The sequence below is a fragment of the Rhipicephalus microplus genome, chromosome 5 (genome assembly GCF_043290135.1).
Source record: "Rhipicephalus microplus isolate Deutch F79 chromosome 5, USDA_Rmic, whole genome shotgun sequence".
Taxonomy (NCBI): domain Eukaryota; kingdom Metazoa; phylum Arthropoda; class Arachnida; order Ixodida; family Ixodidae; genus Rhipicephalus; species Rhipicephalus microplus.
Genome location: NC_134704.1, coordinates 138742406 through 139030763, shown reverse-complemented (window position 1 = coordinate 139030763; position 288358 = coordinate 138742406). Strand labels below are relative to the sequence as shown.

General features: G+C 44.3%; 1 protein-coding gene and 1 long non-coding RNA gene across 3 annotated transcripts; both read left to right on the top strand.

The window, feature by feature from the left end:
- The first annotated feature begins 53072 nt into the window (after nt 1-53072).
- On the top strand, nt 53073-247846 carry LOC119182310 (glutamate receptor ionotropic, kainate 2-like). 2 transcript variants are annotated; one of them, XM_075895955.1, is made up of 16 exons: nt 53073-54537; nt 138453-138662; nt 159574-159837; nt 161266-161450; nt 167500-167553; nt 207904-208080; nt 212712-212876; nt 221980-222084; nt 226211-226324; nt 227075-227278; nt 234480-235006; nt 237998-238196; nt 238975-239188; nt 246137-246453; nt 246830-246895; nt 247628-247846. In XM_075895955.1, exons 1-16 carry the CDS (start codon nt 54390-54392, stop codon nt 247649-247651), a joined length of 2973 nt encoding a protein of 990 aa, XP_075752070.1. In that variant the 5' UTR covers nt 53073-54389; the 3' UTR covers nt 247652-247846. The 2 variants fall into 2 exon arrangements, with proteins under 2 accessions (XP_075752070.1, XP_075752071.1); XM_075895956.1 differs by lacking the exon at nt 246830-246895.
- Nucleotides 247847-278608: 30762 nt separating this feature from the next.
- LOC142817394 (uncharacterized) lies at nt 278609-286730 on the top strand. The gene is made up of 3 exons (XR_012895209.1): nt 278609-278705; nt 281125-281307; nt 286611-286730. It is a non-coding gene; the product is annotated as an uncharacterized LOC142817394 (long non-coding RNA).
- Nucleotides 286731-288358: the final 1628 nt, after the last annotated feature.

Sequence of the window (288358 nt, the reverse complement as noted above, 5' to 3'; positions counted from 1 at the left end):
ATGTCATGTAAGTCATGACCACAAACCACGCTCATGGTGCACTCGCGGTCGTTTTGGCTTGCTTCACATATGCGAAATTTGGTATTAGGTGACGTGAATGGATGACAAAGATATATAACTGGTGCCACCATAATAATCATGACATGCGAGTCATGTAAAGCATCACTTCTTGCTACGCTCATGGTGTGCTCGTGGCCGTTTCGCTGGCTTCACATATACCACATTTCATGTTACGTGACGGGAATTCATGATGACGGTATGGGACTTGCGCACGCATGATGATAGTGATACGCACGTCTCGTAAACCAAGACGTCACGCTACGCTCATAGCGCGCTCGTGGCTGTTTCGCTAGCTTGTGATATACCAAATTTTGCAATACTTGACGCGAATACACGAAGGTAAATGACATGTCCAAACATGATAATCATGACATGTGGGTCATGTAAAACATGACTAAATGCTACGCTAACAGTTCACTCATGGCCGTTTCATAAGCTTCAAATTATACCAATTCCGGAATTACGTGGCGTCTTTAGACCACGAACACAAATGCCAGGTGCTAACATAGAACAAGACATGGAATACATGTACGGCATAACATATCAACGTTTCTCATTCGTGCTTCGCATTTTATCGATTTCCACTGTACGTATTTCTCGCCAGTTTGTTGTTATGCATCATAGTAACAAAAGTTAGGAGTCAATACAATCAATTAAGGCAATAGCGATGTAAATTGTACTCTTTTAACTCTACTGTACAAAATATATATAACTGCTTATAAACAAAAGCGTATGAAAAGACATTGCACCAAAGGCCGGGACCGAACCTGAAACCTTCCGATGTGGCATTGTGTGACAGCGTAGAAGTAGCGGAAATAATTATAAAAATAATTTTTTTAATGAGTTATTGTGCAGTCTCGAAGTTGATTTTGCGCATATAGGACTCACCCCGCTGGATAGGAATGACTGAATGTTAAGGAACAATATATCGCACACTTTACTATAAAATCACTATCGATAAATCCTATGCATCTGCTGTAACTGATGGTACTAACACCAGATTTTCATATACAAGCAACACTTTGCTTTCCCGCACAAAGACTAATTATAGGAAATTCACAGCTTTTTTCACTGCCATTAAATACTGAAATGTATTTCCGCTATAGATATAAAGCATGCCGCAGAGCATTGTTATTCTAGAAATTTAAGATTTTATGACGTTAAAACCAGTTGCAAGCACGTTTCATTTATTTATATATACATTGTGTGCCACGTATTTTGATATTTTTAATGTTTAAATAGGTTAGGCTGACGGCAATTTTGTCGTTTAAGATAGGCTCGGTACTGTGTGTTCGTAAATTAGTTTCTTGTGAACATTTATCTTTTGCTGGCTCTTTTAATTATTGTTCTTTTTCTCTATCTGCCCTGTTTTATTATTTCTTACATCTTTTTTCTACTCATTTACTGATTTCTGCCATTTCTTGCAATTTATTGATATTGACGAATGACTAATAGGAGGCCGTCCTGACAGTTTTATAACTCAGGGACCTCCTTTTCTGCAAATGATGAATAAAGAATTGAATTTAATTTAATGAAAATTTATTTGTGCACTTTTCTCAAAGACTATGAATATCTTTGTATCACTAAATAAAGAAAAATGAGAATGGTCGCTGATTAGGCACTTTCAAACTTTCAGCAGTGGCAGGAGCTGTTGCCGCCACGCATCTTCAGCCTAATATTATTTTAGTTCTTATGTAAATAGCTTCTAGTTTCTGAGAAAAGCGTGGTTGGGTCAGTCGGCAGAAACTAGAGGGGTATGTCGCATACATGCACTACATAACATACAGCGCCTGTTTTGTATGTCTTTTCTGTGTTCTGTTATTGCGCTGTTGGGGTGTAACTCTGTATCTGTGCCGTGCAAAATTTGGGTGGTCTATCATTTCCCGTTGGTCTGTAGAATTTTCTATGTAGGGCAGACCAGCAGATGCACTAAAACCGTTTAAAAGAGCGCCCTATAGCACTAGCATATGGCAGGGGAAAAGTACATGCCATTTCCATCCAGGTTATTCAGAAGTGTGCGCTCATTTTTATTGTAGGACGAAGGTGTTAGGGTGAGTAAAAAGTGAAAGGGCACGTGCAATCCTGGAAGCCTCATATATAGCTAGACATGGTCCGTATATGGGCGTGAGCGGAGCATCCGAGTATATTATCAAGAGTTTTAAAGAGTTTTATAATATTAGGCATATATTCGATGAAAGACCACATAATAATCACGTGCTTATGAGCCGATGGTCATAGGTTTAATACCGGCCACAGTGGTCCCATTCCGATTTGGGTGGAATGGCAGAGGCCCGTGTAACGTGCCACGTCAGTGCACGATAAAGAAAACCAGATAGTCCAAAAGTTCGGTGCCCCACTTTATGACGTGTTTGAAAATCATATCGAGTTTGGGGACGCGAAATTGCAGAGAATATTTTTATTAGCTTGAATAATAATAATAATAATAATAATAATAATAATAATAATAATAATAATAATAATAATAATAATAATAATAATAATAATAATAATAATAATAATAATAATAATAATAATAATAATAATAATAATAATAATAATAATAATAATATTATTATTATTATTATCATTATTATTATTTTATTATTATTATTATTATTTCGCGCATTATTTAGGTGGCAAGCTTGTGCGATTTCAATGAGTGATTTGTTAGTTTAGTTTGTGTTCATCCTGTCTACTTCTAAACAGTCCCAAGTGCAGTACAAATTCTCATAATGAGGGTGTAAGCGCTGCCCCGTCTTTGTCTAAGTGTGCATTATTCAACTTGCGTCATGTAAGAACAAAGGTGAGATGCTTTTTCTGGTAAGCTTATTTTTTCTGCTTTCCCTTTTATACAGTGAAACGACCGTGGACTACACGAGACGCGGTTTCTTTATACCAACTCAACTTATCAGAATGTTCGCCCACCCAAAGACATCCTAACACACAGAAGAATGCCACCAGCTCACTTACCTAATGGCAACAACAACCCAGACGTGACGATGAGCGCCAGGACTCCCTCTTCTTCCCAGGACAGCCTAAACGACTTCGGGTTCCGGCCGCTCCGACCAGTCCATATTCTAGGCCTGCGTGCAAACACAAATGTCCCTGCCATGACATTACGTAGATTTCGCCTGTGAGCTACTATCGTCGAGCTAGTCGAACGCATGCGACCGACACTGCCGCAGTGACGAAACTTATACGTAAAGCTCCCAAAGTTCCATTACGACATGCCCAACCTGCCTTCTCCCTGAGATGCCAGAATCGTTCGCTTTCGTGAAGGAGGGAGCTTGCAGGGAAGCGAAAAACTGAGCGCTGCATGTTGCAACGTGCCTCCATTGAAAGTATCGCTCTTGCATGCTCCCGAAGCGTCTATCCTGAAAACACCACTTACAGCTTCAGCGCACATTCATTGTAATGTGTTACGAAATACGCACAAGATGGAGTCGTCTTACACCTAAGGTAAAAGACTCCCAAATTAAAAGGGTCTGTTTGTCGAACACTACAAAATAATGAAAGTGTGCTTTTCAAACGATAGAAAATGTTTCGAAAGCAAGTACAATGAATTTGTTCCTGTAAACATTTTTCCGATTCCCACAAATTAGGGTATGTAGCCAGACGCTTACATATAACCTCTCTGCCTTCTGGCTTTCTATTTCTTCTGGCTTTTTATTAGGACCGCGAGGAATGGTATCACAGCGTAATTAGTCAAAATAGAAAGATCCGTAACCTAATGTATCCTAAATAAACTTTCACGAATCACGCAATATTTTCGTTATTGAACAAATGTCACAAATGAGGAAGCTGTAAAAAAAGCCTGTGAACGATGTTTTTCTGTACGTTGGTATCAACGGGCATGCTAGTATGAAATTTGCCATGATAACCACCTTCTTCAATATTCACCTACTATTGTGGTCACAAAGAAAGAATTATCCAAGGAAAATGTGAAAAAAAGGTGTGCTAGCAATTACGTCTAATAGGATCAGACAGCGAAAGGGGCAGTATAGTCATCCATCATGTGGTTGCCCCGCTCTCGAAGAAAGATACGGCGAAAGTCCAGAATTCTTGTAAAAGGCTGACAACGTAGTAAGTATGACCTGGTTAGTTTTATTATCTGCATACTTTTTCGGGCAAAAAGAAGATATATGATGCAGGCTGCAATAAAACAGGCCTACTTCGCATGACTTGTTGGAAAAAATGTCGGATGTCGTCGTTGCTCGTATTTCAACCGGGCAGGTGTGCATATTGGTAGACCACAAAAAAGGGGGTTGCTGAGATATTATGCATGCATGCACATTGGTGATTCTTTTATTTTCTACAAATAATGAATGAATACAAATATTACGCTCTCACCCAAGAAGCAATGTTTCAAGTATTTCTGAAATTTTACAACAGCGTCTAAATCCGAGGACATTGCACTACCAATGCCCTAACAGGCAAGCTTCAGAGGTAGATATATCTAATGAAATATGAATTCAACAAAGAAGTTAGGAGTTCAGTGTGCCAGTTCACCATGACTGGCCCTCACCGACAAATAGTAAGTTTTGCTGGCAAGGGCATATTGAGGCCAAGGAGGTTTCAAATTAAAACCTTCTTGATTGCAACTTGGAAATATTTGGTTTATTCAAGGTAAAGACGTGTGCTGTCCTTATTACGTCCATGTGCGCGCATGCATTATGCGTACTGTGTCATTGTATGAGCTGATATAGTAGCACATTTAATACAACTGAAAGTTTGCGCTTGTGAATTTTCCTTGCAGTCCGCATTCACAGTAAAACGGCGCCAGGGAAAACGACAGACCAGACAACGTAAGAGAGAGAAAGGTTTACTGTGAGAGTAAAGCTGACAGGTGCACCAAATTCGTTTTTCTGACATGATACTCAGCGTTAGGTAAGTATAGAGGTTGGTAAAGAAAGTGGAGAGAAGGCATTGGTGATAAGGATCATATTGATGATGGACCAGACAAGGAGGAAGCGCCGTACCCAAGGTGCTTTCACAAGGAGCTCTGAAGGCTTCTTCTTCGGCTCGCCATCGAAATTCTACACACAGCTCACCAAACGCTTCACATGTAGTCTCTGGGACTGTCGCATTGCTGGTCACGTGAAGGGGGCTTCCACTTACAGCAACTTTTTTTGTAGCAGGTCACCTGACGTAAAGGCAGCAATTGCTGCCATGGTGCTTTAGTGACTGTGCTCAGCCGCACATTCATTTCGCTCACAGGCGCGCAGCATGACTCTTTGTTGAGGTCGACCGAAGGTAGTCGTTCGAGAGGTGAGCTTGCCGCGTTCATTCGAATCTCAGAATCTTGCAGACTCTGCTTCCGTGTGCGGCCGAAAGAAGGAGTGGCCAAAGGGAGCTGTGCTTTCCGGAGAAAGAACCTTGTGTCTCCTGAAAATGGTCATTTGTCGTCCATGGTAGTAGGCAACCGCCTCGATTGAGTGATAAGCCAGGTTGAGGAAAGTATTTGTTGAGAAGGGATGTAACGTGTCCAACTGTACATTTGGGTTAGTTGCTTCATATTCACGGTTAAACAGCGCCAGTGAAAACAACAGACCAGACGTAGAGGAAGACACGTACACAAGACGCTGTCTGTAATTTCCCCAAAATACTGCTCTCAATAAACTAAATGAATGCTCAATACAAACAAGCTGTCTCTTCAGATATAATTACACATGCAGACACCAGGTGAGGTCTTGATCTACGATGACACCTGGGAAGCAACGGCAATAATTTTACCAGCTACTGATAGGCCTTCGATTTCACTGAATAGAAAGCATAGGTTTGCGTGTAAATCCCACAGCTGCGGTTTTTTTCACTAGCGAGGGTCAAACCTTGCTGGCGAAGATATGTAGATCAAAAGGTTGCCGCCTTCCGTAAGTTTTCGCGGACTTCAGGCCAAGTCACGTTAAACTCCTAGATGGACATAAAAATAAGCACACAGGACGAAGCACTTCATCTCGTGTGCCTCTTCTTTTTTTGTCTTCGTACTGTCACTTCACCAACGGCCGACGCTCTACTCGCTGTTATCAGTGCTAGTGTCTTGCTGTAATTTGACTTTCGGTTTACGTGGCCATAAATGCTGCTCAAGTAAACATATTAGTATTCGACTTGCAGTCCGCGCTCTTCGTCCACGTCATGATCTCGTGACAATATTGACAGAGGATACCTCCAATAATCACGGTTCACATACTATGCCACACCCTTCAACAATATTAGTGATGAAATACGAAAGGTATATCACAGGGAAAAGCTGACAAAGCGTGAAATGATGTTTACACAAGGCTGGCAATGATACATTTATATAAAAACTAATGAATGGCGGAATGATGGCGTGGTTGGTATACATGCTTGAGTGAAATTTGAAGCCCCACCTGAGAGGACAAATACTTGAGTCGTTCTTAACTCCTCCTTGACCCAGGTCTTGCTTGAAATTAGAATGATGAAAGGACGAACCGGTATTTTAAAGTTACTATGCTTGACCTCGAGATTCAGTTTACTTCAGAAGCACGCTTTAGAAGTAGATGAATAACCCTAAGCTTACCTTTCTGGAAAACCAATATCAATGAATAACAAAAAATTAGAGTTTCACAGCAATGGTTAAACAATGAATGCAGTAGCAAGTTGTAATGTTGTACGACGTGAGGCTGGCTGCACACTTTTTCCCATGCGGTCTCATGCAACTTTACAAAATATTGTTGCAAGAGAGCACAGCCGCTCCAGCCACACTTTTCGCACCATCACTTCTCGTTTAGAGTCCAGCAACTGAAAGGGTATACGATACGCTCGCTCAGGGCTGTCGAGATAGCCAAGCAACGCCCGCGCCAGCGATGGCTCGTAAAGCGAAAGTTTGCAGCTCTGGTAGAGGTGTTGGCATAAATCCATTCACATTCACCATATATTTGCAATCGCAATAACAAAATAAAAAAATGAAAAATCAGGGCAACTAGGAGGTAGTGGCGCGACGACTGACAAAATAGCTTACATGATGGCTTTCACCTCTTCGTCATCGTCATTTTCCTTTCGCATCTCTTGCCAGGCTTTACTAAACTATACAAGCATGTTATATGGCTCAACCTCTCCTCTTCTTTCCATCCGCTTCAGAATGGCTAACCTGTTCCGCCCCACAGCTTTAGTATACCCCACAAACCTGTGTCCTGCTTCACCACATCTCCTCCTCTTTTGCGACCCCCTCACCCTCACGTCGCTCATCCTCAATCTGATTTCCCTTTGCCACCCATTGTTTTGCTACGCTAATGATGCCGCTTGGAAAATGCTCGCCATAATTCGCGCGGAGATAAAGGACCTTACTTCCTTTTTAAACCGCTGCACTGTTCATGTTGAAATTTTGACACTGGAAAGCACCTTTGCGCCAACGTCACATTGTTTCAGGTATGAGTGTGGTTAGTGGAAAAATGATACACTTCTTAGGCACAATGTTTTTTTTTGCTACAAAGAACAAGTGAAATGCAATCATGGGGTTATTTATTTTGATATAGTACATGAAAACTTGGAAACTTTGTGTATGTCTTAAAATACTTGTAAGTAAAGAATATCCTGGTGTAGTATAAGTAAGTTAATGATGAAAACTTTGGTTAATTATTGCGTGAGCATTAGATCTTTCTTTTGATGCGGATTTTATAAGTTCCTCCCGTATTTTTATAGATTAAAATCGCATCAGGTTAATGACGTGCTTTAGCCGCAAACAACACAAAAACAAAGTTAAGGAACACTTAATGACAAGCACAAGCGGTGCTTGCCGTTGAGTGTTTATTTACTTTGTGTTTGTGTTAAATACGGCCAAAGCATGTCATTAGGCAAGTAGCAACTAGGCCAACAATCAGTATTGTTAAAATTGCACCATGATGTATTTTAGCAGTTGGCCGAAATTTAGGAGAAGTTAAACAATACTGCGTTCCTAAGCTTTGTATTTCTCTGGTTAAAGTCAAGAATGTGGTCTACAAATTTGTGGGTAGATTTAGGTTCCTCCTAAACAAAAACAGGTGATACTAAACTCCGGAGTTCACAATTGCGTCGATTTCAATAGTTGTATCGTTTTCTACACACAGACGAAGAGCTCCTTTGATACATTTTTCATTCGTTGAGCTTCATTCATGCTGGTGTCGAAGTAACAGATGCGATTAAGTGACCAAGAAACATCCAGGAAACCGCATTTAGCGGACGTTACGTTTTCAGCTGGTAGTCCAGCCTACTTCAGAGTAATGGACAAACAAGGTCCTTCAATTCTCTGACGACGCCTGGCGTCCAATTATACGTTACATTGAACCGATTCCCATTGAACCACTTCAATCTAGCATCTCGTCTACATGCAAGTGTGACCGCCACGGCTTGGATTTAAACCAAGACTGTTGGAACCCGCAGTCGAATGCTTGTAATCGCTGTACTAGACATGCATCGATTCTTGGAGGCAAAAAATTGAAAAATTAGAGGCAACACGGGGACGAAACGTTACCTGCGCTACTCTGTGCAGGCAGGGCTGCTGCAAGGTTATGACGCGAAGGTGATCGTGCGCATGAGCAACTTCGCCGTAGACCTATTGCACGTATCTAAACGCGTGTAGGCACTGTCAATATACTGAAGAGCTTGGAGCGACGTCGCGGCGAATAATGGCCCCGTGAAAACTTGCACAGCAGCAACGAAGCTGCGTCTGAGGACAGCACGTCGGGGGAGCGTCCCGCACGTTGACCAGTTGGTGAGCTCTGAGCTGGGCGGAGCGTAGCCGTCGTGACGTTGCTACAAAGGCCTCAGTATGTCGATATCACCTACTTCTGTGCACAAACATGGAATACGTCTATAGGCGCTCAAAGAAGGGATAGGTGGTGCCTTTTTCTCTTGTGCATTTTAGCAGGAACTCCTTTTACGCGGAATATTTCGAAGCTTTTTTTACATTCTTTTTTTTGAAGCTTCCAAGGAAGATGACCCCACACAATTTGTTCGTTAAAAATGTTTCCAAAACGATGCTGCTATTTTAGACAACTAATTTATTGAAACGGCCATCGTGTGTTATCAAGATATAAATTGCACTTCCTAATGTAGGGGCCCATCGAACTTGGCGATCACGCTGGAAGATTCAACAATTTTGAACTCAAATCGCACGTGCAAACGGACTTGCATGCTTATCAGGGTCAATAAATTATACGTTAAGTACCACTCAATTTGAATGGCGAATATGTGAGCTGTCAAAGATCCCCCGAATAATTTTGAAATGAAGTTGTTTTATCGTACTTTTCCTATTTTTCAATGATTGTAGAATAGGGGGGCTGAGATTTCAATGAATAATACTCAAGAGAGCAATAAATTTCACCGTGAGGAAGGACAAACTGTAGCAAGGATGGCAGCTCAGCTACGTTATCTGCCTCAAACACTGCCTCAGTAATTTTGTTGTCCTGCAGTACCAAACAGGAAATGAGATTTTTTGTGCAGAGGTATATGTTGGAATTTGAGCATGTCTTTTAGTATTTGCATTCATAGACATTATTGTGCTTACACACAGTACACTTGAAGCTTGTCTATATCGATCATTTCTTGCAGAAAAAGAAGAAAAACAGATACTATTTTAGTTTTCTACATTACTCAGTACCGTAGAAACCATGTTTCCTGCCTCTTTTTGTGTCACCTCCTCCCTTTCTAAAAACGTGATGCATGCTACGACATAAACAGATTTTTTTTTGAAAATTCGCAGAGTTTTATGCAACGAAGTCAGTTGTTCAACGTTCGCTTTGGCAATGCGCTTACGGTAGGAACAGATTACACACAGTAGGTACGTTCCGGTAACACTGTGTCTGATGTTCGTTGTAATCTGTCCACCAAACCGTCAAAATCTTCACGTAAGGCAACTTGAAATTGATGCTGATGATTACTAATCTACTGTACAGGCAACGCTTCATTGGTGTATATAAAAAAGCTAATATTTTGTTCCTTTTTTTAAAGCTCAGCAGGTAACGTTTTTCAATGTGCATCATTTCGCAAGTATTTCAGTCTGAAATGGCAATCTCCTAGTTCGTCACGATAGAATATCTTCGCATATATATATATATATACATATATATATCTATATATATATATATAATGTATCAAGCACATTATATATATAATGTGCTTGATACGGGTTCCTGTATTGAAATTTTGTGGGTATTGGTCCAGCTTTCATGTGTAACTTGTGCCGTTGGGGTTTGTTACCGTCCGCCTGACTCAAAAGAAACCTTCGTTAATTGCCTAAACGAATCATTGAGCCTCGTATATGACAGATTTCCTGGCTCTCCTGTGATTCTCGCGGGCGACTTTAACTATCCTGGAATAAACTGGCGGACGGGCACAGCCGATAGCGGCGCAAGGATAGCTGAATGTAAGGACTTTCTTGACGTGATTTCGTCTCACGGTTTAAGCCAAATAGTTTCTATGCCAACACGGGGGGATGCTATCTTGGATCTTGTGCTTACCACCGAACCGTCAAACATGTCTGTTAATGTGTTAGACTGCATCAGTGACCATAATGTCATCCATTGTGAATTCAAGTTAACGCGTAAAGAAAGCGTGAATGAAAAGAAAACAATTTATGATTACGCACGTGCAGATGTTGAAATGATCTATAGCGAACTCTCGTCCTTTTGCGTAGAATTTTTCAACGGCATGCAGCATCGCGACAGCAATGAGAACTGGATGATCGTCTGTCACAAGCTAATCGAACTCAAAGAAAAATACATTCCAAAAATACACATATCTGTGTCTACAGGGAGCGCTTGGTTTACCTCCCACGTGAAGCGATGCATTAACAAGAAGAAGCGCTTTTATTCAAGAGCTAAAACCTTGCAATCTGACGATGCCTGGAAGGCTTATCGCGAACAGTCGCAGTTATGCAAAACCGAAATTGAGGCAGCAAAAGACAAATTTTTCAACCATGACATCTCCAACATGTTAACTGTCAACACAAAAAAATTCTGGAAAGTAATAAACCCCAAGCCGTCGTCTTCATGTTTCATATCGATAATGCAAGGCAACGAGTTCCTCCCGCCCTCTGAAGTCGCTACTGCGTTCAATTCCTTCTTTTGTTCTGTTTTTTCTCGTGAGCTTCCTATTACCGACAATATTCACCTCGGCTCCGTTACCTCCATCATGGAGGACATCGTGATCACTGAAAAGGGAATCGAAGCTGCTATTGATCGTCTTTCTAGCAGCTCTGCTCCTGGTCCAGATGGTATTTGTCCTAAACTGCTAAAGTTAACTAAACCTGTTATTTCTCCCATTTTTGCATGCCTTTTCCAGCAATCGATTCAGTCAGGATGCGTTCCTGACGGATGGAAAGTTTCTAAAATAGTGCCAATTTTTAAATCCGGAGACCCGTCATCTGTCACCAACTACAGACCAATCTCGCTGACCAGTATACCATGTAAATTATTAGAGCATATCATATCTTCGGCAATCATGAAGTACCTAACAAAGCACAACCATCTTTTCAGCAACCAGCACGGCTTTCAACAGGGTCGCTCCTGCGAGACGCAGTTATTCGAGCTGGTCTCTGACATTTACGAAGCTGTTAATGACTCATCGCAAATAGATGCCATATTTATCGACTTCGCCAAGGCGTTCGATAAGGTAGCTCATAACCGTTTATTACAAAAACTTCGCTATTTTAATATACATAGTCAGGTTGTGAATTGGATAAGGAATTTCTTAACCGACAGGTACCAATTTGTAACTGCCAATGAATTTTCTTCCTCACGATCACTGGTCAAGTCAGGGGTGCCTCAGGGCTCTGTATTGGGGCCTATTTTATTCCTATTGTATGTAAATGACATCAGCAATAGCATTTCATCTACAGTTCGATTATTCGCAGATGACTGCGTAATTTATAGACGAATAACTACCACCTCTGATAGTGACGCTTTGCAATCTGACCTTGCGAAAATTGCAGATTGGTGTGAACAGTGGCAAATGGAGATAAATACTTCGAAAACTAAGGCTGTAGCCTTCACTAGAGTGTCTAATCCTAAGCTTACTCATTATTTGATAAATGACTCAGTCATCGCGCGTGCGCATACAATAAAATACTTGGGAGTTCATTTATCTTCTAACATTTCATGGAGTGACCACATCGAAGCAATCTGTAGCAGTGCATGCAAAACTCTTGGTTTTATCAGGCGTAACCTTTATTTGGCAAACAAGTCTACTAAATTATTGGCCTATGCGACGTTGGTTCGCGCAAAACTAGAATATGCATCTTTTATTTGGAACCCGCACCAGTCTTATCTCATCAACAAACTCGAAGCAATTCAAAATAAAGCAACCCGCTTCATTACCAAAGATTATTCACGAACATCAAGCATAACTAACCTAAAAAAATCTCTGAATCTAAGCACCCTAGAGAATAGAAGAATCATAGCACTTCTATCTCATTTCCACAAACTTTATCACTCATCATCATCGTTCCGCGTACGCCACATCACGGCCGCCCATCGTATCTTTCCGCGCCTGGATCACCCCTTTAAAGTACAACCCGTTTTTGCTCGAACAAACTTCTTAAGTAAATCCCCCCTCTTTCTCGCAATATATCACTGGAACAAGCTACCTGCCGACGTCGTTTCTTCCCAAAATCATGAAGATTTCATGAATAAACTTAAAAGTTATTTTAATGAAAGTTAATATTGATCTTGTGCATATCTGCTTTGTTGTACTTATTGTCGTTGTTCTTGTACGCGGTATTTCAATGAACGTGAATTATCCTTTCTTTGCATCCTTTTGTTGTTTTGAACACTGCGAAAATTTTCCTTAGAGTTTTTTTTTTTTTTTTTTTTTGTAGTACTTTCTTTATTCCTCCACGTAGCATCTCTGTACTGTTAAGTAATAATATCTCTATATACGTATGTGCATATCAATCGTTTGTATTTGTTATTCAAATTATACACTGTAATTGTAACAGCTTTATTGTGCTACAACTCCCCTATGTAATGCCTACCCAGGCCTTTAGGGTACTTGAATAAAAAAAAAAAAAAAAAAAAAATAAGAGTAGATGCGCCTTCCTTTAACAACATGTTTAATCAGCCGACGTTTCGACGGGAGCCCATTCTTTTATGCCTTGAAAAAGACGGGGCTCCCGTCGAAACGTCGGATGAATAAACAAGTTGTTAAAGAAAAGCGCATCTACATATATATATATATATATATATATATATATATATATATATATATATATATATATATATATATATATATATATATATATATATATCTATATATATATATATATATATATATATATATATATGATTCAAAAAAGAAGTTTTGTGGGTCCGGTGCAAATACAGTTAAGAAATAAAAGAGCACACTTACGAATATTTGATAGTTGTTTACTCTACGTTTCAGCCGATATGTAGAGTAAACAACAAACTTTTGTAAGTGTGCTCCATTATTTCTTAACTATATATTTATATATATATATATATATATATATATATATGCGCAAATTACGTGGAGATCTCACAAGCGCATACGAAATATTGTGCAATAGTTCGAACGCACGCAGTATTTACATTTATAAAAAAGAAGAAATAAATTGGAGCACAAACAAAGTGTATTCGTTGTATCGAAAGAATGAGTGCGTACTTTACTTTGTCAGATCCTGTCACGCGCGGTCTAGCCGAAATCAATGACTGCGAAGTCCGATGGGGAACCATTGTATTTTCTCGAAGCACTTTCAACAATGTTGTGAAAAACTAGGCCTCACGACACGGAATCGCCGCAGAGACTAAGCATCCGCACATAATTGAAAGGGTCTGATTCAATTGCAGGAAACTTGTCTTAGAAGCGTGCACTCTTCTGCTTTCTAGCGTACCGATCGCGCCGGTCATCAAGTTGAAGTACGTTCCCTTGAATTACTTTGCGGTGGCACGCTACCAGTTTGCTTCGGCGAAATTCTCAACAGCGAGTTTCAATTTCGCCGTATATATAGTTACTGCAGCACATCGCAATGAAATTATCAAAACGCGTGTTGCAGATGGCGAAGCTTAAACTTCCGAAACCGACCAAGCGTGCGTTGTTGCAGCGCGGACGCAGAGACAGAGGGGAACAGCTGGCGCGACAGGTACTCGCACGCCTGTGCGGAAAGTCGTCAGTGCCGTGTCGTGATCGTGCATTCCGCCATTATCGCGGTGGTAGAGATTGGAAGAGAGGGAGAGGCAAACGCTCGAACGGTCGCGGCGACCCGTCAACGGGTTCGTTTTCGGGTGCGGTATCCTAGGAACCCTATTTCGGGGAAGTCTTCGGAAGCAGGGACTTCGCACTGGCAGCCTGTTAGACTGCGCTCGTCTGCTCGGTGAGGCGTGCACCCGGCCGAAGCATCGAATGGTTCAAAGGTGTGCGCAGCGGTGAGCTGGATCGGGCGGATCGGGGAGCGCGAAATATGCGAGTAAATATTTTTTTTATCCGAAAAGCTGGCAGAATATTAGTGGTGTGCAAATTATGCGAGGGCGAAAATGATACGCGTAAATATGGTATATATTTCACATCTTGTGTCATGGCCACAAAACATTCTTAGTACAAATTGTAGAACGCATATCATGTAACACTTCATAGGTTCATAAGTGATCGTACGTCGCATTGTAGAATGCCTTCACATCATAATGACACCTTCATTTGACGTAATTCCTCGCTCCGAGAAAGTTTTGAGGCTTTTTAGATGGGGCTCGGCCAACTTTGACCAAATAATGCGATACATTCAGACCTCAAAAAAAAAAAACACGCATCCCTGCGAAGTGAATCCGGTCGCCTGAGCGAAGATTTGGTCAACGTGTGGGTTAGTAACCATACATTAACCGGAATTGCCCCATATAATGTAAATTGAGTGACATAAAGTGACGTAAAGTTACATGAAGTGCGCATATAGTGCACATTCAAGTAGCCGAGCTGCATAAAGGTTTGTGATTGTAGGTGATCTACAGTCTTCTACCACAATTGTGAGAAATATAGGTCTATTGTTAAGCATTTTACAGCGAAAGCTCCATATGGCTTGGAGAAACAAAAATCCGTCCGACAGTGGTGTCACGAGCAATGTCCATTGGCTGTATCGAAATAGTACATATGAAAGATTTATAAAATCAGACAGCCAGCACTGCAACCACAACGGACGCTTGACGAACACTAGGGTCTATTTGAGAAGCAGTCCCAATGTGCGGCATGGCTCTGTGGTAGAGTGTTTGATTTGCACGGAGAATGTTTAGGTTCGATTCCTGCAGGAACCCTGACATTAATTCTTTGCATGTTTGTTCCCGTCGTTCCTGGGTAGCTACCAAGTTTCTATCACCTGTGGCACATACCCGTACACCAACGGCACGTACCCGCCCGCGGGTATGTGCCACGGTCCGGCGGGAAGTGTTTGACGACGTACGCGACGGGTTTGTGAAATTGTTCGTGTGCTGACCAGCACTTCATATTCGTCATACTATTTACGCTTTCATACTAATTTTGGTTCATGCATAGCTAAGGAGTGACTGTGAGAGCACCCAAGCGTAAGCGGCCAGATAGATATATACATAGATACGCAAATAGACGTCGAGATTGCTTATAGTACGCAAAGTTGCGAAACGTTTCTTAGCGAACTTCGGCGACTTTGAGCGTATCTATCTATCTATCTATCTATCTATCTATCTATCTATCTATCTATCTATCTATCTATCTATCTATCTATCTATCTATCTATCTATCTAGCCGCTTACGTTTGGGTGCTCTCGTGGTCACCCTCTTGACCTGGCGTGAAGCGAAACTAGCTTGGGAGGGCAAGATGGTTTTACGAATATGACGCGCTGCTCAAGACCTCAATATTGTCACAATCCCGTCACGTACGTCATCAAACAGGTCCCGGCAGTGAGTGGCACACATACCCATGGGCGGGTATGTGCCGCCAGTATGCGAGTATGTGCCACAGGTGATTGACACTTAGTATCTAACCAGGAACGACGAGAACGCACATGGACAATTTTAAAGCGCGAGAGTTGAGAATTACCCGACATAGGTAACGTCGACCCGAGGAATTCAAAGAATAAATGTCAGGGTTCTAGCTGTAATCACACTCGAGCATTCTGCGTGACAACGAAGCATTTTACCAGAGAGCTACGCCAGGTCTCGAAACTATACTTTTCAAATAGACGTTAATCTTCGTGAAACGTCAATAGTGATGAAACGTCAAAAGCACCCAACTTTTTTAATGAAACATACCTACTCCTTTGATACAGCCGTCACGTCGGGTTGACGGCAATTGTGGTTAGGTGTCACGCGCTGAAGTTGATTTATGTAGCAGTGTCCAGGGCCAGCACCTTAGCGAGCTTCAGCGCTTCGTATCGGCTTCTGTTGTTGCTACACTGTTCCAGTTGACATCGTTGCGCAAGTGCAAACAACTGGTTATATGAACATATGCAACTCTTGAACATATGTCTTTGCGTGCAAAATTCGTACATATATTTAGCTTCAGGTTATGACGTGTCACAAAATAAAAAATTGCAACACGGTCACCTTCCCTTTGCATGCTTCGCATTACGTCGATTCTCAAGTACGTGGTATCTGCAGAATTTTTTTTCGGTCGAACTCGCTTGTTTAAACTTTACTGATTTTTGCAGTCTATATAACAGTTCCTATCACAGGATTTTCTTCCCTGTTTTTCACACGCCACACGCCACAGATGGCAGTTGCATCTCAATGGGGGCATGAAGTGAAAGGACGCTTGTTTGTTTATAGTTAGCTAAAGCTTGTTAGAAAACGCAGATGAAGAAAATAATTCGGCAGACTTGCTGCAGCCTTTCTCACAATTACATTGTGGTTGTGAAATTGCAGAAAACAATAGAATTAGCGTGCATTTTCGGCTATGTGCGAGGTATACGAATTGAGCAGGAAGAATGCAGCTAGAGGAAATATCTCGTCGATGGGTTCTTTTTTTCTCCCTCTTTTTTGTGTATCTCTGTGAACACAGAGAGGTTGTAAAGACGCGAAACAAGGTCTCGTCAGGCCCATGTCCTTGAGGCGTTTGCACGTGATAAAAAGAATGATACTAACAGACAAGACATTGAGACGACAAACATGAATAATTACTTCACCTTTGCACGTTTGATGCTCAAGCGCCTTCAGGCGTCAGCGTTTAAATACCAAATAATGAAAAGAAACAAGGCACGCGAGTGAAGGTGCGTCTGTTTCGTTGTTTTTTTTTCTTTTCACCAATGCGCATCAAAAAAGTCTTTTTTTGACTTCCCTCGGTAGATCGTTTTGAAATGCATGTCAAAATCAATTAGGTCGACAACAGGCGCCATCGGCACGCTCTCAATTCTCAGGAAAACTTTAAGAAAAGTTCGCTCGTGACAGCTCATATGTGGGCTGAATTGGCTGTCTATCTTCAAAATAATGAAATTACGTGATCTAAAGCTACCCGTGTGGTTATTTCTGTGGTGGGCTTCGTATTATTTTATTTTTTCTGACTATGATTTACAAAATGAACGAAGCTCTTTGTTGTGAGCTATGTACATTGTAAGTACGTTTTACGCATCAACATCCTTTTTGCCGATAAAGGAAATAATGCACGGGCCCAAAGGAAAAAAATAGTAGAATGAGCTCCCCAGAGGTGGTGGACGCGGCGCGGAAGAATGGAGTGCAAGGTGAAAATATATCGCATTGCCCTGCGAATACAACTAATTCCACGTAGTTGTCATCCGTCTTTTCCTTCAGATGAAACGGCATTGAGCGTCTCCCAAAAATACAGGGTTATTTCTAGCACCAGTTCCAAAAGCAGTGAGTACAGTTACCGTAATTAAAAATGTGTTTTACTTAAGGAATGCAGATAGCTGGGCTGTTTCGTATATGATTACGACGGGAAGAAAGAGCGCTTGCCATGGGACATAGAAAAAATAAAAGACAAGGGTGCAGAGCTAACTACCACTGGTTTATTGCTAGGAAGTTTAATATTTGTAGGATCTTTGTGATGATGAGTAACTGAAACATAGTGTCTGAGCAGAGATATTTAAAAATTGGTTACGTCAGACTTGGTGCCGAAAACAAGCTCTCGCGTTTTCACCATGTAAATTATTTCATATTTATGCACGGAAACTGACGGCATGCTACCAGGCAGGGGATTCCAAAGCGATATCGCACGTAGAAAAAAAAAACGGTGTATATAAGCATTTGTGCGCGCCAAAGAAGTCGTTATGTTCAGAGCATGAAATTCAAGTTTTACAATAGCAATAAAAATTGGGGACATGGATGCAATATTCGGAGCAACACTGTTTGAGGGTGATCGCGGCTGCATGCGTGCTATTCTTTTTGCTTGTGCACCACAAGTTGGACACAGGAAACACCACCAAGTCTACACCATCGCGATGTGTACAATCTTGTGAAGTCTAATGTGCGTAAATCAAACAGTATCCGTCTAAATATTATTATTTTGACAATGCTTCACAAGCATGCTGGTTTGTTTTTAAAGGACTACTATCAATGGTCTCTTTAAAGCATGTTGTCTTGTTTTCACTTTGTCCAACTTTTTTCATAAATGCAGCTACTTCATACAAAATGCTCTTAAATTTGGTAGAATTCGTCATTCTACGAAACAATTTTAAATTACAAATTTATAGAATTTGTAATTCTATCAATTTGACTAAATTAGCAGCTGTGATTTTCTCTGTACTCCGAGTATTTTTATTTTGGACGTTTTATTCTTGAATATCAAGTCGCCCTGAAGGAACACATATTACGACTTTATTGTCAGCGTGAACTGGCTAGCGTTAGTTTGATGAATAAAATAGCATATATAGCAGGTATAAAAGAAGGACAAAGAAATTCACGAAACAGAAGTATTGCATGGTAAAGGTATTGGGGAATCGAACCATTATTCAAAATACAGATCGGGTACGCAGGCACACAGAGGTAACATAAATCTATCACAAACATAAATGAAGAGGCAAATTACTAATGGAGAGGAAAAGAAATACATAGAAGTACAGTCTGTCACAAGGCAAGCTGTTCGGCTGAATATTGCGCCCAATGCTGAGAACGTCACTCGCTTCCACATTGCTACGGTATTGCTGGAACATCAATATCCCGAGAGCAGGTCGCGTGCCTTGCTCCATATTGGAGAAAAACAGCGGGGCCCACAAAAAGGTAGAAACCCTCTTATAACGACACTTTAGGCTTCAATATCTTCAGGCTGCGGTGCCTCAGTTTGTCGCATTCTGTTCATCAATTTCGCTCCACATTGCTCGATTTGCTCCTCCGAGCACAAAAAAGCACACAAAGAAACGCGGACACACCCGTAAACAAATTTATCTCCGCTACTCTTTAAAAATTGCAAGAAGAAGCAGAAGGAAGCTAGCAATGAAAAAAAAATCGAATACAGTGGTTGTGCGTGTGACACTACGCTTCGACAAGTGGACTTCTCTTGCTTGTTCAGTTCTAACCATGAAGAAGACTAAGCCCACTTGCTGAAACGACGGCTTGAGCACACAATCACTGTTCACGGATTCTTTCATCCCTACAATTCAGGAAGACTTGTCAAAAAGTAAAACTGCAAGCTGACGCCGGAAGATGCTACGTGGAGAGATGTGGTGCCATCAGTCAAGTGACGAAAGACTTTCAATGGGACTACACGTTTGATGAGTACACTCAGCGAAGAAAGCGCGCTTTGTAGTCGGTTTTGTTTTAATAAGTGTATATAAGGAGAGGTTGATGCCGTTGCGTGGTGCCGAGTACTCCTCTTCTGTTGCGCAAAAGCTGGCATTCCATATTTCTTATCAAACACAAGGCTATACATAGGTACATAAAACAACGCTTATGCAGTGAGTCCACGTTTTTTAGTACTGAACTGTGTCCACACCACAAATAAATGTGTCTACAACACATATAATTCTGTCCACATCACGCAGAGTTTGTAAAAACAAAAGTAATTAAGCCAATTCAACTGTCCACACAAAACATAAAAGGTCATTGAAACGTCAAAGGTGATCATGTCTCTTAAGTACTGATCTGTTTTCAGAAAGATATTGTAGTGAAACACAAAAATATTGTTATGAAACATACCAGCAACCAAAATTTCATTTTCGTTTCATTTTTTTGGTTTAGAATTTTTGTGATATTTCTCATTCCTCCAGAAAGTGAACCACAGCCACGCTGCAGTGGCTTGTAGCTTTCTGTTTAGCAATGGACCCCAGATTTTTGCAATTCATGGAGGTCACTTATCCAAAGAATTTAGTTCATCAACAATGACTGGGTGCTGCCACAGCTAATGCTACACGTTCCGTCTCCAGTGCCCGACTTGCCGTCAGGAGTTGGGATACAACGTATAGGTAAATAAAAAAAAAGATATGTACAAGGTAAGCGCCCACTTGATACGAAAAAAAAACAAGGACGAAACAAACGTGGTGTATTCCTACGATCAAAACTAAATCTAATTTCGACTGCTTTTCGTTTGTTTTCGAGTACTTGCGAATACGTTGTTGGTTACGTATACATACAATCACCGTTATATTGTCGTGTGGAAGTGGCAGGGGCGTAGGGAGCAGTCGACGTCTTCAAAGTGAAACTTTATTGCGCCGAACTTGAGGCCGCCCACCCGGAGGATTCAATGACAATCAGGCACAGATAATCTAAACCACTTAATATGGGTACAGAGTGCTCCTAACTGTATTGGGAAAGTGAGATTACTGCAAAACACAATAGCACTGACAGCGGCGAACCGAGCATCAGCCATCGAAAAACTCACAAGTGGTGAAGTGCATCGGTAATAATACGTGTATCATCGAATATTTCAGTCTTATCACTGGTTGTCACGCAAGCTCTGGAATAAATTCGAGCGTTCTTGTCTTGCGCGTAATCGTGACAAAACGATGTACAATAATTGTGAAGCGCCTCGAAAAATGAGGAGTGGTTAGCGCTGGGTATTGCCGACAGTCTATGGGGCGAAAAAATTGAATACAGGAGACGTGAAAACTAAAAACATCGCGTCACAATGCCGCCCTTTAGCAAGCATTCTTCCGAGTCTTAAAACAGAACACAGAGAGAAAGTGCATGCATGAATATAAGTAAGAACAATGAAATAAGAAATAAAATAATAAAGCACACAACACACAATAATTCCCAACTACGCAAGAGGGTGTATCGCTAGTGAAACGGCCAGAATCCTAAATAGCAAGGCAGAGCACTTCAAGAACGGAAGCTATACACCTAGGTACTTGAAATGGATTCCGGCGCACATGGGCGAACATGAAGAAAAACTCAAGACCCGCTTAACATGAATGAGAAGGTCCACTTTGCCACGCGCGAACTCACCATCCGCGGCTGGGAACAACCATCTAAGAACCCCAGGGGGACTAATCCTGAGTTTCATAATAAGGAAGGGTAGCATCCCACGTCTACCACTCGAAGTCGATGTACTTGCCCTGCATGTCGACAATAGTTCATGTTTAGACACTGAGTGAGACAATTTTATGTCGGTGGTATAGACGCTGGTCCGGCTGTGGCTTGTCTGGCAGTATCTCCAAATCGCCTGAGTTAGCTCCACAGAAAAGCCCGTACCCCAGTAGGTGATAAAGACCACTGGGGCGCCAGGACGCAGGACACTGTCTTCAATGAAGAACTTCGCTACCCCGGTGGCACTGCCGATAGGTAAAGGCCTTGTTTCGACGCACGAGAAGTATAGTCGGTACTTGGTAGTTACGACGATTCATTTATTCCTTCAAGTCGACATGAGAAATGACCTCAGCAGGTTTATGGCGTCAAGCGTCATTGCCATAGGTACATGCCAATTCGTTGGAACAATTGGTGAGGTGGTTAGATTGGCTGAAGAAAGTCGGCTGGTCTTGTCGGTGGTGTCCTTCATCGTTGAGAGTCTCGGCATCTCTTGAAATAAGAAGCGGCATCGATGGTAAGCCATGCCCAGCAGTACCTTTCCTGTATTCTTGTGAGCCTATGGGGAACACCAAGGTGTCCAGCCGTCGGGTCGTCGTGTAGGGCCTGGAGGACTTCTGGTCTTTTTATTTTCGACCAAATTCAGCCCCATCGAATCATAACCCTGCGAACAGGTTCTCGGTTAAGCTGTAGGCCGGTGTGCACAGATTCGGGTGCACGTTAGTGAACCCCAGGCGGGCAAAATTTCTGGAGCCCTCCATAACGGCGTCTCTCATAATCATTTAATGATTTTGAGTCGTTAATCCCCACATACCAATCAATCACTCAATCAATCTGGTTCCCGGTGAAAAACAAAACAATTACTTTTATGTTGTTCATTTGGACATGAATGTCAAACGAACTTAACAAATTTAGGTACAACCGACAAACGACTCACCAAGTTGATATGGTTGATTCAGTGCAGGTCGCATTGTCCTATTTTTTATGCTGAGAGCAGGCTCTCTTGAAGTTTCTGGCTAGAGGCCATATCATAAGTTAATTGCGCAATCGGTATTATCTAGTTAGACTCGGAAAAATTGTACAAAAAGTGAACACATTTTGATTTACCGCGAATATTGCTACGAGCAGACCATATCGAATCTTGTCGAATGTAAATAAAGAAATAAGAAAATTGACATCGAGATGACATGATGAAAGCGAACGCGCTTAAAAAACTGACAAAAGCGTATATCATCTGAACACATGAGCATATGTGTAGGCTGTCGCAGCGAGAGCCGGTATGGTTTTTTTTAAACAGTGAGTAAATGAAGAACTAATCGAGAGAAAGATGTGCGAGAGAAGAAGGTTAACGAACCCTCAGAGCTCCTCTCACGTCGACTTTTGTTTTGAAGACTAAAGTTTCTTGGAAAATAAAAGCAAGATCAAGCGCCCATTTTACATTTTTTATACCTTCAGGCTAATAAGTTATAGTCCGATTTATTGTAGAGAATGAAAAAAAACGTCTTCAGACAGCAAAAAGACTAGGAAAGACTGGCAGTCGACGCTGCTTCAATTATCTTCCATAAAACGTACTGTATCTGATCCTGTCCTGGCCTTCTGAGTATCGGCTTTCTCAAATAAAAAAAAAGTTCCCCTGGCAAAAAGACCTACCCCTGAAGGTTTCTGGCACAGCATCATTACTGAAATGCCCGAACGCTGTAAAATCTTGAAAGCCAGTATACATTTGAGATTATAGTTCAGAGATTCGTTGGCAGTATACAATTTAGGATCAAAAATGCACGAAGACACATGAGTAGCAGGTACACTATAGGGGCCGGCCTCTCCTTCATCATATTGAATTAGTGCAAGCCAAACAATGTATAGTAGCAATACTTCTCCCACAGGTGTATGGCATTCTGCAAACAATTTTCCGATCAGCGCTGTTCATTGGTTCATTGATTTGTGGAGTTTAACGTCTCAAAAACCATATGATTATGAAAGACGCCGTAGTGGAGGGCTTCGGAAATTTCGACCACCTGGGGTTCCTTAACGTACACCCAAACCTCAGCACACGAGACCACAACATTTCCGCCTCCATCGCAAATGCAGCCACCACAGCCGGAATTCGATCCCTCGACCTGCGGGACAGCAGCCGAGTGCCTTGGCCACTAGACCACCGCCGCGGGGCGATCAGCGCTCTTCAAACACCTTCAAAATGTTTTTGTAGTTTTATGTTCTAATACTCCGATGTCATTGACTTCGCACACCTATTGCGTTTAGAGCAGTTATTCAGAAGGGGTGTCAAAGCTACTAACAAGAGCCAGAAAAAAATCTAAGCATCTGCACCAAGTGAATCATTAGGAGGGAGAAGGAGCACTACAGATCGTTCTTACCTTAATTCACCCGTGGCATTAATCACTCGCGCATGTAGAGGACTGACAACGCGTGTGTATATCACAATAATTAATATGTTTGTTTGCTTGTTATTGTCTAATTTACAGCCCGAGAAGACTCGCGTCTTCAATCAATTTGCTGTGAAAATTCGCCACGCAGCATCACTCGGATTCACAAGCGCATGGCATATCCGCGCTGCAATTTACGGGCACCGAGATAAATGACAGCATATCCACGGGGTGAATGATGGAGAGCGGCACGAACATGGGCCCGCACGCTGCTGTCGTGCCGCTTCGGCCTCCCATTCTCGGACGGACGCCGAGGTCTTGTCGGCGGCGCCGCGCAGCTTTACGGCACGCTTCTGCCTCGCGCACTCCCACATTTGGGTTCTGTCTTCGAGCGTGAGCCGCCGCCGCCTGCGCGCACGCCACTCTGCCGCCCTGTTCACTCACCAACCTTCTGAATGTGCACACGCCGAAATGGCTTTTATTAAAGACGATAATATTTCTCGGCGACCTTCGACGAAAAAATTTTGGTCCATCTGTCTGTTTGTCTGTCTGTCTGTCTGTACATCTGTCTGTTCGTCCGCCCATAACGATACCTCAAACGGCACCAATAGGCCAACCCCATCCGCAGCGCCCACCAATATTGCTCAAGCTTCAGCATTCAAAGTTGTGCAATTGTCAATTAAAAAGCAAATATTGCGCATATCTGAGACGCCATAACAACATGTCTATGTTTTGTATGCCTGCCTTTACACGAGAAGAGGACAGATACAAAACACTCTAGGGACTGCAGCGTTTAACGCGCTGCGCTGACAGTGCAACGCGATGCCCAAGAAGGTGTTTCCAACGCTTTGCTACGATGATACGGTGGTGGCACGTGCCCGTCGCGTTTAATTCTACACCTTATCACCTCCGTGACTGGTGCGCATCTTTCTCCGCGGTCGCGCATGCCTTCGTTTTCGAAGATAACTGCCAGATGGCACTTGTGTTTACTGTGTCTAGATGCGCTTGTTCGCTTCCGTTACACGCTCTAGGCGCTCTAACGCAGCGCCTTCAGAATACCATTCACCAATTTTATTGCCCCGAACATCAAATAAACGTTTTGTTCACTCTCTCCAGACGCAAGACTATCGTCTTTCGACAACATTTACAGTGTAACATGTAGATTCGGGCCAATGTTTTCACTACACAAAACCCTCTAGCGTACGGCGCTGCCGACGAACACGCAATCGCCAAGGTCTTCGTGTGACGTTGATCCTATTTTCTTGCGCGCTCGCACATCGTGGTTCTGTCTTCGAGCGCGAGCTGCCGCCACCTTGCCTGTATCATACTTTTTTTGGCGAATCGTGAATAACCCGCTGGCCTTAACCGTCCGTCATATGTCTGTGTGTTTGACGCATGGAAGGATGGACCTGTGCACGGACGAATGCATGGATGGACGCATGGACGGGTGTATGAACAGATGGGCCTATCTGTATCGTACAGGTGGCACAAGATTTGCGCATGAACTGTTAAGAGATGTATATGATACGCACGAATTAAGCGCATACATAACCGGCTCACGCTCAATAAAGAGAGCTTTTTCAGTTCCGGCCACCCGACGTTATGCGTCATTGATACATGGTGTCAGAAGTGCCGCGCACCCATCGCCACATACATCGGCGCCGACGGCGAGATGTGCAGTCGGAATGAACTTTGTTCGACCACCAGGTGCAGTACGCTTCACAGGAGACTTAGGCAAGAGCTGGCCATTGTTCAAGCAGAATTTTGAGCTCTTCTTTACAGCTATCGAACCATCCGAGCAATCACGACCACAGGAGACGAAGACTGTGTTGCTGCTTACAACTGCAGGCGAAGAAGCCATAAAGGGATTCAATGCCTTTGTTTTTTTCGGAAAGCAAACTCAGCACCAGTTACGTTACGGAAGTTAGGAAGTTTGACGAGCATTGTATGAGCCAGAGCACTGAGACATACGAACGCTACTTGTTCAGGAAGCAAATGCAAGAACCAGGCGAACCGTTTGAGCACTTCGTGCAAGACTTGAAGACACAAGCTCGTCTGTGTAACATTGGAAACCTGCGAGACTCCATGACACGGGATCAGATTCTTTTTTTAATACAAAACGAGAAAGTGCGATAGAAGCTGCTGCGGTGCACGAATCTAACGCTACATAAAGCGGAACACAATTGCAAGGCTGCAGAAGCGATAGCAGCGCAGCAAGAAGTATGGCTACAGGACCATCAAGTAGATCCGATTCGGAACTTTTCCGTGCCAGGAAGGCACCATCGCGAAAAGAGACAAAGAAGCAGTAACGCAATGAAGCCACTAGACTGGATATGTCCAAGATGCGCGCGAACACATGGGCCAAGAAAGTGCCATGCATTCGGGCATACAGCCACGGCCACGTCTATGTAGAGCGCGCGAGGAGCCAGTTTTTCCTCCACGGGGTGAAAGCTTAAGGCAGTTTCGAGCTCTAATGTGGTCAGCCTGACAGCTAGGCTGCACATGCTTCTGATACAGCACTTCAGAGCCCGAAACTGCCTCGAGGGTTTGCCCCGTGGACCGAAAACCGGCTTCTCGCACGCTCTACACAGACGTGGCCGCGGCTGTAATTGATACTGCCAGCGGAAGAACCAATTGGCAATTCGCTGCAAAGTAAAAAGTCCAGTTAACGAGCTCCCTGGCGATACAGAATGCTTTGACGTGTTGAATGCGTCCTTGAGAAGCAAGGTCAGTGGCCGGGACTGTCATGTTCTGCGAACGTTGGGATTAGGTCAGTAAGCTTTAAAGTCGACACCGGCTCCCAAGCAAACATTATCACCAAGATGCAGCCAAAACCATCACTATAGTCCAACGGGTCAATTCTACGTTTCTGCGGTGGCAAGAAAATCAAACACTGCGGCACCATCATCACGGATGCGACACTCAACGGGCACACCGCAGTCCTCCAATTCTTCGTCGCACGTAAAAGTCAAGCAATTTTAGGACTGCAAGCTTGTGAATACATTCAACTGCTTTCACGCTCAGTGCACAGGGTGAAAAAAGCCTACGAAAGAAGTAGCAGAGGAATTTCAGCACATTTTCAGTGGCAAGCGCCGCTACCACATGGTATTCCGTTACGACGCTGTTCCGGTGATCCAACCAGACCGGCGGGTTCCACTAGCCTTTCGAGAACCGCTGCGTGAAGAGCTGGAACTATAAAACGACGCGGCATCATTGCAAGCGTGGCCGAGCCGACAGATTGGGTGAGTCCTCTCGTTCTAGTACGTGAGAAGGATGGAAAGCCTCCGGTTTCCTTGGATCTAAGGAAGATTATCGAGTGCTTAAAAAGGGAACACTATCGAACGTGAACACTATCAAGGACATAGAAGAGAACACTATCGAGGACTTAGAAGCAAAACTAGCCGGTGCAAAAGTACTTACTGACCTCGATGCTAACGCTGTTTTCCACCAGATACCACTGGATGAAGAAACTTCAAAACTTTTCGCGTTTGCAACGCCTTTTGGGCGATACCGCTTTTTGAGGCTACAGCTTGGTATTTCTTCAGCATGGGAGGTTTCCCAAAAAGCTTCGAATTAATTGTTTGAGAATGTGCCAGGTGTAAAGGCATACGCTGATGACGTAATAATCTGGAGCTTGTCAATACAGGAGCACGATCAACTACCGAAGTCTGCCTTTCAAGCAGAACAACGAGCCGAGCTGACTTTTAACGCGACCAAGTGTGCACTTCGTGTCAAAGAAATAAAATTCCTAGGTGAAGTAATTAGTTTCAAGGGCATCAGACCAAATCCTAATCAGGTGCAGGGCAGGACGCAAATTCCAAAGAAAAAGGACAAACAAGCAATTCGAAAAACGCTGGGCGTCGGAAACTATTTCAGTAAGTTCATGCCGTCTCTGGCCGAGAAAACGGTACTTCGGAGCTTCTTAAGGCACGATACAGAATTTGAATGGACAATAGGCCACACTAGAGAATAGCCGATGCTTTGTGATAGTATGTGTCGCCAGCCTTTGCTATCACTGTTTCACCCAAAAAAAAGGACACGAAAATGTCATGTGATGCGTCGCAAAACGGAGTAGGTGCTGCCTTGCTACAGTGTGAAAACAACACGTGGAAGCCTGTTGCATACGCGTCAAAGTCGCTCGACAAATTCGAACAAAAGTATTCGCAAATTGAAAAGGAAGCCATGGTTATTGCGTATGGGTGCGCAAGATTTCACCATTTCACATACAGTACGAAGATTATCGTGGAAACAAACCACCACCCACTGATAACGATTTACCTCTCAAAAAGCAATCGGAGATATGCCACCAAGGCTTCAACTTTTTTTTGCGTCTACTTCGATACGACTTGGAAATTACGATTATTGCAGGGAAACACCTCCTGTTGGCCGACATGCTATCCCGGGCGACTGTCAACTGCAAGAACAATGCCACAGATGCAGAGGTACACGCCTTGAGCATGCTTTCATCCTGTGTCATCAAGAGGACCCAGCAGCAACTTGCCGAAGAGACAAGTAAGAATATATATCTGGTAAAATTAAACACACCAATCGATGGCCAGCTAACACCGTTTAACGGAGAGCTCTTCCAGGTGCAAGCTGTTTTATTAAAAGGATGTAATATTGTAATTTCCTCTAGCATTAGGCATAAAATTATTTAAGAAATTCACCATTAAGCATGAAATAATTTTAAAAAATCCCCAAGGGCTTCTTGGCATCACGAACTGCAAGTGTGGGGCTCGTGATAGCGTTTTCTGGCCTGGAATGAAGTCGGGACATTCAAGACTTAGTACAAAAGTGAACAATGTGCAGAAAAATCGACTACAGCCAGCCTCGTGAACCATTGTGGATGCGTCCGATACCTGAGCAAGGATGGTGCCGAGTAGGTATAGATATTTTCCGCTATGGCGGCAAGACTTACCTGTGTTTCTACGATGCATTTTCAAACTTTCCTGAGGTAGAAATGCTCAAAGATGCATTTGCTTTCACGGATATCCAAGCGACAAGTGCCTTTTTCCCCAGATGTGGTATACCGTTGGAGGTTTTCTGTGACAATATACCACCTTTCTCGAGCAAGTCTTTTGCCGCCTTCGCACGAGAGTGTGACTTTTTGCATATCACTTCTAGCCCTGGCTATCCGCAGTCTAACGGTTTAGTAGAAAAGGGGGTACAGTTAGTAAAACAGATTTTAATGAAAACTTTTGAGGCAAAGTACGACTTTTGGCTGGGTTTGCTTGCTTACAGGACAGCACACCTGGAAGGCAGAGCGGCACCGGCGGAGCTTCTCCAGGGAAGAAAACTGAGGACAAGCGTACCTGACTTCGGAAGCGTTCCATGTCTGCGCATTGTCAAGCATCGCCAGAGTGGCGACTAGAGGCGTCCTCTCTCAGCTCTGAAGCGCAGAGAAGTGGTCCGTGTGATGAAACATTCGTAGGATACAAAAGTGCGGGTAGTGGAACACTGACCACAACCTAGATCTTGTAATGTGGTGTATACCAAAGTGCTTGGTGGGGCTGGTTGGTGCTGCATGGTAAACGAAGAAAGTGCTTCGTCGTTTGCAGTGTTAAGAACTTTCTTGGTCTACAATGGGGTCACAAAAGAGGGGAAAATCCTCTGGCGTAACAGGAAAGATTTGTTTCTGATCAGAGAAAGTTTTGTGTGTAATTTTTCAGAAGACAGCGAAGACGACAGTGAGGATGAGCCACCCAGCAGCTGAGAAAGTACATCAGCACAACAATGGTTGCCCTCAACTTGGGCGATGATGAACGTCTCAAAACTACAAAGATCACATAGTCAACCTAGAGCACCCAATCGTTTAAGATATGAAAGTAACCTTGAACAAGTTCGTTAAGCGAGTTTTTGGGTACAAATCACTAGCATTGTACTAACACATTACTAACAGTGTACTAATATAGCCCAGGTGGTGCGAAGTTTTGTTGTTAATTATTTTTTGTTTGATTGTTTGCTGGTTTATTTGGCAATAAGAAAATTGGCAGATCCCACGTAAAGGGGGCATCGATGATATGCGCAACGCAAATGAGGAAGGTTGATATGTGTCACGGACGGCCATTTTTGGCGACACCGCGTCACAGCAATTAACGGGCGCCGTACTCCACCTCTGACCGTGATAACAGCGAGCACATGAAAGGGAGCCGAAAAGTGCAGAATGGGGTGCTCTTCTTAGAACGTCGCCGCCGACGGTTGATCCTTTTGTAACTGCGGTGGCGTCTGTCGTAGAAGGCCACGATGTACCCCGAACAAAGATTAGACTACGCGACGCACCGGCTGAGAGCCAAACGGTTTGACCATTCCCACGAGGAAAAGCGTGGGAAAACCTCTGGTGGCCAAGCCGTATGACAACAACCAAACAGGCTGTCACTCTCGCTAGTTGAGGGCCCTCTCTCAAATAAAAAGGGGTGGGGTCAAAATATTTTTGGGGCGGAGTTTCCATGCACTAAACGCACATGATTGGACCCATGTAGAGGTCTCTTGTCCCCAAGGAAGAGAGCGAGGAGACACGAGGGGGATTTAGATGCAGGATTTTGCCCTGCTAGGCAGACTAGTCGCTGACCAACATGGTGTAGAAACAGATCAACAAGCATCTCTTCTAAAAGTTTTTAGTGTGGCTCTGTATCGGCTGGCCACCTAAACTTAGCCGTTCGTATAGTTGTGACGCGATATTAACGTCTGCAACGTACACATCGGGACTTCGCCTCGAGTTAGCTCAACCTGCTCGAAGTCACCTGCAAGCACTAGCCTCCCGGAGCCACCAGCGTTGCAACACCGCCGACATCGCAGTCTTGCCAGAACTCTCTTCGACGTCTCGCATCCGATCGTCGGGGACGCAACGCGGCCGGTCATCACACGTATGCCTTCACCTGTTTATGTCTTCGAACTTTCTCCCCCGTAGTCTATTGGTGTTAGTTTGTGTAGTTTGTAATAGTTCTCTCGCGTAAGCTTATTTATTGTTTTATATGTATTTTTTAGTTGTATCAAGTGTTGATGTATTTTGTTAATTGTAGTGAAGTGTTGTATTAGATCCCGTGTGCTGCATTATCACTAGAGTAAAGTTTGTTTTGTTTTCTCACGTCTCTGATCTCTTCACTGTCTCTGCTTGCGTACGGAACAAACCAACCTGCTGTCATTCCCGTCGCCGACTTCGTGCTGGCGACGCTAGAGTGGCAGCTTGTAACAAAACTGGCGTCCGCGAGACAGGACGTTCCGTACAAGAGTAAGACAGTGAGGGGTGAGCGAGAACCGTGCGGACAGCGTGGTGATAGAGCCGCACAGTTGAAGCGGTTGCATCCTGCATATGATTGTGCTGTTTTTATAGTGGCGTTATAGTGACAGCTTGCAGTATGGAGTGTATGGATTTGGATAAGTGCATCGCAGACGGTAAACAGTTAGGCCTCGAGGGCGCCGAACTGAGACAATGGATTAAGAAGAAGCAGGAACAGGCGCAGGCGTTAGCCATAGAAAAGCGGGCACTGGCCTGGGAAGAAAGGGCGAAAGAACGAGAAGCGGCAAGGGAAGCGGCAAGAAAAGCCAGAGAACGGGAAGTGCAGTTACTGCAATTAAACATTCGCCTCAGTGAGGGTAGCAGGGTGAGCCGATCTAGCAGTGAGCACGGCGATTCCGGCGAGGAACTGTCATTTGAGCGAGACACATGGTGCCGAGGGCTACTCACGGTTCTGCCTTGCGAGGCAAATGAAGCTGTTGCGCGACTCAGTCAGCAGAACGCGAACAACTACAAGGTAGTTAAGGCAGAGATGTTCCGTATATTCGAAACTTCTGTCTCGACAAAAGAAGAGCAGCTCAGACAAGAGTCTGAAACAAAGCGCGAAACAGAAAGACAACAGTTTGAAAGCGAGGCACGTCGGAAAGCGATGGACGTTAAAGTGTGGCAGGAAGCGCTAGAACCAGAGATCGCGCCAGAAAAGGGCCCGCGTATTCTAGAATGCATCAAGGTAGAGTATGCCGAGAACGAGGCCTTGGCCGGTCTTGAGGTAGACACGATGTCGAAAGACGCTCCTTGCATGGATGAGGAGAGTGCCAGCAGCCCTAATGAGCCCAGTAAGATGCTGGAAACCTCCTTGGTGCCTCAAGAGTACATTTCGACATCGTCAAATGTAGGCATGATTAGACAGTGGCGAATCAGAGCCAGGACGCGACGCTTCAGAAATGCAGCGATGCTGTCGGAGAGGGCCCAGTTAATGGCTTCATCAGTGTTCACAAAGCTAATTTGGCCCGACAGTCCATCGTGACGCAGAGTTCAAAAAGCGTTATCGGGAGGGAAGACCTAGCACCAGCTCCAACGAGCTTCCCAGCTTTTGAGGTCCCGAAGCGACATGGTGATGACATCGAGGAAAAGGAGGTACGCAAACATCGCCGAAAAAGAAAGAAGCGGAAGCGTACCACACTGCGTGAGCCTAAGGCTGGTCCCACTCCGTCCCGACAGAGACGAAAGGCTAGGCCGTTATTCCGTTTAAAGAAACGTCAATGGTGGCGTTCATGGAGGCACAAGCGACGAGCCAGGTGTGGAGGGGGAAAGAGAGGTGTGTCACCCGAACGAAACGCGCGGTTCATTTCGACGACTTCGGGAAAGCGGCCTTGCCCGAAGGTTCAAAGCCGAAAAGGCACAAGGGCTAAGTACTGCATGGGAACGACCACAAAGACACAATTACCCAGGCTTCCCCCCTGGTTCTGGCGTCCCTTGCACATTCCTGAGGGGAGCCGACCGAAATGCAGAAAGAGGCATGACAGCAAGACACAGTCTGGCTTTCGTGGTTTTTGTAATTTCTGGCGTGCTCGAAAGCTGCCGGGAACGCGACCCCATCGTGTACGATTCAAGCGAATCTAATTGAGAAAGGGGGGCGGTCAGCTTGAAGAATTGTTGCACGTGCGTGCTAAGTATGGTTACTTAGTGTTGTTTTGCAGATGCAGACTTGAGTCATAATTTTTGCAAGTTACGTGATGCGGTGTAAATTGTTCAGGAGGAAAACCGCCGAGCCAAAGGCTGAAAGTTAGCATCGAAGTAGTTTAATCATGAGTGCGAAAATTTGCATAAGGTAAAAACCAAGAAAATGTGTCATTCTTCTAGTTTTTTCAAGGGTTTAGTGTGGCATCGTATGCCTCCACTGCCATGGGGATGTGGCATAAATGAGCATTTGAGGAAGATGTTAGCATAAACCGAATGATTTCGTAATTTGATTAAGATTGGCGTGACACGGTACACTTGTCGTTGCGCGCATTGAGAATTGAGAGTCATTGGGGCACGGTTTAGCATAAACCAGTGCAAGTGTTGTTGGTTTTCCTTTAAAACAATTGATCAAGTGATCATATAAGCAAAACAGTAAACTTTTTCTCAGGTTGAGCGAACGAAGAGTATTAAGCCACAGCGTAGGCCAAAGTTTCAGGAAAGCTGGATAGCTTAATGTTTCAGTAGTAGACAAATATTTGGCGGCCGTAAACAACGACAGACCACCAGCCTCTGAGTTATATCCAACGGGCAAAATAGCTGAACGCTCGAGTACTTCGATGGAGTTTACTACTCCAAGAGTACCAGTTCACCATTACGCATATTAAGGGTAGCGAAAACGTGGCAGCTGGTTACTTGAGCCGGATATGGTTCTTGAGGTCTATGAGCATGTTGTTTTTTTTCCTTTCGTCGGTTGTTTTCGAATTGTATGCGCGTATTTCATTGTATAAAAAGTGTATTTTGGGTTATTTTCTTTTTGCTTGGTGCATTGGTTGTTTTTACTTGTTGTAATGCACATTGAAGGATTGCACTACAGTATAGGAGCACATCGGTTTTGTTTTGTTTCGTAGTGTACATTCGTGCAGTGTATTCTGTATTGATGGCTGCCATACACGGCTATTTCCTCTTCTCGTTTGTATGGCGCATTGATATTGTTGCGTGTAACTGAAGCTGGTACTCTAACACTTGTTTGTTTTTCTTTTGTTGTTACTTTGATGCACTCTGCCTATTTATGTTTTCTATGAGAGGGACAGCCCTCATGTCTCCCTTGTTGGTGGTGTTTTGTTCCTTGTTGTCGAAACAATTCCCCTCCGTGTGAACAAATGTTATGAGTAACATTCTGAAAGTGGGGGGCAATGTCACGGACGGCCATTTTTGGTGACACCGCGTCACGGCAATTAACGGGCGCCGTACTCCCCCACTGACCGTGAAAACGGCGAGCGCATGAAAGGGGGCCGAGAAGTGCAGAATGGGATGCTCTTCTTAGAACGTCGCCGCCGACGGTTGATCCTTTTGTAACTTCGGCGGCGTCTGCAAGGTCGCAGAAGGCCACGATGTACCGCGAACAAGGATTAGACTACGAGACGCACCGGCTGAGAGCCAAACGGTTTAACCGTTCCCACGGGGAAAAGCGTGGGAAAACCTCTGGTGGCCAAGCCGTATGCCCACAACCCAACAGGTTGTCACTCTCGCTAGTTGAGGGCCCTCTCCCAATTAAAAAGGGGTGGGGTCAAAATATTTTTCGGGCGGAGTTTCCATGAACTAAACGCACATGATTGGACCCATGTAGAGGTCTCTTGTCCTCAAGGAAGAGAGCGAGGAGACACGACGGGGATTTAAGCGCAGGATTTCGCCCTGCTAGGCAGACTAGTCGCTGACCAACATGGTGTAGAAACAGATCAACAAGCATCTCTTCTAGAAGTTTTTAGTGTGCCTCTGTATCGACTGGCCACCTAAACTTAGCCGTTCGTCTAGTTGTGACGCGATATTAACGTCTGCAACGTAGACATCGGGACTTCGCTTCGAGTTAGCTCAACCTGCTCGAAGTCACCTGCAAGCACTAGCCTCCCGGAGCCACCAGCGTTGCAACACCGCCGACATCGCAGTCGTGCCAGAACTCTCTTAGACTTCTCGCATCCGATCGTCGGGAACGCAATGCGGCCGGTCATCACACGTAATCCTTCACCTGTTTATATCTTCGAACTTTCTCCCCCGTAGTCTATTGGTGTTAGTTTGTGTAGTTTGTAATAGTTCTCTCGCGTAAGCTGATTTATTGTTTGTATATGTATTTTTTAGTTGTATCCAGTGTTGATGTATTTTGTTAGTTTTAGCGAAGTGTTGAATTAGATCCTGTCTGCTGCAATATCACTAGAGTAAAGTTTGTTTTGTTTTCTCACGTCTCTGATCTCTTCACTGTCTCTGCTTGCGTACGGAACGAACCAACCTGCTGTCATTCCCGTCGCCGACTTCGCGCTGGCGACGCTAGAGTGGCAGCTTGTAACAATATGTCACTTTAAAATCAGCACAATGTTACGAGGCGGAGGTAAATTGTGCCGTATATGGCTTCCGTGTTATGGTTATCGTATTTGAACGTGTCATTTACCTTCGTTATCTATTAACGTGACGTAATACCAAATTTGGTATATGTTGAGCTAAAATATGACCGTGAGCACATGCGCTATGAGCGTAGCATGTAGGCATGCCTTACATGACATGCATATCATGAGTATTATGCTTGGCCGTGTCATTTACCTTTGTTGTCTATTACGTCACATGATACCAAACTTGGTACATGTGGAGCTAGCGAAACGGCCGCAAGCGCATTATGACCTTGGTATAATGTCATGTTGGTACATGACACTCGTGTCATGATTATTATGCTTGCACCAGTCATATACCTTCGTCATCCATTAACGTCACGTAACACCGAATTTGATATATGTGGAGCAAATTAAACGGCCGCGAGTGCATCATGAAGGGCCCGATATACTCCGACGTAAAGTTGACGAGCGCGCAGGCTTCGCGCAGTGAGGCTACGCTAGCAAAATGCGAGCACATTTTAGTCTGACGGCAGGCGCGACCGGCGCGACCAGCGTCTGTCGGCGTGGCCCGGCGGCAACCGGCGCGAAATGCAACATGCTGCATTTCGCGCCAATGACTTTAACCAGCTCTACCCAGACAGCACTGCGTCTGCCTTTCTTCGTGATGGAGAGACGCCGTGTGCACTCAAACACCTATGCGTCAAAGACACGCAGTGCGGATCGCGATCGGCGCCTGGCGTGGCATCGTCGGCGTGACGCCCCGAAACGAACGCCGGCACGCACGCGCGCCGGGTCACGTCAAAGTGTAATGGCGCCTCGAGTGTGGCATGTACTCATGTTCTTACATTTCACGCATATCATGAATGATTATCATGTCCACACAAGTCCCATGCCTTCGTCATCCATTCACGTGACGTAATACCAAATTTGGCATATGTGAAGCTAGCGAAACGGCGGTGTGCGCTTCATGAGTGTCGCATGTAGTCATGTTGTTACATGACACGCATGTCGTCATTGTCATGTTTGGACGTGCCATTTACCTTAGTTGCCCGTTCGCGTCACGTAATACCAAATTTGGAACATGTGAAGCTAGCGAAACGGCTCCGAGCGCATCATGGGCGTGGCCTGTAGTGATGTTGTGACATAAAACGCATCTGATGATTATCATGTTTGTACCAGTCACATGCCTTCATAATCTATTCACGTCCAGTAATGCTAAATTTGGTATATGTGAAGCTAGTGAAACGGCCGTGAGCACATCATGAGCCCGGCATGTAGTCAAGCTGCTACATGACACGCATGTCGCGATTCTCATGTTAGGTTCTGTCGCTTGAGTTTGCCATGCAGTCATGTCCTACCATACCAGTTTTGCAACCTAATTGTTGTGTGAACAAAACCACTGCAAGAGCAGCAAGATCATGAAATGTAAATCTTGACATTCAAGACACAAAAGCCATAGTTTTCATGTTATGACCAATCACTTATGTTCGACATACATTCAGGTTATTGTATAATAAGTTTGTTATCAATATCATTGTCGAAAAGGAGGGCTAAAAGTCGTAAGCGGTAAGATAGATAGATAGATAGATAGATAGATAGATAGATAGATAGATAGATAGATAGATAGATAGATAGATAGATAGATAGATAGATAGATAGATAGTACGCTCAATGTCGCCGTAGTTCACTTAGAAATGTTTCGCATTCAAAAGATGTATTGTACACGTGGCACGGGGCGCAAAATATGCGCAAGAACTGTTCAGAGTTGTACATGATACGCACGCATTCAGCACAAATATAACCAGCTCACGTTCAAAAAATTGAACTTTTCTACCACCAGCCACCCGGCGTAATGCGTCATTGATACAGCATGAACAAACGCAGGGACAGACGCACGAACGGACACACGGATGAACCCACGACAGGACGGACGGAAGAATGAACTAACAGACGCATAGACGGATGCACGAATGAACGGACAGACTGATGGACGACCAAACGGATGGAGGCATGGTCCATGGACGGACGAGCGAATGAACCGACGGGCTAACAGATGGACGCACGGACGGGTAATGAACGGAAGGACGCATGGACGGATGCCCTAATGGACGGACACATGAATGGATGGAAGCAAGAACGAACTGACGGCCGGAACGACGGACGCTTCGCCCCACTCATCATAATTCACTTCATACATATGGTGTAATTTTTAAATTTATCGTACTACAAGTAACGTCCTCTACTATCAAACCAAATGCATTTTGTTATATGTACAAGTACCGCCGTCTAAGACCAGTTCAAGAACAAACGAGGGTTGGCTACATACTATTACGACGGGACGCTCAGCCCGTGCCTTAAAAGGGCTCTGCAACACTTTTTGAGCCTGGTCAGAAAATGCTGCCGATCGGTAGTAAAGGCTCCTGACAACACGCGAGCCGAATATTACAGTGCTACATGGGGCCTGGAATTCTCAATAAATTATCAACGTGAGCTAAAATTTGCGTTTCCTTCTCCTGGCAAATGACGGAAGGTGCTCAAAAATTGTACGTTGCAAACCCATCTATCAGCCATTGGCTGATTTGAACATGGCGCGCTCGGTCGTTACAGAGATCGCTGCGAAAGGCCGTGACGTGGCCGCGAGTGCACGCGCGATCACACTAAAAAAGCCGTGCATTCAAGGAAAAAAAAAAGAAAAATGCTGAAGGTTGCGAGGCATGCGTGAAGTATTTCTTTACTCCTTTCATTCCTCTCTGCTTAGCTTCCAGCACTTTCGTCGGGACGAGAGAAGAGAGAATGCATTGGCAGCGTGCGACAAATATTTGTAAATCCACTCGTACAAGACAGATTCTTAAAATTTTTATGGCGTTGAATTCATGAGGAAATGAGCTCTTCCAGCGAATCCATTCCATTGTTCCTTGAAAAAGTGTTTTAAGGCACCTGCAAGGAGCTTCACTTTTAAAACATGGTCTTTTCGAGCCAACAAGAGCACCTGCACGCCAGGCAGACATTCGCCAGACTTGGCAATCTATATTTGTCGAGCGACGACAGCAAGCGTAGGCACGTCTGTGCAGCGAAACAAGACTGTCTAAGCGGAGTGATGTCGAAGCCCCCGACAGAAAGATTTAGCGGGCCTGAAATCACCCAAGTGGCATTGGTGTACCCACCGTGGGAGATGAACGAATGAGCGCGCGTCGCGATGAGCGTGGCGCCGAGCTGGGGAAACGGTCATGTAGACTCCCTATGCTATTCGCGTCTTTGCGCCATCTCGCCCGTAATACTGAAAACGTGGATATTTACCCCGATATCGGTTCCACTATCGGTGAGTGGTTTACATATTCACCTCGCCATTTTAACGTTGAAGGGCATGCGCTTGGTGGCTCAGTAGGTAACTCTACGCGCTGTGTAGTGAGAGATCACTGGCAGAGTAAACTGAAGGCAAAAAAATGTAAACTGATTAACTTATCAGAATATTTTTTACCATCTAATATGTTTTCTTTCTGCTGGAGCACATCATCTCTAGTGGGTACTGCTTATATGGCTCTAGAGCAGAAATCTTAACTCACTTGAACCAGAGGACTGCAATGACAAAGTTTGGTCCCGTACGGACCGTTCTAGTGAAAAAACCAAAAAAAACGAGGAAGGGTGCGAGAGTTCGTACAAATTGTGCGCAAAAGTTGCCATTTGAACGAAAACCTCATAATTGTTTTCTGTGTGTATTATTCCTCAAGGATGTATGGTGCCATAATTGCAACAGCACGTCAATACTAATCTCCGAAACGACTTTGTGTGGATGCTGATTAGGAAACAATCAAGCAGATTCTTCACGAAAAAATGGCCCCAGGAAACGGTATGGAAGTTTCCAGCCAGAGCAACTTTCCCCTCATAGAGGTGCAGTGTACCACGCCGAAACCTTTTGCAACCATTCGAAGACCGCAGGGTGGACGGCCGGCATCATGGGGATCCAACCAGGTACCTCTCTTTGAGGAAGCTGACGCACTAAGCCTCTCGCCACTTTTCACGAAAAAAAATGTTTTTCTTAACATGGCTGCTTAGTGCGTGAAGATGCTTATTAATAAAATAAAAATGGGTGATGGGTTAAGGCAGGCATGTGTGGGCCGAGGGCCACAAGTGAAGTGCTCGTACGCTTTTGAGATTTACACTCTACGGAGTTTACGTGATGGTTTCACATACATTCAATTATTATTTATCTCCAGTAAAAATGCAACCCAAGTTCAGTCAGTGTTTCGTTTTTATTTTATATTAGTGTGGTTCTTTTAGATCTTTTTTTGTTCTCTTTATACTTTTTTATTTCCTTATTGTCCATTAAAACAGTGGTAACGCCACTCGGCTGCCCACGTGAATGTCGCGGATCGGATCTCTCCTATGGCAATCACAATCGATTGAGGCGAAATGATAGAGACCTATGTAAATGTAACGTGAGTGCACGTTAAAGAACTCCAGATAGTCAAAATTTCCGAAGCTCACCTTTTTGGCATTTCTGAAAATCGTATTGTGATTTTAGAACCTGAAAGCTCAGGTATAATAATAAAAATAATAATAATATTAATAATAATAGTAATAATAATAATAATAATAATAATATATTAATAATGCGTTTGTTTGTTTGGTAATGTCCAATTTCCAGCCCGCTGTACATTCTTGTCAAGACAACAGGCACAAATCCTAAACAAGTTTTCTGACTCATGGATGAAGAGCCCGCATTTTTGGGCCATACCAATTATTTTTAGCGTTCGTCGGGTCAACAGTACCAATGTGGGCTTTTCTTAACGCTATAGCATTTAAATTACCTGTGTGTGTTCTCGCCATCACTCGGTCGATATATACTGTCAAATACCTGTGAGGCATACCGTGGCCCTTGGCAGACAAATGTGTTTGCCGTCGTCCACTACAGTATGTTGACATTAATCACGTCCTCATCAGACAGCCATAAATGTCAAACTTTCTTAGTCTTACATACTAATTTTGGTCTACGTCAATTTAGGTAGGTGATTACAAGAGCACGCGAAATTCGGCGAATAATTATATAGATAGATAGATAGATAGATAGACAGACATATAGATAGATAGATAGATAGATAGATAGATAGATAGATAGATAGATAGATAGATAGATAGATAGATAGATAGATAGATAGATAGATAGATAGATAGATAGATAGATAGATAGATAGATAGATAGAAACGCTCAAAGTGCATGCAGTACGGAGAAAAAAACGGGAGATGATTTAGACTCCAACCAAAAGTTTTGAAGAAACCCGACGCTACTCGCGTAAATTCTCAAGCATACCCGGACGTCAGAATACCTTACCTGAGACTAATCTGCCATAACGGATGCGCACCAAGCTCTTGTGGACTACCGAAAATTCACAAGCCTGACGTCCACCTCCAACCGATGGTAGACTTCACTTCCTCCCCATGCCGAGCCCTTTCAAATTTTCTACACGAAATCTTCGCCCCACTTACCCGGAAGACACCAACTCATGTCCGTGACGCCCGCCACTTCGTGCAGCTAGCGTCGAATGTGAGCATCGGCGATGATGAGGGCATGGTCTCATTTGACGTCCTTTCATTGTTCACCAACGTGCCAGTTCCCTTAGCTGTCTCCACTACCCGTGCTGCACTTAAGGAGAACACAAGCCTGAGTGAAAGGACTCCTTTGGCGGTTGACGAGCTCTGTCGTCTACTGGAGTTCATCCTGTCCAGTACGTACTTCTCCTACAAAAGAACTATTTTCAGGCAGAATAATGGAACCGCGATGGGAGCTTCCATCTCCGTCACGATTGCAAACCTGACTATGAAGTACATAGAAGAGAAAGCACTCAGCTCCTTCTCGCCGCGACCCAAGCTTTTTCTGCGTTATATGGACGATTGCTTTTGCGTCAATGAGACGGCTAAGTTTAAAACTTCAGACAACACCTAAATTCTGTGCACCCAGCCATACAAATCAAGAACGAGTGTGAAAGCGACCACTGCCTACCCTTCCTCGACGTCCAGGTGGCAAGAAAGCGCAACGGCCTGGAGTTCTCCGTTTATAGGAAGCCAACGCACACTGGCCGCTACCTTCAATTTGATTCTTCCCAACCCGCCTGCCACAAGACCTCGGTTGTCACCACGCTACTCGGAGAGCTAGGAACTTGTGCTCTAATGACACCGAGTGAAAGAAAGAGGGGGCCCGCGTAATTGCTGACTTCAGAAAAAACGGACAAACAAAAAACATCATTCGAGCCACCACCCGCTGAGCAAAGCAACAGAGGATACGAAAACACCAATCAACCTCAATTGGCAGCCCACCGAAATGCGTACCGGTTCCATACGTTCAGGGAACCAGCGAGATGTTAGCGCGGATCTTCAGGAAGGAAGGGGTTCGCATCGCGCATGTGCCTTTATGTACGCTGGGCCGCCTCCTCCCCCGCCCGAAAGACCGGCCAACAATGGACAGGCGCCCCGGTGTCGTTTACAAAATTCCGTGTGCCGTGCGCCCCTCGTCGTATATCGGCGAGACGAAAAACCTACCGGAATGACTGAAGCAGCACGCCAACCATGTGCGGAAGTTCTACAAAGAGCCCAGCGCAGTCGCTGAACATGCTGACACGTTGGATCACAAAATGAATTTTGAAGCGACAGTCATCCTTGAAAGCGAGCCGAACTGCAGAAGAAGGTTGTTATTCGAGTCGTGGCACATACAGAGGACAGCCCATAATATCAACCGCTCTCTCTGAACCCTTCCCCCAATGTGTTCTCACGGACTGCGCTTCACGGCAAAACAAGAGAGAAAAAGAGAGAGGTCATTAGTCATCCCGCAAGTGCTTTGAAGACGACGCTGCTGCGAAGCCTCCACAGTCACTCCCCCCCCTAGGCACTGCGGCGTGATCCCGACTGGTTGCAGAAATTAGGTGCCTTTCCTCATCTTCTAACCACTACCACTCACCCCTGAGGAAGGAACCGAGTCGGTTCCGAAACGTCGGGTTCCTTCAAATTTTTTGGTTGGGGTCTAAATCATCTCCCAATTTCATACCGAACCAGACAGACTTCTGTCGAATGTTTACTTTGGAGAAAAAAATGCCTCACATTTTGAATACCTCTCGAACAATTACAGAAGAAAAAACGTACAGGGTATCTCAAGCATTCGCGTAAGGTGCGGACCATACGTTGTCGCTATATTACCATTCCCTTTACATCGCGCTATTTCAAATGTATTTAATCGTTCCAATCAGGTGAGGGCGAATTGAACGTACAGCTCGCGTGGCTCCTGTCATAAGGCGCATAGGTGGTATATGACCTCATCCGCCACACGCCAGATTTTTGCTGATGAGTTCATGCTGAAGCCTTCGAAGGCCCTAGCCTTAAAAAAACGCGTAAATATATAGGTAAGTCTTCCTAGTCACCTTCGTTTCAGATAGGCCAGAGATCGCGGGAACCAAACAGTAACGCTTCCACGGTTTTCTTCCACGTTGTTAGGTCTAGCCAATGGCCTGGAGTTTTTTCTTCCAAGAGAGGTCACCCATAAAGCTGGTTAGTCTCGGGTGTATGTGGAATCGTGCGTCAACTTGGGTCGCATTGAATTTTTCGGGGACGTTGTGTATGCAGATGGTTTATGAACCTTCTTCAGTGGTCAGAGATAAGCATATGATTATTTGAAATAAAAGCAACAATACTCACATAAAATAATTGTGTGCTCCATATTCCGCACAAGGCATTGCTTTCTGGTTCATCGCCAAGATATTGTTGCTCAGCTGTGCCAAAATAAATTGGAAGACTTTCAAGTAAAATCCCCAGCATAAGCACGTAAACGCTTACAAAAAAATCAAGCAGTGGCTTAGCTTGGCTAACCAGGATATAAGGAGCGTGCGCTACGGAAGAATGGAAGACTTACATACATACATACATACATACATACATACATACATACATACATACATACATACATACATACATACATACATACATACATACATACAGACAGACAGACAAACAGACAGACAGACAGACTGGAGAGTGAGCTCACGCGAGTACAGCGCCAGGCCACCAGTGACACGCCACTCCAAGAGCTTCCAGTCCTTTTCCCGTGCGCCAGCTGTGCCCCTTGTGACGGCACTGCTCCTCGCGCATCCGCAGTGTGTCCCCAGTACGAGCACGAGAAAGGGCTTTGGCTCGACCAGTGCAGCTAACGCCACAAAAGTGGATATGTTGGCAAAGTCATAAGTACATAAAGTATAGTCACTTTCAAAAACGCACGACGGCATCTTCGAAAACTCATCTGAAATATTTTCTATGCCTAAAAGGTACAATGACAATGAGATGAATATATTGCAATAAGATTATCTGATTGCGATGAGAAAAAGTGAATGGTGGTGATTTATACGGTTCAGATGAGCCCCAGTGAGAAATTGTGCACATACGCACAACACGAACGAAATATTCGCTCCTTCATGGCAACGAAATATGAGCGCACAAAGCTTGGAGCCAGTGTTTTCCATGAAGAGATGATGAAAAAGTTTATCAGCCTGTGGCGAGGCAGAACAAAAGAATGATGAAAACGCTTATGAGCCTGTGGCGAGGAAGAACAAAAGAATGATGAAATTGGCTCATAAAAGATGGCGGGCTTAAGCGAATGGCCTATTATAGTGAAATGCTCTACTGACTTCATCCCCTACGGACGTTAATGATTTCCTCTGAAATTTCTGGCAATACATCAAGACAGCCGTATCAAGCAGATCAAGTGCTGTACACTCAGGGAGGAGTGTAAGTACGCGAAAGTGAGAAAAGAGGTCAGGCATTTATAACAATTAGGTTTTTCGATGAGCTGTTCGTTCATACCGATGAACGTCTTTTGTTTCATTACGCATGGGTCACTTTTTCAGTGCGTATATATACATCGCTATTCTTCAATTAAAAAAAATATGGTTTATTTTTTAACAATGTGAATAATCAAACATATAAGGGGGTTTCACATTGACCAATATTATTAAATTCATTCACAAAATAAATATTGAGGCAGTATTATATGGTTCACTGTGCATGTGTTATTTCTGTGTCGCGTTTTGTAAATTCTATGCATGTGTTCTACTGCAAAGTATATCAAAATGTTAACAAAAAATATGCAAGTATTGCTTGATGGAAAGTGGATGTGATGGAAGGGAGAAGTAAAGAGCAGCCCACTTGATCACGGCACATAATAGTCAGCCCTCTACTCGAGCCATTTTTAGACCAGCGGTCTTCAGCTGTGGGCGTTAATAATCTCTAGCTGCGAGAATCTCGCTACGAGTGTGAGTACTCATGCCGATCAGCAAAATTTCTCTTTGCCACTGCTGAGTGTAAGTTTTAGAGCGCTTTGCAGAACCTTGTTCTTGCCTCGAATGATCGACAAATAAATTATTGCGTATTTCTCAGCTGCATTGCATTCGACGAATGGGCTGCCTGATAGTCTACTGAATACTATAAGGTGTAAACTTAGAAGGCGACTTCAGTATAAATGAGGAACGTAATTTTGGCCCCACGAGATTATTTAACCCGCATTTGTGTTTAGGTACTCAGTCGTGCTTACTGTTGGCCCTCATCAAACTACGGTAACTGCCATCGGCAATCGAGTCTATGACTTTTGAATATATGTCATTGAGTCACCGCGGTAGACGGTAAGTGCTGCACATTTATTTTGTATACGTTTCCTGAATGCATTATTTGGCTTGTATAAGTTGTATACAAAACAGCTGTCCTTACACGCACAACGAAGAACGCAATGGCACTGACTGGAATAACTTACTTTGATGGCAACTCTGTGTGCGCTTAATAGCTTATCTTAGAATTGAGGACCATTTATTTAAACTTATCTGCAATATGAACGCCCACAGCCACCCAGAATCTGCTTTTTCAGCATCGTCCACCTCCGTTGTATTAGAACAGAGCGAGCTTAAGCCAACGCAAGTGCTCACATGTCTTACCCCAGTTTCATAACGCCGGCTGGCTGCTTATGTGCCCGTTCACGCAGGTGAAAGCGAGTGCTAAACAAGAAGAGTATACATGAAAAAGAAGGAGAAGGCTCTGTGTTAGAGCCATCACGAAAGAACACTCAATAGTCCACATTTCTCACCGGCGCAGCGATCTAGGGACGTCACCACTTCGTTCCCCGTAAACTGAGACGAAGTGAAGCACAGCAGTCGACTACAGTGTGCTACTCTACTCTGCGTTTGTACATTCACCTACACACCAGACATCGACTTTCTAGCTCTGTTTTTAGCAAAGCTATAGATATTTCACGTTGTGGGGAGACCCTCAATGGTCATTATGCATTACTACTTCCAAGCGTACTCCTGGTAATTGGGTAGCCCTGCACTTGAGTACTGCTAGGTGACCAGCAAGCGCCATTTTACTGTGCTCATTTACGGGTAGGGGGTAGCATTTGCGGGGCAGCGTGGTAGCAGCTATTTTGCTCCAATTTTAATGAAATGTCTGGGAGGCTAAATCTGTGGTTCTGTCACCCAAATCAATGCTTGTTCCCGTGTTTTGTTTCAAACATTTTTTGTCGTGACGCCTAGTCAAACACTTTGTGTAGAATTGTGTTGGTAGCTGCTAGCATAGTAATATAATAGCTTTTTTGTTTCCTCACTTGTGTATCACTTTTGTTTGGTGTAAAATATAATTTTTTTAATAAATGTTCATTTTCGAGCAAGAAAGTCAGTTTTGGAAAATATAAAGGAAAATAGTAAATATAGTATGAATGCCCGGGACAGAGAAACACATTCTTCCATTACGAAAAATTTAAATATCAGTAATCAAGCGCATCTTCAAACAAACTTTTCACAAAACAGGCAAAGCTGCGGAATGAAAAATGAACAATTATACTATAGGGCTTAATATCATCGCGTGTTATAAAAACCTAATTCTGGCTGTATATAGCTTATATTTAACCATTTGCTTTATAGTTGGAGTTGGTTTATTGTGATTATCGCAAAACACCACCGGTTGACTGTGCAGATACCTTTGGTGTATTCGTTTCTGTCCTCCTATACTTTTTCGCTCATAAATCAGCTCGGTGGCCCCCATTTTCAAACTCGATTAGGCATCTTAGACATATCGTTAAGCTATAGTTTCCAACCATCTCCCGCATATTGCGAAAGCCCTTCATTATAGCAATAAATATCATCGTTGGCAATATTGCTTTTGAAGTACAAAATTTGAGCTTTCTTTCAGATCTATCAATTTGATCGCGTTTTATCGCGTATATATATATAATCGCCTTTTGACAGCAAGGAATAAAGTAGTGATGAATGAGGCCTCTGGTGCTCTTATAACTGTATATAATTAGAGATAATGAGCGAAGTCGAGGCCATATGTGTCCTATGTTGAGACTTCTTCACTAATGTAAATTTTTCCTTGGAATCCAAGTAAGTCTTTTTATGACACATTCATTCTACGCGTTGTTTCAGCGGCAACTTTAGCTTATATTTGCAGGAAGCCCCAGCATGCCTAATATATTAATAAAATGACCGCATTTCACTGTTCACACCAAAACGAGCAAACACCATTTAACAGCCCCCTGCTTGCTGCTTTCATTCATTTCTGTAAAAAAAAGTGCAGTCATTAAAATTGGATGGCTGCTCGCCTCGTGGTACTACACGTCTATTTGGCTATGCCAGCATGATGTGGGAGTATGAAAGTATGTTTTACAGAGGGGGGGGGGGGGTGCGTTGCGCATCGCAGGCATAACGAAAGAAAAGGTCCACAGTGTTTGAGTGCGGCGTACCGGGCATGCGGTAAACAGCCACAACATTTGACGCTAATGCGTTCCAGTACGTCTTCATTTACACTACATGAAACATCAAGAAACTGCTGCGATATGTTGCTATTCACTTGAGCCTCATGCACCATTTGGTCAATTGTAAATGTCGAACCACACAACTGAGCTAATAAAATGGCTAATGAATTCTCAATTGTATTAAGAATCCTGGTTGACATTATGACCTCATTCAAAACATATGCTTAAACTGATGACCAATGAACATTCACACCTCGACCCCAGCTGCGCAAATTCCAATGATTGCATGTTGTCGCATAGCATTTCGTCGAAATGTTTCTTCATGGACCCGCGTTCTCGCACCAGTAATTTTTCGATGTAGGCAACCATCGTACCTTACTTCTTGGCTTGTACTCGTAGCTGAAGTTCGGGAGCATCAATCTTTCATTACCTTCCCGCAGCTAGGGTGATGCAAACTTCGTGATTGATCAGCAGTTGCTGGTTGCCTTCAATCACTTCTTGCATGCCGGTTCATTCTTTAGTGCAGACAGAAATCTTCACGCTGGAGCAAGAACGAACGGTGACTAGGTCTTCTTGCACACTCAAGACGTGCCTTACTGATAACGTGTGTGGTGGCAGTCATTTTTCTGGGGATATCGTTATTGCCTCCGACATTAGGTCGATGACGGTGCCGTGTTTACTTAAGAAGTGCATCCCCAGTATCACATCCCCTGAGCAGTGCTGTAGAATCAGAAAGCTGGCGAAATAAGTACGGTTAAGGATAGTAACTCTTGCTGTGAAAACACCAGCTGTTGTTGTTATATGACTACCAGCCGTCCGGATATCAGGGCCTTTTTAAGCAGCCTTCACTTCCTTCAACTTGATCGTGAAAGGCCCCCTAACGACAGAATAGTCGACCCCAGCCTCGACGAGAGTGGTGACGTTGTGGGCGTCGGGTCGCTAGTTCATCTTTGTGCGTTGCGGTTCGGTCGTGGCGTCGGGTCACGGCTAGGTCAGTTTGCTCGAATGCTTCGACGTGGAGTCGTCAGGTCGCCTTCTGGCCGGAAAGTTTCTACTCCAGAGCTCTGTCTGCCTATCGGCTTGTTACCTTGCTGTCGTGTCGTCTCCGGCAGCGGAGGATCTTCTTCGGTTGTTCGTCGCACAGCAAGTGCCCCTCCATCGGCTGCTACCCTTAATTTTCCGAATAGAGGCTCCTGGAACGGCCCCTGTTGGGGCTGCTGTACTGCTGTCGCCGATGACTGGACCTGTAAGGTCCAGGTGATGGTAAACAGAAGGAACTTCGAGGTGTCCTTTCTGAAGTGGCCAGCTGGTCAGTGATGTCTAATGGTCAGTCACCATGCTGTGGGGGCGGTGCGTTCACGGTGAAGCCGCTAGGCCCATATGGTGGTACTGGCAGCGGTGGTATGTGTGGCCAGCTTCTCCGCAGTGGTACCAAAATGGAAGGTTGTAAGGAGCATGCCAAACATCGCTATTTCTCGGTACGTAGCGCTAGGTGGCACGTGGGTGGTGTGTCGTCGGTGGTTGCGGCAGTGGAGTCTGGCAACCAAAGTGCGACGGCGTGGCCTTTTGACGTAGACGTGGGGGTGGAGCCCACTGCCAGCCAGCAGCAACGTACGTTCATTATGGCTTGGCGTTGCTGCTGCGTTGACTCAAAGATGACCAGCATTTGGTGAATTTCTTCTCTCACGATATCTGGATTGACAAAACTTGAGGCTCACACAACGGGAGCATTCAGCGAAGTGCTTCTCGCACTACGGCTCTCATGGTTTCACGCAGATTGTCGGAGCAAAATGGCTGGATCTCTACACAGCCTAGCGTGGACCAGTGGTGGAATTGTTGTGTTCGCAGTTCTAGGGCCCTTTTTATGGTCGTCACTTATGAGCAAATTCTTGAACATTCTTCGGAGGAATCTGCATCAGTACCGCTAAAAGCTCCTGCTAAACTCCTCGCATGAAAAGGTGGACTTCTTTGTTCTCAAGTATTTTGGCGTGAAGGAAGAGTTTGATCATCTCATCCGTGAAGAGCGCCACGTTTTCCTTTAGCTGCTGCATGCGAGTTTCAAGAAGAACTTCTGCCTTCTTGCGGACCACACTTGCAAAAGTGGCAAGTAACCTGGCTTGACAAACGTCCCACGTTGTGAAGTTTTGCTCTTGGTTTTCAAATCAACTCCAAGCAGTGCCTAATAAAGCGAAATAGACATCCCGAAGCTTGTCATCGTCAGTCCAGTCGTCGAAGACGGCATCTCGGTCGAACCTTTCAAGCCAGTTTTCAAGGCAGTTTTCAACCCAGTTTTCGGGGACCAGCGTACAAAGTTGGCGGCTCTTTGGAATGCCGGAGCAAGAATGGTGCAGGTGACACAGGCGATGGCATTGTCACCATGGTCAACGTCAACGTTTTGGTTTTCGAAGTATTGTGGGGTAAAAGCCCGTGCTATGGTGGCAGGCCTTGTCCCCTACGTCTAACTTGCTGCTCCCGGCTGGCGTCCGGGTACTCTCCACAACGTGGGCTGTTTTCACGGCTTGACGGGGGTGTCCGATACATAAAAGAGGCAGTGCCTACACCAGATGTCATGGGCTCGTGATGTAGACACAGAGAGCAGACCATATATCGAAGATAAAACTGTTTATTTTGGCTGAATTCATGGCCGACAAACAGAAAGTAAGATTGAAACAATTCACACTGGCATCGATAGCGGTGATCAAAGCGTTCGCCGGCGATCAACTGACAAGTTGTGAAGCACGTCCGCATTTATACAAGTGCCGTGAAATATCCTAGCGGTATCGCTAGTAGCCATGTTGGTTCCAAAATGATCTGTTATGTTAGCGATGTGAGCGTAATGTTAGCAAAATTATCTGCTCTAATCCCGAAGCTTCCAGACACTGCAGGCGTGGTTCGCGCTGAGGGTCACGTACAGTGTAATGCGATGATAATAATACTTGAGGAAAATTGTGGCAATATTATATCACAGCAGCCCACACTCAGGATGGCACGATGGATTCTGGAGGCCATACCACCTACTTATTAAAAATGTACAAGGCATAACCTCAAATCAGATGTTGGTCATTATGTGAAGACGAGTTATGAGTGTCTAGTAATGAAGTCGGATTGTCCACCTCCGATAAATAGAATGGCTTTACAAGAATATTCAACCATATCATTCGATCTAGTTCATCTTGACTTCGCTGAAGCTAAGAAGAAAAGTGAGGGCGTCAAAATAATTCAAGCTTTCATGCTATTGGTTGATGAGGGCACGTGCTTTGCAGCCCGAAAAAGCTGGACGAGAAAACGTGAATTAGGTAATAACACTGTTAGAGAAAAATTGTGAAGCCCACCAAGGTCATCGTTGAAGACATTGGGCCCGCGTTTAGCTATCTCTACCTACGCAACAGGGCCAGTGAAAGGAACATTGTGCTTCGATATCTAGCGCCTTAAAATCCTGAGGCCGATTCTCGCGCTGAACGCATGATTGAAGACTTAAAAATCTATATGAAATTGTACCAGGATTTCAAGAGGGGCTGGAAGAGTGCTTTGACGAGTGCTTTGAGCTACGCCAGCGCAGGTAAGGCTGTGATAGCACATACATACTCCTAACTTTACTCTAAACAGTAATAATAAACAATAATAACTTGTAATTTATTATTCCTAATTCATATGAACCTTTAGAGTATGTATGAGCTAAAATTGATATATATGTGAGGTTTGACGTCCCAAAACCATCATATGAATGTGAGAGACGCCGTTGTGGAGGGCTCCCAAAATTTCGACGACCTGAGTTCTTTAACGTGCATCCAAATCAGTGCACACGGGCCACAGCATTTTCGCCTGCATCAAAAATGCAGACGCCACATCCGGGATTCGATGACACGACCTGCTGGTCAGCGGCCGAGCCCCTTGGCCACTATACCACCATGGCGCGGTAAAATTACGAAGCAGCAAGGACTTCTAAAGACGTGTTATACCAAACAAAGAGAGAAAAAAATCAGAGGAGGCGTCTATTTGAAATGTGATGTCATAGTACCAACGTGAGGGAATCGGCAAGTGGTATCGGCAAGCAGCAGATGCAAGGAGAAGACGATGAAATAGAGAAGAAAATACAGCTGAATGATGTAGTCACAATCACTGCTTGAAAAACTTTTATGTTATAACAATTGAGCCGCGTTTTCTGTTTTGTTTTTTTAATGCACCCAATCTAGAACTGAAACTACTTCAAATAGTGCTACATTGTCTCTTCCCGCCATGCTGCCCTTGTCACGCTGCTGCTCCCCCACTGGTCACGAGATTAAACCCCGGCTAAGGCGGCTGCATTTTCGATGCAGGCGAAAATGCTGTAAGCCCTTGTGCTCATATTTGGGTGCACGTTAAAGAACCCCAAGTGGTCAAAATTTTCGGAGCCCTCCACTACGGTGTCACTCATATTGATATGATGGTTTTAGGACTTCACACCCCACATATCAATCAATATTATCTAATACATACTCTGAACGTTCAGCTGAAGCAGCAATAGTAACCTGCAAATTATTATTGTTTAGTTTTTACTGTTTTAGAAGAAAGTTAGCAGTATGTGAGTGCCATCAGAGCCTTACTTGAGCTAATTTAGTTTCTGAATTTGCCTCATTTTCAAGAAAGCTCCTGAATAAAGTTGCTTTGTCTCGGCAAAAAGAGAGTTTTGGATCGACGACACTTCTTTGACGTTTACAAGAAAATGAAAAGTGCACCATAGCGTTTCAATGCGACGTTCCTAAATCGCAGACGGAAGACTGACTCATTAAAGCGCGCACTGCTCCGAAAGTTATTCAAAGCTACAGCACTCGTTCCTTGTTGGAGGCCTGAAAAGAGCCGGTCAGAAGGAATATCTTCATTATAAATAATTCATAGGGAGCATAGAGAGATGCTCAATATGGACTGTAATGAGTAACAGTATCCAAAGACGCCTAAGCAGAGCAAAATGACTCAGCATATGATTGACATACGCACAATCAAGTGAAGACACTAAGTGCACTGTGTTGCACCCACTGAAAGTTGACAATTTAAGGATTAAGAAGAGTAATAAAGTGGCTCATGGACACAGCTAATAAATGAGTACAACATTTGAAGATCGTATACAAGAGCTTATGAAACTCAAGTTGACGCTTGTGCAGAACGACATTGGACTCCTCAATCATGCCTTCAACGAATGATTGAAAGCCCGCGCTATTAATGCGTCAAGTAGGTCAAAGGAGAGCAATATAGATTATGACGAGAACCGTAGTCACCGTTCTATTTCTTTTAAAGGCTGAGCAGAAACGCTGACATAGCATCTGGAATTGCGCCCCATTTTAAGTGACGTATTTGAAAGTTTTATTTATTTTATGGGTTGACTGCCCGGGCTGTTTCGCAGACCTGGGCATTAGGAGTATTCCCGAATTTACTAACGAATTTCCTAAAACGTCTTTTACCGACGGATCTGCTCGCAACATCGATGACTCGTATCTTGCATAAGTAATGGCGCTAAAGCCTACATATAAAAGCACTCAGTCACGTAGTTCTTTATGCAAACCTATGCTTCGGTTGTTTGTGCCCGCGGTAAATAGCAACCTACAGTAGTAATCATTCTGCAGAAGATGTCAAAGAGTTATTTCTAACATGTTTTAGGCACGGTTAAATTGTTGTAGATTGAGGATAATTTGATTTAAAACGATACGTGAAAATGTACCAGCCTATTTGCAACGCTTTTCCTGAACAAACGCTAAAATATCATAAACTCATGAAAAAAAAAAGCTTTGTTAAGGAAAGAACAAACTAAATCAGCTACACGAAATTTTTCACGATCCGAGACAGCTTCATTATTCTCAGGGTAGTTCACATCGAGACGTTATGCAGAAGCCCCTATTCCACTGGCTGTGCAGTTGTGCGTGAGCACACGCGAAAGCACTCAGAGATGGCGCTACGGGAATCTCTACAACGACCGCGCCGTCGCCTTTGCGCGTCGTATCGGCGCGTGTGCTCCCCTTCTCCTACCCACCCTCATCTCCCTCTCACCTCCAGCGAGTGCCTTCTCTAGAAGCCACGCCTACGAATCAGCGCTGTGGGTGGCTTGACTCGGTTCCTTTTCCTTCCCCTTCGCAACCGTGCTAGTGGGGAACAAGGGATGCGCGGCGCTGTATTGCCGCTGCGGCCCACGGCTCAGTAGCCGGCGGTCTGCGCTCCCGCTTGGTGGCTTCTGCTGTACACTGCTCGCGTTGGAGGAAAGATTTTGTTGAGCCAAGTGACAATCGCCTGTTTTTGTCCTCTGCAATGACGAAACGTCCCTGCGTCGACTCAACTCGTCCAGCCAGTGTCTACAGAGTAGTGATTTTGCATCGCAGGTGTCAAACCATCAGTGTCCGTAGCTCACCGTAATCTCTTCGGACAAACATCGAATGGTGATGTGTACAATATCCTTGATGAGATGTCCCGCGAGACAGAGCTTTCCACTACGTCAAACGCATCCTTGACGTGCCATTTGATCTTTACTTTCTCGAGGCCATCGATTTGTGAAAGTTTCAATTAGCGCACGCTCGTGAACACTTTAAGCTACATGGTTACTGCGACCGATCTCTAGTTATTGAACTTGGGAATGTGTGTATTGGCGTGTTTTTTACAAGTTTGATATAAGTGCTTCCCTGCTGCATCAACCGAGACGTGGTAAGAACACGGCACTTGAGAAAGTTATTTCGTAGTCACTGGCACCTTACTAATACAACATTTTAGTCGCTGCCAAAAATTTTCTGGGTTTACTCAATGTTCATACGTATTCAATCTAGTAAAATTTGAGGAGCTGATAACTTCATTTTTTTCATGAAGCACTTTGCTTTGTGTTGGGTTAAAAGACTCGTAAATTTTAAAAAAATCTAACATTTCAAAAACATTTTTTTGGCTGGTAGCTATCAGCTTGCTTTAAAAAATTGCGCCGTTTAGTAGCGACAGTTTCAAAATGATCAATTTAATACTATAGATATCACTATTTTCCTAACGAAGCATCAGTGATGTTTTGTGTATGCTTCTAATTTTTAATCGACAGGTTCAATAAATTTCTGCGACCATCTTGTGCTGTCTTTGAATGGCGCGAGAAAAGTAGGAAAACATTTAGGCGTCCCATATATTCAGATGACCCTTTAAGCTGACACGATTGACTTGGAAGGTAAAGAAAATAACCTTTTTAATCTCATGTGTAGCATTTGGAACCGTAAAATTTAGAAGAAATCTGTTTTTACCGAAGGGGATGTTCAAAATGCTGAAATTCGAATAGATGTGTTTCTATCCACATAATCATGAATGATTGCATACAGAGTAAAAAAGAGCAGTGTAGTACAAGCAGCTTGAAAGTTTTCTCATAAGTATAACTGAAAAAAAATAGACTCCAGCTCACTTGGAAAGAAAATTGATAATGCCTGCGCTGCCTGTGAACTCAATGAAGAGAAGCAGTCGCCCTCAACGTTTAAGTGCACAGTAATCTTCTGGCGGAGTCTTCATCCGAGAACATGGCCTGGGAACTGTGGTGCACCGTGTGTAGAGCAAGCTGGACATTCACTCGAGGGACCCTTTTGGTGCTGTGTATATCAATGGCTACAGCGCCACTACTTTGGCAGTGTGACACAGTAGCGGCATTACCGGACGTCATACGCATAGGTAAGTTCACACATAAAACAAATCCTCCCTGATTCTATTTTCACTTCACTTCTAAGACACATCTCAGGGATTAAGCCTCGTGAAGCCATCCTTGTTGACTATTTAAAAGAAAAAAAACATTGTGAATACCGACTTTAAGTGATTACTTCGCTCATGTGCGCTAAGCTGTTCTCCGTGTGAAACTGCTCAGGTATGGAATGTAGGCTGCAATATACTAGAACCCTGATCGTAGACTCTGCATGTGTTCTCATCACTATAACTTTCCTTCCCTCTTCCCTCTACACAGTTCACGGAAGCCTACCAGGCTCAGCCCTGGTTCATCTCCCCGCCCTTCTCCTTTTTCTTTCTCTCTAGCTGAGAACCAAGCTTGCCATCTGCTTGGAATTGCATATTACTTGAACTTATATTTTAAACTTTCGTCGTCTCTTGCGGCTCATTCGACATCCTGTATTATAAAAACGAGTCTCGGGCGTGAAGAATTTTTTGTCTGTCACAACCTCAATCAATGCTCGAGTTAAAACATGTGAATTAGCGTTTTGGAATTGTCCGACGTTCTCATCTACATGCTTGTATAGGAATGCAAGTTTCCGATCACATTACTATTGTGCTGCACATGAAGAGAATTTGAATTCTCCTCTCAATACTATGTGCATCAGTAATTCATCTCTAACACGTGTTTATTTTACTGAGTTCAGAAGCTGAAAAATAGAGGAAGACAATTCACATCCCAGGAGAATGTCCCTGTTCATTCCACGCAGTTCTTTTCAGTTGTAATATTTTCCCACGTACTTGCTGCTTGGAGGGCACCTTTGCACGAGTGCTATGGTTGAACAAGTTTTTCGCTGATACTGACTGGTACATGTTAAAGTATAGTTATGGGTAAAGAAACCTAAGTGCAACGGCAAATGACCGAAGCGAAATCTGTGTTTTTTGTTCATGCAATGAGGTGAAAAGTTACAAAAACACGTAAGGAACATACAAAGGTAGGTGAACATATTCCTATGATTACTGCTTAAAGCAGAATATCATCAGTATCTAAAGTTTTATAAGTAATTCTAACTGAAGCAATAGCAGACAAAAGCAGCGTACTAAAACGAGCTGATCATGAGAGAAATGCTGACAGGTACCTTCTAATTGCCAGTTTGAGTGCATCGCGACAAATTGAGTCATATTACGATGAATTAACTGCACTTCAGAAGCTATAAAATCAAAGGCTATAAAAAGCACATACTCTGCTGCATTTCATAGGTGAATACGCTAACGCAGTGGTTGTACCAAAGCAAAAAAAAAACATGAGGACAATACCAAATAAATAATTACATAAGCGAATCGCTTGATATTGCTACTTTACTGAAAAAAACTTTTAGTCGTCCAACCGTTTCAATACTCCCGCTCACATTTGCAACTTGGCTATATTACACATAAAGCACACTAAGTAATTATTTTTACCTTGCTTTTATTTGGCCAACAGTGCCTCCTTGAAGAGTCGAGGGTATGCACCCGTCATTAGGCTACGACGAGGTTCCATGGACTCTTACGTATAATGAGCGTGTGTATTTATGAACGGCAACAAGACCTATAAAAAAGAAGCTTTTAAGCTGCTCTAGGTGTGGCACTGGCACGTTTAGATTAACACTAACGGAACCACCTTGTACATGACCCTCTTCGTTTTGTTGTAACTTCTCCGTGGTTAACAGTAAGTCTAAGTTCACCCAATGAAATATATCGAATTATATGGTCAAAATGAGCAAAGTGAGGTACTGGCCTAGTTAATTTCCCGTGATTGAAATATGGCGCTTAAAACAACACGTATATTCAACCTAGCCTCTTTTTTATCAGTAACTTTGGCACCGTATTTTAATCAGTCTAAATCAGCAGGCCGAACTCGCGTGTTGAATTCGTATTTACTGGCCTTTGAACAACAAAATAAATTAAAGAAACTGCTGTACCAGTGATGACAAGTGATCAAGACTCATAGTCACCCGCAAGCCTTATTGTTCGAAGCGAGCGATATCTGCGTTAATACACGCATTCCATCTTCTTTTTGGAAGCGCTGCTATGCATGATGCTCACAGGAAAAAACGCCAGATTTTGACTAGGCTGACCTCGGCAGCTATTAACATAAGTACTTTTCTTTGTTTCTCTACTTCAGTGGTGGGCACTGGTATTTGTCTGCATTTGTATGTGTAAAAGTTTATCATCGCTCACAGTGTTCCCGTGGGAAAAATTACGTGGCTGGTGTCAGTGTCTTCGCGACCCATCAAAAAGGGGCCAAATTCAGCTCGTCTTAATTATTGGATCCGTTCTTTAAGCTATATACTCCGACGTCAGTACAAGAGCTTGCGCATTTACTTCGTGACATTATACTACTAGCTGCATACCACCATAAGTTTGCTTGATTTGGTGCCTGGTGGGAAAGCGGAAATGTTTTTGAATTCTGCCATGTTAGAGGGACAAAACGCCACAAAAAGAAACAAAATGTCATTGGGAATTTCCTATTTAGTTAACCAATAACGCATAATGAAGAAATATTATAATTTTGTTCAGGAGGAATGGGGCATACAAGAGAGAACGCTATATAGAGCTTCTTGGGTGGAAAAAGACACGAAAAAGTGCTGACTGCTGTGGAGGACAGGACTCACTCCATTCGCGCTACTTAATCGAGGCTGTTCCTTTCCAAGCATACTTTCAAGAGACGCGTGCGAAATTGAATTGATCTTCAGGTCAAGCCGTTTACACACACCTTTCTTAATCGAGTTTTAATGAATCATTTTTTTCATACCGGAAAAATAACAAGCTAGGGGAAATTTAAACTTCGTCACCTCACAATGCCTGGCAGACAATTTTGAAAGTTATAAAATGCCCATGCAGTTCTGCATCCAAAATGGCAAAAAGAGGCGAATAGACTGCACCAGAACATATCTAGGTTCATATTATTGAATAACCCAATGGATTGCAAGCGTCCAACAAAAGAAAGCATTAGCACAGAGAAGGGCTGGGAGTGCTTGATCTGCTAGAAATTTTGGAGCAACGTACCACCGGTTTCGGGCCGAATTCATTGCGTAGATGGCAAATAGTGGGCCCATGAAAACTGCTTGGGCGCCCTTGGAGCCAATTTAAGCTGCTTGTACTGCAATATACTGCAAAATCTGAAGGAATAACATTTTGTTTTCACATTCTCTCGTTCTCCACTCCCCAAAGCGTCTCGTTTTGCCCTGTAGGTTGGAGAAAAATGACCATATGATGCATTTTTTACGCGATAGCGTTAAAGAGCTCATTTTGCAGAAATTCTGGCATCGGCGTTGGTGTTGGCGTAACTGTTTGTGAGCGAAAAATTATTCTCTCATGCGTGGCCGGAAAATTGACAACGATGCAAAAAAAATGATTAAAAAATTTTGGAGCAGAGTTCGGTTTTAACCAGAATTGTTTGGCTCCAAGTGGGAATCAAACCCAGATACTTTGCGTGGCATGCGACCGTTCTACCTTGCAGCCACGCCTCTGCTTGCGAAAACAGTGAAAACAACTTTCTCTGTTTGGAAATGCAGTGAAAGTAGCTTTCTCGCTTCATAAACACATGCGTCCTGTATACATGCTTCAGAATGCAACACGAAATATTGCGATAGCAATGCGTGGTACAAGTGCACATTGTCTGAGGGCGCCATAATATGCGACGGTGATAATGGCTCCGTGGTTGAAAGCTGGTACATCACTACAAAGGCGCACACGCTACTGCGCCTATTCCCTTAAGACAACGTAGTGGGTGCATAAAAAAACCGTAAGGTTTTCATGCACTAAGTGTTTGAAATACACATTAGGAACAGGCAGTCGGTATTGCGTTCCACTCCTAAAAGGCAAGCTTTAGGGACCCCTAATTTTGTTTTTTATTTACAGTGAAAGCATTGATGAGATCACAACTCGGGTCACGCGCGGCGCCGTAGTTTACCGCTGCCTCCACCGGTGTCCGTAACCACTATCGCACGAAATAAGAAAAAAATCACAGCAAATGCATGGAGTCAATGATGATTGGGGCGAAGCGTTCGTCAGCCCGTCCATGCTTCCGTCCGTCCGTTCGTTATTGCTTCTGTTCATCCGCGTCACCATCCGTGCGTCCATACATGCGTCCGTCTATCCATCTGTCTGTCCGTTCGTGCGTCCACCCGTCCGTACGTTCGCGCGACTATCTACCCGTCTGTCCGTCCGTCCGCGCGGCCATCTAGTGAACACTCTAAGCACCGCCATCTCCCATCTTGCATCCCCTGTGGCACATACCCACTCTAGAGCAATTATGTGCCACCAGTGGCTACGCACTACTACATACGTACAAGGGATGAACATACCCACGCTTTATAAGCTTTGCCCCTAAAAAACCTTGTACCAAGGAAACAGCGGGGCTCGAACCCGGGTACACTGTATTACAACCCTGTATTATACCACAGAGCCACGACGGTGCTTGGTACTTGTTCGTAAACTTGCCTTAGGCAGGCTTGATGTAGGGAGAGGAATCGCGTTACTATCAATATTGTTAACCGTTTTAGAACATCAAAAGAACAACACAATGCGATTAGCGTAACAAGTGGGCACTCCAATGCTCCAACCCATCACAAAAGCTTGTTCTTGTTCCCCTATTAACTGTGGCGCGTACCCACTTCAGCCATAATTCCTCATCGTCGTCAGCCACTGCATGAACGATTGGCGCAAAATTCCTAGCAAGTGTTTAGTGGATACCACTCTCCTCAAAAGAATGACGAAGGACAGCATAGCGAATGCCAGCCTTCTACCCAGGCATTATTATCATAATGCCGCAGTGGTTACTCAGAAATTGTGCTTGCAGGAGTTACCCACTTACTTTTGAGAAAAGGCCGTGTAAGACCGCTCTTTTAGCCTTTGCTGTGATCGTGGTGCGCCATTCGTGCAGGCCTGGTGTTTTTTTTAAACATGCCTTTAAACAGTAGCGATAAGATCATAGTTATACAGTGCACAACTTGTAGCCAAAAAAACGTTTCTGCGTTGACATTTGACGTAAAGAGGGAAAGAAAAATATAATCACTATTCTGAAGTATTGGCCACATTTTACTTGTTTCGCGTGCTCGCGTAAAGTAGAATTTGCGGCGGAATTGTCTCACTGATTAGGTTTCTTTAGTCATATTGGCTCAAGGCAATAACGCCTTCATACAACCTTCATACAGTTTAAGAGTAAAGAGCTAAGGACCATCTCCTCAAAAGAAACCCTGATTGGATGCGAATCAGAAGCGGGGCGCACGGCGTTGACCCGGTTGTAACGGGCGTCGACGCTGGTGCTGGGAGAATGGTTTGAAGCGAAACTCGGTTCAGCGTATACTTCAGTAAATATTTCAAACGCAAAGACACGGAAGACGGGACGCGTTGAACATGCTTGGGCTCGGCTTTCTTGGCTAGCGTCTTACCGGTGTTACCCGTGCGCCGTCAATGTTTTCGAATGCGATCGGTGTTCTTAACTCGCACCTCGTTGGTGTCGCTGGTCTTCCACTGCTGACGCTATTGTTCAGCTTCTCTGGCTCGCGCCTCGTCAGGATTGGCGTCGCCATTCGCGAACGCGAACCCTCGCAACGCCGGCGACAGCCGGGAAAGATACGCGGCCACTAGCGGGAAGCATATCACGAAGGCGTCCCGCCCGTCAGCAGCTTGCGTGGCAAGCAGCGGCGTGCCGTCCACATTATCGGTGCAGTGAGATTCTCGAGGCGCGCACAGAGCACGGACTGCCGGCTCGTGGCCTCTTCTCGCCGACAGATGCAGAGAGGTGGCGTGGGTGAGATGATGCTCGCGAGAGGAGTGGGTCCGAGCATTGCGGGTGCTGGAGAGGGTGAAACGAGGGAAATGGCACACTGCGAGCGACGACAGGATAGGGAGGGAATTACGTCAATGTGCACACACTGCGAGGAAAAGCCCCAACACCTGCGGACAGGGGAGCGTGGTGCGAACGGAGGGACAGCGTTACACAGACTTGTCAAAGAACTGCTTCGCATCTAATAATAAGGTAAGTACATAAGCAGTAAACGTGTTATGGACACTTGATTGCAATATTTTGTGTGGGCGGACCAAAAGCGATCTTCTGGACAACATGTAAGGTCAATATCAGGAATCGCACAACACGAGAAAGTTTTGATTCCAAAAATATATACTGCCTGGTCCTGGGCGGCAGCCACCCAGCAATAATCTAAACACGAGACCAAGGAGCAAAGGGGCACGACTTCAGCCGTTCAGACCTCGACCGTGACAACCTGTCGCCGGCCGCTAAGCGCGAACTACGACTGTGTCGTCGTTCATCATTATCTTCTTCTATAGTCGGTGCGCCCATAGCCGCCGCTCCCACAAGATGTATTGCGAGCCTTCTAAGACACCCATTGCAGGGTGGTCATTATTAAAGATACAAAGAGACCGCAGTACTTTACGCGTACTGGAAAAGAGAAGTACAACACAAGCCTTTTCTCTCCTCCAGTCTGTGCTAAGTACTGCCCCCTATATTTATCTTCAATAATGAACCACTACCAACTAGCCCAAATGGCTATTTTGCTACAGGGTGGTCACCCTAGGGGCCCACCAACTTCAGCGACATTGCACTCTGTACTGACAGAGTGCAGCACTTTATTTATACACTCTTCTGTCTTAAATACTCATGCAACATGATGACCTGCACTATCAACATAGTAAAGACTGGACATAATTAAACACCTACAAATATCCCTTAGGTGCGCCGTCTGCCACACCTTGATGACAAGGGCAGTTGGAAGAATGCAAACGCGACATGTTGAATTGAAACCGAAACAAAGTAGTGTCTTAACTCAAACATTTTCAAGTGTCTTTTTTTAAATTCGTTATGAAAAAAATTGCCAGATCTCACGTACAGTGGGAATTGATGATATGTGAAGCATGAATGAGAAATGTTGATGTGTCACTTTAAAATCAGTGCAACCTTACGAGATGGATGGAAATGATGCCGCACGTGACTTCCGTGTCATGATTATCATGTTTGGATGGGTCGTTTACCTTCGTCATCTATTCACGTCACGTGATACCAAATTTAGTATATGTGTAGCTAGCGAAACAGACATGAGCATGCTATAAGCGTGGTATGTTGCCATGTTCTTATATGACACGCATGTCAGGATTATCATGTTTGCACCAGTCATATATTTCGCCATTCATTGACGTTACGTAACACCAAATTTGGTAAATGTGGAGCTACCAAAACGACCGCGAGCGCATAATAAAGGGCCCAATATACTCCAACTTAACGTTGACGCACGCGCACGCTGGGCACTGTGACGCTACGTCAGCAAAACGCGAGCACTCAATAGTCTGACGCCAGGCGCGACTAGTGTCCGTCGGCGTGGCCCGACGGCAACCGGCGCAAAATGCAACATGCTGCATATCGCGCCGATGTCATAGAGTAACATTACTCTATGCCGATGCGTTACCCAGACAACACTGCGTCTCCCTCTTTTCGTGGCCCCGCCGCGGTGGTCTAGTGGCTAAGGTACTAGGCTACTGACTCGCAGGTCGCGGGATCGAATCCCAGTTGCGGCGGCGACATTTCTGATGGATGCGAAAATGTTGTAGGCCTGTGTGCTCAGATTTGGGTGCACGTTAAAAAAGCCCAGGTGGTCGAAATTTCCCGAGCCTTCTACTATAGCACCTCTCATAATCATATGGTGGTTTCGGGACGTTAAACCCCACATATCAATCAATATTTTCTTTACGGAGGGACTCCGGACGTGCTGAAACGCGCATGCGTCAAAGCAACGCGGTGCGGCGCGCGCCTGTGAGTATATGGCAGGACCGGCTCCTGGCGTGGCAACGCCGGCGTGACGCGACGAAATGAACGCCGGCGAGCACATGCACCGCGTCATGTCGAAATGTATTGGCGCTTTGATTGTTGCATGTAGTCATGTTCTCACATGACACGCATCTCATGATTATTATCTTTGCACCAGTCACATACCTTGCTCATCCATTGGCGTCACGTAATACCAAATTTTATAGAAGTGAACCTGGCGAAACAGCCACCAGCGCATCATGAGCGTGGCATCTTGTCATGTTGTTACATGACACGCATCTGTTGGTTATCATGTTTGCACCAGCCACATACCTTCGTCATCTATTCACGTACCGTAATGTCAAATTTGGTATATGTGACTCTAGCGAAATGCCGCGAGCACACCGTGAGGGTGGCATGTAGTCATGTTGTTACAGGACACGTATGTCATGATTTTCATGTTAGATTTTCTCGATTGCCTTCGCCATGTAATCATGTCATACCATACTAGTTTTTCAACATGACATGTGAACGAAACCACCGCAAGAGCTGCATGACCATGATATGTAATTTATGACATTCAAGGCAAACATATCATCATTTTCATGTTATGACTAACCAAATTTGTTCTTCATAAAGTCATGTTATGCCATACCAAGTTTGGTATTGATACCATTAATGCAACGGCCAGGAGAACTAAAAGTCGTAGGCGGCTTGATAGATCGATACGCTTAAAGTCGCTGAAGTTCGCTAAGAAATGCTTCGCAATTGAAATTGGTGGTTACCTGGGGTGACCGCCAACGAACACCAGAAGATCACTCGATGAAGCGTGAATTAGTCACCACACACCTTTCACAGCAAACTCTTTGATACCGCGCAAGAAAACATGGGAGAAAATTTGGTGTTAACGACTACGAATATAAACTTGGTGGCATAAAAAGCAACAAAGGATAGTTCGTTTGATAATACAAAAAATAGTGAGCAAATTGACTAACTTTCTGCGTGACAGTGTATAAATTTAGACAGTTTAGAGAGTGTAGAAGCAGCAAGCATTTTTTTCCAGTTCGTGACGTCAAAAAGCTTGAATAGGTTGGTTACACCAGATTAAAAGTGCACAAAAAACGCGTCCGCGTGTGCTTTCGTCTTCAAAGTGGTTGACTAATTCACAACTTTTCTATTCGCCGAACGAAAGAAAATGGCCCCCATGCAAGGAACGGTGACAGGAAGAAAAAGAATTTTATCGAAGTTCTGAAGGAACGGAGATATCATATTTTTTCGCTGCAAAAATACTTGTAGTAACGCAAGCTTATGGAAACAAAGCATGCATTATAATTCACTAAAAGACAAAGTCAAACTGCAAGCCTTCCATGATCCTACAGTAAGGAAATACGTGAGGTGTATGAGTGATATTTCAAAAAACTCAACATACTTCATCCGGGCTCTTAACTGAGGAAAGAAGCCAGCAGTTGTAAAAAAAACAACTAAGAGGATAGGGTAAAAATATTGTCTCATCTTCCTCGAAAATGCGAATTAAAAAGTGCTTTTTGCATTTGCTCCAACTACCCCTACCGGTAAACACCGCGGCCTTTTCAATCTGCCGCGAAGTATTATGGGCACTAGTATCAGCAATAAAACCATATTTAAGCCATGGTTTTATCTCTTAGCACTGACACGCTGAATGCCATTTCGCATTTAGAGTTTTTTTTAGCCGCTTCTACGGCGCTGTCACGCGCTATATCGCCCTTCTGATGCCGTTTCCTCACTTCGGAAATGCGTCCTAGGAGATCTGAGCAGGCTTATGCAAACATTAGAAAGAATTATCGCTTTTTGAGACTTCAACATAGATGTAAGTTGAACTTTTCGTTGCTGCATGACTTTGTTTGCTGTTCCTCGCATAGTGCATTGTGGCATGTTTCGTATTCAATAAACACTAAAAAAGAAGGTGTCATGTTTTGCGCGTCTTATATTGCAGGCCTCGTTTTCGTTTATACCAGTGCCTCGAAAGGGCGCAGCAGTATCTTACTTGTGTTGTCTGTTTGCTTCCTTCGTTTGTCTTCGTCAATGACTTGTGTTGCGTTTATTTACTTCAGTACGTTTTACAAAAATTAATCAAAAATGAAAAATGTCAAGGAAACGTATTGAGAACGTGCGGTAGAAATTTTCGGGCATCATAGCGTAACGCGGCCGATATTGCTCGCTATAAAAGTGCCAAGAAATCATTTAGTATTATTCGAAAATATTATCAAAGGATGGAAAACGTTAACTGATTTACCTAAGTGTAATGATATCTCACTCAATCTACGATAATTTGTAATCAATATTACCCGGCACATGGCCACGAAGAGGGTGTGTAAGGGAGGTTTTTACTTCCTCAAAATTTAATTTTGCTTACGCACAAATACACCCACACCTACAAATTCATGCGTGAACACACGTAAAGTACCGATAAACAGCCATGCCCTCAACAAAGAAAATAATAATAGTAACTCTGCCTGCGGCTATGAATGATAGCGACAGTCAAATCAACTTTCAAGTTCTAAGTGGTGGCCGGTGAGCTAAACAGCAAAATAAAAAAACAGTTTTTGCTTTTTCACGAAGCACCTCGAAAAATTCCCAATTGGACTGAGCTACATATGCGTAAAATAGTGTTCACGCCAACCGAAAGCATTCTTTGGAAATTGAGTATATGCTCTTGATCCAAGATCTCAAATCTGACTATCTGACACCTCGTACTCAAAACTGCGTGCGCTGGAAAGCTCTTCCACCACAGCCTGCGAACAATGCGCTCCATGGAAAACTGTAAATGTTTACGACGCGTTTTGCGAGCTGCAAGCATTGCGGCGTAATGTAACTGCGAATGTCTGACTCCCCTATTCTTCTTAGTCACATTGTGTTTCGAAACAGGAAGGGCTTTTATTGCCCTGAAAAAAATTGGGAATGAGTTACAACAAAGCAGAGTTTTTCTTTCAATCAATTGTACAGAACCTGACATGGGAGTAGAAGGGTTACCTAAAGTTGGCTTGCGTGAATGTGTTTGTCAAAGCCAGTATACAATAACCTTGCTTTATATGACGTCTCAGTTTGTACCCACCATGTAGAAGAAGGCTTAGTTACTCCAAGTAAAGCTACGTGAGCAGATAGAGTGGACTTCGCGTGCTTTACGAAAAGTGCAATAAACATGGGAAGTGAATGAGCACGGATCTTGTCAGCAAGCGTACCGTAAAATGTAAGGCCGTTTCTCAACCAAAGACATCCACCTTAAGGGAAATTATACAGCTGGAACAATGTAGCTTGACGTTCCTAAGCTGTATTCAAATGTTGTCTTAATAATGACCAGTAACACTGCATAACAGATATTAAAAAGGAAGCCACATAGACTGCTGATAATATTTTATTGTCAAACAGCTTGGTCTAAAACAAACTACTTCCTGCACCAAACTTTTAGACAACGAATGAACCAGACAAGAGCGGGCGCTGTTTTTTTCTGTTATCTAACAAATTTTACGCAAGAGGTATTTTATCATGGAATACCTACTAGATCGAGCCCACACCTTGTTGATCTAAGGTGAATTAGACGATTGAGACAGGGATGCAGGACTACATGAACTACATGACAATCACTAATACTACCAAACTTACGGCGTTGCTGCGCAATTTCAAATCAACGAGGGTAATGTACTCAGAACAGGCGAATGCCCATCCAGCAGGCTTTTTTCGTGTATTGCGTTCTATTTACTGTTTACCGCACGCCTAGCAAACTAACAAAAGGATTGTCTGGCTGCCGCTTCTTACACGTGTCACGGCTCACATTTCTCGAACTTCTTTTGCTCATTGACTACCCTCAGAATAACACAGTGAAGCATGGTAAAACATTCATTCTCTGTTACACGGCCAGAGATAGCTTGGAGAAAGAAGGAACCATTACGTCTCTGAAGAGAGGTTTCCCATTAGGAGGAGCCGTCCAGCGCGAATCACGAGCGGACGACAGGAAGTAGACATAGACTGCGCATTGCCACCAGTTGCTCAATTGCATTCACCCAGCGCGCCACCATTCCATTCCCTTCTCGAGAGGCCCGAGGCCGAAATGAGACCACCAACTTGTGGAGCCAGCGGAAAAAAAAAACAATCTTTTCAAGAAAGGAATAAGACATAATACGCCACATACAGTTACGCATTGTTTTGGCCTCTGAGAAGCCACAGTATTGTTCTCATTTTATTCTGTTTTCGACGCTACCACTGCGTAAAGAATGTGTGCGGTTCTCTATAGGGCGAACCTATTTTGCGGGAAAAGCGGACACAGCACTTCCTCCAGGCACTCGAAAAGAAAACGTTCATTGGCTTGCCAACTTTTCAACCAATAATGTGGTGTTCTTGATCCCCAGGCAGTTCTTCTGACGTTGCCATCTAGGCAGAAATTATACTTTGCTGCAAGAAAAGCACTCTTTTTTATTGAGCGACAATCGCACTCGGCGAACTTTGCTGTGTCATTTTGTCAATTTTTGTTTTTTACATGAATGTTATCTCGTTCTTTACTATGGGAGGCTCAATTCTTCTATTAACATTTTGTGTCACTTTCTGAATGCACAGCGCTGCGGCCGTTCTCGTCACGCTTCGCATGTTCAATCCATTACAGTTTCTGTCAACACAATTTCAATTTTTCCTTCTTTTTTGATTAGTCCTATTAAACGCGATATATGTGCGAATAATAAAAAAAGAAAGAAAAAAAAATTGGCCTATTCAGCTTGACCTAATACCTTAAAAATGTCTTACGAGGGCTTTTTTACGCATTTGAAATGTGTAAAATATATGAGGCGAATCTTTTGAGGCACTAAATTTACTTTCCTTGAATCAGAAAGCACTCGAAGTGACATAAAAATAAAGGTACATGGGTGTTCTTAATTGCGAGATTTATCTCTGTTTTGCAGCTGGCCTATCGACAAAAGCCAAGTGAAAGCCAGAAATAAACTATCCATACAGTGTCTTTCTGCCGCATTACGTCAATCACAATTTTTCTTCTAATGTTTAGGTTATGTGAAAATAAAATAAAATATTGAGTTTATGAGGGCACTAATTGACTCAATTCACCCTTTCAAAGAAAGATATTGCAGAGAACAACATGGCAATAAAGAAATACATTCCTACAAATGTGCTCATTATTTACAGTCTTCGAATTGAGGAGTAAGTACTGCTGATATGACGTAAATACAAAGAAACAAAAGTAAGCTGGCCACTTGTATTCTTCCTACTGTAAATCAAGCCACAATTGTCGTGGTGCTGCAACCTTCAACTATCTTGACTACTGAACCATTTTTTATGTTTACGATAGCGTTTGCACAAGCAACAGTACGTATACGCACTATCTTGCAAAACAAGCATGAAGTGTGATAGACACGTTTTCTAGAAGCAGGAAGGGTTGCGAAACAATTATAGTGTCTCGCGAAAAAAACCTGTTAGTTAAAAAAGCCGTGAAATAAGTTAAAATAACATATTCTGCTAATTTTATTTCTCAAGTTTTCGAAACTTACTCCGAAACGTTAAAGTATGTTTACAGGAGACGCTCTAAGGAGGGAAAATCCCCTACCTCCCGAAGTAAGCTAATGAATGCCTATTATATGAAATGCAAGTATTACGGTATTACCTTTGAATAAAACCATTGTGTGTAATAATTTGTAGCCACAACGCTATCGGGGATTTCTCTTTCGCATTTAACTACCAAGGCAGCAATGCTGGTTTTATCATCCTCTGGATTTGTACTCGAAGATGGAACAAAAGCAGTGTTGCCTAAATGGCAAGACGATGAAATATTGAACGTACGTACGCCCTTCCAGTCAGAACTCATTACGCAAATTTTTCGAGACGTAGAAACAGTAGGGGACGTCTGAAACAAAACAAAATAGTATAGAAGCATTTCTGAGGCCTTTAATGTTGAGGCAGCCAGGCAGTTTCGAATATAAATTTGCATAGTATTTTTTTGAATAGATAGGCGATGCCTTCACCGCTTTTGATATGCGGAATCGGAAAGTGCTCAAACTCGCCTTGAAAAATGAGCACTTTGTGTTCCACAACCATGACTGTCTAGACGTTTGCGCAATCAATTTCGTTGCACGTCTGCCATTTTGTCTGATTCAATTGATTTCGGTGATAACAACAGAAACAGACGCGACAACATAATTAAAAATAGATCCAAAATATTTCATTTGGCTTTATATGAACTCGATGATGAAGTTTGCATTTTACGAGGTAGGCGGTAGCAATCGTTGCTTCATAATACACAAAAGGAAGAGTATTACTACCATGTAATATTCTTCTATCCTCCACATAAAGCATCGAGATCCCCGATTTCATTATCGCAACCACGTCAAAGGAGCAGCAAGAAAGGAACACCAGGGGCCAAGAATAATGCATGGAATACAAAGGTACTGCCTTAAGGTATAAAGCAGCCTATAAGTGAGCAGCCGCGAACATACAGATAGATGGGGTGTGAGCTCTTCTTGGATCTCGATGAGAGTCGGCATGCGAGCCAACTACTAATCAACACGAAGGATATCTCTCCAGATAGTCCTCCTAAACATATACATACAGACGGGTACGAAAAGGGTCTCCATCCTGTCGGTAGTGCTATACGGCCGGCCTACCAATTTATCTAGCACACCACCACCATTAAGCCCGCCGAATGGGAGGCTGACTGAGCGTTAATCGATGCCGAAGCAGGCGTACCGCTTCCTTCGAAAACAGAGTTCGACTGTACTTCACGCTTTAGAATAACAGCCTTCGATGACAAATATGCCGGCATTACGAGCATATAGCAGGCAAAAGACGGGCTGCGCCAGTCTTACGTAAGGGCGTGAGAACCCCCAGAGCAGGAGACGTTACCGAATGTGCATGATCAAGCCCTGAATATTTCTCTTTCCTGTGGCGAACAGGCGATTCCCCCTTCGTCCTTGTTAAGGCAATTTCGGTCATTTTACATTTATATGACTAATGTTTCCCGACCCGAATACATGATTCATACGTTTTGATGACTCCGGATGCAGTGTAGGTAACTACCTGATCATCTCTCTACGGATGTGCTCAAAGAAGAGTGTATAAGTTTCCACTTTTTCTTCTTATCAGACGGGACAAGTTATCGTTCATAGGTTCTGTTCTGATGTTCTCATTATGTTTTTCTTGATTATGATGTATTTGTTAGGATACTTCAACGCAGAAATTTCTCTGTCTGTCTGTGCGTACTTATGTATTTGATGGTTTGTTTCATTATAGAAAATCCATAAATACGTATTTCTAAAGGCGTTAGCATTTCTTGCGTGGCGCTGAGAATGCGAAGCTGTGCACAAAAAAAGTGGGTGTTTCGTACGCTTCGATAAAACGTAACGCTGCTGCCACCAACGAGTGGCTCTGTGTTCTTTACAAATTTTTTTATTTCCCTACATCACTGCCAAATGGCGACCATATCTCACACAGGGCCTACACAAAGTAGACTAGCATCTTTCGACGACATTTGCAGCGAAGCAGGCACCCACCTTACCAATTATGTTATTGCGTCTTTCTCTTGAATACCAACCGCTGTCAAGATGACACATGTAGCTTTTTCTATGGTTCGCAAAGCATTAGGACTTTTTATTGCTAACAGATAGATGCAATGAAGGAATGAAATAAAAGCAAGAAGCAATGCGGAATTGATCCCATTGAAGTGGAAGATATATTGTGATTTCTCATACAAACTTCTCCCTGTGTTCCCACTGTCCTGCACAGACGTCCTTAAAACTGAATGCTATATACATGCTTATGTTTTCTTCTTACTTTCAATGCTGCCCCTTTCAAGACGTATGTATTGCGGATTCCGCGCAGGGAACCCCGTTGCGATCTAGACAGCATATGAAGCTAGGTTTGTTAAAGCCTATTAATAAATCTGATGTAAACGTCTTTAGGCCGCAATATAATTATGAGAAATGCATTATAAGACAGCTCTGGAAGTTTCAACCACCTGCGGTTCTTTAGCGTGGACTTAAATAAATACACGGGGCCCAGTTGTTTTTGCCTCCATCGAAAATGCAGATCAAGATTGATTCCATGACATGGCGGTTAGTAATCGAGCGCAATAACTAGACCTCTGTGACTGGTTGTTTGTGAAAGTGTGTGAGATATTATAATTCTGGTTTTCGGAACCCAGCAAGTAACTCCCCCGAGGATTAGGATTAACTGGGCAAGTTGGCAATAGCTCATAGGCAATAGAAAGAAAACAGCACCAAATCAATAACAACTAAGAAGGTTCTGCTCCCTGTGTTTTTAGAGCTCTTTTTTTCGTGCTGTTTCGCTTGTATTCGCTATGGCCCTCGAGGAACAAACTGTGTTCATGACTTTGGGTCATCTTTTGTCTAGGAGCTCTGTCGTCTGTATAGAGTTACTTTGAATAATTAACCGTTATCTCCACTGATGTCTATTTATATCATTAGTTTTTCAGACCGGATTGGCATACTCATAATCACCGTTAAAGGGCCAGCACGTGGCGAGTTTCAATGCTGTAAATTATAGTGTAAATTGCACTCTCATTAGTATTTGTTTATTTGTTTTTTGCTAGAGGCTGCCATACGGTAATACCTCCAGAGATAACACGCTTTTTCAGACAGTGCTGCCAAAGAAGCCAAAATCTTGTAGCCTCGAAGGTTCCTTCTCCTAGCTCGTTATTTATTTATTGGATATCGAATATAATCACTCGCTAATGGAAGCCAAGTACAAGACAGATGTGCGCTATGAATGAAGTGGTCTTACGCGTGAGAGCGAAGTGACTTTGCCTATGGACTGCTCTTTTTGAGGCTGAAATGCAATAAGCTTAACAGCACTGCAAGTTGCGCAAGCTGAATGGGACAACGTTCTAATTGAGCAGATAAGAAGGAAGGAACAGGAGGGAAAAGAAAAGCAGGGGTGTTAACCAATCTAGGAGGACTGCTTAAGGACTGGACCCTGCACAAAGAAGATTGGAAAGCATTTGTGGTGTATTATCACAGGAATTAGCAGGGATAAAAGCGCGATGAGCAAAAAGGGAGTGCGACCGTATAATACAGTACTCTGTTACCGTACCGTATTTCCGTAAGTTACTCAAGTTTCCGTAGGTTCCGTAAGACCATTACTGGAACACACACAAAGTTTGAAAACGGCAAGTACAGCCGTGCCACACAATGATCGGCACAGGAGATTATTTATCGGAGGATTCGCTTGTGCATATACGTTTGTACACTGACTGCGCGTATCACGTTAGGAACACTCGATTTATATTTATGCCAGTATAACTTTGCAGACATTTTATGGGCAATATTTATGAATAATATATTTTGTGAATGAAAAGCCTAAGTATTTAGAGGTGTTACGCTGTATTTAATCAATGGAACAGCCGTTAACATATCACTGCTTGTATGTTGCTAATGAATGTGACCATGCGCGTTTGAACAGTGGAAGGCGAAGAAGCGGGCTCATTTGTCTAGTGTTATATAATGCTTTATTGAGCACAACTTCAACAGAAGAAGAATTTACTGTCTACATTTATGCTGATGACATCGCATTATTTGCTGCTGACTGTGATATTTACTCACTACAACCTAAATTACAAAGATATATTGATATGTTAGAAATTTTGTTACGGTCAATTTCATTATCGTTAAATGTCAACAAAAGTGCCCTTTTGGTGTTTCCGGTTGCAGGCTCAATTTCAATTTCAATTCTATATAAACAGGAACCCATCCAGCAAGTAGACTCTATATTATATTTGGGAACCATGTATAATGAAAAACTTAACAGGAGTCCACACATAGAGTCTATAACTATCAAGGCATAACGGGCCTTAGGCTTACTGCACAAGCTACATAACCGTAAATACGCGTTACGAAGGTACACCTTGATAATGTTGTACAAGATGTACATGCACCCCATCACGGAATTTGCTTGCATACTATTCTCGGGTGACCCTTTTCATAAAACAAAACCTCTAGTTGTCTTGGAGCAAGAAGAACTGCCAATGTGTCTGGCACTCCCTAGGTTTGTGGCTATCAATGTACCGTACCAGGTAGCGCACCTGCCTACACTATACTTTGTCGATTTTGCATTTGATTATGGATCCAAGTGTGCGCGCTCTCAAGGCGACATTCAAGTTAGCGAAAAATCATTATGTTGTGCGTTACCGAAAACTGAGTAAGATGCAAATAAAATAATAAAGTTCTGGGTCCAATTCAAGATACAATGCGGGTCGTTTGCGGGGCAAGTGGGTGTGCTATCACAGGGCCACGGGTCTGCTTGTGAATGCAGTGAAAGTAGCTTGCATGCTTTAAAAACGCGCGCGTCCTCACACACAGAGGTCTCACAATATAGCACGAAATATTTCCTTATCAATGCGTAGTACAAGCGTACATTGACATCGGGTGTCAAAACATCTGGTTATCATGAGGAGTTCATGGTTTAAACCACTCACTCATTGCAAAAGGCGCACACGTTATTGCACTTGTGCTGTTAAAGACACGTAGCAAGTTTGGGAAGACTTTCATGCACTGTTTGAAATATGCACTGAAGACAGGATATGGCTATCACGTTCGAATTTTAAAAGCAAAGCTTAACGGTCCACCAATTATTTGTTTGTACGTACTCACAGTCTACTTCAGCATCCACTTCCAACACTTTGAAGTAGGTCTCGTTAGTGGGCCACAGTGATGAAATTTAGTTCCACTATAAAGATGGCACACTGCGTAAAGTTTAAATAAGGGAAATGAAGAGGGCGACAGAATTGAACAGAATGTTCTTAAACACTGTCACTGGCAATAATTTGACACTGGCAATAATTAGACACGTGAACCACGACTTAACAACGAGAAAAAATTTGGCAGATCCTACGTATCTTGGTATCGACGTTATGCGCAGTATGCGGAGAGAAGGTAACCCTGTTGCAATTTTTTATATTGAGCAATACGTCATGAAATGACGCTAAATATATGTAAAACTTTCGCACGCACACTCATAAGTTGAAGAGTTGCGCATGTTTATATAACCAATAGTTTGCTCTTGCGCAACCATTTTAACTGGAACATGCGTACTAGCAACACCAGAAGCCTATATGAAGCGCTGATGCTCGCGAAGATGCTGGCCCTCGACACTGCTTCATAAATGATTTTCAGCGAAAGACACCGAACCACAATTCATGTTAGCCTGACGTGAAGGCTGTATCAAAGGAGTGCATATATAATGTTTATAAAATTGGGTAGGCAGCACTGCAACCACTGATGACGTTTTCCGAAGATTAGCGTCTATTTGAAAAGTAGTTCCTAGACCTTGCGTAGCTCTGTGGTATATTGCTTGACTGCAACGCAGAGTGCCCGCGTTAGATTTCTGCTGGGACCATGAAATTTATTATTTGCATTCATCGGAGGCTCAACGCTGCTTATGTCAGGTTCTTCTAAACACAGACTTCATTCTATGTCTTCGTTGGGTTGAGCTACCGATGTCGGGTATTGCTTAACGCTCGCGCGTTAAAATTTCCCATGTGCGTTATCGTCGTTCCTGGGTAGATACTAAGTGTTAATCACCTGGGGCACATACCCGCACACCAGCGGCACATACTGGCCCGTTGTTACGTGCCACTGTCTGGCGGAAAGTGTTTGACGACGTACCCTACGGGATTTTGACATGTCTTGACTAGCAAGTCATATTCATCCAACCACCTTACCCGCCCATGCTAATTTTGATTGACATCAAGTTAAGGGGGTGACCACAAGAGCACCCAAACGTAAGCGGCTAGACAAATATATATATATATATATATAGATAGATAGATAGATAGATAGATAGATAGATAAATAATGACTCCTATCCGGACCCAAATTGTGAAACAGAGAGCTTAACTTCCATGATTTTGTTATAACACCTGGCAGGGTGGCTCATGAAATAAATGGTAGAGCAATTCAGTGTCTGCAGCTTAGCAGAACAGAGCCTTATTATTCGCAATATGGGAGGCAATGATGCGAGCGAAAATCTCATTGGAATGTAACAGCATTTTTTTCCAAATGAATGTACTGCCCGCATGCGGTCTGTCATTCTCCTATTTGAGAAGACTGCCGCAAGACCAGACGCGTTTTAACAAAATTTGCAGTTATGGAAGTAAATAGTATCCAATGTCCACGTAAAAGTAAAAGTAAATGTTCGTGAAGCGTTGCTCCATTAGGAGGAAGTGAAGCTGTTTTACCGATATCACTGCCCCTATGAGGTTTGTGCCACACAGAATGAATATTTTCTTACTGCTCCAATCATGAGCCGGAAAGTTCCGAGACAGAAGTCTTGACTTCTAAAAAACAAACTAATAGTTCGACAATTCGATGAGTTAAATTTTGCAGCGCACTGCTGGAACCCGCTTATCCTAATGAAACAGAAGGCCCGTCGCGCTGAAGAAAGACGACTCTGCTGATGCAGCGAAGCGACGGAAGTGGATGTCTGCTACGAAGAATAGGAAATCCTTGCACAAGGATAGCTTAGGTCGATAGTTCCCAGAATATTTTCAGCCCATTTTGTCATAGACATGAAGACCACCGGCGAGCAAGTGTAATTTCGTCAATCGTGTCTGCATTTAATTTTATGTTCAATGACAGAATCAAAGCTAACCAGAAATGTTTTCTCTGCGAAAGGGCAGGAAGTGTTCAGTATACTTCATGTATGATTGTGCGTGTGTTTATATGTGTGCGTGAATACATATGCATGCAAAAGTTACAAATCAAAAAGGGAGCCTGCCCTCTACCGCGCGATTACGCCAGGGGTGGGAAATTGGCATCATAATTTGTTTTTGTCTTCTGCGTAATTGAGACTAATTCACCCATAGGAGATGTGAACGTAGCGATTCTAACACAATAATGCTGCATTTTTTCAGTACAATTCTGCCTAGCGTGTACGGTGAAACGGAGAGATTATGCTGGACAGCCACGCTTTCAGAACACAAGGAAGTGAGAATGACCACTTCACTTAGACCACACACACTACGAGACACATGAATTAACAGAAACCTCAAGTCTGACATCAAGCCAAGTGATAAGGAAAAAAAAACAGCAGATTTATTGTTTCCATGGGTCCTCAATTAGGAAGTGGAATTCACAGTGCAAATACACGGCCGTAATATACCTGCACGTGCCGCTAAAAAAAAGCACAAGACAAGGCAGCGTATTGAATAGAGAAAAAAAAAGTCCAGTCTTAATAGAAACCAGAAATGAAATAACGTGTTCCTGAAAAATGGAAACACAAGTATTTAAAGATTTTTTTTTCTATGTTAGCTCAAGAGGTATAATGAAACGAATATAGCTTCAGAGTTTATAGCTTGCAAAAGCTGGAAGTCAGATAGAACAGCTTTTGTGTGTTGTTTTGAAACCTCCTTCATATCCGCACTGGTGCATGCACGCTGAAAAAAGCAAATTGAATTTATTAAATAACAAAGAAAAAACAGCAGAGAACAAAGCGGGCCTTTCATGGCAACACTAGAAGGTCTGAATTAAAATAAAAAAGTTTGTTGTCTTAGTTCTATATGATATGCATCGAGTAAGAAGTTTTGAGTAGGCATAAAGAAAAAAAAACGAACCTTGCAGTTTTTTATACCCTTTTATTTTTATGTTAGCTTGTAGGGCACACGAGGGATGCCCCTAACGTTTTGGCCAGGATGTGTGAGAGGACAGTCAAGCACGTTAAAGTGGCGCTGGTCTGAGAAATATTATAGTCCAGCGGAATCCAATGCCGGAGCATAAATTGCTGTCAGTGACCACCACGGTGACCACAGTAATCACGAACTATGGAAAAGTAAAAAAAATCGGTCAATAACCAATATTTCTTGAAATGGGAGGCATGCAAAAGCCCAAAAATATACGTTGGCTCACCTGAAGGACACGGGTTGAATAGCGAGCATGGCAGTCGCATTTAGTTAAAGGCGGAATGCTAAGGCCCACGTACAGTGGGGTGTCAGTGCACATTAAAGAAGACCAGACGGTAGAAATTTCCGGAGCCTTCCACTCTGCGTGGTGTCGCATATATTGACAGCGTGTTTTTGAGAGACAAGCCAGATCAATTCTTTGCACGTAAACAACAATTGCAACAAATTGTGCTTTCGCTACAGAGCTTAAGATTTCCAGGTTAATTGGGCACCCCAGATATATTTCCTGATGTACCGATGTGGCTATGTAACACAGCAACCCCCTTCCCTCCTTTTTTTTGCGTTTTCGTTAGCATCGTCTCCTAAGACATTGTGTATTGACTGATCACAATGTCTTAAATTAAAACGTACTGCTCATTGGATGAGAAAAGACGAATACAGGCGCGATGTATTCATCGCTTGTTTCTCTCTCCTTGTTTTGTATTGTGCATTAGATGCGAAATCGGGACACCATCATCTCCAAGTCAGATGCCCGCAAGTGAAACTACCACGGCATGTTACATCGTGCTGTCAATCTATAGCAGCATATTATAAACTGCTATTTCCACATCCATCTCCTTCATTAACAACGGAATATGCTGAACGTCTTGATGGATTCCAAATTTTAGCAACTGGTCAACTCCAAAACGTGCAAATAAAACTTCATCCCCAACGCTTGTTTTTTCATGTTAGTCTTATAGACACCGACGTCTACGTGAGAGCGTGGTCGTGATCACAAGAATGCACAATATCTCGACTGGCATCAGCAAAGGGCTCGTATCCCTGCCTGGGTGCTTCGCTTCCTGGGTGAAGAGACTTCGCTAAAACAGCTTTTTTTGGCCCTATTGTCATGAACCAGCGTTTTGTGAAGACGCGAGGGATCATATTTGAAAGCGTTAGCTGCTAACGTTACATGGTATAAAAAGTTGAATTTTTTGTTAATTGTTCAGTTGATTCGTCCATTCTTGGAAACTGTACTCTTACTTCATTTTAACTGTACTGAAAAAGTGATCTTAACGAAAATAAAATGAAGATATAAGTGTAGTAAAAGAGAAACCTCCTGCTATTTATGTTTTGTTGAGTGCTACTCCATCAATATTTTAACAAATTATGCATATCAAATAAAAATTGAGAGTGTTTGACATAAAATAGTTTGTTTACCACCTGATGCGTTGCTTTGTTCTGACAATCAAATGAGGTTCTTTCTACTAATTCTGCTTCATAACAAAAACTAATTGAGTGCTTCATAGGTGTGGTGTGGAAAGATCTCACAATTAGTATGTCTTGATATCATGAGAAACAGAGGAAGTATCGTAGAAATTATGAAGTCCCCTTTGCACTGCTGGTGACAAGCCTGAAAAAATGTTGAGCCGGTCTACATTCATTTCTATATCTTTGATGTATGCGCGTATATTTCTTTTCCTTTCTCGCCCAGTGCAGCTGTTTTTTTGTCTTTGCTTTTTCATTTTACCCTTAAAGCTTAATTCTTCCCGTTTCTTTTTCTTTCTGTGAGTATTTTTATTTCTCTGTGAATTTCTGCCTGCCATTGTTTTTATTTTATTTCTCGTTTTCTTTCCTATTTTCTTCTCATATACCCTCTTTTCTTACATTTAATGTCATGCATTATTGTCGCCACTCCTCCTTTTCTTATCCCCAACCTCAATTTACTTTCCAACCTGTGTCTGTATAATATACATTACAAGGCTACGTTATGTGCTGCTATAGCGTACCTGAATCGTCGGGTGGTTAGGATGCCCCTCTTTGAACTGTGGGTGCACAGGCTTGAGTCCCACCTTGCCAAGAAATTGTATATGTATAGAATATCTATTTTTTTCCTCTCTTTCTATCTTTGCTCGTTTCTTTTTTCTCTCTTTTTTTTCTTTCTATCTTTCCTTACTAGTCCTTTTTCTCGCCAGGGTTATTCTACCCCACGCCAGACAAATTGGCGCACTAGTTATAGAAGCGAAGCAAGAGACAAAGAAGAAGATGAAAGTGGCGTGTGTCTGCTCATAATGATGATGGTTGCGCGCTCGTGGAGTACGATGGACGGAAGACCTAAATAGCTTCACTGCTAAATACTGTGCGATCTCGCAAGCCAAAAATATACAAACTAAGAATGTAAGTCACGCCGTAGCTGTGAGTTACTGTAAACCAAATGAGATTTCAACAGTGGGCCTATATAAAAATAGAAGGAAAGTGATATTTCGTTTGACATGGCACCACACCAATGCCGCAATATCTTCACGGCCAACGGCAAAAATAAAAGACGAACACCGCGCCATCACTACTGGCCTTATGCAAGGGTCGCAACAGTTTTGCGCATCATGTTACGAGGAACCACCATTAGCATTACGAAATCAAATTACCTGAAGTGCAGCCACAGAGTGGAAGAGTGCATACATGCTACAGTCTCGATACGCTATTCACTTAAGGGGTAGGAATAAGTGACTTGCGTGTCACAATTATCCCAACCACCCATGTGAATTGCGTGTCGCAAAGTCCATTAACGACAGCAAGTCGTGAGTGTCATCTAAGATAGCACTTTGCAAGACGTTACGCAAGTCAGCGACATAACATACCATCGCGAACATTCCGAGACTGATTGATCGCGAACTAACCCGCGTTGCCACCCAATCCGTCTGTAAAGCCAAGCCGCACCGTTGTAATGCTCGTCGTGTTTATTTTTTTGCACTCCTGTCTTCATTTTTTTTGGCTGTCTGGAAAGCTTAGGCTATTTTAACAGCAGTGAGATGCTCCTCTTTAGCGACACGTTTGCATAATAAAATGTTAAGATAAGATGTATGGTGGCTAATAGCAACCAACATGGAGTATAACAATATTTGTAGGATATTTTCAGTTTGCATTTGCACTTTTTTTTCTAGTGACACTGAGCGAAATTTCGACATTCCCTGTAGCCACTGCTGCTCTGTGTGTGTGATTGCGAAGAGCAGTTACGAGCATTAGTACCAAACGTGGAAGCAGAAATGCAGCTCTGTACGTGGTCAAGTTAAAAGGAAAACGTACGTGTTATATAATTTCCAGCCAGAGACGTTGAGGATGTTATGGAGAGCTTGTGAGGAATACAACAAGGACAAAACATACACTAACATACTACCATTGTGTTAAAACAAGCCAGCTTTTATCAGAATGCTTGTGCGTATAAATTGTAGTTGGCATTCTCCGCGTTACTACACAAGTGAGGGTGAAAGGCTCGCATGAAGGCTAAGACGAGCCAACCCCGAGAAATTTCGTTAGTGAGTCTAACGCACGCAAGTTTCATGTTTCCGCAAGCACACCAATTCAGCAATGCAGCGTTAGATCACGTGAGCAGGCTTCACTGAGAGGCACGCACGCAAGCAAACGTTTGAAATTGTAGTCAACCAGCAGATAACTATCGCTAGCGATAACCAAGTTGAGAAATATGTTTACAGAACGGATGAACGAGAACGCTCCTGTGATAACGAAGGAATTGAGCAACAAACTGACTTCGCAAAGAAGCGCCCGGACTGCTGCCAATTGCGCGGTATTAATCTCAAGTGCACGGTCGCAGTGGCGCTTCAAGATTTCCCATGCCGCTCATTGAGATCTGTTACAAACTAAAGCAATAATAAAACTTGTGGCTCGTTCATCATGGAACTCTACTTGCCTTGAGTTTTCGGGGTGCACAGTGAAAGGCGACAAGGGGCGCTAGTGCCTTGTGCACATGATTTCGTCTGCTACACCATCGTAGCTGCGTCGTCTACCTCGTTTTTATTAGGTAATCGATTGCGAAGACCTTTTCGAGAGGTGGTTCTCACGTCTTATGCATCAATTAGTGAGAAACATTGATTGCATCAGCCTGCTCAGAAAAAAATTTCGTTCTTTTTCTGATGAGGTTTCAAAAATCAGCCATATGCCTGCACTGTACGAAAGTTGGAGCAAGTAAAATAGGTCTACTAAATAATCACTTGCCTCACACACCTATATTAGGACAACTTTATTTTTCGCACTTTGAAGCTATGAAACAATAAAAAAACATCTGTAGTAACCATGCATTCGGAGCTCCTAATTTGTATAAACCGAGTTAAAGACATTCTCAAGTGGTGATAAGCCTCGCAACAAAAGACTCAGAAGCTCACTATGCGCCAAAACGCACTGATAATTTTTTTTGTAAAGTACAACTGAGCCGGAAAACAGCTGAAAAACAGTGCGCACAAAAGTTTAATGCAAGTACCAATAAGACTGCACAAAAAAGGGTGCAAGTGTCGCTACGGTCTTTGGTGATCTATAAAGGCCGATAGTTTGACAAAGCCATAATCCGTAAGAGAGCGGCGAATTGACCAGTAAGAGTAAGGGTGAAATGGCGGCTTTATTTCAAGACTATCATGCCATGAAGTGGTCTCTTCTTCTTCGTCCTCCTTTGCAAAGAATCCCGGAAGGATATAAGATCAAAGAATGACTGTGCCCATTGTAATAGCGCAGATTTTGACCCCCGAACCTTTCTGCAGAAACCCCGTAATGGGCGCCATTAGAGCTCGAATTCCCCAAGTGTCAACGCTGCTGCAGCCGAAGATATACCGGCTCCTCGAATGCGTTGCCAATCTATATTTGTGGCATTCCACACCGATAAGCCCAGCCAGTAATGAGAGGTGCGCCGAGAAATGAGCTTAGAGCGGGAATAGTGGGAGATATGTGTTTCATTGCCTATTAGCATGTCTGGTGTGAGTATACTCGCTGTGATTTAGTGTTTCGAAGTAGTCCAACGTACCAGTGAGCTGTTAAGTTCTTTATACTTTATCACACTTATTGTATATTCTTTTTTTTTGTCTGGGATTGACACCCGAAAGTTTCTTTGAGCTGAATTATTATTTCAGTGGTCGCATTGCAACTGGGTAATAATTCCGCTTCACGGACCAGGGAGTGTTGATAAAATGAAGAAAAAAATGCCTAAGATATTTTTTGTGTGCCTCTTTTTTTACACGTATGATGCATATTAAAATTTTTGTGCAGAACATTCTTGCGCGCATCGCTTCTTTTTCTTCTAAAAACATATCTCGTGGTTGCGATTATTATATGAAAAAATTGGTATTGCAATGATCGGTCTCCTTTGAATGCGTTCCTTTTTTTTCTGAAAACCTAATAAGGTGTCACAAATTGTAGATTACATTACGTTCATCGCCAACACGCTAAGAAAAAAAAAAGGTGTTTAACTCTTATTTCTTTCACATCGGCCTCACCCGTTCAATCTCTTTAGGAGAGTAAGTAATCCCTTTAGAACAGAATACCCGCGAGTCCTAGATGGCAGTGTGATGTGCTCCACAATTTTCTTGGGGAGATGTTGCAGAGTGGTTACTGCGCAAGGTTGGACCCGAGACAAGGAGACGAACGGTGGAGGGCTCATCCTCGTTCATATCGGTGTTGCCTTTCTAAACACACTAATCGGAGTCCTTAGCTTGATACTTTTGAAGATTTATAGACGGGAATGTCGCATTCGTAGGAATCAAGAGTGAAATGACACTTCTTTTTCTTATAATTTAGGGTGATGGACAAAAGGAGACATAACTTGATTACAGAGCCACGGTGCAAGTATACAGGTGAGCAACTAGAAAGCCAGACATTACACACACACACTGCGTCTGTCTTAAGTAACCACATCTGCAACAATTTAGATTGATATTAGGTAAATATTACCAATCTTTTCTTCTAAAGTATGGTTGAAGTCATCAGTTTGTAAGCGGATTTTAGATCTCAGAGTTTGCTAGTATCGAAGGAGAAATTAAGGAGGAGGCCATGAGCTCAGCCCGATATTTGCATTTTTGCTGCCCTGCACTGGGATGAAAAAACAGGGGTCGGAAAAAGGGTGTGTAGGGAGAGAGAGAGCAAGAGAAAAGAACACATACAAGATGGGTGCTTCTATTGCAGTCATTAAAAGGGCTGGTAGACCTCTAGATACGCCGTAGCGCTTACAGTGCCTTCTGACGACATTGTGTCATGTCTATTGCGCAGAATTAGTGACAACAACAACACAACTACTACTACTACTACTACTACTACTACTACTACTACTACTACTACTACTACTACTACTACTGCTACTACTAGTGATAATAACATTAGTAATAATGCAATGTCTTCATTACTGCAAAGGCACGTTTCTTTCGGTCACTTCAGTAACTATCATGAAATCTACAATGCAGAAACCATTCGCATGAATACTGCATTGTACTAGGTATCTTTCGTATAAGGTTTGAGGTAGCTTGACACCTGTTTTCTCCATGTTATTCAAGTTTTTGTTTACGCAGACACCTGAAATTACATACTGTGGTTTTCTAGTAATTATTGACAGGGACACAGTCGTGTTTTTAGATGTTCCAAAATGGGTATTTGTGGAATTATTCTCGCAGTTTGCGGAAAAATGAAAATTTTCACCTCATAGAGCCCTAATAGTCCACAGAGACACTAAGGCGAACAGTTATTTTAAAAAGCCAATTCCCCCACATCTTCACCTTAGTCATTGTCTAAATTGTAGTCTTGACACGGGATATAAAGTCTGTGTCAACTAAACCACCACTGACACGGTTTGTTGAGTCAAGCAGTGACTGCTTTTAATTTCTTCTAATCCCTAATAAGTTGGCTATGCTCGTCGCCACCAGCTGCACTACGATACTCGTGAAGTTGTGCAATGTCCGCATTTGTTTTCTTTCACATTCACGGTTATATGCTTTCTGTCACGTCGGCATCCTGCAACACGTACATTGCCGAGGATGCGTATAGTGGAGATGTTTTGTTTTACCATGGAAGAATTTGTTGCGATCATGCTAGCACGATCTCGCAACGAAGTTGCACAGAAACACTACACATGGTGAGGTGTTCGCAGGGTTCTGTGTTGAAAGGAGCCAAGCATCGACCCAGCACCTTCCCTGACCACGCCACCCAGCTGAAGTCGGAAATAAAAGCAAGAAAACAAGGTTCAAAAAGAGCACAAACTAGTGTCATCATCATCATCAACAACAACAACAACAACAACAACAACAACAATAATAATAATAATAATAATAATAATAATAATAATAATAATAATAATAATAATAATGAAAAGAAGAAATAATCACAGGTTCCTTTTACGCATTCAGTTGAGACATCACTTTTGCTCCGTCTCTATTTATCCTGCCTTGCCACTCATCGAAAGCCTTCTGCACATGGTGTGATTTTGCACTACAGGAAAAGCCCTGAGTGCACCTCGAGTCTTCAGCAGCTGTTTCGAGTTCATCCCGGCTGGGACATGAAGATGTCTCTCGAAGGGAAATCCCGTGTTTTGGCACCTACAACGTAGCGAGTGACTGGTTCTCCAGTCGTAACACTGAGACGTTCATTTATTGCTGATGCTGAATGGGAACTGCCCAGAGAACGTGTGCGTGCAACCCTCACCCTTCTCGTCTTCCCAATTGTTTCGTCCGCTACTCAGTGCTCTGTTGAACGGCTCCTCTTTCTTATCGATGCCAGCGAGGACCGCCCGATGCAGCCGTTCACCATTCTTTCCTCAATTCTTTTCCTGCTCTCGGCCATCGCCTCGCCTTCACGTGTGCTTTGCGCTCATGGTTGAGAAAACCGCTCATGCAACACATCACAACGGGAATCATATGAAGTAACTTTTGTTAAGCTTTGTGCATATCCGTGGGGTGGCGTGTTGTATTCCTTGTGTGCACAATATCGGCGGTCACACTGGCTCTGTAAAAGGTACGTGTTTTGAGGTAGCGTGTCACCGTTCGTGGCGCTGTGCAAGCAACCAATGATGAAGGGTCACTGCAACGCCACCAAATGCCCTGCGCTGTGATGAGGGAATGACGTCGATTCGAGCCACAAGCAAGGAGAAACTAGGAACAAATCTGAAGGACGTTGATAACGAAAGGGGAAATATGTCTGCCACATCTCCGGGAGAAACCTGCGTGCTCTTCGCATGATGTAGCGTCGCATCACGACCACTCTCCGAACTTGGGCGTACCAACGGCGGATAGAAGCGCTGCTCTGATCCTAAGCATTTCGCAATATGCGCTGCCTCCGAGACCGGAAGCACCTGGCCTAGCTTAGCGTTACCTCTGTGATTGCACTACCAGTGACGAAGCTAGGGTGCTAGGGAGTGACGCTATCACGTGATGTGAGGTCACAGTAACGTCAAAGTGACGTTTCTATGAGGTCATCGCTCTGGGTACTGGAGACCTCATGGTCACGACGTTAATGGTGCCATCGCATGATGATTTCATTCTGTATCACTCGTTCGTAATGCCACTGGATTCGCCGACGGTCATCTATTGCTTTTGTTGAAGTATGTAAGGCTTTTGACTTACAAATAAAATGAAGCCATGAAGCGGTTCCCACCATGGTCTGCCCTGTCGTCGGCTTTATGCAATAACGGCGAGAATAAAGAATTCTAGGACCACATCACAGTTGTTTTCTTTTGACAATCATAAAGTCTAATCTCATCAAAGAACGCCGCAAAGCCCAATTTCATCAGAAAAATAGTTCCTTGTCTTGTCGTAGTGTATAAAAAGGCAATAAAAAACGTTGGTATATGCATATGGCACCATAGTTCCCCTGCCATCAATGTTTCGCACGCACAAACGGTCGCAAGTAAGCCTGGAAGCGCACAGCGATTGACATGGTTTCTCACTTTTTCAAATTCATGATTTTTGACTATGCAATTGAAAAAAAAGAGAAATAAGTGTACGCGTGGCAAGAAAGAAATATCTTTTTTCGCAATCGATACGTACTTTCATCATTATAATTCATTGCGAAAACGGTGCTGCGGGGGGACGTCATACATCTGCTGTCCTTTTTACGTGGCAGTGGCCAGTTGCTTTTTATGGCGCGCGAAGGACCATCGGCTCGTTACTACGATGACCGGAAGTAATGTATGTGCGACACAGCAATGTCTGAAAAAAAGTAACAACTATCACGGCACTAGCGACGGGAAAAACTGCTCGAAAAAAGAAAGTCACACATCCCGAGGACATATGACGGTGCCACTGCCACCGTAAGGGTGCTGCCGCTTTTCGATGGCTGTGGCTTTCTCCGCCTAAGATGTAGGAACCATGGTGGGTTGTTGCGGCGAAATCCATGTCGCATTGGCTGGGCAATGGCGTTTGAAAGAAAAAGCGTGTACTCACACTGCTCTAGGCGGCACACTTGGCTGCCTGCGTTCTGATTCCGGTTTGCGTACTTTATTACGCTCAGTTTTTTTTTTCTTATTCGTCCATTGTAGGTATTTTTGCATTGTTACGTAATTTGCTTCTATTTGCGTATCTGCCGCTATCAGACTCTCTTTGTCGTTTGTCACGTCTTTTTTTGTTCGTATTTGCAGCCATTATTACATAACGCTACGCTTCGATGTTCCTTCCCTTGGGGCAAGGTTAAACAAAATCATTTCCAGAGTCTTTATTTTGTTTCTCGCTTGCTTCCTCTGTTCTTACCTGAACGTTTAATATTTTTTTCGATGGAATAATTTTTCAATTATCAGCGTTATTGCTTATAGTATGTAAGTGTAGGGGCACATGTGCGATCGTTTTACTGGGCTTTTTTTTTTTGCGGCACATTTCTGTATGAATATTGGGCACGTTGTAAGAATAATAATGATGTATATAGAATGCGTTTTCCGCCCTCTTCCGGGGAAACAGATTGAGGCTGGGCAGGCAAGCTTTGTAAGTGGGCGAATTTGTGGTTGGCTCTGTCCACTTTATCGCAAACTCTATTGATAACGGGAGTTAAAGGAACGTGCCATGAGCGCTTACTGTTCCCGTTGGCACTTATATCGGAATTACCATGGGTGGACTTGTACTATAACGTATAGCATCACGCAGTGGGAATCACAGGGCACATTGAGCTGCGCAGGGTGTTTGATTACAAAAGTGATAGAGCCAAATGGGCGCACCGTAAATGTGCATTCAACCGCAGTGGGAGCCAAGAAAGTGGTTGAGCTTTTGCTTCTGGCATGATTAGGGTGCGCAGATTCACTAGCGCTACTACTGAATTGCGATTAGCGAGCAACACTTTGATTACTTCACTGGTCTAGGAAGAATAAGCAATTCTTTGAAGATAACTTCTTTATTGTTGTTTCCGCAAAGACCACCGCTATCCGCTTATTTTATTCATGCCACTGTTGTACACAAAGCACACATTTTATTTCAGGGGCTTCAAACTCACCTCATCTAGTGGGCCATCACAAAAGTTATTCCCACAACCCCACAGGGGCCTGAAGTGTGAAGATGGCAGGCGCTAGTGGAGAGGGGAGGGTGAGGTGGAGAGCTTGAACGAAATCGCCCAAGACCTTGCCATACATACCATATAAGGGTGAATTTTCAAAGGGATATGACGACAGGCTTCTGAAATCATGTGGGTATTGCTTTTCACAACGATTAAAATGTATATAGACAGCAGCTCCGAAATATAGTTTTCCTGCTGCGATAATGTAACAACTTAAAGTAACTTCCGAAGTATAACAGTGCCTTCACAAAAAATGTTTCAGACCAGTCCCGTCTGTGAAGCTTACCCAAAGAAAGCGCAACAAATTTGCAATAGACCAGGAAACTAGTCAATTACTACTTTAAAAAATTCTCAAATATGTGTTGCATGTGAAGCGTCAGGCAACTAACGAGAGGATTTTGAAACCCCTCTTCTGTAGACTTATTCCATGTTTGTAAACAACGGTAGGTGCCATCGACAAACTAGTATTCTGTAGCGACATCTAGGCCAAAGCTCACCAATGCCATCTACGATCCAGTGACAACTACCACTGCACCTGGTAAGCTGACTCCTGTGTGCACGCGGCCGGCTCCCCGATGTCACCAAATGTGGCGTAGTATGTCAATGGCGCGTACTACGGTTTACAAAAGAGGAATAGCTATATAGCAACACTCATGGGGAGTCTTCACTGGTTACCTAGTGCTCTTTTGTAGTAGAATGAATTGTAAGGTTGTCGCCATTCCCATTGTGACAGCATTTTGCCACCACACCCCGGAGCGATGTGAGATGAGGCTGTGGAAGGCCTCACACAAGCTCGCCACCTACTCGTTGTTTCACCATCGTCGGTAACACCGTAGAAGGAGCTCTGGCTCTTATGCACAACCATTTGCCTTATTTCATCTTATTTTTTCATTATCCCCGCCCGGCGAGATCTTCGCAATATCATTGTCTGTTCGCTTCCTTAACCAAATTTTCTGATACATGTTTAACGCCAAACTGAATGTTGTTTGTCCTTTTTAGTGCTTTCACCCTACTGAAACGTTCCGTAAGATGCGGAGACCTCAAGTACGGAATTATTGGAATATGGAAGACGTATGATGCGGACTCCGCATAAGACGTATGATACAGACTCCGCATAAGACATATGATGCGGACTCCGCATCTTATGGAAAGACGTATCATGCGGAAATGACTGAAATGTGGGCGTGTTACGTCTGAATCTAGTGCAAAGCAATATAATGTGTAAATTGAATAGACGTCCACATCTTGAGTACATGCAATACTGTGTACAAATCACAATATTTCTTAAATGTGCATGATGAGGGATTGAATCATCGGCATCTTTCTAATTGTCGTGATGCAGAAGCAAAATTACCTTTTAAATAAAATACATTACAAAACTACTAAATTAACATGCTAGCAATCATAAATGGTGGTTACATTGCAACACATTAATGCAGTGTTCTATGCAAGACTTAAAGAACTTAGAAAGTTAATATTATCAATAGAGAAGCATTAGTATACACATCAGCCCTGCTACAATCAATATGTTTTTTTATTTGTCTGTATGCTCCAGCTGTGAATAGTGACATTGCAGTGTTGATCGTACACAAATGAGGTGACTACACCGCCATTTCACGAGCTCCACCTAAGCCACAGGATGGTGCCACAATGTAACAGCAATTTTAGAACGAAATGTTTAAACATAAATAATAATCATAGCACTGTGAAAGTGTGGCGCTGTGTTTATCTCATGAATGCCTTGTGGAGATTGGCGAAATGCTGCTTGAGGCTCCGGCACCACTGTAGATTTCGAAGGTCACTGCGATAGAACTTATGCGTCCTTTATAGGCACCTGAAAATGAAAATATTTGGCACAAATAATGTCAGAGAGACATGTTAGCACAAAAGTTTACATGCACAAGAAATATAACACACAGAATGAAACTGAAAATTTAAGGCACGCAATCCTTCCTGTTATGCATATGTGAATAATAGAAGGAATGAGTGTATAAATTAGTTCTGCCACATCAAAAAAACAGCATGCTTATCACAGTGAAAATAACTAGGTTGTCACGATTTTCAATGGTAGAGATAATCGATTAATATGTCCTTATGAAATTATGATTTGAACGCTTTCTGCACAGTAAAACTTTAGGAACTGCAAGTGAAAGCTCTCAATATACTATAATTAGTGTGTGCATGTACATCTGCTGCCTTTATACTATACAGTTTGTGCACAAAATTGGCATCTTGAACAATTTTGAGAGTTAAACCTATGCAACTTATGAAGGTTAAAATCACCATGAAAGTTAGCAGGACCAGGCAGGTGCCAATAAATATCTGTGCAAGCCAGATAACTATAACCGAACTGCACACATATAGGGGAGCAAGAGTAACAGAAATTCGGCTGCTGACCCGCGTGTCGCGGTATCAAACCCCGGCTCCATTTCCGATGGAGGCAGAAATGCTGTAGGCACGTGTGCTCAGATTTGGGTGTACGTTAAAGAACCCCAAGTGGTCGACGTTTCCAGTGCCCTCCACTACGGCGTCTCTCATAATCATATAGTGGTTTTCGGAGGTGAAACCCCACATATAAATCAAGAATAACAGAAATAAACTGCCAACAGAAAAGTTGGGTGCATGTGCTATCTGTAAGTGCTTACACCTTACTACATACAGCATGCTCATTCCATTTTAAATGCCGATATTGAAAATAACCGCTCTATTAAGAATGTAAAAGGTAAGGTAGAACTGAACGACTCTACAAAAAGTGACCCTATTATGACATCACGTTTTCTTATAACAAAATTGACTAAGACTCTCAAATATTATTATGCAAGGAAAAAATCTTCAAAAGAACAATCAAGTTTGAAGTCCTAATTTTTAATATGGTTACTATGACTATAACCAAGAAATCGACCTCAACATGGCTAATGTTAGTTTTTAAGGCCTATGTTCACTAGACAATGAACTATACCACAAAAAGCACAGCGTTCAGGCAAAGCACCACACAAAAAAAGAAAGCAGTCCTTTTTTTATTACCTACAATGCCTTTAAAATGGTATTTTTACCTCTACTTTCCGCTTTTTATCTAAGTAACTGGTGTGAAACAAGTTAGCTGAAAATGCACTGTGCCTCCAAAACCTGTTGGTTGAATCTGAATTTTTAAAAAATGGTGAAGCTTGCACTAAATTAGGCTCCACAAGCCTTGGAACAGCGAGACTACATGACTCTTAGGACTACTTTGGTTACTTGTGTTTTGTTTCTGGGCCTAAGCATAAGATAAGGGCTTAACTAAATTGCTGCTAACAAATGCTTTCGAAATTGCCCGAGCGTCAAAGGATGCTCAGCCATTTGTTGTTTTTCGCCCTGGGCTATTCTACACCAAACATACAAACCATACTGCCTGGCGAACATCACAGATGTATAGTTTAAAAAATGATGGTAGTTTACTCTTCTGAAAATAGTTATTTGCATAAATGTTTTGAAGAGAAAAAAGTAGTGGTCATGTGGGTACGTTCAGAATTTCGCAGAATGTCGTGCGGGTGTTATTTGTGAGAAAAATTTCAAAGTACCGCTTTTTCTTGCCATATCAAATTTGATCTACATAATAAATAGAGGTGCTTCTTAAAGTATTTGAAGCCGAGTAACATTAGTGCAACTTTTTAGCTACATAGGCTTTGAAGAATTCAGCCAAACTGTTTATCGTTTGCATTTCTTGTATGGCAATACTGCATTTTGTATGAAAATTTGAGCCACAAATACTCACTGCACAGAAGTTATATTTCACGAAAAAAAATAATGTTAGGTCCAGATTACAAAAATCACTATATAATTGTTTTTGTTCACATTGAGATGCAATTTGAGCTGTGTGTTTGTCTAATTGAAAATTACTTTTATGTGTAAGTTGAAAGCAAATAAACAGTTCTTGTTACATGGCAAGTGTTATCATTACAATTTTTGCTTAAATGAGGAAAATGATTTTTGAAGTCTCCTATTGAGGGCCACGGGGAACTTTGAAATGGAAGTTGTCATATATCAAATGCAGAAAACAGCCATCATAAGAAAACTTCAAAAATTCCTTTCTACTTTAAGACAAAGTGTAATCATATAACTTGCCATATAAAAAGAACTGCTTCCTTGCTTTTGATGTGGCGAAAAAATTGCACTAATATTACTGAGCTTCATGCACTACACACAATCACCTTTACTTAATACCTAGACCAAATTTGGTGTAGAAGAGGCAGTATTTTTGAAACACTTTTTACTTTTTACAAACAACACCCAAACGACATCCTGGGAAGTCCAGAAGGCACCAACATGGCCTAATATTTTGTTCTCTGCGATGTACTTTAGCATTTTGCTGTTTCAAGAAAAATACAGTAAACGAGCACAATATTTTTTTTAAACACATTTAGGATGGTTGGCAAAATGGCTGGGATGTTTGATGCATAATTGCCTCACTGCCAGCATTTATTCTTCCGAAGCTCAAGCTATCACCTCTCTGTTGCTGCCTCCCTCACATACAATGCCTGCATAGGAAAGAAAAAGAAAGGCAGGTCCGACAAAGTTCACAACGCAAGATATTTTCATGTTGGATAAATTCATTACCATAAACAGCAGCAAAATAACATTCATTTTGAGTAGTCCAAGACACAAGCTATATACCAGCATACTAAGAGCCAAGCACAAACTTTTCATTTGAACATGTGTGGTGATAGACAGGAAGCACTTTTTCAAGACTGATCAGTCTGTAATTAACTGAATGAAGTACAATGCACTGTTCAATCCAACACCACATAGGCATCTTTGCTATAGCAAAGCCATGTGTCATTGATTCATGCACTAGATAGGACAATGCAAATGTAACAAAAAAGGTGCAAAAAGAGAACAAGGGAAAAAAAAGAAGAAAAGGGGGAATGCAAAGTAGGAGCAGTGTAGCACTACTTGAACTTTGCATTCCCCTTTTCTTTCTTCTTTTTTCTTCTTTTCTATCATTTATCTTTTTTTTGCTTCCCTTACCCCCAACCTCTGACAGGAGAACACTTTGTATCAGCGCAACCTAACTTGAAAAGAAGCAAGGGCTGCACTCTTCTGCGTTATAGTTTTTTTTTCAGACAAACATTTCCAACAGGCACACACGCCTACACCAAAACATGATGTCATTACTGACCCCATTTAAACTAACACGCCAAGGATGACAAGGTGACTTCTAAAAAATAGGTCCTCCTATCGCAACATCGGGCAGCCTGTCTGAAGCACTTCTACTGTTCACCCTGATTACCTCACTAAATGTTTCCATCTGTCGACTCACATCTTCATTTTGGATAACACTAAGACGAGCTTACATTGATGAATACGCACGAAAGTTTAGTGATGTATCATGTATCAGATTAAGCAACTCTGTTAAAAAATAATTGATAGCTTGCTTCCAGGCTTTTTATACTGTAGCCTGAAACTTTGTAATGTCTTCTATGCACATGAACCAGATTGACATCGTAATGCACAACATGCTTAAGAATACTGCGAGGAACAAGATAACGACAAAACGACCAGCCACCCAAATTTTTCGCTGTACATGTTTATAAAATGTTCATGTACCCCAAATGAGGTGCTTATGATACAAGCCAAAAAACCTACAAGTAGGGCCTTGGAGTCTTCTGGAAGTATACGTGTTGCATTTTTTCTGTAGAGGGCTTTACACCCATAAGTGAGGAACAAAACTCTTGTATAATGAAGAATGTTGGCAGCTATCAGTTATAGAAAAACCTAATGCAGCTAATCTTCCCCGACACATCTGTACACTTAGAGAGATGACGTAGCTTCTGTGATTGTGGCAGTCACTCCAACAGGACCAGTGCGAAAATTGGCACTACTTGGCTAGACGAATGTCCAAACATGCCTGCCCGACTCCCTCTAGCCATCCTGGCTGAATCTGACACATGATTTCTTAACTGCTGGCTGGACAAAAACAAAACCACTGAAGCACTCACAATACACAGCGTGAAGTTCCTCTGGAGTGGTCAACTTCGTCTTCTGCGATGAAAGAGCAGCACAGTGTACTGATAAGACACTCCTTGCAATGGTTTTCAATGCCACAGTGACCTTGCTGTTCCTGTCGAAGAGAGCTTCGGGAGCTTGGAGGGTGCTTGCTCTTTTGTGGGGGCTGCTGCCGCTCCTCATTTTCTGCTCAAGGTCAACCTGCACAAAGTTGTAGACGAGGCTTTAAGAGTTGTATATAATGATATACAAATTTTCGCTGAACACACATTTCGTCGTGGCGCACTGAGGAATGTCTTATAAAACTTAAGGTCTCGCATATGCAAACATTTACAATCGATCCGAAGATGCACACGACTCTAAAGGAGCAAGTGTATATTGTCACGAGGTTGTGATACACGCAGCACTTGAGAGGAAGCACGCAGGAGTCAGGGCGGTGTCAGGCGAACTGTTTATTGGGCGAACTTGTCCCCAGCAAAACAGGGCCAAACACAACTCACAGCAACAGCGGCGTGAACAGTCGTCGGCCGACGGAAAAAAAAAGACCCCCCAGTGGCGCACTGCGCCGGCTTTTATACACGCGTCGTAACGCGTTCCAGAGTGGCATACAAGATAAACGCGGCCTGCGTTGCGCTTAACAGAAAGTGATAGCGGCTTCCTTCGTAAACCAAAAGAACCGCACGTGTCAGTCTTTTATACACGCGTCATAACGCGTTCCAGAGTGGCATACAAGATAAACGCGGCCTGCGTTGCGCTTAACAGAAAGTGATAGCGGCTTTCTTCGTAAACCAAAAGAACCGCACGTGTCACTACCCCCCTCTGAAAAAGCATCGTCCCGATGCTAAAGACAGAACATAAGAGAGAGTACATGCAATAAATTACATTAACAATGCGTCACAGCTAATCAGCGCGCGTAATAAGGTTTAGGTCGCACCACGTGTACGACTTGGGGTCGTGCACGGCGTCGTTGGGATGACGTTAAGCCATCGGGCACGACCTCATAGTCCAGTTCACCACGACGTCGGACTACCTTGTAGGGTCCAAAGTAGCGTCGCAGGAGCTTCTCAGACAATCCCCGTCGTCGTATCGGCGTCCAGACCCAGACAAGGTCGCCGGGTTGGTATTCGGTGTGGTGTCGTCGAAGGTTGTAGTGGCGCTTGTCGACCGTCTTTTGGCTCTTGATACGTAGGCGGGCTAGCTGTCGAGCTTCTTCAGCGCGATCCAGGTAGCTTGCGACGTCAAGGTCTTCTTCGTCGGTGCTGACCGGTAGCATGGCGTCAAGCGTCGTTGTTGGGCTCCGTCCGTAGACGAGCTTGTATGGAGCAAACTGCGTCGTTTCCTGCACGGCCGTGTTGTACGCGAAGGTTACATACGGGAGTATGCCGTCCCACGTCTTGTGCTCGACGTCCACGTACATGGCCAGCATGTCGGCGATGGTCTTATTTAAACGCTCGGTGAGGCCATTCGTCTGTGGGTGGTACGCGGTGGTTCGGCGGTGGCTTGTCTGACTGTACCTCAAGATCGCTTGCGTTAGGTCAGCCGTAAAGGCCGTACCTCTGTCGGTGATGAGGACCTCGGGGGCTCCGTGGCGGAGGACGATGTTCTCAATGAAGAACTTGGCGACCTCGGCGGCAGTGCCCTTGGGCAAGGCCCTTGTTTCGGCATAGCGGGTGAGGTAGTCAGTCGCTACGACAATCCATTTGTTGCCAGAAGTTGACGTCGGGAACGGCCCCAGTAAGTCCATGCCGATTTGTTGGAATGGCCGTTGAGGTAGTTCGACGGGTTGCAGAAGTCCGGCTGGCCTAGTTGTCGGCGTCTTGCGTCGCTGACAGTCTCTGCATGTTTTTACGTAGTGGGCGACGTCGGCAGTGAGGCGAGGCCAATAGTACTTCTCTTGTATTCGTGACAGTGTGCGGGACACACCAAGATGTCCGACTGTCGGGTCGTCGTGTAATGCTTCCAGAACCTCTGGACGTAACGCTGAAGGCACCACGAGGAGGTGGTCGGTGCGGAGCGGCGAGAAGTTCTTCTTCAGGAGGACGTTGTTTCGCAGGAAAAACGAAGCCAGTCCTCGGCGGAATACTTTCGGCACGTCGGCGGTCTTGCCTTGCAGGTAGTCCATGAGGATCTTGAGCTCTGGGTCAGCTCGTTGGCGTTCCGCGAAGTCGTCGGTACTTATGGGTCCCAGGAAAGAGTCGTCGTCCTGGTCATCCTGGGGCGGCGGATCGACAGGGGCGCGAGACAAGCAGTCGGCGTCAGAGTGCTTTCGTCCGCTCTTGTAGACGACGGTGATGTCAAATTCTTGTAGTCTGAGACTCCACCGTGCGAGGCGCCCTGATGGATTCTTCAAGTTAGCTAGCCAACACAAGGCGTGGTGGTCACTCACGACTTTGAAAGGCCTGCCGTACAGGTAGGGGCGGAACTTTGATGTAGCCCAGATGATGGCAAGGCATTCCTTTTCTGTCGTGGAATAATTGGCTTCTGCCTTCGAAAGTGACCGGCTAGCGTAACGGATGACCCTTTCAAGTCCGTCGGTCCTCTGCACGATCACGGCGCCGAGCCCTGTGCTGCTTGCGTCCGTGTGAATTTCGGTGTCAGCTTCTTCGTCGAAGTGCGCCAGTATTGGCGGCGTTTGCAGGCGTCGCTTTAATTCTTGAAATGCCTCGACTTGCGGCGTTTCCCATTTGAAGTCGACGTCGGCCTTCGTGAGGTACGTCAGTGGCTCGGCGATCCGCGAGAAGTTCTTCACGAAGCGCCTGTAATAAGCGCAGAGGCCAAGAAATCGGCGTACTGCTTTCTTGTCGGTGGGTGCAGGAAAGTCGGCGATCGCAGCTGTTTTCTGTGGATCAGGGAGCACTCCCGACTTGCTGATAACGTGGCCAAGGAACAATAGTTCCTCGTAGGCGAAGCGGCACTTTTCTGGCTTCAGGGTAAGTCCCGAGGCTTTGATTACCCAAAAAACAGCTTCAAGGCGCCGGAGGTGCTCGTCGAAGTTGGAAGGAAATACGACTACGTCGTCCAAGTAGACGAGGCAAGTCTGCCACTTCAAGCCTGCGAGTACTGTGTCCATAACCCGTTGGAACGTCGCAGGCGCCGAGAAAAAACCAAAGGGCATGACTTTAAACTCGAATAGGCCGTCTGGTGTTATGAAGGCAGTTTTCTCTCGGTCTCTCTCGTCTACTTCGATTTGCCAGTAGCTGGTTTTGAGATCCATCGACGAAAAATACTTGGCGTTGTAGAGTCTGTCCAGAGCATCGTCTATCCGTGGGAGGGGATACACGTCTTTCTTCGTGATCTTGTTCAGGCGACGATAATCGACGCAAAAACGTAGGGTTCCGTCCTTCTTCTTCACCAACACCACGGGTGATGCCCACGGACTCGTAGATGGCTGAATGATGTCGTCACGCAGCATTTCGTCGACTTGTTGCTTGATGGCCTCGCGTTCCCGTGCAGAACCTCGGTAGGGGCTTTGATGGAGCGGACGGGCATATTCGTCGGTTATGATGCGATGTTTCGCGAGAGGGGTCTGACGAAGCCTCGCTGACGACGAGAAGCAGTCCTTGTATTGGTGGAGTAAGGCTTTGAGCTCCTTTTGTTGCTGCCTGGAAAGGCTTTGATTGACGTCGAAGGCGGGCGCGGACACTGCTGTCGACGTTGCGGCTCCCTGAGAATCGGTGAGGGCGAAGGCATTGCTCGCTTCCACAAATTCGCTTAGATGTGCTACCGTCGTGCCCCTATTCAAGTGCCTATATTCGTTGCTGAAGTTAGTCACCATTACCTTGGCTTCGCCGTTATGAAGCTTGGCTATGCCTCTTGCGACGCACATCTGACGGTTTAGGAGCAGGTGCTGGTCGCCTTCGATGACACCTTGTAAGTTGGTAGACGCTTTGGTGCCGACGGAAATGATGACGCTCGACAGTGGCGGGATGGTTACCTGCTCTTCTGTCACATTCAAGGCATTGTGAGCGATGTTGCAGTCTGACGCCGTTGCATTATCCGTGGACAGCGTGATTTTCCTGGATCTTAGGTCGATGACTGCGCCTTGCTGGTCCAGGAAATCCATGCCTAAAATGACGTCTCGCGAGCATTGCTGCAGGACCACAAAATTCACAGAATACGTCTGGCTGGGAATCGTGACTCTTGCCGTGCAGGTTCCAGTCGGTGTTATAAGGTGGCCCCCTGCTGTTCGGATATCCGGTCCTTCCCATGCAGTCTTTAGCTTCTTGAGCTTAGCGGCGAAGAGACCACTGATGATAGAGTAGTCGGCGCCGGTATCGATTAGGGCGGTGACGCTGTGGCCGTCGATGATCACGTCGAGGTCGGTGGTTCGTCGTCTGGCGTTCCGGTTAGGTCGGGGCGTCGGATCACGGCTGCGTCAGCTTGGTCCGGTGCTGCTATGTCGCGTCGGCGGCGAGGCTTTGTCGTAAAGACTCTGCTCAGGCGGCGTACTGCGACTACGTCGGGAAAGTTCGTGCGTCGTGGTCGTCGTCATCGGCAGCGGCGGTGGCGGCGGAGAAGGATCTTCGGCATTGCGTCGTGCAGCAACCGCACCTCCATCGGTTGCTGCCTTTAGTTTCCCGGGTAGGGGCTTGGGGATCGGCCCCGGTTAGGACCGGTGTACTGGCGGCGATCCGGGGAGACGTAGCGGCCAGGCGAAGGTGAACGGGATGGTCGTCGTTGTTGCCACTGCGATCCGGCGATGTAGTCGGCGATGTCGCGAGGTCGCTCACCTGGGCGCGGACGCGGCGCGTTCACGTCGAAGCCACGCAGTCCCATCTCACGGTACTGGCAGTAGCGGTAGGTGTGCCCGGCTTCGCCGCAGTGGTAGCATAGTGGGCGGTGGTTCGGGGTGCGCCAAACGTCAGTTTTCCTCGGCGAGCGCTGGATTACTGGCGAGCGGGAAGGTGTCGGGGGTGGCGGCGGAGGCTGGCGACGAAACTGCGGAGACGTTGGGTCCTGGTGTTGGCGAGGAGCGGCGACAGGTCGTCGTGCAGTAGCGTCGTAGGTCATCGCCTCCGGTTGGGGCTGTGGCCGTTCAGGAACGCTCAGTGAGCGCTGTAGTTCCTCGCGGACTACGTCTTCGAGAGAGGCGACTTGGGGCTGAGACGATGGCAACATGCGGCGCAGTTCTTCACGAACAATAGCGCGTATGGTCTCGCGCAGGTCGTCGGGGCAGAGTCCTCGGACTTCTGCGACGTCTGGCGACATGCGCCAATCGTATTGGCTGGTCCGCATTTCAAGAGTCTTCTCGATGGTGGTAGCCTCGGAGAGAAACTCTTGTACCGTCTTTGGCGGGTTTCTGATCAGTCCGGCGAAGAGCTCCTGCTTCACTCCTCGCAAAAGCAGGCGAACCTTCTTGTCCTCAGACATGTCGGCGTCGGCGGGGCGGAAAAGTCGCGTCATCTCCTCCGTGAAGATCGTTACGTTTTCGTTGGGGAGCTGCACCAGAGTTTCAAGCAGTGATGCGGCTCTCTCCTTCCGCACGACGCTTGCAAAGGTGCGCAGGAAAGCAACGCGGAAGTCGTCCCAGGTTCGAAGCGTTGACTCGCGGTTCTCGAACCAAGTCCTTGCGGCGTCTTCCAGGTAAAAATACACATGACGCAGCTTGTCGTCCGGGTCCCACTTATTGAGGGCTGTGACGCGGTCGTAAATGTCAAGCCAGCTTTCCGGGTCTTCGTAGGTCGATCCGCGGAAGGTAGGCGGCTCTTTGGGCTGGTTGACGACCACGGTTGCCGAAGACTTTGCTTCCGTCATCGTGGAAGCCGGCTTCGTAGCAGCCTTTGTTTTCTTGTCCTTGTCGGGGAGCGGCAGGTATTCGGGCGGTAGTCCTTGTTGTCTTCGGCTCACTCGAACGACCGGGTCGGCGTCATCCTCTTGGCGGCTTGGGCTTGGCTCACGGCTGGACGGGGGCGTACGGTACATGGACCGAGAAGCACCTCCACCAGATGTCACGAGGTTGTGATACACGCAGCACTTGAGAGGAAGCACGCAGGAGTCAGGGCGGTGTCAGGCGAACTGTTTATTGGGCGAACTTGTGCCCAGCAAAACAGGGCCAAACACAACTCACAGCAACAGCAGCGTGAACAGTCGTCGGCCGACGGAAAAAAAAGACCCCCCAGTGGCGCACTGCGCCGGCTTTTATACACGCGTCGTAACGCGTTCCAGAGTGGCATACAAGATAAACGCGGCCTGCGTTGCGTTTAACAGAAAGTGATAGCGGCTTCCTTCGTAAACCAAAAGAACCGCACGTGTCAGTCTTTTATACACGCGTCATAACGTGTTCCAGAGTGGCAAACAAGATAAACGCGGCCTGCGTTGCGCTTAACAGAAAGTGATAGCGGCTTTCTTCGTAAACCAAAAGAACCGCACGTGTCAATATAAAGAAAGGTCATTCAGCACAACCACAACGACAGTTGCACACGAAAATGACATTTTGCACGATTCTGTTAATATACATGGTCCATTTTATTTTATTTACACAGTCCATTTTACACGGTCCTGTTTTACATGATCTGGTCTGCATGAACTCTTGAACCGGGCACCATATAGGCTGAAAGACACACACAGAGTTTGAGACAAACCTAGTTTCTCGTGGAGCATCCTCTTGCACTATAACAACACATCTCAATCTAGTTAGTTGGTCAGAATGAGGTGAAAACAGCTCGCACTTGAAAAGCACGGGCAGAAGGAATGACCCTGTGCTCCCTGTACATTCTCGTTGAGGGTGCAGTTTTCACCTTATCCTTATGCAATTTCGCATTTATAACATTGTTCGCTGCATAATCTTTGTGGCGTTAAAATGTGTGATACTGTCATGTGTATCCCATGTAATTTATAAAAATAGAATACAAGATAGCTTAATTCAAAAATAACAAAGTGCATCCAGCGCCATGTCCTGTAGCCATTCTTTAGGCAAGTGGCAGAATGATTTATTCTTCAAAACATATCTTACTTGTAACCACTACAAGAGCTAACTCGTACACTGGCACATTCTGTTTGCCTCTTCAGTATATAAGGTACCTTTTTTACACCAGAAAATCTTCAAGAAGAATAGAAGTGTTGTAATTGTGAAGAAAAAAAAGTAGAAGGAAAAAAAGATAACCTGCCCTGTACAGGGACCAAGCCTGCGAACTTCGAATAACATAACCGATGTTCCATCAACTGAGCTATTATGGCAGCTATCCCTCTTCCATTTTGTATGGTATATATGTGCATTTATACATGGAAGAGTCAGTCAGCGCTGCCTGTTACCATTATGGCAAGTGTGGGACACCTTTGTTTTGTCTACTGGCAATTACATTACGATTGCAGTTACGTTACGATTACTTCCAATATCCCTATACTTCTTTGGCAGCATTATGCATCTGTCAGTTCTCAGAAAATCTGCTACTCACAGGAGGTTGCAATGGTTCGCCCTCCCACCTAAATGCATGTACTTGAACACAAGCACAACTGATAAAAAAAAACAAGTCACACACCGCTAAGATTACTGAGAGTCACTGTTTCAGATTCACGAGTAAAAGAAAGAACTATAAATTGAAGGGTTTGTTGTCTTTGTTGAACACATTATAATGAGAACTAGCAGAAAATGATGCCAAACAAACTATAGGGGATGTTATCAAAAGTAACTTTAACAAAATTGTGAAAAGAAAAGTGAACAAAAACGTAACTTGGCAACGTTTTTTGACAATTCAATTGACATTACTTTTTATAACATCCCTATATTTTACTGGATAATGTTGTCGGGTAGTTCTCATTATTAGAGTGGTGAGTAGGCTGACAAAGAAAGTATATGGCATTGATACTTCTTTTGAACACGGACCTTAAAAGAGCGGAAGCTACTTTGAGTAGACCAGAATATTTAGTTGGAGCGAAAAAAAACGTACACACATTTTTACCAGGCTTTTTAACACATTTTGAGACATAAAAGTGTATGCTGCCAGTAATGTTAAGTACCATTACTTTTGTCACACTATGCACTGTAGCAGGTGTAGTTAGAGTGGTGATAGTGAAGGATTAATCAAGCACGCCACCAACTGCGTTCACATCAATGGTCGCGTATTTTAAAAATAAACCTGCTGTATAATAAATAATTTTAGAGCATTTATGATTTCATCCAAATCAAGTTAAACCGACTGGGTAAGCAAACCATTTGCATAAAATCAAAAGGCATAAAATGTTTCATGTATTATAACTTTCCATGCTTTTTGTAACTTTAATCCTAGAGTGTCCGGGGTGGTTGATGTCGATATTACCGATCATTATCCCATCTTCATCACATTTGATAGCCCTATAACTCAAATCAACACAATTTTTACTGCACTGCGATTTGACAAAGACAATTTCATCAGTGCAATTTCAAACTGTGACTGGTCCAAAGTTAGCTCGCAGGCTGATCCACAATCAGCGGTTGATACATTTTCTTCTTTATTCTCAGAAGCTGTTTCTTCTAGTACTCACACTATTGCTTATAACAAGAAATACCAAGAGCCTCAAAGCCCTTGGATGACATCTGCCTTATTAACCAGTCTCAGAAAGAAGGATAACCTCTATAGGAAAGTTAAGAGACAACCCTTTAATATCGCCTTGGCACTTCGCTATAAAAGTTACTGTAATACTCTTAACTCTTTGCTAAAACTTGCCAAGAAACGCTATTATAATGAGGAATTTATAAAGAACAAAAATAATCATAAAAAACAGTGGAAACTGCTCAATGAATTCTTGAATTCGCCTACAATTAACTCGCCCATAACGAAAATCACTCACCATAACGCTACTTATTGTCACTCTGACGACATTGCTAATGCGTTTTCTGAGTATTTTTGTTCGTCATCCAATTCCTCAAAAAATGTTCCTTCACCTAGTTTGCCGCGCTTACCTCACTCATTTTTTCTCTTTCCCTCTTCTTCTGACGAAATAGTATCAGCTATTCGTAATCTTAAAAATACTTCTCCCGGTCTGGATAACATTTGTGCACACCATTTAAAGATGGTGGCTCATATAATTTCTCAGCCCTTAACCCATATAATCAATCTCATTTTTTCTAAAGGTTCTTTTCCTGACTCATTAAAACGTGCAAAAATTATACCAATTTTCAAGAAAGGCGATAAAGATGATATTAAAAATTATAGGCCTATCTCTATTCTTCCATCATTAAGTAAACTAATTGAACAACTGTTTGTAAAGCGTCTTAGTTCTTACCTTTCGAAATTTAATGTTATAAAACCTTCCCAGTTTGGTTTTCGTCATGGAAGCTCCACTAACCTTGCTCTGCTTTCTTTGACAGACTTCATCAAACATTCCATTGATACTGGTAACTTCTCGGGTTCAGTCTTTTTGGATTTAACTAAAGCCTTTGACACGCTCAATCACTCCATTCTTTTCAATAAGTTAGATTCTTATGGTATTACTGGACCAGCTTTAAATTTTCTGAAAAGTTACCTGTTTAACCGAAAAAATGTGGTCTTTACAGGTGGCTCTTACTCTAACATTAAGATTACCAATCAAGGTGTTCCGCAGGGGTCCATTCTTGGCCCCCTCCTATTCATTATTTATATTAATGATCTCCCTGACGTCATTTGCTCTGCACATTGTGTTTTGTACGCTGACGACACCACAGTATCATGTAAGGCCAAAACAGTTCCATCTTTAATATCAAAACTAAACTCTGTACTCAGCGATGTAGTTTTATGGTGCAACAACAATGATCTAACGATAAACCCCTCTAAAACTCAGTTCATGGTTTTCAGGTCTGCTCATAAACATTTGTTAACTTCTGCTGCTATAACTATGGGTCCTAATACTATCCATGCTTGTGATACTGTTTCTTTTCTCGGTGTACGTTTAGACATAACCCTTAATTTTGGTCTACACTTATTAGACATAAAGAAAAAGACTGCTTTTGGTATTCGTGCATTGATTAAAGCTAGGCCATATTTTTCCACTAATGCATTACTATCGCTCTACTTCTCATTTATTCATAGTCATTTTAACTATGGCATAATTACCTGGGCCAACACCTATCACTCGTACATCTCATCTGTACAACATATACAGAACCAAGCAATCCGCATTATCACTTTCAGCCCTCGTCGTTCGAACGCTATTTCTTTGCTTAGACAATACAATATTCTGAGTATTAGTAGGTTATTTGAATTTCATTGTACTTGTTTGTTCTTTAATATAATTCACCGTCGGCTACCCTTCGACCTCATCAACTGTGACTTATTGATAAACACTAACCGCACTCGCTTCGCATTGGAGCGAAATTTATTACTACCCCGAGTTTGCACTAATTACGGCATAAAGTCTTTGTCATTCACAGCTATTTCATTATGGAACTCTATTCCACCAAATATAAAGTCTCTATCCAACTTGTATACATTCAAAAAAACTTTGAAATTATATCTTCTATCACTATAAATTATTCTATGTTGTCCTTTTTGCATTTTGACTTAGCGATTGTATTTGTTGAAGTTGTGATTATTACTATGTTTTATCGCTTCGTTATTTTTCTATAGTTGCTTTATAGCATTGTTTTGTTAATATTACATTGTCTTGCCATTTGCCCTTGCACTTGTTTACATGCTTTCTTCATCGTGGGTCCCCCTACAGTCTTCGGACTATGGGACCCTAGTCTGTAAAACGTCTTCTTCATTTTATGTATCGCCAGTCTGTTAATAATAATAAACTTCAAACTTCAAACTTCAAACTTCAAACTATGTGAAAGAGAGAGAGAGAAAATTTTAATGCGGAAAGGCAGGGAGGTTAACCAGAAAACATATCCGGTTTGCTACCCTGCACTGGGGAAAGGGTAAGGGGAAAGGGAGGAAGAGAAGCACAAACACACATACACACACTCGCACACAGTAGTGTCACAATCGTTCTACGAGGCGGGTCGCTCGCAGAAACTTCATCAGCGCCTTCGTTGCTTTCTGGCGTGAAGCTCGATCTTTCCGACATTCCAAGATTGACTGCTCAGAAAATGGCTGGTCGTCGAGGCGAGCAAACACTGCTGAGAGGGACTGTCGCTGAGAGCTGTACTGGGGGCACTGACATAAAATATGTTCAATTGTTTCGTCATTGTCGCAATGGTCGCATGTAGCGCTGTCTCTCATTCCGATGCGGCAGGCAAAAGCGTTCGTGAAAGACACCCCAAGCCACATACGGCAGAGAAGGGTCGTCTCGGATCGGGGTAGGCCAGATGGAATAGTAAGTCGTAGGCATGGGTCCAGGCGGTGAAGACGGGTGTGGAGAAAACCGGGCGTATTCCGCATAGACCTTGCGACATCCTGCGCAAGCGTATTAATCTTTGCTGCTGCGTCGCTTCTTGATAGTGGAATAGGTTCCATCACTCCATTTTCGTGAGCATTCTTAGCTGCATTGTCGGCATGCTCGTTACCGATGATGCCGCAATGGCCTGGTAACCACTGAAAAGATATGTCATGTCCTTCGTCTATTAGGTGATGGTACAGTTGTCGTATTTCGAGCGCCAATTGATCTTGAGGTCCACGACGTAGAGTATTGTGTAGACATTGGAGAGCTGGTTTCGAATCAGTAAAAATGCTCCATTTTTGTGGTGTCTCTTGGTCAATCCTGCGGAGTGCGCTGCGGAGTGCCGCGAGCTCCACGGCTGTCGATGTCGTCTTGTGTGACGTTCTGAACTGGATGGTTTCGGCTCTTGCTGGGAAGATCACAGCTCCTGCAGATCCTCCAACAGTTGTCGAGCCATCCGTGTAAAGTTTGACATGATCTTTGTATTCTTCGTGTAGCATGAGTAGAATCATCTGCTTTAAAGCTGGCGCCGAGAGCTCCGCCTTCTTGCGAATCCCCGGCACTGTCAAGCGCAGTTTTGGTCGGTCCAAGCACCAAGGAGGTGTTAGTATCCGTTCCGGAGGTGTGTAGACTGTTGGAAGGCACTCACGGAAAGTCAATACTCTCTTACAGAAGGAGGCACTCGGTCGATCTTCTGGAAGCGAAGCTAGGTGGTGGGCAGGGGCGCGAGCAAGGTGTCTAATATGAGCTCTAAGCACCTCCAAAGTAATGTGCACTGTGGCCGGATGATCTTTGGCGATTGCGATGGTTTCCGCTGTTGATGTACAGCGTGGTAATCCAAGACAAACTCTGAGTGCCTGGCCCTGGGCGTTTTCTATTGTGCGTATACTGCTTTTGCAAGCGTTCGTCAGAACCGGCAAGCTATACCGCAGGTACCCCAGAAACAGCGTTTTGTACAAATGCAACATCGCGTGCACTGATGTGCCCCACGTTTTGCCTCCGAGGAACTTGAAAAGTTGTGCGATGGCCGTTAGGCGCTTCTTTAGAGTGGCCACATGGGGACTCCAGCAGAGATTTCGATCGATCGTGACCCCCAAAAACCTGTGGGTCCTGGCGTAGCAGACACTGTGTCCATTGATGGCGATGGGATATGACGTCATTGCCTTCCGCGTGAACGCGACCAGCGCCGATTTCTCAGGAGAAATCTCGAGGCCTTGTTCTCTAAGGTACGCCGATATTGAATTCGCTGCTTTCTGGAGTCTCGCACGTACCTGAGGACGTGTTACACCTGATGTCCAGGCACAAATATCATCTGCATAGAGAGATATCTGCACGGAATCTGGTATGCGTTCAACGAGACCGATCAGAACCAGGTTGAACAGTGTGGGGCTCAATACACCACCTTGAGGAACACCACGGTGTGTATAATGTTCAGAAGTCGGCCCATCATCAGTTTGCATAAACAATGATCTCATATGTAGGTAGCATTGGATCCAGCAGTACACTCGCCCACCCAAACCAACTGACTCGAGGGCGTCAAGTATGGCTTCGTGAGAAACATTGTCATATGCTCCTTTGACATCTAAAAATAGTGCGACAGATAACCGTCTGCTCATTTTCTGGTGTTGTACGTAGGTCACCAGGTCAATGACATTGTCAATGGAGCTCCGAAGACGACGAAAACCGGCCATGGCGTCTGGATATATTCTATGGCGTTCTAGGAACCACTCGAGTCTGGCAAGGATCATTCGCTCCATCAGCTTCCCTACGCAACTAGCCAGCGCTATTGGGCGGTATGATGTCAGCTCTAGAGGCGATTTTCCAGGTTTGAGAAGTGCAACCAACCGGCTTGTTTTCCACTCTCTGGGGACCGTTCCATCTCTCCAAGACTCATTGAATACTTCCAGCAAAGCACTTCGTGCTCGATCACCGAGATTGCATAATAGGCGGTATGATATGCCATCCGGCCCAGGCGATGACAATCGATTGCATGAAGCAAGAGCCACATTCAGTTCTTCCATTGAAAAAGGCAGGTCCAGGTGCGGGTCAAGTGAATGTGGCGTGTAATGAGCAGTAAGGGCTTCTGTGCAATTTGGTGGGCCCGCAATCTTCCTACAAAAATCTTCCGCTACCTCGATATCCCTTCTATTTTGGAAAAGGGCCAAGGCTTTAAACGGAAAACGTTGTTGGGGAAATGTGCGTAGGCCTCGCACGGTTCGCCATATTTGAGAAAGCGGTTTGCGAGGGTCTAGACTCGCGCAAAATTTCGCCCACCGTTGAAACTCCAGTTTGTCTATACGACGCTGGATCTTCTTTTGCATGCGCCTGGCCATCCGTAGATCTTGAATGGATTTTGTGCGTCGATATCTACGCTCCGCACGCCGACGAGTCGCACGGAGTCGCTCTAACTCCATGTCCGTTTCTGAGGGCCTTGAAGAATATGCCAGCGTGCGCATCGCACTCTGCGCTGCTTGTTTGATCGCTTGCTCAATGTCAGAGGTTAAGCCTTTTTCACAAGCGTGTTCAATGTTGGTTTTGAATGCTGAAAGATCGATCTTCCGTACGGTTTTCGGCGGGTGGTCGCTAGCAAAGCCTTCGATGGTGAGATAACTGGGGATGTGATCGCTACCATGTGTCTCGATGTCTAAAAACCACTTAACGCTTGTGGCGAAGCGACGTGACACGAACGTCAAGTCCAAACAGCTGCTGTACGTTGATCCTCGCAGAAATGTAGGGCTCCCATCATTAAGTAGAGACAGTTCATGAGTCGATACAAATGAAGCCAGCCTCCGGCCCGTGGTATTGACTTTTGAACTTCCCCAGATTGGGTGGTGGGCGTTGAAGTCTCCTATAATTATCCACGGATCCGGGACGCTCGAAAGAATGTCATCCAGTCTTTGGCAATCAAAACGGGCTGAGGGAGATAAGTAGACACCTATTAATGTGAAGGTGAGGGTTTTCTGCTTCACAGTCAGGCAAACATATTGGTTCTCATCATGAGGCGACACAGGTTGAATGATGTAGGTAAGCTCCCGACGAATATACACAATGACCTTGCTGCTTTCGTTTCGGGTTTTGGACGGGATTGATTCGTAGCCAGATAGCCTGATCGGGTTTGATAATTTCGGTTCACATATTACGATGATTGGGAAAAGGTTAGAAAACACGTACTGACGAAAATCGGAAATCCGTGATCTAAGTCCTCTTGCGTTCCACTGGATGACTGATGCTTCTCTGACGTCTTTGCGGAACGATTGTTGATCTCCTGCCATGACTCTACGCGAGGGAGGCGAGGACTGGGCTCAGCGCGTCCAACACCTGTAACCCGCTTCGAGCGGTTGGAGTTCCCAGGCTTCTTAGTATGTCTGCCATGACAGCGACGAGGGATCGTAACATCGGGATGATCTGTCGATCGACCCTTGACACATCCTCAACGGAAGTAGACTCGGTGGAAGGTGTAGGGCGGCGAGGCCTCGCAGGAGGCTCCTTTGCAGGCTGTGTACGCGGAAGCGTAGGCCACTCATCCGCAGCTGTGAGCTTCTCCACTTCTTTTCGCTTCGTGCTTACTACTTCACTCGTGCTCGGAGGAAATGGGTTATGCGCAACACTCTGTCCTCCACGCCTCCGTCGGCGACTACGTCGCCGCCGTACCCTTTCAGCAGCCTCTCTGTGGGTTGAATTGTCCCTAACCATTTGTTTGATAATGGCGATTTCCTTCTTAATCCGAGGGCATTCCTTGGATGCAGCATCATGCGGACCATCACAGTTTCTGCACTTCAGACTTGTTGCCCGACATGCGTCTGCAGTGTGCGGCTCAGCGCATCGGGGGCATACTGTGGTGTTTGTACATACACTCTTGATGTGACCAATTTTCATGCAGTTATGGCACTGGAGTGGTTTAGGGACAAATGGTCGAACAGGATGTCGGAAGTGTCCCACTTTGACATGCGACGGAATGGAATCTCCTTTGAACATTATCTTTACACATCAGGTGTTTCCGAGGCGAAGTACATTCGCGATGAGAACTCCTTCGTTCGCTGGTTTTATGAGAGTTGGGAGGTCCGAGTTTGCTATGGCCAAATCAATGTCGTAGATTACTCCCGCCGTGCAGGCACCGTCCATTGGAATAACCGGTCGTACTTTGATGCCTCCCAAATCTGATACTCTGCGAAGCTTGTCTATGGCGCTGGCAGTCATTGTGTCCACAGCTAGAATATTCTTCCGCGTGTTCACCCGGATATCCTTAATGTCGTTTGGTGCTACCCCCTCAAAGTACATAGAGAGAGCTTGCCTGTTTACTGCTCGAAGGTTGATGGTGGAGTCCTCGGGCATGAAGAGGATGGTGTGCGGCCAGCATTCTCCTTTTGACTGAGACGTTAATGTCCCTGCTGGTGAAGACGACTTGATACTTCTTCTTTTGGCCTTCCTGCTTCTCACGGTCTCGAAGTCGTCATCCGACGAGTCGTCGCCAGTGGCCGAGTACAGTTCCGTGTCCTCGCTGGTGCTCGAACAGGTGCTTCGTTTCCGCGACGAGCTTGCCAAAGGTGGTCTATGGTCGGACATAGCCGCAGAAGGCTCCACGTCCACAGCCATGATGCAGTGACTATCACCGTTGGCCTCACTGGTTCTGGGCCAGGCGCGCTGATTTACCGAGGAGCTCGCCATAGCAGACCTCTGGCTGGGCGGACCAGTGGATGACTCCGCGTCCGTCGCCTTGGGGCAGGGAGCAGCGTCTCCCGTAGAAAGCGAAAAACTTGATAACAATGCTCGGAGCCGAAAGCAGAAGCGTTCTATGAAGAGACACCATATAACTATGTGAACAATTTCAGCAACGCAGGGCAAAGTGACAACAGTTCTATTAAAAACCCCTCTCATTATAACATGCATGAAAAGCACCACACCAGAATATTTTATAGTGCATGTAATATCGAGACTACTAGACGGTCTATTGACCTTTTAGAAGAAGGGTATGTCCTTCACGTTCAAGGGGCAACCACTTAGCCTTTTCCTGAGCTTTTCTGTGAACATTTCCTGAATTTCAGATATCATTAGGATTGATTTAGAGTGAACAGATTTTGCTTACGCATTGAAACCTAGTTCTGTATGTAACTGCAATTATGGGTGCCAAACCACCTCCAATTAATTTTTAACATTTAACTTATTTTTTAACTGCAGCAGCACAACTAGCTATGGGTGCCCAAAAAGTAGCTAGAAACAATACCTTTACCTCTTTGAGCTTTTTGGAAGTGTTCAGCTTCTCAGTGCTCACCTTAAAACATTTTTTTAAATACGTGTTTGTGTGCCCAGTGCTCTTGCTCCTTGTACAGTGAGGAGGAGCACATGGCAAGAAGAGACAAGAAAGAAGCATAGCGAAAAAAAGCGAAATAAGCGAGGACCTCTTTTGTATCGTACAATTTGTGTAACATTACTTTTGCGACAACATATAGACAAATTATCACGGCTATGCATCCATTGTAGAGTCATACACAGCTGCAACACCATGACTAAATTTCAACTATGTGTTGGTTTAGGATACCTTTATAGTGGCAAGCTAATGATATCTGCATTTGTATGGCACATATTGCCACATGGTTTGCTTGGGTGAGATCGAAGAGTGAAGGAAGACAAAGACGATCTCTCTGAGCCGCTGCTTGAGTAGTCGATTAAACGAGCCCATTTTTTACCAAGTTTGTCGAGAGTAACGTGACAAGTCTGGTGGAGTTGCTGGGTACAACGTCTCGCAATCCACCCGATGCCCAAGACCCCGTCCAGCAGCCGGAACACAAGCCCTGCACCCGTGGACACTCCTGTTCATAGAGTAAGCCATTGCCAATGAGGCCTACCGCCTGAGACACCAACCACTGACGCAGCGACTATGACTTCGACACAAGATCCCATGCAAGCTCCGACACCTTCCACGCCGATCTACTGCACCGTCCAGAACCCGCTCATGCCTAGCCCCTTTCACGGAGCGCAGCATGAAGATGTTGACGACTGGCTGAGTGAGTTCGAACGTGTCGCAGCGATCAATTACTGGGATGATGCCGCGAAGCTCCGGAGCGTGTACACGTGCCTAAAAGACGGTGCCAAGACGTGGTTTTTCAACAGGGATCATGTTCTGACATCTTGGCGCGAGTTTCAACGTCACCTCCTGGAGACCTACAGGAGTCCCGACCGCCGCGAACGGGCGGAGCGTGCACTTCAATCACGCATCCAGATGCCCAACGAGACCGTCTCGATGTACGTCGAGGACAAGACACGGCTTTTCAAGCGAGCGGATACTGCTATGGCAGAAGAAAAAAAGTTGCGCCACCTCATGCGTGGTGTGAAGGAACAACTTTTCGCTGGTTTGGTGCGTAGTCCCCCCAAAAGTGTTGCTGAGTTCCTTACTGAAGCGGCAACAATGGAGCGAGTACTGCACCAACGGTCTGCCCAGTTTGACCGTCAAGTGAATGCTGCCTCAACTCCCGAGATTTTCGCCACCCCTGGGAGCAAGAGCCCCGAATGGATTCGCGAGATCATTCGATCTGTCGTCCGGGAAGAAATGGAAAAGATGTACGGGACAAGGCAAATCGATGTTGGTTCTATCACCAGTGTCATCCGCGACGAGGTCCAGCAGGTGCTGCACGCCCATCGTTTTCCGCCCACGTCGGTTGATCTGGAAACGGCTCCTGTGTCTACTGACAGTCGCCGTCGTACGTACGCGGAAGCCTTGCGATCTGCCACTCCTCTTTCGGGTCAAGGAGTCCCGATTCAGCCAGTGCCGCACGTCCCGATCCAGACAGTGCCGCACGTCCCGATCCAGACAATGCCATACGTCCCGATCCAGACAATGATGCCGTCAGTCGCGATTCAGTCAGCGCACGCTGATTTGGACATCGATAGTCGCCGTACACCGACGCGCAAGTCTGATCTCTGGCGTACGCCAGACAGACGACCCCTCTGGTATCATTGCGGTGAGGCTGGTCACATTTACCGCGAATGCCCATACCGGCAACTTGGACTGCGCGGATTTTCCGTCAATTCCCCTCGTCCCCGAATTGGTCAAAGGCCAAGGGATATCGAAGAATTTCTCGCGCAACAGCGTGCACCCTTTACACGAAGGCAATCGCGGTCACCATCTCCGAGGAGACCCGCAGCCACTAGGCCACGTTTTGGGGTGACGGCACGGGAACGCTCCCCGAGCCATCGTCGGGAAAACTGAAGGCAGCGGCCTTCGGGGGCAAGGTCGCTGGGACTCAAAGTGCGGAAGACCTTCCATCGATGCTTGCACGCAACGCCAAAGGCATTTCGTCAGAGAATAATCGCAGTGCCGAAGAAACGCCGACATCCGCATCTGAACTTAGTGACCGCGTGTCGCTCGACATACCTATGCTGGTTGACGGTCTTCAGGTCAGTGCATTGGTAGACACTGGTGCAGACTATTCGATCATCAGCGGGAGGCTAGCGAAAGATCTCAGGAAAGGGATCACGCTGTGGAATGGAACGCGAATTCGAACAGCTGGAGGACACGTTGTAACACCGCTGGGTCGCTGTACCGCAAGAACGAAAATTCGTGCGTCAACGTTTGTGCTCAGCTGCCTCGTTCTCCCCGACTGTTCGCGTCAGCTGATTATCGGCATGGACTTCCTTCGGGAATACGGTGCCATCATAAATCTCCGTGAGCGCATCGTGACCTTCTCGACTCAAGGCGCATTAGATCGAGACGCCGATAATTGCCGTAGACTTGCGCTGCGTGTTGCTGACGACAGTGTGACGCTGCCACCTCGAGCAACTGTTCCCATCGAAGTCACTTGTGAAGGCTTCCAAGACGGCGACGTGGTGGCTGAAAGCAACTTATCACTTCTGCTGCTCCAAGGTGTATGCGCCGCCCGAAGTGTTGTGCGCGTCCGTGACGGACAGTCAACGATACTAGCTACGAACTTCAATTACGAGCACCGGCATCTTTTCCGTGGAACCACCCTAGCTTATGGAGAACCTGTTGCCGACGTCACGGAGTGCTTCGCGTCCGAGGAAACGCATGAGGATAAGGAATTTCTAGACCACATTGACATTAATTCGACGCTGTCAGACGAGAGAAAGGCTGCACTTCACGACCTTTTAAGGGAGTTTAGATCTTGCTTCGCCTCTTCTTCTAAAGTCCGTCAAACACACCTCACGAAGCATCGAATTATTACCGACGATGACGTCCGCCCCATCCGGCAGCAGCCTTATCGCGTTTCTTCCAAAGAACGCGAGGCTATTCAGACACAAGTAAAAGAGATGCTCGATGACGGGATTATTCAACCATCCAGCAGCGCTTGGTCCTCGCCAGTCGTTCTAGTAAAGAAAAAAGACGGAACGCTACGATTCTGTATTGACTACAGGAAGCTTAATAGCGTCACAAAAAAGGACGTCTACCCGCTTCCACGAGTAGACGACTCCCTCGACAGGTTACGACGTGCGAAGTATTTTTCGTCCATCGATCTAAAGAGTGGCTATTGGCAAATTGAAGTGGATGAACGAGACCAAGAAAAAACCGCGTTTGTGACTCCCGACGGACTTTACGAATTCCGAGTTCTTCCCTTCGGCCTCTGTTCTGCACCAGCCACTTTTCAGAGGATGATGGACACAGTTCTCGCTGGCTTGAAGTGGCAAAGCTGCCTTGTCTACCTCGATGATGTGGTCATCTTTTCCGAGAGTTTTGAAGAACATCTGAAGCGTCTGAGAAAGGTTCTGGAAGCCATTCCCACAGCTGAACTTACGCTGAAACCCCCAAAATGCCATTTCGGCTATGAAGAGCTGAAATTTCTGGGACATGTCATTAGTGCAGATGGAGTGCGACCCGATCCAGACAAAACTGCTGCTGTCGTCGCCTTCCCTGTCCCATCAGATAAAAGAGCAGTACGCCGTTTCCTCGGCTTGTGCGCGTATAATCGCCGATTTATCGCCAACTTCTCGAAGATAGCTGAACCTCTTACGTGACTCACCCGAGATGACGTACCCTTTACTTGGGGCGCAGAACAAGATACAGCGTTCACAGAGTTACGACAGAGAATGTAAACAGCCCCTGTTCTTGCCCATTTTGATGAGGACGCTGCTACAGAAATTCATACAGATGCCAGCAACGTCGGGCTTGGCGCTGTCCTTGTACAACGACACGGCAGCGTTGAGCATGTGATAGCTTACGCCAGTCGTACTTTTTCTCGAGCTGAGACCAACTATTCTACGTCAGAAAGAGAATGCCTCGCAGTCGTGTGGGCGACGACCAAATTTCGGCCTTACCTCTACGGTCGTCCCTTCAAAGTGGTGACTGACCACCACTCGCTCTGCTGGCTGGCAAATCTCAGAGATCCATCCGGCCGTCTCGCACGGTGGAGTTTGCGTTTGCAGGAGTTTGACATTACGATTATTTACAGGTCAGCGCGCAAACACGAAGACGCCGACGCGCTTTCTCGAGCACCTGTGGGGAACGCTGTCAGGGGCTCCGAAGATGAAGATGCCTTTCTCGGAGCAGTTAGTGACTCCGAATTTATGTCAAAGCAGCGGGCAGACGATGAATTACGCCCAGTCATTGATTCCCTGGAAGGCCGCAACTCTCAGGTCCCTCAACACATTGCTCGCGAACTGTCCTCTTTTTGTCTAAAAAGAGGCATTCTTTACAAGAAAAACGCCCGTGGTAGCGACAAGGCCTTCCTACTCGTTGTTCCTACCGACATGCGTGATGAAATCCTCCTGGCGTGCCACGACGAGCCCACGTCAGGACATTTGGGCTATTCGCGAACTCTCGCCCGAGTACGCCAACAGTATTACTGGCCGCGACTATCAACTAGTGTACATCGATATGTGAAAGGCTGCCGTGAGTGCCAGCGCCGCAAGACTCCGCCTGTGAAACCCGCGGGCATGCTCCAGCCGATCGCACCACCACGGACACCGTTTCACCTCGTGGGAATGGACCTTCTCGGGCCCTTCCCTTTGTCGTCCTCTGGGAACAAATGGATTATAGTTGCGACAGATTATCTTACGCGTTATGCTGAAACAAAAGCGTTACCCCGTGGCACGGCCTCTTAAGTCGCGCAGTTCTTCGTGCACCAAATCGTCCTACGGCATGGTGTACCCGTCATGCGTGATTACGGGCAGAGGGACGTCGTTTACAGCACGAATGATGGAGGACATTTTTAAACTGAGCTGCACAAGTCATCGAAAAACAACGGCTTATCATCCGCAATCCAATGGACTGACAAAGAGGCTTAACAAGACCATAGCGGACATGCTGTCAATGTACGTGGACGTACAACATAAAACCTGGGACGAGATTCTTCCATACATCACGTTTGCTTATAATACGGCAACGCAAGAAACAACGCGATTTCCGCCTTTCCGACTTGTTTACGGACGCAACGTGCGAACCATGCTCGATGCTATGCTTCCGTGCGACGAAAGCAATGAACTTGCTCAAAATGCTGAGCAATACACTCAATACGCCGAAGAAGCTCGTCAGCTAGCTCGCATAAACACCAGTCACCAACAAGATGCAGACGCACGACGTTACAACCTCCGCCATCGAAATGTCACCTACCACCCTGGGGACCGAGTGTGGGTGTGGATCCCTGTCCGGCGACCAGGCTTATCCGAAAAACTCCTAAGCCGTTATTTTGGACCGTACAAGGTTCTTAGACGAATCACAGATCTTACCTACGAGGTATTTCCGGACGGCGCAGCGTCTTCTCGTCGACAGCTTCGGCCCGAAACCGTGCATGTCCTTCGGTTGAAGCCCTACTTCACACAGTAGCCCTTGTGGTTTCACGTGCTACGACATGCCGTGACATTGCGTTGCTGCTGCTGTTTGTGTTCTCGTGTGTTTTTATGCCCTTTCTTTTTGCGCTTGGCGGAAGCGTTGGCGAAACTTCCTCATTTGCGCTGCGAGTAGTGGCGCTCTCCCTCTTTTGGTTCTCTATATCTGCATGTGTATACCTTCATTTTTTTTATTTATGAACATCGAGTCGATGCTTTCAAAGGGGGGGACTATTGCCGCATGGTTTGCTTGGGTGAGATCGAAGAGTGAAGGAAGACAAAGACGATCTCTCTGAGCCGCCGCTTCAGTAGTCGACTAAACGAGCCCATTTTTATTAAGTTTGTCGAGAGTAACGTGACAATATTAAGATGCAGTGAAATGTGATATGGTAATCTCATTTAGAATACACATCATGTGGCTTCATTGTATATGTGGCCACAAGTAACTCTGGTTGCAAAGCAATATGGCAGAGCCTAAACAGACGTCACCGACCACTCCAATCTGAACTTGCCTTTGCTACTTGCCCATTATCATCCCAGGAAAAAATGAATAATTGAATATGCTACAGATATGTGCTAGCTTATGCTAAGGACCAAGTATGAAGGGTGTTTTGTCATTATTGAGATCAGTTATTTGTTCAAGAACACTTGCTGTCAAACACAAATACATTGCTGTCGAAGCATCAAGACTCAAATATAAAGCAAAAAGAAGTGTCTCTTTAAAAATTACAGGTCACAAGGTGCAAGATAATTATTTGATATACTTGGGATGTAAGGCACGCACAAGAGGTGCTGCCGTATTATACTTTTCCTTGTGTTGATACCTGCTCGCTTTACTCACCCAACACACCTGTAAAGATGCCGTGAAAACACGAAGGAGCTGATGCAGCAAGGTTGAACACATGTCCAGAGATTCCACCATTGCTAAGCAGCCTTACTGCCTCCACAGTCCTGCAACCATTTGTAAGACAAATATAGTTCTACCCAAAGTTCTTGGTTTACAGACACACATGCAAGACGCATAACCACTCTATAGGAAGTTTGCATGATAATGCGCTGGGTAGCAAAACGGATGCCAATATCAAGTAGCCCGGCCTGCTGATTCTTTCTTTCCGTTCTTAATTAATCAATCCAGGATTACTAAATGTTCCCCGAATGTGAAGTGTACTGGCAGTCTGGTGAAGAATTGCAATGTATTTCAAACACAGTCCAATTCATGGCAAGTAAGCATGCAATAGCGTTTTGTCAGCTGTTCGAGAAAAGAGCATGAAGTTTAGCTAAAACCCATGTTTTTTATAAACACCATTCAATTTGATATAAAAGTTGTGAGCATTATGTGAAGGAACACGGATTCATATTTAATCAATGATTTCTTATATTGTACTGATATGAATGCAACTAACTGAATATGAAACGATAATTTTTGCTTGAGAATTTAGAGTTATGAACACTATCGCACTTGCCAGCTGCATCTTGTCCAAAACAGCGGCAAGATAGGCTAGTTTCTGTAGGTGAGCAGTAATGAGCAGTGCAAAGTAACAACAAGAAACACCAGTAACAACAGTATGGGGCAAGCACAGACTGCCAACTGTATAATTTATTGCACAAAAGTTCGCCTGAATATCAGTCAGACAACTCGTGCAAATGAAGGTCCAGTTGGGAATGAACAAGTTACGAAATCAACAATGCCTGCTTTCACTAACAGGACCCTCATTCACATAAAGTATGCAGAGATAGGCCCCTACCGAGGTACGTCAAAGCATGATGTCACAGGCACATGTAAAAGGTGTGGCTGGTAAAAACACTCCCGCTGGTGGCTCAGCCTGGTACAGTCGTGCGGAGTTTGGGGCAAGTTTTAATTTTCCAAAGCTTACACTTCACGTTACAATGTCGACATTAGCTGTAGTATGTGTCAGCAAACATCTAGCTGTGTGGTAAACTGTGTGGGAAAATATTTGCCACGCTGTCTGTTTATCTTGACGAAGTGAACACACGTGGTGGCCTGTGCGAGAAACAGCGGCATAGTTTTCAAAATTGTGCACTGTTGATTGCGGCATGTAGTGTGCATTGAAAGGTATTGAGAATATCGGTTCAACTGAGAATATTGTGTGTAGCGTGTGCAGTGTCAATAACAATGTGTCTTGTTTGCGAAGACGTTAGCACTCATGACATGGACCGGTCGATGCAAAAACTTGATTCGACAGTTTAGTCAAGGTAAATATGCACTTGACGCGACCATATGCGAGTGGGTACATCTCGGTGTTTGCACTGTGTGCAGAAAAAAATTGCATGGTCACCGGGCAAGAAGATACCATTTGCTGAAGCTGCATGTATGAATCACCCCGACGAGTACGCAAGCCCAATAAAGGTATAGCTCGCTTTATCGAAGGCCTCATATGTCTTCTTGTAATAAGCAGAGATTCTTGTTTCACATATACTCAGTACCTTTACCGCTCGATATTCATGAAGTGACAATGCAAACAACAAGTTTGTGTGTTAGGTCCTAAGGGAGCAATGTAAATATGCAATAAGTTGTAGGTGTCAGATGCAGCGATGTAACTGCACAAAAGATTACGTATATATTAGGCTACAGGTTTAGAATCGCATACATCTCAGTGGTCTATCAGGAACATCACAAACAACTTCCTTGCCAACCAGCCCTTGCACAGAGGGAGGGAATGGCTGGCACGGTGCTTGAAGTGACGTCACACTATTTGCAAACATAGAGAGGTTTCTTACTTAGGCAACATTTTGCACAATATATTTTTGAGATGCAAGACTGTACTCGTCCACATTGATCATACTGATGTCTTTTGTGGTTACTTTGTGCTGTGAATCACTAGGCATTTAGTCACCATGATCTTTAAAAGCTAATTTTAGTGTTCTCTCTCATATTGCTGACAACTGTGTTGTTGCATAAATTGGGCAATAAAGCAATACAGAAAGGCTGTCACAATAAATACACCAACATGGGTATTCTCCTGCAAACAAAAGTCGGCACTGGTCCTGTCATTACCCGTCTACCTTTTCTCTTTGCCTTGTTTGTGCTGAAACAGCCAAACACCTGATGAGTTAGATGAGAAATATTAACGCATCAAAACTATAAGTGCTTGCATCAGCAGCTACACAACAGCGTGATAACCGCACCCCTGCCACACAGCAGCGAAACATATTTTGAACATGCTGGCAGTGTATTATTTTATAAAAAGCAACTCTGGCAGATTACAAAATCTCACATTGTGCATGCAAGTTTTCTTCAAAGTCAGGCGTACAATGTAGGTGCTGGCCGGTACATTATTAGTTACAAGCAAAGGCGTCTTGCAGGTACACATGCAGATTGCACGAACACCTCTCTCTCTCTCCACTAGGCACACACATTATATCTTTTAACAAGCACACGCCACTGTTTAGGGGCATAATAACACTCTACCGTGAACGTATGCTAATCAACCCACTTAGGCGGTTGGCTAGGTGAATCGAGCCAAGTTACAAATTGTATCGCCCGAGAACGTAAACAAAATGCTGCTTTGCATCAAATGGCACTGCAGGCTTCGTTTAATCAACAACGTAGCAAGCGCCATGTACGTCTTCATCACTACATTGCACATATGAAAAAAATCGATCACCATACACATGCATGTTGCCGCAGTTGTCTCGAATTAGCTCCAGTAAGGCCGCGCCGATGCGCCATGGCTCTGCTGGCGTTAGCATTGTCAAAGCGAATCGGCAACCGCACTCGCAAAGGCGCATAAGGTTGCCGTTTCACGGCGCCTCGTTCGAGTGCAGCAACACACACTTGCACTGAGTGGCAGACTTGGTCTACATAAAAAAGTGTCCCCCTTACCTTTAGTTTGTTTCACACTGTCCTGAGGGAAGCGACCACAAGCGTCAGCCGTCACCTCGGAGTCCTTCGAGCGCCCGCCCAACCCGCCGATTCCTTGGACGACTCGCACTTGATCCGCACTCGAACAACCGCGGGAATAGGTAGCAATCTTAGCACATCACACGAACGAGGAACGGCGCTTCCTTGCGTAAATTTAACATTTCGTGCTCTCGTGTGTAGCAGCGCGAACACATGACAGACGCACCGACACGGCATGCCCACGAAAACAAGGAAGACAAAAAACATGTGGCTTAGTTGTGAATGAATTTGACTTGGATATCTGTGTGAGGAAAATAAAAAAAAACATCTGTCGCTGCTATAAACCGGAAAAAACTGTATGTTATCTGGCAAAATAACTTTAAAAGTGTTAAACGGTTATTCGAAAAACAAGTTACAACATATGAATATTTTCCAGGTCTTTGGTTTGTTTTTGTTCTAGCAGACGACAGCCTCCTACTGCTTCTACGACAGACGTAGTGCGGTTTCACGTTCGGTGCGTGTCGCCGACGCAAAGCTCTACAGTAGTGATATCAGAGTTATCAATTCTCAACGAATCATAGAATGGCTACAAAGCAGTAACGTTTTGACATAGTGCAGTACGCAACCTTTCAAGGTATGACATTTCTTTGCTCTGAAGCAAATCGAAGCAAGCCGGCCGGCGCAATCAGCTGATGTCGCCACTACGCGAGGCATGGTCGTGCGCAATAGCGTAGCGCCCCGCGCTCGATTTGTCATCAAGCGATAGAGCTACTAAGTGGAATACAGCTAGATAGAGGGATTAATGGCGTATCACTCTAATTCCCTGTGGTGGCCGACTCAGTCGCAAGAGAGCCCCGGGAAACAACTTTCAACTGCTCAAGCTTGTGTGTGGGTGTAAAAATACTTGTTTTCATTCGAGGCGGGGCAGCAATCTATAGTTGAAAGACATGCGAAAAGCATGCGACGTATATACAATCCCAAAACATATGCACACAACAATAGATACGATCGCATATCGTACATATGCCAACACATAGCGTGAGAAAAGCAAATTTATATACATAACTTAAACCCACGGCACCCTTCAGCGCGAATAGCTCAGCAAGGTAATGCACTCAGTTCACGTATGCGAGCACAACTGAGTGGCGCAGGTTCGAGTCCCGCCAAGTCTAATTTTTTTGTTTTTTTTCAACGTTTTTATTGTACTGCTATCTTTCTAATGCCTTAGGTTCTAAAACAAAATAAAAGCAATATTGCGTTCAAGTACGTATGTGGGACTGTGTTTTTTGCGCTACAGTTATTAGCAATTTTATTTTCATTAATAATTTTTTTATTTATTTCATAATATAACAAAATTAAGGACTAAGGGGAACGTTGGGTCTGCTTGATTGTGAAGGGACTCGAGAAGTGAGAAAACTCAAACCAAAAAAATGATTTGAGAAAAAAGTGAGCATTTCACAGCCGGACCAGTTTCTTCAAGGGTAGGCCCTAGGTATGCGCGAGACTTGCTATATGACTCATCTCAAGCTGTGGCAGTTGAGGGTAGGTAATATCACCGAGAAGCAGTTCCAAAATATATTTAGGTGGATGTTTTTTGATTCCTCCAAAATAAGGGCTGCACAATTGTGTTCGAGCCAAACCAAGAATTGCGGGCACGAAGTAAGACAGAAAATGAATAATGTTGATTGTTTGAAAAATTGCCCTTAATAAAAGGAAATGTTATGAGTGCTACGTAGCTTAACTCGCAGTAGGAATTTCATATATACATATAGATAGTTTAAAATGGACAATGTTGCACACACAGACATTGGTTAAATTTCTTTGCAGCACAGTTGAAGCATCTATGTAGAACTGAAGCATCAAGAGAAGCTCATGCGTCCTCACTTTATTGCGCTTTACATAGCTTGTATGCGTTCATGCAGCCATGATATAATATATTTTAAAGCATTTGTTTAACCTATAATCTTCTTATTCATTAAAGCTGGCCCATAAGTTGTGTCTTATGTAGCACTACAATTGAAGCGTAATCTGCATGGTGGTCTGAAACAATGCTTTTGAAAATCTCAAAACGACCCAGCTCTATACACGACCATCCGTGCATCAATGATAAGCACCATTATGTGTTTGTACATACCAGTTGTGCTCTCAAACTTAATTATTTTTCTGACCACTCCCTCTGCCCCTACCTCGTTTCTGTCGTGAAGCTGTGGCAAGTTGTGTGTAGGTGTATTAATATTGTAGGAGCACATACTATCAATAAAAAAATTATTTTTAGGCTACATCCAATCAGTTTTCATAGATTTTCATTTCTTTTGTCGGTGCTCAGGAGAGCTAAGCTCATGGTCAATATTTTAAAATGACATTTCTCTTTTTGCCAATGTTCATGAGAACAATTTCATGAATATTGACAAGTTCATTCACATTGAATTTAGTTCTCATTATTATTGTTTCTACCAAAAAACGAGCTTTTGAAGTTATGCATTTTTGCTTGATTTGTTTTCGTGTGACAGCATGCAAGTAAAATGACAGTTATTGTCATTCCTTGTGAATGACACATTTTCCGTGTGACAGACTTTAGCACCTGGTCATCTGCAGAAGTTGTATTCATTCTCAAAAAGGGTGAACAGCGGTGACTGACAACACAGACTAGCCTGCGTTATTTTTTTGTACTATATATGTCACTGTGCATTCATTTATAACTTTATAGAGCTCGGATTTCCTGCTGAAAATGTGACAACAGTAGAGTTTCCACATTTTTGCAACAACCCACATGCCTTTCATACACTATTGCACATTTTCGCAAGCACCTTACAAAATCTGTATATTTCCGTAAGACCTTACATTTTGCATTTTCCTTATGAAAGCTTCTGTACACTCCGTACACTTTCCTTATCCTTCCATATCTTCCATCATGAACTCTCCGTATGCTCCATAGGTTTTCTTATCTTTCCATATCCTTCCATTTACTCCATAAAAAGCTTTCCATATATGCCATACATTTTCCTTATCTTTCCGTATATTCCATAAAAAGCTTTCCGTATACGCCATAAAATTTCCTTATTCTTCCCTATACTCCATAGGAAGCTTTCCGTAAATGCCATACAACTTCCGTATATTTCCATAAAACTCCATATTTTTTCCGTATGTAGCATAAGAAAATGTTACGGAGTCCATATATTTTCCGTAAGATTTCATACGGAACGTTTCAGTAGGGCACTTTAAGTAAAACTGCAACTTTTCAATCATTAGCTTCTTTGATGACTAGCAGCACTTTTCTATGAAATTCGGACAATTTTTTATGCGCCAATGGTGGTGGTGGTGGTAGTTTTGTATAAACCTGATGTATCTGTATAAACCTGTAAAAAACAGAATAACTCTGAACAGGAAACCTTGGTACTGTATACTGCTGACACTGTAAAAAACCATGCAACGACACTTCACGCGGTGATATGAAGATTTTTCTCTTAAGGAGTGGATAGTAATAGCCCAAAAATACATATTCCTTGGCTTCTATGATAGAATGTACTTAAAGTGTTTCATTGATACTGTTGCACCGGAACTTAACGAAGAACAATACGCATGTGGGTGTTTAATTTTTCAGTTTGGTTCTGATATAACATTATCGCACCAAAATAATGACGTCATATACAATAGGGCTTGCCGAAACCTTATGATTCAGTATTTCAATCTAAAGGCCCACCTATTGCCAGCCTTGTCGTGACAAACAGAATATATAATCGTAATTATCCGGGTTCAATGTCCTCCGAAACCACGTCATCATTGTGTGGGACGCCGTAGATGATGGCCCCGGAAAGTTCGTTCTTCTGAGGTTCTCAATGTCCGCCTAAATCTAAGTACACGGGCTTCAAGCACGCCCTCATATTTGGAATGTAGGTCAGCGCACGGGGGTGTTCAAGTAATCGTATGTTTCAAAATACCAGATTAGGAATGCCTTTATGATTTTATTTGAGCGAATATAAAAGCTTGCTTGTAAGAAATGAGCGTCCAGACAGCGAAGTGCTTATCAGCTCAAGTTCGCTTAATTTTATATATAGGTATGCTGCCGAATAATTAACTGCATTTCGCATCAAGTATTTTAACAATGTAAGCATATTGTCTGACATTACGATTGTTAAAAGTTCTAATGATATCAAAAAACACCCTGTAATGGTCTTCAACGGAAACAGAGTTATATGAACGCAATGGCGCTTGTCTAACAATGAAACAAGCAATGAGTTGTTAATGTTGTCTTAATCTTAAACATTAGTATGGAACTTTGATTTATATAATTCCGTCCATCAGTTTTATTAGCCTTTCTACAATACACCGTATGTGCACAGCTGTGATAACCTAAAATGTACTGAGGTTATAAGCTTAGAGAAAGAGGATCTGAACAACTTGACTCGAGCACCAATCTGCAATAATGAGTCAACACTACCCAAGGCTAATCATGCAATCAAGGCTTTCATCTAAAGTATTTGTTGCACCTAGTCGCCTTCAAGCGATGGCCCTGCAGATAAGCAAATTGTGAAAGGCTTATGCTGGCTTGATTTCCGAGTGCAACAAACATCGCTTCGAAAGGTTAACAAACTGTGTCAACAACCACATCCATGTAGATTGAAAGACTATGGTTTGAGCTTTATTGATCTGGCAACAAACCTTGCTTTGCTGAAGAATTTCAAATTATGAAATGCAAAGGCTTCAAAATGTGGTGGCTGGTGGTTTTTACATCTAAAGCGCATATGTATATTTGTCATTTGTCTGGGGTAGTAGTATTTTTTCTACCTACAAGATGTGTGCATTCTCTCAGGTTTTACAAAGACTACGGGTGTACATAGTAGAGAAAGTTTAGGCGCAAGAAATTGACATCAGCATAACCCTGTCGTTTTGTGCCTAAATTGCTCTGTAAATGTCGAAGAAAAGTGTTATCTTGCACTTCTAAATTTATTACCTAGTCTTTTTGTGAAGAAATAAAAAAAGCGCTGTTTTCTTGTTAATTTTTTTATTCTGTCATTGTAGTTAGCTACTGTGGCGTTAGCACAGGATTATATGTTGTTATGCTAATCCATTTGAAAGAAACAAATTAGTTAAATTAGAAGGATGGAAGCCGCCCTAAGCACTTCTTTGGTCCATGTCGCTCTGGTCACGATGGAGTTTAGTTATAGATTACAAAATTAATTTATTATTTATTTTATTTACAATACTTTAGCCCTTGCCGGCTGTAGCAGGGGTGGGAGGTGAACAGGTGAACAATACACAAACAATGTTAGGCAAAAAACAAGTCCAGCCGTCGTTGAAAATCCTGTGAGGATCTACATCCTGCAAGTAGCTCGGGAGGAAGCGCATTCCAGTCAACAATAGATCGCACCAGAAACGAAAACTTAAATACATCCACCCGCGGTACATAAGCTTGGACAGAAAATGAGTGATTGGTACGAGCCGACACTCGTCCTTTGGGGCGCAGGTATACACTGGGATCCAGCTTGTAGTTCTTATGATACAGGTCATAAATAAATTTTAAGCGATCTATTTTTCTACATGTAGCTAACGATTGAAGGTCAGCCCTAGCAAGCAAAAGTGATACAGACTGTGTTCTCATGTAATTTGAATAAATGAACCTCGCGGTCAATTTTTGTACTCATTCAAGTTTGTTAATTTCAGTTTTAGTATGCGAATACCAGACGATAGCTGCGTACTCCAGCGTTGGTCTAACAAGAGTCTTATACACCAACAATTTAACAGAGGGCGTTGAATCACGGAGTTTCCTTCTCAGAAAACCCAGCTTTCGCTTCGCCAGTCCTGTAATGTTGTCAATATGCTTGTCCCACTTTAAACCGCTGGATATAGTAACACCTAAGTATTTAAACTCATTAGAACTCCTAATTTCTCTATTGTTTATTGTGTATTTATAGTTAAGGGTTTTTTTATTTGAAATTGTCATGCAAACAGTTTTATCAAAATTAATTTTCATGTCCCATTTTTCACACCAGTTGTCAATACATCGAAGAGCATCATTGAGAAGCATTTGATCAGAAACACTTTTCACATGACAAAACAAGAGACAATCATCTGCATATAACCTTACATCAACAAAAGGAGGCACAACCGTTGCAATATCATTCACATAAATTAAAAAGAGTAGAGGTCCCAACACGGAGCCTTGTGGCACACCTGAGGATACGCGTAAAAGAGAAGAACGTGCGCCACTTATTTCAACAAACTGCAACCTATTGCGCAAGTACGCTTCAACCCATCTTACAATTGGGGGATCAATACCAAGTATTAACATTTTTTGAATAAGTTTCTGGTGACATACTCTATCAAAGGCCTTAGAGAAATCAATTGCTATGACATTGACTTGTTCTTTTGAGTTTATCGCTGTAGCGAAAGCATGAACAGATTCAAAAAGCTGAGTGACGGTTGAAAGGCCTTTTCTAAAACCGTGTTGCTTATTATAAAAGAGATTATTGTTTTCAATATATTGAAATATATATTTTGAAATTATATGCTCTATTACTTTGCACGCCGTGCATGTGATAGAAGTTGTACGGTAATTACAAACATTAAGGCGGTCACCAGCTTTGAAAATGGGTGCAAGTTTTGCTAATAACCAATCAATCGGAACAGCGGCAGTACACAAAGATAAATTAAAAATTTTAACTAAGAAACTAGAAACCCAATCCGAGTAGCGCCTCAAAAATTCGTTGGGAATCATATCCGGACCAGGTGATTTTTTATGATCCAATTCAAGCAGTAATGCCATTAAGCCCTCTTTAAATACGGTAAGAAGATTGGAACTAGTATCATCGAACGTACAGCCTTTTTTGATTGATCAATAATTGGAGAAAAAACAGTACTGAAGTAATAATTGAGTGCTTCGGCAATCTGAATCGGTTCGCTATAGGAGGTCCCGTCTATAGAAAGCCCAGTTATTTCAGACTGCGAACTAGACAGGTACCGCCAAAATTTCTGGGGAGAGTTGGGTATGTATTCAGACAATATATTAGTTAGAAAATTACTTTTAGATTGCTTGACTTCTCTTCGTACCTGAGCACTAATGTGAGCAATAACAGACGAGTTTCTTGGTATTTTCGGACGGGCGCGACATAGTCGTCGTTTTAGGTGAATGATACTTCTGGTAATCCATGGGTTAGCTTTTGCAGTTCTCTTTTCTCTTTGGGGAACAAAACGTGACAAACAGTCATTTACTACCTTCTTAAAGTATTCCCAGAAGTCATATACATCATCTGTAGGCGGGATAGCGTCAAAATCCATTTCTAAATAATCAAGAATTGAGGTATCATCTGCGGCCTAAAAATTGTACACCTTTACTCTGGTTATTTTTTCTAATTTTTTATTTGCTTTAAGAGTTGCTGCAACCACCTTATGATCCGAGATTCCATCATCGATACTTATTTCATAATCAAACAGTTCCTGTGACAAAAATAGTAAATCCAACAATGTCTCGGTTTGTCCTTGAGCTCGAGTGGGCTTGTCAACTACCTGAACCAAATCGTACTTGATCATGATGTCAAGCAGCTTTTCTGCAAGAGGCCTGTTAAGCGGCCCAGCAACTTGCGCATTCCAGTCGACACGTGGTAAAATAAAATCGCCTGTGATTATTACTCTGCTTCGTTTGTTTGTCATTGTTAGCAAGTAGTCATCCAATTTCTCAAAAATATCAACTGAAGTTCCGGGGGGCCTATAGAGAACCCCTATAAGTAACGTTATATCTCCCATAAATAATTTGCACCACACGTTCTCACAGTCTTTAATGGGCGACAATAATTCGTACCGAAGAGTTTTCTTAATCAGTAAAGCAACGCCTCCACCTCGGGTTAGTCTGTCATTACGCAGTACATGAAATGAAATAAGAAAAAAATCCGTATCTGCAACATCCTCTGTTAGCCAAGTTTCTGTTACAGCCACAAAGTCAGGGTCATAAATTAGTGTCAACGATTCTAGTTATTCTGTTTTGTTCAAAACGCTTCGTGCGTTTACGTTTATCAGCTTTATGTCGCACTGCTTCTTTTGTCAGACCGGGCGGCGTGCTTCGCTTTGAGCGTTCTTAGCTTTCACGCGTGTATTGGAACGGGAATCCCACGTATAGGCAGCGTCGTCGATGTAAAGCTTATCTCGAACAAGCTTCACCTTCGCACCACTGCGCCTATCATCAAGAGCAGAGCGCCAAAGGGACTTCCTTTTTTCTAATGTTTCTTTTGAGTAGTCGTCAGAGACTCCAATATTAGTACCTCTCAATTTTTTGCAGCTCCTAAATATGGCCGTCTTTTCATTGTAGTCATAAAATCTTACAATTACTGGTCTGTCCTGTTTGCTTTTCTTCTGACCAATGCGGTGAAATCTTTCTACTGAGGACACTGTAACACCAAGGCGCGTTGAGAATATGTTTTTTAATACTTTCTCTTCAATGTCCTGTCGTGTTTCCTTATCAGTCTCAGTGACACCAAAAACAACAAGATTATTTCTTCTAGCCCTGTCTTCCAATTCATTTAACCTTTCTCGCCGTTGTTCAATCGTGCGCTTGAGGCTTTCAACAGAAATGTCAAGGTTATTTATCTTAGCAGCATATTCAGACAAAGGTTCCAATTTTTCTTCTATCTGAGTTAGCCTAGCTTGTATTTGAGTTTGTGTCTTTAAGATTGTCTCTAGCATTTCCTCAACAGTTGGTCCGGGATTGAGTTCAATGTCCCCGGAAAGCATTAGCACCAATTCCGACCACAACTTGAACAAAATGTCAAAACAATTCGCTGGGAGCGCCAGCACAATCAAAAAAAGATTGCAGGAACAATAGTAAGATTCAGGAGCATAATAACCAACCTGCAAGATAAGCCACGCATGTTTCAGCGACATTGCTGCTGTAGTGCCGCCGCTCCCACTGAGGTGCCGCTGAAGCGGACGAGGTTTTATGTCTTCTTCGCGTGGTGACGTCACCGAAGTCTTCCAGTTCCATAGGTTGGCCCCGATGACGCCACGGGATGCTGTCGGGGATAATCTGGGCAGGGCCGGGACTTCGTCGGTCGATGTTGGAGCACTGAGCACGAGCGGCACCATCTGCAAGATAAGCCACGCATGTTTCAGCGACATTGCTGCTGTAGTGCCGCCGCTCCCACTGAGGTGCCGCTGAAGCGGACGAGGTTTTATGTCTTCTTCGCGTGGTGACGTCACCGAAGTCTTCCAGTTCCATAGGTTGGCCCCGATGACGTCACGGGATGCTATCGAAGATAATCTGGGCAGGGCCGGGACTTTGTCGGTCGATGTTGGAGCACTGAGCACGAGTGCCACCATCTGCAAGATAAGCCACGCATGTTTCAGCGACATTGCTGCTGTAGTGCCGCCGCTCCCTCAATAGAAGACAACAAACATAGAAACAACAAAATAGAAGACAACAAACATCTGGCCACAGCGTTCATGTTTTGTTCTTTGTTAAAGCGCTATGACTGAAATCATGATAGTGTTATTTTTTGCTTTCCAGTGATTACCGTAAGCGAAATCGACTCTGAAGGATCATTGACAAGTGTTTCAACGGACTTTTATTGAGAGTGATTAGCAGGTGACTATTTGTTTATGTTTGTTGTTTATACTTAATTTTCTTAAAATTTGTTCCTTAGAACGTATTTCTGGATTCTCTCATGCGGTGCAATGTGAAGGCTTCATAAGAAAATTTTACCTATCAAGTCTAAACATTACGTTAGAGGCACCCGCCTGTGCGTGGGAAACAGACTAGTACAAAGACTAAATGTTTTGATAACGAACCATGCATAAGAGCACATTGAAGATATATAATTTCTCTCTTTCATACATACACACCAAAACATGCCCTATAGGAGTGCATACTTGAATTAAAACATTGTCGTGCCTCTTGCACTGCAATCCTAAACGGCCAGAAAATATTGCACTTCCGTGGGAGCTTAGTCATGCTTCTTTGCAAAGAGATGGCTGTAAAGTTTTTGTTGCAGTTTTTACCGACATGTGCATGCGATCATACTTTACAACGACGTGAATATTTGGAGAAGCAAATGTAGCTCGAAATGCGTTGTAATTTCAGACCGCATATCTCATTGGCAAGCTGTTGTGATCAATTGGGCGTGGGGTGTTTTCTTCACCATGCTTTTGCAGGGAGAAGTTAAAGGCACCGATATCACGCTGCATGCTGAAGACGTTTATGACACCCCTCCTCACTTTCACCGAAGTACTCCATCAGTAGCACTAGTATAAAATGAGTCCCTGAAAAAATAATGGTTGAGAACAACTGTCTTTGTGAGTAAGTTGTTACACTCACTGTTCATTTGTTCAGTTTGAAGATGTTCTTGACGACATTTATAAATATAGCTGTTCCAAAAATTGTTACGCTACAGGCCAAAAACAAAACAACATGCCCTGCGGTTGCCAGCGAAGCTGCAGCAGCTCTCGAAGTGAAGCGCTATAGCCAATTAATCAATCCCCCGGGTGAGTATACGTTGAACTGCAACATTTTTAGTTGTTATAGACCTAACGCTGGAGCCATAGTAAATAGCGAACTTCCGTTTCACCTGAGTGATTAGCGGATACTACGACAGAGTTCTAAGCTACAAAGTTTACAAGAAACTTCTGTGACTTTGTTTCCAGCATCATTCCATACAAGATGTCCTGTAACAAAACAACTGTACCATGGTCATTGCGTTTGCGTAGAATGGTATTTTTTCAGCCTTCCGCTCATAAACCCTTCAACGTCTTTATACGTTCCCGTCTTCAGCTAAGGGAAAGTTCAAAATGTTTATGGGTAGCTTGGAAATATGTGTATGCAAAATAAATGATAACGTGGCACTGCGGCTTGAATGGCGTCAATATAGGATAGAAATATGAATACTACCAGAAGTCACTTTTTTAAGACCACTCACTTTCTCTCAATTGAAGAAGGAATACTACCTGAAACATTTAGCACAATAAAATCGGTTTGCAAAAAATACACTGATTCATAGCGGAGGTAATGATCAATATTTCCCTCCTTTTTCAAAGCAACCGCGTTAAAAAAAAACTACTCTTTAGGCGCTGCGTTAGGTTGAATGCTTTCTTTATGCTTATGAAGTTTATAAGAGTAACACTCAACATTACTTCTTTTTTAAAAAATTATTTTTCTAAATTCCTTTCGGCAAGATGCATCCGTGTCTGAACTATTATGACACGTGATATGTATATATACATACACATATATCTTACTCATTGTTGCTGATTGTTGCAATATTTCGCACGGAAGTGAAAAGTTCCTACCGCTCAGAAATATTGTCAATGCTTCAGATGTCTCAGTCATTTAATGATTAATGTTACATGAGTTATTGATGGCATTTGCGATGACCTCATTTTTGCAATAGGCATTTCGGGAGTTCCTGTGCAGATAAACAATATACATTATTGCTAATATTTAGTATACCAGAGCCCTTTAGTATACCAGATGATATTAGGGGGCTTTCTGAAGTTATGGAGAACATACCAGTGGACTAAGGTGAACATACCAGTGAACTAAGGTGAGCCAATGAATCATGGTACGGCAAACGTACTAAAGCATGCTTGAACAGCTTTGCTATTGAATCGGCGAAAGCTAACCCTTGAACAAGCCCGGTTCACTTGATCAAGATATATAGCTATTTTTCCCAAAGCGTAACATAGTCCCAGACACCCAAAAATATTTTCATTCATCGTCGCAATGTGCAAGATTGCAGAGTGTTTCAGTAATGGACAAATGGTAGGGACAGGCCCAGTTGAAAGCTGGTCGTCTGTCTTCATTTCCTTCCCGCTCATGTGATTATTTGTCGTCCCTTGCTTTTTACACATTCTTCGCAAATTCCGGTGCCAATTGTTGTTTACGAATTGCCCATGGCCATGACAAATGTTCGTTTTTCCCCCTGAGGATTGGAACTTTTCTGAAATTCACTTCACAAATCCTAAATGCTTTATCATGCACTCTCTCTGGGGTGTTCACTTTCACATGTTTGATTTACAAAGAGAAATACAAATCTAGAGCATATGTGAACCATTGAGCAATTCACCCACATAATGACTTGATCACAGGCAGCACAACAGTTGTTTTATAGCCTTAGCAGAACGAACTGGGGGGTCCAATAACGAGCTGGGGGGTTTAACCACTTTTGTTCATTTTTTATTTCGCATCTCTATGTATGCGCGAACGTAGAAGTATGGCTAACTTCCCACCTACCACAAAAAATTTTCTTTTGTGCTACAGATTCGACATTCTAGACAGATGTTTTGTGACGCAAGCTTCTATACTAACATAGCAACAACAGTAGGGTAGGAATTAAAGGCATGAGCTTTGTATTGCAGTCACAAATATGATGACGCACTCTTTTCACCAGCTGTTGGCAATTCTAGAGAAATGATGCGACGTGTTTTACCCCCCTCCCACTCGTACACCATGAAGTCGCAGTTTGTCCGTGGCCATGCACATGCGCACACAAGAATAAACGAAAAAAAAAAATTGAAAAATTCCCCCTTTTTCATCAAAATTCAGGTTGTTTGAATGTCCCGTTGTGCCAGTGTATCAAATAATCATATGGTATTCACCGCATGAAAAGGCGAATAAGTTACCTCTCAATTTTTGTTTTAGAGGTTATTGGACACAGCAGCTAATTTTTCATACGATCTCACGTGCTCATATACACAGACACGTTGTACGCTGAATGCTCACGGTTTCGCCGCTACAAGGTGCAGCCTAGTACGAAGGAAGGTAATACAAAGCACACTTAAACAAGTTCATTAGATTAGAGGCATTGCTATAACGTAGGCACGCGAGCATTAGATGGCATGTATACTCGTACTTTCAAGGGAATATTTTCCCGGAAATCATATATTTTTGAACTCTGTTCGTGGCGCAGGATAACCTAACGTTGTCTTTAAAAGGCTGTTTTTTATTTGCTAACTAACCGTCTTAATCACTAACCACTATTAGCAGCAAACGTAGCCTAGATGCTGGCTCAATTTCTGTCTTTTCACGCATAATAGCAATAATTTATATTGTTTATCTGACAAGGAATTCCCGAAATGCCTATTGCAAAAATGAGGTCATCGCAAATGCCATGAATAACTCATGTAACATTAATCATTAAATGATCGGGAGCCATCTGAAGCATTGACAATATTTCTGAGCGGTGAAAAATTTTCACTTACGTGTTAAATATTGCAACAATCAACTACAATGAGTAAAATGATATGTGTATGTATATATACATATCTCGTGTCATAATAGTTCAGACACGGATGCATCTTGCTGAAACGAATTTAGCAAAATAAATTTTTAAAAAAGAAGTAATGTTGAGTGTTACTCTTACAAATTTCATAAGCATAGAAAAAATCATTCAACCTAACGCCGCGGCTAAAGAGTAGTTTTATTTAACGCGGTTGCTTTGAAAAAGGAGGGAAATATTGATCATTACCTCGGCTATGAATCAGTGTATTTTTTGCAAACCGATTCTATTGTGCTAAATGTTTCAGGTAGTATTCCTTCTTTAATTGAGAGAAAGTGAGTGGTCTTAAAAAAGTGACTTCTGGTAGTATTCGTATTTCTTTCCTATATTGACGCCATTGAAGCCGCAGTGCCACGTTATCAGTTATTTTGCATACATATATTTCCAGGCTACCCATAAACATTTTGAACTTTCCCTTAGCTGAAGACGGGATTGTATAAAGACGTTCATGGGTTTATGAGGGGAAGGCTGAAAAAATACCATTCTACGCAAAACGCAATGACCATGTAGCAGTTGTTTTGTTACAGGACATCTTGTCTGCAATGATGCAGGAAACAAAGTCACAGAAGTTTCTTGGGAACTTTGTAGCTTAGAACTCTGTCGTAGTATCCGCTAATCATTCAGTTCAAACGGAAGCTCGCTATTTACTGTGACTCCAGCGTTAGGTCTATAACAACTAAAAGTGTTGCAGTTCAACGTATACTCACCCGGGGAATTCAATAAATGGCCACAGCGCTTCACTTCGAGAGCTGCTGCAGCTTCGCTGGCAAACGCAGGGCATGTTCTTTTGTCTTCGACCTGTAGCTTAACAATTTTTGGAACAGCTATATTTGTAAATGTCGTCAAGAACATCTTCAAACTGAACAAATGAACAGTGAGCGTAACAACTTACCCACAAAGACAATTGTTCTCAGCCATTTTTGTTTCAGGGACTCATTTTATACTAGTGATACTGATGGAGTACTTCGGTGAAAGTGAGGAGGGGTGTCATAAACGTCTCCAACATGCAGCGTGATATGGGTGCCTTTAACTTCTCCCTGCAAAAGCACGGTGAAGAAAACACCCCACGCCCAATCGATCACAACAGCTTGCCAATAAGGTATGCGGTCTGAAAATACAACGCATTTCGAGCTATATTTGCTTCACCAAATATCCACGCCTGTATAAAGTATGATCGCATGCACATGTCGGTAAAAAGTGCCACAAAAACGTTTCGGCCATCTCTTTGCAAAGAAGCATGAGTAAGCTCCCATGCAAGTGTAATACTTTCTGGCCGTTTAGGATTGCAGTGCTAGAGGCACGACAATGTTTTAATTCAATTATGCACTCTTATAGGGCATGTTTTGGTGTGTATGCATGAAAGAGAGAAATGTTATATCTTCAATGTGCTCTTATGCATGGTTTGTTATTAAAACTTTAGTCTTTCTACTAGGCTAAAGTAGTCTGTTTCCCACGCACAGGCGGGTGCCTCTAACGTAATGTTTAGACCTATATAGGTAAAATTTTCTTATGAAGCCTTCACATCGCACTGCAAGAGACAATCCAGAAATACGTTCTAAGCAACAAATTTTAAGAAAAAATAAGTATAAACAACCAACATAAACAAATAGTCACCTGCTAACCACTCTCAATAAACGTCCGTTGAAACACTTGTCAATGATCCTTCAGAGTCGATTTCGCTTACGGTAATCATTGGAAAGCAAAAAAATAACACTATCATGATTTCAGTCATAGCACTTTAACAAAGAACAAAACATGAACGCTGTTGCCAGATTTTTGTTGTCTTCTATTTCGTAATCTATAACTAAACGCCATCGCGACCAGAGCGACATGGACCAAAGAAGTAGTTAGGGTGGCTTCCGTCCTTCTAAATTAACAAACTTGTTTGTTTCAAATGGATTATCATAACAACATATAATCCTGTGCTATCGCCACAGTTGCTAACTACTATGACACATTAAAAAAATTAACAAGAAAAGAGCGCTTTTCTTTTATTTCTTCACAAAAAGGCTAGGTAATAAATTTAGAAGTGCAAGATAACACTTTTCTTCGACATTTATAGAGAAATTTAGGCGCAAAACGGGAGGGCTATGCTGATGTCAATTTCTTGCCCTCAAACTTTTTCTACTATGTACACCCATAGTCTTTGTAAAGCCTGAGAGAATGCACACATCTTGTAGGTAGAAAATTATACTGCATCACCAGACAAATGACAAATATACATATGCGCTTTAGATGTAAAAACCACCAGCCACCACCTTTTGAAGCCTTTGCATTTCATAGTTTTGAATTATTCAGCAAAGCAAGGTTTGTTGCCAGATATAAAGCTCGAACCATGGTCTTTCATTCTAAATGGATGTGGTTGTCGACACAGTTTGTTGACCTTTCGAAGCGATGTTTGTTGCACTCGGAAATCAAGCCAGCATAAGCCTTTCACAATTCGCTTATCTGCAGGGCCATCGCTCGAAGGCAATTAGGTGCAACAAATACTTTAGATGAAAGCCAGTGAACGATTGTGCAGGGCGAGCTGTCGATTTTTTCAGTCAAAAAGCGCGCTAGCACAAGCTGCCTGCGTCGGCGTCGCCTGCGAGAGAAGGAGAGCATAGGAGAGGAGATGCGCATGCGCATTGGGGGTGTGGATGCCACGGAGAGAGATTTCTATTAGCCCGAGAACAAACACTGGCGGCATGGCCGTCGGGATGAAGTGACGTCACGACAAGGGCTCATTTTCTCGGCGACCGAGTATCGCCTTTTTCTGCGCCCACCACGCGCGAATATATACGCTATATATACAGCAGTCATCATTGCTCATTGTTGAGGTGCAAGTCTACCAAAGTAAAAGGCAACTGTTTAGGCCACTAGCAAAATTTAAGTGAGCTGTTGCGATAATCTGATGGGCAAACTTACCTCCAAACGGAAGATTCACTGTGAAAATGGTGGTGCATGACAGTGATGCATTTTTTGTTTTCACCGCTTACGCCTAGAAATCGGTTCTTAACGGGTTTGCGCTACTTACCCCAATTTTCTTTACATCTTGGAGTATAGTCCGGAGTTATAAGATGTGTCCCAAAGAATTACACATGGAATTATGGTCTTTTAAATTTACTAAATACATCGCAGTTTTATGCAGATTGTGTGGGCGATTTCACAAAGTAGTGCTTTCTGCTAGAAGATACGTTACAATATTTACAAAAGAAAATCTTTCAATATGTCCAAATTGTTAAACAATATAAAAATGTCCCATACAAAACGCCCAAAAAATGCTGATACGTTATCGGTATATAATTTACACGTAAATATTTCTTCTAAGTAGCTAGCCACCTGCAAATATGTAGGCGTATTACCGATTTGCAGGAACTGTTGCTCCGATCAAACGCCGCGTCACAAACGGTAGTGTTTAATTTGCGTGGGAGAAGTGTTCATAGTGATTCACCGACGTAGCCCGCGTATTATTTTAACGTTTTCGCCTGAATGTTTCAGTGCCTGGTCTACCACTTCATATTCACGTACAGTTTTATGAAACTTGGAGATACTCAACTGCAAGTAAAATCAATTTACGAGTGGGCTATTTAAACAAGTATACTTACCTGTGCAACATCTGCAGCGCCATTGCTACGATGCTGCATGAAGCTGGCACAATTAACCTCAACAAGTTTTTGTGAGATGAAGCCTCGAAATTACTTCAAAGAAAACGTGGAATCGAAATACGCGAGGAGTTAGAGAGTATTCTACGGTCGTGCAGAGAAGACCTTAAACTAAAGCAGTGCAGAATATGTTTCCATCACGATAGAATTAAGGTTGTATGGAATCCCTGCTGTTGTATGGAATCGCTGCTGTTTTTTTTCCTGACCAACTCTACTAACTTCTTGACTCTTAAAGTAGCAGCTATCATTGCGCTATCCATCGCTCGTTGCATCATCCTGAATTTAAGCTTAATCATTGTTGTAAGACTCCAGCTTTCTGTCTGTAGGTAAATACTGGCAAGATGCAGCTGTTATATGCATTCCTCTTAAGGTTTAGTGGCAGATTACCGTTCATGATTTAAGAATGCTTACAGAATAGATTCACCCCATCCTTATTCTTCTTGTTATTTCACCCTGATTCTTTGGCTCCATGGTTACTACCTGTCATAAGTAGACATATTCGTTTACAGCTTCCAGCATCTTTCCACTTATCGCAAAGCGGTGTTTTCTGCCGAAAGTTGTTGCTCATTATTTTAGTTTTTCGCATGCTACTTTTCAGACCTACCTTTCTCCTTTCTGTGTCCACTCAAGTGATCATACGATGTGATTCGTCCACCGAGTTACTCATCAAGGCAACGTCATCAGCGAATCGCAACTCACTAAAATATCTCCAATTAACATTTATCACTAACTCGTCCCAATCTATGGACCTGAACACCTCCTTTCCGTACGCGGTGGATAGCAATGCAAGGATCATGTCTTTCTGCTTTACACCCTTCTTTATTTGTGATTCGGTATGAAAAACTATGATGGTTGTAGAGCCACCATGTATTTCTTCCAGTATGGTTTCGTATGGTTCGTCTATGGCGTGATCCTGTAGTGTCTGCATAACTGCTGATGTCTCAACTGAGTCGAACGCCTTCTCGTGACGTATGAAGGCTATATGTATAGGGATTTGTTGTAATCCGTGCTTTTCTCAAATACCTGATCGATAGTATAAATATGGTCTATTTTGGAGTAGCCTGCACAAAACCATGCTTGGTCTTTGGGTTAACTAAAATCTAATGTAGCCTTCATTCTAATAGCTATTATTTTTGTAAATAATTTGTACATAATGGACAGTAAGCTTATCGGCCTGTATTTTTTAAAGTCCTTGACGTCTCCTTCCTTATTGAGTAACTTGATGTCTGGCTTCTTCCAAGATTCTGGTGACCCTTCACCTGTAGAGACACTTCGTATATAAGGTGGACAGTTCTTCTAACAGAATTTCTTTGCCGTCTTTTTGCAGGCCCGTTATTGCTTTATAATCACCAGCGCATTGCCTCTTTGAATTCTTCCTAGGCATTTCCTCAATTCCCCAGTAGTTACTGGTAGGATGTCGAATTCTTCGGCGCTATTATTGATTCTTACGATATCATCGTGGTTGTTCTGGCTTCTGTACAGCTCACTGTAAAATTTCTAGTGCACCTCACCTATCATATCTATGTTGGTGATGACGTTGCCTTCCTTGTCCCTTATGCATACATCTGATTTTTGCCCAAGCACAAGCTTGCCTTCGCAACGTTCAGGTTTCTGCTGCTTCTTACAGCCTGCTCAATTCCATATCTTGTCGGCTACCTGACGCCTAATAATTGACTTTGAAAGCTCCATAAATCTATTTTGTTGGTTGTATTTGTTTGCATGGTAACATACTGAGTAAAATCATTTTAACGTTGAGTGAAAGAATGTTAACTGGCTGCACAAAAATCTTGTTTTTTTCCGTGTTCATACTTGGCACGCTATCTGAGTGTGGTCCAACATGTGATATTGCTGAGCGTGTGGCTAGGGAGCGCTAAGCCAAACGCTCAACTCGCGTCTTCCCCCCACTTCACCCGATTCAGAGTTCACAAAATAAGGACACGAAAGACAATTAAACAAAAAAAGAGCCGGTGCCAACAGGTTTTCATTAACAGCAGGGAATAAATACAAGCTTAAGTCTATCGCGGAGGGAAGTAGTCTGAAGTGCTTTAGCTTAAGATGTTCTCTGCAAGACCATAGAATACTCTCTCACTCCTCGCATACTTCGATTCCACGTTTTCTTTGAAGTAATGTCGGCGCTCGATCTCACAAAAACTAATTGAGGTTAATTGCGCCAGCTTCATGCAGCACCATAGCAACGGCGCTGCAGCTGTTCACATGTAAGTATACTTGTTTTAGTAGCCCACTCGTAAATTAATTTTTCTTGCAGTTGATCCTCTTCAAGTTTCAGACCGGACACTGACTAATTTAGGCGAATAACGTTTATATTTATGCAGGCTACGTCGGTGAATTGCTATGAATAGTTCTTCAACGCAAATTTTCTCCATGCGAATAGTTTTTCCACGTGAATACCTCATGTGCGTTGTTTATACAATAAAATTTTCTACCATGGGCGTAAACTCAAAGCGGACTGTGGGTTTCTGAGTCGAATCGAATTCTTTTGTCTCTCATTGTCCATTACCATCGATTAGCACGCACTTGTAGAAAACACCAGTCCATAACTGCGTTCTTTGCGTCTTCTCAGGTTTTTTTTTCTGCACAACACCGCATGAGCTCCAGCGTGAACACCATCGCCAGTGTAACCATTAGCACCCGCTGCTTCGCATCTGCACATAGTTCCTTTTAGCGGGAGATGGTGTATATTTCTTTACTCTTGTTCTATTTTTGTACATTCACTCTAGTCTGCCATAGTAGACTACTGGTGTGGTGATTGAGTTCTGAGCGGAATCTTCTGGGTTTGATCCCTGCTTTGGCGGCTGAATTTAGGTGGAGGTGAAGTGCTACAATTCCGTGTGCTGTTCGCTGTCAATGCACGCAAAATAACATCACATGATTGAAATTTTTGGTGCCCTTCACTACGGCTTGCCTAATATTTTTGTCAGATGTTTGGTAAGGTAAGTTCTGGTAATATTGTTAATACCTACTTCCTCAGTAGGGAAGGCCTCAAGTGTGACACTAACCTCTCTGTTCTTCTTTTACATTTGGCTATTCCTCTCTGCTGTTTAGATGCGTTTGTTAATTTTTTATATACATTATATATGTGGCATATGTACGCCACCATGGAGAGGTATGAGCTTGTGGCCATTGTTTTACATTAGACACTGCGCTCGCTGTTTTTCAGGTGTCGTGTACGACCAGTCGTGGTCATCAGAAGAAGCAAAGCAGCTTTCACAAGCACTAGACCAGGCTAATATAAATGCAAGTGACGTCGGTGAAGATCTGCCCCAACATGGAGAAAGCGGTAGCACTCAAGCTCGGCCACGGACCCCGCACTTGAGTCTGGCGGGCGTGAGACTAGAGCCAGAGGACATCTTTCGCTGTTCCAAGAAAGGTGAGAAGTCTTATAAGCTTAGGCGTGCACCTACCTAACGGCCGGTTATGTATAAGAAGTCCGAATTGCGACTTTAAAGATGAAGTGAATCACGATTGCTAATATTGAGAATCAAAATTAATTGAGACTTACAAAGTTTTTAGCAACACGTTGAGGACGCGACAACATAAGTGAGCGAAAAGCGTTGAAGTAATATCTACGAGGGCATTAAGGTGATCTGAGTTTGGCGGGGAGTTTGGCTGATTGTTTCTATAACAGATTCACTGTGGAGTTGTCTAGCATTCATCTGCACGGTCATATTTGTTGAATGCAGACAATGTGTCGTCGCTGCTGACAGTATTCTACACCCGACAATATTTCACGGTCACCTAAGAATATTAGCTCAAATTGATCTCACATGACAAACAAGACCTAAGTGTACCTAAATACATTCACTTAACACGACTCTAACGTGAAACCTATCTTCCTTTTGCTCTCCGCTTGCGCATTTATGCTGCCCAGCCACCTTTAGAAACTCTTCTGCACCAAACATGACTTTACAGTGCCTTCGAGATTAAAGGCACCCCTCCTAGTTTGGCATTGCCTCCGTGATTGACCACCTAGAGCAAGCTATCAAGCGATATGATGACGTCTTAATTTCACGTTGCGTGGTCTGACGCCTTTGTGAGATCACGATGACGTCATAATGACACCACAAAATTCTGCAACCTGGGTCGCCTACTGTTGATGGTGATTTTTTGTTTTGTCACTCGTACTCGATAAACCGGGTTGCGAGATGCCGCCATCGCGGGACGGTGACGGTGAAAATTCGAACTCTATAAGGCAGGGTTTGGCACCCGCAGCGTATATTGTAGTGACCCGTGGCTTCACAAGAAACAAATTGTGTTATTGTTCAAGGGATGTCGGGATATTTACTGGCTCATTTCGGATAATAGCCCTTGGCCTGGGTAAGCTGCAGAGATGAGACTTATCCGAAGCATTTTTTTCTTATTTTTTTCGTGAAATAACTCATGCGTACATAGCCTTGTATTGAAAGATGACCATGAAAAAAATGTAATATAAAAATTGGCGTCGGTATTCGGGTCACTCTACAGATCATTGTCGATATGCCGCTCTAATGTTGAGGCCAAATAGCCACCAGAAACGCATCACATTAGGTTAATGAAATGCGCCTTTCAGAATTACCGTGTTGGGTGTTCACTGCCCCCTTCCTTCTGTAGCTTCAACCTTGTTCACAAAGCGGAGCATTGTATATAAAGGCCTAATTTTTTAAACTACGGCACGTTAGCTTAGGTGAGTTTAAAACCACTGCCATAAGCCATCAAGTGCTTTCGCCTTTTAAAAGATTAGGCGGCTTCACAACAGCGTTGCTAAGCGGGGGTGAAGTGCACAGATTGATGGCCTTGTGGGTTTCTTCTCACTCTTATTGTTTTATTGAACTCTGTACTTTCTCTGTTTCTCTATTTTTCTAGTGCTTTAAGTCTCTTCCTGTATATTTTTCTTTTGTTGTCTCTAAATATATTTTCTTTCTCTCTCTTCTTCTTCTTCTTCTTGCTTCCTCTTTATTTATCTTCCCATCTATCTTTCGCCATTTATTCTGGTCCCTCCCTTTCGTTTATTTATCTCTTTCCTTCAACGCTATGCTTTACTCTCGCTCGCCCTTTTATATTTCTCCCCGTCACTCTCAGTTTCCTTTCTCGACGGCTTGCGATACTACTTATACAAGGCCATGCTGCTCTCTGCTAGTGTGCCTGGATAACAGATGGCTAACGATACTCCTCTTGGGGTCATGGGTACGCATGTTCGGATCCCACTGCTTCAAGAAAACGTTTTTGCCAAGGGTTCCTCAATGTTCCTTTTATTTTCTTTTTTTGTGACTCGCATTTTCTATTGGTTCTCCTACTTATCAGAATTATTGTGTCTCATGCCAAAAAAAAAACAAATGCACGTGTTCCGGAAGCAATGTGGAACATTAAAAAAATAAGATAACTTGTGTAGGTTCGTTTTGTGTCCTTGCGAAACGACAAAACAAAAAGCTTACCAGCTACTCTTTAAAATACAATTTCACAATGAAAAGAGCAATCTTGGCTATATACACTTATACGTGGGCCTGTTCTGTTGTGGTGGCATCGAAACATTGTTTAGCGTGTGTTTATGAAATGTCCCCAAAAATGGGCAGGCAAAAGGGCGTTTTAATATAAAATATTGTTCAATATCTCCTGCACCAAAAACAAACTGCTGTGGGTAAAATTAGGTAACAAAAAATCTCCAAAGAGGCGCAAAATAGATAACCGATTTTTCGCGTACTAGTAAAGTACACATGGCTGAAACACCACTTATAATGTAAAGCGACTCTCATAAGCAAGAAAAAGCACGAAAAGGAATGCCGATGGAGGCGATACCTTGGGAATCCCCCACTATACACCAGGAGGTGATATATTTTCAAAATGTGTACTGGTTTCTTGCGTAGCTTCTAATCGATAAAAAACAAATACATCACCCCAAACCTAGCATACGAAGTTTCAGAATATCTCATGGAGCTTGTGTTGCGACAATACGAAAAATACATTTCTGAATTTGGGGCTTCACGCACGGATATTTCGGCACGAGATTTATAAACGAAACTTGAACGTTAATTTTTTCCGTTGCTGAAAAATTCAGAATAGTGAAACTTGTAACATTAGAGTTCTCAGGTTATAGTTTAATATTCTAAGCGAAGTCATTGTTCACTCTATTGTGCTTTTATAAAACATTAATTGCACTGCGAGTGGTACTGCCACATCGCTTTCAAAGAAATATACTACGTAAATGCCTTAGTTCTGATGCCTCCAGTAAAACTTAGAAAGCAACATATTTCAATGCTCTTAGCACCTATATGTAAAGTAAAATATTCTTTCCTTCATCTCAATAGAAGCTTTCGGTATATATTTACAACATTTCATTTCATTCATTTCATTTATTTATACTGTTAGCCCAGAAGTGGGCCGTTACAGGGTGGAAGTACAAACAATTATTTGCAAAAAAGAAGTACCGTACAGGTCTCGAGATAATTTCTCGGTATTATTGTGACCAGCAACTCGAAGTTATACATAACATACATAAATGGAACACACATGCGATGCAATACATACGCGCAGAACAGCACATGACGCATTTGAGGCGGAACTTTTGCACCGCGCTGAAGATTTAAAAAACAACTACTGCAGAATCATGCAACCAACAAAAAGTACACACACACGCCAAAAAAAAAAAAAACATATGCCACTGTTATTCGGAAAATAAACGTTTTAGATTCTGTTCAAATGATGTAAGCGAGGAACAACCAATTATAGAGTCTGGCAGCATATTCCAATCTTCAATAGCACGTGGAAAGTAACTGAACTTAAAGCAATCGTTACGTGGGACTAGGGGTGGTATATACATATTATGGCGATGTCTGGAGTGTTCTTGTGTGTTGACCTGGAAGTAATCTGAATAGTTTAGTTTAAAATGATTATGAATTAACTGGGAGAGGAATTTCAGACGCTCAATCCTCGTCCTAAGTTCAGGACTTTCCAGTCCAGCTTTTTTACAGAGTTCAGTAGGAGAATGATGTCGGCGATATTTATTAAAAATAAATCTCGCACCAAGTCGCTGTATTTTTGTTATTTTATTGCAGTTTGTCTTTGTGTAAGGGTCCCAGACAATTTTAGAATATTCGATAATAGGTCTGACAAGAGTTTTGTAAGCAAGACACTTTATATCAGATGGGGCGGTATAAAGGTTACGTCTAAGGCTATACAATGCCTTGGTAGCCCTGGAGCATACATTATCAATATGAGTGTTCCACCGGAGGTCGGGCGTGAACCATAACCCAAGATATTTATAGTTTTGTACACGCTTGAGGAAAGCATTGCCAATCTGGTAGTTGTAATCTTTTTTTTATATTTTAGAAACTTTAAGGTATACTCTCGTGTATATTGCAGTAGCGCTACATATCGTACTCATCACTATGTGCACTACTTGCTTTGCTGTGTTTGATTTCATGCAAGCAAAGCTTGTGAATAAAAATTGCTAGTAAATGAGCACAGTTGCAGAGACTGCGCTCATATATATATATATATTAATATTAGAAAATTTGAGTGTGATCTAGTGTCCGAGGTCGTACTGGCTACTATAGTAGATGCAGTCCTGAGTGCTCACTGTTTCCATGCGATAAACGAAAGTCTACGTTGAAATCAGCTTCACTGCCGTAACAGCAGTTCTTCCTTCCTTCCTGACGTACTCAAAAGTTGAAAACAAATTTTTCAGCGCTTTCACCTTAGTACAACAGAAATCGTATTTGTAGGTGGACAGGGAGAAATAAATTAGAAGCCCGGTACGGCCCCATTGTTGTCTGTGGCGACATTTTGTGAGGCCGGCTGTCGGTATGTGTAGCCAAATGTTTTTTGTCGACAGGCCGCACTTCAGCCCGAAGTTTTGTTTGTCTTGCTAGCCCTGTTTCTGGGGGGTCTGTAATTTAGGGTCTCCACTGTGCCTCTCCATCAAGCGAGGTGAAAGACACTCGGGTCAACGAGGAACCAGAAAAGAAGTCGGGTCATTCTCGCGGGCGGCGTGAAAACGGTGCATGGATCATCCACTCTGTTCTCGAGTATCTTGTTGTTTAGGTAACTCATTTTTTTATTATTTTCACCGCGGCCAACTTGCTAACGATGTAGGGAATCGCTGCACGGTGGAGTGGCGCCGAAGGTACTTCGAGCAACGCAAAGCTTCAAAGCTTCGGCTTAGCTCTGCCAAGATTGAAAAATAGACAAAAGAGTAGAACTATATTACTACCGGGAACGCTGCGTGGCACTATTACAAAGCAAGAGCGTTAATATTGAATCATAATGTAGGGCTGTAAAAGGATAGTTAACTCTTGAACCAGTGAGCACATGTTTTCCAACGCGTTAGGTGCACGGGACGAATTGAAAGAATGCTTTTTTTATTCAAGCGAACCGAAGAGAGTGTTAAAGGTGGGGCTCAAGTGGAAATGATTTATGGCGTAAAAAACAGTACGAGAAGTGGAAACGCAAAGAAAACCACACATGTCACTCTTTGCGTAGATGCCTTTCTAGGGAAAGGTTGTCACCCTAAATTTTTCGAGATAGTGTGACATAGCTACCCAGAAAAAGCTTGGGCGACTCACTTTATCTATCTATCTATCTATCTATCTATCTATCTATCTATCTATCTATCTATCTATCTATCTATCTATCTATCTATCTATCTATCTATCTATCTTTCTATCTATCTATCTATCTATCTATCTATCTATCTATCTGTATGTATGTTTGCATGTGCCTATCTTTAAATATTGAGCTAATAATTACTGCTCCTACTACAAGTGGTACTAGAACTATTTTAATTATTATTATTATTATTATTGTAAGCGCCATTTGTATTGAGACTGGCTACGGAAACGCAGCAGGCAAGCACTGAAAAGTTATGATTAAAAAGTGAATATAAAATTCCGAGGAATGAAGTGTCACTCTTTTAAGATCAACGAAAAAGCAGTATTTTTTGGAACGATTCAACCAAGAGTACGAAAGTCCGCCAAAAGCATGGGCTTTGATAATTATTCATCGAGGAGAAAAGATCATGCCCGGTGATTTATTGAAACCGTTCCCGGTTTAATCACTTTCTCGCAGGTTTTGCCAAAATGCACATGCCCATAAACGCCCGTGCACGCTTAAACAAACTGTTCCTGCATCTGTCTATTTGTCCACGATCTCGAGGGAAGACCTTTTAATTTTCAATTTTTGTCCAAATAAGCAACCAGGAATTGACGGGGTAGCTGTGGTCGCGCTTTGGCGGGATATTTAGGCATTGGCAGAAATGCTTCTCTTCATGTTGATTGTGTTTTTAACCAGTAAATCAATTTTCGAGAAACTGAAAACGGCAATGACTAACCAATTGTTTAGAGCAGGAAAAAAGAAGCTATAGAAATTTACAGGCACGTTTTTTTTTGTTTCCTATCCTCTCCCAGGTATACTAACATTTTTCTTTAATATTTGACGTTCTTCTCACCTAAACTTACGCTGCTAACACGCCGGATTTTCGGTTTCGTTGGTAATCGCAGTGCTATAACATTATTAGAAGTGTTTAGCGAAGAAATATATTCGGCTGTTGACAAGAGCCTGTTCAGTTGTGCTCTGTGTTTAGACTTGGCAAGAGCGTTCGAAACTGTGAACCATAGTGTTTTGTCAGAAAAACTATTTTGTTTGAGCTTCAGGTCTTTTTTATGATTTTATATATTTCCTACTAGACAGATTACAGGTGATTAAGGGCTATAGGGAAGTAATTAACAATAAATATAATTTGGAGATGGTGTGTCACAAGTATGGGTGTTGTCACCATCGTTATTCAATTTATTTATGAATTACTTTCCCTCAGAACTTCGCAAAGCCACTGTGTACCAGTATGCCGATGATACGGTGCTAATAACACAACCCATACGTTATGAAGAAGCGAGTAATGCTCATCAGAGTGCAATTCATAATATGATGCTATGCTTTCATGAAAACAGCCCAATTTTAAACGGAAAGAACACACCAAACTGATCTGCTTTAAAAGGCCTCTAAAAACACAAAAATTGTAGATACAAACTTTTCTTCACACCGATCTTTGCAAACTATGCAAATGTTCCGCAGCAGAAAATGTTGAAACATTCAAATACCTGAGCGTAGTTTACGTCACATATTCTCAAGAGACTTCCTTTTATGTCGCATATGCTCTGGATCCCACCTTTATTCTTTTTATTTACTCCCTGTAATAAAGCAATGGTGTCCATCATTACTAAGTTCGTTGGCCAAAACAAGCAAAAATAGCTTTTGTCTCCCTGAACCCACATCGCTGTAACCGGCTCGGCCAAGCCTAGTCGCAAAAGTCCTCGAGACAAAGACAGGCCCATTCCTATGTATTTATTATAAATCTGTACAATAGAGTATTATAATAATGTAAACTTAGCCTCTAGGAGCGACTACAAAAACGTCAATTTGGTATGCGCACGTTCTGCTCTTCGTTCACAGAATGTTACCTTTTTATGAAAATCTGAAGCATTGCAATTTCAAATAGATTATTTAAAGAATGCGTTAGCTATTTCGATCCCACTACACTGATATGTTTTGTGCACAAATGACGGCGTCGGGATACAAAGGGCTAAAGAAGAAATACTTGTTTAGAAATAGTCGTTTACGGTTTAGAGTACTAGGTAATCTCCTATGGGAGAGCCGAAAAACGTCACTTGGGCCTTGCACTTGGCCAGAGGCAATAACGAGAGTAGGATACATAGTATCAACTTCAAAGTAATGCAGCAAGTAAATCACACAATTCATCACATTATTGCCGACCATACTAGAGGATTTCGGATTTCGGTGAGCGACGGCTCCCATAGTAGAGTACGAAGTACTCAAGATCGTTAACCACTTTTTCTAAACACTTGCATGAGCCCCCACAGCCGAGCAACTTTGCGAAGATCTAAAGGCGTGTGCCTGTCCATACCTTGTATGTATGTATGTATGTATGTATGTATGTATGTATGTATGTATGTATGTATGTATGTATGTATGTATGTATGTATGTATGTATGTATGTATGTATTATGTATGAATGTATGTATGTATGTATGTACGTGACCGCATGTCTAAAGTTCCACCTTTGCCAACTATACCCACTGCTTCGTCCTTGCAAACATCCCACTACGCCCCATCACCGATCCACCACTTCATTTACCATAAAGAAAATGCTTTTGCGAAGTAGTCGATATGGAATGCAAGATAGTCGTGTACTTGTATCTAGGTGCACGTCGAACAACCAAAAATTGTTCCACTGTGTTCATTCCTTGTTTGTACGTGACCGCATATAGTTCCATCTTTGCAAACTTCCCACTACTTTGTTCTTGCAAACAATCCACTACGCCCCATTATCAATCCACCACTTCACCGGCCATAAAGCCGTTATAATGAAGAGGGAAGGGAGCGAGGTATAGCTACCAGTTACAAATAATAAAAGTTCTTGTAAAGTATATACAGTGTTTGTCACGTCTTTGATGATGTAGTGGGCGATGATATTCGTGGATGGTTCAGAAATTAGCGACGTAACGCTCCAGCGCTTTGCCCCATTCATCATCATTCACTTCGTGGGTATGCGGCGATTTTTTTTCTGTAATGTTCTGAGGCTGTGTACCTTGTGGACGGGATGTTGCTTTTCACAGGAATGTAGTGCGTTTTTCTTTCGCATTCAGGAAAAATCTTTATTTGAAAATCCTAAAAAACACTTTATTACACGCAAGTAAACTTTCATCATTTTCCCGCTTTATTAAAAAGACGACCATTCCTTCTTGCGTTAAAGGAACCCTGAAAATAAGTTGACCTATTTTGTAAACGTTCAATGTGCCTGTACCCAACATCCTAAGAATAAGTTGCCGACAAATACGACGATGAAGTGTCCTTTTCATAGAACGCTTGTACCCTTCTTTAAATTTTTCTATTTGTTTTTCTGCAAATTCTGGGAGCTACCACTCCCTCCTTGCGAAAAAGCCTCTGAAAATTTTCGAGGTGGACAACCGCTACTTCTGGCAGCGGCTAGAAAACGTGGGACCACCTCAAGTGGCACAGACAGCGAGGCAATGGAGCTCTACTCCGACGGCTTCGAGTCATCGAATGATGGCCACATAGTCGTCATGAGCCGCAATGAAAAAAGGAGACTGCTACAAACATCATAGGCGGCGAGTTTATCCACCGTGCAGGCAACCGCGCAGCGTTGGCCACACGCTATACTCTTCATGGCTGTCGAATCTTCAGCCAACCTACGGCGGCTTAACAGGAAAGTGCTCTCTGCATACCTCGAATGACTCACTCCAAATGAGATTAAAGACGTCAGGATCAACTCACGGAAGAATGTTCTGGCAATTGATGTTCTACACCATAGTGCGCTGCAAAGCCTACAGAACATCTCGGAAATCGACCAAGTCACAGTTAAATCAGTGATCCGCACTTACTGTAAGGGCAGCGCTGGCTTCATTCATGAAGTGGACATTTCCTTTCCCGCTGACGATTTTCCAATCTTGATACAGCCAACTACAGACGACATCCTCATCAAGAACTTCGCAAGGCTTGGTCAGTCACGTTGCCCGACTATTGTTTTGGCGGGAGACAGTCTTCCCCCGCACGTCAAAGTTGGCTACGTTCGCCACCTGGTCCGTCCATACATACCGAAGCCCCTACATTGCAACAGATGTTTCAAGATGGGACATGTAAAAGGAATATGTTCCAGCAATGTCGTGTGCCCGTGGTGTGCCGAACCTCATTCAGAAGACACCTGCCACGCAACCGCGTTCAAATGCTCCAACTGCCATGGCGCTCATATAGCGTCGTCTAAAGATTGCCCGCGAGTGCGAAGTGAACGCGCGGTGCTGAACCGCATGGTGTGCGACAATTCAACGCACAGAGAAGCCGCTGCTACTGTCAGGCGACGTCGGCGTCACCACTGAAGATCATCATTAAACGTGACATCTGCAGATAGACACATGTCATCTCAAGCAAGAACAACTGACCCCCCGTCATCAAGCTCTGCGATGACGGGTACACCGAAAACAGAATCAGGGTCAACACTCCCACCACGTGAAGAGTGGCTATCCCTTCCACGAACACAGCCTGTTTCAGAGGTACATCGAATCCCGCCAACCCCGATGCCGTCACGAATCACTGATGAAAAGACAACTGAGGGTCGCCAGGTCATTAACATGTTGAAGACCCCGTATGAGCACAATGCGCATGCTCCTAAGCAACATGAACACCCCGTCAGCGCAGAGCGCACTCCAGGTGCTGGACACTTTAAGTCCGGTGCTTGCAGCTCCAAAGAAAAACTATGGCCCGTGACATATTATCCTTTCGAGAGGAGGTCTAGAACGCATCTGTCCTTCAGTGCAATGCCAGAGGACTTGTGCTGAGTTCCGGTAATATGTATTCAAGAACCAGTTCTCCATAATTGTGATTTGTGAACCGAACCTGTAAGCTCACATGAGACTGTCAGGATATGAGTGCTTTATGTCTTCTACCCACGGAGAGCGCAGCAATGTCGTGTTCATACGGCGTGACTTAACTTATGTTCATGCCCCTGTACCCCCTGACGAAAAAAACCAGTACGTTTGCCTAACAGTAACAAACAAGGCGACTTCATTCACAATAATCGAAGCCTACCTACCTCCATCAAGTCTTCTAGAACGTGAGTGCTTGCGGGGAATTTCCAATTCAACTCTCCAGCCATGGGTGATAACTGGCGACTTCAATGCCCACCACTACTTTCGGGGAAGCTCCAGAGTCAACACTAGAGGTAGACAGTTAGTGTCCTTCGCTTCTGAATGTGAACTTATCCTCGTGAATGATGCAAGCCCTACTTATCTGCGCGGATTGGCCTAAAGCAGTTGCCTGGACCTCACTTTCGTTTCACACTCGTTCGCCAGCAGAGTACACTGGTTTTCGGATTTGAAAACAAGAGGTAGTCACCACATCCCAACATATCTGAAGATTGACGGCTTTCCAAGTCTCAAATCCTTCAGAGCGACCCAGTGCACCGATTGGCAAAAATACAAGTTAATAATAGAATACTAAGTTGTCGACCCATCCTTCAACCTAGAGGACGCAATAAAAAGTTGCCTCGAGTCCACCACGCGTTCGCTTCCGGTGAGCTCATCTTGCAGTGATATGGGCAATAATCTCGAGAAACTCCGAGCGATTCGTCGTCGTGAAGAACGACGTTATAGACGCACAAAGTCACTTGATGATCTGACAGTGTCCAGACCCACACAAAAGGAAATAAAGTGTCAGATGGACAAGTTGGATAAGCAGCGACGGGTATTTTTTGCGAGTCTTGGGATCCCAGAAAGCCTCTGTCACTTATCTAGAGAACTCTCCGGCTTCTTCGTACAACCAGTACTCAGCGCTACCCATGCAAATCTCTGGCACTTCACTTACGCTGCGAAGCGATTGATGTCGCAGATTCATTCTGTCGAAGGATTACCTGCGGGGCAAATTCAACTGGGATGAAGACGCCCGAATTTTCTGTATCCTCACGTGATCCCCGAATGAAGTGTTTGTTTTAAATGGACGAACTAAAGGCAGCGCTTGCTTTGTGTGGACATTCCTCAGCGCCAGGACCTGACGGCATCACTTACTGTGCTCTGTGTCACCTAGGATATCAAGCTCAGAAAGCACTCTTGCTGCCGTACAACGACTCCTGGCAGACTGGCATGGTTCCAGAGGAATGGAAGTGAAGTCATCTGATTCCACTTCTCAAAGCCGGCAAGTCCCCTTTGGACATTTTCTCTTACCGCCCAAGTGCCTTCGCGAGCTGTGTGGGAAAAATTATAAAAAGGATAATTTTAACGCGTCTCGAATGGTATTTAGAGTTCTACGAAATATATCCATATGCCATGTCCGGGTTCAGACAAGGCCGCTCATAAATTGACAATGTAGTTGAATTCGTGACATATGTAGAGCACCGGAAGGCCTGCAAACGGTAATCTGCTGCTCTGTTTCTTGACGTTAAAAGGGCATACGAGAATGTCACCCACGAAGCCATTCTTAGCGCGTGGCAAGATATATATGTGAGTTCAGAGCTACCTACAGAATATATCATTTCCCGTGCAGACACAGATTGGCCCGACACTCTAGTACTACTGTAGCCAAGGACTACCACAAGGCGGATGCTAAGCCCGACGCTGTTCAGCCTAACACTCATTGGACTAGTTGGCAAGCAACCAAGCAGTGTACGACGTTTCATTTATGCTGATGACATCTGTGTGTAGACATCTGGTGTGACTCGACTTCAACTTTGCGCTCGACTTCAGAAGGGAGCATCAGTCACATCGCACCACCTACGCAAACAAAGGCTTAAAATTGCAAGTTGAAAGTCACCAGAAAGTCAATGTCCGCTTACGGCATATCAATTATCGGGCAGTCGGTGTCATGCAGCTGGAGTCACAGGTTCTTGGGAGTCGTAATCGATCGAAACCTGTTTTGGACCCCACACGTAAAGTACGTGAAAAAGCAGCTGACCGCCATTTGTCACCTGTTCAGGTTTCTTGCCGGGAAAAGTTGGGGAATGTCTGTCGAGTTTATGTTACAGCTGTACAAAGTATTATTTACTCGGTTCCTGTGGTACAGACTACCTGTTATATCTAACACGTGAAAACGAACCTGCGCACAATCAAAAATATTCAAGCCCAGGTGCTCAGGATATGCCTCGGTTTACCTCGCTGCGCATGGACAGCCTAAACAATTGCCATTCCACAGGACTACTCGATCATGACGCACATCACCATCGAAACGATGCGTGCGTACCTCAGGCAACGTGCTAGGAATCATTCCCACCACTTGGCAACCCTCGCTACTGAGAAACCCCACACGAAATTTAGTGCAGTTGTATGTGCACATCTTGCATCATTTGCGTCAGGTTTTACGCCTGCTGAGAAACTCGTGAATCCTCCGTGGTCCCTGACACGTCTTTCAATTCCAGGAATACAAAAAGTGCCTTCGTCAGCCCTTAAACAACTGAGCTTGCACCTACTGCACGAGGTGTACAATAACCACACGCAGATAAACACCGATGGTTCAACCACAGCGTCTGGTTGTGGCGATGCGGTGGTGATGTCAGCTAGAGGAATCACTCTGCGAACTAAGCTGTCACACGTAAATACATCAACGGCGGCAGAACTTGCGGCTTTGCGCGGTGCCCTAGAGTACATCAAATCCCAGAGACCGAGTAAATGGGCTGGCTCCTACAGAAACAAGTTACAGAAACAGGCCACGAGGTCAAGTTTCAGTGGCCACCTCGCCATTGTGCGATTAGTGGCAATGATTCCGCTGACAACGTGGCTCACACATTGCACCAAGAAGAGCACACCCTTCCGATTCTTTTGTCAAGGACTGACGCTGCGAAGCAACTACGTCATCTGGCACGTAGTCTGTGTCTGCTGGAGTGGAACACCACAAACATAGGATATACGAAACTCTACCAAATAAACCCTCGACTGGAGCTTCAACTTCCATCCGGACTTCGTCGATGTGAAGTTTCACTTCTTTGTCGCCTTTGGTTGGGGGTTGCCTTCACAAAAGCATAAACAACCCTCACAGGATTGACCGACAATGCGGAATGCGACGTCTGCTGCACCAAAAAAGACATCGACCATCTTATAAGCCATTGCCCTCGATTTGCCTTTGAAAGACAGAAGCTTTCGGACGTATTGCGACAATCGAACGATCGGCCACTCTCTATGCAGATGCTACTGAAATACCGTCCTCGCCTTTCGGTCGGCTCAAAAAGCAGTCAAAGCTGTCTTGCGCTTTTTGAGGAATACAGGCCTACGAGACTACCTTCAACTTTTGTGTAGTGCCACCGCTGCATACGCGTCAGCCCATTGACTGACAGTCCTTTTTTTCTCTCTTTCTCTTCTTTTTCCTCTCCCCCTCATCTGTATGCCCCCTTCCCATTCCCCCAGCGTAGGGTAGCAAACCGGGCATGTACCTGATTAACCTCCCTGCCTTCTCTTATAAAAATATATATATATATATATATATATATATATATATATATATATATATATATATATATATATATATATATATATGACGCTATGATGAATGGGAGACGTGGCATGGCTCATACCCCATGTTTATTCCATACTGCACTTCTTCCTCATCTACTGCTACAAACCATCGCTACCTTCATACGTCACACGATTCCCCCTCCCCCCGAAAGAATGCGCGAGCTACAAACTATGAAGCATGAACAAGTGGTGTCTCATCATAAGAAAAAATATCATAAAATAGAGTAGTTCCATGTAACACGGCAGTTCCATGCACTTGCACAAAAACATTCACAGGGAAGGCAGTCCAGTGAGATCTAGGAGACCTCAGGTGGGCGAGGTTGGCTGTTGCGTTCTGGAGAACATGACCATGCATTCGACGTGGAAAATGATGATGACACAGCCTGGATAGTAGCGGAAAACGAACAATGTTGGGAGTCCTTGTAGCGTTGGAAGGTTGGATGTCTAATGCGTTGTATTCTGAGTCGTGGCCGCGACAGATGCATTGTATCTAGTATGCGTGCTTTTTGAGAGATGATGACGACTAAATGCCTGTGTGCTGGTGGCGTGCAAGAAGTTGCTCCGCGTATTAATGGGCGTTTTCCGTGGTGTTGTCGTCTGTGCAACCGCTGGCGCAGAGAGAGTCTGTGACGATGTTCCTTCATCCGGAAACGTCTTTTTTCTTGAAATGGCCCTTGGATCAAAGTTCTTAATTTTTTAAGTCGTTCAAGTTGGGAGCGTGCTTCCGTTGAAGTTTTCATTCGTCGTCGTCTTTTCTTGATTTGGTGATGGTGTTGAGAAAATTGCGGGTGGTAATCGTCGTTGAATAAGGAGACGCTGTCGGTAGTACCAGCATTATTTACGAGTGGGATGCAAGCATGATTTGTGTAAAGGAAAGCAGTAGATACATTTCCGTTTTTATCGGCGAGACTTGCATACAATAGTGACTCCGTACTGCTTCGACTTTCGGTTGTTCCGGTTCCTGAGTATGACATCACCGCAAACATGGCTTGACGTGGTTCCGATTCCGTATGTTTGTTTCTTTGCGGGAGAATTGAGCCAAGCGTTCCTGAAGTACAACCGCTTTCGGAATGGCAGTGGCTTGAAAAGTTATTTGGCCGATATTTCAGGTGGTCTGTTGCGTATGTGGCGATATCTTGAGGGGTGCGATGACAGTGACGAGCACCAGACGAGCTACTTGGCACAGAACCAAATGATGGCTTACGTAAACAAGATGAAAAGTGTAGTACATTGGGTGCTTGAATATTGTCTTGATTTGTGTTCTGCAGGGAAGAGGTTGGCGTTGGCAATATTTGTGCAGATGCGAAACCAGGTGGAAGGTTGGGCCTTGCAGAAAAACGGCTCGGATGTCTTTCTATGAGCAGATGACTGACTTCGCCTGACGGGAATTGTAAACTTCTGCTCTGTGCTCGAATGCGTGAAGGCTGCGTATGGATGTGATTACTGAATTTGAATGCATCGATATGGCTGGTTGTAACCGAAACTTGATTATAGTCTTGAAACCAGATGATCATTTCTTCTTTTATCTTTTGACAAGACTCATCGTTTTCGAAGATGTGGGTGAGGTAAAACTTGAATGCCTCACCTGAGATGTAGTCAGTGAAGTTAACGATCATCTCCCATTCCGACCAAGATGCAGCGGTTGCGTGGTGCTCGAACAGGTCGAACCAGTCCTGTACAGGTCCATCGTCCGCTGCTCCGGTGTACTTGGGGATGGGAAGGTTGTCTGATGGTGCTGCCATAATGCTGGTCTTGGTGTAGTGTTGGGATGTACTTTCGCGGTCCACGTTCGGTCACTGCGTCTTGCTGAGACGTTCGGAGATGGTGGCTGGTTGATGAAGTGGCCGCCAGGTCTTCATCCTGTCGACTCGTGTGACGCTATGATGAATGGGAGACGTGGCATGGCTCATACCCCATGTTTATTCCATACTGCACTTCTTCCTCATCTACTGCTACAAACCATCGCTACCTTCATACGTCACACACACACACATATATATATATATATATATATATATATATATATATATATATATATATATATATATATATATATATATATATATATATATATTATATATATATACGCTATGATGTCATACACGCCAGGTTTATTCCAAAAAGCTTTTCGGATTCTCCTACTATGGCTTAATACGTCACATGTTTCCCCCTCCGCCCAAAAAATGGCACTAATTTACAAACTACAACATATTCAAAAAATTATAAAAAATAATGCCCAAATTTACAGTTTGACGCACCGACGGAGTTCCACAATCTCACTAAATCTTTAAGGTCGACAAAGCAGTCCGGTGAAATATTTCAACACTGGTTGGCGCGGTTGAGTGTTGCGTTCCGGGCAGAGTGGGTCACGGAGTGGGCTACACATGGATACTGACAATATTGCTCAGAACTCTTGTGGGGACTGAGCAAGGTTGGAACGCCTTGTTGCATCGGCAGCTCAGATGTCATCATTTTTTTTGTCGTGGGTGGTGCAATCCGGGTGCTTCTTGCGCTCGAGTGAGTGAAAATACTTCTCATGATCAGTGAAAGCTATGTAAAAGAGTTTGTTGTATTCAGCGTGTTTCTCTATTACCCGGTTGATAGTACTAATATGGTCGATCGTTAAGTAGCCTATAATAAATGCTGCTTGGTCTTTTTCTTGATTCAGCTGTAATGCCGCTTGATTTATAATAGCTAATGTTTCGTGAATGGTTTGTAGAGAACGGGCAGTAAGCTTATCGGCCTGTAGAGTTTTAAGCCCTTGACGCCTCCTTTTTGATGAATCGAAATGGTGTTGGGGTTGTTCCCAGATTCTGGTACCCTTCCCGTCTAGAGACACTTCGTATACAAGGTGGCCTGTTTTTATAACATGTTTTCTCCGCCATCTTTCAGTGGGCCCGTTGTTACCTTACCCTCACCAGCGGTTTTGCATTTTTGCATTCTTTCCAGGGCTTTCCTTACTTCCCCTGTCGTTACTGGTAGCATGTCGAATAACACTGGACCAATGTTGCTCCTTACAATATCATCCTGGTTGTTTTGGCTTCTTTACTGTTGAACTCCTCCGCCACCTCAATTATCCTCTCCATATTGATTATGGCATTGCTTTCCTTGTCCTTTAATGCATACATCCGATTTTGTGTATGCATGAGATTGTTTTCGCAGTTTTAATGCTCCTGCTGATTGTTTTACTGGGGCCTACGTAGCCTCTAACTTATAAAATGAAAGCTGTTTGTTACCTGTGGGTGCCATGAATTTGGCATAGAAAGTTTTCAAAAAAATTCATGCATACAACGTAGAAAAAAACACGAAAAATTCATTTTTATATAATGCGCTGCAATTTCGGCCCGAGACTTAAATATGAAACTTCAGCATTGATTACCTCCTCTACTAATTAGCTTACGACAGTGAAACTGATGCCAATGGAGTTTTAACAGTACAGAATATCAATATAAAATAATTTATTGTTAGTTTTTAGGGTTCCTCTAAAGGCTTTGGCGATCAATAAGCTGGTGTATAAAAAAGAAAAAAGATATATTTCGCCTCTGTGTTGCATTATTCATAATGCATAGGATGCCAATTATATGTACTTGTCACTTACCATTTGTTGTAATCCTTAGAGGTTCTGGAAACAATTGCGATAACTGCGGGAACGTATTTTGTAAAATACCATCGACTGTCTGTATGACGAGATTGTGGGTTCTAAGAAAGCATTATGGCAGGGTGGCGAATATTTCGAGGCAGAGTAAGGACAACTAATTAAAAATAACGAAGATATACTTTCTGTGGCGAAAAATTTGTCATTATCAAGACACACTTAGATTGCTTAATATTGTTACAGGTAAAAGTGAATGCTAGTGAGCCATTAAGGGGAGGACGAAGTGAGTAGAAGGTATTCAAAATATAGACTACAATGGTCTCATTAGCAAAAACATTTATTGGACTCATTCTATGTTCAAGTATGTTCTTTTTCGTGTATGGTAGGAATATTTATCACTTAAAAGGCCTAACAATTCAATCAGCCAAAACTTGACCAATCCCCCTGATTGGGTATGACCAATGTTTGAGGCATCATTATCATCATCAAAGCTGCTGTTTTTGGCGGCCACATTAAAAAAGTGTCTCAAGTGTAAATTTATTGTGTGTGTTGACCAGCCGTTAAATTAACGGCAGTGGTGGGATTCGCGAGTATGGAACGCCCCAAAGGTGACCAGGGACACGATGCCCTAGAAGATATTTTGGCAAGTTACATTCAGAAGTAGAAATTGGTGGTAGAAAAAATATATCGCCACTGGAGAACCTCATATCTACGTCCCATTGTAACGTCTACATTTCGCGCCAGAGTGACACGTGTGCAAGGTGGCTTTTAGAGAGACGCTGTGCCATCTGAAGATGCTGGGCTTTCTTTAATGGAGAAGCCTGAGATGATAAAGAGTGCGAGTCTTCTGTCGAGAGCTTTGACTTGGGCAGATGTGCTACAGACATTAGAGTCTAACGTCAGAGGAAACAAAAAAACAACAATAACAAAGAAACGTAAAAACGAGAGTCAAGAAAGTATAAAGCGAAAAATTGGATATATTGAGTGTTTTTGATGCAGCTGAAGAAAACCTAATATAAAGAAAAATGCAAAAAAACCGCCTCGTCCACTCAAGTTTCGAGATTGGCATGAACTGAAACCAAAACCTTGAAGGAAACTGCAAAAGTGGGCCATTTTCTAGACGGGCTCGGTAAGTTCTTTCTCTTTGGAAAGCTTTCAAAAAAATCAGCCAACCCAATCAATCTTCAAAGACAGGATAAGTGCGCATGTACGATGATGGGTCTGTCTTACGCAATATCTTCAGTTGAATTGAACATCGCTACAGTGACCAACGACAGCAATCATCAACGGCTTCAGAAGACCCCTCAGTGTAGTTGCAGGTTCCAATCGGTACTGCGCAAACGGCGCGTCACTCCTGAAGTCTCCGTTATTTGTTTCACATTGCCTCGTCATTGAACGTAACTGATTATGCTCACTGATGAGACGTCAGTTTTTGCAGCTGTTGGAACGTTCACGCGTGTGATGAAGCACGAAGGAAACCAGAGTTTCGTAATATCTGAATATATTATTTATCTGAGTGTTGCCTCAGTACGTAGAGTGCCAACGGGTGCCTAATCGTTTTAATAAACAGACGTAGCTGGGCGTCCTGAGCACCCGTACGGTCGGAGCCTGCGAGCTTTCTGCAATGGCAGGCTGCGTCCGTACGGCTGGTGAACCTGTCTAAATCTGCTGCATCTGTCTAAATCTTGCACAACTAAATCTGTCTAGTAAGTTCGCGCTATCTTTCGACAAAAAAGCGAAAGTGATTGTGGCAGCTGGTGGAGTACTTGCGTTCTCGCATATTTTATTGAATTAAAACGAGCACTCACACAGTTACACTTGGTTTTGTGAGCTAACAGATATTATTGCCAAAGAAAGTATAGGGAAAGTCATTACACCGAATTGTAACGTAAACGTGAAGAAAGAAAAGTGGGTTAAAAGATAACTTGCCATAGGCAGAAACCGAACCTGGGACCTTTGATAACGCGTTCCATGCCCTACCACTGAGCTACCACGGTGGCTATCGTTCCAACCACTTCTTTGGGTATATATTTGAATTTAAACGTGATAGTGTAAGTCAGCGCCATCAGTAGCCATGACGGCGAGTGCGGCACACTCTTTATGAGCCTATGTGGTATCACGTAGCGCGTGAACTAATTACGAACTAGCACCAGACCAATAGTCCCTCGTATACAACCTAAGGCACCAAGTTTGCCAGTATGAGACCCTCGTTAATAGATAAGGGAAAGAAGTCTATGCGTAAGGCCTTGTTTTTCCGTGTTTTGACACAATGATTATGAGATCTAAGAGACAATAGGCATTTTCAAATAGTATTTTAAGCAATTTCAAAATGAATCTGAAGTGCGTGTCACTTGAGCGTAGCGGCCTGCCGTACCATGCCATCGCTTGGCGGCACGCTCAATGTACCGAAAGAGAAACCATGTGGCGTCCACCAAAGACCCATTGGTGAATTTCTCTCGAGGACTGAGATTTCAGCACGCGTCACCTCGTGACAGAAGCAACAATATTGAACAATAATTGACGCAGCCAATTTTGCCCATTGAAGTCAAGCGTGTGACTGCGCTCTACCGACCATCACCTAACCAACGACCCGAAAATTTAATTGAGAAGGGAGCGCTACAGGTCAAGTCAAAATAGCAAAATAGTCCGAGAGAGAGCACCACAGCACATAACTGAAGATATTATTTGCCACCATGGATTCGCAGGAAGGTGCCAGTGTACTGCCCGTGAACATCCACGTCGTCGAAGGGCTAATATACGTGATGCAGCACAAGACGACGAAACGGGCATACAGTACCACACAAAATTTGTATGTCTGATTTTTATTTCCGTGCTACATCATGATTTTTAGCAAGCACCAACAAGTCGCCTCAGAACAAAGCCATGTAAGAACAAATTCGTTTGTGCTGCCAGCGAAGGAATAGCGAAACGACAACGCCGGCCTTTAGGCACGTATTTATAAGAGATGAAGGGGGTGCTGAAATAAAGCGAATACGAGGTAAGGTTTTGGTTTTTAGAAAGAGACGCCAATGGAGCGCCAACAAAGACAGGTGATCCCACCACTTTTTCTCAGACAAGCACAATTTGAACGATAACAGAGACCTGTCAATGAACAGTTCTGATTAGCAGTCTGTCGATTTCAATGTGTCAAAGTTGCTCGATTTTACGGTCTACCGTAGATATTAAGGGCAGTGATGAGTGACGAATGCATGCTAAGTTTGTGCCCACAATCCAACGCGTACATGCAGTACTCTCAGAATACTTGCTGCTCGAAAAGCTATTTCTATGTCTTGCTGGATCGTTAGCGAGACGATCGGAAATTTTCGAATATTGTTTTTTGTGGACATCGAGTTTGCTTCGTGCCATACTGTGTGTAATCTATAATTATTACCTTTAATGGTTACCTGTCACACAGCGTGATGCCAGAGTGCACACAAATCATAAGTGGTGCAAAATAAGTTCGCAGAAAGAACTGAAGGAATTTCCAAACTCATCCTTTTGTCACTTAATGTCCCGGATAATTTTTTTAAAAGCCCAAGATCGTTCTTCCTTAAAGAAAGTCCATTCATACTTTTTCCCTAATTTTGTTTTCTTATATTTAGAGGAAGGCCGCATTTGTGCGCTTTCTCAGCTACAATAGTCGTTTATAGTATAAAGTGGATTATGTAAACGTTTATTTTTCGGAACAGTGTGCGGCCTTCTGGAGCAGGGCGTCTTGGCAGTGCTTGGTTCCCAGGAAGCGGAGACTGCGCTACTAGTGCGGCATGCGTGCGCGAGACATCAGGTGCCACACGTATACTTGCACAGACAAGAAGGACACGAGCGTGCCTTGCCAACAGATACGCTGTCGTTGACCCTGACACCGCCTGCTGAGGAGCTTGGTCGTGCTCTGTGTGACCTCGTTAAGGCTCAAGGCTGGAAACATTTTACTGTCATCTACGAGAAACCAGATGGTAAGCATAACGTTGCTGTTACCTCAAGTGGCATTGCCTGAAGTGCGGCTACTTCAAGTGTTACTTCAAGTATTGTCAAACATGCTCTTCTTCTTCCGTCAGGGCATTCCATTGAGAGCAGTGCGAAAACTCAAATATTTTTTATCTCACAGCACTCTATCCGATAGAAAGTGGTATCTATCTGCCACGCTCGTGAAGTGGTTAGGGTGCTCAGTTGTTGACCGTGGGATGAATCTTGGCTTTCAGTCAAAGTGAAATGCTAAATACCTGTGTGCTGTCTGATTTGATTGCACGCTAAAGGACACCTTCTGAACAAAACTTCCGGTGCCTCTCAATATATCGTGGCGCTTGCACAGTACACCGTAGGTAATAATATTAAAAAAATTGCGTGTTAATGCACTTTTGTACACGAATAAATCGTTATGCCTACATATCAGAGCACTAACCCAGTAATTACAAGACTTCTCTTCATACTGATTTACGCAGAGGCATTGCAGTTCTTACTGCCTTTACTCTTTATTCAATGAAAGAGGACACGTATGTACATTCAATATCTGTGCTTTCTTGTCATTATGTACTAAGCACATGACATGAAGAGACAGAGTGGCAACACTTGGTTCGGAAGGTCCACTTGGTGTTGGGTTGCTATTGTGACAAAAAATAAAAACAGCAATAATATTATCATCTCCTTGACGACCATCCTGCTCAGCATTACACCATAAAAGATAAAGACGCTAAATTTGGCATACTTAAATGAGTCTTTCTTGAAAGTCTCAAATGAACACCAATGGAATAGCTGACTTCCAACGAACATCGACTGAAAAGTCCTTCGTAAAACACCTACCTGGCTGTAGTACTCTTGCTCAAGTGAATAAACGGATCTAAGAAGTTCTGTAGTAGTGTAATGCTGTGTACATTTACGGTAAAATCGTCTATCTTGAAGATGATATTTTTCAAAATGTGCTGCTTGAAGATCCCAATGCAATGCCTAAACAACAGGTAGAAGTATTGTTATCGCGGTGAAATACCTTGTCGTAAAAGAAAGTTTCATTTGAAATCGAAAGCTACGTCAAGCTGATCAAGTTTTAGAAGGGGCCGTTTTTGCATCGTTTTGAGTGCATTGAAACGTACAAACTAAAGATTTTCTGAAAATATCGCAAGTGAATTGTGTGCGAAATTTTCTGCGGTCTAATTTCGACTGTAGAATTTGATCTTGGCCACGGGAACGAAAAACCTCCCTTATTATAGCTGGGGATATTCACTTCAATCGCACGCAAGCACAATCGATACCCCATTTTTGTTGCATAAGAAGGCGGAACACAATAGTAGGCCGAAGGTACCACTTCTCCTTTTCAATGCCAAATTATGTATTGAGAATCATCTCAGCGCGCATTATATTGCCATGCATCCACCTTCCTTTAATTGCAGCGCTGGTTCGGCTTCGTGGGCTACTGCAGCTGCACAGGCCTGGTGGCCAGCCTTCAATAGTTTCACTGCGGCCACTTGACGAAAAGGCGGACCCTCGGCGTGTTATGCGAGAGGTGGCTAAGGCAGGAGAAAATAATATTGTTTTCGATCTTACCTCCAACAGACTTGCGGATGTGCTAAGGCATGTGAGTATTGCAGTAATCTTCTGACAAATACAGCCTTTTCGCATTTCATTGTTGAGTAGCGTAAATGATATACAGATCATCACACCTATGCGAAGGCCCACGCTGGCTTAAGTTTCACGCAGTCAGCCAGCCGATTCCACAACGTCGGTCAATACACATTTCGCTCCATTTGCGAAACCAAAAGTCTAACATTACTGCTTTAATACAACTGAAAATAATTTAGGGAGGTTATTCAGGCCTATGTGGTCTGAAAGTTGAAGTTTAATCCAGTCATCTCTAAGGTACCTCTAGAAATGTACATACACCACCCATATATTTCTGTTTCATATGCAGTCATGAGTGCAATAAACGTTCGTGCGCTCAGGCATTATGATAAGGATGTAGATGCGGTGACGAACTCAATCAAGCTGAAGAAACACAGAGAAAGTTCGGGACCCATACGGTTTCTTTGTGTGAACTAGGAAGTGGTTGTAATGAGGTTTTTTTTTTAATAAATAGAACGTTGAGAGCACGCATCGTGGGGGATAGCACGCATCGTGGGGGTGACGAGGCTGTTTTCTGTTCGCCTGGCTGTATGAAAATAACGCACAAAAATGGACACACAACAAGGATGTTATACAGGAACACAATGAAATGCAACACGGCGAAAACATCGAAAAACAACGCACAAGCTGAGTCTTACCACAAGAGCATGTCGCCGGTGAATGCATGAAGTTTGTGTGGGGCTCGTCTACATAGAGAAAGTGTAACGTGGGAATGTCGGGACTACAGAGATTTGGCGAAGAGCAGGGCTACGCTCAAATGTAGGCATGGCGGATAAGGTATGTGCCAAAGACAGGGCCGACGAAGCCATGCAGCCTTCTACTCGGACGCGTGGACCAGCGTCCTCCTGCAGCTAAGCTCTCAAGCTTACGTTCAATGGTGGACCTGGTGGCTGCGGTAGCTTCCCGTTGGCTCCGCGAACCGTCGAAGCTTGAGGTCAAGCGAAGAATGCCACTCCAATTCTTTACCTTGACCAGGCTCTAGGGGCAGACCACTACGACCGTGATGCTGGCGAACCGCCTTCCTTTTGCTTCCGCCTGCACGACCACCACCTTGCCAACTGCATGGAACTCCACCCTCTTCACCTGGCCTCGTGTCTGCGCGCCACTCTTCTTGTTCTTCCACGCATGCCAAGCTAACCACGATGACACATTCTTTTTCATGCACCAGTGCCCTCATTGTTTGTCCATCCCCACAGCACACACAGTGGAGGACTGAGGAGCTTTCGCACGCACATCCCATCACACCTGTATGGGTCCCGAGTCATCTCTTTGTTTTAGGGACCCCGTATGAATTTCAAAACGTCCCTGTGTTTTTTCACCTTGACAAAGTCAGTGACCGCATCTAAGTTTTCATTTTATTGCTCCACAAGCATTTAGGACAAAGGGTGGGCTAGGGATACTAAACAGTTTCGGCATGATGACTGTGTGCCTATTACCTACTCTCTATATTGAAAAAATGCGACAGCTAAAAGAAAGCATTCGGAAATTAGTAGCCTCATTTTCTTCTCTGCGGCAAGGTTGTGTTTTTAAAAACGCTGCCACGAAAATCGACCTCGACAGTCAATGAGAAAGTTAGTGTCGTGTGGGACTCCAACACTGCGCAGCTTTTTTGTTTGTGGACACAAAAAGGTTGTCGACCCATAAGCAAGAGCATCACTAGAGAAGACATTCTGACTAGGGCGACCTCTTTCGCATCTCGCACGCTTATCCAAAGAGACGAAATGCGATAGCCAATAGCCAAATACTATAGTCATCTGGCAAAGATACGAAATGCAATGAAATTGGCAAGATGCGAAGACATCCCTATCGCAAAAGCTAGTGGTACTGGCCCAGGGCCATACCTTATTACTGGATCAGTGTAGCGCTTACACTGGGACAGTGTCACGCCACACGAGGCACGCTGGCACTGCACACTGGGACACCCACTATAGGCCGAAATCTGGCTTTTAAAGTGTTTTTTTTTTAATTTCGGTGATGTGCACATCGTAAGGCAGAAACACGCGCGCAGCGAAAAAAAGCAAAAACAAAAAAGTAAAAAAAGTGGAAAGCGAGAATTAAACTCACTACCTCAGCACATCACACGTACATCCTGAGCCTGACCGCTACCCACTACACCACACCTGAAAGACGAGAATGAAGCAATTATCCTTCATTCTAAAATTGTTTCAGGTCACCAATATTTTGATTTTGTCGCTTACATACGCGGTGTGTCCTCTCTTCATGCCAGCGCCAAACTAACATGTGATTGTTAGCTTATTTTTTGCTGGTTGCCTTGGATCACAATAATCAGGCATGTTTTGCCGCAAAGTTTGTGAGCGTATAGCTGCGAATGTGTTACGGCGATCTAGTGTTTCATTGATTGATATATGGGGTTTTACATCCCAAAACCACCAGACGATTATCAGAGACGCCGTAGTCGAGGGATCACGGAATTTCGACCAACTGGGGTTCTTTACCGTGCACCCAACACTGAGCCCACGGGCCTACAACGTTTCCGCTTCCATCAGAAATGCAGCCGCCGCAGCCGGGATTTGAGCCCGCGACCTGCGGGTCTGCAGCCGAGTACCGTAGCCACTAGACCACCGCGGCGGGGTGAAATCTAGTATCTCGCTATGTGGTTGCTCACACCTATGTAGAAAACAGCGTCCATCTGAACTGCTCACTGAACGCTGTAGATTTTTGTCCCTTGATAGTCTGGGAGTACTTTATCTCCTCCTTGTTCACTTTCCGCGTACGACAACCACAACAGCTCACTCTAGCCGAAACGACCATTATGCTTAGGGCCGTACTTCATGTGCCATGGTCGCTGTGAAGATCATAGGTGTTCAGTCACAGTTTAATAACCATTAAAATGTAGTTTACATCATAACTGGCCCATGAGTGGTTATATTTTAACCTTCGACTACGTGAATCAGAGGCTGAAAACACCGAGATCGGGCGTTGCAGCTGATAAATGCTTCCAGCGACGTGCGGCTTTCTGCGGTACGAGCCGGAACGACTGACTGCTAGAGTAGGTTAGTCTTAATCGCCAGACTGGTACTAGTGTCATGCTGTGTTGTGAATTATCAGTTCTATCGATGCCGTTTACGAAATGCATTGAAGAAACTCAATCAAACCGCAAGCAAAGCACACCCGTACCAGGAGATCATCCGTGCTGAAGCCTTTTTTTCCTAAATTCTAGCAAGCCCCTCCCCCCCCTACTCCTCCCTCTTTCCTTCCCAAGAACAAGCATAGTCAAAACACGACGCATAGATTCTGTGTCTCCCTGCCGCCCTGCAGAAACATCATTGTCGTTGGCATTGTCGTTGGTGCCCCTCCTCCCAGCTAAATTCTGCCGGTGACCCTGACGCGTGCCCTTGACATTTGATTGCTTCAGCGTACTCGCTCATACATCGATTGTCTAACTAAAACTAAAGCTATATATGTGTAGCACGTAGATGAGAATACCATCTTGGTCGGTAAATTTTACGCTTGACATCTCGCGGTAACATACGATGTCTTACAGAAAGTGCATTGTTTGCGCCTTGCTTCTTCCAATGTGCCTCTAATGTTCTCAGTGTGCGGTAGAGACTGCACAGCGTGAACAGTGCTTCCCAGTGCGCTTTAAGACACTGCCTAGGTTCAGTGCGCTTCAGCGCGCTGGGCAGCACTGGCCATGCTGTACAGTGTATCCCACTGCCTTGCAGTGCACTGTAGTACACTGGACACACCGTACAGCGTTTCCAGTGACACCCAGTGCGCTGAAACGCACTGGCAGATACTGTAAACGCTTTTTTATATAGGGATAGGCAATGAACAACGGTACAATACGAAGTAGGCTTAGACAATGCATGCAATGACTTTGTTGTGGAGCATTGTCTCCTTCATAAATATTTATTCAGCGGTATCGCAATGGAGGTGGTTTTTATAGCACCCACTTCCATTAGTCGCCGCAAGTATAGATTTATTTATAGGGGAGATAAACTTTTGTCACTCTGAACTGCAGATGTCAGAGATGCTGCAAAAGGACGACGAACTTTTTGGAAATACGTCTGTGGCTCCTTTAGTAGTTTAACATGTGGCATACTGATCACCCAACTTAAGCTCCGAGTGTTGTTTTCAGCACACGCGGAACACTTGAACACTTAGTCTTAATTTGCGCAGGGTCAACTCACTATAGCTTCCCCCATAAAGCAAACCGCGGTTTTACGCCTGAAGCCCAGCAAATCAATACATAGCGTCTTTTCAAAGATGAGTCTGAATATTAAAATATATTATTCACTGTATTAATTACTTTTATATTGTGGCAGACATCTGAGCTTGACTAGATACAAATATAACGGAAATAATTGGGCGGTAGTTTAGGAAAACAGCAAAGGAAGGTTAGGTAGTAGTTAAGCTTCATAATTAGTCTTCACTAGTAGTTGAGTTGAATGGGAGTATCAAAATCCTCCTTACAAATAGTCCATTGTCGCCGTGACATTTTCAAAAACCTGATGCTGGTGCTAACTTCGCCAGGGAAATCCAATCATCAAAATGAAACAGTGCCATAGCCACACTGTTCATGACGTCAGTAATGGGAAAGAGCCTTTATCTAATTGTGCATTCGCTTTATGGGCTTATGGGCTTTGCTTGCAACGCTTGGTTAACAAATGCAGAACTAACACTACTACCTTTATTGTCGGGAGAAGTGTCATCATTCTTTAGGTCTGGTAGTGGCACTCCTGTGCGTTGTGGTTTGAGTCTGGTCGCTGAATTAAACCAAATTTTGTTACTTCGCGAAAATACCTGTTTGAAGGGGGGTGGGGGGTACTTATAGGGGTTCCCTAGGACTATAGAACATTTGTTTCAACCCTCTAGAAGCCCCTTTTGTAAAAGCTCAAAGCAGCCAGTTGCTGTTTGGAGGAAGCATTGAGACAGCCCCACATGACTTCACCAGATGTCGGGAATGTGTGATAAATGTAATGATTGTCATATATCACGCCTCCAATTTTATTAAACTAAGTGCCGCAACAGAAAAAGCACTTATGAAGGCGCTAGATAAACATTCTGCTTATTTTTTATGATTTTTAGGTACGATTCTTGAAACACGTTCCATCTATATGTATATTTTCCAAAATGCTCACGGCACACAGAGCGTTCGGTGAAAAAGAAAATAACGAAAAATTGCTGGCTGACTTAGAGCAATCGTTAATATAACGAACATGTGCCGCCAAAGCAAGGTTACTGACTTAATAAGGCGAAAGCACCTAATATCTCACACTTGCGTCTTCCTACGATTCATCCGCCTTTTTGTGCCCTGGAATGGGGTCAGCTGTGGCCTCTCCTTTCACAATCTCTCATCAATCACGTTGTTACACAGCGGTGGCGAGTAATAAATTGTCTGTCTGTTTGTCCATAATCACAAGGCAGCTGTCGTAACGTCGACGCAGCCAAGCAGAAAGAATTCGTGGGACGTTAGAGCAAATACAAAAAATATTAACAAACAGTCCATCGTTTACTTGAAAATAATATTTGTAAATATTTACTAAAAGAAATTGAAGGACGCCTTGTAAATTCCGAAGTGCCTTTGGCGAAAGCATGTGCTCAGTACACGGGGGGGTGTCGTGCACAAAAAAAAAACAACAAAAACTACGAGATAGTCGAATAGCCACACGCTTTTTCTGAACACACTCGGGAATTATTAGTTGTCCATGAAAATTTTTATTTATTCGCGACATGCAGGTCTGTCTTCCTCGGATACATGTATATGAGCACATTTGGAAATATTTTCATTAAAATAACGACTCTGCGGTAGCGTATATCAAGAATCAATACGCTGATAAATAATGCACATGACAATTTAGAAGCCGTCAAATGACTTGAGAATGACAAATCTTGAAAATTGTAAAAAACTGGGATACAGCTATAGGTTCTTCTTAAGAATATTTCGTTTTTCAAAGACCCCTGAGAAATTCCGAGGACACATCAACAAGCCTCGCGAGTCCTCTCTCTCTCATGCGAAATTTCCTTTTATCACTTTTCAGGCCCAGAAAGTTGGAATAATGAATGAGTACCACAACTTCATCACGACTACACTGGTAAGCGTGATCTTTTCTGCTTAATAGTGATGCTGCTTAACGGAGCTGTACAAAAATTAGGCGCATGTGAAACGCTTAGTGCCAAAATCGCGAACATGACTACGTAATTCCAAGGTTTCTCAAAGTTTTCGTAGTACTAAAACTGTAGCAGCTGGCCGACATCCCTTAGGTAAAATATTTGTGCCGATAAGTATAAGAGACCTTAGGCCGCCTTAAGATTCTTAAGGAAAGATTTGTAATTTTTATACCGGTGTCAATCTCTTCTTTAGCTGCACATGTATTAGAGGCGTAAAACATATTTTAAGAGTGATTCAGAAAGGGAAGTCTATCGTACACTTAACTTGTACGTAAACAAACGAAACTTCCAAAACAAGTAAAGACAGTGTTTACATCTTACAATTGAGCACCAAAATCTAATTGATCACTGGTATCGAAGCTCCTTAAAGTGGCACCCGTTTGTCCCTCGAAGTAGTCGTAGTCGTAGTGTGTAACTAGCCTTACGTTTTGACCAGCAAGGTGGTGCCGGTGGGAGATTTCTACTGTGCATTGTTGAACAATAAAAAAATTCGCAGCGTGCGCGTTACCTAAAAGCTTCATTCTCCTGTTTCTCATTCTCCATTAGTAGTCACTGGCATGTACAGTGAGCCGTATCTGACAAGAAAGCGTTGCTGCGTTATACTCACTGGGCGTAACCTCCTTGGTTTTAGAAAGGTTTAACGAGCGTTGAGCCGCAAGGCCATGAATACATATACCATGAATACGTATACCATGAAAAAGGTAGTCAAAGGTGGAAAGTAGACACGAAGCGCAAGCCGTAAGAAAGTGTGCGTGTGGCACCTCTCGTTTAGTCCTTGGAATGTCCACTGAATGGTGGTGCTTCTATATGGGGAATATATGATGAAAAGATGCGAGATGGTGGTACTGAGATTGTTGAATAGATGGACGAACGGACACACATACTGATGCATGGACGGCCGCACGGATGGCTGCACGGATGGATGAACACATGGATGGACGCAGGGGCAGATGCATGAACGAACGCAGGGACGGACGCACGAATGGACGTGCAGACGCACAAACAGACGTATGCAGGGACGGGTGGATGGACGCACGGACGGTCATACAGACGGATGCATGGACGTATGGAAGCAAGAACGAATGATCGAATGGATGCTTCGCCCCACTCTCCATCATTCTTTGCGTGGATATACTGCCATTTTTTTTTCACGTGGCACTCGATGCGGCCACCCTATGTTGATATATTAGACAGTTTCAGTTTACCGCGGGAATTGCCTAAAGAACACAAGCGCGCGGCGCGTTGGGTACCTAACGGCTAAGGCTGTCGCACACAGCGTTACATTACCGTATTGAACAACCGAAACATGAAGTACGCTTCGGCGTAAACAGCCTTGAATATGAGTGCTGCTCTTCGTCATCTATAGGCGAATAAATGAACTGCAGTAGCTGATGAAACCGGCCCTTTTTTCGCAGAAGTCATGCCGTCGACGCTCGCAGCCACAGAGATCTCGCGACACAGCTTCCGTGAAGGTAGGCCGCGGCCGCAGCTGGCGCAACGACAGCGCCGACATTTGGCGTGCGCATCTCTTGTACGCTCAAACGCACGCATCTCTCCTAGGTTTAGCGCATGCGCAGTGTTGCTCTGTCTCACCCATTGCGTGCGCAAGGCTGTCTCGCCCACTAAAATTAAGCTCTCTAATATCATGCAACAATGAAATGGAATGTAAAAACTTTATTCAGTCGCAAAACAATAGTCTTTCAGATTCGGCCTCGTGGTTTTACTCGTATTGGAGATCGGTTTCGATATGTTGTCGACTTCTGGAACATATTTATTTTCCAAAATGACTCTCATACGAGGTACTTGACATGAATTCTTTAAATGGTAGTGTGCCGTATACTTGCAGCCAGAGGAGGCCAAGCATGCAGCTTTAGAATAGAAGAAATGGCTAGCTCTCAACCACCCAATGGTTTAGAAACTCGCATAGCGTGATGCCGGGTTCGATTCCACGCATCTGCCACGCACTATTACATTTATTGCCACCACTTTTATCTCCAAATGAGGACGCTATAGTCTCTTTGATGGCACTAGAAGCTGAGGAATAGTAAGGGTTTCAGGGACAGCAATCTGCCTCCGGGCAAGCTGAAGTTTATCGTCGGCTTGAATGTCATGAGCACGATGACACGCAGTTTTTTCCACATGACCTGTGCGATCCGCTTCAGGAGCACGCAATTGCACTGCCTCTATTAATTTAAAACAACATGGCTCAGCTCGTCACGTGTGCCTGAATAATTGAACGAGTTCGGTGAAAGAGCAGAATGTTTTCTTCAAGGCATGTGGCTTCAACATGGTATATAGACGCTGCATAACATTTTTATCTAATTACCAAGTTTAGCCGTGTGAACTGCAACATCACAAAAACGCCAGAGGTATGTCATTACACATACTTAATTTGAATAGAAGAGTCACCTATCAGTTTTCAAACTACTTGAAGCACTGGTCTGACATTCTGGCTCATGAGTAGTACGTCGCCGCCAAACAAAACAGCTTTGATTTCGGCTATCACCCTAATACTCATCACTCACGAGAGTGCCTCGAGGCTCGAAGGCCGGTGCCTTGTGTGCTTTAACGCTACGGCGCACACATTATTTGTGATTGTCACATTATACGAAGTTGCATGATTCAAAACGAACATGATTCTGACTTCGGATGAATAAAAAAACATGACAGTAGGGAATTTTCTTGCTTTAACAAGAAAGTGTTTATGCCATTGTCTACCACGGCTCCACTGACGTACTTCCCTGGTGGAAGTGACGTTGAAAAATATATAATAGGAGATTTCAATGTAAAAAAAAAACTAGGTGGAAAGCATTGGTCACACGGAATCTAGCCACCAACCCTTCAATTCTCAGTGCGTGGTGCCAACCAGTACGACACAGAGCACATGCTGTGTAAAATGTTAGCGCAAAGCCATTTACACAAACCAAACACCGTTTGGCAGTTCTCAGAGCTTCGAAGCTTTAGCGAGTTTCTGGTATAAGTAGTGAAATGGCGCGACGGGTTTGCGTTGGGTGTGCGTTGTCTTCACAAAGTGCCTCCTTCATAGAGCGTGATCTCTCCTGCGCACGTGCTTATCGGACTCGTAATTTGGGAGAAGGCAAAAGTCACTTCGAATGCTGCCACGGCCGCGTTTACAAAAGAAACATGCTGCTGACACACAACGCAAAAATAATAGGAACAATTATTCACGCCTGCCCTTTATACACTTGAGCGCTTGTTTTGTGCATCTTTCTTTCTGTTTAAACAGCGCGCATTAGATGTCGAACTGTGGCGCTTGCTAGCCCGCACTCGTACTGTGTATGTTATTTTCGTGCGTGCTTTCTGCTCGAAATGTGTGCTGCAGATTTCTAACTGCTTGGCGTTCTTAACGTTAGTTTGAAATTTGTTGCTGTTGCTAAAACATAGCACAATAAACAGTCAACGATCTCTGTAAACGCACGTTCTACTTTTCTGTTATACCGGTTCATATGTACGGGCATCACGCACGTTGGTTTATGTATTTCGAATATCTTACTGTCATTCATAAAACGCGTGGCCAATGGTGTATTTAATCTTCGGGAAGTATTCTGTTTCAGCTGTCTTCAGAACATAAATGTCAGCTTGTTAATTGTTCTATACTAGGCCAGAACTACAAGAAATATAAACGTACGACATGACGCAGCTATTATGCATGACCCACTAGCTCAAACGGCGAGCAAAACTAAGGCCTACACGCACGCATATTTCTCACTGCCAGAAAACAAAGAGGAGTGTATTGTTTCCTTTAACAATATGAAGAAAGCTGCCGCTAAAGGTTAGAGTGTCTGATCAAGGCCTCGGCTTTCTTGTACAGCCTTACGTAAATAAATGAAAACGTATATTTGTAGAGTTAACTGCATTTGTCAGTACAACACAATGGTGCTGTTAGGCATGTAGCGTAGAGAATATACAAAGCAGTGCAAACCCAAAATGATACAAAATGCGAAAGTATACAAAGCACAAATCATACTCGAGTAAATATTTATTTGTTTGCTTTTTAAATATTTAAATGCGCTATCAAAATCAACAGTAATCGACATTTTAATGATATCAACAGTTACATGACAATTTATATTTGTTTTACCATAGACTTTGCGTATTTGAGGCGACCAGTGGGTTTCTTTTTGAAATTGGTATGCATTGTTAGACAAAGTGACGTTTTGTTTGTGTAGTTTATCGCTCGTAATATACTGCTTCAGTTGAAAGAGGTAGACTTGGTTAGCTTTAAACATATCACCAGTACGGAAACAATGGCAACGTGGAAAAATCTTTAGGTCTGCCATGGTACCCATGAATTCACAGCAGAAACATAAGTGTTTTTTCTTTGAATGTCGTTTCTTTTCAGTGCTATAAAACAACAGAAACAACTTCTGGCCCAATTTCGCAATGTCTGTCAATATGAATGGGGATAGCTTGCAGGCCATATCAGAACCCACTTTGGGAATACGCCCTGCTTCCCGACATTGCACTAAATAGGCTGGTCACAGAAAACCATCAGCGAAGAAAGCAGTGCAACAGCAGTTCCTGTGACATGTGTAGAAGCTTGACAACTATTTTTGGGAGTACTCCGAACAAAAAAAAACTGTAAAGCTTCCACTAAGTCATGCTAGCCTTAAATACAGGAAACCTGATTGATTCTAATGTTTCATGAATGTATTTGTTGGTTTTGTGAGGCCTGAATAGTTTTCGCACGGGTGCGAGAGGCATGCTCCGAAAATCTCGTTAAATCCTGTTATCCACTGAACAGGATTCACTCTGCCCTTTATGTTCTAGACCACACACGGACAGGGCACGTATTTGGGGTTATTCTGCTTGTAGTGCTCCCTACGTCTAGAGGCACAATGCGGCTTTTTACTGACCAGTGACACTTTTTCTGCAGCCTAACAAGCCTGGCATGTCGCAACATAATTCAGCTTAGCTGCAAGGTGTACTTCTTGTGGGGCTTTTATTACGAACTTGGTTTAGATCTATTCATGAAGGCCGTACGTGCTCGCGATATCACAACGGCCTGTGCGGCTGGGGGGTGACTGCTCCGCGTCCGCGAACGTTCTCGAACAGTGTCAAAGCAGGTGGGCGGAGCTGCGCAGTTGGTCTGGTTGCAGTGGCGATTCCAGGTGACGTCATAGCTAGGCGAGGTTTTCGATCCAGAAGCGTGATTTTACAGATAGCGTAAACAGCATCGTTGTTCAAGAGAGACGTTTAAACATTTCTTGGAACGTTCACGTTGAATCGGGCACTCTTTGTTTGACGAACCAACGCATTGAACTTCCACTCGAAATCGGTATAACGTATCAGAGCGCCGAGCAACAACACTGGAAAAAAAATGATTGTGACCGTAAGAGCTGCCTTGGTAAATGGCGGCTCTGAATATCATATTTTAAACAGATGGCATACTCATGAAAGCTGAAACGGCACCTCTAGCCACTGCACACATGAACTTTCTTCATTTTTTTATTAAGTTTTATGGAAAACACAGTGGAAAGTTGAAGATTCATACTGATGAGTTCTGCCCTTAAAAGTGTCCATCTAGCGGGATTTATACCAGAACTTGGAGAAAAAAATTGTGAATTATCACGTAAATCACCCTCAACAATTGAATAAGCTCTTTTTCAAACAGTTAAATGTACCTGCAATGGTTGCGGAACATGGGATTGGATATTAAGTACACTTATCAAACATGTTCTTACCATAATTAGGATGCATAGCTAACTTTCATAAAGAGCAAAATAGCCCAGTTCATTGTACACACTGTGGAATAAACTCCAGCGCATGGCCACAACGCGACAGTTCACTGGATAACTAGTTCCAATGGATAACTAATTACTTAACTGACCGTCACCAATACGTACAGCATGGCGTCCACACTTCTGACCTAGCTCCGGTGTTGTAAGGCGTTCCGCAGGGGTCTGTACTAGCTCCAGTGTTGTTCCTAATATATATAAATGACATAACTAACTACGCTGACGTTAAACTCAGACTCTTTGCAGACGACTGTATGCTCTACAATGAAATACGTCATCAAGATGATCAGGTAAAGTTGAGTAATTCAATAAACAAAATAACTCAGTGGTGCGATGATTGGCAAATGACTCTGAACATTGATAAAAGTGTATCTATGTCCATTACCAACAAGGTGTCTAAGTTGGATTTTCAGTACCATTTATTATTGTGCCACTACGAAAGGTCAACTAGTACAAATACCTTGGTATCACAACTGCATCTGATCATAGTTGGACAGAGCACGTGCGTCAAGTGTCCAAAAAAGCGATGAGCAAATAATTTTTTATTAAAAGGGCCCTGTCATTCGCCACACATGAAACGAAGCTTCTTGCTTACGTCAAATTTGTCCGCCAGGTCCTAGAATATGCTAATATTGTGTGGTTCCTTCAAACTGTGATTATTATCGTTATACTGGAAAGGATTCAGCGGAAAGCAGTGCGCTTTATCTTCAACAGATACGGGCGCAACGACTCACCTACTGCTCTACTTCATCGTGCTGGTCTAGCCACCCTTGACAGTCGTGCAAAGGTTTTCCGGCTCAAATTTCTTTATCTACTTTTACGCAAATCATTCCGCATAAACCCAGATCTTTACTTGAGCGTTCGAGATACCAGACCGACGAGGCGAAGCCATGCATGGGAACTTGAAGAGTACTCATTTAGTAATAATACTTTTCCTATTCGTTCTTCCCGCGCGATATTCGAGAATAGAGCACACTAAATCCAGTCATTACACAGCAGCCAACATTAGAGAACTTTATGAAACTAATTGAAGGCAATGATCTATTCTAACCTAGTTACCATGTACAGTGATCAACTGTTTTTCTTCACGCAGTCCTTCCTGTTTCCAATTGTCATAGCAAAACACTTGTCTGCATATATTTATTGTTTAATATGGTTTCTTGATAACAATACTCAATCTGTGTTTTCTTCTTTTTGTGTTTCGTTTCTGCTCGACTTCTGTTTTTTGTTGGTGTACTATTGGTGTACTTCGTACTTGGTTATCGTTCAAATAACTATGTATGATCGTTCTATGCCGTAATTCTATGCTCAGTGATTATGTGTTCTTTATTATTCTGCTTTTTCTTGATTGAAACGTCGAAAGTTCTGACAGTGTTGCTCACCCCTGTAATAATCCCCATGGGGGGGATTGACAGTATTCAGTATTCTATAAATAAAAATATTTTTAAAAAAACTTCCGCAATAGAATAAAGGGCAATGAGTAGGCTGACAGACTCCCACAAGAAGTCTTGGTCAAACGATCGAATTACGCACCTCGTATGCATTGGCTGGATGTTCGGAATATTATATCACAAAGAGGTGAAAAATGTTCTATAGAGAGGTGGTTCGATATACTACATCAAAACAATGGTTACTACATGAAGTAGATTCACAAAGAAAGTTCCTAAAAGTGATACTTCCTACATGGCACATAGAGACGTTACCTCGCAGGGTTCCAATGGAAGTAGCGTCCGAAAACAATATCTTAAACGGGACGCACCCCTGCAGGACCATGATCTAAAAGGCATCTTCAGCAAAAGGCGAACACCTTCCCGAAAGATTTCGAGTGTACTGTCGAATAAATATGGTGATCTAATCAGCAGCTGTCCATCATCATCATCATCATCATCATCATCATCATCATCATCAGACTGACTACGCCCACTGCAGAACAAAAGCCTCTCCCATGCTCCGCCAGTCAACTCGGTCATGTGCTTGCTGCTGCCACTTTATACCCGCAAACTTCTCAATCTCCTCTGCCAACCGAACTATATCTGTCTCCCGCTCACCTGTTTACCTTCGCTGTTACCCAGTCCTAACCAGTCAGTTTACCCAGTCAGTGTTACCCAGTCAGTTTACTTTCACTGTTATCTAGTACATTGCCCTTAATGACCAGCGGTTATCTTTTCTTCTTGATTTTTTTCTTCTTGATTTCTTCTTGATTTTAACTACGATATTCTTAACCCCGGTTTGTTCAATGACCCACACTTCTTTCTTCTTATCTCTTACGGTTACACCTATCATTTTCCTCTCCATCGCTCGCTGCGTCGTCCTGAATTTGAGCTGATCCCCTTTTGTGAGCCTCGACGTTTGTCCTCTGTACGTATAACAGCAAGATGCAGCCATTATATGCCTTCCCATTAACGAGATTTGGCAGTCTACCCGTCACGATTAGAGAATGCTTACCGAATATGATACACCCCAGCCGTTGTTATTCTTCTAGTTACTTCAATCTCGTGGTTCGGCTCCGCGGTTACCACCTAGTCCTAGGTAGTAACCAGTCTTACGTAGTAAATGGTCACCGATAGCTAGGTAGCTGTAAAGTCGTATACTAAATGATGGTTTAGTCCATAGACTCTTGGCAAAGCATGAACAGAAATGTGTGCGTGCAAACGTCCTGTTGCCAAGTGAGCTCCTGCAAATTAACTCTTCATTTCGCTGCCAATTTTTAATATATTTTGCAGTTTACTTCTTTTTGTATTAGCATCTTCATTTTTTGGCTACAACTTTTTTTACCACAACCTAAAAAATAAAATATCTAATTTTCTGCAGAACTCTACCTCTCCACGGAATAAAATAATGCTCAGGGTTAGGTCTTAAAGACTACAGCGTGAGGAGCAGCAGGAGATCGAGAGGTTAAGTACCGCCCTTTGCGGGATGATAACCAATGCAACTATATCGAAAAATCGAAGCAGGTAATGGAAAAGTAATACTCGCATCTAAATGCGAATCAATAAATGTATATAATACAGTGAAGCTCGCATGCATGTTTGAGCAAGGTAACTCGTGAATAACACATTCCTCAAAATAATCGTTTAGGGGTCTTGTTTTAACAACTCGGGAGGTAACAGATCATTTTCTCTATATATATTGTTACGGGGAGGAAAGTCGTCATGGAGTATATTAACAAAGTGTGCCTAAACACGTAACGCCAGCCATATAAGGTAGAGACAAGTCCACGCGGATATCAGCGAGCGTTGTTCTTTTTTTTCTCTTCCTCTTCAACTCCGACAGCGCTTCGTAGCATCACCCCTGGTGAAAAAGGTACTGACCCGGTGCTCGACTGGTAGGAGTGGAACGGCTCATGTGACGTGAACGATGTCACATAATCACGCTGCGGTGGTCTTCAGAGGTTCGAATTTGTACGTGACGTCGGTTACTTGGCGCAAGACTCGGTATGAACCATAGTATGGTAAAGTCAACTTCTCGCAAAGACCAACGCACCGTGATGGTGTCCAAAGAAAGACCATGTAACCAGTATTGAAGTGGACATCCCGGTCGCGAACGTCGCCGTTTAGTCGTTGTTTTCTTGGAAAGTGTTAAGCCGAAAGCGGACAACTTCGCGTGCCTCCTCAGCTCTAGCGATTGCATCACGAGCGTATTTTGATGTCGTATCAAGAACGGGCGAAAGGTGCGTGTAGAAAGGCAGCTTGGGTTCTCGTCCGTACCAGAGAAAAAATGGAGAGAAACCTGTAGAGTCATACCGAGACGTATTGTACGCAAATGTTACGAACGCCAAAGCTTCGTACCAGTCACGATAATCCGGCAAAACATACATTGCGACATGTTCGTAAATGTTCTGTTGAACCTCTCCGTTAGGCTGTTGGTCTGTGAGTGATACGCAGTGGTGAACTTGTGTTTTGTAGCTAAGGCGTGCAGAATGTTTTGGACTACCTTTATTAGAAAGTATCAACCCCGATTCGTAATGAGCTGTTGAGGAGCACCATGGTGAAGTAGGATGTCCTCGAGGAGAAAGCCGGTGACGTCAGTTGCACAACTGGTAAGGATAGCCCGCGTGATCGCATACCCAGTTGTGTAGTCGTTGGCAAGAGCTATCCAATAGTTTCCTCTGATGAATACATCAAAAAGGCTGCGGAGGTCAAGAACAACTCTGTAAGTGGTTGGAATGGTATCTCTGTGGGTTGGAAGCCATCCTGCTGGAAGGGTGGCCGGTGTTTCGCATTGCTGACACAATTTGCACGATAACGGGTCAAAAGGAGCGCTTACGCTTGCACGATAACGGGTCAAAAGGAGGGCAATAACGGGACAAAAGGAGCGGCGTCGAACATGGACGTAAGTCCTTGAGACGCCCAGGTGACCAGCAGTAGGAATGTTATGCAACTGCACGAGAACAATCTGACGCATATGTGAAGGTATGACCAGCCGCGAGTCAGGACCGGATGCATGTTGTAACGGTATAGAACACCATTATGAAGCATAAACATACAAAGCGGTGAAGGCGTGGTGGGGCCCCTCAATTGCTTGATGATCTCTCAAGTGTTGATCACGTCGTTGCTCCTCTTTAGTGTTTGCCAATGCAGAAAACGCCAAGACGCACGTGGACTCGTCCCTCCCAGAAAGTTCTGGTGGATCTACCGGGTTGATATGTCGGGTTTAACGTCCCAAAACCACTATATGATTATGAGAGACGCCGTAGTGGAGGGCTCCGGAAATTTAGACCACCTGGGGTTCTTTAACGTGCACCCAAATCTGAGTACACGGGCCTACAACATTTCCGCCTCCATCGGAAATGCAGCCGCCGCAGCCGGGATTTGAACCCGCGCCCTGCGGGTCAGCAGCCGAGTACCTTAGCCACTAGACCACCGCGGCGGGGCAAAGGATCTACCGGGTGACTAGACACAAGATCACTGTCCTTGGGTTATCGGCCTATTTTATAGATGACGATAAATGAGTACCCTTGCAGCCGCAGTGACTACCATCGAACCCAGCCATTCGGTAGGGTTCTTCAACGATGAAAGCCAGCATAAGACGTGGTGGTTCATGACAACGGTGAATGACTGTCCATACAAATACGGCCGAAAGTTGCCCACGGCCCAATCAAGTGCTAGACGTTCACGTTCGGCGATGGAATAATTCTACTCCGCTGGCAATAAAAGACGGCTAGCGCATGCATCGACGCAGTAATTACCATGCTGTTGCTTTGCCAACACGGCGCCTATGCCATGGCCGCTGGCGTCGTTTCGCACTTCTGTTTGAGCGGATATATTGAAGTGACCAAGAATCGGTGGCGACGTGAGGCCCATGGTCAGTTAAGCAAGTGCAGTGGCTTGTTCAGGACCCCAGACAAAAACCACAGCCTTCTTCTGTACGTCTATTAGAAGGCGTGCAATGTCGGCGAAATTGCGCGCAAATCTTCGGAAGTAAGAGGAGAGGCCTACAAAGCTTCGAACGTCAATTGCACAGGTCGGCATAGAAAAATCCGTGACCGCGCGCACTTTGTCGGGATCAGGACGAACACCTGAAGATTGGACAAGATGTCCAAGGAAAGTAAGCTGCCGATAGCTGAAGTGACACTTCAACGAGTTGAGCTGAAAGCCTGCCTTTCGGAAAACGGAATGAATTGTTGAGAGGCGCTTGAGGTGTGTCACAAAAATAGGCGAAGAGACAATGACGTCATCAAGGTAGCATAAGCATACTGACCACTTGAAGCTGTGTAGTAAAGCGTCCATCATTCTTTAGAACGTAGCTGGGGCATCGCATAACCTTAATTGCGCCAATTTAAACTGATAAAGGCGGTCAGGTGTAATCGATGCGGTCTTTTCAAGGTCCATGTCGTGAACTGCAATCTGTCAGCACCCCAACGAAGGTCTATCGAAGAGAAATATTTCGCACCAGGGAGAAAATCAAGGGCGTCATCTATGCGTGATAGGGGGTACACGTATTCTTTGTTAGCTTGTTGAATTTTTGGTAATTGACACAAAAGCGCCAGCTGTTGTCCTTCTTTCTGTCGAGCACAACACAGGAAGCCCAAGGGTTTGAAAAAGGTTCTATGATGTCCGGGCAAGCCTTTTGTCGACTTATTTTTGTATGCTTTGGCGCTCAGTCAAAGAAACACGATAAGGTCGCTGGTGTATCACATTGACATCGCCCGTGTTGATCCAGTGCTTCACAATGGTTGTCTCGCCAAGTGGTCAGTCGTTAAGTTCAAATACGACTTGTTATGAGGCGAAAAGGACACGAAGAGCGCGCTCATGTTCAGCCGAAAGGTCTGATGCAATCATTTTTGAGATCCTTTCGAAAGCAGTTTGACACAAATCAGGACTCGCGGGCGATGGGTTATTCACTGTTAAGGTGGAAATGTGGTAGTCGCAGGCCAGTGCAAGGGACGCAAGGGAGATACCCTGGGGCAGAACTTGTGAGCATAGTACAAAATTGACGAGAAGAAGACATGTGGCATTGTCGTTTATACTGATGACCATGTGCGGGAATGTGACGTTTTGCGAGCAGAGGATAGGGGTTGGGTGACACGACGTAATCACCATCAGGCACGGGTGGAACAGGAGAGACCGCAATATACATAACGGATAAAGAGAGGACGCTAACGTAATCGGTGGAACGTAGCGTTCTGGGTTCCGTGTCACTAGGCTCACAGGCGTATGGTAGCGCAGGTTCGACAACACCCGTAGAAGAGTCAATGAGGGCTGAATAGGAAGATAGAAAATCAAGTCCTAAAATCCGTTTATGCGGGCATTGCTCGAACACATAAAACAAAACAGAGGTGTGGGGTCCGGCAACAGTGACCCGAGCAGTACACATCCCACTGGCAACTGGAGTCGTACCATCGGCTACGCGAAGTGCAGTGATTGAAGCTGGAGTGAGAACATTTCGTAGTCTTGCACGGAGGTTAGAGTTGATACCTGACACGTGAGCGCCGGTGTCGAGTAGTGTAATGACAGGTGCGCCATCGACATTTACTTCGATTAGGCGGTTCTGTCCAGGTAGTGTGAGCAGAGGAATTTCGGTCATCGCTGCAATCTCACCTCTAGGAGCTGCACCCGTTAGTTTTCCGAGAGGCGGCGGGAGGAGGAGGGGAAAGGAGAACGAAGGCGTTGAGAGCGATACAGGAGACTTGACGGCGAAAGAGAGTGGTGCAGTTGGGGAGGCGTCGATGGTACAGCAGCATCGTATTCGCGGGTGGGCAGTCGGGAACTAACAGGAGAACGCCGATTGTTGGAATAGTTGGACTAGATTGAAAGTTCAAGGGACTACGGCAGTGGTGGGAAATGTGGCCGACGCGTCCACAACAGAAGCAAATGGACCTGTTGTCAGGAGTTCGCCATTCTGCCGGGTTCCATTACCAAGGACGGGCATACGAGTTTCGGGGCAGATCAGGACAGGGTGGACGGTAGTCTGATCTGTTCACGGGCCAGAGCGAGCTCTTGGCGTACGACGGCCTGTATTAAAGAAATCGCGTGGTAATCATCGTGGCCATGACGTTGCATTGGTACTGGAGCTTCAGCTTCTATATCGCGGTGGGCAAGGCGTACAACTTTCTCACCTGCAGCAGGAGTGGAACGTGGATGGATATCCTCACAAAAAGAAGTCGCTGCTGTGTTAGGAAGGCGTGAAAAATCAGTAGCAATGTGACGACTTTTCGCTTCTTCACAGTGCTGACATAGGCCAATAACTTTTGCGACTGTCGACGAGTTGCAGAACACGAGGAAAATGAAAGCATCATCCGTGATTCCCTGAAGAATTTGCGCGACCTTTGCGCATTCCGGCATCTTTTCGTCAGCCGTGCGGCAGAGGGCGAGCACATCCAGACTGTAAGTCACGTATGACTCGTTGCAGGACAGCAGCCGGCACGTGAGTTTTTCTGCGTGAACGATGATGCCCAATGATCTTGCCGAAGATATCAATGAGCTTGCGTTTGGATATGTCCCAACTGGTTATGGTTGGTGTACGGGACACCAGAGCCATACTTTTTCTCCGGGGTGGTTGTACCTCGAGTTCGGAAAACCAAACTTTGGCCGTGCCCTCAAGGTAATGTAGAACATTGTCCAACACTAGCGTCGGGTCCCAGTTGTATACTGCTCTCATCCTGTTCGCATAGCTGAAGCCAAATCCTCGACATCTGTGTTGGTAGTGCCAGAAAAAATGCCCTGGTCGCGTGGTTGGGTCTGGACGACGGTGCGATCAGTGGTGATTTGTTGCGGCGTGGCAGGCCCGGCTGGCCGAGACACGGTTGAAGACGTTTGCTATGCATTCTCATGTTCCTTTTGAGCAGCCATAGCAGAGACAACTAAGGAGCGTTCGCTACAGAGAATCGTCATGATCGTGAAATGCAGGACGCGCACTCTTCCCCTAAGTGTTACGAGAAGAAAAGGCGTCGTAGAGTATATTCACAAGGTGTGTCTAAACACGTAACACCAGACCTACAAGGCAGAGCCAAGCTCACGTGGATATCCGCGAGCATTCTCCTTTTCTTTGATGTCTTCCTCTTCATCTCCGACAGCACCTCGTAGATATATATATATATATATATATATATATATATATATATATATATATATATATTGTCATGGTAATAAAATCAGTGCAAGTAACAGTGTAGCAAACAGCGGGGAACAGGTTCTATCGTGCAGCGCGAGTTCGTCGACGTCTTTATGGTGACAAATTCTTAGACACGAACGAGTAATGATGACACAAGCCACGCAACAGCCAGAAACCCACTACATGCTCGTGTCATTGCTCCCCCTCTCAAAAAGCATCGGCTCGATGCTTTCAAATGTATGAAGGCAAGAGAAAAATCTCAGTGTGAGTAATACGGCTTCATCATAGCTTCATGGACTTGTCCGGCTGGGCACCACGACGGGAGGACTGCACGCTGGGCTTTACGATAGTTTCGTATTTTATATCGCTGAGGCGCTGAAGAACCCTGTAAGGGCCGAAATAACGACGCAAAAGCTTCTCAGAGTGGCCGCGTTGACGTACGGGACTTCAGAGCCATACTTTTTCTCCAGGGTGGTAGTTGACTTCTCTGTGCCAAAGGTTGTACCTATGAGCATCGGTTGTTCCTGAGAGCGAATGCGCAAGCGAGCTAGTTGTCAAGCTTCTTCGGCGCTGCGCATACGGATCAGCATTTTCGGTGGTGATCGTGAATGCGTCATGTAAGAGCATGGCGTCTAACATCGTAGTAACTTCGCGGCCATGAAGCAGGCGGAAAAAATGCAAATGCTGTAGTTTCTTGCACGGCGGTGTTAGATGCGAAAGTTACGGAAGAAAAAAAACTGTCCCAGTTCCTATGGTCTACGTCCAAATACATAAAAATCATGTCTGTGATGGTCCTATTGAGCCATTCTGTTAATCCGTTAGCTTGTGGATGGTAAGTTGTCGTTTAGCGATGTACGGTGCTGGTGAGTGTCATAACGTCTTCCAGTAGTTGGGCAGTGAGGGCCGCGCCTCTGTCAGAACCACGGCCGGTGCACCATGGCGGAAGACGACATCATGAATGAAGAAATTCGCGACATCGCTTGCCGTACCGTGCTGGAGTGCTCGTGTTTCTTAGTAGCGGGTTAAATAGTCAGTTGCAACTATTATCCGGCGAATCCCCGCTGAAGATATCGGAAATGAACCTAGCAAGTCCGTGCCAACTTGTTGAAATGGTTCTCGGGCTGGCTCAACAAGGTGTAAAGACCAGCAGGTTTTATGGGCGGAGTTTCGCTACGCTGACAGTCTCAACAGGTTTTTACGTAGTGCTTCACTGTACGGGACAGTTTGAGCCAGTAGTACGTGTGGCGCATACGGGCCAGAGTACGCGTCAACCCTGAATGTCCGGAAAATGGTTCGTCATGGCACGCCTTAAAGATGTCTCGCATCACAGATGGTACGACCAGTAGGGTGGTTCAAACGTTGGCATTAAAGCTCCGCTTGTACAGAACATTGTCACGAAAAAAATGATTAAATCGTGAGCCTGAATGTTTGTGGTGATTGTTCAAGCTTGTCCTTTAGATAATCGATGATCAGGTGAAGCTCTGTGCATTCACGCTGTTTTTGAGCTAAGTCGGAGGCTGTGACGGCCATGAGGAAATTTTCGTCGTCAGTTTGGTCAGGAGGAATCGACTCGACTGGGGCACGTGATAGGCAGTCAGAATAGATGTGCTTGCGTCCTGACTTGTAAACCACCGTAACGTCAAAATCTCGAACGCGGAGACCCCATCGAGCTAGGTGGCCTGAGGGGTATTTGAGGCCGTAAAGCCAGCACAAGGAATGGTGGTCGGTGACTACTTTGAGCGGTCACCCGTACAAATACGATCGGAACTTGGCCATGGCCCACACGACAGCTAGGCATTGATTTTCTTTGTTGGAATAGTTCATTTCAGCCGATGATAACATGCGACTTGCATAGGCGATCACCCAGTCGATATCTTCCTGTCATTGCACAAGAACGGCTCCGAGGCCGACACTATTTGCATCTGTATGCACTTCAGTGTCGGCATTTTCGTCGAAATGGCCCAAGATTGGAGGAGTCTCGAGGCGTCGTTGTAACTCGCAGAAAGCTTCGTGTTGTTCTGGGGCCCACACAAAAGCAACGTTGTCCCTCGTATGTGGGTTTAAGGGTTCTGCTATTTTAAAAAAATTCAGTGATGATAGTACGCACAAAGACCCAGAAAACGGCGTACGTTGTGTTTGTTCGCTGGAGTTGGGAAAACAGCGACAGCCGGTATTTTCTCGGGATCTGGGCGAGAGAGAGAGAAAATTTAATGCGGAAAGGCAGGGAGGTTAACCAGAAAACATATCCGGTTTGCTACCCTGCACTGGGGAAGGGGTAAGGGGAGACAAGAAGAAAAAAAAAGGGGAAAGGGAGGAAGAGAAGCACAAACACACACACACACACTCGCACTCAGTAGTGTCACAATCGTTCAACGAGGCGGGTCGCTCGCAGAAACTTCATCAGCGCCTTCGTTGCTTTCTGGCGTGAAGCTCGATCTTTCCGACATTCCAAGATTGACTGTTCAGAAAATGGCTGGTCGTCGAGGCGAGCAAACACTGCTGAGAGGGACTGTCGCTGAGAGCTGTACTGGGGGCACTGGCATAAAATATGTTCAATTGTTTCGTCATTGTCGCAATGGTCGCATGTAGCGCTGTCTCTCATTCCGATGCGGCAGGTAAAAGCGTTCGTGAAAGACACCCCAAGCCACATACGGCAGAGAAGGGTCGTCTCGGATCGGGGTAGGCCAGATGGAATAGTAAGTCGTAGGTATGGGTCCAGGCGGTGAAGACGGGTGTGGAGAAAACCGGGCGTATTCCACATAGACCTTGCGACATCCTGCGCAAGCGTATTAATCTTTGCTGCTGCGTCGCTTCTTGATAGTGGAATAGGTTCCATCACTCCATTTTCGTGTGCATTCTTAGCTGCATTGTCGGCATGTTCGTTACCGATGATGCCGCAATGGCCTGGTAACCACTGAAAAGATATGTCATGTCCTTCGTCTTTTAGGTGATGGTACAGTTGTCGTATTTCGAGCGCCAATTGGTCTTGAGGTCCACGACGTAGAGCATTTTGTAGACATTGGAGAGCTGGTTTCGAATCAGTAAAAATGCTCCATTTTTGTGGTGTCTCTTGGTCAATCCTGCGGAGTGCGCTGCGGAGTGCCGCGAGCTCCACGGCTGTCGATGTCGTCTTGTGTGACGTTCTGAACTGGATGGTTTCGGCTCTTGCTGGGAAGATCACAGCTCCTGCAGATCCTCCAACAGTTGTCGAGCCATCCGTGTAAAGTTTGACATGATCTTTGTATTCTTCGTGTAGCATGAGTAGAATCATCTGCTTTAAAGCTGGCGCCGAGAGCTCCGCCTTCTTGCGAATCCCCGGCACTGTCAAGTGCAGTTTTGGTCGGTCCAAGCACCAAGGAGGTGTTAGTATCCGTTCCGGAGGCGTGTAGACTGTTGGAAGGCACTCACGGAAAGTCAATACTCTCTTACAGAAGGAGGCACTCGGTCGATCTTCTGGAAGCGAAGCTAGGTGGTGGGCAGGGGCGCGAGCAAGGTGTCTAATATGAGCTCTAAGCACCTCCAAAGTAATGTGCACTGTGGCCGGATGATCTTTGGCGATTGCGATGGTTTCCGCTGTTGATGTACAGCGTGGTAATCCAAGACAAACTCTGAGTGCCTGGCCCTGGGCGTTTTCTATTGTGCGTATATTGCTTTTGCAAGCGTTCGTCAGAACCGGCAAGCTATACCGCAGGTACCCCAGAAACAGCGTTTTGTACAAATGCAACATCGCGTGCACTGATGTGCCCCACGTTTTGCCTCCGAGGAACTTGAAAAGTTGTGCGATGGCCGTTAGGCGCTTCTTTAGAGTGGCCACATGGGGACTCCAGCAGAGATTTCGATCGATCGTGACCCCCAAAAACCTGTGGGTCCTGGCGTAGCAGACACTGTGTCCGTCGATGGCGATGGGATATGACGTCATTGCCTTCCGCGTGAACGCGACCAGCGCCGATTTCTCAGGAGAAATCTCGAGGCCTTGTTCTCTAAGGTACGCCGATATTGAATTCGCTGCTTTCTGGAGTCTCGCACGTACCTGAGGACGTGTTACACCTGATGTCCAGGCACAAATATCATCTGCATAGAGAGATATCTGCACGGAATCTGGTATGCGTTCAACGAGACCGATCAGAACCAGGTTGAACAGTGTGGGGCTCAATACACCACCTTGAGGAACACCACGGTGTGTATAATGTTCAGAAGTCGACCCATCATCAGTTTGCATAAACAATGATCTCATATGTAGGTAGCATTGGATCCAGCGGTACACTCGCCCACCCAAACCAACTGACTCGAGGGCGTCAAGTATGGCTTCGTGAGAAACATTGTCATATGCTCCTTTGACATCTAAAAATAGTGCGACAGATAACCGTCTGCTCATTTTTTGGTGTTGTACGTAGGTCACCAGGTCAATGACATTGTCAATGGAGCTCCGAAGACGACGAAAACCGGCCATGGCGTCTGGATATATTCTATGGCGTTCTAGGAACCACTCGAGTCTGGCAAGGATCATTCGCTCCATCAGCTTCCCTACGCAACTAGCCAGCGCTATTGGGCGGTATGATGTCAGCTCTAGAGGCGATTTTCCAGGTTTGAGAAGTGCAACCAACCGGCTTGTTTTCCACTCTCTGGGGACCGTTCCATCTCTCCAAGACTCATTGAATACTTCCAGCAAAGCACTTCGTGCTCGATCACCGAGATTGCGTAATAGGCGGTATGATATGCCATCCGGTCCAGGCGATGACGATCGATTGCATGAAGCAAGAGCCACATTCAGTTCTTCCATTGAAAAAGGCAGGTCCAGGTGCGGGTCCAGTGAATGTGGCGTGTAATCAGCAGTAAGGGCTTCTGTGCAATTTGGCGGGCCCGCAATCTTCCTACAAAAGTCTTCCGCTACCTCGATATCCCTTCTATTTTGGAAAAGGGCCAAGGCTTTAAACGGAAAACGTTGTTGGGGAAATATGCGTAGGCCTCGAACGGTTCGCCATATTTGAGAAAGCGGTTTGCGAGGGTCTAGACTCGCGCAAAATTTCGTCCACCGTTGAAACTCCAGTTTGTCTATACGACGCTGGATCTTCTTTTGCATGCGCCTGGCCATCCGTAGATCTTGAATGGATTTTCTGCGTCGATATCTACGCTCCGAACGCCGACGAATCGCACGGAGTCGCTCTAACTCCATGTCCGTTTCTGAGGGCCTTGAAGAATATGCCAGCGTGCGCATCGCACTCTGCGCTGCTTGTTTGATCGCTTGCTCAATGCCAGAGGTTAAGCCTTTTTCACAAGCGTGTTCAATGTTGGTTGTGAATGCTGAAAGATCGATCCTCCGTACGGTTTTCGGCGGGTGGTTGCTAGCAAAGCCTTCGATGGTGAGATAACTGGGGATGTGATCGCTACCATGGGTCTCGATGTCTAAAAACCACTTAACGCTTGTGGCGAAGCGACGTGACACGAACGTCAAGTCCAAACAGCTGCTGTACGTTAATCCTCGCAGAAATGTAGGGCTCCCATCATTAAGTAGAGACAGTTCATGAGTCGATACAAATGAAGCCAGCCTCCGGCCCGTGGTATTGACTTTTGAACTTCCCCAGATTGGGTGGTGGGCGTTGAAGTCCCCTATAATTATCCACGGATCCGGTACGCTCGAAAGAATTTCATCCAGTCTTTGGCAATCAAAACGGGCTGAGGGAGATAAGTAGACACCTATTAATGTGAAGGTGAGGGTTTTCTGCTTCACAGTCAGGCAAATATATTGGTTCTCATCATGAGGCGACACAGGTTGAATGATGTAGGTAAGCTCCCGGCGAATATACACAATGACCTTGCTGCTTTCGTTTCGGGTTCTGGACGGGATTGATTCGTAGCCGGATAGCCTGATCGGGTTTGATAATTTCGGTTCGCATATTACGATGATTGGGAAACGGTTAGAAAACACGTACTGACGAAAATCGGAAATCCGTGATCTTAGTCCTCTTGCGTTCCACTGGATGACTGATGCTTCTCTGACGTCTTTGCGGAACGATTGTTGATCTCCTGCCATGACTCTACGCGAGGGAGGCGAGGACTGGGCTCAGCGCGTCCAACACCTGTAACCCGCTTCGAGCGGTTGGAGTTCCCAGGCTTCTTAGTATGTCTGCCATGACAGCGACGAGGGATCGTAACATCGGGATGATCTGTCGATCGACCCTTGACACATCCTCAACGGAAGTAGACTCGGTGGAAGGTGCAGGGCGGCGAGGCCTCGCAGGAGGCTCCTTTGCCGGCTGCGTACGCGGAAGCGTAGGCCACTCATCCGCAGCTGTGAGCTTCTCCACTTCATTTCGCTTCGTGCTTACTACTTCACTCGTGCTCGGAGGAAATGGGTTATGCGCAACACTCTGTCCTACACGCCTCCGTCGGCGACTACGTCGCCGCCGTACCCTTTCAGCAGCCTCTCTGTGGGTTGAATTGTCTCTAACCATTTGTTTGATAATGGCGATTTCCTTCTTAATCCGAGGGCATTCCTTGGATGCAGCATCATGCGGACCATCACAGTTTCTGCACTTCAGACTTGTTGCCCGACATGCGTCTGCAGTGTGCGGCTCAGCGCATCGGGGGCATGCTGTGGTGTTTGTACATACACTCTTGATGTGACCAATTTTCATGCAGTTATGGCACTGGAGTGGTTTAGGGACAAATGGTCGAACAGGATGTCGGAAGTGTCCCACTTTGACATGCGACGGAATGGAATCTCCTTTGAACATTATCTTTACACATCGGGTGTTTCCGAGGCGAAGTACATTCGCGATGAGAACTCCTTCGTTCGCTGGTTTTATGAGAGTTGGGAGGTCCGAATTTGCTATGGCCAAATCAATGTCGTAGATTACTCCCGCCGTGCAGGCACCGTCCATTGGAATAACCGGTCGAACTTTGATGCCTCCCAAATCTGATACTCTGCGAAGCTTGTCTATGGCGCTGGCAGTCATTGTGTCCACAGCTAGAATATTCTTCCGCGTGTTCACCCGGATATCCTTAATGTCGTTTGGTGCTACCCCCTCAAAGTACATAGAGAGAGCTTGCCTGTTTACTGCTCGAAGGTTGATGGTGGAGTCCTCGGGCATGAAGAGGATGGTGTGCGGCCAGCATTCTCCTTTTGACTGAGACGTTAATGTCCCTGCTGGTGAAGACGACTTGATACTTCTTCTTTTGGCCTTCCTGCTTCTCACGGTCTCGAAGTCGTCATCCGACGAGTCGTCGCCAGTGGCCGAGTACAGTTCCGTGTCCTCGCTGGTGCTCGAACAGGTGCTTCGTTTCCGCGACGAGCTTGCCAAAGGTGGTCTATGGTCGGACAGAGCCGCAGAAGGCTCCACGTCCACAGCCATGATGCAGTGACTATCACCGTTGGCCTCACTGGTTCTGGGCCAGGCGCGCTGATTTACCGAGGAGCTCGCCATAGCAGACCTCTGGCTGGGCGGACCAGTGGATGACTCCGCGTCCGTCGCCTTGGGGCAGGGAGCAGCGTCTCCCGTAAAAAGCGAAAAACTTGATAACAATGCTCGGAGCCGAAAGCAGAAGCGTTCTATGAAGAGACACTTCGTCGTCGTCTCGGGATCTGGGCGAATTCCGTCACTGTTTACGACATGGCCAAGAAACTTGAGCACCTCGTAGCCGAAGTGGTATTTTCCTGGCTTGAGCGACACGCCAGCTGTTCGTAGCGCCTCACGCACTGCACGAAGACGGTGAAGGTGCTGCTCGAAGGTCGATGAAAAAACGACAATGTAAATTAAATAGACAAGACACGATTGCCACATGAGACCAGACAAAACTGTGTCCATCACCCGTTAAAAAGTCGTGGCAGCAGAACACAGTCCAAAAGAAAGCACCTAAAATTCGAAAAGCCCATCAGGAGTAATGAAGGCGGGCTTTTCCTGGTCACGCTCATCGACCTCAATTTGTCAATAACCATGTGCACTGCGTAGATCCATGGATGAAAAATATCGGGTGTTCCTAAGGCGGTTGAGTGAGTCGTCGATGCGAGGAAGCGGATAAACGTCTTTTTTTGTCACCGTGTTCAGTTAGCGATAATCAACACAGAAACACAATGTGCCCTCTTTCTTTTTCCCCAACACAACCGGTGATGCCCATGGGCTTGTAGATAGCTGAATGATGTCGTCAGCAAGCATTTTTGTTACTTGGTCGTGAATGGAGCCTAGTCTTGCTCTCTGCGAGAAACTCGAAAAGCATGTTGTCGAATAGGTCTTTCGCTGGGCTCTGTTATGTGTCTGTGCTTTGTGAGGGGTGTCTGTTTGGTTTTGGACGTCGTGGCAAAGCAATCACTGAAAGAAAGCAGGAGGGAGCAAAGACTTTCTCGCTGTGAAGTCGACACTACGCAGTTCACATCAAGCTTAACCAGAGACTGACTGTCGTCGCGAGGACCGGAAGAGAGTTGCAAGAGTGAGAAGCTGGCTTTCGAGTCTACGATTTCTTCGAAGTAAGCGGTGCCACACTGCCTCATGAAGTGCTGGTATTCATGACTGAAATTTGTTAGCAGAATTCTCACAGGCTCTTGTGTCAACTCTATGAAACCACGGGCGATGCATTCTTGACGAGACAAGAGCACGGAGACATTGCCTTCCACAACTCCGAGAGCCGTTCAGTTGATGTCACTCAGCACGTTAACCAGAACACTGGAATGGGGTGGTACTGTCAATGAATCGTCGGTTACACGCAACGCCATCATACGCGATTCACAATCCTGAGAATGCTCGTTACGTGGAAACGTCACCAGCAATTCTCGGAGAGTTTTAATAGCCCCATAATCTTGAAGGGAGAATAATTTTAAGATGACCTGCCTGGAGCATTCCCGCAGTACGACAAAGACCTGACATACGTCGAAGCGCCAATATGTACTCGGGCAGTGCACCTCTTAACCGGCGTCACTAGATGACTACCCGCGGTACGGAGCTGCGGACCATTCGATGGCGTCACCACTTTTTGGGGAGCAGCCGCGAAGTCACCACTCATAACGGAGTAATTGGCGCCAGTATCCACGATTGGGATGTCAAAGTGATTGTCGGTGGTTATAAAAATATCGGCGGGAATTGCTGCGTCATGTTCAGAAAACTTCGTGACAGAAATATCGGCGTGGGCAACGTGTCGTGGCGGATGATGTTTGTCAGTTTGGTGAACAGAGGCTTTACCCCAGAGGCTGCTGGCCTCAGTTTTCCTGGCGTGAGTGAGAACTTGGGGACCTGACTCGTACACCAGAGAACGTGGCGTAACGACTTGGCGAGTCGAGGCACCGAGGAGAAGGTGAGCAGGGCCGGTGGCTTTGTGCGCGAGGAAATGGCTTGCTGCGCTGTTAAGTATTGCTGAATCTCGCGAAGACGCTCCCCGATGCTGGGTCGACGCGCGTTAGAGTGAAACCCCTGAAAACCCATCATGCGATACGCACACTGGCGGTACAGATGGCCCGCTTCGCCGCAGTTGTAGCAAAGAGGCCTGTTTTAAGAGGTGTGCCATACGTAAGATTTACGGGTGACTTCACGCGGAATGTCATACTGGAAAGTGCTCTCGCAGTTATTTGCAGGTGCGAATTGACTGCGTGATGCTGAAAAAGTAGAAGGTGGTGGGCGTCCGGTAGAAGGTTGAGGACTCCTCAATGCATCGGCGCAAGACAGAGCTGAAGCTTCCGCACGTATTGGGAGCAATGGTTGGGTCACATTCCTGAGTTCATCGCGAATAATGTCTCCCAGAATCTTCACACTTTGGTGAGCAGAAGTGGGACGGACTTTTTCAAGCTCCTCGCGGACCACGCTCCGCACAAGCTCGTGGGGTGCTGATAAGTCCTGTCCACAGGTGAAAGGTGACACCGCGACAACAGAAGCTTTGCGGTCATACTGCAAAACTGTTGCTGAAGTGCCTGTTCCATGGTAGTAGCTTACACTATGAACTCATTGACAGTGGTTGGAGGCTTGCGTATGAGCCCAGCAAAAAGTTGCTCCTTGATACCCCGCAGGAGGAGTCGATCTTTCTTTTTGTTTCATCCATCCCTCGGTCAGCGCGCTTGAATAAGTGTGACATGTCTTCGACAAAGATAGCCACGTTTTCATTTGGCTTCTGAACTGCAGAGCCTGCTTGGCCTTTTCTTTCCTTTTGGGATTTCTCAATGCCTGGCATAGCTTTCGCTGAAATTCTTGCCCGTTGGTGATATGCGGCTCATGGTTCTCATACCAGATGCGAGCATAGTCTTCAAGTGCGAAATGGACGTAGCGAAGCTTCTTGATGTCGTTCCATTCGTTGGCGGATGCGACCCGATCGAAGTGGTCTAGCCAATGATCTACGTCCTGAAACACATCACCAAGAAACGGCTTCGGGCAGCGTGCTGTGTAGACGACGCTTGGGGTGGATGCGAGTTGGTCTACGTTGCTCTCGGGCGTCTTGATTGGTTGATTTTTGGAGTTTATTGTCCCAAAACCACGATATTGTCACGTGATCACAGAACGACCACAACGTCTGTTCACAGGAGCAGCACTGGACGTCAAGCCGAACCGAACGTTAGAGCACGAGCACCCTCACCTGTCCTCCTCTTCTTTCACACCATGGCACATGCAACAGGCTGTAATAAACCAGCAGGGCGCACAGGTGGGCTTTACGGCGCTGGCAATGATTTCACGTTTTAATGTAATGCTTGACATCCTGGGTGAGCTTTGGCCAGTAGTAGCGAGTCCGAATCCGGGCAAGGGTACGTGCGAATCCTAGGTGGCCGGAGGAAGGCTCGTCGTGGCAGGCAGATAAAATGTCAGCACGTAGCCCTGGTGGAACGACGAGGAGGTACTCAGTCGCATAAGGTTCGAAGTTCTTTTTGTAGATGATGCCGTTGCGGAGACAAAATGACCCTGACCGTGCAAATGCCGATGGTGGACTCGAGCTGCGACCTTGAAGGTATTTGATAAGTTGTTGGATCTCTGAATCATTCCACTGTTGTTGGGCCAAGTCAGATTCACTGACTGCACAAAGAAAATGGCCATCGGTATCATCGTCCCTCGATGTCGTCGCGAGGGGTGCGCGCGAAAGGCAATCAGCATCAGTGTGCCTGCGGCCTGACTTGTAGACGACTGTAACCTCAAACTCTTGAAGGCTAAGCTCCACCTCGCGAGGCGCCCTGAAGGGTCCTTTAGATTGGCCAGCCAACAGAGGGCATGATGGTCCGTAACTGCTCTGAATGGACGGCCATACAGATACGGTCGGAACTTTGTTATAGCCCAAATAACAGCAAGACATTCCTTCTCCGTGGTCGAGTAGATAGTTTTCGCAGATGACAAAATGCGGCTAGCATAAGCGATGGGACGTTCAGCGCCGTCTTGCCACTGGCAAGTACTGCACCAAGACCGATGTTGCTTGCGTCAGTGTGAAGTTCGGTGGTGGCATCTTCATCAAAGTGCCCTAGTAAGGGTTCACTCTGAAGGCACTGCTGAAGCTACGAAAAAGCGGCTCTCTGCTCTGAACCCCACACAAAAGGAGTATCCTTCTTCGTTAAACGGGTAAGGGGTTCAGCGATGTTGGCAAAGCTCTGGGCAAAGCGCCTGTAGTAGGCGCACAGACCCAAAAACCGGCGCAAATCCCGTTTGTTCGAAGGTGTAGGAAATGCAGCAACGCGATGGTCTTTTCTGGGTCTAATCTAATGCCATCGTGACTGATAAGGTGGCCGAAATGACACTTCTCCGGTTTTAAAGATAGGCCTGCGGATCGAATAGCGACGAAGACGGACTGAAGTCGTTGTAAATGTTGCTCAAATAATTTGGAAAAACAACGACGTCGTCTAAATACACGAGGCGGGATTCCCACTTCAGACCGGAAAGGACGGTGTCCATCATCCTTCGGAACGTTGCCGGTGCAGAGCACAATACAAATGGTAACACTTTGAATTCGTAGAGGCCATCGGGAGTTATGAATGCTGTTTTTCCCTGTCACGTTCATCGACCACGATCTGCCAGTAGCCGCTGCGTAAATCCATTGAGGAAAAATATCGGGCATGTCGAAGTCGATCCAGTGAATCATCTATGCGTGGGAGAGGGTAGACGTCTCTCTTTGTCACTTTGTTGAGCTTCCGGTAATCGACGCAAAACCGAAGAGTGCCGTCTTTCTTTTTAACAAGTACGACAGGCAACACCCATGGACTGTTCGGAGGTTGGATGACGTCGTCGTCGAGCATCTGTTTCACTTGAAAACGTATTGCCTCTTGTTCTTTTTGCGACGTGCGGTAGGCGTGCTGTCGTACAGGGCGTTTGGTAGGGTCTGTTATATTGGGGTGCTTCACGGTTTGGGTCTGCTTGATTTTGGAGGTGGACGCAAAGCAATCACTATACGTACGTAAAATCATGCTTATCTGCTGTTGCTGCCACAGGATAGCTGGCAATTCACGTCAACTGTACTGGCTAATGCAGTGTTACCTTCGGCAGCAGTGGCAATCGGAGCGATAGTGGAACATTCTTCGTCATCGATGGCTTCAAAGTTCGCGATTGCTGTTCGCTTTGCCAAGTGTTGGTACTGGCCGCCACAATTCGTGATCAGAAGCTGAGTCCTCCGATGTTTCAGTTTGACGATAGCACGCGCGACGCAAATCTGCCGAGCCAAGAGCACCGAGAGGTTAGTTTCTGCGAGGCCACTACTCTTGTTGTCACAGTCGCTCTCCACAGTTACCAACATACTGGCTCGCGGCGGCAGTGCAATGGTGTCGTCAGCAATTCGAAGTGTTGTGGTCGGCGCAACTGAATCCTTTCGTAGGGCCGTATGGTCGTTAGATAACGTTATGAGCAGGTCGCGAAGTTAATAATGGCTCCATGCTCGCGGAGAAAATCCATTCCAAGAATCAGGCTTTGGGAGCATTTGCGCAATACAACGAAGGAAACAATGTACGTCGACTTACGATTCGGAGGCGGGCAGTGCACATTCCTAGCGGTGTCAATAGGTGACCTCCCGCAGTCCGGAGGTTGGTTCCATGTCCCCATGGTGTCATTACCTTTCTTAGCTGTGCAGCGAGGTCAGCGCTTATAACAGAATAATCGGCACCCGTATCTACCAGAGCGGTCAGCAGGTGGTTGTCGACAAGGACAAAGATACGAGCAGAGACCCGTTTGTCGTCGATGGAACACGTCGGTGAAAGAATGTCGTCGCACGTCGGCAGACAAATCGGGGGAGAGTCTTGTAACGGTCAATCAACAGCGGCCTCACCCCCAGAGGTCGCTGTTCTCAGTTTCCCCGGCGCGGGCTTGTGGATCTAGGCGATCTTCCTGCAAGGACGTCCGCAAAGGTTGATTGTTGGCCAGGTGACGTGGAATGCCGTGGAAATGGTGAGCGGGATTGGCGAAGCGGAAGGGCTGAGGATCGTTGGCTTGCCAAGTATTCGGCGATAGCACGGGGCTGCTCACCATCTCTGGGTCGACGAGCATCCGGACGAAAGCCAGGAAGACCCATGTGCCTGTAGGCGCACTCACGGTAGATGTGACCTAGTTCACCAGAGTGATAACATAGAGGCTGGTTGTCGGGAGCACGCCATACACTGGATTTCCGTGTAAGGGGAGGGTTGCTGTACTGCGGTGGTCCCGAGTAGAACGACGGTGCCGCCTGCAGGGTGGACGGACGGGACGGATAGCCAACAGCCGGTGCAGGAGTACGTAGTGCTTCCGCGTACGTTAATAGCGGAGCTTCGGCTGGACCCGGGGCCGTCATGGGTTGGACTCCGGCTGCACGCAGAGCCGTCATGGGGTGCACCAGCTGCCGGACCTCTTCGCGAACGACATCCGTTAGAGCAGCAACATAAGGTGGAGAAGACACCACGTGCAGCTTTTGCAGCTCCTCGCGCACAATACTGTGCACGAGCTCCGTCAGGTCTTTTACAGTCGTGATGTCAGGTGTTGGTAGGGCCGACGACACTGACGAAAGACTGCCAGGACGCTCATACTGATACGAACGCTGCCTTAGTATTCTCTCCATTGTCGTGGCTTCGCGGAGGAAATCCTCCACAGTGCTGGGAGGGTTCCGCACTAGTCCCGCGATCAGCTGCTCTTCCACTCCCCGCATTAGGAGGCGCACCTTCTTCTCTTCCGTCATTGAGGAGTCGGCTCGCCTGAACAGCCGCGTCATGTCCTCAACGAACATGGCAACACTCTCGTTCGGACGCTGGTTTCGGGAATTGAGGAGCCGTTCCGCTTGCTCCTTTCGGTAAAAGCTTCGGAAGGTATTCCGCAACTGGTTGCAAAACTCTGGCCAGGTTGTCATAGTGGCTTCATGGTTTTTGAACCAAGTGCACACAGAGTCCTCGAGATAAAAGTACTTATACCGAAGCTTTCGCTGCTCGTTCCACTAGTTGACGCTGCCACAACGGTTGTAGTCGTCAAGCCAGTCGTCGACGTCCTCGTAAGGGTCACCGTGGAACGGCTTCGGAGTACGCGGGACGTTGAAGAACCATGGAGGAGGCAGCGTTGATGTTTCTTGGGTTTGCGTTCCCGCACTAGCCATAGTACTGCTGAGTTGTGGAAATGATCCGAATGCAGGAGGTAGGCCTAGTTGTCGCCCGCTACGCCGTAGGTCAGCTGGTTCTTCCAAGTCGCGACTAGTGTCGGGACCTTGCTGCTGATTGCAGTGCATACAACACTACCCAGCACCTCTACCAGAAAATGTCACGTGATCACAGAACGACCACAACGTCTGTTCACAGGAGCAGCACTGGACGTCGAGCCGAACCGAACGTTAGAGCACGAGCACCCCCAACTGTCCTCCTCTTCTTTCACACCATGGCACGTACTCGCATTGGCATGGCTAAACCTCGTTCCATGCCTGTGGCAATATGATTATGAGAGACGTCGTAGTGCAGGGCTTCGGAAATTTCAACCACCTGGGGTTCTTTAACGTGCACCCAAATTTAGCACGCGGGCCTACATTTCCGCCGCCATCTTTTGCGTCTGACTTGTCGTTGTGGTGGTCATTCTTGCTGAGCTCAAGGGACCAAATTCAGGAGGTAGTCCTAGCAAGCAGCGGCTGAGGCGAAGTGCCAGGTTTTCCTCCGGAATTGTTGAAATGGTGGCAGAAGCTTGAAGCGGCTTGAGTTAAACCTAGCGAGTTAGGATTGTACCCAGCCGCTCCACCTGTTTCTCACCGTAATAAAATCAGTGCAAGTAACAGTGTAGCAAACAGCCGAACAGCTTCGATCGATCAGTGCGAGTTCTCGTCGTCTTTCTGCTGACCACATCCTTCGACACGCACAAGTAATGATGACACTAGCTACGCAAAAGCCAGAAACCCACTACATGCTCGTGTCAATATATATATACGAGAGACTATTGGTCAGCTGCCAGATCGTGATCAGTTCACGTGCTACGTGAAGCCACACAGGCCCATAAAAGAGTGTGCCACACTCGCAGCCATGGTTACACATGGCGCTGACTGATATTCACAAGTTTGAACATACACATGTACCCATTAATGTTGCTGGGAGGATAGCCGCCGTGGTAGCTCAGTGATAGAGCATCGAACGCGTTATTCGAAGGTCGCAGGTTCGGTTACTACCCACAGAAAGTTATCTTTTCACCCACTTTTCTTTCTTCAGATTTACCTTACAATTTGGTTTAATAACCTCCCCTGTACTTTCCTGGCATTATTCACTGTTAGATTTCAATATATGGGGTCAAAACACAAAAAAGGAGCCCTTAAGTATGCACTTCTTTTTCTTATATATATTACTAAGGGTTGTCAGTATGTACTACTCAATTACATGCGCTCTATAACACAGCTGAATAGTTATTAGAAACAGACCTCAGACCTCTAAACTACCTTCTTGATATAGTGGGTGAATATTGCCTTATGAGGATGGTAGTGGTAAGCACTTCGACAGAGCTCGAAGATGCACACATGTTCATTCAGTACACGAAACTTTTAAAGACTACTTTGAGTCAGTGCCTATGACCTCGACAACACATTTACCACCAAACGAGGACGGAAGAGCGCGTACGCATCCCAGAAGTGTGGAGATACTTTTGCGCATGCACTCTCTTCCGACCAACTTGGCACGTGACGACCAAAGTTGCAAGCACCAAGCGCGGGCAGCCATTATGGGTTCAAACACAGCATCTTTTATGTGTACGCCTCGGGCCCTCAGGATGGTTCACAGCTGCAATCGGTCACCGAAATGTCGCGGCGAATTCCACCACATTCAAAGCCCAGATTAGAACATAACACATGCTGGGGAAGTCGCCATCATGCTAGATGCTGCAAACGAGGCCTCACTTGTTGTCATTATTACCGATTCGAGAAGGGCCGACAGAAATAACTGAACTTCAAGTAAATGGCGTATTGCATGTTATACTAAACTGCAAAATTTCGGAGCTTCCATGGAAGTTCTTTGAGTTCGAGTTCTAAATGAGATCTTTAAGGCCCATATAAGTTCGAGCCCATCTGATATCGTAGGAACAGATGGGCTCGAGCTTATGCATATGAACCGTGAAGGCAATGAAAGGGCAAATGCCATTAACTACGCTCTGAAAAACGAGTTGAGACCTTTCTTAAATGGATCCCGAACTTTTTCATCCTTAACATTTTGAAAAATACTCTATTTATGGTTCGGCTGCGTAATTTATTCTTAACCTTGTAATGGCCTTACAAAGGCAGAGGAACACCTACTGCTCTACTATTACACCAAATCACTGCTGTGCTTGGTAGTGTTGAAATACTATGGCCCTGCATATAGAAGAAATTTCCCGCACTGTGTGAAGAAGTCTTCGAAGATCCCCTACATAACGCGGGCGTGCCAGTCAACCCTTCGCCTCACGCCAAAACTGAACCACACCCGGGTAGATCAGGAAACAGCCCTGATCAAGTGCCCCGACCTCATGAGCCAAGAGGCCTAGGTCAACCAAGCCTGATTCGCGTTGATCTTAAGTGGACATCTGTAATGAGAAGCCCCCTTAGTGGTTGTGAGAGTTTGCCTGGACCGGACAATTTAACACATACTGGCTGTATGCGTATTCAAAGTGGAGTTGTCGTGTCGTAAGCCAACAGCACATGTAATAATTTCTTCCTATGTGAAATGAGATGTGTCAGCAAAATAATAATCGTCAAATATACAGGCTCATGCGTCGTTTTATAAAGCAAACGGTTGCGGAAAAACAGATAGTTTTTACTCAAGTTCGTGTTTGGATTGAGTGAATTTCTCACGCGAGGCATTTATGCGGTCTTACACAATGACACGACGTACACATGAAAGCCTTGTTTCAAAGAAATGCCTAGTTAGAAATGGAAAGTTGGCTTTTAGCGCCCGAGTTCCATGAGACTCTCAACAAATCGCACAATGAGTTGTGCATTACGGACTACTTTGAATAAGCTGAATCCACGCGCCTCTGTCTTGACATGGCGAATGGTAGAAGTCTAGACAGCTAACTCATTTGCACAGAATACAACACAAAGATAAACTAGTTTGCACAAAATAAAACACAAAAACACAAAGGAGATGCAGATACCGACGTCTTTATGTGCCACTCCCTGTATTCGAAGTGGAGTTGTCGTAAGCCAACAACAGCCGTCCCCTTAACCCTCAAAACAGCATAGTACGGACAACTTTTATCGGTGCATTAGGATCATTGCAATTAGCAGGGCACGGAACTGGGTGCTGCAAATATGCAACAAGGGCAATAATGCGCTATCCCATCATTCATTATGTCATCAGATGTAGAAAAAAAATAAAGGAATGGCGGGAATACTAAGGCTATTCCCCCCTCCCCTTTTTTTTCAAGGCACTACACATCTCGCGTATACGAAGCTCTGGCTGGTAGTCGGGAGGTGTCTCGTCATAGTATGTCGCCGATACTCCAAACACCTTTATGCTGTCACTGGCTCATATTTATTCTACCACGCACTTGCACCTGCAGTTTGTCACCAAATTCACACAATCTGGACGCACTTCACAGCTTTTTAAGCACGAAGCTCTTTCAGCTCAAGGTTTGTCTCTGACGCATGAACCAAAATATGTTCGTTATAAAACCTCTCTTTGTCCTTTCGTTTATCGTCTTTTTCTTCTGTTTCACTCCCTGAACACGTGCACGAATTTCCCCAGCGCCGGATACAAAAACCTGATAAGAATGAAAGAAAAATAACAAAAAAAATCGCCAAATCCTTAAGCTTCGGTTTTAAAAGTTAAATGCGATAGCGGCGTCGTATCCTTAGTTCGAACTTCACTTGGTGCATACTTTTTATTGTACGATGTTACTCTAGAAGTTGAAATTCTGGGTTATTACAATGCAAGCGATAAAGCTGAAATTGGCCTAATTCAGTCGAGCTTTTGCATATGGCCGCATTTTAAATATTTTGTAGGTTGCTTTAAACCACGAACGTTTATGAGGTTGGAATATTATAGAGTCTGCCCTGCACCCATTATACATATTATCAAAGAAGTATGCGCAAAAACGCGTGTGCCTTTTATAATGTACAGCCGCCTTTAACCAACAAAAACCTTTATTACATGCTCTGACACCCAATGGCAATGCACCCTTTTATCACGCAACATTACGACAATATTACATATTCTACTGTGAAGCCTCTATAGAGGACACGTGGTTCGTAAAGCAAAGTAATTTTCACTGTTTATAAAAGCAAGCACGTGACTGTTTGCTAGAACTTCTGCTTCCAACATAAATTGCCTGGGTTTGATCCCCTCTCAAACCCAACTGTCATCGTTTATTTGATTTGCATCTTTCTCAATTTTGCTGTCGTGGACAAGATAATGGTTTTTTCACTCACAGGCAATGACGTCGACGCCAACACCAATGCTGACACGAACACCGAAATTTCTGCAGAACGAGCTCTTTAACGCCATTGTGTTTAAGTTCTTTGAGGTGGGACATGAACTGATGTTTCCGTGATAAGAAGGCGATCATCGTAAGAGCTTTGCAATCCAAACGCGCTTGCAAAGCCTTGAATAGTATTATATAGTAAAAGAATGTGTAAGAGAAAACAGGGTGAGGAGAAAATGCGAGGATAAAAGTGATCGAGTAGAGGAAGGAAGGGAATAAAGCAGAGTATATAAGGAAAAAAAAGAGGGAACAATGACAAAGAAAGGCAGAAAGGCACTAAAGCGACAGACTCAAGTAATGGCAATGAAGAAATAAAAAGAGTAAAAAATGTTGGAAGGAAAAAAATCCAAGACCATAGCAGGTAGAAGAAGAAAAAAACAGAGAGAAATAAACAGGAAACAACATGTAAAAATCACAGCGAAGAGAACAAGAAACAAAAAAATGCAAGGAAGAATGGCAAAACTAAAGAGTAACAGTGCCGGCACTGACCTGCTTCGCTCTTACTTCTCCCTTGGCACTCCAAGTGCAAGCTGCGTTGGTGTTTTTGCTTCTACGGGAGGCATGGGGAGAGGTGGCATCTACAAAATGTTACAGTTACTCAAAAACAGAGGACTGAGAAGAGTTCGAACCTTTTTTCACTGGTACACTGGCTGCGCCGCTCACAACACGCGGCGGTTGCTTGCATGTAGAAGCGGTGAAATTATTGCGAGTCTCAATATTCCCGGCAGATACGGTGAAACTTCAGCCAAATATCTAGATATTAACATATTGTCACGTGTGTCCCGCGAAAAAAACGAAGGCGACAGCGCATACGCGCATCTGCATGCTTTTATGCAGAACGCAAACACCAGAAAGGCGAGGAACTCTCTGGCGCGCGCCGTTAATAAAAAGACCGACCCGCTGCTGTTTTCTCAGCGTCTTCAAATACGACCTCTGTCTTCATGTCGCGACACTGGTGGAGGTGCTGGGGCCTGCAACCTGACGCAAGAAAGCGTTGTTCGAGACCGTACACCCAGTCCGGAGCCTCAACATCTTGTTACGACTCCAGTACATCGATTCAGCCGGCGCCTACTAGGCCTAAGTCCACAACTCTTGATGGCATCTCCTGTTACCAACATGGCAGCCCCTTCAACGTCTGCGAATCTCCCTCCGGCCCAGACGGCTCATCCTTACCAGGTAACTTTCGAGACTCCTCGTGTTCTCGAAGTCTTCCGTGGAGAACCGTACGAAGATGTCGAGCACTGGCTCGACCAGTTCGATTGGACCGCTGTGGTGAATCGTTGGAGCGTGCAAGAAATACTTGGCCGTGCCTACTTCGCAATGTAAAACAGCGCTCGCACATGGTACGAGAGCAGGGAGCCTACTTTCCAAACCTGGGATAATTTCCGCCAAAAGCTTCTCGAGACGTTCCTGAGTGTGGACCGAGCGGATCTCGCACAACAGATGATTGAAGCCCGCATGCAAAAGCCGAACGAAAGCGTCGCCATGTTCGCTGAGGATATGGCCCATCTATTTCGCCGCGCTGACCATGACATGCCCGAGGCAAGGAAAGTTCGTCACCTGATGCGGGGAGTTAAGGAACCGCTTTTCGCCGGCCTTGTACGAAATCCGCCAACAACAGTGGATGAATTCATCAAAGAGGCGACTGTCATTGAGCGGGCGCTCCGGCAACGATGCCGCCACTTTGACCGCCTGCCCGACCAAACGCGTGTTAGTGCCGCCGCTCAGAACGCTGCCGTTTCCGAAAACTCTTTACGCCAACTGATTAGGCAAATCCTGCAGGAAGAGCTGCGGGCCCTCGGCCTTCAGTCTACCGAGCCCCCAGTTGCTTCTGTTGCGGAAATCGTGCGCCAGGAACTACGGCATGCCTTTTCATCACCGGCGCCACCACCCGAACCACGTTCACTGACCTATGCTGATGCCATCCGCCGTCATCCGCCTTCCCCAGAAGAAGCACCCTTTCAGCCACCGCCCGTTGCCTTGCCGTGGTGGCAGCGGGAACCTGTGGGGCGACCACCAGTACGTCGCACCGACTTGTGGTGCACTGCCGATCGTCGACACCATTGTTTCAACTGCGGCGAACCAGGCCACATCTCGCGCTACTGCCGTCATTGAGAAGCCTGGTTTGCAAACTTTTCTCGGTCCGCTTCATCTTATTTTGAAGACCCTCGTGACCATGGTGCTGATCACCTGCCGGCGAACCAAGCGTATTCACCAAGTTGTCGCTGGCGGTCTCCCTTACCTGCACGAGGTCACACTTCCTCGAATCGCCAAAGCTACGCTGACGCCGTCAGAAACCGCTTCGCAAGCCGTCCCAGGGAAACTAACGGCCGCGACCTCCGGGGGCAAAGTTGCCAATCGCCGAGACGCCAAAAAGGCCCCCTTGCCTCTACACAAAGACGACGTGACGACGGTGATGACGAAGACGACGACAACCACGAGTACTAATGCCAATGAATTTGTATGTGCCAACCTCAGCGTTATTATAAACGGACACCCCGTAACAGCATTGATTGACACTGGTGCTGACTTCTCTATTATGATACAAGAGCTCGCCGACCGCCTTAAGAAGGTCAGTGGGCCGAGCATAAGGAGTGCTGGTGGACAGCTAATGACGCCAACCGGTAAATGCACCGCTCAGCTCGTAATTGGTGATTCGAGCTTCGTCGCCACATTTGTCATTATTCCGGACTGTCGTAAAGAGTTGATTTTGGGTATGAATTTTCTGCGAGTGTATGGTGCCGTCATCAACATTCTAGAACGTATTGTCACCTTTTCCGCCCATCCTTATGTCGACGCCACCACTGAAGAACAACTGCAACGTGTTCGTGTAGCCGATGATGTGATGCTCCTGCCGAGATCTTGCTGCCTTGTGACGGTGTTATGTGAACGGCCACGCCGTAATGAGGTGATAGCGGAGCGAATAGACACGCTATTGCTTACGCAAGGTGTTTCAATAGCGAGAGGCGTTCTGGCACTAATTGATGGGCGGGCAGAAGTGCTCATCACAAACTTCAGCAACGAGCGTCGTCACATCCAGAAGGGCACCGCGATTGCCTACTACGACGACGTGGACCAAGCCAGTGATTGCTTCGCTTTGCAACCGGACGACCCGACCATCCCAGCCTCGACACCTTTGTCTGTCAACATTTGCTCAGCCCTGTCACCCTCGGATAAACAGCGCCTACCAGAGCTGATACACCAGTTTAAAGATTGTTATTCGGGCACGTCGAAAGTCAAGCAAACATCACTGACCCGGCACCGAATCATCGTTGAGGAAAATACGAGACCGATCCGTCGAAATCTATACCGTGTGGCTCCAAAAGAATGTGAGGAGATCCAAAACCAAGTTCAGAAGATGCTCCAAGATGACGTAATACAGCCTTCAAATGTCCCTGGGCATCTCTCGCGCGATTGATTAAAAAGAAAGACGGCAGCTTGCGTTTATGTATAGATTACTGCAAGTTAAACCAAGTAACGAAGAAAGACGTCTACCCACTGCCACGCATAGATGACTCTCTTGATCGGCTGCGGCATGCACGCTATTTCTCATCAATGGACCTGCGAAGTGGCTATTGGCAAATAGAGGTCGACGAGAGAGACCGTGAGAAAACTGCTTTCGTGACGCCAAACGGTCTTTATGAATTTAAAGTGCTTCCATTCCGGTTATGCTCAGCGCCAGCCACTTTTCAGCGTTTAATGGACACTGTGCTATCAGGAATGAAGTGGCAGACATGCTTAATCTATCTAAATGACGTTATCGTCTTCTCAGCTACATTCGAGGAACACCTAAGTCAATTATGCGCAGTTCTACAAGCTATACGTTCGGCTGGCCTGACTTTAAAACCAGAGAAGTGCCATTTCGGTTTCAGCGAACTTTGCTTCTTAGACCACGTGGTCAGCCACGAAGGTGTTCGACCTGACTCGGGCAAAATGGACGCTGTCGCAAAGTTTCCCGCAACACATGACAAAAGAGCCGTGAGACGCTTATTACCGATGATTCATCGCCAACTTTTCGTCTATTGCGGCGCCTTTGACACGGCTCACACGAGAGGATGTCCCCTTCCTTTGGAGCGAAAAGAACAAATAGCGTTCAACGAATTACGCCAACGCCTCCAAACACCTCCGGTTCTTGCGCACTTCGACCACGAAGCGTCAACAGCACTTCACACCGACGCAAGCAATGTAGGACTGGGCGCCGTACTGATACAATGGCAAGATAGCTGCGACAAAGTGATAGCCTATGCCAGCAGAGCTCTCTCTCGCACGGAAGAGAACTACTCGACTACCGAGAAAGAGTGCCTCGCCGTGATTTGGGCGGTTCTCAAATTTCGATCATATCTGCACGGCCGCTCATTCAAGGTTGCCAGTAATCACCATTCACTTTGCTGGCTCACTAACTTGAAAGACCCATCCGGCCGTTTAGCACGCTGGAGCCTTCGGGTTCAGGAGTTTGATATGACCATTATTTATAAATCAGGGAAGAAGCACACCGAGGCATACTGTCTTTCGCGGTCACCCGTCGAGCCTGCCGCTATTAATGACGAGTCTATGGACGCCGCCTTCGTGGGAGTCATCAACGCAGCCACTATTTCACAAGAGCAGCGCAGTTACCCTGACCTGCTTCCGCTTATCGACTTCTTAGAAGGACGACGTGAAGACGTGCCGCGAGTTTTTGCGAGAAGAGTGCCATTTTTTTTTTGTTTAAGGAACGACGTCCTATACAAGAAAAACTTTTTTTCCCATCGGCGGCAGCCCATACTTGCTCGTCGGCCCTGCATCACTGCGAAAAGAAATTCTAGAAGCCTGCCATGACGAAGTCACCTCCGGACATTTCGGTTACACTAGAACATTGTCCCGTCTGCAAAACAGTTACTACTGGCCGAACCTACCTGCTGCTGTGAAACATCACGTCCAAACATGTGTCGACTGTCAAAGACGCCAAGCACCACCCGGTAGGCTGGCAGGCTTATTACATTCCGTCCAAGTAACAGCAAAGCCACTCGCCCAAATTGGAATGAATTTCCTGGGCCCATTCCCAACTTCTACCACAGGGAACAGATGGATCATTGTCGCCACCGATTACTTTTCTCGCTACGCAGAAACTAAAGCCATGCCGAGGACCACAGCAACAGAAGTGGCTCATTTTTTCATAGAAAACGTCTTTCGGAACGGTGCTCCAACAGTTCTCAACACGGATAGAGGAACTGCGTTCGTGGCAGAACTTTTGGAGTCAGTTCTCAGGCTCAGCGGTACAGCTCACCGGAGAACAACGGCGTACCACCCACAAACGAATGAACTAACACAGCGGCCTAATAAGACCCTCGCAGACATGCTCTGCAAGTATGTTGACACAGAACACAAGAACTGGGACAAAAGCTTGCCTTATGTGAACTTCGCCTATAATACCACCTGGCAGGAAACTACCGGAATGACGCCGTTCAGTTTAACACACGGGCGCGAAGTCACTACAACGTTGGACGCTATGTTGCCCACGAGTATGACGACACTCAAGCTGACGCCGAAGAATTTGGTCAGCGCGCCGAAGAAGCCCGACAGCTAGCCCGCGTGCGTATTTGCCACCAGCAACACAAAAATTCGAAACGTTACGACCTACGACATAAATTGGTAACCTACAAACCAGGCGAAAAGGTATGGGTCTGGATCCCAATACGTCGACGCGAACTTTCAGAGAAGCTATTACGGCGATACTTCGGCCCATATCGAGTCACCCGACGATTGAATGACATCAACTACGAAGTTATTCCCGACGGCGATTGCAGTTCCAGGCGCCGACACCGCTCACCCGAAATCGTGCATGTCATCCGGACGAAACCCTACTTGTCCAGCTAACTCTCGTTTGTCCTGTGCGTGCCGGTGCATATGTACGTTTTTATAAGTAGAGCGCCTTGGCTGCGCATCAGTACGATGCCATTTTTGGAGGGAGGCAAATGTCACGTGTGTCCCGCAAAAAAGACGAAGGCGACAGCGCATACGCGCATCTGCACGTTTTTATGCAGAACGCAAACAGGAGAAAGACGAGAAACTCTCTGGCGCACGCGGTTAATAAAAAGACCGACCCGCTGCTGTTTTCTCAGCGTCTTCAAATACGACCTCTGTCTTCACGTCGCGAGAATATATAAGTTCACCAGTACTATGAGAAAGTGTTTTGCGTGGATTGTACACCTAGTTTGAGTGCTCAGAAGATTGTAAAATTTCTGACAAAATGCCACCAATTTCGATAAGAAGCTCCGCATTTCAACATTGCACATATACCGCTTTTTAACGTTGCATATATACATAAAAGTGTGCTTTCTGAAAATGTCATTTACAGCAACGCCATACCCAATAATAATGAGTAGGTATAATGCGCATCATGGCATTCATGTTTATGCACGTTAGGTAGTTCTTTGTATTTTTATATACTTGAACCCTATGAGGTCTATCGTACAAGTGAGCTACAAGATAGCTTCAAAGTAAGTGTATATGAGTACATGTGTTGAGCACAAGTTCTGGTCACAACTTCGAAATTTGTCTGTATATGTTCCGCAGGGCTAAATTACCATGCAGCAATAAACTTACCACACGTTGCTCGAAACCGTGCAAGAATGAATGACTGCAGAGCCAGTGGTACGCTTCCTCATGTTTATTTAAGCGTCGTAAATGAATGCCTGAGTGGTGCTTGAGTATGTGCTGGTTGAATAGAATTTTCTACCTACGACGCATGGTAAACCACCTTGGTTATAGCTATCCTACCAAAGGAGAACTTCTCCAGACTCTTCGATTCGAAATCTCATAGCACGCAGTATGTATGAGAGACACCTGGCGAATCCCGCATCATTTTAACCTTTCTTATTTACCAGCTGTACATTATGCTATGGCGGGCATTTAGCACATGATGGCTCATGGTAATAATGATTTAAAAGTGACAACGCACGATAAACCTACACCGTAACGTCTGTGATGGAAAATATGTAAAACTGGTCGAGAGGCTCTCATCGTCAAAGAATCTAATTTTTTTTATTTACTGCCCTCACAGGGCCTCTGAAAGCTGATTAGCCACCAACCTGTTGACCTGCTTACCCCCTCTGTTTGCATCTCTGACTGCTTCTCTCTTCCTCTCACTGAACTTTAATATTTCTCTCTGCAGGATTTGCACACAGTTGACCTGTCGGACTTCCAAAACTCGGGAACAAATCTGAGTGGTTTTGTGCTGGTAAAGAAAGAAATGTGGGAGCACGACATTGCGGCAGTGCGAGATGCTTACTCTCGCACTGGCTTCCATCCGATGTTCAACGGACAAAGGGCATCTAAAAAGCCTATAAGGGTGAGATGGGCAATGCGTATCTTTTAGCTTCCTCAAATATTAAGAGGAATTATCTACTTTGTTAGTCAAACTTATGTGCCACAACCTCGTTCTTATGACGATGGATACCATATAGCACGTAAGGTCTTACACGACCACTTTAGCGAACGTCAGCAGTACGCAGGCGCACTTTCAAAGTCTCCAGCACGTCCGTGTAAAAAATGCATTTTACATAATTAATATTAAAGTTTCGGAGGCAGATGAGAATAACTTGTTTTGGGGGATGTCGAGGCCGTGCAAAACACATAATCAGGTTCATAAAAGGAATGTAGAAGAGTCTGTTGGACTGCAATGAACGCAGTAAGGCTATTCACTATTTTTATATTACAAAAAAACTACGCACTACTCTTTTTTGCTCTTGCGTTGTGACAAGCCTTAAAAAAAAACCTAGAAGGGAGCGTCGTGTGAAGGTCTTGAAGTGCAGAGGAAAAAATGAAACAATGGCTTGCTGGGAAATCATTAAGTCATCTTTAAGGCACGAGGTGCGAGTGGCTACGGATAAAATTTCCTTCTTCATGCTAGGCGCGCCCTTTCTTAAGCCATCTTGTTCTTTGAAATTGAAAATATTTTGCAAAAGTTAAGGCAGTCTATCTACCGTCAATACCGTATTCTTGAGAATTGAAGCAGCACCAGCATTCATCACGATTTTTTACTCATCAATAGAGTTTCTAATTTGCAAGATTCTAATAAATCCTTCCCGCCGCACCTTTCTTGATTCTATATTCTTGGCACTCATTTTGTTTGCGTTAATTGTTTTACTCGTTCTCTTACCTTATAATATACAACTGGCCCTTTAACTACTGATCTATTTGTTTGATGAGAAAAAATGCATGTCATCACTGTTGATTCTGCGGATACGAATAAAAGGCTTTCACATAATGCACTTTGCCGGTCGTAGAACTTGGTTGTAGCTCGTTTTTAAACGGCTGTGTGATACGCCTGTTTTGCACCAAAAAAATATGACAATGTTTTTGGTAAGCGCAAAAAGGAGAATCGTTATTAGAAATATAAGATATTGCTACGGTATGAGCCGTGCTATAGTATGTGCCGGTTAGGTAGGAGAGGAAGACGACGTTGTCTGGTGCGGCCTGAGGACTCCATCTTTACGGCGACTGCCGAACTTCATCCTCACCCTGTAAATAAATCCACATATCCTTAAATTCAACCGTAACAGTTTTGTGGTGGAGGTGCTTGGTATTGATCCCAGCACCTCAGTTGCGGTGTTCGCATCAGAATCTCGTCCCTCGTTGTTTGGTATCTGTTGATGAAGGAGCAACCTTTCTGTGGGCACCGAACTGTTCGCCAATGCCGGTTGTGCTCCCTCGAGGAATGAAGCTTGGCGTCTTCGATGATTCCACTGAAGGTTCTGTAGCGGCCGTTAACATTGATGGAAGCGAGAAAGGTACAGTCTCTGGCAAGCGCAGTTGCTCTTACGAGTCGCAGCTCTTAGGTATGATGAGCACATCTTTGCGGTCACACGAGCAGCAGACGTTACGCCATCTGTTGAGGCGACATGCTTCTGTGTTTGACTTTTTCCAAGAGAAGAAGCCACTACCTTTACCATCTTCTCGCGCTCACCATAGGATTGACATCAGTACTGCCCATCCAATCCGACAAAAGCCTTACCGAGTGTCGTCTTCAGAACGAAAAGTTATTGCCGACAAGGTTCAGGAAATGCTGAAGAAGGGTGTCATTGAAGAGTCAGGTAGCCCGTGGGCAGCACCGGTCATCTTGGTTAAGAAGAAAGATGGTGCCTGGCGGTTCTGCGTTGACTGCAGAAGACTCAACGCCGTGACCAAAAAAAGATGTATATCCGCTGCCTAGGATTGACGATGTTAATGACTGCTTACACTCGGCTTCGTACTTTTCTTCAATAGACCTACAATCAGGATATTGGCAGATACCTATGCACCCTTCAGACAAGGAGAGGACCACATTCGTGACGCCTGATGGACTGTACCAATTCCATGTGATGCCGTTTGGGTTTAGCAACGCCCCCGCCACTTTTGAAAGGTTTATGGACTCTGTCTTCGTGGTCTTAAATGGGGGTGTGCTTATGCTACCTGGATGACGTCGTCATTTTTGGGCTACCTTTGAAGAGCACAACGCCCGTTTAAGCCTTGTTTTAGACTGTGTCGGAAAGGCTGGCTTGATTTTGAACTCTAGGAAGTGCCGGTTCGTTGAACGACAAGTTTAGTCCTCGATCACCTAGTTGACAAAGATGGTGTCAGGCCGGATTCCCGCAAAATCGAAGCAGTCGGCTCATTTAAACCACCCCAGACACTGAAGGAACTTCGCAGCTTCTTGGGCCTATGTTCCTACTTTCGCTGCTTTGTGTCCCGATTCGCGGTCGTAGTACACTCACTGACGAGCTTGTTGCGAAAAGACAGCCCATTCGAATGGACACCTGATTGTGATGCCGTATTTTCTGAACTGAAACTTCTACTGACATTTGAGCCTATTCTTCGTCATTTCGATCCTTCTGCTCCTACAGAAGTGCACAGTTACTCAAGTGAAATCTTCATCGGAGGTGTGCTTGTTCAGCGCCATGATAATGCAGAGCATGTTGTTGCTTGTACGAGTCGATCTCTAAGCAAGGCTGAAATGAATTATACGGTGACAGAGCAAGTATGTTTAGCGGCTGTATTCGCCATTGACAAGTTTCGATGGTACCTCTACGGTCGTTCATTCACGATTGTGACAGACCGTCATTCATTATGTTGGCTTAGACCCTTCTGGCCACCTTGCTCGATGGGCTTTACGCCTTCAAGAATTTGACTTGTGCATTTCGTACAGAAGTGGACGACGTTATTCGGATGCTGATTGCCTTTCTCGCCTGCCTATGACCACGACGGAGGGCAGAGCAGATACCCTCGAAATCTGTTTTGCTGCGGTCTCTCACGCGTTTCCTGACGCCAATATCTTCAAACAAGAACAATTGATTGATCTGTCTTTAGAGCCTTTGTTCGTTGACGCTCGGAATCTCAAAGGCAGTGGTCGCTTTCGCATTCGTGATGAACTGTTGTGCAAAACAAATTACTCAGCAACCGGCGCACGTTATTTACTGGTTGTACATCAAAGGCTTCGATGCGACGTTCTCCGTACTATGCACGATGATCCAACGTCAGGACACCTTGGGTTCATTCGCACCCCGCATCGAGTGCAGCAGCGTTTTTACTGGCCTCGAATTCGAGATTTTACGAAACAATACGTCTCGAGCTTCGAGAACTGCCAGCGTCACAAACGACCTACCAGTGCACCGCACGGTCTTCTTCACCCCGTAGAACCACCTACTACGCCTTTCGAGCAAGTAAGCATCGACCTATTGGGCCTGTTTCCGCGATATTCAAACAACAACCGCTGGATAGTAGTGTGCGTCGATCACCTTACCAGATACGCCGAAGCCGCTGCGATACCATCTTCTGCAGCTGATGGCGTCGCCCTTTTTGTTACGCTCCATTGTTCTTCGCCCTGGTCCACCTCAAGTAATCATCAGTAACCGTGGTCGCCAATTCATCGCGGACACTGTGGAAGAATTGCTTCACCTCTGCGCTTCACAGTTCAGACATTCGACGTCATACCATCCCCAGACGATTGGTTTTGTAGAACGCACCAATCGAACTCTTACTAACATGCTCGCTTTGTACGTCGCATCCAATCACAAAAACTGGGATGAGATATTACCATTTATTACTTACGCATACAATACAGCGAAGCACGAGACCATGGACTTCACGCCCTTCTGCCTGCTCTACGCTCGGTCACCACGCAGCTCCCTTGATACAATCCTCCCATTTAAGCTCCATTTCGATGAGTCCGTGGCCGAAACATTGTGCCGGGCTGAAGAAGCCCGCCAAATTGCTCGCTGCGCACACTGGCATCAGAAGATCGCTCCAAGCAACAGTACGATCAACGCCATGATGTGATTTCATTACGAAAAGGTGAATCCGTGTGGTGATGGACCCCCCAAAACCTGGTTTATGTCAAAAGTTTTTACCGCAGTTCACAGGCCCCTATGTCATTGTAGATCGCGTGACTGACTTGACGTACGTTGTGGAACGCTTGACGACACCTTCTCGTTGGTCAAAACGAACGCAGTTGGTGCACGTGGCTCGCCTCAAGAAATTTCATCCCTCCAGTGACATAAACTTGCCCAGCGGGCTTCGTCTGTGAACCGGGGATCGCTACGGTATGAGCCGGGCTGTAGTATGTGCCGTGTAGGTAGAAGAGGCAGATGACGTTGTCTGGTGTGGCCTGAGGACTCCATCTTTTCCGCGACTGCCGAACTTCATCCTCACCCTGTAAATAAATTCACATATCCTTTAACTCAACCGTAACAATATGTTTACCCATCGTAGTCCACAGCAAAATACATAGTCATAAATTGCATACTAATGGGGTGATAACGCCAGTGAAACGACTATAAAAAAAAGCATGACGCTTTTCAGTTCTACGTTCGGTGGGCCAAAGAATTGTGGTGGCACGTCAAGTAGGGTTAGGTAAAAAACAAGCCGGGTTCCATAGTTCTAAATGACAAAAATAGAAATGATACAACAAACTTGATACTACCGGCTTATTATGCTTCTATCCAGACAGATGCGGCTTTGACACAAGATGCGCTCGACCTTCTGGTACGTGCTGTTCAAAGGCTAGCGTCGGAACGGACACTTGCTCGACCACCTAGCGTGCAATGCCATGAGCCGCAAGCGTCACAAGATAGACCACAGTCGCAGGCCTTTGTCGACGCAGTTAAACAGGTGTGGGCTCCTACTTCAAACGTCCAAAAATATGCATGCGATGTCCCTGTGTACACTATGTATACAAGGCATTTTGCTACACGTGTTTCAATCTCTTTCTAATACAGTTTTAGGGGCCAAGCTCCTCTTCACTTGTCACTTGTCAAGCGTAACCGAGAGAAGAAGAGAAGAGAAAAAAAAAGCGAAAGAAATAAATGAGAATTTCTCGTCTCATTTCCTAGATGGCGTTACTCTGCCGCTACTCTCCGAAGTGCCGGTACTGTTCGATTGGCTGCTGCGCGTGTTTTGTCTGAGTGCGCGGAGAACGAGTGCCTCTTTTATATCCTATATAGTCACCGTAGGTGTCGGATCATTGGTGGGGCATGAATGGAGCAGAGCGGCGGGCACTTTGAAGACGATTGCGCACGGCTGCCTTGGTTTTCGTTTCGTTAGTGTTGCCGCGTGCCATCTGCATTCTTGAACGCGATGGGACGCACGGACGCATGAATGGGAGGACGAACACATGGACGGATGGATGAATTGATGGGCGCCTCGCCCCACTATTCATCATTCACTCCGTGGATACGCTGTGATATTTTTATATTGCTTGGCGCAGTGGAATTGTACACTAGGTAACTTTAGAAGAATTAGAACAGCAAGGTGGGAGTTGAAGTGTTAATATGTTCTGGAATACGTACAGAACAACACACATGAAGGACAAACAAGCAGGAGACAAGAGCGCGACGTGTCATGTGCTTTATTGTGTTTCATCTGTGCCCAACCGTACGTTTACCTGAAGATTTATTATTAAGTCCTATATAAAACGAGACATGTTCTGATGTTAAGAATAGTACCTTCTGTTTTATGCATTAGAGAAAGAATGGAACATAATACCGGAATCTCAGAGCGTGCTAATTTAGTTAGTAGGAGAATTTAAGGCGTGCGGCATTGAGGTATTTAGTACTGGCTCTGGTACTCATTATGGTCTTCCCCTGGCACTTCAGATTGGCGAAAATGGCTATCCGTTTATAAATAAAAAATGCTTATTGTGTCTACGATGAAATAAAGAAGCTTTCAGCTGCCACTTAAAATAATTTTTACAGAATTTCTTAACTGCTGGCCGTTACCATAACACACTCAAATATTTTGGATGTAGTACAAATTATGAATACATACACATGCCTTTATTCAGCGGTAGTGTACATATACTATGTAATTCAAAGAAGGCACTCGCTATTACCACGCATCTATGCGCGAATCAGGCACGGACTTGAAACACGTTTGACAAGACTTGTGCCTACTACCAGTAAATTTTATTCGGAAACGAACAAAAGCGTATATATGATTTCGTATGCATGCATGACCAGCTAGCGCCTACACAAGCTTTGCAGTTAACAGGTGTCTATCTGACATCAACCTTCAACACCAACGGGCTGGTTCCTGATGTAGTTCACCAAAGATCCTAAATATATTAACCTCAATGTGTGCCATGGCACTCCCGCACATCTGTAAAAGCCACAAACACTAGGTGTCAATGTGCAGCACACTGCAAAGACACATATTATTCTGTATTGCGATAAATATGTCCCGTCCAAAAGCACCAGTTCCGACAAGCGCCGCTACTGAAATCAAAAGTTGGTAGAAGAAATGACGCTTATCACGTTAAAAAAAGTCACACTGATACCCCGCTTTTGATCTGAGCTTCTATTTAAGTGTTCCCTAGTTCAATATATTCTTGGTTTGTAGGATATATCTGAATCTTTTTTTCTGTCGTATAACAGCAGGACTTCACTTTGTACAAGCAGCGCTTATGAGTTTGGGAATGTTGAAAATAAGCTCTGAATGGAACAGATAGATTCTTTTTTAACTGACAGGCGTTCTTACTGCTATGTTGTTTACCTTGTCTTAATATCGAAGAATGTTCGCTACTTTGCAGTACCAAGCTTCTCGTATTGTTGTTTTTTGCAGCTCTGAGTTCCTTTGTTGCATTCGAATATAACACATTATTTCAACGGCTGAGCATAAGAGCTCCAACATAGTTTCGGACTCAGCCAAGCGTGTCAGGCTGTGATACCAGAGAAGGATTATAGAATCGATGGGTAAGAGGATTATGGAAGGGCTCCTCAGCGAATTCTTGCAGGAAAGCCTTATCTTTGCTCACATATACGTATCTTTCAAAAAGATACTTACTTTTAAATGCGGAGAAAGTCGGTAACGACTCGTAGCTCGCTGAGGTAAACAGCGCAAAACACGAAAACAGAGGATAGGAAGGACACAAGACGAGCGCTGATGGAGAACTAGGGATTGAGATATAAAAAGAGAGCCCTGTTTACTGGAAATGGCGCTGCATCAAGTTTCTTTATGCTGAGCAGTATGTACTCTGATTTCATTATTTTCCTTTAAAGCGAAGCATTTCTTTGGCGAATTTCAGCATATAAATCAATCTATCTATCTATCTATCTATCTATCTATCTATCTATCTATCTATCTATCTATCTATCTATCTATCAATCTGTCTATCTATCTATCTATCTAGCCGCTTACAACTTTAGGCTCTCCTGGTCATTTTGGTATTGGTATCGATACCAAAATTGGTATGACATAACATGACTGTATAATGAGTATCACCGCCCACTAAAACATGAAATTCGTGACATCTATGTTTTGAATGTGATGATTTACTTTTCATGGTCTTGCTGCTGTTGCGGTGGTTTCGTTCACGTGACATGCTGCAAAACTGGCGTAGTATGACAAGACCGCATGGTGAAGCCAAGCGACAGACCCTTATCATTGAAATCATGACACGCATCTCATGTAACAACATGACTACACGCCACACTCATGATGCGCTCGCAGCCGTTTCATTTGCTTCACGTATACCAAAGTACATATACTACATATATACTACGAAGTACATATACTAGGCATATTTCAATGCATAAAGCAATGAACTATTCCTTATGCTGTTTTATACAGAGGTAACATCATGATGTCACGGGGTCGTGACGTGGCCGAAGACAGGAGGCTTCGTGTAGGGATTTAACTGTTTATTTAGGCGAACCTGTGCACGGTAAACGGAAAGTCCAATTACAGCAGCAGTCTCGCACAGATAGCAGTCTCGGACTGATAGCGGCGAACGGAGCGTCGGCGTTCGATCAACAACTGACAAGCGGCGAAGCGCGTCGGCATTTATACTCTTGCCGTCGAACGTTCTAGCGTTATCGCTGGCGGTGGCGTAGGTTCCAGAACAATCTGTACCGTTCGCACAGTGGGCGTGATCTTATCGAAATGATCTACTACAGTCCGGAACCTTCTCGAAAACTGCAGGCGCGGTTTGCGCTGAGATACGTGTGGTGTTTTGGGACGATAACAAAAACTTGGGAAATGGAACGTGGCATTGTCCCCCTCTGAAAAAAGGCATCGTCCCGATGCTTTAACTAAAGATGAAAGTACAAGAATAATGCAAGAAAGTACAATGACTAAATTACGATACAACAATAATACAAAAAAACACTGGTTCAGTTTGTTAACGCGCATGAAACGGCTTGAGGCGCGCGACATGGACGACTTCAGGTCGTGATCGGCGTCATTGAGAGTTCATGATGCCGTCGGGGACAACCTCGTAATCAAGTGGGCCGAGACGTCAAACCACCCTGTACGGTCCGAAGTATCGTCGCAGAAGCTTTTCACTTAGTCCACGTCGGCGTATCGGCGTCCACACCCAAACACGTTCACCGGTCTGGTATTCCACGAAGCGTCGTCGAAGGTTATAACGGTGGCTGTCGGTCGTCTGTTGATTCATGATACGGAGACGCGCAAGTTGTCGGGCTTCTTCGGCGCGTTGAAGGTACTCGCTCACATCGAGGTTTTCTTCGTCGGTGACGTTGGGTAACATGGCATCGAGCGTCGTTGCCGGGCTCCTTCCGCAGACCAATTTGTATGGAGATATCTGCGTCGTCTCCTGCACCGCCGTGTTGTATGCGAAGGTCACATACGGAAGAATGGAGTCCCACGTCTTGTGTTCGACCTCGACGTACATTGACAGCATGTCGGCGATCGTCTTGTTAAGCCGCACGGTGAGGCCGTCGGTATGTGGCTGGTACGCTGTCGTCCGGCGGTGGTTTGTTTGGCTGTATGCCAAGATCGCTTGAGTTAAGTCGGCAGTGAATGCCGTTCCTCTGTCGGTGATAAGGACCTCCAGGGCGCCGTGACGTAGGACGATATTTTCGACAAAGAACTTAGCTACCTCAGATGCACTGCCTTTTGGCAGGGCTTTTGTCTCGGCGTAGCGGGTGAGGTAGTCGGTAGCTACCACGATCCACTTGTTTCCGAAGGCCAACGTCGGGAACGGCCCCAGTAGGTCCATACCAACTGCTGGAAAGGTCGGCAAGGGGGATCAATTGGCTGCAGAAGTCCCGCTGGCCTTGTCGGCGGTATCTTGCGTCGCTGACAGTCCCGGCATTTTCTCACACAACGAGTGACGTCGGTGGTAGGACGTGGCCAGTAGTACCTTTCTTGTATCCTCGCGAGCGTACGAGACACACCGAGGTGCCCTGCCGTCGGATCGTCGTGCAGGGCCTGCAGGAGTTCTGGTCGCAGAGCTGAAGGCACCACAAGGAGGTACTTAGCTCGAAGCGGTGAAAAGTTTTTCTTTTGTAGAAGACCGTTTCGTAGAAAGAACGACGCAAGTGCGCGCTTGAATACCTTCGGGACTTCGGCGGTCCTGCCTTCGAGGTATTCTATTAGGGCCTTAAGTTCTGGGTCGGCCCTCTGTCGTTCAGCGAAGTCGTCGGTAGTTATCGTTCCTAAGAAAAAGTCGTCATCCGGGTCGTGGGGTAGCGGTTGGTCGACAGGTGCACGAGAGAGACAGTCGGCGTCGGAGTGCTTTTTGCCGGACTTGTAAACGACAGTAATGTCATATTCTTGAAGTCTCAGGCTCCACCGTGTGAGGCGACATGAAGGGTCCTTCAAAGTGGCTAGCCAACACAAGGCGTGGTGGTCGCTCACAACTTTGAAGGGCCTGCCGTAGAGGTAGGGGCGAAATTTCGACGTAGCCCAGATGATGGCGAGGCTCTCCTTTTCTGTTGTGGAATAATTTGCTTCTGCTTTCGATAGCGATCGGCTGGCGTAACTAATAACCCTTTCAAGTCCGTCAGCCCTCTGCACAAGAACGGCGCCAAGACCTACGCTGCTTGCGTCAGTATGTATTTCTGTCTTGGCGAATTCGTCGAAATGGGCAAGTAACGGAGGCGTCTGGAGGCGATGTTTAAGCTCCTGGAAAGCATGTTCCTGCGGCGTTTCCCACCTAAACTCCCCGTCGGCCTTGGTAAGGTTAGTGAGAGGATCGGCGATGCGGGCGAAGTTTTTCACGAACCGCCTATAATAGGCACACAGGCCCAGAAATCGGCGCACGGCTTTCTTGTCAGTGGTCGGCGGAAAGTCGGCGATGGCGGCTGTTTTCCGTGGATCGGGACGAACTCCAGCTTTGCTGATAACGTGCCCCAGAAACAAGAGCTCCTCACACGCAAATCTGCACTTTTCTGGCTTCTGTGTGAGTCCGGAAGTCTTGATGGCTTGAAGTACAGCTTCAAGGCGCCGAAGATGCTCGTCATAACTCGAGGAAAGCACGACGACGTCGTCCAAGTACACAAGGGAAGTCTGCCACTTCAATCCTGCCAGTACTCTATCCATAACGCGTTGAAAAGTTGCAGGCGCTGAGCAAAGGCCGAAGGGCATCACCTTAAACTCGAAGAGGCCGTCCGGTGTTATAAACGCCGTCTTCTCTCGGTCTCTTTCGTCGACTTCGAGTTGCCAATAGCCACTCTTGAGGTCCATTGACGAAAAGTTCTTGGCGTTATGGAGCCGATCAAGTGCGTCGTCTATTCGTGGGAGAGGATACACGTCCTTTCTTGTGATTTTGTTCAGGCGGTGGTAATCGACGCAGAAACGTAGGGTCCCATCCTTTTTCTTCACTAACACCACGGGGGATGCCCATGGACTCTTGAACGGCTGGATAATGTCTTCCCGCAGCATTTCATCAACTTGTCTCTTCATGGCCTCACGTTCTCGCGTCAAAACCCTGTACGGACTCTGACGGAGTGGTCTGGCATTTTCTTTGGTTATGATGCGATGTTTCGTGATTGGGGTCTGCCGTATTTTCGATGACGACGAAAAGCAATCTTCGTATTGCAGGAGCAGGGCCTTGAGCTGTTCTTGCTTATCGTTCGGAAGTCTGGGATTGACGTCGAAAGCTAAGGGAGGGGCTTGGTTCCTCTGAGCCGGTTCCGCAGAATCGGCGAGGGCGAAAGCACTGGTGGCTTCGACAATTTCTTCGATGTATGATATCGTTGTTCCTTTGTTCACATGTTTGTACTCATTGCTGAAATTCGTGAGCATAACCATTGCTTTGCCTCCCCGCAGCTCTGCAATTCCTCTTGCGACGCAAATATTTCGGGTGACCAACAGATGCTGACTGCCTTCAATGACGCCTTCCAAGTCAGGTGATTTAAGAGCGCCGACTGAAATAATGACGCTTGAGCGAGGCGGAATTGTGACTTGTTCTTCCAGCACATTCAAGGCATGGTGTCCTGACGGCGTGCGCGGCGGTAGTGCTTTTTCTGTGGATAACGTTATCGACTTTGTTTTTAGGTTGATGACAGCACCATGGATGCATAAGAAGTCCATGCCAAGGATGACATCTCTCGAGCAACGCTTTAGGACTACGAAGTCTGTAAGTTAAATACGGCCGTTAATGGTGACTCTCGCTGTGCAGATTCCTGCAGGCGTTACGGGATGACCTCCAGCTGTACGGATTTCAGGGCCTTTCCAAGCTGTCCTAACTTTCTTTAGCTTCTTGGCGAACGACCCACTGATGACAGATTAGTCGGCTCCAGTATCGACGAGAGCGGTCGCACTGTGGCCGTCGATAAGAAGTCGACGTCGCTAGTTTGCCGTCTCGCATTACAGTTAGGGCGTGGCGTCGGGTCACGGCTGCATCGGCTTGTTCCGCTGCTTCCATGTTGCGCCGTCAGGCCACCTTCGGTAAGTGAGCTTTCGCCGTCAGGGCTTTGCCAGGTTGGCATTGTGTTCGGAAAGCTCCGTCGCGGCGTCGTCGTCGGAGGAGGATCTTCCGTAGTTCGTCGCACAGCAACCGCACCTCCACCGGATGCTGCCCTTAGTTTCCCGGATACGGGCTAGGAGACCGGCCCCGCGTTAGGCCGGAGTACTGCCGGGGGTGCGGTGACATGCGGCGGCTGGGCGACGGCGAACGGGAAGGACTTTGGGTTGTCCATTGAGTTCCTGTCAGGTAGTCGGCGATGTCACGTGCCGTTCCACTGGCTGCGGACGTGGTGCATCGACGGCGAAGCCACGCAGTCCCATCTGTCGGTACTGGCAACGGCGGTAAGTGTGCCCGGCTTCGCCACAGTGGTAGCACAGAGGGCGGTGGTCAGGGGTGCGCCAAACGTCGGTTTTCCTCGGCGCACTGCGCTGGCCTGCTGGTGAACGGTAGGTCGTCGGTAGGTCGTCGACGTGGGCTGGGTTCACGGCTTGACGGGGGCGTCCGGTACATGAACGAAGCAGCACCTCCACCAGATGTCACGGGGTCGTGACGTGGCCGAAGACAGGAGACTTCATGTAGGGATTTAACTGTTTATTTAGGTGAACCTGTGCCCGGTAAACGGAAAGTCCAATTACAGCAGCAGTCTCGCACAGATAGCAGTCTCGGACTGATAGCGGCGAACTGAGCGTCGGCGTTCGATCAACAACTGACAAGCGGCGAAGCGCGTCGGCATTTATACTCTTGCCGTTGAATGTTCTAGCGTTATCGCTGGCGGTGGCGTAGGTTCCAGAACAATCTGTACCGTTCGCACAGTGGGCGTGATCTTATCGAAATGATCTACTACAGTCCGGAACCTTCTCGAAAACTGCAGGCGCGGTTTGCGCTGAGAATCGTGTGGTGTTTTGGGACGATAACAAAAGTTGGTAAATGGAACGTGGCAACATATAGAATTCAGGGAGCGCATAAATATGGTATATATCAACACTTTTTGAAAGGTCGTGAATTCATAATTGCTGCGCAGATTTAAAAAGGTGCTGCCCTTTTAACGCTCAGAAATTTTATTTCACTCTCCTTGTTATGTAATATGTTTGCGCTCAGTACGCCGATTGACAGTTTGAAGAATTCCTTTCTCTATTATTAAGAGCTAACAGACAATAATGCCATCGAAAGCATAGGGGATGTTAATATAGCTGATCGTAATGTAAACTGAAAAAGAAAAGCGGACAGAAACATAACTTGCCTAGCAAGTTATCTTTTGGTCCACGTTTCTTTCGGCAAACTTATATTACAATTACTTGTAATAGGTTCCCCTATCCTTTTAAGGCATTATTGTCTGTTAGTTCTCAATAATAGTGCATCTAACAAAACAAACGAACCCTTCAGTTTACGCTTTCCTCTGTTTTGTTAATGCATGTTTTGCCGTGAGAAAGTCGCGGGATTTTGGTCGAATATCTTCAAAAGTTTTGGAGTAGCCAGCACAGTAATTGCGTATCGAAATCCACACACATGTTAAATTTGCGTAAGAAACGTTCATAGTTTTTAACGAAATAGCCCATTTTCTAGCTTCTCCTGACATCAATAAAACAAAGACATTATGCCTGCATCAGAAGTTGAAAATTGCCACTAAATATTTGGATAACTCAAAAAACATTCCGGCATATATACGGAGTGAAATGACGTGTGGGGCGAAGCGTCCACTCGTTCGTTCGTCATTCTGCTTCTCCATCCGTCCATCCGTCCATTCATCTGCCCGTCCGTCCGTCTCTCTGTCTGTCTATGTGTCTGTCTGTCTGTCTGTCTGTCTGTCTGTCTGTCTGTCTGTCTGTCTGTCTGTCTGTCTGTCCGTCTGTCTGTCTGTCTATCTGTCTGTCTGTCTGTCTGCGAAAAATCTCGAACGATGCGAGTGATGGGAGCGCCATCTAGATAACAGGTCACGCACAAGAAGCGGCTACGACAGACAGCTGCGGCACTTAAGCCCTTAAAGAACTTCTACCTTAAAACAAGTGAAATGGTAAAAACGACTCTGTTCTAATTCGCTCACCGTATTCCCTTTGCTTGTTGCAGGCACAAATTTCAGGACTTACCGGGTCGATTCAATTGGATTCGATTGGACGCCGACATAATATTTCTCTGCAAGTTGTCCGGATGAAGCGATCGGGACTGGCGTCGGTTGGTGCATACTAACATCTGTTTAGTTATGCTACGTCAACAGTTTTAACGCCAATCATAGTAGACTACTCCCTAATACTTCTCATTTTACTACAGCTAAAAATAGGAATGTTCGTTTTCTAACAGCAGAGGCCCTTATTTAAGGGCATTTAAGATATTGTAAGGTGGATATTTGAACGATAGCTATGCATTCATTCATAATGGTACAAAACAAAAGATGATGTTAAACGCTAACAAGGTTTACCAGTTGCGCATACAATACGCGGATTTTAACTTAATTTTTTGTTGAGTCAATTGTACGGCTTTTGCTTGCTGCATTTTTAGAAGAGAAAGAATTTTTAGCATTTTTCCAGCAATCGTAGTTATTTTAGTGATCACCATGTTCACTAGGATGCATTCGTTCTTCACCGTCTGTTTCGATGCCTTAGTAATTGACTGCATGGATCTGCGCTTGATTCCCCATGAAGAGTGTAGAAGGTGCTTTAGGCGAAGGTTAATCTTCACACCCATACCTCTTCCTACTATGTTTCTGTATGGGGAACATCTTGCACACCGCCTTTTTAGGTGACCCCTGAACCACCCCGTGAGCCCACGCTCATTGTTGAGTGTTGAAAAGTAAGTTGGAGAAAAGTAAGTAAGGGTAAACGTGCTTTAAATCGAACTGAAATAATTCCCTGGATCTAATGTTAGGAAGTAGCCATGTGCATTTGTTCATAGCTGAAAATATTTTAGATGTGTTTAAAATAAGCTTTCCTGTATAAGGCATCTTTTTTGTTTAACCGCAATGAAAAATATTCTCGAGTTTGGGGAAGCTCATTATGTCTCCTCCTAATAAGGACTTTTGTTATGAGTATTTCCTTGTGACTTCGTGCTGCAAATGGGTTGTTGTCTTTTGTTCCCTTTCGTTATCATTCTGCCACCTAGTGGGTTTCCACAGAGCTCATTAGCAATTTTCTTGTTTTCTCGATAGCATCTGGCAACACTGGCGCTAACGTAAGTGTCAGGGAGAAGGGCAGAATTATTACGCTTAAAACTTCATTTGCAAAACAAAAAACGTTTGTTCAAGTAGTTGAGGAATGACTTCCAAGCTCTATAACACATCTGCTTCGGACACGACATATGATTTGCCACTTGCCGGGCCTGGCCCAGCCGTAATTTTTGTCGATGCGGCCTCATCAAGTGTAATGCCCATGGGCCGGCTTTCAGCTCTTTGATAGTAAACCATCAAGTACTCTAAATTGTTAGCAACTTTTTCTAAATACACATTTATAACTGTGAAGAACTGTCCTTGTTTTTTTCGAAGAACATTGGTATTTGCACCGTGATGCATTCTCATAATTCAGCATAGGAGTAGTGAAAACAAAAAGCTTTTTAGCAATCACACACAACTTGAGACTTGAAACTTGAAACTTCATGCTACAAACACGTGCGAAAAATTCAATACACGAGTTCGCAGTTTCAATTCTTCTTGTAATTTTTGCTTCGTTGATGCAACCGCAAACCATATTCGTCCAAGCCTGCCTGTCTCTATGAAGAAGACGTGCTAGAGTGTTCACTACATGATACTGCTCCCGCGCTCTTATCAGCCACTTGCATCGTATTTCCACTTCGCATCCCTTTCATTGTGCAGCTCCCCAACTCACAAAACAAAAACAGCAAGATGCTTTAAAGGCACAAAGAACGTGTCTAGCATCACGATAAATGTTTGAAGAAACATGCCTTGGTTCTGAAAGATGCTTGCAAGATTTTTCGCCTGTGCTTGCTCGACTGCGCAAGAAGTACCGATGGCGGCGAAACGTGGCGAAAATTGGTGGTCGTTGTAGGAGCAGGAAATCAATGAAACAGCATGCACTAACTCAATGTTGAAAATCGTGAGAAATTAAAGAGTATCTAGCACTTTTAGCACAATTAACTCATTACCTCTAGCAGCTCATGATTTCATAAAAGTGAGCTCCAAAAGGCGAAAAACTGCAGCAATATCACTATTGTTAGCGTGTCGCCGCAAGGCATGAAGTCATCATGTAACAGTGCGACCTAGTTTTTGAAAAACATGAAAAACAATCTATAGTCTGTTTACAATCAAATTCGAGCTTACCTCAACGCTCTCGCAGTCCTACTAAGATAACTTCTGACCCATGCAATAAAGCTTGATCATTCCTGTGACGTCAAACAAGTTTGGTATTATTCATGTAGATGGCTTTTTCACAGGGAGAAATGTTCGTGTTATGGTTCACGTTCTTCATAAGATTTGGCAGTGAAAGTTAAGAAAAGCTTTCGGAACCACTCCCGAGAAAACGAAAAATTTGAGTCGGTAAAACCAACATTTCAATACTTATCAGCGTAATAGTTGTTTACAACATAAACGAGAAAGTATTTACGGCCACAACGTAAACCCTCTGGCACGGCTCTCTTTCACATACAAATGACAGACGTGCCGAAGTACTGGGGATAGAGCATTCTTAGGTTAGAACTTGTTACTTTGTTAGAACACACCCTATAAAAATAGGTGAGGGCGCGAACAGTCTATATTCGGAGGTGGAATAAAATGCTCTGCAAAAGTTGCCAAGGTTTGACATTTAGGACATTTTAGAAATCGCTGAATATTTCAGAGGTTGTGCAAACATTTTCTATCACTGTCACTTGCATTCCAAAGAGTGATCAGGGTCGTTGCTCTATTGCAGTGTGGATTACGTGCGTTTGGCACATATCATCTTTAACATAAAAGTGAGAATAAAAAAGACAAAAGTCATCAGTGAGAACTTGCATTGAAATGCCTTTTCCCTCTAACACGCATAGTCTGCAGCCTAAACAGTCTGTGTCTAAGCTCAATGCAATGATTCACGTACGGGTGTTATTTTTGTGTATTATGGCTTGATATTTGCTTATTGAAGTTGCTAAAGCCTTTGTTATATGCCTGCTGGTACGAGAAAGATGATTCCGTGTTATGATCATCTGCATTGATCTGAGGGATATCTTGAAGAAAGAATTAGTGGTAACTGCAAGCCATCATGCACAATCTATTTAAAAAAAACACTCAAATAGGAGCCGTAAGCTCCAGTAGAGTGCGATAACGTCGGCTTGTTTGTTTCGGTACCCCGTAGTCTGTTTTGTTTGAATTAGATTCTTATTATATTTATTCATCATCGTAATATCAATTACGATTTGTCATTGTTGCCATCATGTAGCGATAATTTTCCAACCCTCGTGTTGCCGTCAACGTGGGGCGCAGGTCAGTTTTCACGCTTTTTGAGGCATTTAAAGTTTTATTGTTAATAAAATTTGAAGGAAAAGGTAAGAAAACTTGTGTGGCATTTCTGAGTGCCAAACAGCTCGCGACGCAGTCAGGGGGGGAGGGAAGTGTGACCAATCCTATTCAAAATGTCGAGCACCACTTGAGCCTCGACGCAGATAATAACAATGTCGTCGCATCATATCTACTTGTTTATGGCCATGTTACAAACCAAACAATTGAAGTAAAACGTAGTTCTTTATCTTGTTGCATTACGATTCCACGTAGACTCTTAATAGAGGTATCTTTATGCTCATACAAAACTAAATGTAAAATGACGCATCTTGAGCTTGCTTAGTAAATGGCAAGATTAATCTTCCTAATTCCTCATTAAGTATGCATACTTTGTGTTATAGCAGTATATCGCAAAACAGTCTCTAAATACTATACTGTCATGCGGGACACCAACACGGGCTTGTTCATTTGACAATTGAATGACATTTACCCTCTGTTTTAAACATTATCTTAATGAAATTGGTAAAATATAATTTGCATATTATCATTAACAGAGGGGGAATGGGACAGAGGAAATCCCTTTTTCTCCTTGCTCGTCCTAAGTAAACTATTGCACAATAAATAAAGTTCATCAGTAATGAATTGATAAGTAATTATTTAAATAATAAATAGTTCGTTCATTCACATAGCATTGTGTCCGGGGTCACACTTTTTTATCATTGCAACAAGCTACAATCTCTTGTATGTGCTAAACATTTTTTTATTGTGGGCAATGCCTATCGCACGACAAGTTTGTCATGACACTGCACCAGCATATAAATATTTGTGAAGGGTATAGTGTGGCCACATTACCTACCCAGTCGTTTTCTTTTTATTACTGAGGTCGGAACATGGAGTGCCTCCACCGGTCTCACCATGGCCCAGACGGAGCAGATGTTCCAGCAAGAAATCTTGAGTGCACTGAAAAACAAAACTTTCAGGATTACTACAATATTGGTATGCTCGCAGTTTTCCTAATACAGTGTATTTCATGTCTGGAAGCCCATTTCCTGTTGGAACAATGTATGCTTTCATCAAGCTTATTGCAGATTGTCTATTCACCTAAATGTTTTCATAGATGTGCTACTTGTTCACAAAACCAGATATCCTCTCATTTATACTGACAGCCGTAATGTTTAGAGAAATAATTGTGGGCTGTAATCATGAACAAGCTAATTAACCCCACAACTTAAGGGCAGAACTTAAAATAAGTGGTTGTACCTTGTACCTACTGCCGCGAAGCTGTATCTATACCATATATTGTTTACAAGATTTGGCCCAGGCATTCTATTACAGGTTGCAGTTATTGTAATTGCAATACGAGTTATGCTACCATCTTTTCTACCTTCTGTGCGTGCCTTGTCCTGTGCTTTACGAACGTCATGATTAATCTTAAACTGCCAAACTTGTAATCTTTATGCCTTATTTGCAAGTCGAGTTTGAAAGGGAAGCAAAATTGTTACAACTAAAGAATGTTGTGTGTTATAAGTCTAAAAACATCACGTGGTAACAATGGAGCTAATGTTATTTTTTGGTTATCTTAACGAACATAGTGTGAAAGTGATCGTCCACTCTTTTTTCGAGTATAATTGTGGACGCGGAAATGGTGAAGACTTCACGGATTGCCACGACAGCATTCTGAAAGCCAACTGAATTGTCTTATATAACGGCTTGTAGAAGCTTTAAGTGAAATTTTTCGCGTCCCAGAATGCGCCTTACGTTATGGAAAAAGGGCCATTAAAGAAGATGGTGGGTAATGATCGCTTCGAGGGATTCTGCGTGGATCTGCTCCGAGAAATGTCCCGGCTCTTGGGCTTTCACTACCAGTTGCGGCTTGTCAGAGATGGTGCCTACGGCAGCCGAACCTCCCACGGTCATTGGAATGGCATGGTCCGGGAACTACTCGACATGGTAAGACCACAAACGTTTCTTCGCCTACGTGACTTCACTTATAAGACTGCTGCGGGTACGAAGCACCTTTTTGTAAGCAATGCATAAAAAAATCGAATTGTTCGTGGACTTTACAATGCTTTGAAAGTAAAAAGAGAAGCCGGCACTGCGCGATACAGTGCCTCTTCGTGCACGAAAAAAAATGCTGTATAAAAAAGAAGGAAGCTTTAGATCATGCCATTTCTTGGCATTACCCCTTGTGTTCAGTACTTTTGTATGGCTTATGTTTCTCTTTGGCAGTCCTGATGGGGAGAAATATTTTAGAGGCTAGGGCTATCCGTATGCTGTGATCGCATGCTGTCGAAGCCTAAAATAATAATATCTGGAAATGAAGTCCCAAAACCACAATACAAAAATAAGGGACGCCGTATTAGAGGGCTGGAGTAACGGAGGTAAAGTCAAGAATGGAATAGTGATCTGTATCAAAGGGAGCGCACGCTCACGCCGACAAAGTGCCTTTTTCCCGTTTAAGTTCGATTGCCTTGACGATGATAAGTTCAGAGCTCTGAAGGGACTTCGGCTGGGTGTGAGGCCGTATGCTGTGGTCGCTTGCTATACGCAGGAGATACCGTGTTTAAAAATGAAAAAAGAAGAGGAAGCAAGTGAGAAATAGAAATCAAGAAGAAAAATTGTAAGAAAAAGAGAAGGAGCCAACAACAGAAAACTCAATGGAGTGAGAGGAAGACACAATAAACATAAATAAACAGAGGGAAGCTAATAAAACCAAAAAAAAAACGTGGCTGATTCGCCTATCTAAGAATCGCTGTAACACGAAACTAAAGCGTCTCCTCTTAGACGAAGTTTAGCGCTTATTTTGCATTGTTTCAGCAACAGGAAGATTTGGAAGTCGCGGCGAGAATGGCAAGCAGCTTTTTCTTCTTTTTTTCTGCATTACTTCGTACATGCTTTTCAACGTCGCTTCCATGACGGAAGTACGTCAGCACAGCCATGGTGCACCCCGGCATCAAGCATTTAAGTGTTATAATTCAAGGAAACAAAACCCCCAGCCCAGCACCGCATGCCATTGAGGCTTTGCACCACTCGTGTGAAATTTCCTGAACGTTACCACATACTTTTTTAGTGTGCATTGGTTTATAGTTTTAGAGAATAATGGTGTGTTTATTAACGCAGCGCTTATTGCAGGGTGATTCCACGAAAGGTCGACAGGGGTCCAAAAGTTGATATTTTAGATTTCATTGAAGATTTTATATTTCGTGCACCTGTCACTAGGTAGCCCGAAAGTGAACTTCGTTTTATGATTAACGGCATAACTTACTAGAAAACAAATATCAAACTTCAACATGGAGGCACCAACTTCTTCACCTGTCATTTTCGAAAATTGCAGATACTATAAAAAGACGAATATTTTTGTTTCAAGGAAGATATTTTTTACCTAAAATGCATGTCTAATGAAGAATGAATTCATACGATTTCGAGTTTGTAGACGTTAAGAAAATAGCTTTTAAAAATGGCTAATTTTGCGACAGTTTGAAATAAGTTACGTATTCCCTATTTTTTTTCTCCGGAAGTAATGCAAGCAGCATTTGCAAACTTGACACGTTTCAAGGATATAGTGTGTTCATTAGGTACATAAGTTATTGCTGCCGTAGGGCAAATGTAAATTTTTATGTATTGCATCAAAGTTCTCATACTGGCAAAAGTGTACTCCACTGAAATGTGAATAATAAAAAACCCCATCTTCGATTTTTCTTAAAATCTCGTTAATTGACAACCGAAGGTCATCATACAGTAATACAAAAAACATGTTGCATTATTTTGTTTTTAGCGACAATATTCGTGGTACAAATCAGAGCTTTTCGAGAATGCGCTGATAAGTTGAGAAATCTACAAATCGGAACGGAAAAGTGGCAATGAGCTTTAAAGGCGAGTAAACGTGACCGCATTTGGTGAAGAAAGGCTGTTTCAGCAGATGGGAGTATATATTTTTATTATTTATTTATTTATGGATACTGCAATCCTAACATAGGGTTTTGGCAGGGTGGATATACATTTGATAAATTTACAAATCGGCAAACAAATAAGTATAAAACAGGTAAGGCATTTACACACTTTAAGAACGAAAAAAAAAGAATAGTGGTTTGTAATAAACTGGCATAAGAGAATAGAGAAATGAGCACCACATTCAAGATGATCACAAGTGGAGAATGGTTACAGTGATTGAAATAAACAACAGGAGCACATGTCTTAGAAATTACACTCGCTGCTAAAGCTGCGCAGCAAAAAGGTTCAAGGATGACTGGGAAACAACTTCGTTACTAAGGTTATCCCATTCGGTAATTGTCCTAGGAAAGAACGAATGCTTGAATGTGTTATTACGGGGTAAATTGGGGTTATTGTAAAGGCATGCCTCTGCCTTGTGGTATATCCTGTAGACAAATGAAGTATATGCGATAAGTCCAACTTAAAATAACCTTCAACTAACTGAAAGAAAAATTTCAATCTCAATCATTTATTTCTTTGTGTAGGTGTTGGGAGGTTAGCTTTTGCTAATAAACATGTTATTAAAGTACGATCAAAACTGTTATAAATAAACCTAATAGCTCTCTTTTGAATTTTTTTCATTTCGCTGTTATTTTTTCTGGTGTAAGGGTACGAAATTATGGATGCATAATCTAAAGTAGGTTGAACAATTGCATTAAATGCAACAAGGCGAACGGCGGGAGTGGAGGGCTTAAAAGCCCGTCTAAGATGAAATAATTTGTAATCGCACGAGCTTATTAACTATTTTGAACACGGTATTCTACAGTATCTGAATTCACTCTTATACGTAGAGCACTGAGACTTCTAGTATGTGGTGCCTCTCCATTACTGACACACAGATGGAGCTGCTGTGACGGCAATGTGTTTGCAACACGTTGGGTAAGAGAATTGAATGTTGAATGAGTTCATAAACGATTTCTAACAAAGCTTTATTATTTGGGGCCCGAAGACTACCGCATTACAAAAACGAACACGCTTTAGGGCAAGTTGTCATCCGTCGTCTGCTCTGCAGATGAATTGCTGTGCGGCGCATCTCGGAGGCAATGCTTTAGATTATATGGTTCAAAGTAGGGAGAAAGATTACGCCTCCCGCATTTTTATCAACAAAAACATTGTGAAATTCATTTTAACGTTCTATACTTCAGTTTTGCATTCGCACTGTGGATACTTGCGTACAAGTATCCACAAACTTGGTCTACAAACATGAAACCGTATGAATTCATTCTTCATTAGTCATGCATTTCAGGTAAAAAATATCTTCCTTGAAAGAAAAATATTTGCGTTTTTATAGGATCTGCAATTTTCGAAAATGACAGGTGACGAAATTGGTGCCTCCGTGTTGGTGAAGTTTGATATTTTTTTCTCGTAATTTATGCCGTTAATCATAAAACGAAGTCGGCTTTCGGGCTACCTGGTGAGAGGTGCACGAAATATAAAATACTTAATGAAATCTAAAATATGAACTTTCAGACCCGTGTCGATCTCTCGTGGAATCACCCTGCAATAATAAAGTTTACAATATTGCATTACTGCTAAGCGTCTGGTGAATATTTCAACTTACCTGTTGTGCAAAAAGTTCGTTTCAAGGTGATATTGTGTAATTATGTGCACGCTGCTGACTTTGATCGGCAGTGTGCACTATTTTATATTGGTTGTACTATTATTATATTGGATAAAGAGTGAAATATCATTGTTTCTATGTTAATCAAGAAAAATGTCGTAGATGGAAAGCTGTACGTAAGCTTTTGGCCGCAGTCATGTAGTGGTTATAGGATATATATATATATATATATATATATATATATATATATATATATATATATATATATATATATATATATATATATATATATGAGATATAACAGACAGTAATGCCAAGGAATGTACAGGGGAAGTTATTAGAACCAATGGAATGTAAGTAAGAAGACAGAAAAGTGGATAAAAAATAACCAGCTCACGGCTGGTTATTTTTTCATCCACTTTTCTTTCTTCTTATTTACATTCCATTGGTTCTAATAACTTCTCCTGTACATTCCTTGGCATTACTGTCTGTTATATCTCTATAATATTGTGTTAAAACAAGGAAAAACGAGCCCTAAGGTATACACTTCTTTCCCTTATATATATATATATATATATATATATATATATATATATATATATATATATATATATATATATATATATATATATGGTGGCTGCTGAACCGACAGCTGCCGGTTGAATCCTGACCTCAGCGGTCGCATTTCCTTCAAGCTACACTAATGCCAGAGGCCTGCATGCTGTGCGACGCTAGTGTACATTAAATGCCTCCAGACGATGGGAATTTTCGGAGCTTTCCACTATGGCATCACACATAGTTGTATCGTGATTTTGGCGTGTTAAACCCTGAAACAGTATTTGTATTTTAATATATCCTACATTGATTGAGATATATTATTTTAATTTCTATTTAGGCTGCTCTGTGGTCTTTTCATTTATACAGCATTTGTGGCAATTCCATGAAATATCGCGCTCTTCTTGCAAAAATATAGATGTACCCCTTTCTGGTTCTATATGCCATATCGAAGTGTGGTCGAAATCCGAGAATGTTCGTATACCACACAATAACAGCACGTTTAAGACTATTGTAAAAATACTCCTACACTCGTTCGTTTTATATAATCCAGCATTAGCCACAGAGCAGTGTCTAATGCGTGTTCAATTAACGTACGATGTTAACGGGCTCATCACTTCTGCGTTCTTAGAAGACCAGAAAGAATATTCCTTGATTTGTGTCCATAGCGGATGTAGAGGTCATACATCACATCTGCACCAATGATGCAATCAGCTGATGCTTCAAGACGCTTAGTTTACTAACGCGAGATTGTTATTGAGCTCGTGTCGCAGAAGTTTTGGTTTCAGTGTCGGTGTCTTTGGCTGTGACCGAAAAATCAGCGTTGTACATCACCCATAATTCTGCATAGAGGCAATTGAGATAATGAAATTTTTGAGGTTTGAGTGAGGATACAACACAGGTCACCTTTGTGGCAAGCAGGTAGTCTGCTACCAAGCCACGTTATTTGTTCGAAAGCCGTTAAAAATGTTAAAAAGAAATTCACTACAGGAATGTCATGCAGTAGAAGATAGGAGTAGTCTTAACGCGTCATACATTGGGTTACAGGAGCGCATACTCGCACGAGGTGTCGATATATGCTATTTTTGAACGAGTGGGTATTTCAAACATCTGCCCATTACATAGTGCACTGCCATGTCTTAACGTCCGCATCAGCTATAAAAGTTTTAACAAAGTGTGCAGCTCTGTCAGTTAACGCGTAGCCTTAGTGCGTATCCGTATAGGGCCCTTTTCTAATTCACAAAATGAGTGAATATAGTTCAGTGGAAGCCGCACAGATATTTTGCAGCAGGCATTCTGAAATAGTATGAAACAGCCATTGTCAAGTGAGCCGTCAATCGATTGCTTACGGAACGCACCCAGAATCGAAGACAGGCTCTGTAGTATTTGAGAAGCAGAAGCGCATGGGGCTCGACCACACTATAGAGATCTACTCTTGAAGGCGTAGCTTTCTATTGCAAAACATGCGTTGTCGTCTGCCAACTTGAGTGCCTTACTCTAACTTGGTGACCCAAACTTTTCAAAATCCGACGATGAGTGCGACACACGCAATATGAATGAAATATCAATGGTAAAGCACTGCACTGGAGTGATGATAACGCTTTTCAATCTCACTTGCGAGAACCTTGCTGTACAGAACGGGAAAAGAAATTGAAAGCGACCGCCACAAGAATTTCATTGAATCTTGTTAGTTTCCAAATGGTGATCGGTGGACTGCATAGCAACAGCTGGTAAGACATGTAACAGCACTTCTGCACAGCTTTTAATGAAACATGAACCATCTACGAATTTTCGTCTGTGACTGGCGGAAGTGTTGTCAAATCTTGTGAACTTTCTATGCTTGCGAAAGTCTAGAAATTCGGCACCATTTCGCAACGAGGCTTCGTTGAAAGATGGCGCTCTGTCCCCTTGTGTTGGTCTGCTGGGCCGTTTTTGTTTCCCAAAATGGGCTGTACCAACGATAAACCAATATACGATAAAAATACTCAGTCAATCTTCAACACTTCCGGACTCCTTTGGCATTAGTTATTCTCTTATCGCGCTGCTTTCATGAATCTGGGCTACGTCGAATTGTTCTGCCGTATTATGCTAACTAGATACGCACGTCGTTCATCAAATATTTACTGAGCGTTGAATTTTGGTCCTATAGCTAAATCCGAGTTGAAAGACACAGTAACAAGATATTTCTTGCTATTTTTTCTGCTTGCCATACGGCACCTAAAGTATCCTTTTGCATTAACTATTCACTAAGAAAACGTAATCTCAACAGCTTCAGACTTCCGAATACTCAGCTTACAGGCTGCCGCGGGGTTCTTTGAAAAAATATTCTATGTTCCTCTCTTTGCAAAATAATGAGGTTCGAAACCACACAACGTTCAAATATGTTTTTTTATTTCAATGCTGTCTAAAGACATGAGAATACACTTTAATTGCCGTACAATATTCAGGAAGTTCAGTTTTTTTATCTTTCCATGCGCTGTTAGATTGTGTATTTCTAATACGCTTCAATACGATGCTTATACACGAAAAAAAACCCTTTCTGCATTTTGCATATTACGCAAAGACTATCTACCAATGCCGAATACACCACTGAGCAGAAAGCTTCTCAATCTTACATTGACGTGTTTTTGTACGATGTTTTCTGTGCTTGTGCCGGTAGATGAAAAGAGACTCGTAGCTCGTAGTCAGGGACACGTTTCCGTTGTTACTAACCGAAAATTCGAAACTTGAAACCGTTGACGGGTGTGCGAACCTATTTACTGACAACCTGATTTACACGAGAGTCGTTATGGGAATACCAATAGATATGAAAAGCCAGCACCGAAATCAAGTTATGGTATGGACCGTTTGCACTAGTTTTTGCTGACCGAGAAGTTAAGGCAGCTTTGCACTTGCGGTTCCAACTACGGCGAAAGTGGGTATGCATGCTCCATCATTATAATGTTTTAGTTTCCAGTTTTTATCCTTCATTATACTCGTAAATTGTACGTGAGGTAATCGCAAGAAACACAGGCTATAAATAAGCTGCTTTTTTTTTAATCACAGGAGGCTGACTTGGCAATTGGCGACCTGACCATCACCTACGCCCGCGAAGCAGTCATTGATTTCACCATGCCTTTCATGACTCTCGGAGTGGGTCTTCTGTACCGGAAACCCCAGCATGACCACTCGCTGCTCTTCTTCCTGTCCCCACTGTCCAAAGATGTGTGGTTGTGCGTCGCGGCAGCTTATGTAGTGGTCAGCTTGTTGCTCTGCTGCGTGGCTCGCGCGGGAGGGGCCCGCTGGAAAAGCAGCTACATCTCAACAGGACAGTGCTGCTGGTCGTGCCAGGGAAGTCCTATTTGTGGCGGGGGCGGTGGGTATGTCGTCCGCAGGGATTGCGGTAGTGCGGGCCTCGATGTCGTAATGGCCGGCCGATCTGGCGAGTTGCGGTCACGTCATTGCGAACGGATATTCAGTGATGAGAGAAAACACGATGAAGTGAGAACGGTCAAGAGCCAGTTCACTCTCCTAAACAGTCTATGGTTCACCATGAGTGCAATCATGAGACAAGGCTGCGACACTTCCCCGAGGTAAGTTCTTTTCTCAATATTATAGCGCCTGCGGTAAACTTGAGGCACAAAAAAAAAGTTTTCATATGAGCACACACTGAGCATATTCTGCAGTATAGTTCGTGGTATGCTTCCTGTAAATGATACCGTCTATGTCATCCTCGTATTGAACAGGCAGTAGTCTACTGTCAAATTTATTGCGCTGATTTAGTGCTTATTGTTCGGTGCAAAGCAATTGCAGTCGTCGGTGATCCATGTAAAATGCAAAGCGGAAAGGCAACGTTTCGAACAGTTCATTGCGGGTGCTCCGTTACGTATTCACAAACAGAACCAACGAAATGTGTACAAAGTTGTGTGGTTCTATTGCTGAAGCTCAACGGCAATGTATATATACATTTCAGCCGACTGGCATATCACTGAAATGATTTTTTGCATAAAAAGGGGAGCGGCATGTCTTATGGAAAAGTACGAGCCATGAAGTCTAAAGCTAGAGATGCTTGAGATTTGCCTAAGAGCAGAATACGAAGGCATAAACTGAACCATAATATTAAATTTAGAGCAGTAGAAATGACTTGAAATTGAGAATGTTGTCTGAAGAGATAAATTTTTTTACTGGGTGCTATTTTCACAAAAGTGCGTCAGAATGAGTTTCAGTGCCACTGGAGTGATACAGCGCAGCCTAGACTGAGCATGTATAATGATGTTGGCGGCACATGACAAACTCAAAAGAGAGTGATGACTCAATACACTGGGTATTGCAATGCCCCTTTCACTGCTTCGGACCTGCCATGGAGACGCGGATTGGAAAATGCCCCTCGATGCAATATCTTACACCACCATTTTTATACATAAAATTTGCACTTTCTAAGGAAAGAACATGCCGCAAACGTTCCATCATCGTTATGGCTACTACGCGCCGAGGTTGCCTTTTGGGAAAGATTTGGCCCGGTGCGTTTGCAGTGATTCGGGCAATGGCATAGAACGTGCCCGGATAACAGCAGCACCTACAAAGAACACATTTGTGTTGACATCGTGCATTGCTTCAGAGCATCCTTTCCTCCCCTGCCACTACACGCTACGCGGAGTGCCTATCATGTTACGTCCACCATGATTTTTGATGTCGGCGCAGCCAATATCAAGCACAAGCTTAAGTCGTAACGGTGCGATCGCATTAATTAAGCTAGGGTGGCAGCGATGACTTACAGCAATTGCACATCTGCATTTCACTGTTTCATCAAGAGCCCCACAGTATTTTTCAGCATTGACTGCCTCCGCATGTACCCTTATCCTTTGCTGCCTATTCGCGATTCTACGTTCATCATGACAACATGGTAGCGCAAACAAACCGAACAAGGGACACAAACTAGTGCAAACTAAAACTTGGGTTAAATTGTAGCAGAAATATATGCAAGTTAAAAAAAACCCCAGGGAAAATAAGTTACAAGGGGAAGGAACAGCATCACGTATGGTCACCAGGTGTAGTCGAGGAAAGCGATCTCACAATATAAAAGTGATGAAAAAGGTGAACTGGCACAAATGTTACTGTTCCTTTTCATGAAAGATGCTTCAGCTACCTCCTAGTCCTCGCGTCATAATGAGCGTAAGAAAGAGAAGTGCATGTAAATTTTGGTGTGGAACCATGCTTTGCGCAATGTTCAGACAAATGCAAACTGTAGGCGCTGGCGTTAGCGCGTTGTAATGTACTCAAAAGCGCACATTCACGCAGCATTCAGTCTGTCTGGTATATAGCCCGGTGCGGGACAATGAATTTCAATAAACCGCATCCATTGGGCAGTTATTAAAGTGTTGGCATAATTAGTTGCGTTTGTTTGTGTCTATTGTCCTGTTTGTTCGCGCTGCTAGGATGTCATAACGTGCTTCCAAGATTGTGCACAAAGAGCACACGCACGTCTTTTCTCCAGTGGTCGGTTCATGTTTGCTAAGAAACGACTCCCGTTTAGAACCAGTTGAACGCATTTGTTGTAAGAAAAGCCGTATTATTACCAAACTTATGCTTGCCGTAGGGAAAGCCGGATATGGCATATAACAGAACAATATTGCCCGTTTGTGAGCATTTTTAGGTTCCTGAAATATTTACATTACAATATCGCCCATGTCATTGCGTCTGCGGCATGTTTTCTGAAGAAGAGGTTTACACTCCTATTTCTTATTTATTGATTTGTTTCTTTTAGTTCAGATGACGCTGCAAGGGGCGAATGTCAGCAGTGTTGGTGAAACTCCCAATGGTATGCAGAAAAAAAAATTGGCCCCGTAACCACATGTTAATCTGCAAATGTCATCGAAAGACGACAGTCTTTCGGGCGGAGAGAGTGAACAAGACATTTATTTGATGTTCTGCGCAAGAATGTTGGTGAATGGTATTCTGGAGACGCTGCGTTAGAGTGCCTCGAGCGGGCAGCGGAGGCGAACGAATGCATCAAGTCACGTCACACGTGAGACATGAGTGCCATCTGGGGGTTTTCTTAGAAAACAAAGCGCGTGGCTTTGAGACGAGTGTGCGCGCCCATCTCAGAGGTTATAAGGTGTAGACCGCAAGGCGACGGGTAGGTGCCACTACCGTCTCGTCTTAGTAAAGCGTTGGAAACACTCGCTTTTCCGTGCAAGCGTTGCATGGTCAGCGCAGCGTGATAAGCGCTACGGTACTTAAAATTACTTATGTATGCCTTTTCTACTAAAAGACGCACAAGCAGAATATATAGGTGTTGTTATGGTGCCCCAGACATACACAATATTTGCTTTTTAATTGACGATTACACAAGCATGAACGCTCTACCTTGAGCAACATTGGTGGGCGCTGGGGATGAGGTCAGCCGTTTTAAGTACCTGATGCCGTTAGGAGTGGACAAACAGACAAGTGTACAGACAGACAGACAAAACTTTTTGCGTCGAAGGTACCTAAGAAAGACTATCGTCTTTAATAAAGTGCCCATTCAGCTACATGAGTTACCATTCCGGAAGAAATATCGCCTGATGAACCACCACATCTTGCAGGTCAGCCTCCACAAGAATTCTCGTTGCTGCTTGGTGGCTGTTTTCGTTCCTACTGGTATCGTCATACACCGCCAACCTGGCGTCCTTCTTGACTCGAGAAAGGCTGCGGTCACCAATAGAAAGCGTCGAAGACTTGGAAAAGCAGACCGAGGTTCTGTATGGCTGTGTCCGCTTTGGATCTACACAGGCTTTCTTCAAGGTATGAGCTCGTTTCTGAACTTTATGCTTAATGTTTTCAAATGAAAGTTCATATGCATGAACTTCGCGAAAGTTGTTTGTGCCTCGGGAATTTTTTGGTAAAATGAAAAACAATTATTGCAGAGTTCGTCCTACTTGTTCATGATGAACACAGACCACCAAAGCGAAGCACCAAAGAAAAACAGACACATGAACTTTTTACTTCACTCTTGTTTGCTTGGTTTTATAGAGCGGAACTCCGAAATTCTTTGCCAGCAAAATTATCAGTAGGCAGCTTTAATAAAATTTATTTGTACTAATAAGTTATTGATTAAATATTCCATAAGTGTCATGTGAACTGGGCTTGAAAGTGAAGGTGCAAAATCAACAGGCAACATCGAAGTAAAAATGCATGTACACTGTTATACTACGCACGGAGGACATATTTGTGTTTACAAATCAGAATTTGTGTATACCTACATTTTCATGCAGTATATGTTAATTTTACATATATGTAACATACATCTGTGATTGTGTTCTAGAAGCAATTTTCGTTGTCGTGAAACCACGACACGACCACACGCTTCTACAATCGGTGTACTAGCAATCGGATATTGAGCCTGATTGATATTAAGGAAAGAGCTTGGTCCTGATGACTTCATACGGAATGAGCTGCTCGAAGTTTCGACGTTTTCGCAAGCACGTCCTAAAAATTTGGTCATTGACTGTGCAGCACTTTCGAGCGTGGTACATTTTGAGTGTTTGTGACACACACATCAAATGGTACGCTTTATGCGCAGGATTCCAAACATGAGACATACGAGAGGATGTGGAATGTCATGAAAGACAACCTGGTATCGTCCAACGCCGAGGGCGTTGAGCAGGTAGAGCGTGGAGGCTACGCCTTTCTGATGGAATCAACCAGCATAGACTATGTGGCTCAGCGTCGGTGCGAACTCACACAGCTCAGAGGGCTTCTGGATTCAAAGGGATATGGTATTGCGATGCCACAAGGTATGTGATAACATTTATTTATCGTTTCTCCTGATGTAAAACGTACACGTACATATTACACAACATTGACTAGATTAATATGTGAAAATAATACGACGAGCTTGAGTTATGGTTGCACTGCTTATTTATGAAGTAACGTCACACAAAATGGTATATATAGGCCTTACTGTCAGGAGGTTAATGAACAGACAAGACTGCGGACAAAAAAATTGATCGGTTTCGTCACTAGGGCAAAGCTATGAGTGCAGTAGCAAAACATTTTAATATCACGTGAAGACCGACAAGCATCTCGATATATTGAGCACGCCGATACGGCACTAAGAATGATGGCTGATAACGCATAGGTCTGAGATGAACAAGTGTGATCTAGTTACGCGTTTGTATTTGAGGAATGCGCTGAAAAATGTCTGCAATGCAGAAGACGACGCTGTTGGATTTTTTTTAAACATGAAAGTGTTCTATGCCGGTTTCCACTAAGACTTCAGTGACTTATTTCTGTCGCGGATATGACGTTGTAAAAATAACGTCACCACGTGAGAAAGAAAGAAGCATTCAAGAAGTTTTCCCATTGATCATCAAACCTCTGACTCTTGGGGAAACGGGGAAAACCACCAAGTATTTTACCAACTAAGATATTGAGACAATTTTTGATTGACTGATTGATTGATTGATTTGTGGGGTTTAACGTCCGAAAACCACCATATGATTATGGGAGACGCCGTAGTGGAGGGCTCTAGAAATTTCGACCACCTAGGGTTCTTTAAGTTGTATCCAAATTTGAGCACACGGGCGTACAACATTTCTGCCTCCATCGGAAATGCAGCCGCCGCAGCCTGGATTCGAACGCGTGACCTGCGGGTCAGCAGTTAAGTAGCTGAGCCACTAGACCACCACGGTGGGGCAAGGTGTTGATACAAAAGCTGGGCTTGGTATGAACACGCCCTATGTCTTTCACACATTCTCGTTAACTCCGCGCTTTTTGTAGGCGAACCTCGGAGGTGCTGCCATGTGTAAGTGCTTAAATAAGTAATGGAGCACAACGCAGTTTAAGCATGGTATTCGAGATTGTGCACTGGCATGCAGTCTTGGAATCAATGATTAAATCTTCACGTTAGCAGTGAACAACCCTGACCGAAGGAGCATCGGAGAGTCACCGACGTAGTTATGTTTTTTTTTCTTTCGCTGGAAATCCCTTTATGTATACGTCCTGTACAGGGTGTGGCCACCTGCCTGGCTAATGCCACTTTGGGACTGGGAGGTCAAGCCTCGCTTCTTGTTAGCGCGTAACCTCTCAATGCTGACGTCGTGCAGCTTTTACACGCATGTTACATGCATGATACGTTCCCCACCACCGACTACTTCAATTGTGATAGCAGTGGTCACTTTAATAAAGCTGCTGCAATAAGCAATGCAGCAAGGGAACGATGTCGACGGGCGAACGTCGCGCCTAAGTGGAACGCTACTGAGACCAGCAGGACGTAGAACGCCGGCTCGCGTTCTTGGCTTAAGCTACGAACCTTTGTGTCCCGCGTTGCTCAAGCACAGTTTATACGCTTGACCGCTCCCGTAGGTTTCACGAGCGCACACCGTGCTGTTCCTCTTCATAACGGAAGATGTTTGAAGACGCGCTTAAAGAATAACAGTGCTTAGTGTGTGCCAGTTAATGTCATCTTTGTTCGCGAATAACGATACGATGTGTTCAGGTATATGACGAAAAATTCAGCAGAGTCCCCGCACCTGGGAATTAACGTTATGCGAAGCATGCGGAGGGAAGGTGACTGTGTTGCAACTTTTTTATTGAGCGACACGTCATGAAATGACGTCCCACTGCGGTGGTCTAGTGGCTAATGCATTCGGCTGCTGACCCGCAGGTCCCATGATCGAATTCCGGCTGCTACGGCTGCACTTCCAATGGAGGCGGAAATGTTGTAGGCCGAAGTGCTCAGATTTCGGTGCACGTTAAGGAACCGCAGGTGGTCGAAATTTCCGGAGCCTTCCACTACGGCGTCTCTCATAATCATATGGTGGTTTTGGGACGTTGAACAACACATACCATTCAATCATTCATGAAATAACGCTAAATATATGTACAAATGTTGCACACGCAGACATATGTTGAAGAGTTAGAGAGGTTCATATAGCCTGTTGTTTGCACTTGCGCAACGATGCCAACTGGAACATGCGTATTAGCAACACACACAACCTGATTTGAAGCGCCCATGCTCGCGAGAATGCTGTGCCTGGACACTGCAACATAAACCGACTTCAGCGCATGGCAACTTACCACAATTGACGTTAACCGAACGTGACGGCTGTATCGAAGAAATACATAAGTAATGTTTATAAAACTACGTAGGCAATACTGCAACCACTACAGGCGTTTCACAAAGATTAGCGTCTATTTGAAAAGTATTTTCGATACCTGACACTAATACACAAGAAGGCAATCTTTGAGATAGTGGTGAGAGAACAACAGGAATCGAGAGTATTGCTGCACAATAGATTCGAGGCTCTGAATGGTGTAACCGACGTTAGCGTTTATAATATGAAGGATAATCTTATTAGTAGTATTAAAAAGTGTGCAAGAGAATTCGGAGGTGCAGTCACTAGACTGAACGCTGGCAAACTATCTGAGGAGACAAAAAATGTCATTAAGAGATGACAAACCACGAATGCATAAAATATTACCATCAACTAAAGCTAGTGGAGATTTCGAAGTTATTAACTAGGCGTAAGGTAGCCGACACCAAAAGGTATAACATGGAGAGAATCGAGCAGGCTGTAAAAAGTGGCAGAAGCCGAAAAGCTGTGAAGGCTAACATGCGCATCGGCGAAAATTGAATGTATGCATAATAAACAAGTCAGAAAATGTCATACTTATTATATATAGAATAGTTGGAGTGGCGGAAACGTTCTACAGAAATTTCTGCGGAAGCCGAAATAACCAGAAAGATATCGTAAGAAGCAATATTAACTCAGAAAAATTCGACATCTTACCAGTAACAACAGGGAAAGTACGGAAAACCCTACAAGGAATCAAACTGCTGGTAAGGATGAGGTAACAACAGACCTACTGAAAGATAGCAGAGAAATTTTTCACTGGCCACCTTACAAACGCAGTCTCTATTGCACGGGAAGGGTACCAAATCTTAGAGAAACACCAACATCTTAATGCATAAGAAAGGAGATGTCATCGGAGTGAAAAATACAGGCTGATGAGCACATTGTGAACAATAATTTATTGATTACCAACTATTTACAACAATAATAGGTAACAGACTGAGGGCGACATTACACTTCAATCAACCAAATGACAGCTAGACTTCTCCGCAATAGACCACACTTATAGTGCCAACCAGCTGATAAATAAACGCACAGAATACAACCAACTCCTATGCATAGCCTTCACAGATTACGAGAAGGTGTTTTACTCAGTCGAAACATCAGCAGTAATGCAGAAACCATGCATTAGGCACATCTACGAACCTTGCATAAACACACTGAAAGAAATTTACAGAAGAGCTACAGCCATCATAGTTTTCCACAAAAAATGCGACAAAATCTCAATAAAGAAGGGTGTAAGACAGGGAGACGCGATCTCTCCAATGCTAATCACCGCATGTTTACAGGCGGTTTTTCAGGGTCCTACATATACACGAGTTAGAAATAAGACTTCATAGGAAGTATCCTAGTAACCTGTGACTAGCTAATGAAATGGCCTTGATCAGTTACTCAGGGGATTATTTCCAGCTCACGATTACGGGATTGGACACGGAAACCAGAAGAGTAGGTCTGAAAATTAATATGCACAAAACTGAAGCGTTGACAAGTTTCGGCAGAAAAGAGCACATTGCGAAAGGGGGAGAGACGCTGGAAGTTGTAAATGAATGTCTACTTGGGACAGGAAGTAACCGTGGAGTCAAACCTTGAAAATAAAATAACTAGAAGAATAAGGAAAGGGTGGATCCCATTCGGAAAGTATTTCCGAATCATGTATAATAATCTACCACTAACCATCAAGAGCAATATTTTTGCCGGTACTTGCCTACGGAGCAGAAACCGGGAGGCTTACAGAGATGGTTCTGCTTGAATTGAGGACGACGCATTGACTGATGGAAAGAAAAATGATGGGAGCAACCTTAAGAGACAAAAAGAGAGCAGAGTGGGTCAGGAACCAAACCGGGGTAAAGAATATATTGGTTGAAATTAAGAAGAAGAAATAGACATGGGCCGGGCACGTAGCACTAGGCAGGATAACCGCTGCTCATGAAGGATAACTGGCTGAATTCTGAGTGAAGGCAAGTGCTCGAAAGGGATGCAGAATTTAGGTGGGCCGATGACATTAAAAAGTTCGCAGCTATAACGTGACAGTAGAAGGCACAAGACCAAGTTTATTCGCAGGTCATGGGAGAGTTTTTGGCCCTGCAGTGGAGATGCGTACGTCCATCTGTCCGTCCGTGCTTCCATCCACCTGTCCATCCGTGTCTGTCCGTCTTTGCGTCCGAAGAGCCGGACGGCAGCACGGACAGATGGATGGAAGGGTGCGCGAATGGACGCGCGGATGAACGGACGCACGGACAGACGCTTCGTCCCACTCATCATAGTTTACTTCATGGGTATGCTGTGAAAACCACTAACGCCACTTAGATTTTCTCCCAACGCTCGGCTTACTATTACAGTGATCGCTCCATATACCATAATTTTGGTATACGGTTTCATTCGCAGATAGAATATGGAGCTATTTCTAGTTGACTTTGAGATTTATTTGAAAATTTTGGGGCACATATTGCGCTTTATTGTTTGCGTCGCTTATTTGCGGAAGCCTCAACTACCTATCGACAGTGTTTTCTGATCTTGGCTGAAAGTGTGGCAGGGTCCCTTAAAATAACCTGTATATAGAAGATTATCCTTCAGCCCTATTTACTGGCGCCGTGAAGACAATTTGCCGACTTTGATGGGACGACATTGACTAAAGATTGCCGTGCACTTGCACTGTTTGTATGCATGATTGATCGTTATATCACTATTCGGAGACCAGTAGGCTAGAAACGCAATCTGCAATCGCGTCAAAAGTCACGTGTGCTTGTGACTATTCAATCGTAAAAACACGTGTCAAAAACTTCAAGAAGCAACATTTTCGCAACTTCCAGCCGGCAAGAAGATGTAACTGTGCATGCGCAGACTAGCATCTCGTATAGCGGAAATTGCTGGTTTGGTAAAAAACAGAAATAAACGAATATTTGAAACTGAACACTTGCTAGGCGGCTACCTAATTTGAAGGTCTGCTGGAATGATCCCCTGGTGGTGAATAACAATTTTAGGGTGGCACTCTGAATGTACACAGCATGAGTTGAACTTCTAGCCATGCCAGTTTCATTACCACGAGGGTGAATGACAAGAATACTCATGTGTTAAGATTTGTGTGCATGATAAGGAACTCTAGACTCTAAGAACTACTTACCAGAGTGCTGCACTATTTTTAGGAGAGTATTTTCTTGTCCCATCTTTCACTCTCACTCCCAGAGTAAATCACCTTTTTTTGAGGCAAAGTTTAGTTATTCCCCCATAAAGGTTTAAGGTACCTCACCTGAAAAGAGTAACCTCACCCGAAGTGCTCTTATGTCTCTGTTTCTTCATATCACAAGTAATGCCCATGATCTGTCTTGACATTTTCTAATTTAGATATGCAGATTCGAGTGTTTCAGCACGCGCGACAACTAAACAGATTGTAATTCATGTGTTTGCTTTGTGTCTCGAAGGGTGGCAACGTCGATCTGACTTGTTTCGCTGTAAACAAAGATTAGCGTAGCCAAAGTTTTGTGTGGCGCTCGAACTGACTCGTTAAGGGGTTATCTATTTATGTGTGTAGGAAACATCGCACTTCTGGACTACACACTGAAACAATGTCGTTTTCGTCATTCTTGATATATTTTTGGTCATTCTTGTTCAACTCGTGTGACTAAAGCCATAATACTTCGCTGTAGCTGTGCCATACATTAGGCTTATTAGGAAGCATCCTCCCTGTTTAACGTTCATAGTGAGAAATATGAATTACAAAATAACAATAAAGCATTATCTGTTTCAATTTAGTTTCGAGAAAGACCAATTCAATGAGCTGATATTATCTTATATAACTACATAAATACGCAGCCAGAAACACCGATTTTTTCTTCAAGTGCCTCCGAGTGCACAAAAATTTACTGAGAAGCGCTGAAAGCGCTGTTCTTTGTAGTATTTGTCTTTAATGTCACAACAAAAAATAAAATACTTTTTACTGCATATATGGTCGGGTATTAAGTAGTGATAGTCCACTCGTGGTGTGCAGGCGCATCCATATATTGATTAGGAGCGTCAGTATAACCAGGTTTCACTCTGCCATGCTTTAGGAAAATGCGTGAATTCCACTCGCTCCAAGAGAAGTAGTGTATAAAGCAGTTTCACTCTCTCTTTTCATACACAGTGAAAACGCATTTGACTTTATTCGATGCTTTGCAAAAGTAGAACACCACTTCGCGTTTCTAGCACATTTGCAATAACTTCCACAGTCTTTAGAGTGTACTTGATACGTTGTCCACAATTACGGCGTGGGTCATTAACAAGGTTGTTGTGAGCTAGGAAACACCTGCAGGTTATGTTATTGTTAGGGGTCCTTTCCTATGCGTACCTCCATGAATACGCTTCCAGCATAACCGTTAGGCAGCATAGTCTTAATTCAGGCTCTCTTGTAATGAAGGTTCGAAAGTACTCTTTTTGTATGGAAGGCATTCCCGAGATTACAAATGTACTAATTCTACAAAGCGTTTGTAATTACTAACAGAAACAAATATATTTATGTGTACGTGGAAGGTGTGATGAGAACGGAGTCGCAAATGGCTACTCGCACTAATTCGATTTCAGCATCGCGTTGATGACACGCCATCACAAGCTGGGCCCTTTCTTCCAACGCAGGTTCACCGTACCGCAGCGCACTCTCATCAACTATTCTACGTCTTCAAGAAAGCGGGACATTACAAACGCTCAAGGACCGCTGGTGGAAGGTCAAGGAGCCAGCGAGGCGATGTCCTGACGACCAGGCGGCGTCCAAGAAAGACGCGGTGAGCGAGCTAGGCCTGCCCAAGGTTGGCGGCGTTTTCGTCGTACTGCTTGCCGGACTTGGTCTGGCTTGTCTCATCGCCTTCGCCGAGTTCTTCTTCAAGGTGCGTTCATCGCGCGAAAAGCGTCGCAATGCTTCGACAGGTGCTTCGACATCGGGACGACCGGTAGATGTGAGTGTCCTCAACGCTCTCTTTTGCTTTTCACGCAGGCGCGAAGGCTTAAGCTGCTCTGCTACCCTCATGTCATGAAGTTGTTTTGGTCTGGCTAGAATTTGTCTTTGTTTCTGTTCCCATTGTTGCATTTCACACCTGAAGGAGTACGTACAATATTGTTTATTTAGGTTATTTGGTTCGTTCATGCTTTCATTCATTAGTTATTACTTGGTTAGTGATTCATTAGCCAGTCAGTCAGTCAGTCAGTCAGTCAGTCAGTCAGTCAGTCAGTCAGTCAGTCAGTCAGTCCGTCAGTTCCAATACCTTGAAAACTCCAGTTTAGGATTTTCATATTACGGTTGGGAAAAGGTTTAAAATAGCATTTGTTTTTCAGCATCTCAAAACACGGGCATGCAAGCCAGAGATAGAGAGAGAGAGAGAGAATACGGATGAAAGAAAGGTATGGAGTTTAACCATTGCTAAGTCTGGTATGCTACCTTGCACTGGTGAAGGGGTAAGGAGAATAAAAGTTTGAAAAAGGGAGAAGGATAGAAAAGTCACTCATGCTGTCGACGAAACTTTATATATCTTTATTTATATCTTAAGGTCTATGCTGCGCGTCACTCGCTAAACACAACATTTCATTGCGACTAGTAGAGTTTTTTAACCTTGCTGGGATAGTTTGATTTAACTTATTATTATAGCAATAAATCAGTGATCTTGAAATAATGAATACATTGTGTGTATGAGTGATTTTTTGAGAGCTGTCACATTACGCATTGCTACCGTTTGTAGCTCCACAGATAAAGCACCGAAATGTAGGAGTGGCGTAATTTTCAGTGTTAAAACTACGATAAAAATATAAGACTTGAAATAGTGGTAGTCTCTTAATTAATTTTGAGCACCTGGTGTGTCTAGAGCGCACTTTCATTGGAACAGTGGTGTTATTTGAATTTCGCTCTCATTTAGACGTGGTGGTCATGACCTTAAGTATAATCTGGGCCATTGATCTAATTCAAAGGTGCTTGCAGGTATGTTGTCTTATTATCTTCCCTTGAAGAAACAGCGTATATATTTTTCAGTTTAGTAATTTTGCAAATTTATGCCAATGGCAACAAGAAAAAAACGGTAGTACCGGGGGACTGTCATAAGGAAACACCAATTTATTTTCCTTCTTCCAATTTCTTTGCAGATCAGTGGCAAGTACCTCCTGTAGGTGGCCTCATAAAGTGGATAAATGAATTGTTCAAAAGTTTCTAGCACGGACAATGCTGCCAACGTCGACAAATAGAGCTGAAGTGTCTCCTTTAAAAACTGTCGACTGTATGCAACTGCCACATCATTTTTTTCCAGGAAACTACGCGAGGCTCTAAGTACAAACAACGTTTAATAAATTTGTAAACATTCCGTATCTTTTTGTCTTTATGGATTTCCTAGAATTGAAGTTATACGGATCGGAAGATTTATGTGGCCTCTGTCAGGAAGTTGTCGCCTAACCATACCAGAAAATACGTTGTTATCATGAGAAGAACTTACGTATATAAGAAAAATAAGTGACAGGTAAGGATGTTCGAAAGTGGAGATTCAAAGTTTTCTCACAAAATATAATATTACAAATTATAACTACCGAAGCGTCTAAAGAAGTCTAGGACTGGGCGTTGTGCTTTGTTTTGTAGTCTCTTAATCTGCCTGTGTCGGTGATATCCAGTTGTTAGCGTGCTTTATCGATGAAAACTGCGTTTCCGTAACAACACTTCCTGCTTCGATTTATTACTAGATCCACAAGCAGCTAGTAGTAGTAGCCTTGCTGGTGTCAAGATGGTTAAAGTATACTAACGGTATAAGCAAAACTGCCCGAAAATGTCGTGCATTTGTAGCTTTGTAGGCACGCGTGCTCCGATTTGGGTGCACGCTAAAGAACCCCAGGTAATCTAAATTTCCGGAGCCCTCCACTAGAGCGTCTCTCATAATCATATGGTGATTTTGGGACGTTAGACCCCACATATCAATCAATCATTTCTAGCCTTGTTCATAACACCCCAAAGTAAGAGTGTAAATAGGATGTTGTGAGGGTGTTTTATTCATGAACACCTCAAAATTAAAAATTGGAGCGTAAAAAGGGTGTTTATATAGGTGATTTTCATGCGTACACTCCTTTTACACCTTTTAGGGTGTAAATTTGTTTATAGTGCGTAAGTACATCTTCACAGCCCGTTTACAACGATGCACTGACTATGAGACCACCTTACTGGACGATTCACGTACTTCAATATATTTTTATGTATTCTCTGCTGCCCGCAAGCTCTTGCATACGCGTATATATTCAAACATTTGTTTCGGGGCAAAAAGAGAAAAAATAAAGATACCTTAGCCCGTACCACAAGTATAACGACAGGAAGAACGCGATAAGTGGCACTGAGACACACGGGGCCGGCTCGCGCACACCGGTAGACAATCCGGTGTTACGGTCTTTACGGCTCAATATTTTGTTTCCGTATGCACGTGCTCCACTATGTGTACAGATTACATTGTTGTAAAAGCTTGAAAACTACAACCTCTCCTCTCTTCAAGGTGATTATGCAAGATTAGGCGTAATCTCCATGAAGAGGGTTGAAACCTTGCTGCTGGTTCCATATGAATAGTGACTTGTTGTTTTGCTCACCACTAGATGACGCGAAAAGAGGCAGTGATTGCTCTTGCTGACGCTGGAGCGAGGTGCAAGCAGCCGCTGGAGCGCGCAGGCCACGCACTCAAGCGTTTCCTTTAATAAAAATGACGGCTCTACACGTTATCGCGCACAGAGAATAAAGCCCAAACTCCATAAGCGCGAAAATTCACGCGACAGCGACGAGCGACGCGACGTGGATCGGCGTCGCGCGATCAGTCGCTAGCGCAGGCAAACCTCATTCACGCGACGGCTTCGGCGAGCGAGTTACACTGTTGCTGGCATGAGGCCGTCAACTCGCACCAAGAAAACCGCGTAGCGAGCGGTTTCCAATTTAAAAATAAGATATATTGTTGTGTAATGGAACGGAAAGTGTTTATTATTGCCTTGCAGCATTTTTTATATGCGCATGCGTAATAAACATTGCGTTATTTCTTGTTGCGCATACGTGACTCGGGCAGGGTCACGTGCACCTATGTAGTCTTCGTCTTTTCCGGTTTTTCGCTATTGGCTGCTTGAGCCCAGCACTTCCGGGCGATGAGCGACGGTTTCCAAATCTGGAGAACCGAGCGATCACGCGAAAATGAGCACGCGACACGTCGCGCGAACGCCCTGTTTCGTCGCTCATAGCGTCGCTCGTCGCTGTCGCGTGCATTTTTGCGCTTATGGAGTTTGGGCTTAAATGCATTTTTACAAACGACATACTAAAGCTGCAGAATTATATAAAAGTGTGACATTGGTCCCACGAGATCGAGCTATGATTTTGAGGTCAGGTTCAACCAACAGAACAATGAATTTATTTTATCTGGTGCAGGTGAGCTTGTATAATTGCCGTAAGAACATAAATGGAATTATCAGAGATAATAAAATTTTCTGAACTTACGTCGCGATGGCTGTTCCAGTTATGTGAAAGGCGGTGTTATTTATTGCGATAACAAATATATGAACACTCTCGGCTGTATTTCGCCGCCGGCGTCGGAATGGGCGTCAATGTCTTTCACCGTACATGTATACGTATCTATATATATGAAAGCACAAAAACGAACAAAAAAATCTCAGGAAAAAGACCGTGGCGCGCGGAATCGAACGTGGGACCTGCGCGTCGTCAATGCGAGGCGTTAACCAGTACTACTTTGGGCGAACAAACGGCAAGCTATTCATATCTACCACTTACCGATGTTAGCGAGCATCTCGGGGAGGAAGGGGGGGACTATTGTGTTTTCAGCATTATCAGCAAGATGGCGCAGGGGGAAGTGGTTCTTAAAATTGGAAAAGAAAAGAAAAGTGAACCCCGCAACTGTCTGCAGCTAAGTGCGACACCTCAGCAGTGGTTCACATGGGAAGGGGAATGGGGGATAATAGACTTGAGCGAAGAGAGGAAAGAGAAAGGAGAGAGCGAGCAAAGGAAGGGGGAGACGCACAGATCGTCTACCAAAATCACGGGGCGCGAATTCTCTAAATTCGCTCACGCAGTCCGCTTCCGTCTACAAAGTCGAGCAGCGCTGAAAGGGCACGCTTGATATGCGCGCGGCCACTGTTCGGGAACAAGAGGTGCTCAGTTGTTGTCCGAGGCAGGCCGAGAGCTCCGTACGTTGCGAGCATCACCTGTCTGCTCGCGTCACCAGCCGGGCAATGAAGCAAAAGGTGGTCCAGAGTCTCCAGGTCGCCGCAGTCCATGCAGTATGGACTGCCACGCCCGGAGTGCCGATGTTTTCGCTCGGCGGTGTAGTTGTCTCCGGTGCGGAGACGGAGAAGGAAACCGCGGTCTCGTCTTGGGAGTCCCTTGAGAGGGAGCCGCCGCGGCGGCTTTCCAGCTGCTACGCGAGGGTCGGGATGACGCTCGCGCACGTAGCGGGCGGTGAGGAGACGGCCGGCATCCGCGGAGCACACGAAGTTGGTGACGCCGGTGTCGGGGTCGTGCGCATCCCTCGCGGCACAGTCGGCCGCCTCGTTGCCGGGTGTTCCGATGTGCGAAGGCACCCAGTGCAGCGAAAGGTCGCACCCCGTTTGCTGCACGGCGTGCAGCTTCCGGGCAACTCTCTGCGCAAGGAGGCTGCCGTCTTCCTCGCGCGAGATCGCGGCCAAGGCCGCCCGGGAGTCGCAGATGATGGCTGCAGCGCTCATGGGTGCCCGCTCACTGAGGAAATCGGCTGCCAAATTTATAGCGGCGAGTTCCGCCACAGTGGAGGAGGCGAGGGAGGGGAGGCGGCACTTGAGAACCGCGCCGACTGATGGCACAACGCAGGCGGCGGCCGCGGAGCCGTCGCGAAGCACTGACCCGTCGACGTAAACAAGCAGCCGGCCGTTCAGCTGTTCGTGAAGGAGGGCGGAGCACTCCTGCTGCATCGCTGCCAGCGGGGTGCGCGCCTTCGCTTTGATGCCGCCAATGGTCTTGGTGATCACCAGAGGGGTGTGGCGGTAGGGTGGGATAGCCAGCCAGCTGGGGTACTGCATGTCTGGCACAACCGTCAAGAGCTCACTCGCCCGCTGCCCCATGGATGAGTGAGGTAGAGGCAAGATGGCGCAGTGAGCGCGCGGTGGCGCACATCTCTCACGCGTTTGGCCGCGTAGAGAATAAGAGGGTGTATGCTCGATCACACACCTTTATATTGCAGTGGGAGAATCCTACGTCTTGGCTATCCTATGGGTTCCAACAGAACGATTTTGTTGTAGTTACCGGGCGCACAAAGGTCACTGCAGTCGTTGCACAGCTTCCATTAGCGAAAAGAGCGCGCTTTTTTGACACAGTGAAGTGTTAACTGAGACGTGTATTCGCGTCACTCTGTAACTGTGAGTACGTTTCGTGCGTCATTTGTGTGTGAGAAACGCGGGGCACGTTTCATTGTGCTTGCCATTCTGCGCGTGTCCTTCCAATTTGTTGCTGTCGAGTTCATTGCTTCGACTTTGCGGTAAAGCTGTGACTTTTTTCCATGGGCGTCCCAGTTTTTACAGCATATTGAGAGTTGCGGGGCTGCAGTACACCGTCATGCACTTCTTCGCTTTGACCTTCCCTGAGAAAAGCGCTTTTATACTTCCATTTTGAAATTTCCACTACGAATTGTTTGCGGTAGTTTTATATTGTTTCATGTAATGGATATGGCTTTATGATAAGCGGTCTAATTCCCCCCCCCCCCCCGCGGGTGGGAGATGGCGTGTATAGCCAGCAGTATTATACACGTGCTCATCGCTAAACGGGCCGTGGTTCACATACAGAAAAGGATTCGCGTTTCACCCTCACATCGTGCCTCTCTACTCCAATGGGCTTACACGCCCAAACAATGTATTGTTCAATTCGATTCAATTCACTTTATTTCTTTTCAGACTTGAAAGAGAGTGGACAGGGATAAAAGCTACCACACCTTGGTAGAGGTCCTGCCCCATTTACAAATGACAGCAACACATTGCAGAGAAAGTATAAGCGACACATTAAAAACGAAGTAATACGCGATAACAATACAGTTTAAATAAAAAACAAAACGTTTGTATGCGTCATTATATATTTATATATGTACAGACAATAAAATATTTGCCTATGAACGAAATTGCGGATTTTATAGATTTACATTTTTATACCCGATACACAAGTATAAATAAGCAGGTCGATATACTCAGGTGCATACGCCTTCTGGTAACAAGTTCTACACAACTTAAACACGAAGGTAAGGTACGAAAGAAAAAAAATATACATTATTTACAGTAATAGGAATCTGTGTGACCTGACTGACGAAATTGTCTTATTTCTTGATTGTAGTTGCACAAAGGGTCAAAATCGGCCTTTGTAAACTTATTAAGTATGACTGGCACAGTATGTTTCAACAATTGTTGATGATATTTGACTCGAGGTGTAGGGACATGCCATTTTTTCTTATGCCTAGTATGTCGAATACTGTGGTTTACATTGAAATCAGCCAGCGAAAGTTTAATAAAATTATTGGACTTTAGGTATGACTTGTAAGTTAAAATAGGCGATAATTGTATAAAATGAACACAGGTAGAATATGAAACTTTACGAACAGATCTGTCTGGCTCCTCCGCATTTCTGTTCGATGCTGCTTACCTAGCAGTGGATACGCGGCTCTAAGGAACTCGGCAGGTTTGGATATCTGTCGTGTATCAGTTGACAAATGCAACGCTATTAGTGAATGCTATACAGTAAGGCTCTATATATAGTCTGGCAGTTTTATGGAAACATTGTAAGTATGGTTTTTCTAGATAAATATGTTTTTGCAAGGAGCACTCCAATCTGAGCAAGTAAACATCGAAGCGTGGCCTCTTGGTGGACTTCTGAAATATAATGAAGTTTAGAGTTATAATTTCCAAAATACAGGAGGAAAACAAATTTCGACAAGAAAAATTCAGCGAGCTTACTCTTATTTGCTTCCGAAAAAAACTTTTTCTCACTCTTCTAGCTTTCGCCGCGACTCTGCTGCGTCTTCCGCGCAGGCCTGGCGCTTTTTTTACTGGTACAGTCACGCTGAAACGTCACGCTTTCTAATTTCTTAAAATACATTTTGACACAACAGCTATTTATCCTGGCCATCATATATTCGATGCAGAAAAAGCGAAACCTCCATCAGTATGACGACACCAATTGTTTCTTAGCAACCAGTTTCAGAGACTTCAGCCAGCTTCGATTGCACGAACAGGTCTAGTGGCTAAGGTACTCGGCTGCTGACCCGCATGGCGCGGGTTCGAATCCCGGCTGCGGCGGCTGCATTTCCGATGGAGGCGGAAATGTTGTAGGCCCGTGTGCTCAGATTTGGGTGCACGTTAAAGAACCCCAGGTGGTCGAAATTTCCGGAGCCCTCCACTACGGCGTCTCTCATAATCATGAAGTGGTTTTGGGACGTTAAACCTCACATATCAATCAATCGATTGCACGAACACTGCTACGCCACCTGCCGCTTGCCTGGACACATGCTCGCGCCACACATGACTTCAGACCAGGTGCGCATGCACTCCTTCTTTCTGTATAAAGGCGGCACGCTGTAGCGGCGGCCAATTATGGGGAGACCAAAACCAAAAAAGCCGCTACACTGCGAATCACTGTGCGCTTCCAAGCGAGACTACTGGGCTCGACTGCTTTAGCGTGGTATTTGCGTTTCCAAGCAAGACTACTGGGCTAGACTCGTTTAGCGTGGTAGCGCGTTTCGAAGCGAGACTACTGGGCTAGACTCGTTTAGCGTGGTAGCGAGTTTGGAAGCGAGACTACTGGGCTAGACTCATTTAGCGTGGTAGCGCGTTTTGAAGCGAGACTACTGGGCTCGACTCGTTTAGTGTGGTCATCGACGTAAAACAGCCGAAACAGCGATATTCAACTGTGACCAACTGTGCTTTAACTTGGCATCACAAGGCATATATTCCTGTACCTTAAAGCTACTTGGGCTTACTTCACTTCATTTGGCATCACCTCGTACGCCGAGACCAGACAGGAACCGATTAGAACCACTACGCCTTGGTCCTTTAGGGCAAGGTACGCACACTTTTCACTTTTTTCCTTGAATTTTAAATTGGACATGAAGACTCTGTCAACTCATCAGAAATTGTTTACTTGGCTTGGATGAACAGAAAATGCAAAAACGAGAGAGAAATAGGAAGCAAAGAGGTTGACGATTGCACCTAACAGGGCACAATTATGTAACAGCAGCGAGGTTTAGAAAACTTTCCCTTCTTGAAGACTCATCAAAAACCATGATACCGAATCCAGATTTCTCGCACCTGCACTTCACATGGAATAATAAATGGTGTCCCACGCGTAAATTGGAAATCTTGGTAACAAAATTACGTTGCCATGTACCACCTCTTAATTTCTACTTAAACAGGTCTGGTCTGGTGCCATCCCCTTTGTGCTCAAGCTGTAACGAACCTGACCATATCGACCATTTTCTTATCACATGTCACCGATTCAAAAATCAAAGAAAAAACTGCTTCGAAATTTTATTCAGAAAATTAGGAATATCACTTAATACTCCCAATATTTTGTCTTTTGGGGCCATTTCATTGGGACGTAGCGACAGGAACATCTGCGAGGCTCTCTGCGAATTCGTATATAACACAAGAAGATTACCTTGCTGAGTCAGCCATCAGCTCTCAAATTTTACTAGTCACACTACCACTTATTATTTAGCTGATACACAGTAATGATTCAACTTTCAGGAGAATTTCATATAACGATTCCACCACAGATATTCAACAAATTCTATTATTTCTCCCCCCCCCCCCTTCTTTTCTTTTTTTTAAGATTGCGCCAAATTAATTTCACAGTCAAATCACAGTAATCATATTCCCCTAATCTAGAAAATCTCAAGGTATTTACTTGCATTAACCACCGGCTTCTTGGCCAATCCCCCTTAGTGGGTGAGAGCCACAAAAGAAAGGAACAAGCAAGCAAGCAATGCCTTCCGTTAATGCCGAGAAAGCAGGAGTGGGCATCTACTCAACAGAATTAGATTGGTCTTATTCACTGCAAATGCCAGATTTGACGCCAATATTCCAGGCAGTATTATTGGCAGTGATTCTGGCCATACCAAAGCTCGCAACATATATCTCTTGGGTTGTTATACTGACCGATTCTTGGTCAGTTTGAACTGCCCTGACAGCACCAAAGACATCACTTTGTCAGAATTTCATACGTATATACCCAATCCCGCTCATGTTATCCTATCTGTTTGGAAGCCAGGTTACACTGAACTGAAACTAAATGAAGCGGCTGACACACTAGCGGGAGAATCAATCTAGGACCCCGTCTTGAATATTCTAAGACCCTGCTGCCCATATATAATCATGCGATTCTGAAATTTCTGTATACGGCAGGAACACACCAGCTTCTCAGTTCTAAATGGCGTAGATTTTCAGCTCCTTAAGTTTCGCTGGTACAGCGCTTGGTGTGAAACAATACAATTCGAAGTGACATTCACTAAATTGCGATGCATGATTCTACCTTTAAACTTTTGAATATACAGACTTCGTTTTGTTTTTGCCCCTCACTGTCACAACTGCACACAAACAGAAACCATAAAGCACGTTTTAAGAATGTCGCAGGTATCGAAATTTACTGCAACGGTTTCTAATACCAGCTTTCCAAAAACACGGGCTTAAGGTGTCTACAACAGTACTGCTCTTTCTAGGGGCTTCGGCACTAAGTCATTGCAACAGAGACACAAGTGGGGCGATATACAACTATATAAAAGAACCAAAACGGCTACCATGCTAATCTCACAAGTGCCTATATACTCCTTACTTATTTTGTAATTAGCCTAATTCATATAGTCTTTACTGTATTTATTTTTTATAATTTTAGATTTTTATTTTTTTCAGTTTTTTCGAAAAGCTTAGCACAACTAAGCTTTTCGGTCATATAAAAATTGGGCATCACACTTCTTATTTTCTTTCTTTTCCCCGACATCCCACTGCCGCGCAATTCGCGGCCGATACTTTGTGGTGGTTTGAGCCATTCCTCTTGGGTCCAACCGACCAACCGACCGACCGACCGACCGACCAACCGACCGACCGACCGACCGACCGACCGACCAACAATGCCTGCGTGCTCTTTCAGGAAGAAAAGCATGGAGGAAAGAAAGATGAAAGAAGCAACAGAAAAGAAGAAAAAAGCTAATAATAGAGGTGTTAACACCAATAAGCAATCAAAAGTTTCCGAACAACGCAATGTCATCTTCAAGCCCACAATTTTGTAATACGTGCATGCGAAAATGATCCGATTGCTCTTTCAGACATCTTCCACAAATAAATAACATAGCGTCACTTGCAGCAATGTTTCCACTGGATCATACAATTACACGTTGTAGTTGCCTGTTAACTTATACGCGAAGACTCACCTTATTTCTGCATTTATCTAGCCTAGCACTGCCGCGCAGGTGAGTGTTACAAAGAAGGGTTGAGTTGCTGTCACCTGCGAAACCACAAGATGAAAAAAGAGAACAGGATTGACGTCAACTAAACCCGGCAAGAAGAAGAAATGAAGCGTGCTAGCTTTTTAAGCAGCGGCCTCGTTCTAGCGACTCCCATTTTACTCTATCACGAAAGTGTGAAAATCTCGATACTGCGAGTCAGCGATACATGAGGTGCGAAACGAAGCTTGAAGCGCACTCCGCGCTTCTGGCTATTTTTGCCTACGTCTCCACAGTTTTGATTTGATTGTTCATTCTTTCCCTTCTTATTTTGACACTTTAGTCTTTTTTTTCGTGCTTCCTGTTCCAGAGCTGCTTACATAGCTTTTGTTTGTAGGGAAACTTCTTACGCGTATAATTTTGCCGCCCTTGTTTCCTTCTTTCATCACTCGCACACCTCGCTGGTCTCGCATTAACTGATATTTTCCTATTCTCATTGCTTCAGTTTACTGCCTCTTTTGATTAATTTGTTCTGCTTCCCTCGTTCGGTGTATGAAATCGCCTTCCTAATAAAAAAGCAACAAATAGATGAAGCTTCTGACTTCTACAAACTGCAACAAATATAGGTTGCTTTTTTACAGCTTTTAGTAACTTCGCGTTCATATTATGCACTTCCTGGCTTGCTTACTACCTCGCTTGCTGGAGTGTTCAAAAAGCGTTCTTGCAGCCAAGAAGCATAACAAATTCTTCCGTATACTTTATTGTATTACGATAACGTGTTTCATAGAAGTTGTCGAGTTACACAACATTAAAAACTTTCTTCCTTCTACATACGCATCTTAAAAGAGAAACGGAAATGGTGTCTCCTTTCTATTATTTTTGCAACCAGAGCGCTTCGTAAGTCGACAGCTGACTTCCTTGACTCTGTACCATTGTCCGATTTGAGTTTTTCTATCATTTTATGTCGAATTTCTTGTCTGTTCCGCATGAACATGAACCTTTTTTTTATCCCCAAGTTGCCTGCAGCATTTTGTAGCTCGACGAAGCTAATGCAAACGCCAAAGAATGATACTTAAGCATTAATCTATACAGCAGTGAGAAGTAGTTGCGCTGAGCGAAGGTCACCAAAGAGGATCACGGATGATGAAATGACACGGAAGTCTACAGAGGGTCACATTGTGTGCTTTTACCGAGGGCTGTCACCTGTAAGCATTCATTAGGGTGTCTGAAAGAGGTTTTTCGAAAACGAGAAAATGGGGTGTTGGCGTACGGACATGTGTATATTGGAGGCTCGAGTATGGATGATAATCAGTAGATATAATGTTCCCTTTTATGTGCAAATATGCATGTCAGTGACTGCCTTCCCGTTGGCTTCATAACTCAATGTTCAGAGTTTCTGCATGGATAAAGCGTAGTTGAATGCTCTTTAGCTTGTAATATACACAGCTTTATCGTTGGTGAGGCGTGAGGAGGAAAATGATTAAGCGCAAGTGGAGAAAAGCATTGTATGTGGTTTTTTAATCCTGCATTCCTTATTACCCTAATATGTTTTGCATGAGTCTTGATGCAGAAAAATTACAAGGCATCTTCCTGTCAACTGTCGCCACGATATCATATTCAGAAGAATCTCTCCGGGTCTGATACAGTTTAGGAAGACGGTTTCATGCATTCAGTAATAATTTTCTCAGGTTAGCAACCTTTACTACAAGATATGGTGGTCTGATACGGCCAAATTGTCATAAGACTGTTGTCCTCTCAATCGATGAGATAGTTTGACTCAGTGGCATGTTTGGCTGTTTTATCTGTAAATACTTGGGGAGGGGGCAGTGTTCTCGGCTTCCTATAGTAGCGGTGAATGCTTCATTGTGCTAATAAACACGTTCGGGACCACGAAAAATATAAAAGTTTTCGCAGGTCTGTATAAGCTCACCAATCACGATGAGTACTCATGCGACATGTGCACCTGACACACCAACCGGGTGCTTGTGTGACCGCTAAAAAATCGATGGTAAAACAAATCAATCCTGGTATTTTGAAAATAACAGTTGAACCCAACGCTAATGAAGCACCATCGCGTCTCGTGCTTTTTTTTTTGTGCGTATATACCAGTATTTATCACCGTTAACTTAACGAGGAGGTATTTTATAAAACAAAACTCGCCAAATTGTTTCAGTTTTTAAACAGTAGTAGATTGGCCATCCACATACTTTTTTACCAATTTCACTGCCCACTGCTGAATTTCACTGCTGAAGGTATGTCATCTACAACATTCAATATGGGCAAAATAATCTGTATCCATGTGTTTGCTCGAAAATAAAGCGACTTCAAGACTTGTTTGGAAAACAGAAGGTGTCCTAGCGAATATAAATACTCTGTCGTTTTAACAAACGCCAAATATGGCTGGAGAGCTGCATTCAGCGGAATACAAGAAAAAATTCCAAAAAGATGTTTACAGTACTTTCGGTTCTACCAATGACATTTCTAGTGTTCAGGTCGTGAATAAATGGTACTTGTACATAACGCTCTTTACCATTTCACTCGAGAACTAATCCCTTGATTTGAATAATTGAGAACAATAAACAACCTCGTCAGTACAATTGTAGGCTCCTCCACTTAATTTCCAGTTCTTTTCAGCGATAGAACCATCAATTCAGCCAAGTACGATTCGCGAAGTACGATCAAACCATTTTGTCGTCATATATCACACTTCCCGTATAGCTGTCTTGTTCAGGCACCTTAACGAGTGATAATGGGGCCAGAAGACCGAGCAATCGAATGTGCTTTGTCAATGCAGCATGGGTCACAAGCACTTTGACATGATTGGAGAGACGAAGCAGCCAATACACATCTTAAGAGGAAGATAGGCACTCGGCGTGCACCTGTTTGCATTCTTTGCGGCACTCGTTCACACTCGCTTCAAAACTGCGTTTATTTCAGTGCTCTGTATGAGCTCAAACGTGTAAGTCTTGAGAGAAAGGAAGAAAAAAGGGGTAAAAAAACGGGACAATTTTCCTGTATAGGAATTGGTACAACACAAAACTGAACTGTGTATTTACATAAATAGTTGAGCGTTTATTGTTCATTGTTCAGCAACGGAAACAAATTAAAAAGTCGCGTTAAGAACAGGGAGCAGCTCCGCAATGGCAAGCAGGAAGAAGAGTAGTATGGAAGTGAACCAGATGCAAGTTTGGTTGGTTACGCTGCACTGGGGGAAATGACGAAATTATGGAACAAAATAAAGCTACAAAAAAGAATTGTCATAGTACATGTGCGCCTGTTCAATGAAAGCGTACAGGTGGTAACCCTATTCGTTGGATTTCGGAAACGCTGCATTGATTGCGTCACTTTGATGGCGTGCGACACGTAGAGCCACGAGAAGAAGGTCTACGGCCCAGCTTGTTCAGTGTATTGCGTAGAACGTTGCGTTCACTCACAAAATAATCACAGCAATACAGTAGACGTTCTTTTTTGTCATCAGTCTCATCTTAGGGTGCCATCCATTCCTACGCGACACAAGTTCGTCTTCTAGAGCCTTACTTATAACCACAGGTGGCAGAGAAATGTTGCGTCACGACAGGGCGGGTTCAATGGCTCTTAAGCGTCTGTGATGGGTGCTATTTTTGTAGGTGGTGGTTTGTGACTTTGGATTTGCTCTTCTAAGTTTTTGACATCGCGTAAGCAAGCGACGGAACACCCTTGTCACGTTTGTTCTTGACAAGAGTATTTGGGGCTGTTTGGGTGTTGTTATGGGTGAATGAGAACCATCATTATTGGAATCACTCCCTACAATGCCACAATGAGGCGGGAATCAGTGAAACATAACGTGTGTTCCTTTTTAAAAGTTGATGAATGACTTCTCTCATTTCGCTTGCTATCTAATGTGTGCCCTTCATCGCAACGATGATTGCAAACTCTGAAGGGATGCCTTAGACTTACAGAATACAGCCAATTTTTATGCGTGGCTTACGCGATACATAGCAGTATCACGGCTGCTGGATAGAAAACAAGGTGCAGCCTTCTGAGTCGTGTCTATGCTCGTGTCTGTATGAAGTGCCTTTCGCACAGAAACGCTCCACCCGTTTTTTTTTTTTTCGCCTCTGTCCCGTCTTTTTAGCTGTCCTAATGAGTCTGTCTATATCAACATTCTTGTGTCATGGAATTTAGGAAAAGGTTAAAGCTGCAGTATTATTTCTGAGTTTTGACTGAAACGTTAAACCCCACATATCAATCAATCAGTTTTGAATGAAATAGTTTTTATTGACCTTCGCGTTATTGTAGGCTCCCCCGCAAAGAAACACATAGAAGAAAATTGCGTGAAATTGAGTTGCGCCAATCGTAAACCATGAAAATAGGTACACATTTTTTTAATACAGCGATGTGTTCGGTATTGTTAATATTCATGTTGCGTGTTTAGTGTACTGAATTTTTCGCAGTGACGGCAAGATCGTATGCTTTTTTTGTCGAATACACGTACAGAAAAACTAGTAGACATCCACCTGTGACCCTAAAAAGCTAGCTTTTATTTTCGTCCGACCTAAAAAAATTTTTGTGACTTTCGCTGTTTATTATTCAATTTTTGCGGTTCATAAATCAACACAATTTTTGCTAAAAAACTATAAAACCCGCATTATCAGACAAAAAAACACTGTATGCACGTAAAGGCGTATCCGTAATATAAAATCACATATAAACCTAGAGCACGGTGGAGGAATAGCTCCACCGTGACCTAGAGATATTTATGGCTGGGGCTTGCCGCCGTGCCTTTAAATGAAAGAGGAGCTTCGCGTAAGGAGTGCTCTATTTAACAACTCGGATTTGATAGAAAGTCCATTGCCACTGAAGAATATTCGTGCCCATATTATAAGAAAAAGTTGAAATCGTTATTGGCTCTGGCAATGCTATTTCTATTGCGCATGTCACCAATGCATTCGCACTTGTACACATTATTTAATGAAAACTTGCAGCTGGGCGAGTTATTGAGTACACAACGTCCTGTCTTCACTCATGTGGCTGTCAGCGCAAACATAATGATGTTTTGAACATAACTCTTCTTGCCGTTTTACTCCAGAAATGGTCCACGGGCTTGAATGCTGGAAACGAAAACAACTTATACAGTACAATCATATGATGTTGGATGTTTTTTCCAGTTCTTTTCAGTGAAAGCGACATTGCTACAATCCATGCTGCAGGATCCAAAAGGACATTATTGCCTGGTCGCAGACATCTGTGAGGTATAATGGCACCGTTTTGTCGCCCTATGTGCCCCTCTCCTATAGCTGTCAAGTTCAGGCGCCCTAACGAGCGATAACGGCTCCATAAGGCCGTGCGATCAAGTGTACTCTGTCGATGTGGCATGGGTCATAAGCGCTTCAAGACAAGTGGATAGACGAGGCAGCCGAGAGACATCTAAAGACGAAGATGGGTACTCGGCGTGCACGTGTAGCCGATCTATGCTACGCTCTATCACGCTTGCTTGAAAACTGCGTGTACTGCGGTGCTCTGGTGAGCCCTAACTCACGGGTATTGGGAGAAAGGAAAACAGGTAGACTAAAATAATGGGCAATAAGAACACAAAAGTGGCGCTACAATCACGTGCAACCAACGGAGAACAGCATGGCACCACTGCGAAGGGAACAGGGCTATACGAGATTAGGTGAGATGAAAATTTAAAGAACATTTTAGCAATGCTCGCAAGTTGTGAACACACAGCCATTACCAAGAACAAATGAAAACGAGGTCTGCTGTATACAAACGCTGTTATAATACTTGCTTTGGATTATTTCGGCTTCGTTGCTCCATCGACGGGAGTACAGACGAAGCAACACGCGCTGCTCAGGTTAATGAAAATGGACTTACGTTCCCGCCATTTTTCATTCAGTTTATCTATGGTCTCTCTTTTATGGCAGGCATCTACTAAAGGATGGTAAACCTTACGTGATACAGAGAACGCATAGGCACGACTTCTTGGTGGGGTGACCATCTATCAAAAAACTCACACGCGGTACTTTGTTTAAGAGGGTGTGAAAATTTAGGTCTTGCTTTAAGTTAGCACTGCTGTGTGGGGACAGGAAGAATGGAACCACTCATGGAAACTTGAAAAAAAACCAAATCAACAATCGAGATATTGAGCGAAATAATTCTAATTTTGTCTCCACGAGAAAAGACGAGACCCTGTAATAAAAAAGGTTCATTTACTCACCCAGAAGAATCCACGTGACGCAGGCTAAACTCAAACGCTATACAGAGAAAACACACTTAGGTTTCTTCTTCCACGTCGTCGCCTTTTTTTTTTCTACAACAGACACGTGCATGTCGTGGACGCGCTAGCAGTTTACCAACAGTCATCCATACTGAAACGCTTCATGTTTCCGTTAAGGCTTTCTTGACAATGTCATTGACCATCTTGACATGCAACTTTTTTGCTTTCCAACTATATCAACTACCCAAAATCAAGGACACATGATAGAAACAAGATAAACAAGAAGGAAAGAAAAAAAGCAATCAGAACACTATTCCATAACATGAATGAGCTATAGGTTCAGCTCAACAAAGAAAACGTAACCAGTGGCAAAGAATAAACTCTGAATAAAATGAATATTGACCGGCCATCTTGACTGGCTTGACACTGCGGAAAGCCACAAAAAACAAGAAACGCATTTTGTGGCGCAGAGAAACCGTTTGTCACTAAAGCTATCCACACCCGCGGAAAAGCGAAGCCATGCCACAACATCGTAGTCTGGTCGGTAATGTGTGTTTGTGTTGCGGCAGTTGACGTACTGGGTTTCTTCTTGGGACTCTTATGATGCGACATTGTCATATTGTGATGCTCTTGACGTATGACACCAATTCTTTCGCAGAGAGGCGTAGGAAGCAGCTATAAACTGACCTTCCCCGTCAGAGCTGAGTCAAAGACGCCGTGAGAGTAATCGCAGGACTTTTTAGTACAATTGTGGTCGTTCAGTAAATGTTGTCGTACATTGTCGTTTATTTCTCGAGGTAGTTGGCAAGTGATTTCAGTATCGGTCATCTGCTGAAGTTGCACTTCATGAAACTCAGCTTGTAATTGTGAAGCACCTCTGGTACATTCTAACCAGTACTCATTCTTAGAGCACTGTTTAAGCTTACATTTTGGTTATGCTGTTCAAGATAATTGTTAACAGGTGTGATTTCCCTTTACATCTCGTGCATCACGCTGCCTCCACAGTGCTTATAAACGAGTAGCTTGGCCGAGAGTGATCGGTGGACCTGGTGACTAAACTCACCATATCTGTTTGGAGCACACATTATTCTCTTGGTATCAGTTTCAGCTTCGAATGCTGTTCGAACTGCACTAGACCAAAGAAAGTGTGCCCTACTACAGTACACGTGCATATCGTAAGCGCGCTAGCAATTTCTAACTTGAAGGAAACAAGTTCCTAAATATTCCCTAAAACGATTGCATGATCGGGTTTGTGCGATGTTTATATTGCCAGCTCACTCAGGTAAGCATGTGTGTGCTTTTTCTGTCAATATACAACAAATAGGCAGAAATAACCAAGTGCAGATTTACTTACAAGCTGACCTATACTGCATTGTGTCGGCGTGAACGAAAGTGTTGGGATACCCCCACCGAGGTGGCTCAAGTGAAATATAGGAAGGTTGTTAGGAGGCGTCGTTAGGAACCGCTTGGTGCATAGATTATAAGAGCGTGCAGGCCTAGATTGTGCATAAACCATGCTGCTTCAGCGGAAGTACTGGCAGTAGCTAGGGTGCTGAAGCGATAGCTATAAGCCGCTGTCACTCCTCTAGAAGAGCCAGATCTAAACGCAGGCTCATCTCGGGAAGCTTAGTCGATTAGCTTCATTTTCTTCCCACTCACTGTTTTGCTTTTCTAAGTGTGCAAAAAAATGCTTTTTTTGTGTGGCATTGTTTACGAGAGCCCTAAAAAAAGTACAAATGTGCTTCTCTGCACCAGTTGGTGAAAAAAGAACGGGATATATACAAAATATATCGCTGATCCCTCTTTCTAGGAATCGGTACCACACGTAAGTGAAACGGAAAACGTGTCTTCGCACAGGTACTTGAGCGTTTATTGTGCATTGTTTCTTCACAAGAGCGAAGGCATGAATGCTACAGCCACAAATTTTAAAGTCACACGAAAACTGTAAGCGGCTCAAAACATACAGAGTGCAAGCACGAACTGAGTATACAAAGAATGAGCGCGGACTAACAACTGCCACAACTCGACACATGAAGCGCACTGTTGGAACAGAAAAGAAGACGCACGAAATGAATGCACAAGTAAACACAGAACGACCGCGAACTACTCCTACTTCTTACTTCGTCACAATTCTCACGTCTTCGTGTGTGAGCAGCGTGCTCTTTTCGTAAACGCGGTCGCAGCATCGAGTGGTGTCACAGCAGCGAGTGAATCTCTAGTCTAACATCCGTGCGCACAGGAGAGACCATGCTCCGTGGAGGCCCATGTTTATCAAAGCGCGAGAGGTGCCGACCGTTAGAGCGCGCCCTACGTGAGGTCTTTAGGCCTTCTCGCTACTGATGACGAAATTGACCTGCAGTCACGAAGCTCCGAGGACTACCAACTATTATAGGATGTATCTAAATAGCTTGCCAATTGCCTTCTTCTCAACGCACGACCCGAGGTCTAGTAAATAAACCTTATGCAAAATTGCTGCCATCTGTCGGCCGTCATGTGCATGCCACCGTATTAGAGGCTCGAGCGCGGCGCTGTACGCACACTCCGCGTGTGTTTACGTATACGTATACGTAAGGCATATCAACGTGAGGCGTGTATTGCCTGATAATCGCAGTGTCGACGTATTACTGCGTCGCTTGCTGCACACAGAGAAGAACTCGGAATGCTGAAGGACGAAAAATAAGCCATGAACTTTGCCCCTTGTCATTTTTTCAAGCTGATGACGTTTTCAGCGTGTGCTCTGACTACTGCACCTGAAACACGTGTTTGCGTTCTCCTTTCCAAGCAAGTAAGACGTGAATTAGCATTTGTACTCGTGTGCCCTCGAATTGCTGCATGCCAAAGCAAGACAGTTTTTAAAACGTTTTCGCTATCAGCTGTTTACCTAGAGAAGGCAACTCGTACGTTTCACGTGAAAGCCACGTTGACGCAACGTGCTTTATGACAGGGTACATTCCACGCCAACTCTTCTAGCCTTAGCGCTTGACCATCTCCTGTTTACTTAAAATTCACAACTATCTACCCCAAGTCAAAAGTGTTTCCCCAAAACATTTTTGTCAAAAAAGTTTCCAGTTCCGCAAGCCTCATTTGAACTCCTTGGGAAAGCTTGAAATAATAGCTCGTAAAACGTTGGCGAAAAGTTTGTTCTTCCTGAATTAAATTCAGACAAATTTGTACCTTTAGAAAAATGGTAGGAGTTTTATTTAAAATGGGTTCTAAGAGCTTTTACGCTTTCGTAGATTTTTCCTGAGGCCTCAAATACGGACAATCTGGTCCATATAGAGGAGATTTTCATAGAAAGGCAACATTAGAAGAAATTTCAGAGTTGACATTACCATAGTGCCAGAGTGTTTTACTGCAAACCAAAACAATTTTAAGCGTATACAGTGCAACATAAAGTTTCAGCTGGTGACAGAGAAGCACAAATGTTCAATTTTGCATGTGCACGGGGTCTACCTTTTTTCCTATTGCTGCATCCCTTGCTTCTCAGCTAGGGATGTAACAATACGCCGGCATGGCGATTATCAGCCAATACACGCCTGATGTGGACACGTCTTACGTATACGTATACGTAATCACACACGGACTGTGCAAACTGCCCCGCGCTCGAGCCTTAAACGTGGCTGCATGGGCGCGACGGCCGACAGATGGCAGCAATTTTGCATAAGGTCTATACCGTCACATGCTGCGAAGCGAGAGGTCACTCATTCGACGCCACGCGTAGGAACCCTTTCGTTTCGTTGTTTTATTTGCGTTATTTCAGTATATAATTTGCAACGTCATAATCATGACAGAAATACGTCAGCAGAGACGTAGTGGATCCTGGCGTAAAACACTTGCGTGTTCAAAATTGGGGGAGGTACGAACTAGCGGTGCACAAACTCATGAAATACAGCAGCTGGTGCCGTTACTCCTCACTTTTGCACTCTGTTCGCATGAACATCGCTTTCCTTTCTCAATTTCTTTTCCCATAGAAATGATAGAACGTGATACATGAGTTACTCAAAAATGCAATGTCGTCGGTGAAGGTCAGGTTACCGAGGTATTGTCTATTACCTTTTGTCCCTAAATATTTCAATTCTAGGCCTTTGAAAACCACCTGTAAGCACGCGGGGAATAGCCTTGGGGTCAACGTATTTATTTGTCTTACACCTGTAGTCGTCGATATTCTGCCACTTTCCTTATGGAACTCTATGGTGGCAATGAAATATTATTGTGATTGACAGACCACGGGTAGGGGCTGCATACTTACTGTCGTTTTATTAGCCGTTCCACAAGTATACACCAGCACAAGGACACAGTTTTGCCAACCTAAACACTGAAGCCGAAATTGCAGAATACAACACTTTCACTCCCTCATTATTTTAGGTTTTGTGTAGGTGTTAGTACGTTAGTATATATTAGTATAGGTTCATCTCGCCCACACGCACACCAATAAATACACCTCAATATATACACAACAAATACACTCAATATATATACACGCAAAATTATCTATACACATGCAGAAAAATTAAATACATTAGGTATTTTTTATTTTTTATTTTTTTATTTATTATACCTCAAAAACGCCAGGGAGGTGTGTTACATGAGGGGTGGGCAATACAGGGTTTCTTCCATGTGCGCTTTGAAAAGAATGGGGCTGGAGTGGCGCACGACGTGGGACGGAAGGTCATTCCAATTCTTCGCTGTCTGAACGAAGAATGACCGAAGGTGAGGAGTTGTACGGGCATGCGCAGGGTAAACTGGGTTGTTGTGGTTAGTGCGGGAAGATATGCGATGCGCGGGCATGATAACAGATGCATCGGTCAGTGAGTGAAAAAATTTATGAAAAAGAGCTAATCTAGCGACTTTGCGTCGCAGTTCAAGGCTGGGAAGATGTGCTTTAATCTTTAAGTTAGTAACGCTTGTGTGGCGCGAGTAATCGGAATATATAAACCTAGATGCTCTATTTTGGACAGATTCTAATGTTTTGGATAGATTAGGTTGGTGGAGATCCCAGACGGCGCAAGCGTATTCAAGCTTCGGACGGGCTAGTGTTTGATATGCTAAAAGTTTAACAGAAGGGGGAGAAAGTCGTAAATTTCTTCTTAGGTAACCAAGGACTTTGTTTGCTTCGTTAGAAATGTTTGTTATGTGGGAGGGCCAAGTAAGATCTGGCGTAATGTTTATACCTAAATACTTGTAGGAATTCACCAGGGATATTTCGCAACCAGAAAAAAAGTATGAAGTAGCTGGGTGAGATTTCCTGCGATGAAAAGAGATGACGGAGGTTTTCCTAATGTTCAAAGTCATGAGCCATTTTTTGCACCAGGTTTCTATAGTTATTAGATCATTTTGAAGGTTCTGGGAGTCATTAGGGCAGTTAATAGGACGATAAATCACGCAATCGTCAGCGAATAGACGAATTTGGGACGATATATTGCTAGGTAGGTCGTTAACATAAATTAAAAATAGAAGGTGACCGAGCACCGTACCCTGAGGTACACCTGAAAGGACAGGACGCGTGGTAGATGATGTCTGGTTGGAGTAAACGAACTGTTCCCGGTTTGACAAAAAATTTCGTATCCATTCTAGAACTGCTGAGTCAATGTTTAAGCGGGAAAGTTTTAAAAAAAGGCGTTTATGGGGTACTTTATCGGAAGCTTTTTCAAAATCTAGGAAAAGGGCATCTACAGGAACATTCTGATCTATACTTGAGCTGATTTCGTTAATAAAGAGCGCTAGTTGTGTGTCACAGGAGAGGCCTTTCTGAAATCCGTGCTGACTGGGATGGAAAAAGTTTACAGAGATAAGGAATTTGACTGTTTGAGAATAAATTATATGTTCCGTTATTTTACAGCCCACGCATGTTAGTGATATGGGCCGGTAGTTTGAAGGTGAGGATGACGGACTTTTTTTGGGTATCGGAATGACCTTGCCAACCTTCCAGTCCCGTGGCACCACTCCAGATGACAGTGATTGCTGGAAGATATGCGACAATACGACAGCACAGATATGTTTGGTATTTTTTATAACTTTAGAATTTATACAATCAATACCAGCTGATGACGTCACTTTTAAGGAATCAATGACTTGTATGATGCCATTTGGTTCGAAAATGACACTGGGCATAGCAGGGCAATCACGGGACGGCACACATGGAGATACATCAGGAACACATGAAAATGCATCGTCAGGTTCATCAGTAAACACTGAGCAAAACGTGGAGTTTAGTGTTTCGGCGACCTTGAACTCCGGGATGGGAATATTATCTTCATATAGTAAAGAAATGGGTTTAGCATGGGTTGGGTTGATAGTGTTCCAGAACTTTTTGGGGTTTGTGCGTAGCATGTCTGGTAGGGTTGACGAGAAGAACGTCCGCTTAGCGTCCGAGATTATGGATGCGTAAAGTTTTTCAGTCTCACAATATTTTTCCCAAGCGTTACTGGATTTTGGCTGACCGAAATTGTCTTTTCTTTTTGTTGCTAAGTTGTTTCAAAGTATTATTGTACCATGGCGAAGTAGGCCGTTCTGTGATGGTAACTGTGGGGATGTACATGTTTATTAATTGCTGCATTTTGTTTTGGAAGAGCTCCCAGTTCTCGTCAACAGAACGTTTGGAAAAATCCACGAGGAACCAATCGGAAAAGGAAGCTAGTTCATCATTCATTCCTTGATAATCTGCTTTGTTTTATAGGGTTATCGTCTTTTTTACTTTTTTTGGATTGGGCAAGTTGCATTGAAAAGTGGCATGAATGACGGCAAGATCACTGAAGCTGCTCGGACTAGAAACGGACGAAACTTTATCTGGTTGGGTCGTGAGAAATAAATCTGGTACAAACACTTCGAACTATTTATCAATTCACAGTTAGTAACCATATCGGTCCGGCGGCTATCTCTCGTGGTCTGGCTGAATGTGGTGAATAGAAGGGCACGACACCAGAGGTTCTTCTGCAGGCTTGACGGGCGGACGTGAGACAGTTTCTGAAGCAGGAAACTGTCCGGTGGGTGATCTCGTTGGTTACCCGGAATCGTTGTCTGCACTAGGCACAGGTTGCGCTGCGGGAACACTTGCCTTCGCAGACACTGGCTGTCATGCTACAGCAAGAAGTGTCGCATCTAAGGTATCGTGATGGAACGATGATTCACACCCAGCAGACTGTTGCTAACGGCCATTGTCGCAAGGGCGCCGAGAAGGCAGCTCTTTGCACAACTTTGCCGCGTTTCATGTTTTGCAGTCGCCAAGAATGAAGGATGCTGGACCGCACTGCTGAATGACTTTCCTTAGTTTCGAGAGGGAGATGTCACCCTTGAATGAAAGCGATGGTTTTTTCACCCACACCGGGTCTCCCCTCACCCTGTGGTCGGTTTTGTCGCATGCCTCTTGTCGGTTTAGGCTTTGCTGTACTCTTGGCTTCACGGTTGCCGGAGCCTGGTCAGTTCCTGATATGGTGCCTTTGCGAAGGACTCAGCCGATAAGGCCAAGATGTCAAGCTTCGTTCTTCACAGCCTTCCATGTAACAGTACCGCAGCGGCCACTCCTGTTGTGGTGTGTGGCGTACACCTGTATGAAGCGATATAATCCCGTAAAACAGTTAGGAGCGGACGTTGTTCCGTACGGATCAATTGGAGGTAAGTCTTGAACGTGCGGTTGAACCGCTCGACCTGTACGTTTCCTTGCGGGTAATAACAGATGAATGTGACACACGGATCACTCGTTCTTGTAAGAAGTTGACAAATTCCTCTAACGTCCACTGGGGCTCATTAACACAAACTATCTCTTCAGGATATCCACTACGGGGCAATACATTGAGCAGGAATTCAGTCACGGTGCTTGTAGAAACTTCCCTTGAAAACTGTACTTCTGGTCATTTTGAGAAGTAGTCCACTAGTGTCAGGACAAATCTGCAATCTGGAGGCGCCCTCTCCAGGGGACAAACAATGTCAATAGCAAGTCTCTGCCATGGTCTCTCTGGTAACGCAACAGGATGCAGCGGAGCAGGCGACGTGTTTGCCGATTTATCTGCTGCTTGACAAATGCTGCAATTGTGGACTGCTTCTTCCCCGTGAATGTCCATGGGGGGCCACCAAAATTGCTCCCTAAGTCTGGCCTTGGTGCGGGCAATGCCCTGGTGCGTTTCATGCTCTGTTGCCACAAATTGACCCTCGAGAGTTGAAGGAAGTACAAGCCTCTCTGCACACATCAGTAATTCGCCCACTACTGACAATTCCTCTCAAACTCAGAAGTATGTTTGCAGATCTTGCGGCAAGTTTTGGTGTGATAGCCAACACCCATTTAAAATTTGAAAACGTCTTCTCCTTTGAAGAGTGGCATAAGCCAGACCTGCTTGTTCAAACTGCTCTTTCGTCACGCCAGCTGGTTGAACCATGGAAACAATTTCTTCCTCAGGATTCAGCTATATATCTGCAATACGAACAAATAACCATGACACAGCATCAGTAAATATGTTGGAAGAGCCTCTCTGGTACTCCACCGTGAAATTGTACCATAGTAGCCATGCGCACTATGGTGCAATTCTAAGTGGGCGTCAGCCTGAGCCTTGAGAAGACAAAAGAGGAACACGCGTTTGATGGTCTGTTTTGAGAGTGAAGATCCGTCCCCCGAGGTATGTATGTCAATACTCACATGCTCAAATGCATGCAAGTGCTTACTTCTTGTCAACTTCATACATTCTTCCAGCCGGATATAGCGTACGTGATGCAAAAGCAACAGTACGAAGATTATCACCGGCGTGCTTCTGGAGGACTGCTCTTACGCCACATTCAGATGCATCAGTCGAGATGATAACTGGAAGCGCAGGATCAATCATGTGCAAGAAAAGGTCTGACGATATTACCGCATTTACCGTGCGGAAACTGTTATCCACATCTACAGACCAGGGGAAGGTTTTACCTTTTCTAAGAATTGCCCTCATTGGTTCTTTCATCTCAGCGAAGTGTGGCACAAACTTGACTTCCACCAACCCAAAAAAAGGAACGGACTTCAGCGATATTTCTTGGAATTAGGGTTTCCACAATCGCGTCCATTTTCCCCGACAGTGGCGAAATACCGCAAGGTGTCACTTTTTGACCCGAGAATTCGAGCTCCCGAACTCTAAACACACATTTACTGTTGAGTTTCAGGCATGTGTATTTGATACACTGCTTCGAAATTTTGTAGGTGCTCCTCAGCCAATTTGCCAAAAATAATGACATTGTCAGTGTAAAAGAGGATACCCGCACAATTTTGAAGGATTATAGACATCATACTCTGGAAAGCAGCAGGTGCTGAGGCTAGCCCAAAACAAACGTGCTTGCAGCGTTAGAGCCCTTCATGTGTAATAAAAGCTGTCAAGTCTCTACTCTCCGGAGCCAGGGGAAGTTGGTGGTAGGCAGACGCTAAGCCAAGTTTCAAAAAGTGTGTGGCACCCGCCAAGGCATGAAGCAACTTATCCATGCGAGGCTGTGGAAAGCTGTCCGGAACAATGTCCTTGTTAGGCTCACGTAAATCTACACAGAGTCTAATTCTTCCATCTTTCTTCCGAATGACTAAAATAGGGGACACCCATTCTGACGCTTCGATACGTTCAATGATGTCGAAGGTTTTCAAGCACTTCAGTTGGGCAGACATGCGTGATCATAACGTTAAAGGAAGCCGGCGAAGTCTTGATGCTACTGGTTGAATACCCGCACGCGTCTTAATCTTGTGAACGAAAACTTTTGCCAGACCAAGCTCATTTGTGAACAGAGAGCAAAACCTTTGCTGAAGTGCTGATGGCAGCTGTAAAGATTAATCTATCGGACATGTCCGAGATTTTTCGGCGTTAGATACCATGTTGGTTTGAAAACACTGCAGCTTAGACCCTTGAATGCGCAGCTTCAATGCCCTAATATCATCCAGGCCAACAAGAGAAGTACCCTGTTATACGACATAAAACAGAAGAAGTGCACTGTGGTTCTAGAAAAAAGCTCAGAAATGGGGCAACCTGAAACTCATATTGGTCTTTTGAAATAATCTAGAAGCGTCACACGCGCAACGGGAACGAGCTGCACGCCAGACAAATGTCGGTGAAACACCTTGCCTGAAAGAATGAAAACGGAAGAGCTAGAATGTACTAATAGCTTCATAGCGACCTGCCCGACTTGAATGTTACTGTAAATTCGAGATGTATAATGCTGTTGAGCAGCAAGAGCCTCTATGGTTTCATCCTGAAATGGGCTATCTACTGAAACCTCATGGACAGGTGCCTGCGACCGCTTCTGGTTACAAACATTTTTGAAATGTCCGATATGGTCACAAAAGAAGCAGGTTTTTCCTTTAGCCGATTGATCCGAATGATCCTATCTCTATAACGATCCTCTCTATATAATCTTCTCTTGAGTCGAATGATCCTTTCTATTATTTCTCCACGATGTTTATATATGCTTCATCGACGCCCTGATTCCGCAGTGTCTGCATGACTGCTGGTATCTCTAATGAATCAAATGCCTTTTCGTAAACTATGAATGCTATGTGTAGTAGTTGTTGAATTCTGAGCATTTCATATCACCCGATTGATACATCTGTCACCTGAGGGGACGAATCGCAAAAAAGATAACTGAATTGGGCATGGAGAGCAGGAAGTCATAAATAATTCTGCAGAGTAGGAAAGTACTGTACAACCACCTCGGAAGAGAACAGGGTTTCGAAATAGGTAGCATTATCCTAGAAGGGGTAAAATGGTACGTCTATTAAAAACAGGTATTAACCACGGAGCAGAACCACAAAATTGAAATACCTAGGAAAATGGGAATGAAATAGAGCCCATTCGCCAAGCATTCTCAAATCATGAGTGGTAGATTACCACTATCCCTCAAACGGAAGTTATATAACAGCTGACTCTTGCCGGTACTTATTTACAGAGCATAAACCTGGAGGCTTGCAAATTGCATTCATGTTTAATTGAGGACGAACAGCGAGCGATGGAAAGTAAAATGATCGTTGTAACCTTAAGAGACAAAAAGACAGCAGAGTGGGGCAGGAAATAAACCGGGTTTAACCATATCATAGTTAAAATTAAGAAGAAGAAATGGACATGGGCCCGGCACGTAGCACGTGTAGGCAGGATAATCGCTGGTCAGTGAGAGTAACAGGCTGGATTCCCAAGCAGCCAAGCGGTTTAGGGGAATACAAAAATTTAGGTGCGCAAGCGCAGCACCGATTGGACTGGCAGAATATTGGAGAGGCGTTTGTCCGACAGGTGGCGTAGTCAGACTGATGATGATGATTATACGTGAGGTAAAGTTATGCTATACCAGCCTATATTCTTCTCTCTCTCCACCTTGCTCTTATGTCAGCCCCTCGCCACCTATTTATGCTTTACTAGCCGCTGCTTCACACAAGTTTCTCTTTCCTGCCCCTCGGTATGCTATACTGTACATGGCTATGCCATGAAGTCTATGGTTTACCCTCTCACCTTCTTTTTTCTCCCCTTCTCTTGTAGCACGAGTGCACCTTGCCCCCACTCTCTCTCATCCCCTTGTTAATATACTATGCTTGGTTATGAACTGTTTATCTCAGTAGTTGCAGGCAGTACCTTTTTTAATATCTGATTGCACCTTTTGGCTTAGGCGAGGGTAAATAACCACAAAAGCCACCGAGGAATTTTCTTGAGTCAATGGGTTGTCCACGTGCGCATGACTCAGTTGCAGTTGTCGCTTGGCGAAATGATCCTTAGGGCAATGACACCGGGTGCTGAACATCTGCACTTCAAGCAGGACGCGCTTGAGAAGCATTTAAGCAGCTGTCAAAAAATCCGTTAAGGTATTCAGCTGACATTCAGGAAGTGGATGCGAATGGATAATTTAAGCCGAGTTGAAGGAACTTTCTGAAAGAACTCTAATCAATGCGCTTGCTACAAAGAGCCGCTTCAGCGACAGTCGACGCCAAATCCACCTAAATGTGACTGCCGTTCGCGAGGTTGAATCCCCGTTCACTATAGCTCGCTTCTATAGCAGCATCCCTCGTTTTTAAAACCTTCGAACAAGAATCTCGGTCATAATTGAGACCGCTGGCAGCGTGAATATCTTTGAGACCTAATGGGCCTAATTTCTAGAGTGGAATGATTGGTAAAATAAAGATCTTTTGAAGAAAACTGTAATAAGGCTATAATACGAATATTTTCAGACTATTCATCTCAAAGCGCAGTTTGCATGTTACGATAAGCATTCGTACCTACAAGTCGATTTGGGGTGGAATGTGACCGACCTATTGTACAATCTTTACTGGGACAATCTTTACTGGGAACTAATGCGTACGAATATGATGCAGGAACGAAAGGTTACTTTTAATTGGAAAGCGGTAGGATCATGAATATTATGACCTTTTTTGCGGCTATTTTACATGTGATGGGATCCCTTTGGAGCATAATAAAACCCCAAGACCACTGGATAGCGTCATTGTTTTGTTAGGAATCAGTACATGCATGTTCAGTGGATCATGTGCAGTGTTCAGTGAATCAGTGACCGCTTCAAAGCAAAATACATCGTTTGTTATTTTTCTAGGGCGATGTGTTCAGGGCTTTATGCTTTGTGCAGATGTTTTAAAATGATAAAACGTTTTCTTGGCTAAACAATGCAAATACATATGCTTCCATTCAATATTGCGAGTATTTGGACTAATTGAGTGCCTCGTAGGGAGTTATATCCACAACAAGTTAGAGAATTTATTTATTTATTATTTATTAGAATACCCTCAGGGCCCGTAGGGCATTACAGAGGGGGTGGGTACAACATATATAACACACAAGAAAAAAAGACAAAATAAAGAAACAAGTATCAGATGCGCAAATCAGGAAGGCAACATAAGTCAACTAAAAATGTATAAGAATTCAAGCACATACAAGACAAAGATAGATAATGGAAACTGCTTATAGTTACATGCATTGCTGAGAAATTGCAGTCTTGAATAACAAAGGGTCTGTTATTGATACAACGGAAGAGGGAAGGTAGTTCCAATCGGCGGCTGTTTTCGGTAAGAAGGCTGCTGAAAAGAATTTGGTGCGGCAAAACGGAATGGCAACCTTATGCTGATGATCAATGCGCGATGAGTGGTATGACGGTTGTGAAATGGAATAATGAAAGGTGTTCTCTAAAGAACTTAGAAAAAAGCATTTTTTTCTCCGCAAGCAACAAAACAATTGGATTAAGCAATTCCGAAAAAATGCATAACTCAAAGGTTAATATTAAGATGGTGAGTCATTGATATGTCGGGTTGAACGTACCAAAATCACGATATGCATAATATTCTGCGGTATCTAGACGTATGTGGGCACCTGTAAGGTGCTGATGTATTGCTGAGTAAAGCTTGTGAACAAATGTAGCACGGGTATGTGCAACGGGCGAACTCAGAAATCAGGGATGTCTGCTTATTTATTTTGAAAATGACAACAGAACAATACCATACTAGACGCGCTTGAAATTGTGTGTATTTTTTACGACTTCTTTGAAAGCTTGTAGCACGCTGGCTCACAACTACTCGTACATTTCGTAAATAATCCGGAATTTTATCTTTCAATCCAGGCGTACAACAAAGTGAAAAAAATCTCCAACAGTTAAGGTACTGGCTAATACAAATCCTTAGCACAGCTTCATGTTGCATCAATGCCAATTGGGCTTTACGTTTTGGTTATACGCAGCTGTAACAATTCAACATTCGTTACACATCACCGTCACTGTTCGAGCTTGAATGCTGCGCACATCACTCTGTGCATTCTCCGCTCATGATGGCGTGGTAGATGAGTGCGAGTAGGTAGACATATTGGTCTAATACAGTGACATTACAGATGATTGTAGAATACAAAAGTGCATATTCCTGCCACCTCATGAGAGAAAAAAAAATGGCGACATATCCACGGGGTGAATGATGAAGAGTGGGGCGAAGCTCTTGCTAATTAAGATACCTCGCTGCACACTTCAAACTACACTCGTGAGTAAAATGTCAATAAACAGTGTTTATTAAATCATACCGTTTATTACTTCCGGTTTTCGTTTTCCCTTCATTATGACCGCCTTATGGTCGGTGAAATGCACCGAAAGTGACTCTTGCACTGGTTGTACGTGAAAGTTTGCAAACATGACGTTCATGCACGTTCCCCTGATGGTCGTCTTGTGATCGGGGTAATCGAATGAGATGCACCTGAGTCCGTACCTGCTCGTCATGTATTGCTTCAAACATTGTTTGTTCAGGTTTGATACATAGACGTTGAATTGGCTGACGAGCAGGATCGGTCTTGACCTGTCGTATATGCGCATGTCTTGGTCGATGAACATTTTCAAGTCTTCAATTGGAAGATTGGGGGCCAGGTACAGCTTCTCGTGTGGCCTGGCGCCACCGCCGCCACGCTTCAGCCTCCCGCGCTCGTGCAACATCGGAAATTTTGCCGCCACGCGGCTTCACGGCAAGCTTCAGCGTCGCGCGCCCGCATATCCGAATTCAGTCTTCGGGTGCGAGCCATCACCGCCGAAGACAAGTACCACCCTCTAACGACCGCTTCAAGAACTAACGAGAAGTGACTATGCACATTTACGACGGGACGCACGGCCCACGCCTAAAGGAGCTGTCGAATGGCGGCAGTTGCAGACTAGGACGAATCCGAACCTTGCGTTCTTGAACTATATATATCCCGATATCTACGAAGCGGATAAGTGCAAGCGTTACGACTCCAGAGCCACTTCAGAGCATATGTTATGGGAATACCGAGTGATTAGTGTAGTTAGGGTGTGGCCGAGTAAGCCGTTTTACGGGGCATAACGAACATGACCTTACCGGTTGCACCAGATACGGTAAAAAGATTTTATTTATAGAGACACGGGATACCAGCACATAGCGATTTGCCAGGACTTGCTTTTAGACTACTAGCCTCGCCTTACAGTTCCGAATAACAAGATTTATAAGTTTTCTTCTCCTCTATTTTACACAAGGCACTAATAGTGCCTAATCATAACCATTACTAATAATAAGCTTTGCCTGACTCAAACAGAACGCAATAGTGTCACGTTATCTCGGTCCTCAAGCCAAAACCGCGCTGGAATCCTAGTTAGCGCAAGTATTAAAATTGTTTCAGTTCAAGTCCCCTCCCCAATTTTCAAATGTTTATCATTTGCTATAAGGGAAGCCATCCAGTTTCTCTGGCAGTGCAAGCTATCTGAAGTCGACGGTAGATGCATAATAAGCAATCGTCCATGAAATTATTCATTGTATCACGCGCGAATGCTTTTTCTCCGACTTGTCGCTTTTCTCCTACGAAACACCTGAACATATAAACGAAAGAGTAATTGTTGACACGAAAGGAAGTTTCACATCCTTGTGAAGTTTTCAGTCCTTGAAAGCCGAAAACACTCCTTGACAGGTTTGAGTAAAAAAGAGAACAAAAAGAAGGAATAAACTTTGCCGCAAAAGATACTTTAGGTTCAAGTAGAGGAAGCCACTTGTCAGTGCACGATCCGCAGTCGAGCAATGCAGGAGAGATATTTCGAGACGCATGAATCAAGCCAGCTTTTTGACACTGGAACCAGGAAGTAAAGGCGAAGCCTAAGAAAGGTAGGCGCTAGCTGTTATTGAGACCTAGGCAAGTTTGAAGATTGCGTTCTTTGAACCAGCGAGGAAACATTTTCGCCTCATTTATATCCTCGGTGATTTCCCAAAGGCAATATCCCAAGAGGGTTTGCTGGCGAGTTCGTCGTAATATAAATCGAAAGAAGTACAGGTCAAAAAGCCACTCTTTTTTGTTTTTTGAAGAGATGGTTTGTTGGTGAAGGTTACACAATAAAAAGCGTCAAACCAGTAAAGGTATTTCAGTTGTGATACCACTGTGACACATCATTTACCTGTATATTAGTTAGCTTTTTTTCGCATAGGTACTAGAGGTCAGCTACATTTGTCAGGAGCGTGCGTTACTTTCGTAAGCTCCACATGTGATTCCATACAATTCTCATCGCTACTCAAGCGTTGAACGTTTTAATCCAATTATTACAACTTCGAGATAAAAACATTGAGAATAGGCATCGCATCACTCTAATACAAGCTTTTGGGAGCATCATTTTATCTCATTAGTTATACTTGTCGTGCTATAGTAACTCTGCTCCGGTTGCCTTCGGCCTGCGTATTGTTATAAGATTATAATTTCTGTATTATTCCGTTTTTCCATCGTCTATATAATATTGGCTATAGTACAGTTATCGAGTACGAAGCGCAGCAGCTGCAAATAATGAAAGATGCGGGTATATCCCAAGCAAACGTTGTGACCGACTCCACCTTCTTAATCCTGAGCATTGCGAGGAAAGTAGTATTTGTTTATTTCGCTTACCCTTCGATAGCATCGACGTGACAGGGGATGGTTTCTATTCAGGAGACGCCGTTACAGCACCGGGACAAGACAAAATTGCAATGTCATGGGATTTCGTTTCGGTTTTACACCGCCCGACTTTTTTACCGAAGCGAAACGGGGACTGGGTGCTTCCTTTCTAGATTCATGGCGGCTCCTTTAATAGCTGCCTACTATCTTTCTACCACCCGTCTAGCTCATGAAAAAAAATTTAGAGCTGAGACTAAGTGTGAGATATATGAAAAGGTGGCCGTATAGGTTTTTACGAGGACCAGCAAGCTCCACGAACTCTCACTTGCAGTGAGAGGAACGACACTTCCAGCAACCGCGAAGAGTATGAAGGAACGACAACGATCTCGAGATTGAATTTTACATTTTTTCCCAAGACAAATTATTACAATCAGGTGTTTGACAAGCCCGGGTGGTGCAAAAAAACGGATGCTATGCGAGCTTTACTTTTTACGGAAGCGTAAAGAGCGCGACCGAACGTGGTCAGAGAAAACGCACACGCACTCAAAGCGCTGTTTGTTTTTACCTTCTCAAGAATGTACATGTATGCGTCACGTGCACATGAAGACAAGCATTTCCCATTGAAAGTCATCGTTGCTTGTCTGTGTGCATGTTCATCTCTGTCGGCGTCCAGTCACGCTGTCCAATCTCACCTCGATAAACCAACTATCACACCAACGCACTTTGACTAACTTCAATTATTAGATGCCTCTATTCACTGAGAAGATTTGGAAAATGGGCGATGATTTCACTGACTATTTTACCGCTGCTGTCTTGAGTTACAAATGGTATATATTGATAACTGTGCACTTTGATAAAACGCCATAGGTGTGCTGAAGAAGTGGGCAAGTGATCACTGCGTGCCGTTGCATGTTTTGTCGTGGATCACTTACATCCCTGCTGAGGAAGTAACAGCTGTCGGTCCGGTGAACGATGTTTAATCACGCTTCATGCAAGCATGGCACCAAGCATAATTGCGTATACAAATTAAAAATTGGGAAACGTTTAAGCTTCGCCATAAATGGTTGAACACGATGGCGAGTGCTGTCACTGTAGTGCGCACTTGAACCAGTGAATATTTACTTTATACTGCATATGATAGCTCTACAAGTCTAAATAGTGAATTACAACAATGTAACCGAAAAATTTACAGTGACTCGTGTCAGTGAAGCTTTCGCAGAGCTGCAATCTGTGCAATGGGTAGCATGGTTTCAACCACGAGCAATTATGTGTGTTCACAGCTTTCTAACTTGTTATGCACCCAATACGTGGTCCTAAAACACTATGCGCAGTAACGTGTTTGCCTTCTGTATTGAGTGGCTGGCTTGAAACTACAAACTGTTATGATAATGACATGTTCAGGCGCATGACAGCAGTGTAAGCCTGTACAATGTAATATTACTGTTATATTAGATGTTGTATTATAGAAGCTGTGCACATGACACGTGTGTTTCTAAAGCATGAAAGGTATTTTCACTGAATTTTCAAACAGAGGGAGTTATCATGACTGTAATTCTAAGCAGACCTGTGGCTGTCCATAAAATACCTGCTTACCACGCAAACGGCCTGCGTTTGATCCTGACTCAGATCTCTAAACTTTTGTTATGTACTATTTCATCTTTCTAGATTTTTCAAGCATGGACGAGATTATGAATCTTCGCTCGCAAGCAACAGTATTCACGCCGACACCAAGGGCAATGCCGGAATTTTCGTACAAGAAGCGCCTAATGCTGTAGTGTTTCTATTAAAAAAATTCGGCAGATCCCACGTACCTGAGAATCGACGTTATGCGAAGCTTGCGGAAGGAAGGTGACCGTATTGCAATTTTTTTGTTGCATGACACATCAAGAAATGACGCCAAATATATGTACAAACTTTGCACGTGCAGGCATATGTTGTAGAGTTGCAAATGTTTATATAACCAGTTATTTGCACTTGCGCAACGGTGCCAACGGACGTACGTATTAGCAACCCTAGAAACCGATATGAAGCGCTCATCCTCGCGAGCATGCTGGCCCTGAACACTGTCACATAAATCAACTTCAGCGCATGGCAACGTACCACAATCGACGTCAAACCGACGTGACAGATGTATGAAGGAGCACATGCGTAATGCTTATAAAATTGGGTAGGCGGCATTACTACCACTATCGACGTTTCACGAAGATTAACGTCTATTTGAAAAGTAGTTCCGAGACCTGGCGTAGCTTTGTGGTAAAATGCTTCATTGCGACGCAAAATGCTTGGGTTCAATTCCTGCTAGGACCCTGACATTTATTCTTTGCATTCTTTGAATTAACGCTACCGATTTTGGTCATTTCTTAACGCTCGCACGTTAAAGTTACCCATGTGTGTTCTCGACGTTCCTGGGTGGATACTAAGTGCCGATCACCTGTGGCACATGGCCGCATACCAGCGGCACATATTGGCCCGTGAGTATATGCCACTGTCTGGCGCGACGAGTTTGATGACGTACGCTATGGGATTGTGACATTATTGGAAGTCTTGAGCAGCGCGTCATATTCGCCAAACTATCTTACCCTCCCATGCTAATTTTGTTTCACGCCAACTTAAGGGGGTGACCGCGAGAGTACCCAAACGTAAGCGGCTGGATGGATAGATAGATAGATAGATAACGCTCAAAGCCACCGAAGTTCGCAAAGAAGTGCTTCGCATTTAAAAGTACCTTATATGCTAATCACAAGGCGGGCACACATAATGGCAGTTTTTATGTGCGTATGTGCCGCTACGACAGAACCACTTTTTCAATTGCTCCAAACCACCACCGTTATTTTTTTTTACATTTCATGTGTGCGCCCATATTTAGGTCAAAATGTTCTCACGGTCAACAATGCGAAGCGCGGCATCGCTACGTGTTGCTGACACGACACGTAATCTCTCGTCCACTCCAAGCTTTTTGCTAAACCGAGCACTGGCCATCGCGCCATTCTTAGCATCTTGTCATGTCTTCTACAGAAAAGGACGTGTTTATGTGATCGCAGAAACGCGCATATTCCGCTCTTGCTGATCAGATGATTGAGGCGGAGCCCGGGGCCAGAACGAAAAACGTGTCTATGAACAGAGTGCAGTGAAGAAAAAAAGTGATATGAGCAAGGCCCCTTTTCGATCACCAATCGCGTGTAACTCCGCTATTTAGAAAGTGCTTTAAAGATCTAGCTTGGCCGTGAATTTGTAGAAGTCTCGCGCACAGCTGTAGCTTCACAAATAAAGAAGAACCTCGGGATGGCGGCAGACCCTGTAAGGTTAAGCGCGGCACTTCGGGGGATGTTGTTAAGCAAGCGAAGGCTTGAACAAGGCTAACAAAGATCGTATGGGCTTATCAAGTGCTGATAACTTTTTTTTTTATTTTTGGCACGCTTGTTACGACTTTATTTTGAGTGGCTTGTCACAAAACACAGTTAGATATCTGAATTTTTTCTGATTGATGCCAAATTGCGAATGATCTTACAAAACTGCAATTCGAAGCTGTCACACGACTGTGCAACACTTTAAAAACAACTATGCATCAATCAACCGACATCTATTACCATAGTATATGGGACCAACAGAAAGCCTTGTTGTAATTAGTTTTATCAGGGAAGAAAGGCTAGACGTCTGGCACTTTCGTCACTTTTCAAAGAGAGTATTGTCACATGAACTACTTCTACGTTCGCTGACCTCAGCACAAGATGTCTGCTTCTCCTGTTTTGTCAGATATGTCAAGTGCGCTACAAGGAGCTTAAGATGAATGCTTGCATGTAGACATCTTTAGCACTTTGATAAAGATGCCGGTTCCCAACTTCGTTTTTCTTAAAAATCTCCAGCGGTGAAATAGGTCTCTGATATTCGAATTGCTAAGCGAAAGGACCGGACCAGAGCCAGCCAGGTAAGGCATACAATAGACAACCTTGTGTCACTGTGAGGAAGTGGCGTGGATGCCATGAAACAGAGAATAAAATGGAAAAGAGCACAGCGGCAACAGAGAGAGGTGAAATTTTGAAGTTTGCATGTACAAAACGTAATCAGCTGGCGCAAGATGGGGAAAATAGGAGATTAATAGGACAATTTTGCACTGCAGTTGTCTTACTTAACAGCAGGTTTGCAGTGTTGATAATTATTAAGGTGTCCAAATATCCTAAACAGAAATGTGGTTCCGTTTAGGTTTGGGATGATGAATGTTGCGCAGTTAATTTATTGCATATGATTTATTGCTAAGTGAAATTTGTATCTTCAAACATAAAATGAGCTTATGTTTGGACATAAGCTCCAATGACTACAGCATCAGGCTATAGGGACCACAAGAAGGCTAAGATCTCATTATGCAACATGCGTGAAATTTGAAGGAGAAACCTTTCGAACACTTTCAATGAAAAAGAATCAGTTGTTATGCGCACAACGCAAAAACGTTCTCTTTTTACGCTTGTCAAGGACGCTAAGAGAGAAGAAATTTCATGGCAATGTGAGTTTGGCTCTTCGTAAAAGGCACAAAAGTTGATGGCCAGTTTTTCAAGCGAAGTGAATTGCGCTCTAAACGTCAGCGCGGCTTCCTCGACAGCGTTTACAGGCAGATTAACTTCCAGGGGAGCTTGCCTTACCCCTATATAACGAAAGACTAATCGATCAAGCTTGCTTCTTATCCAGACGAGGAGGAGGTAAAGAAAGGGAAGGCAGGTTAACCAGGCGAGCGTCCGGTTTTCTACCCTAAATTATGAAAAAAGGATTGAGGGGTGAAAAGAGAGTGATAGAAAGAAGAGAAGAAGAAAAAAAACACAGGTGAGTTGAAACTAGACTGTACGTAGTTCGATAGTAGTGAATGCAGGTCTTCAGTTGTATCACGTTTTACCGTAGGTCGCTGGTTCTTGGTGCCTAGTGAAGGCTTGCAAGCAATGAACGTAGAACATCTTGTGCCTGTTGTACGGCCTCAGTGTGTGGTGATTATAGTCTTCCGATGAACACTTGAAGTGTGTCGAGCAGTGATTGTAGAACTATAATATGAGGTTTTCTTCTGGCGAGACCGAGGTGAACTGTGAATCAGCATATCGCCGCCTTGACTTCGGTAATGGAGACCAAACTGCGTCAGTTGTGTCCTTGTTGGTGTCGACCATCGCTGATTCATGTGACTGTCTGTGGTTTTGTCATTGTAGGCCAAGTGAAATGCGCGGAAACTATGCTTTTTACTACAATACTACAATTTGCTTCATACCAGTTAAGTACAATCTGGTTAGAGAAGGAGATGGTGAAGAAGGGCGTCGAACGGGTGCTGCGGATGCACCGGCATTGGATTTGTAGGGGAGTTATCAAGTACCTCTCGATTGTCGACGTTACTCATGTCAGTTATTTTCGACCAATGTAAAATAAGTTTTTGCTAAGCATGCACAAAGGCCGACCATTTGTCTTTCTCGCTCTCTACTACGTATTTATTGCTCATGCTTCGATGCAAACTTGCAATGATGGGAATGGTTTGCAAGTGGCAGAGGTAATCACACGAAGCTCGCAAAACCTGTAATGAGCTTCATGTTTCAGCATCAAACAGCATCACTATATAGAGTAATCCTGTTTAATCATGAAACAGGAGGCTCAACATTGGTTTAGACTTTTTTGAGTGAATATCTCAGCCACTCATATCAATATAATGAGCCTCGTGTTTAAGTATTGAAACATGATCACTATAACAAGTGATCCTGTTTTGATGCTGAGCCTTTCTGAATGACGTGCCGTCTGTATCCTGAACTTCGCTAGGATGGTTTGCCTAATTTTTCTCAAAGCTACATATCATGCGTAAATAATTTTGAGCAAGATGCGAAAAAGCATTCCCAAGAGTTTTTTAATAGCCTTGTTTCCTAAAAACACCATACCTTCGTAGACCACGAGACAATGAATCAAGTGATGGTCAAGGCCTCATAAAATGGCTGAGCCAGAACACAGACTTATTTTAAAGAGAACTTTTCTGAAAGTCTTATCTCGGCTAACAATCACGCACACTGCGCCAGAGGGTCCCTGCGTAGACACGCTTCATGGCGCCATCTATCAAAGACAGCGGCACCGAATGAGCGCCACAAAATTTATGCACCATTGACACCGTAAAGGTTCAAACATCCTTGTTTAAGCTCCCAAAATGACAATCAAGTGTATGGTGCCCTTTCTCGGCCTTCGTGATGTCGTAGAAGGAAATGATAAATATAACTTCGGCGCCCGATAAGGTACAGATACCGCTATTGCGAAGAAACGATTATGAACTGGGAAGCATATTGGATAGTAATTAGCGCACGTGATATTGTTCTACGACGGGTTGAGGGCCAAACATCACTTTTCCCGATCTTATGACTAGTTGGCCGGAAGATGCTATTTTTTTTTCTCCGCGTCACGATGCCTGGAATATATCGTTGAGTGTCCGGACACTGGCTTTAGCCTTAGGCTCAAAGTTACATGAAGGTCGCGGACAAGGCTTAATTCGAACTTTTGTGAAGCTCAGTAGTGAGTGTACTGGTACTGACCATAACTGCCTTTAGCCTTATCACATGAAGGTGTTCAAGAACAAAGCGTGGTAACATAAATAAAATAGCCAACCAAAACATACCAGTGACGTTGGTAGGATAATGAAGTGGAAACCTGAAATACTTCTCAGACATACTTAAACAGTTGGAACTGTTAATCTCCCTCTATGTTTTTTCATGCATTACGATATGAAAATGAACTGTTTTCGCACAAAATACCCAGATCCTATTAACACGGCCTGCTCATACCGTGAAGTCATTATATGAGTTGTTAGAATAACGAGAGTACGCCAGCAGGACATTCATATTTTTTGTTATGTTCCGGAATACAGATTTTAGTGGTTGTTAGATATGCGACATAATATGAGTGCAGCACTTCGGATAGGTTTCTGGGCACTCAGCCAGCAGCTCTGCTTTACGATGTTTCAAGTGCACTACGCATACACCTTCCGGTTCCGACTTTCAAGTGCGAATGGTCCGAGCCATAAAGCCCATGTTGCCAGCAGCAGAATCGTGGTTTAGGCCCTTACTACAGTAATTCAAGAGTGGTTACATCATTTTCTTAGTTTCTCTAAAGGCATAAAAACGACATTACTTGAACTTCTCTTTGCTTTCCAGGACATGAAGTTCAAGACTATATTTTTCAAGATGATACTCTACCAGCTCGCATTATAAGCCAGCAGTTTAGGAAAGAAATTAGAGGCAAGAGAAACGACACAATGTGCAATAAGATTGGACAAAATAAACTCTTTTAGCCAAGCAATGTTGTTTTTCTTTCTATCTTTCTTCCAACCACAGAAATTGTGATGGCGCTAGATTTCCAAGTCCATTCGTTTTACTCATCTCCTGGGATGAGTGGTTCTATGAGGCTAGGTACTTCGATGCATGAGTCAAACCGAAATCGAAATCTGTATGCGCACTGCGGACTCTTGGGAGGCCGTAGGCAGAGTAAGTCTACGCACTCGAACTCAGTATAAAAGCTGTGGGGAATGCGGGAAGGCGCTTCGCCAACCTCTCGTCGACGCCGGCGTTCGCGGGCAAGGGTGCACTGGCATCGCCAATGTGCGGCGTGCTTGACATGTGTGGCAGGAAAGTAAATCTTCAATTGGCAGACTCCGTTGCCATCTCCCCTACTCTCTTTCTTACTTTTCCCTTCCTTCTTCACCAAAATCCCTTCTTCTTTCTACCGCATTGCTATGCTACGCTATACGCAGTTATACTGTCAGTCATTATCGTCTCTGCCTTTCTTAGCTTCTCGCCCTCTCTTCTTTTTGTTATCTCGCTACACAGAACCACATACGGCTACGCTTTGGTTTGCACTCCGCATTCGCTGTTTTCGCCTCCTCATGCTCGCATCACCTCTCTTTCCTTTCACTTGCTCTACTCTATTACACGCGGCCATGCGATAATGTATCATACTCCTCGCCATTACAGAACTGATTCTCACTCCAACTTTACTTTCCTATCCTATGCTATACCATCCTACAAAAAGCTATTTCGAGCTTCAACTCCACCTTCTGCTCTCCCTGCTCCTCATCCGCCACTCATTCTAGGTTTATTTTTAAAAGCAAAGCCATTCTCAGCGAAGAACAGTGACTTTGAACGCATCTATCTATCTATCTATCTATCTATCTATCTATCTATCTATCTATCTATCTATCTATCTATCTATCTATCTATCTATCTATCTATCTATCTATCTATCTACCTATCTGTCTATCTATCTATCTATCTATCTATCTATCTATCTATCGATCTATCTATCTATCTATTGAGTCGCTTACGGTTGGTGTGCTCTCGTGGTGGCCCCCTTAACTTGGCGTGAACCAGAATTAGCACAGGCGGGTAAGATGGTTTGACGGATATGACGCGCTGGTCAAGACATGAATAATGTCACAATGCCGTCGCGTACGTCGTCAAACACTCCTTGCCCGACAGTGGCACAAGCCCACGGGCGGGTATGTGCCGTTGATATGCGGGTAAGTGCCACGTATGGGTGACAGTGCAGGAACGACGAGAACACACATGAGCAATTTTAACACATGAGCGTTAAAAAATACGCGACATCAGTAGTGTCGACCGGACAAATGCAAATATTAAATGTCACGGTTCCAGCTGGAATCTAGTCCAAGCATTCGGCGTGGCAACGGAGCATTTTACCCCAGAGCAACGCCAAGTCTCGGAACTACTTTTCAAATTGGCGCTAATCTTCGTGAAACGTCAATAGTGGTTGCAGTGCGACCTACCCAATATTATAAACATTACACATGTACTCCTTTGATACAGCCGTCACATGTTGTTAACGTTAATCGTGGTTAGCTACCATGTGCTGAAGTTTATTCAAGTAGCAGTGTCAAGGGCCAGCA

What these genes read in the sequence shown, in the direction of transcription:
- LOC119182310 (XM_075895955.1), top strand. Translation starts at nt 54,390, where the DNA reads ATGGCCTGGGAACTGTGGTGCACCGTGTGTAGAGCAAGCTGGACATTC. An exon ending in AGCGATCGGGACTGGCGTCG is followed by an intron (nt 222,085 to 226,210) that starts GTTGGTGCATAC and finishes TTTATTACTGAG; the next exon opens with GTCGGAACATGGAGTGCCTC. An exon ending in CATCGGGACGACCGGTAGAT is followed by an intron (nt 246,454 to 246,829) that starts GTGAGTGTCCTC and finishes TTTGTTTTTCAG; the next exon opens with CATCTCAAAACACGGGCATG.